At 38.2% G+C, this 288358-nt stretch overlaps 14 protein-coding genes, 2 long non-coding RNA genes and 1 pseudogene across 61 annotated transcripts in view; 10 read left to right on the plus strand and 7 right to left on the minus strand.

The window, feature by feature from the left end:
• Window positions 1–36537, minus strand: part of ptk2ab (protein tyrosine kinase 2ab) — a 62545-nt gene extending 26008 nt beyond the window's left edge. For 7 of the 17 annotated variants that reach the window (XM_047811845.1, XM_047811848.1, XM_047811841.1 and 4 more), the window contains exons 1-14: window positions 34586–34788; window positions 25403–25429; window positions 15916–16145; window positions 13124–13290; window positions 7489–7576; window positions 6647–6726; window positions 6446–6508; window positions 5737–5791; window positions 3427–3567; window positions 2781–2858; window positions 2422–2520; window positions 1927–2044; window positions 1725–1764; window positions 385–443 (exon numbers count right to left, since the gene is read on the minus strand). In XM_047811845.1, coding sequence (XP_047667801.1) covers window positions 385–443; window positions 1725–1764; window positions 1927–2044; window positions 2422–2520; window positions 2781–2858; window positions 3427–3567; window positions 5737–5791; window positions 6446–6508; window positions 6647–6726; window positions 7489–7576; window positions 13124–13290; window positions 15916–16145; window positions 25403–25429; window positions 34586–34688 — 1348 coding nt within the window. In that variant the 5' untranslated portion in view covers window positions 34689–34788. Of the gene's footprint in view, window positions 1–384; window positions 444–1724; window positions 1765–1926; window positions 2045–2421; window positions 2521–2780; window positions 2859–3426; window positions 3568–5736; window positions 5792–6445; window positions 6509–6646; window positions 6727–7488; window positions 7577–13123; window positions 13291–15915; window positions 16146–18143; window positions 18387–22689; window positions 23071–25402; window positions 25430–34585; window positions 34789–36053 lie in introns of those variants that run through there. The other 10 variants (XM_047811850.1, XM_047811846.1, XM_047811839.1 and 7 more) reach the window with 9 other exon arrangements.
• A 1694-nt stretch (window positions 36538–38231) lies between these two features.
• LOC113644730 lies at window positions 38232–43069 on the minus strand (annotated as a pseudogene).
• An 8837-nt stretch (window positions 43070–51906) lies between these two features.
• Window positions 51907–68521, plus strand: gon4lb (gon-4 like b). 3 transcript variants are annotated; one of them, XM_027149786.2, is made up of 31 exons: window positions 51907–52009; window positions 53389–53600; window positions 54224–54307; window positions 54401–54627; window positions 54782–54856; window positions 54994–55044; window positions 55152–55202; window positions 55632–55730; window positions 55846–55968; window positions 56229–56396; window positions 56719–56932; window positions 57181–57285; window positions 57433–57473; window positions 57579–57691; window positions 59731–59932; window positions 60161–60247; window positions 60626–60800; window positions 61375–61525; window positions 61672–61822; window positions 61956–62072; window positions 62339–64540; window positions 64738–65014; window positions 65121–65284; window positions 65411–65608; window positions 65826–65969; window positions 66138–66434; window positions 66557–66670; window positions 66897–67071; window positions 67159–67453; window positions 67686–67788; window positions 67968–68521. In XM_027149786.2, exons 2-31 carry the CDS (start codon window positions 53396–53398, stop codon window positions 68079–68081), a joined length of 6522 nt encoding a protein of 2173 aa, XP_027005587.2. In that variant the 5' UTR covers window positions 51907–52009; window positions 53389–53395; the 3' UTR covers window positions 68082–68521. The 3 variants fall into 3 exon arrangements, with proteins under 3 accessions (XP_027005587.2, XP_027005589.2, XP_027005588.2); XM_027149788.2 differs by having other exon boundaries at window positions 66560–66670; XM_027149787.2 differs by having other exon boundaries at window positions 56232–56396.
• A 906-nt stretch (window positions 68522–69427) lies between these two features.
• Window positions 69428–70287, plus strand: LOC125140824. Its single transcript, XR_007140077.1, has 3 exons — window positions 69428–69642; window positions 69743–69800; window positions 70063–70287. It is a non-coding gene; the product is annotated as an uncharacterized LOC125140824 (long non-coding RNA).
• Window positions 70288–75213: 4926 nt separating this feature from the next.
• cct3 (chaperonin containing TCP1, subunit 3 (gamma)) lies at window positions 75214–80551 on the plus strand. Its single transcript, XM_027149933.2, has 14 exons — window positions 75214–75344; window positions 75981–76042; window positions 76117–76167; window positions 76500–76562; window positions 76648–76744; window positions 76899–77016; window positions 77217–77403; window positions 77807–77956; window positions 78048–78180; window positions 78301–78382; window positions 78486–78666; window positions 78989–79234; window positions 79355–79486; window positions 80268–80551. Exons 1-14 carry the CDS (start codon window positions 75317–75319, stop codon window positions 80358–80360), a joined length of 1623 nt encoding a protein of 540 aa, XP_027005734.1. The 5' UTR covers window positions 75214–75316; the 3' UTR covers window positions 80361–80551.
• Window positions 80552–83209: 2658 nt separating this feature from the next.
• Window positions 83210–88963, minus strand: tmem79b (transmembrane protein 79b). 2 transcript variants are annotated; one of them, XM_027149804.2, is made up of 6 exons: window positions 88665–88963; window positions 88005–88051; window positions 86801–87477; window positions 86225–86419; window positions 85850–86066; window positions 83210–85309 (listed from the first exon to the last, which is right to left on the minus strand). In XM_027149804.2, the coding sequence occupies exons 3-6, from the start codon at window positions 87366–87368 to the stop codon at window positions 85108–85110; spliced, it is 1182 nt and encodes a 393-aa protein (XP_027005605.1). In that variant the 5' UTR covers window positions 87369–87477; window positions 88005–88051; window positions 88665–88963; the 3' UTR covers window positions 83210–85107. The 2 variants fall into 2 exon arrangements, with proteins under 2 accessions (XP_027005605.1, XP_027005604.1); XM_027149803.2 differs by lacking the exon at window positions 88005–88051 and having other exon boundaries at window positions 88665–88957.
• A 1123-nt stretch (window positions 88964–90086) lies between these two features.
• LOC113644689 (cortexin-2) lies at window positions 90087–93081 on the minus strand. Of its 2 annotated transcripts, none has more exons than XM_047810747.1 (2): window positions 92666–92799; window positions 90087–91834 (listed from the first exon to the last, which is right to left on the minus strand). In XM_047810747.1, the coding sequence occupies exon 2, from the start codon at window positions 91733–91735 to the stop codon at window positions 91502–91504; it is 234 nt and encodes a 77-aa protein (XP_047666703.1). In that variant the 5' UTR covers window positions 91736–91834; window positions 92666–92799; the 3' UTR covers window positions 90087–91501. The 2 variants fall into 2 exon arrangements, with proteins under 2 accessions (XP_047666703.1, XP_027005536.1); XM_027149735.2 differs by lacking the exon at window positions 92666–92799 and adding an exon at window positions 92815–93081 and having other exon boundaries at window positions 90089–91834.
• A 2773-nt stretch (window positions 93082–95854) lies between these two features.
• phf20l1 (PHD finger protein 20 like 1) lies at window positions 95855–108917 on the plus strand. 10 transcript variants are annotated; one of them, XM_027149420.2, is made up of 24 exons: window positions 95855–96009; window positions 97036–97167; window positions 97253–97424; window positions 97771–97866; window positions 98458–98548; window positions 98630–98718; window positions 99894–100059; window positions 100140–100265; window positions 100410–100459; window positions 100615–100837; window positions 101201–101335; window positions 101718–101891; window positions 102056–102115; window positions 102232–102522; window positions 102819–103031; window positions 103263–103313; window positions 103412–103513; window positions 103756–103899; window positions 103995–104179; window positions 105403–105502; window positions 105583–105778; window positions 106192–106441; window positions 106740–106905; window positions 107613–108917. In XM_027149420.2, the coding sequence occupies exons 2-24, from the start codon at window positions 97085–97087 to the stop codon at window positions 107753–107755; spliced, it is 3306 nt and encodes a 1101-aa protein (XP_027005221.1). In that variant the 5' UTR covers window positions 95855–96009; window positions 97036–97084; the 3' UTR covers window positions 107756–108917. The 10 variants fall into 10 exon arrangements, with proteins under 10 accessions (XP_027005221.1, XP_027005223.1, XP_027005222.1 ...); XM_027149422.2 differs by having other exon boundaries at window positions 100140–100220; XM_027149421.2 differs by having other exon boundaries at window positions 99897–100059.
• Window positions 108918–109502: 585 nt separating this feature from the next.
• On the plus strand, window positions 109503–142199 carry tg (thyroglobulin). Its single transcript, XM_047811114.1, is given in 50 exon segments — window positions 109503–109681; window positions 109684–109710; window positions 109713–109796; window positions 110402–110510; window positions 110624–110718; window positions 110920–111108; window positions 111651–111810; window positions 113132–113238; window positions 113467–113610; window positions 113795–113977; window positions 114377–115429; window positions 115870–116466; window positions 116550–116783; window positions 117050–117187; window positions 118434–118511; window positions 118702–118802; window positions 119010–119124; window positions 120218–120418; window positions 120539–120745; window positions 120860–121005; window positions 121187–121331; window positions 121891–122055; window positions 122277–122426; window positions 122571–122735; window positions 122907–123029; window positions 123278–123393; window positions 123877–123985; window positions 124341–124538; window positions 124922–125092; window positions 125296–125382; window positions 125541–125624; window positions 125797–125928; window positions 126078–126251; window positions 128054–128165; window positions 128282–128361; window positions 128485–128622; window positions 128838–128903; window positions 129665–129799; window positions 129903–130067; window positions 130292–130496; window positions 131188–131275; window positions 131619–131757; window positions 132034–132230; window positions 136933–137097; window positions 137220–137387; window positions 137492–137679; window positions 139808–139915; window positions 141307–141447; window positions 141562–141755; window positions 141913–142199. Coding segments are annotated over 50 exon segments (8244 nt in total). The 5' UTR covers window positions 109503–109644; the 3' UTR covers window positions 142044–142199.
• On the minus strand, window positions 131781–136605 carry LOC113644745 (src-like-adapter). Its single transcript, XM_027149828.2, has 7 exons — window positions 136339–136605; window positions 135853–135952; window positions 134343–134429; window positions 133282–133379; window positions 133067–133198; window positions 132851–132974; window positions 131781–132723 (listed from the first exon to the last, which is right to left on the minus strand). The coding sequence occupies exons 1-7, from the start codon at window positions 136415–136417 to the stop codon at window positions 132498–132500; spliced, it is 846 nt and encodes a 281-aa protein (XP_027005629.1). The 5' UTR covers window positions 136418–136605; the 3' UTR covers window positions 131781–132497.
• Window positions 142200–145996: 3797 nt separating the features above from the next.
• Window positions 145997–150474, plus strand: ccn4b (cellular communication network factor 4b). Its single transcript, XM_027149827.2, has 5 exons — window positions 145997–146202; window positions 147850–148126; window positions 148562–148816; window positions 148995–149188; window positions 149374–150474. The coding sequence occupies exons 1-5, from the start codon at window positions 146122–146124 to the stop codon at window positions 149671–149673; spliced, it is 1107 nt and encodes a 368-aa protein (XP_027005628.1). The 5' UTR covers window positions 145997–146121; the 3' UTR covers window positions 149674–150474.
• Window positions 150475–150606: 132 nt separating this feature from the next.
• On the minus strand, window positions 150607–157633 carry ndrg1b (N-myc downstream regulated 1b). Of its 2 annotated transcripts, none has more exons than XM_027149662.2 (14): window positions 157424–157633; window positions 154958–155063; window positions 154626–154746; window positions 153919–153981; window positions 153759–153819; window positions 153444–153530; window positions 153131–153187; window positions 152859–152962; window positions 152656–152718; window positions 152501–152552; window positions 152346–152393; window positions 152097–152132; window positions 151951–152002; window positions 150607–151737 (listed from the first exon to the last, which is right to left on the minus strand). In XM_027149662.2, exons 2-14 carry the CDS (start codon window positions 155019–155021, stop codon window positions 151559–151561), a joined length of 987 nt encoding a protein of 328 aa, XP_027005463.2. In that variant the 5' UTR covers window positions 155022–155063; window positions 157424–157633; the 3' UTR covers window positions 150607–151558. The 2 variants fall into 2 exon arrangements, with proteins under 2 accessions (XP_027005463.2, XP_027005462.2); XM_027149661.2 differs by lacking the exon at window positions 157424–157633 and adding an exon at window positions 155778–155984.
• ptp4a3b (protein tyrosine phosphatase 4A3b) lies at window positions 157235–180467 on the plus strand. Of its 6 annotated transcripts, none has more exons than XM_027149664.2 (6): window positions 157235–157378; window positions 172045–172574; window positions 172928–173020; window positions 177106–177236; window positions 179078–179152; window positions 179311–180467. In XM_027149664.2, the coding sequence occupies exons 2-6, from the start codon at window positions 172470–172472 to the stop codon at window positions 179426–179428; spliced, it is 522 nt and encodes a 173-aa protein (XP_027005465.1). In that variant the 5' UTR covers window positions 157235–157378; window positions 172045–172469; the 3' UTR covers window positions 179429–180467. The 6 variants fall into 6 exon arrangements, with proteins under 6 accessions (XP_027005465.1, XP_027005466.1, XP_047667069.1 ...); XM_027149665.2 differs by lacking the exon at window positions 157235–157378 and adding an exon at window positions 160631–160757; XM_047811113.1 differs by lacking the exon at window positions 157235–157378 and adding an exon at window positions 161880–161904.
• A 1277-nt stretch (window positions 180468–181744) lies between these two features.
• Window positions 181745–190755, plus strand: csnk2a1 (casein kinase 2, alpha 1 polypeptide). Of its 7 annotated transcripts, none has more exons than XM_047811462.1 (16): window positions 181745–181899; window positions 183010–183107; window positions 183588–183666; window positions 184051–184179; window positions 185422–185533; window positions 185649–185750; window positions 185980–186030; window positions 186342–186401; window positions 186546–186629; window positions 186829–186939; window positions 187067–187168; window positions 187668–187768; window positions 187899–188047; window positions 190001–190090; window positions 190267–190427; window positions 190464–190755. In XM_047811462.1, exons 4-15 carry the CDS (start codon window positions 184079–184081, stop codon window positions 190386–190388), a joined length of 1185 nt encoding a protein of 394 aa, XP_047667418.1. In that variant the 5' UTR covers window positions 181745–181899; window positions 183010–183107; window positions 183588–183666; window positions 184051–184078; the 3' UTR covers window positions 190389–190427; window positions 190464–190755. The 7 variants fall into 7 exon arrangements, with proteins under 7 accessions (XP_047667418.1, XP_047667420.1, XP_047667421.1 ...); XM_047811464.1 differs by having other exon boundaries at window positions 190267–190393; window positions 190430–190755; XM_047811465.1 differs by having other exon boundaries at window positions 190267–190393; window positions 190434–190755.
• An 8228-nt stretch (window positions 190756–198983) lies between these two features.
• Window positions 198984–200498, plus strand: LOC125140865. The gene is made up of 2 exons (XR_007140167.1): window positions 198984–199119; window positions 199906–200498. It is a non-coding gene; the product is annotated as an uncharacterized LOC125140865 (long non-coding RNA).
• A 15710-nt stretch (window positions 200499–216208) lies between these two features.
• scxb (scleraxis bHLH transcription factor b) lies at window positions 216209–227709 on the minus strand. 3 transcript variants are annotated; one of them, XM_047810742.1, is made up of 3 exons: window positions 227658–227709; window positions 218467–221775; window positions 216209–216716 (listed from the first exon to the last, which is right to left on the minus strand). In XM_047810742.1, exons 2-3 carry the CDS (start codon window positions 219019–219021, stop codon window positions 216678–216680), a joined length of 594 nt encoding a protein of 197 aa, XP_047666698.1. In that variant the 5' UTR covers window positions 219022–221775; window positions 227658–227709; the 3' UTR covers window positions 216209–216677. The 3 variants fall into 3 exon arrangements, with proteins under 3 accessions (XP_047666698.1, XP_027004577.1, XP_047666697.1); XM_027148776.2 differs by having other exon boundaries at window positions 218467–219513; window positions 227658–227706; XM_047810741.1 differs by lacking the exon at window positions 227658–227709 and having other exon boundaries at window positions 218467–220860; window positions 221604–224333.
• An 11263-nt stretch (window positions 227710–238972) lies between these two features.
• Window positions 238973–266515, plus strand: mroh1 (maestro heat-like repeat family member 1). Of its 3 annotated transcripts, none has more exons than XM_027149237.2 (43): window positions 238973–239352; window positions 239809–239909; window positions 241447–241592; window positions 242358–242489; window positions 242625–242787; window positions 243139–243237; window positions 243798–243949; window positions 244854–244994; window positions 245220–245312; window positions 245677–245755; window positions 246647–246760; window positions 246975–247048; window positions 247255–247377; window positions 247864–247971; window positions 249184–249328; window positions 249911–249954; window positions 251120–251261; window positions 251784–251836; window positions 251947–252054; window positions 252214–252333; window positions 252832–252954; window positions 253068–253214; window positions 254748–254774; window positions 255595–255717; window positions 256445–256524; window positions 256754–256892; window positions 257518–257613; window positions 257697–257801; window positions 258538–258673; window positions 259112–259224; window positions 259507–259659; window positions 259818–259972; window positions 260059–260224; window positions 260584–260780; window positions 261196–261333; window positions 261482–261596; window positions 262641–262787; window positions 263066–263254; window positions 263941–264090; window positions 264218–264352; window positions 264664–264766; window positions 264916–264981; window positions 265252–266515. In XM_027149237.2, exons 2-43 carry the CDS (start codon window positions 239879–239881, stop codon window positions 265326–265328), a joined length of 4947 nt encoding a protein of 1648 aa, XP_027005038.2. In that variant the 5' UTR covers window positions 238973–239352; window positions 239809–239878; the 3' UTR covers window positions 265329–266515. The 3 variants fall into 3 exon arrangements, with proteins under 3 accessions (XP_027005038.2, XP_047667324.1, XP_027005039.2); XM_047811368.1 differs by having other exon boundaries at window positions 239841–239909; XM_027149238.2 differs by lacking the exon at window positions 254748–254774.
• The last annotated feature ends 21843 nt before the right edge of the window (window positions 266516–288358 follow it).

Genomic DNA, 288358 nt, shown 5'->3' on the forward strand with positions numbered 1-288358 from the left:
CCAAAGCAATTCTCAGTCATAACGTAACATAAAGTAGAGCTACGTAATTATCTGTCCAGACCTTTCTGTCCATGACCTGAAAACTTTAGTGCAGCCAAAATGTAAAGCAACATCTGTTCAAATGTAGGTGTTAGTGTGGACTCGGCTTACATACTGCACATAAACTGCAAGACTATGCTTTATATTTGTGCGCAAATGTTACAAAAAGACTAGCTTTATGTCATGGATATGGGAACGGGTTGAAATATCACAAACCTCAATTTATCTCGTTCAAAATACAAGGCTGACATTATTCAAGAGCAATACTGGCACAAAAGGCCTTCTACCCTGCGTAATACTGCCATAGCAATGTGAAGTTTAGACACGTAAACAGACGCCCCTTACCTGAGACAGAGACGGCCTTGGCCCTGACGCTCTGTAGTCGTTTGTCATGATTCGAGGCTCTGTGGACCAAAGGTTGCAGCAGGTGACTACTGTACATCATTGCTAGACTTTTTTAAAGCTAGAATGCACTGCACAGTACACAGAGTGACCCTGAGCATAACCCGAACCCTGAGACACACTGTTCCACCCATTTGACCAAAAAAGGGAAAAAACAGAACTGATGCAGATTACAATCTGGTGTAAAAGGGGGTCAAGCTGGAGGTGTGAAATGGCTTTTGAAACAAACTGAGAAATTCCACATTACTTGGGCAAGTGCCTCATAAGATAAATCGTATGTTTGAAATGACAAGGCAAAGCCTAGAATGTGTTCGTTTGGGTCATTTGTCTGGTGAAACAAAAAGCATAAATATCATGGTCTGCAGAACAAAAGAGTTTTTAAGCAGTCAGTCACACAGCTTCACTGACACACGTTCATTACTAAAGCCACCTGCTGATGTTCATCCAGGCGACTCAAATCCAATTTACTGCCATATCTATATTTAAGGATGTAGACGTCACGGGAAAACACACGTGAAGTGTAACATTATCAAACAGACACAAGACCCAAGTGTACACTGAATCTATCAGAAGCAGTCAAATTGTATTTCATGTGTTTTGTTGCTCGTCAGCTTTCAGTATGTTATGCTTCTTGATGTCAGGAAACCAGCAACAAGGCAGTTCAGGAGAGAACCATAAACTATAGAGAGATACACAGTCACTGAGAAGGACCTCGCTTAACTGTGGGGAGACTAGGAATAAATACAGAACACTCAAATCACACTGCAATAGTTGCTTGTTGGCTGTTGTTGTCTGAGTCAAACACCTACAGAACCAAAGTGTGGCCTTTATGTAAAAAAAAAAAAAATCTACTAATTTATTTATTTTTATATTTATTTATTTATATTTCTGGCTAGCTAACTAGCTAAGTTTATGCTGAGGATGAGACTACAGTCAAAAAAATAAATAGCAAGTCTGGTCACTTGTAGTGTCATGAGTCAGACCTGTAGCTTTCCCGAGATAGTCTGAGACTAATCTTTACTAAATGAGGCACCTTATGTTTAATGTGATGTTTAATTTATCGTGTGCCTTTCTCACACCCCATGTTGCTGTACAACCAAAAAACACATAACAGTAAGAAAAGGAGGGATTTTTTAAAATAAATAAATAAATAAATAAATAAATAAATAAATAAATAAATAAATAAATAAATAAATAAATAAATAAGAAGCCAGAGTGACTTTCACAGACACCAGAGGTCCCACTGAACTTCAGTCAGTCTACACACGTAAACAACTACTTACTTTGGAGCCTTTGGGATTGAAGGCAATGCTCTTTCTCCCTCTGTTGAGCACAATACAGAAAGATCAAGTTGTGATCAAGAAATGTACAAAAACAACATGCACTAATAGGTGTGAGATATACTCCAGATTTATGCATATTTACTGCAATATGTAAGAATTTGGCAGCTAACTGAGAAATGATATCATATGATTATGTTGGTACCTTTGTGCACACGGACGATGAAGGATAAAGAGGTTTTGTTGACGAGGCGGCAAAAACCGTCGATAAGGTCGGCCATGTTCTCTGCGGTGCTCACGCACGGGGTCGTCACCTTTAGAGGCTGCGCCCACACATAGTGTACATCACACACACACACACACACACAGAGATAAACAAGTATACATACATTTAAGTGAATATAGTTCACATCTATTCTTTTTTTTTGTTATCAAATGTGCTTTTCAAAATGTATATGGATGGCAACTAAATACAGAACCTAAATATTGTAATATTTATAGTTATAACAACTATATATAGTAATATAATAGTTATAACAACATCAATACATTTTTCCACATTATTCCAACAATGTGTGTGTGTGTGTGTGTGTGTGTGTGTGTGTGTGTGTGTGTGTGTGTGTGTGTGTGTGAGAGAGAGAGAGAGAGAGAGAGAGAGAGAGAGAGAGAGAGAGAGAGAGAGAGAGAGATGGAGCAGTACCTCTGCTGCACCAGCTACGTCCAACTGCAGGATGCCTTTCTTCTCCTGTTCCTCAAACTGAATACTCTTCACCTGTGTGAAGTTGGCCAGATGTGTCGGCTACCAACACACAGAAAAATAAATAAATAACTAAATTGAGCATGGTGGATTCTATGGTGAATGTATCTAAAATAAAACCAGCAATTTGTCATCAACTTAAGATCAAGCAGAAGGATTCAGGAGATCAGGTGTTATTGTGTTCATTCTCTCAGCAGTGTGTGTGTGTGTGTGTGTGTGTGTGTGTGTGTGTGTGTGTGTGTGTGTGTGTGTGTGTGTGTGTGTGTGTGTGTGTGTGTGAGTGTGTGTGCCGTGATCCTCACAGCTGAGCCTTTGTCAGTGAGGTAGCTGATTCCTTCCTCAGGTCCAATGGCAAGCTCTACTGCTATCACCCAGCTGGACTGTAACACACACAATCACCAAGTCAGAGATGGCACACTGCCTAACCTTCATTCTCTTTTTTTTAAAGAAACACCACTTAAGCTGTTCTGACTTGTGTATGGTTTTTAAAGCAGTTACAGAAAATGAATATTAAAAATAAAACTAGAATAGAAATTAGTCTGATTTCACAGTGTCTGTGTGCTGTAAGATATACAAAATATACAAACTGTTCCCCATTAAAAATTTAATTAGCTTATTATCCATATAACTAGTGACCAATGTGAGAAGTAGTCTGTCACATGAAGTAGTGACAACTCTACTGTATGTGCTGTACTGTGACTGCCTTCTTCGATCCGAAGGAAGACCATTCATTGTACATACAATTCGTTCAAAAAGACCTGGAGATAAGTTTAAAAGTTCTTTTTGTCAACCAGCAGAGGTCATCACCAACCTCCAATTAATCACTGGAGGATCCGTCTCATCTTTCCGACTCATCTTTCTTCCTTTCTTTTTTGAAGGAAAATAGTACAAACTCTTTAAACTATAAGACATAAACTCAAGTTATTACGTGATGTTACATGAACTTACCCCAAGTGCACACTTAAAGCATTCTTTGTCAAATCTGTAAATTGGTGACAGGATTTCAAAGAACTTGACAATGCTCTGCTCATCGTTAAGATTGGCGAACAACTTAAAGGTCTGCTGGATCGACTTCCGTAATGATTTCGGCTGCAAAGATAAAAGAGAATTGGAAAATTTTCAATAGGTTGCGTTCGATTAAATCACTAAAAAAAATTCAACAGGGCACATCAAGAAAAAAAATTAACATTAAAATGCAAAATGTAATGTTTTAGGTCAATATTTACATTTAGGACGTTTAGCAGACGCCCGTAACCAGAGCAACGTACAAAAGTGTTTTTAAGTCTCTAACGATGAATACATGAACGCTGGCTCACTAAGTTACAGACTAAAGATAACATCAACCTAGAAATCTCTTCAGGGTTTTTTTTGTGTTGTGAAGCCTGTATGTCTGCTATCCCGGCTTTAGTGTATCGTCTCATGCCTGGCTCTGATCTGAATCCAACACATCTGCCATAGATAACCCCTTACCTTCACTAGGAAGGGACGTCTACAGGGACAGGGATGCTGAGCACTAAGGTAGAGTAAAGTATGATAGATATCAAAAAATGTGTAAGCGAGTGAGAGAGAGAGAGAGAGAGAGAGAGAGAGAGAGAGAGAGAGAGAGAGAGAGAGAGAGAGAGAGAGAGAGAGAGAGAAAGAAAGAGAGAGAGAGAGAAAGAAAGAGAGAGAGAGAGAGAGAGAGAGAGAGAGAGAGAGAGAGGATTTGCCTGCTTTTTTTTTTTTTAGCAAAGTGCTAAAATGCTAAAAAAAAATATATATATATACATGCTAATAATGTACAGATGAACCACCTACTGACTGGGGAATTAGGGCAGCAGTCATTTCACAGCACTGTGCTGCAGTGTAGATGGTGAGAGCAGCAGTGAGCTCTCTCTGCTACACTTATCCTGAGCAGCACAAGAAGGGGAAAGGCAGAATTGGGCCACTCGCTCTCTAGGGCATACAAACGCTGAGGCAGCTGAGCGGGTAATGATTCGAGAAGGACAACAGAATCCTCGCCCTCACACCAGGCGGATTTATACTCCGCTCGACTACCTCGGGCTTCTGAAACACTAGTTATAGAGCAAATATTAATGTAAATAATTATGTAAATAGTTACAGAGCAGACAGGAACCTGTCCTGAAATAAGTCCACAAAGGTAATTGAGGATGGGATTCACATGCTGGGGTTGCTTTAAGTCACTATACACTCACACACCACTTCATTGGGAACCTGTAGGAAATGGTGATATCTGGGGATTTTCATGCAGAACAGATTTAGGGAGCAGTTCTGAGGCTAAGCCTTGTTTAATGAGAGAGGTGAGAGGAGAACGACCTGACTGTCTGAAGCTTAAAGTGATGCAAAAACCAGGTGGATATTTGATGTGAATATTAACTGATGATTTTTGAGCTGCATTTGATACACTGCACTGCTGCAACATTTGGCTGATCTGATAAGTGCATTAAGGACTGTAATCCTAGGACTAGGTTTGTTTGCACTGTATTTATAAATATGTATTATATACATTTACATTTTACATTTACGGCATTTAGCAGACACCCTTATCCAGAGTGACTTACAACTGAGCAACTGAGGGTTAAGGGCCTTGCTCAGGGGCCCAGCAGTGGCAGCTTGGTGGACCTGGGGTTCGAACCAATGACCTTCCGATCAGTAGCCCAACACCTTAACCACTGAGCTACCACATCCCGCATACCATATACGTGAGCTACTTCACTTCTCAGCCAATGTTGCATAGTGCTGTATTGCACAAACAATGCTGCACTTTATTCCTCATAGAGTCCATCATTTTTCTGCCATCAACCTTTTATATCCTTTTGCATTGGAGTTTTCTTTTTCCATTTGGATCCAAGTAAATTCTGCTTTATGTCTTTTCTATACTGGACAGCTTTAAAAAGCATTTCACTGCATGTGGTACTATGTTTGTCACCAATAAAATTGACATTTCAGTGCTCCTATATTGTTTTGTATTGTCTGTTTGTCTCACACTGTCTCACGCAGAAGCACTTTTTGTGGCTCTGACAAGTTACTCTCTTTAGCTGTATGAGGGTTCATGTAGCTTTATGTCATTCTGTGTAGCACCATGGTCCTGGAGAAACGTTTCATTTCACTGTGTGTCAGTTATACAAGGCTGAAATGACAATAAAAATGACTTGACTAAAGTGGTCAGTGAGTGCAGGTGAGTGTACGTACAAAACATTAAGCACAACGGCAGCTTGCCCTTAACCCTGATATTGGCGTCACGAGCGTCCGTCTTACCTTGACTGAGTCCAACAAGCTTTTGGGAAAAAATCTTCTTAGACCAACATCTTTTCTGCAAAGAATAAGAGATATGAGGAACAAGAAGAATCAGAAAACTGGACAGTTGGGTTACAAGGAGACCTTAAACTGAACTATAAATTACCAGTCCAGCTTTGATACCTGTCTCTTTTACACACTGAACAACAATCATTTCTCTAACACTCTGCCAAAATAATTACATATGTTACCCCATGCATTATTTTTTGGCAAACATAAGCATCCAAAATTCACAACAGGATCCTCGGCTACAATTCTGCTGATGTTAAGGCCATAAGCATAAAGTCTTGAGTCTTATCACTCTAGAATGAAATGAGCACAATGTGTACTGAGAACAGAACGCTCTGTAATGGTACAAAATTGTATGGTGTTGAAGTTACATTACTGTTGGAAAGCCTTTAGCTGGATTAGTAAACTCTGTTATTTATGACTGAGCTTTCAGGCAGCAGAAACACTGCTCTAGGGTGCACCTTACGTCACGGCAGGAGATGTGTAGGGATCAATTAATCCCCACTATAAATAGGGCAAACAGGGTTTCCAGAGCACATTTTATCCTGACCCACATACTGCATGGAGGAAAGAGAAAATATCTTTCATCTTTCACATTACACTCTTGATGCAAGCCTAGCAACCAAATTGTTAAATGAATATCAACACAAGCTTCACTTACTCTAGTAATTCATAGTTGGATTTTTTATCAAGGGCATTTCCTGGCATCTCTCTGAAAAACCTCCTGTTAATGAAATGAAGGAAAAGAGCAGAATGATGGACAGTTTTTATAGATGTATTTTTCCAACACACATATTCGTAGATGAAGTCATGCTGTGTGTTGTGTAATCCCTTCTAGTAGGAATCCACTCAGGATGCTTACCTGATTTCAAGGCAGCCCAGTTTAAGTGCAACGTCCTGATCGACTTGATCAGCTGCTTCCATCATATAATCGCTTCTCACCTGGTAATTACAGAGACATCGCAGTGGTTGGAAAGAGAACTCCGACAGCACGGCAGCATACCAGGTTGAATGAATTTCAAATATACAAACTTAAATAAGATTAGACTTAAACATATAAACAATATTTTGCTACACTGCCAATTACAAATTTCTAGCAATGATGCTGTAAGAGCTCTAAAAGCTGGTTTTGCAAAAACACTATTAATACCAGCTTTTATTTACAGCTTGTTCTGTCTAGTTTCCTAAATTGTCTGGGAAAGAAACGTTATTTGACCGACGCTGTGCATTTGAACATAGAGGATAGAGAATATAATGAGAGAACAGAAGCATGTGAGGCCATTGAAGTAAACATGAGTCAGTTTGGTAGTGAGAACAGAACAGACTGCTCGCAATTCATTCATTTCCAATGTGGAGGTTTTTACTACTGCATTTCAAAAAGGCACAGCAATAAAAATTAAACTTCCTCTTAAGAGCAACTTGTGACTCCACATCAGAGAGAGAGAGAGAGAGAGAGAGAGAGAGAAAGCGAGAGAGCACAGAGGCACCTGTCTGGTTTGTGCTCATTCATGGCCATTTGTTTTCATATTCAATTCAGCTTCAAAACATCCTGCAGACAAATACATTATGTACTGAAAATATCCCATGATTGAAAGTACTGTTCAAACTAGTCATAGCTTTAATAGTATCCCACGTACTGACACTGTGTAGGCAGGGAGATCAGGCTGTAAGTGCTGTCCTGTGCTGGAGCATACATGTGCTTACCTGATGGTAAAAGTAGTTTAGTGCTGGTGGGTCTTCTGTAAACTGCTTTAGGAAGGATTTTGGCAGGTAGCGTATCCGCAACTCGTACCTGAGAGAAAAACACCATGTTTTCTGAATCTCAATAATGTGGTATAGTCTACAAACATAGGGTGACAACCTTATTTATATTAATTAGAGAAAAACAGTAACTCAGGTTTAGGGTTAGTGATAGGAGCAAAAGATATCATACATTACTCCTATTTTGGGTATCACTTTACTGCATGGAAATGAGCATAAATTGAAAAAAAATCATTATATAAATTGAGGCAGCATCATGTGAAGTAAGCTCTACGATACAGTTGGATATTACAGTGACGGTCACGAACTCCACCTCTCAGCAGGTGTTGTGGCTTCCAGCACAAGCAAAGTCTGCTTCCATAATTTACGATTTGTTTATAAAGCAATGTGTTTTGCTTCATAGCTTGTCTCACCGTCTGTCTGGTCATTGCTTCCTATTGTGTCATGATTGTTCTCACCTGTACATTGTTGATGCCTCAATGATTCAGTAAGAATACTCATGCATTTTAACCATTAAGTCCAAACCTTTCTTTCCTAGTTTTCATGTTCCATGATTCCTAGTATCGCTCAGTGCTTGTGTTTCCTGTCTTTAATTCGGTTTATCCTCGGTTTGTGCTCTCTGAACCTAGCTGTGCTGTGGTGACAATTATTAGATCACTCTTAATAAAATGTATGCTGAGTTTACACACTTACATCCTGCTTGTTCTCACTGTACGTTAATCGACTTTCACACGAGTCTCCAGTTGTTGTACTATGAAGTCATCAGTAGATGTTCTTACTACTGGTTACCATGGTAATAACATGTATCGATGGGGAGGCATAACAAGATTTCCAAATCAGTTTTCTTGCTGTTAAAATGAAAGATTCTTGAGGGAGATTTGGCGTTTGTATATAAATTTCGGCTATGTACAGACATCATCTGAGATGATGCACTCTCTGCCATGTCTTCACTCTATGTTTGAATAAAGTAACATTTTTCTCAACTTTCTCACATGCTGGACACGCTCGCAACTAGTCACCAAGGGTTGGTGTCGCTCATTGCAACACAAATCGCTGCTCTGCTTGAATGAATGATCTCCAGTCACTCTGTTGCTGTGAGTCAGTGTATGTGTGAACGCAGCATTACAATGAAATTGTAAGAGGTGATAAATGATGTACTGCACTATACTGTAGGACACAATTTGAGACTTCCTTGTCCACACATAAGAAAACTGCACTGGGTGTACTGACAAATCTGAAAAGAAATATTTCATAATCTTTACACATTTCCCTGTATGAGCATACTTTGGGGAAAAGAGACTTACACTTACAAATATAATTTATTTATATCATCCATTTATCAGTCAGCACAATTGAATAAAGTGATTGAGTGATGAAGCTTAACATTCTGCCATCGTCACTAGATTCCTATGCCATCCTGCTCTTGGTGGCTTTTATACGAGGGTCACAGTCACCCACAAAGATTTTAGTCAACTTTAATCAGCTATCGTTGGTTGTCTCTAGTCACAAGCTGTGTGTTTAGCCCAGAACATTATGCTTTCTAATCAGATGGGCCTTTTTAGAGACAGTTTTCCTTAACACCTCCCACACACCAACAAGTCCACTTTGTGATAGAGTTTGCTCTGGGGTGAGTTGTGAGTAATGTAAAACGAGTGCTGCTATTAGTTCAAGCTTTTAGCCATTTTTGTTATCACAGCCCTTCTCACAAACTCGGTGGAAGTTGGAACTTTTGTGGGAAAAATGTTTCTTCTCTCTCATGCAGTTACATTCAGTGTCTATATTTCTAATATATAAAGAGAGAGGGATCATTCACATCCTCACCCAGTTTCACTAAGAGTTTTATCCTGACTGTTCAGTCCAGCAGCTGTACAGATGTGTGACGTCACCCCTGAAGCTTGTGAGACACACATGCACAACCTGACTGGAAAACACAATCTGAGCTGAAAAAAATAGAAGAGGAATGTGTGAATGAGGGTTTAATATGTGTAGCAATCTGCTCAGAGCTAAGTTCTGCTAATGTTCGCTGTCAAATGGAAGTGATTAGAGATTCTAGCGAGGCAAGCTGCCAGATTACAACTGCACCAGTGCCTGCACCGAGCAGCCTTCTGCCTGCGAGCTAAAATTATTCTCCATTCTGTCACAGCTGCCTTTTTGTTTGCTCTCCATTTCCAACAATTATTCAGACAATCCGATCCCGAGCCAGACTGCGGTAACACCTGAGTAGCGTTGACACGCGAGATGAGCAATGACAGACAGAAGCGATGAAGTGAGGCCTGTTTGAGTTATCACACAATTTCATCAAACGCTTGTGTGTGTTTAGGCAGAAGACAGCAAACAGTAATACCGTGTATATGTATAATGAATCTAAATATAACAATATATCTATTATATAAAAAATAATAATTAACTAATAAATTCATGACTTATTAGCAAGCCAGAGGTGACTGTGTCAAAAAAAATCTCCCTGAGATGATATTTGAAAGAAAGTTTTGAGAGGAACTGACTAAAGGAGAAGCCATCCATCATGTGGGTGACACCAGATAATGTGACTATAAAATCAAACGAACAAGTAAAACAATAGTATTGAGAGCATGCTGAAGTGCAGAAAAATTAAAGCAACTACTGAAAATAAATTAAGTAATGAGCTTTTGACTATGTTAAGTTTTCAGTACGTGGGAGGAAACGGGAAAACCTTGAGGAGAGAACATGTGAAACTACACACATAGATTATCCTGAGCTAAGGACAGTACCTGGGGAACTGTGAGGCAGAAATGCTACCTGCTGTGTCACAACACTGCCCAAGACTGCATTTGGAGCAAGACAGACTGAAAGCTGTAAAGTGCTGGCAACAAATCAGAAGCTAGCTCACACTAAACTCTTTGGCATGAATGACTAAACTGTCCATTCAGTAAAAATGGCTAAACAAATCACACATCGAGGAAGGATTTTCTAAGCATCATGAATGGAGCAAAAACAATACTTCACTTGGTGTGGACCATTTAATTTCTCTCCATTTAACCTTCACAGAACACAATGTTGAACAATGTCTCTTTATACCAGCAGGTAATCCTGCATGGTGTACGACTAAAGATTAGACTCTGTGCTCTTCTGCATTGTATTTGCAGAAGATTGGACAGAAAATGAAAAAGTTCAATCAAAACAGCGAAGGTTTTCCATAGAGAAGATACTGAGCTCTAGTAGGATGCCACGTTAGGTAGACAAGTGGACAAGTCTCTAGCCTGGGAGTTTGGGACGAGCTGATTTTTTGTTGGAGCTATTCATTTTTTCATGCGTAGCTGCAAACAGTTTTAACAACCAGACAGTTGCAAAACAGAGGTTTTCATTTGGGATGTGCTTTCCCTTACTAAAGTATTTGAATAGAAATGCTGACACTAACTAAAATGAGACTACAGATCAGATTTTCAGCTTACATTTACATCTAGAGGTGTTAAATAACAATAAACCAGAAACAAGAGCCCACTGCTGAAGCACAGTGGATGTGATGGCTTGGGCTTGCATGGCTGCTTCTTTATCGATGATGTAAATATAGTGTTCAGCGTCAGTTCAGGCAGGCCACATAGTCAAGCTCAGCTATCAGCTGATGTCAATTTTCTAACCCCGCCCATCAGCTGATCTGATTCCTAAGCGTGCTATTGGTCCCTTTCAAACAGGGCGCCATATTTAAATGTTTTTTTCAGTCTGTCTGCTTGGCTGTTTCCTCTGCATTGCTGCAATCCACCTCCTCCCCTAGCTCCTCCTTGGAACTGTGTGTTTAACTTAATCAGTGTCATTCTGTTGTCACTGATGCAGGCTCTGTTCTAAATGGGGGGGATTTTGTCTGGCTGCTTTCCCAGTTAATGGGAGATTGTCCATACCGCCAAATGTAAATTTCATAAGCTTGCAGATAAAAAATGTAAATATTTCAAAGAATTGTCTTTATTTTGACTCAGGTGGTCCTGACTGAACTCATGATGGAAGCAGCAGAATAAATTCAGAAGACTACATTCTGTCTGTCAATTTACAGACAAATACATTCAATCTAATACATCTAATCTAACTTCATATGGCAAGAGAATAAGACAAAACAAATTGCCAACACAACAAAGGATTTCATCTTGGCCAAAAAGCTGAATGTTTGAGAGTAGCCATGTCAATCACCAGACCTTCACGCTACTGAGCTGTATTTCACCTCCTGAAGAGGAGACTTAAGGGAGCAATGCACAACTGAAACAAGCTGTGGTAAAAGCCAAGAGAAGCATGATAAAAGAAGGCAAAAGTCTGGTGATGTCAGTGAGTCACCAGTTTGATGCGGTTACTGCAAGCAAGGGATATGCAACTAAATATTGTGCTATTTATTGAGATAGAGATTTATTTATTAGATAGATAGATAGATAGATAGATAGATAGATAGATAGATAGATAGACAGACAGACAGACAGACAGACAGACAGACAGACAGACAGACAGACAGACAGACAGACAGACAGATAGATAGATAGATAGATAGATAGATAGATAGATAGATAGATAAGACGCAGGACCACAGGAATAAATAGGGAAGTTAATCGGAAAGACATGATGAACAGGTGTCCAGATGTGGGAACAGGTAAAGTATAGGGGGGCAAACACATGTGACAACAAAACAAATACAAAGACACATAGCACAAGACTAACAAAGCATGCCAGAAAGTCCCCCTGGTGTTCAGGCATGGCATACTGGGATGTGATAGCTCAGTGGTTAAGGTGTTGGGCTACTGATAGGAAGGTCATGGGTTCGAACCCAGGTCCACCAAGCTGCCACTGCTGGGCCCCTGAGCAAGGCCCTTAACCCTCAGTTGCTCAGTTGTAAGTCACTCTGGATAAGGGTGTCTGCTAAATGCCGTAAATGCAAAATGCAAATGCAAAATGACCATGGTGTGCCAATACTTTTGGAGGGGTGTGTTTAGTGTAAGAATATGAACTCAATATCCTTTTTATAGCTAGCTATAAGCTTAGCTGCTTGTTACATTATAATGTATCATTCACTTATAATGTATCATTCATTCATTTTCTACCGCTTTATAAAACATGATATATATAAAATCATGATTTTGGGGAAAAAACCTTTTGATCCCCTGTTTTAAAAAGCCTCATGCAGAAATGGACTTCATACAGATTACACATGAAAGCTCCTAAGAGCCGAAAGGGATTAATACTTTTAACGGACAGACAAGGGCAACCTCGGCTGCTGAATAAGAACTCGAATAAGAATTTGTTTCCATGCTTTTTTTTTGTCAAGGTTTCTGAAGTCTATTCAGCTCTGCGAGGATTTGTTTTGATCGACACATCATCTGAATTGCAGTGAAAAGCTAGTTAATTTTCACCAGGCACTGAGAAAATCTCCAACAGATGTCGATTCATACATGGCATTAGAGCTGCTCAAAGTCATTGGTATTTTAGACTGAGTATTACTGGTCATGACACTAATGAAACTTGCTTAAGCGAAGCACACACACACACACACACACACACACACACACCACACAAATCGTCCGCATGTAAAATGCATCGAGGCAGCAGCTGTGAAGTGCTGACTCACCTCCACTCGTCCTGTGGGTGGCGGCGCTCATATCGCTCCCTCACGTGCGAGACGCCCATGTCCGGGTGGAGCCAGTGAATCTCGCCTGTTTTCAGATGGCTGAGCCGCAAGCCAAAACATGCAACACACCTCACCTTGTGGATGTCCACAATCTTTTGGATGATCCCCTAAAATAAAAGGGTTAAAATATGTATTTTAATAAATATTCAGTGAAAGCGGAGACGGGCGAAAATAGTAATCCGCATCATACTGATTAACATTTGAGAGCGTGTGAGCAAGACAAGTGTCACAGAGTATGAGAGAGAGATGTGTGACAGAGAGAAAGAGAGAGGGGGAGAGAGAGAAAGAGAGAGAGAAAGAGAGAGAGAGAGAGAGAGAGAGAGAGAGAGAGAGAGAGAGAGAGAGAGAGAGAGAGAGAGAGAGAGAGAGAGAGAGAGAGAAGGTGAGCTGGTGACTAATCATCTTTTTACGGTGCATGATGTGTGTGTGTGTGTGTGTGTGTGTGTGTGTGTGTGTGTGTGTGTGTGTGTGTGTGTGTGTGTGTGTGTGTGAGAGAGAGAGAGAGAGAGAGAGAGAGAGAGCTTGCCTGTGTACCTTTATTGTGACCGGGAAAAGAAAGCAATGTGAAGTATGAACTAACCTGCTTAGCTAGTTATCCAGATGGATTATAGTCAGTAATGAAGACCAAATACACACTGATTTGATTATGACAATGAGAATATTGTTTGTCTTTACTGTAGCTTTGGAGATGGAAAAAGGGAGAGAAGTGTTGCTGCTTATGTGCAGACATTTTTGGAACCTTTTCCTGATAAAGAATTGTCTCATAAGGTAGATTTACAGGAGAAACATCTTGGAAAATGGGCTTTCCCATTCGCTGAACTCTATCACTTACATCATGTGAATCAATTAAAACATGACGGCTGATTGTGACAGAAGCCGAAGTGAAAATATCCTGTACATCCTCTCCAATCACACGCCTCGCTCCCTCACGGTGCTCCTCTTCCCTTCACTCTTCCCTGAGGAAACCTCGACTTTCAGTCACATGTTAATTCATAATGCTACGTTGTCGCAGAGGACCGAGGTGAGGGAACAACCAGACTAACACTCATGACTGTGTTAATGAGCAGTATGTGAACCTGTTCCAGAAAACTAATTTACATGGTACAGATTCGATCATGGTACAGATTCGATCGATAATGTTCGATTTTTAACTAAAAGTACACTTGTTAGATCTTCAAATTTGTTACATGTACAGCATTTAGCAGACGTCCTCATCCACGACAACTTACCTTTTTATCTCTTTTTTATACCACTGGGCAAAGGATGGGATCTAGTCAACACTAGTGAAAACTTTTTGAAGTGATTTGCTCATTTTGGGGATGGTTTTAGAGTCAGACGTATTGCAATGTGATGTTCATTTCAGGAATATCAAATGAAATGTATACCTGCACTGATAAAGTTGTTACTAATCGAGTTCCAAGCTATAACACTATGGAGTTTGTTATTGTCAGGAACCAAACAGTAACCAGCTCCGCAACCTAAAACATGTGTAGGAAATTATAGCAAAGTCATTTATAGTAAACTGAAATGTAGAATTGAACAAATAAAATGATCTGCAGAACGTAGATTAATGTGCAGAATTTAGATTAAAGGGACATGATTTATTCCTGTGCCCCAGTATAACTCAAACACTATACAGGCTCCTGTCTGACAGTGTATCCGCAGTTACAATAGGACCAATGTAGAAAATATTGAGAACGAAAGATCCGTCAGACAGCAGTGGCCACCTTGCGTCTGCTTCCCATTAAAAAAAATATGCACTTGCTTTTGAGAAATAAAAAAGAATAATTTAAGAAGCGTTGAAAGGGTTTTACAGTTTTGTTATCTATAGAATCAGCAGGTTAACAACTGTCAGGGTTTCAAATAGATGTTTGCTTCTCCCTCTGCTACTCTGAGCAGGAGTATATAATCTACACAGATTTAAGTTAGCATCCAATAAATGTACTTTATCGGTGGGCATGCAGGTCACCCTCAGAAGCACTCCTGCGATGACGAGTTACAAGCTCAACACAACATGGCACAATTTACTCATGTGAATTGTTTGGTGAATAATTTACGGCAGCAGAGAATCAGCACTACACGGCAGAGAGGAAGAGAATTTTCTGCGTAAAAAATCTTCAGACGAAGATGTAAAAGACAGTACACATGCTCAGAGCAATTATTACGCCTTTATAATTAGAACAGACACCAGAATCTCATGCTGTGCTCTTCTGTCTGAATCAGAAAACTGTTCATAAAACACATTTGTTTATACTGTATACTACTGAAGCAGACACCTTCCATCAGGATCAGAACGTGGTTGTTGGTTCCAAGCAAGAAATAAGAAGAGAAGTAATTAAGGTCCAAGGGGCTTCATTTTTTGCAGGTGACTGTTGTTTACTGGATGTTTGGTTCTTTATTGCATCATTCTGAGTAAACTCTAGAGACAAATACTCAAACCAGTCTGTCTAGCACCAACAATCATGACACGGTCAAAATCCCTGAGATATTTTTCCCCCTGGTTCTGGGATCTCCATGATTGTATGCACTTCACTGCTGATACGCAAATGTGTAGGTCTTCAAGTGTTCCTAATAAAGTGCTCACAAACAGGACGGTAAATCATGGATTTGTCAGTGAAGTCTCTGTTAACGCTTAAGGTATAAAATGAACAATTTTCTGCCAAAACCCTTGTAGTGTTATTACATTTTTATTAAGGATAAATATTTTTCACCAGGTCCACTAATTCACACACCTTGATATCAGTGGAATCTCCGTGTCTGATGTTGCTGGCCCATGTGGAGGGTTCGCTGCTGTTTTCAAAATAGTGGAAGACTTTGAGCACACGTTCCATTGTCCCGGGCGGCCGCTCCATCCCTCCACTGAAGCGCGGTTTAACCCCCTGACTCAGGCCATGGTTATTTATATTAGGGTCCGGATATCCTGTTGCCATGCCGTTGGGAGATGCTAGGTGTCTGTCATATTCTGCAGGGAAGATAGAAATAGCAAGCTTAAAATTCAGACTGATGATGCAATCATTTTATACACAATGATTTTCCTTTTCAATAAGGTACAGATGATTAAAGATGGATACCACAACAATGCTGCCATACTTTTTCTCAAAAGCAGTCTAATCGGGTTTCCATGAGAACACCCACGTTACCCTTCATTACTTTTCTCTAAAGACGAGAATCAAAAGTGTCGGTCAACATCATACACAGCCACAAGCTGTCAATGTTTCTGCAGTGTGGAATAACAAGTGTGTGATCTGGAGCTGTGTAGAAGTTACATTTGATCCTATACCACACGCGGCTGACCTTATACCCTTTACGGATTGCAATCAGCACTGAATTAGAAGAGGGAAAGTCACATCAGAGCTGGATGAATAGAGCTCAGAGTTTCGAAGAGGAAGCGAGGAAACATGCCAAGACAGCAGCACTCCATCAGAACGCCAGCCTCCGCTGACAGGACAGCTGTGTGGCCTTGAGACATGGCTGTAGTGCCAGTGCTGTTAGACTCCATTAAAACTCGAGCCACGATCACTGTATAAAATGCTTGAAGGATTTCTGTTAGAACATCATTATCATATCTCAAAATGAAGGAGTTAAAAAGGTCAAATAATGTCAAATTGGACCTAACGTGGTATATCAGTGGAATAAAGAGCTCTATGACAATTAAATAGCCAAAATATTATAGTGCACATTTAAATAATGAGCAGGATCGAACCAGGTACCCTGGAGTTGTGCAGCTTCCTGTTGTGCCAGTGTGTCATAATTATTTTATTATTTCAATGACAATTACGAGTGACCTGAAATGTGCCTTGACATTTAAAGCTACAGGGCTGTATTTAGAGTTGCTCAGCTGAACAGCGATATTTATATGGAGACTGTAATAATTACATGTTTATTTATTTCAGTCTTCATTTTTTTTTCCATTTTTAATTCAAATTGAAAGCTCTCGAGTGTCACAACAGAAAAGTGTTCGCTTTATAGTCCAGACATCATGAGACTCTATGGACAGATGACACAGCAGAAATGGTGACAGCCTCTGTGTGGAAGGGAGGCACTCCTTTATTCCCTGTCAGTCCCTGTCATTACTCTCCTCTCTGTCTTCTCTAGTCTGGTACCTAGATGGTGGAATGAACTTCCTCTAGATTTCCCAACAGGGGAGTCACTCCCTGGCTTCAAACGATAGTTGATCCTGAAATAATTAAACTAGCACTTTTCTGTTTGTTTATTTAAAATAATGTTTCTGTGTTCCAGGGTTTTAGACCCGTGGTGTCCTTAGTGTGTGACCTTGTGAACAAGTATTGATGTATTCATTGATAAAGACTTCAGATCGCTTCTGTATGTCACTCTGGATAAGGGTGTCTGCCAAATGCAGAAAACGTGAATGTAATCAGAGCGACATTTGCAAATTACATGCACCTATTGAGCTCTTGTATGTGGACGACAGCAGAAAGCACCTAATTACGAGCGTTACGCTGCCCTGTGATGCAGAATATGCAGCTCAAAAAATGAGTTTGGATGTCTCAGAGGAAGCCTTCACCTTCCTTCCTCCCTGGTCTATAGCTGTCATACAATAGAAGAGAGCTGGCTGGTGGGTGGGAATTAGCAAGTGATCAAACTGGGAATTTAAAAAGAAAAAAAAAAACAGAAGGGGAGTAATGCTGGATTAGTAATTACCTAAGAATATAAATCATGCTGCTGTGGAATCTAACAATGTCACACAATTTCTACAATATGCTATAATTTTTTTAATCATATTTATAAAATGACAAATTGACATAAAATGTACTGTTTGTAATGCTTACACCACAGATGAAAAAAATCGCCCCGAACGAATATCAAACAGCCTACGAGTTACCTCACGACCCGGAAAGTGAAATATGTCGAGAAATATGAGTACAGATTAAAGCCAGCAGAAAAATCAAGAGATGTGAGAAGATTCTGTCTGTCTTTTAGCTTGCAGTCCTTTGCTTACCTTTTCTGCCGAAAGGCCAGCACGTACACGCCAGAGCTGCGTTGACCAGTGCAGGACAACAGCAATATGAACACGTGAACACTCAGGCAAACTCCTAAATCTCAGAGTACACATCTACCTCACTGTGCACACAATCACAACGAGCACGAGTTAATTTTGTACTAGTCTCTCCTAAACTATTCCTTAGCCTCTGAAACACATACACACATACACACATACACACACACACACACACGTAGTCCCACGCTTTTTGAAAAACACAAGGCAAACATTTCCGTATTTCCTTTACTGTGACGTCACATCCTGCTTATCACAATGCACTTTGGCAGAGTGAAGCTCCAGCGAGTCACTATGGATATCCAGTTCCTGTCTGTACATCCCCACAGACACAGAGAGCACACACTCCCCTTCCTGAGCCTGAAGTGGCTGAACATGCAGCAAAGTGCTCTCTGTGTCAATACCTGTTTAGGGCTCAACATCATTGACCGGCATTCTTTCCTGAGCAACGAGCACCTCAGGACAGACGTTTAGATTCTAGCACACCAGGATTATTCAGTCTACAATTTCCAGCTTGAATGCAAACAACAACCACATTTTTTGTCACAAGTCTTTTAAATCCTTAATTTGTTGGACAGGGTCTCACGTATTACTCACCACTACAAGAGCTTGATGAAGCAGCTTGCACCATGATGAGTCTGTATTTCCAGAAATATTATAACTGAAATATCAATCTCTGATCTTGTCCCCCACTTTAAGCAGTATACTAACAATGCAGTGATTATGGTGTTACTCTTCATGTTATCCATGTCTCTAGGCTTTCAGACCCTGCTTTAGAGATTATTGACAGAAGCCAGCTCTCTGCTAAGTGCTCTAACAGCCGCTGTCAATATGCCTGAGTCATGATGCCAACGTACTGTAGATCTTTCTCGCCTTCCCTGTCTTCAAAGTTCTCTCAAATACTCGGTGGAAATAAACTCCTGCTCGTTAAGTCCCTTTAAGCTCTCCTAAGACCCCCTGTTCTTTGAGGTGTGGAACAGCTTCAAGGATTAGCCATGACTCAACATTTAAACACCATTTCAAATTAATGAAAGAGGCTTTAAATCCCATACGTTAGCACTTGTGAGAATTATAATTAGCTGAGGTGGAAAAACCTCACGAGAGTAACCCAAGGGACAAGACGGAGAATTTGCGAATATTCATAACCCGAGATTTCACACACTGCTGAATTTAGGTTGACCTCTGTGCTCCTCATAGAAACTGCTAAACTGGTTGATTAGAATTATGATTATCCATTGTAATTCACTGAACTGTACAAGTAGGTGTCTCTTCACGCATCAGTGTCCCTGCTATGCTGAGAACGGTTCACTAGCTGATTCATTTCTGACCTCTGGTGTCCTTCCTCCAAATGTACACACAGTATTTGTTACTCCAGTTTACCTGCCTCAAGTTCCCTTCTTCATACACAAGCTTCTATCTGTTTAGTTTTGTTTCTGTTTGGCACATTTATTGTTGTTTATTACTGTTCTTCCCTATGTCTATTCGCTTGGAATGTAAAGAATTAATATTACTGATGTTATTATTACATTAGAAGCGTTATGACTTAAAAAAAGAATGACTGACAGACATTATAAACCCACTTCAATTTCATTTGATAAGTGAAGGATCCCTCATCCTGTGGGGAAATTGAACTCAACTTGAAACCAAGATAGCTCCAGGCTAACAAACCCCCGACAGCTAGTAGACGAATGAACAAGCATGTTCTAAAAAAAAACTTGCCTCTGAATTCATACAAAGAAATTTATGTTCCTGTTCTTGTATAATGAAACATTTGGACAACACAGATTCCGTTTTGTTTGGTTGGTTGTTTTTACGCCAAGAACCGCATATTTCCTGCTGAACAACCTCTAAAAGCTACCAGTCAGCAGAGACTCAGTTAACTCAGAGACCTGCTTCTTTCACAAGGTAACAACAGAACGCTACTAAGCAATGTGTGGGACAGTCAGTCTGCCTGTCTATCTGTCTGTGTGAATCGGCCAGGGATCCATCCCCTCTCCCTCTCGACAGAAACTTGCATAATCTCAGGTTTCCGCATTACGCAGTGCCCCAAACATATTATAGCTTATTTTCCCCCTATACACAAACAACCAGAGCTTTAAATTTTGTCATTTTGTTTCCCCACTTTTTCACTCATTACCGTGTTACAACAACAGAACCCCAGGTGTTATCAAACAGCACACGAGCAGACAGCTCTGGAGTCATCTGTGTGTACATGGGTATTCTCTGAAAGAAAGGTCTTCCAGGAACTTCACACAGCGAATGATCACTCTTCCCAGAACAACACAAACCCAATCGCTCCCAACGTCTCTAACAGTCTTATGTATGTGTTCAAAACACTGTTCGAGACTGTAGGAGGGATATAGTTCAGTTTATACGCACACAAATGATCTAAATACGTAACTGAAAAGGTTGGAAATGCTGTGAATGGCCCAGTCCGGCAATACGGAGAAGGCTTTTGAAATGCCTGTGACTTTTCATTGTTGACACAAGCTTTAGTGAGACAGTTTGCATATATGGTCACGTGAGCTTATAAACAACACAAACAAACATCCAGGAAATAAGACACTTCTGACATGTAGGTATTATGGAGTTGTGAGATCAAGAATTAAAAAATAAAATAAAATTGTTTGTAAAAATCAACTTTAGTTCCAGTCTTGTAAGCCGTCCTGTGCAGCTAAGCCTCGGGTTTTCGGTGGCGTTTAGAGCAGCGCTCTCGGACAGGTTACCTGCTCCTGTGGGTTTGGTCACTGACTGACGTGCAGATGGAGGACTGCTGCTCAGTAATCCAGGAAATGCAGCCAAACACAAAGACCTTGTGGAATCTGTTCTGTATGGTTCAGTTCATACAGACCAAGCTAGAGTACTAAATTTCTGCTAGACACCAGAACTGAATTATTATTCCCCGTTCACTATAAAATTATTACACCTATTTCTTGTTCTACTGGCAGATCATTTTGCTGACTGTCGGCATTTTTTTCTAGAAAGAAGAAAGAAGCATTTGCCAGTAAAAATAGCACTCAACATGCCTTTAATAGTCTTATTTGGTTTGTTATAGACTTAGAATAGGAAATACACGATAAATGTAAGTATATTCATGTTTTTTTTCACTTGGCAAGATACCAGTTTTTGCAGTGCATGCTTCTCCAACAACCTAATTGAAATGAATTTCTCTGAACTTTAGCTTGCTAGCACTCACTTCAGCAAAGAACTGCATGTCTTGGGGTTAAACTTCGCTTGCACGTGGCGTTGTGGCTCAATCCAGACTTTCGCCTACTTTGGTTAACCAAATGATTGACCTTGCCATGTTCCATGAGGGGGAACCTCCTAAGCATTCCTTGTTGTGTCCCACATGCCCTACAGCACTGGACCAGATGGCAGAATTTCTATCATGAGAACATTATTCTCCTGCCAAGATAAAAAAAGGACACATGGAAGTCCACTGACTAAACAAAAACTGGCCCACTAAGTGATAGACATTGGCCTACTGGCAAGTCAAGTAACCTGCCCCTATCCTGACATTTTAGCCTAGACTGGGTATTAATTTGAGGGTATTACTGTGTTCTAAACTCTGCATGCTTCTCCATTACTGTGCACCTTCTGTACTTGTTCTCCAATACAACTACTAGACCTAAAGTAGAACTAGCTCAGATGCTACAAGAGAAATGATGGCAGTTAAACAAAATAATACATCACAGTTACTTTGTCACATATGCTATGACCTTCTTGATATGCATACTGAGTCTCAGCATACGTTTTAATTAGGACTTGGCAGAGTAATGGATGTGACATGGCTGCAGTCCTTCTCAAACTGCCACACATCTGTGGGGTAAACTCATAAGAAACAAGCAACTGAATAAATCATTAAAACTGAGAATAAATAATTCCCTCCAGCCGGACTATAGCTTTACCGATGAGACAAAAAGTATGAGTGGATGAGTGTTGCTGGGACTTCATATCTGCAAACCATCAAATATTCATCGGTGAGCTATTAACCTACATTTATCTCTCACACATTTCACTACCGAGGTAATGAAGCAGTTCTGTGAAAGGTTACTGATAAATCTCAGAGATGATCGCAGCCTCTCTCTGCTCATTACACCCTGTTTAATGAGGTCAAGCAAACACTATGTAAGACACCTACGTTGTCTTCTACTCTCCACCAGTTCATTTATTTGTCCTATGTACCATCTTACTACAGTCTCTGAGTGGAACGACCTACACTGGGCAGTTTTAGTAGGGGGGTAACACTAAATGAGTGTGAACCATTTTTCAGAAAGACTCATGCTTAAGAATCAGAGCACAGTCTTCATCCCAAAAAGTTCACTTTCTATAAAATCCTTCTAAACATGCTTATAGAACATGTCAAACGAACACAGGCTTAAACAGGATCTGTGCCACTAAAGCACTGTACATCTCAGAGGATGCAAGTACGCTTTAAGCATCATACAGCATCATACACCTAGAGAGCTACAATATGCAGGTGACGTACTTGGCAGAGGAGACGTGTAAGAGTAGACGCAGGCTCTGCGAGCCCAGCACAGGGGAAAGGGGCTGCATCCGCTGCTCTCCATACGCTCGCCTCTTCCTCCTGCTCCTCCTCCTGGTTCTCTCTCCCAGGCCCAGCGGCTCTGCGGCTCCCCCTCGCACACATGGGGAGCGGGGGGCCGCCCGGGCCCACCTTGGCCCTCTATGACCTCTGCACTGCCAGCGGCACAGTGAGGAGGTGTGGCTGCCTGTTAACCAAGTAACCCTGATCGACGCTGGCACAGAATAATCCCGGCAGGTGTAACGAGATGAGAACAGGCCGATAGAGAAATCGATACTGCTAGAGGAGAACAAACTGAATCGTCTGAAGCACCTTGTGCATAGTGAGCCAGTAATTCCAACAGAACTAAACCAGTGATACTTAAAAAAAAAAAAAAAAAAGGCAAAACAGAAACAGGAAAAAAAATCCCCAAGCTATAAAATGCAGGTTCCTGAAGGACACCTTGTATTGCCTCCTTTCAGAGATGATATCCAGAATGAAAAGGAAAGCAACGCTGCAGTGTGTGTGTCTGTGTGTGCCGTGTGAGCACGACTTGGAAAGAGAAAAAGCGAGGAATGGAGCCGATGAGAAAGGGAGGGGTGTGAAACGTAAGACAGGGTGAATCAAATCAGGGCAGCTGAAAAAGGGGGAGGAGTTTCCTAACCAATATACTAATTCTTTTCAGAAAACTCTTTTAACATTCTCTCAGCTTGAATGTCCCAAAAGAGGCTACAGATCAGGTTTGATGAGTGCACTTCACCACTCATCAGCACAATGGCAGCCAAACAAATGCACAGTGACGTTACGGACAATATAAGATATTCAGCTATACGGAAATGTACTATTCAACTTTTAATATTAATGCAACAGCAAATATTTAGTGCTCCACATTTCCCCAAAGGTTATAGGTCAACTTATTGTGACAGGAAGCAGTTGGAGCCTGAAATGATGCAGGTCACATACTGCATGATTTATTTAGTGCTTTATTAAATTTATGTTGGCAGACGTAACAGATTTTTGAAACAGATACCTAAAACATATTTTAAAAAAAACAAAAACAAAGTGCGTGTCCGTAAGGAAAAAAGTAAGTAACACTAAGTAATATTATCATTACTTAAGTAAAATGAAAGTACTTTTTCTGTGGCTTAAGTTCAAGTGAAATCAGTCCTGGTCCATTATCATATGCAATATACTGATATAACAGTCATTAGTGAGTAGAGAAAATAGGATCGCATTGAAGGAGCTCAAATCAAAATAAACACTTTAGTGGCTTGGTGTTGAAAGGCACTATCTACTACGACAGTGGACTAACATTAAAGACAATTAAATGCAGATCACTTGCTAATTGCTGCTAGTTTAACGTTTTGCGTACAGAATGTTAAATAATCCCCTTATTACAGAGGAAGGAAGTTGTCTGAAGAGTTTGTGGGAATCAATGCAAATCATAAAGTTTCTCCACTAAATACCTTTAGAGTGGTAGACAACAACATTTCTCTGGTCACTACAGAACAATCACAAAGTCTCAGACATCTACATGGGAAGAATGAATCAGAACAGTGACCTATCATGCAGCTATCAAATAAATCAAACAGTCTACGATGAGGCCTGGAATGAGAGGATTCTCATGCTGTTATTTACACTCAATACCTCTTAGCAGAGGCGAAAAAGTGATGAAGGCAGATGAACTAATCGATTAATTATATCAGTGGTTCTTAAAGTCTGGTCCGGGGACTGCCATTGGTCACTGAAGTACATCAAGGGGGTCTTTTTCACAACCAGCAACAACCTTTTCCAAGTTTTTATATTGAGTTCTTATACTAATAACTCCTTTTACCTGGTCATTGTAACAGGATTAATTGAAAAACCCGAGAAAATTGAGTACGCAGATAAATAAGGTCAAGATGAAACTAATATACTCTGTTGGTAGAGAGTTCATGATAAACATAGACATGTTGCATGCGTTTAATAAACGGTCATTAAATAAATCTGTACTGAGAGGGTCATGGACTTGAATTTACACTTAAGGCACTTCCTGGCTACAAAATATCTGAAAACCTGTGCAGGGGTTAAATGAATTAGTTAGAGAAATGTGCCCCCTCACTGCTTTCTGATTAATGTGACACACAAAAGAAATAACACATAACAGACCATGCGGCTATATGAAAATGATGCATGCTGGGGTGGTGTGACGTGGCCCAATGCGTTATTTCTACAGTAATATTTAAAGTCGAGAATTCAGTCACACTTGAGTTTGAACTAAGATTTCAACCTGTTACATAACAGAAAATCTCCCACTCTATTCGTGTCTGCGTTTCTTTCTTTTGTGACCTTGGTCTTAAAGCCTGGTCCCTGCAAGAATATAGGTTTGATCCCCACAACAGAGACCAGATAGTTTCTTTTCCTGCTAACCCAAACCCTCCCCCAAGAACTGCACCGGCTCAAATATCAGCTCGGAAAAGCCATTATGTGCTCAATACTGGTCTTTATTGGCAAAGTACGGCCTCACATTAAAAAAAAAAAAAAAAACTCCCTATGTCTGAAATGTCCCTCTTGTTCTTCCTCCCTTTCCATATTCGAAATCTGTGTCCACATTCAGTCAAAGCATCAAAGTGAGTGCAAGCTCTGGGTGCAGTGATCACTTTCCAACATTGTAGGGATAGTTTAGATATTTGCTTACCTCCGTAGTACGAAATCCTGGCAATATCTGCAAGAAAAAAGAGAGAAAAAGAAACCAGTCACACACCAGTCTTTACAACACCAGGACTACACAGCATCCATTTAAGGCAGTGTGGTGTACCCGTGTGTGTATTGGGAGCAGAGCAGTAACAGACCGGACATTCACCAGACTGGTAAATTGTCTGAGAAGAGAGAGCCCTCTAGCTGCACACACTGTCAGAGCTGCAGAGCTAATGCACACTACATCATCGAAATAAACACTAAACCTGAAATATTACAACAGTTCACAAGCACTGAGGCCACGATCTGTCACTTAAATGAGTCAGATTAATGTAGAACAAATGCCTTTGTTTATTTTTTCCCCCCAAAGCGAGTTGTTCTTTCAGGACACGAGCTTCATTACAACTAACTACTAAATTCTTGTTTAGTAAACACTAATACAGTAGTATTAGCATTAGTCTATCATTGACTTCTTTTATATGTGTCACACAAACTTGTATATGAATAAAAGAGGAACATATATGAGTGAGGACAGAACGGCTGATCGTTTTCTGGTAAGTAATACAACACAGAGCAGAACATGACAGTATTTACTGCTGAACTTCTACATTTCTCCGTGAAAGCCACATCCTCACACATTTTTTTTTTTTTTAGAGTTTTAGAGTTGTGGGATGTGGTAGCTTAGTGGTTAAGGTGTTGGACTACCAATGGGAAGGTTGTGAGTTCGGTTCCAACGTCCACCAAGCTGCCACTGCTGGGCCCCTGAGCAAGGCCCTTAACCATCAATTGCTCAGTTGCATAAAAAAAAAAATAAATAAAAATAAAAAATAAAGAGATAAAAATGTAAGTCGCTCTGGATAAGGGCGTCTTCTAAATGCTGTAAATGTACAAATGTAAACATCAGGATTTACTCTGCAGCTGAGACAGTGCTACTGCGAATCGAAGTCCATTTTGGGGTCCTGTAAGCTGCATCCAATCAGAATTTTCCATGATCAGTCTCTCAGTCTCTTTCCTTATACTATGGGTCTGTCATAATGAATGACACACATTCAGTTCTGAGCCAGCAGTGATCCTACACCTCATTCACATGCAGAAGAGACGGACAGCTGTGGATTTCAGCTAACACATTTACATTTACAGCATTTAGCAGACGCCCTTATCCAGAGTGACTTACATTTTATCTCATTTTTATACAACTGAGCAATTAAGGGTTAAGGGCCTTGCTCAGGGGCCCAGCAGTGGGAACCTGGTGGACATAGGAACCGAACTTACAACCGTTTGATTGGTAGCCCAACACCTTAACCACTAGGCTACCACATCCCCACATCCTCGTCCTGTAATAACGGCAGTAGCAGAAAAAACCTTGGAAAGGGTTATGAGCCTGTGAAACACTTACTGTAACACCACTCTGTATACGCTGAATAAACGCTGGGTACAAACACCAACACCGTAATTGGCACGAGGACGAGGGCTAACACTTTCCAAAGCTAAATAACTATGATCCTTTATGGTAAGCACAATATGAAGCAGATATCAGACTTGTTGATCTTTCAATAAAAGAGAGAGAGAGAGAGAGAGAGAGAGAGAGAGAGAGAGAGAGAGAGAGAGAGAGAGAGAGAGAGAGAGAGAGAAAATGTGCATGCTTCTATCCTCAAATAATACACAATCACAACCTCAGAGCTTCTGGCAGCAAACTAAAAATATCTTCAGAAGTTAAAGATCGATCGACATCCTACATAGATAGACAATAAGAATTATTAAGTGCATCTCTTGTTTTCGATTACAGCATGAAAAAATAACTATCACACTGACCTGTGCTTGGTTTTTCTCTATGACTGATTGAGTAATAGAGATGTGGAAGCTCAGTGCTTATGGCTTTGGATTACCGATCGATCGCTCATGAGTTCGAATCCCAGCTCCTGAGCGAGGCCCTTAACCCTCAATTGCTCAGTTGCATAAATTGAAATAAAATTGTAAGTAATTCCGGATAAAGGTGTCTGCTAAATTCTGTAAATGTAAATGAATAATAAGCAACTATAGACATCCAATGTGATTTATCATAATGTTCAAGTCAAATCATTTCATGGATACAATGGTGAGATTAGCACAAGGCAATGTAGTTTTAATTTTGTTCTAGCCCGACTAAGACCAATCCAAGTGACACAAAGAAACAGACACAACAAATCAATCAAGAACATTCAGCTGGGTAGCTCTGGAATATTGACAGCTTACATCTGTAACTGCTTTACTTTACTACTCACTCTATCCTACAGAATGTTTCGTGAGATGGAAATTATTAGGGATGGAAGTAAATACGATTCAATCGGGGTTTTGTATTTTTTTAGGGATGCAACTGCATACAAAAACATGATTCCTAACATTATTCACGGTGAGAAGATAAACACAAGCAGAATGAATCGGACTAGAAGTGAGAAGATAAACACAAACGGAATGAATCGGACTAGAAGAGTAGAGGCGTCATCTCACAAACTGTGACAAAAAAAGCAGTTTGTGTTGGAGACGAGTCAGATATAATGCGGTGGTTTAAATTAGGCTACTAGATTGTTTATACTTTAGGAAAAAGCTCCAACTGCATTTCTTACATTTCTTGTAATATTGCTGTGGGTACAAACATAAGATACTGCATCAGCGAAATGAAAATAAAAACCAAAAAGAGATCATTTATTAGCTTGCGTGACATGGTCGAGACTGAGGAACTGTGAGTACTGACATTCTACCAGCTTTATTCCACACTGGTTTTGGGGAATGTCGGTAAGTGTCGTATTTAATTGAGACACCTCTGTTGTTTATATTTGAAGTGCTTCCTGATGCCTGAGGAAGACTTGAGGACTACTTTAAAGGTGTACATTGTGCAATATGTATGACTTACGTGTAGAAATATTTATGAACTAGTCATTATTCAACACTTTAGTCGTCTGTTAGAGCTTGTGAGTTTTTTACAGCAACACTGCAGGGTTTATTGCTGCTCTCCATATACGTTATTACAAGTCTTGTTGAGGTCGGAAATATCAGAGAGAAAGACAGATTTATATTCTACCTTTGAGCACCAGGTGCTTTAGACGTGTATTCGAAACATTTAAATTGTACCTTAAAGGCAGGGTCTCCGATGTTTGAAAGCCAATGTTGACATTTGAAATCACCAAAACAAACACGCCCCTAAACCAAATGGGTCGCACCCCTGTATTGATAGCTCCGCCCACACATACATACGTAACCCAGGCAACAAATGGAAAGAAATGTGTCGTTATCATAGCTGAAGGGAAGAACAATACGATTGCAGATAAACAAACAAGCAAAATAACACACAAGCATAATCATGCAAAGGACGGCATATATTAGTTCTGTGTAACAAAGCAAAACCAACCTTACTCACCTATCGAGAAGGAAAAAAGCGCCCCGGCGTCTTAAGTAAAATTGCCCGCATATTTACAGATTGGAGTTTCCCAGGTCAATAACTCCTGAGCTAAACGCTGTTACTAGCAAAACGCGGTTGTAGCTGCCTCTCTACATTACTACGATAGAAAAGAGGTGTTATTTGTTTAGTAACAGCGTTTAGCTCAGGAGTTATTGACTCCAATCTGTGAATATGCGGCCAACTTCCCGCTCCTTCAGTTCTCTCCAGCGCTGGAAAGCTGATCCTATATTAACACGGTCCTGCTTCTTGCCTTATCGTAAGCCTTTCTTCTTTCTTTCTTTGTTTTTATCCTCCATGTCAATGCTAAAACCGCTTTCTGCTAATGTCACACATGCGCACTGAACACTCTCTCCGCTGCATATTGACAAACCCGCCCCTTTCTGCTCATTGGCTACACGTTTGTTTTGATTTTTGTTTATTATTCAGCCCGACACAGTTTTCTGAAGCATTTCTCAAAAATCGGAGACCCTACCTTTAATGCTACAAATCCTACAAACATTTACACATGGACACACTGAGCATACTGAGGTCTACAGAGAGGTAGAGATCATTCTCATTCATGAACTGAGAGCGAGAGGGAATAGACGGCTGGGTCTCATACCACACCATGAGCATGACTAATTGGACTGTACTCAGCAAAGAGTAAAAGAGGTAGTTAAGAACTGATTAACTCGATCTAAACTCTTCTTGTTGTGAGTGATCCCCAATCAAAAAGGGGTACGACCGTAAACTAAACACCATAATTATTTAATAAACCCTTAAAAGGACTATAGAGAGACCAAATATATGTGTATACCTTGTATGTGGACACCTGACCGGCACACTCAAATGTTGCTCAGTGTCACACTCGTATTCTCACTGTTGATGAAGGACTGTCTGTCACACTACACAAGGTTAGGTACTTATTTACTTTTCGTGTGTATAACTGACCAAGATAAAGAGGACTGGAGAAGTACATTAATCAAATGTGCTGTATACACAAGCGGTTCATCGACTGAAATTCCTCTCACATGTACATTTATGGCCGACGCACTTACATTTTGATACAACTGAGCAACTATGGGGTAAGGGCCTTGCTCAGGGGCCCAAAAGTTGCAGTTTGTTGGAGCTGCTGTCATTGGTAGTCCAACACCTCAACCACTTCCCTACTACATCTCAGGAGTTGTTTGTGTAGAAGTGTGCATATCAATGATCAAATAATCTTATGTCATGTCGTTAGTCAGTTATTTCAGAGATAACCAACTACCCGGTTGTGAACTCATTCTGGGTAACAACAGAAAATAAGGCTTCGCAGGTGGAGGCATAAACACATTTTCGTAATAGTTTAGGTTGAAACATGACTAATGTTAGTAAGCTTGTTTACAGACAAGACCAAATGGGAATGGCTTCTCTGTTGTGATGAGATCTTGCTGCTCTGTGTGAAAGCTCTACCAAAACAGTCTGGAACTGGGAGCAGGTCTTTGGCCATAGCTCTTTTCCAACATGACGACAGATGTGTTTTTAAACTCCTACCAATTCCAGTCTGACAGCTCAGGGAGTGACTAACTGTGAATTATTAATGCAGGATTGCCAGCATGACACATCTTCGACACGTCTTCTCCCCTGACTGGACTTTAAATAAATGAACAATGCTAAATACATTTTTTCTGGTTCTTCTATCACCTCACCAAAAGGAAGTACAGGGAACAGGAAGTAAATGGAACAAGTGAAAGCACGTCAGCGTATGTCTCAATAGCCAGCAGCCGACTCAGTCACATATAACTCTATGGAATGTAAAGACTTTCCTTTATAACGATGTTACATTAATATTCTCAAATCTTAAATTCAGGAGCTGTACAGGAGTAAAAAGCTGGATATACAGCATTAAAGATGATTCTTATTTTGTTTCAGCCAAAAAAACTCCCTGTATGTTCAAATTAAGACACATCTGTAATACTCCAGCAATACATCCAGCTAAACATGGTTGTGTTTGGGCAAGTCACAGATTTTTTTTTTGAGATAAAAAGGAAAAAATGCAAAAGCTAGAACGCGTGCACTGAGAACATGTCTCATTAATCAGCCCCTGCATATTTTATCATCTGATGCTTCGCCAATCTTAGAATGATTAAAGCTGTGTTAAATATTCATTGTATTATTGTTTGACTGCGATACATGTTTACCGTTGATATGATGATGTCCTGCCTCAGCGCTCCTGGAGATATATTGCTAATGGCCATGAACTAAGACGAAGCGTCCACATCACACTTTATCATTGGTTGTGATATGACAAGACAGACATGTCTGAAAAAAACACAGACTCATCATAAACAAAGTAAAGTGTCAAAGAGCCCATAACATTCTAGGCGCAGGTTTTAAGTCCAAAATACTTCCAGACTGGAGTCCCGAACTTTATATTCTTGACTCAGTCCCGGACTTTAGATTCTTGACTTCACCTCAATGTTTGCCTAAAGTTTAACGCTTTACTCTGACCAAAGCACAGGGTGTTAATCCCAATAAAAAGTGTATACAATACATATATAAATTACATACATTCTATACTATAATACACCCTATAAAGAAACATATTGTGTGTAGTGTCTGTGATGTTGGCTGAGATGTTATTAACTCCTCAAAACAAAGGAGTGTTCTTTTCTCCCCCACTATTATCCACTGATATTTAATCTCATATTTATTATCAATGCATTGTAGAAACAGTGGAAACAGCAAATGGTGATTTTTGGCTGGATTGTGATCTACAGGCATGAATATGGAGGTGAGAAGATGAAGCCTTTATTCTGTCACATAAACATTTCAGCTCAGTGAAATTCTTCTTATCGCATATCCCAACTTTAGAGGTTGGGGTCAGAAAGCAGGGTCATGATACAGCACCAACATACAGCCATGATACAACGCCCCTGGGGCCTTGCTCAAGGGCCCAGCAGTGGCAGTTCGGCAGTACTCGGGCTTGAACCCCGATCCTCTAATCAGCAATCCAAGCCTTAATGACTTGAGCCACCACTGAGAGTGTGGAACACAGTAAAGGACTAAAGTGCCGCTGCATCGCTCTCTTAAAGAGTGATGAGAGTAAAAACTATTGAAAAGTGCAAACAAACTAACAGATTTGAAGACAGTTAAAGACTCTCAATTATATTAGAATTAATCTTGGAGGCCTTATTTATAGTTATAAAGTAGTCATTCAGGCTGTATTTTCAATTAAATTATTTCAAACATTTGCAATAATTTCATAACTAAGCCGAAAGTTGGTAATACAAACATTCTCACTCCACTGAGTTTAACTTTTCCAGAATCTTCATTAATAGAAAAACAGCAGCAAATCTTACCTCGAGACCTAAACCCATTTCTGACAGACCGAGGATTTCGAACTAGGATAGACAAGACTCTAACATACACAATATATCAGTGCAGCCCTCTGTTATATTATACACTGTTTGGTCTAACACATGGTCTTATACCGCTGTGTAATACAGACACAAATCAATCACTAATCCTCCTTCTCTTACATGATTATAACCTTGTACTGTTTTACCCTGATATCTTTAATAAACACAAAAACAATGTCAGCCATTTTAAGGCTCTGATAAAAAAAGCATAGTTAATATACAAATCTGTATCAGATTTTTTTTTGATAACTTGACAATAAACAAAGATATATCATGGGACTCTCTGACCACTTTAATAGAAACAGCGTATTCCTGCACATTTATGCAGTTAAAAGGCTGTAATTTAGCAGCAGCCCGAAAGTATATAATGTTTACGATAGATGTCAAGAGCTTTAGTAAATATTCACATTAAACAGAATGGGGGAAATGTGAAATAATAAAATAATCTCACTGACTTTGAAAGCTGAGTATTTCAGAAACTGCTAATCTATTGGGATTTTCATGTAACACGGGTTCTAGAGTTTACACAGAATGTTTACACATGAGGGCTACAGTAACTCTAATAACCACTCTTAACAACCACACTCAGTAGAAAAGCGTCTCAAAACACAATGAACTGCTTTTCAGTCCCCAGCTAGATTGCTGACAGAAAATGAAGATACATTAATAATATACTTTTCATGGCCAGAACACAACTACTCAAAGCATTTACCAACCAATGAGATTTTTACTTATTTTATTTATATATCTCTATATCTTTTTTTTTTTTCAAAGAATCGTAATCAAAAGTCGTATGTTTTTACATGGTTTGGTCACCTAAAACATGGGACTGGGAAGCTTTCACATGAGTTGGGTAAATGTTCTCTGTTTCTCTGTTGGGTAAATGGTAAGAAATAATGCTATACAGTCATAGAATGATAAATGTTAAATTGTTTGCTGGTGTTGATTCCTACATCTTTACCTTTCTGACAATATGCATAACAAATGCTCCCATCTGAAAACACTTCTTTATATTAATCTGTGCAAATGTAAATGATTCATAGCTTTAGCATTATTACTGCACAGAGACAGAACGAATATAATAACTTTCTAAAATCATGCGGTGTTACTGGTATTTCTTTACCTTCTTATATCTGGGTGTCTCCAAAAGCTGCAATCGAACTACAAGATATTTTACTGTATACCATTATGATTATACAGTCAGTATGTGCCAGTCTGATCCGGTATGCTGGGAAAGTTAAAGGTCATAAATCAAAATGCTGGGAGAAAGACACACTAATCTAATATCAGGCAGAGGGTCAGAAATATTTTGACCAATTCTAGACATCGCTGTCTGATATTGTAGAACAGTGACTCAATGGAAAGTGAGCACCAAAAATGTTTTAGTAGCAATTGTGGAGCTCCATAATAGAGTAACGGGTGAACATGAAGAATTCAATCATACCCACACCAAAAAACATTAGTGCACTGCAATCCCTGAAGCTTAAAAACAGCTAAATTATTTACATGTGTATGCTACTAACAAGTTCAATTAAATTTATAAACATTCAATTAAACACATTTTAATGCCAGTCTGGATTTGTGTTGCTGGATGGAATGGGAATTGGGATTAGGATTAACACTTTGCAGATAGTTTGATATTTAATGTCGTCAACAGGTACAGTGAGTACAAACGTGGCTGTACAGAATTGTTTGCAACATATTCAGGCTTTAATATAAATAAATACATTTAAAAAAGGAACAGTGGCAAACATTTTTGAATAAAAGTGATCTGAACAGAATTTTCAAATTATATCGTAGCCTAATAGAAGTTGAGTTCTTAAACATCCGAATCTCAATTTCTTTACTTCTGAATTTGTATGGAATAAAGTCAAATATTTGCACCTTGAATCAAAATCTAAAATCAAATCCCAAGACTTCCCTCCATATTGTATTGAATGATTATATTTGTTAGATTTAGTAGGATGTATTAAATTTGTCTGTCTGTACTTGTTGTAACTGTCTATAGAAGTGGTGTATGGTGAATGTTTATTTGTACTTTGACTACACAGTCCTATAGCCTGAAGCAGATGAGTGTTAAGGTACAGTACGTCTCCTGGAATTCATCACGTCTATTCTGCGCCTGGTCTTGTCTTTCTATTCCTTAAAACTCTGACCTGTTTGGTGTAGAATAGATTTTAAAACCCTCTTTAACCAATACATGACAAAAAGCCTCTTCTGTCTCATCCTTTATCTTCAAAGATAAAGTCACTGCCACCCTGTTTACTCGAAATCCTGCCCCTGCGGCTACATTAATGCTTTTTCAGCAAAATCTGAACTAACACAATGTGTCCCAGTTATAGGTTTTACAAAACCAGCTATGACGTACCTCCAGTGCTACAGCTGAGTAAACTCCAAAACTGCATGATGTTTTCCCATGTATCCAGCCGAAAGAAAGACTCTTTCTCTAGAGCGTGATTTGTTGTTTGCATTATCTGTGGCCTGATCGTGGCATTACAGCATACCTATGGCTTCCTGCTACACACACACACCTATGGAGCTCCTTGCACTGACACCTCCCACTCCTGCTTTCTGACACACACACACACACACACACACACACACACACACACACACACACACACACACACACCAGCTATAACTTGCCACGACCAGCACCTTGCATATCTACTTACTTAACCGACTGTGTTCCCTCTAATTCCTACTGAAAGCATTTGGAATAAACCGTTATTCTTATTTGGAGGCAAAAACATTAAGATTTTCAGAGGCAAAAGCTAAAAAATGTCTTAATGCATGTAAGCAAATAAAACCGTTCACTTTAATGCAGGTAAGAACGGCTTAACGTTGAAATATGTCAAGATGTCAACACGAGCCTGTAGACTTCTTTAAAACAACTCCAAAAGCCGTGGATTGACCCTGAGCTCGGGTGTGGAGTTTCACATGTTCTCCTCGTTTTGCTTGTTGTTATTTTTTTATCTGAGTTCTCTGACATATTCCCAACTCTGGAAAAACAAGCCTGTAGATGGACCTGTCTAGGCTAAACTTCTCCTTGATGTTAATTAATGTGTAATTGTGTGTGTGTGTGTGTGTGTGTGTGTGTGTGTGTGTGTGTGTGTGTGTGTGTGTTAGTTAGGTGCCCTGAGACGGATCGGAGCCGAAGGCAGGGTGTAGATTCCCTCCTCGCTCCCAGTGTTCCTGGGATAAACTCGGGATTCATAGAGACCCTAATTAAAAGTAAGTGAATGAGTGAATGAAAAATAAAGTAATAAGGTACAAGAGTCTAGTAACTTTTAAGAGTCTAGTAGCAGTGTTGTGTTTCCTCCATTCTGAATTACAGATATATTGCCTCAGTCTGACAACAATATGCTACTCACAGAGCACAAACACTGCAACATACAAACAAACAGGATTTTCTCTGTGTCCCTACAAACACAAATGAACTCAGTAGTGGGTTTGTGCATGTTTATTAGATCAATATTTGATCAATGGCTGAGATTGTTTCCTTTCTCTATCCTCATCCATGTCCATTCCGGTTTAATAAAACCACCCGAATTCGAATTGTTGACTAATATAAACACAAACGAGTCTGTTTTAAGCTCTTAAAACAACATTACAAACAGGATCTTTCTGAGCTAGCTCACTTGTTTGGTTCACACGATGCTAACAGGCTAATAGCACGGTGAGTTACCGCTATACATATGTGTGTGTGTGTGTGTGTGTGTGTGTGTGTGTGTGTGTGTGTGTGTGTGTGTGTGTGTGTGTGTGTGTGTGTGTGTGTGTATAAAAAGAAAACAAAAGGAAAAACAGATATTCCAGAGGATCTGCTGCAGTCTTACCGTCCCCTTTTCATCCGTTATTCGTGAAGCTTATTCGGACAGTGGGACGTCTTTAGTTCTCGGTGTGTTTTGCTTTAAAATCTCAGTGGGGTCCGTGGGGGTGTTTCAGCTCCACACAAGCAGAAAACTCCCTCTTCTGTTCAGCAGCTCAGTCCCACTGCATCCTGGGCTGTGATGGAGCCAATATGGCTGACTGACCTCACAGCCAACAACCGGCTTGAGGGACATGGCACAGTGTGGAAACAAAAACACCGTGTTTCCCAACGTTATTGTATCTACTCAAAAATACAGCCAGAGTAAATCCTAATCAACAATACAAACAATACAGACTAAACCCTGACCAGAAAACCTAGCAGTTTTACAGGCAGAAACATTAGAGTAAGATTAAAGATTGGGGATCTCATCCTGGTGCAAAAAAATGCCAAGAAGTTTAGACTAGAGTTTGATTATTTTATTAACACAGTACACGTGGGCTACAGAAGACCCCCGACTACTGTACACAGTGTAGAGCAGCGGTGTCCGGGTCCAGCTTTTCATTCCACAAAGCAGAAGCCACACCAGAATCTACTAAAATCTAAGAACAACTGATAAAACAGGTGGAATCAGGTGTGGCTTCTGCTTGGTAGGAATGAAAACCTGCACCCACACCGGCCCTTTGCAGATAAGATTGGACACCGCTGATGTAGAGCAAAATGAAGCTACATGAAGAAAAACAAATAACGCTGCTACATGTTTCAGCTTGGTCCATAATAGCAGACACCAAAACATAAACCAAGCTGGTAGGTTATTTTCCAGCTTCCTTATTACTTGACTAAATTGATCAGAATGTGTCTGAGATTGGCAACTGGTGGTACTGAGTGGTACAACTGGTATTTCTGCTGCCTACAGCCCCAGGACCTCTGAGTTGATACTGAATGCTGGTTAAAGGGTTGTCCTACATGTCAAAAACATGCTGGTAAATGGATTTGTCTGTTTTGCCCTCAATGATTGGTTGAGATTTTCTGATTGCATTTCAGCATGTTCTTTAAAATAAATGAACAACAATGTCACATTTGTTTCAGTAATTCGCTGTTTCTTGGTAGCTGTTCAGCCTAAGCTGGGTTTCTGTTAATTATCTGTTATCTATTATTTTAACACCCTATTAAAATTTTACAAGAAAAAGCTTCCCAACATTGTGTGTCATGAATTTCTTATTGTGGTACAATAGGGAGTCGTATTAAAAGCAAACATGCACACACACACACACACACACACACACACACACACACACACACACACACACACACACACACACACACACACACACACACATGCTCACACACACATGCACACACACACACATACACACACACACACACACACAATCACACACACATACACACATACACACACACAACTCAGTGAACCACTGTTTCTCCCTAACCTTCTAACTCATGCCCCACTTACAAAAAAAATAAATAAAAGAAAGCTACAGTATGTTATCATGGATAATAGCTGCACACCCACAGGCACTGGTGAAAGATGGATATGTGTATCTTTTCTGTGTCTGTCTAAATAGACACATCACAAAAAAATTCCTTCCTTTTCCATGTCAGTACTGCGGTACTCCTCTGGGGTCTTTATTGTTGTAGTGTAGCTTCCTACGGGCATCGCTAAGGCAGGCCAATCACAGCACTCTGCATGGGCGAGAGACATGCAGCCTGAATTCTTCATGAGCTCCAGTGTCAGCCAAGGATCACATTCTCTCTGAAAACACTGATCTTATAGTCATACGCATTCAATTATCATTACAATGCCAGAATGGAATATTCTCCTGAATGTTTCACATTGTAATAAGAGTGATCATGCATGAGCAGCTTTAGAGATCCCATATATTATATCTCACTGATATAATAGCATTATTTGTATCATTCAATTGTTGTCAAGTTTTTTTTATAAAAACTGTCATGGCAATACATACTGTTTATAGATATGACATATATACACAAAAATAGGGTGATAATAAAATCATTTATAATTTTTCTGACTAAATACTCCTGGAAATGTCAACATTCAACGTCAACACAGATGTAATTACATTTGTGAGTCTAAGCACATGTTTCTTTCTGGATTTCGATGACTAGTTGATCAAAACATGCTTGTATGAACTCATTGATGCTAAGGATAAACAGATCTGTCCTACACTGCTTTACACTGAGCCAGACCAATGTCTCTGTGCTACATGAAAAAAACGTGTTCTTACCAATGAATCTCAATCATGAAAGGGAATATGACCTTTATTACCAAGTGATTAAGTGCTTTGTAAAGACAATACTAACCTCCACTACCTGAACTGAGTGGCTGTTCTCATCACTGAATTAAGAAGAAAATCTTATTCTCAGGCATTCTGTTATTCCTCAGAATTCCATGTACATTTTAACTATCTAGTTTCATGTCTTGTTCGCATTTATTAGATCATCTATTTAAAACATGGCATCTGTTGGCTTGACATACCACAACGTCCCACTGTAAAGCTGACTGAACTTTTACACAATGATCCTTTGCAGTCTAACATCATGTCATTCCTGAAGCTGGGGTTTGTCAGTTAAATGTAGGATGTGATACTGCCATCTGCTGAACCTAGACATGGGTTGCAGAGAAATAACACATTCATCTCCTCATGTTCAATTTTTTTGTCAATTTGCAGCATGGATTTAAGGTTATTAATCACAAAACACACTCACATAGCATAATACGGCAGAACACTGAAACTGCGGCTATGATCATACAGCAGAACTGACTGTATGTCTGCATAATAAATATCAATGAAAGAGAAAGAGAGAGTGTGTGTGGGGGGGGGTGCTGTCTGAATGACAACTGGATATTTTATAGTTATAATGAAGTGGGTGTAAAAGTGAAGCATAATGTATGGCTTGATGCCATCTAGTGAGTTATTTGCATCAGGAGTGATTTTAGTAGGATTGAAATGGATTCTCAGTGATTGGTGAGCTTGTGATGGTGTAGAAATGGTGATGGTGTCACACCTCAGGTTTGTTTACACTTTGTTTAAAAATTTTCAAATTTTCAAATTGTTGAACAAATTTTTTAAACACCAGAAAATGTAAAACAAGTCACTTGGTCCACACAATACCAAAAATAGTCACTTTCACAGCAGTAAAATACAATGTACTACTACTACTAATTATAATTATAATAGTTGCTGAATCTCTTGCATGTTCTCCCCGTGCTTTGGGGGTTTCCTCCGGGTACTCCGGTTTCCTCCCCTGGTCCAAAGACATGCATTGTAGGTTGATTGGCATCTCTGGAAAAATTGTCTGTAGTGTGTGAGTGAATGAGAGTGTGTGTGCACTGCGATGGGTTGACACTCCATCCAGGGTGTATCCTGCCTTGATGCCCGATGACGCCTGAGATAGGCACAGGCTCCCCGTTCGGATAAGCAGTAGAAAATGAGTGAGTGAGTGAGTGAGTGAGTGAGTGAATCTCAGTAACATAAAACAGGATAATACAATTTAAGGGTCAGCTGAAATCTGCTTTATCAAACACAATTAATACCATGTTGCTATGAATGTCTTGAAGCAATTCAACTGAAATGATCAACATTCAACTGCTGCTGGTGGAAGGAAAAACGTCTCGTAGCAGCATAGTAGAAGTTTCATGTGTACTAAGAGAACTAAAAGAAGATCTTTTCAATATGCAAACCCAAACCCAAACCCAACCCAAGTGTCCCAACTTTTTGGAATCTGGTTTGTAAAAGTGGATCAACAAAAGTGGTCTTAGGTCATCTCTGGTAAACAAGCTGGATTGCATAAAATGATCATGAACAAATCACACAGCAGTAAAACAGCAGTCATTTTCAGACAAGGTATATGACTAAATGTGATATAGCAATGTGAATCGCAGTCCATGGTATGAAAACTGAATAGAAAAAGTTAAGGCTGCATAGTTAAGGCTGTTGTTAAAGCTGAGTGTGTGTGTGTGTGTGTGTGTGTGTGTGTGTGTGTGTGTGTGTGTGTGTGTGTGTGTGTGTGTGTGTGAGAGAGAGAGAGAGAGAGAGAGAGAGAGAGAGAGAGAGAGAGTGTTTCTGTGCTTCTGTTACAAGCACTACTTGTTATCCAGCTAAAAATCAAGCCTGCTTGTGTTGTTGTTGCAAAAGCAACTCCAACAAGACTGTGTGAAATAAGGGAACGCTTCTCCCTGTCAGAGATGTGACCATTGTCGTTGTTTTTGTTCTCATGGCAGTACAAAACAGGGATGTAATTATGAATTATGAATTCTGGATAATACTGCAAAAGAAAATGAATTTTTTTTTACCATTGATGGGGCTTGTGCGTTTTCATCAGCAGTAAGAAATCCGATGAAGGAGCCCCCTGAAGCCATCATTGGGATGACTCTCACTGAGCCTACGGTGTCCACGACTGCCCCGAGAGCCGAGGCCACCAAAATCTGAGAAATGTAAACCTGACATGTCAGGATGGCACAATCGATACCAAAACCTCTGCGGGAGTTACCTGGACTGTGGTGGATGTACTATAAAGAAAAAACAAGAGGAAGTACCCAATGGTCTCTAATTATTATCAAGTGACAATGAACAATATTAATACACGTCAAAATCTACTAGTGTAATGCTAGGAGATTTGCAGATAAAATACAGTTATCTTACCTCTTTGATCTCATGGTACTGCCCGAGCAGAGTATAAGGACAGTAGGAAATACTCATAGAAATGAATCCCATGCTGCTTATCATTATCATGGCTACATAGACGTTGGGGAAGATGGACATTACAGCCATGCCAACAGCAAAGCCTAGTGTTCCCACCATGTAGGTGATTTTAATGCTAAGGTCATAGCTGTTGAGGTATTTCTGAAGCACAGCTATAAAAGACAGAACATCAGTGTTATGTACTGTGAGAGCGAATGTGAAGAATTAAAAACAAAAGTCCCATTCTGACTGATGGTATATTATTGTCATTTTCTGTGTTGTTGTATTACGTTCCATTTGCTATGAATCAGCATTAACATGAGACTTTCCAAGCATTTTATTTATGTACTGAGGAAATGTAGTATACTGAAAGGTAGCATGCTGTATATATTGTGTTATTGAGTTGGTTATTATATTCAAATCTGTGCACTGTGTCTGTAGTGTAAACTCTTTACTGCCTCAGCAATCCTTCTTTTAAATGTCTGACACTTCGGTTACGAGGCAGATGGCACAAGCTGTGTGAAGATTAAGCGATAAGCCCAACACCGCTCACATCTCTAACAATTATACTCCACAGTCTAGCTACAAGGAAGTTGGTATTAGTACCACAGGAACTTGGTTAACCGCAGTCCAGCATTACGTTTTTAATCTATACAAACATTATTAAATAAAGACTCAGTAACACAGTGCTCAGAGTTTTTATCTCCCTTATCACATGTTTAAATCTCTTCTAGCATGATCATTGTGTGTGTGTCTTTTTTTTTGCATTTGTCCTTGCTTAACGTTTAATCCTTTTCTACCAATATTCTCAAATGCCACTTTGTATACAAATTAGACAATTAGAATAGCAGCGAAAGTTACAGAACAAGTTTGTACTTTATGAATTTTTAAAAATCCACTGCTAGATTTATCACTTTGTTGTTCTTTAATAAAAACTTTGGTGGTTGTAAAACATACCTGAGCAGATGGCAGCAGTGGCAGCATAGATAACTAACCCCCAACATCCCATCTGTACTCCCTTATGGTAGTTCTGAAGCTCAGTGGAGTTTGCAGCAGCCTAAATGTAGAAAAGGCATGTCTGGTGTCTGTAGTGATTGTAATTCAGAACCAGGGATTAAAAATACTCATGAGAGAAGCCACAGTTCCTCTTACCATTGGGTCTCCTTCATAGATGACCTGTCCCATGAAGTCAGTATAGAAAACGGCCTGGGAGATAATGGCGAACCATATGGCAAGATGGCATATGCACAGGCGCCAGAGCTGTGGAGGCATTTTCAACATGGACAACCACAGCAGCTTCACAGTAGTAACACTTCCTTCTCCTTCTTCACTCTCGCTGTCATCGTCTTCATCCGTTCCAGATGATGTGCTCCCTCTTTTCTGCAGCCTCCGACGCTCCTGCAGTCTTGTTATCCAGCTTTATTTTGATGGTTCACATCACATTTTGACTTGGCGTCCCCGGCAAGGTCACCGTTGGTACCTTTGGTAGCCTTATTGTGCCCATTGCTCCCTGTAGTATCGGTGTGCTGTGGGAGGTTGGAGCAGTGATTGGCCTGACAGCTGCTGTTTTGGCAATATTCAAATGGCATCTCATTGTTGAAGTCCTGGATCAAGCTCAATGGTAGTGTCTGGTACAGCAAGAACAGAGTCACTTTTACATCTCGTTACATTCGGGAAGTCTCAGATTCGGGAAGTCTCAGACCTCTGACTCAGATTGATTGTCTTCATAAGCTTCAAAAGGATCCTCTTCTATAATAAGGTCAGCGACGTCCAGCAGGTAGGCTCTGATTAGTCCGTCTAAAGCATCAGCACAAAAGTCCATCACCACTACACCTAGCACTGTCAGAATGATCCCAACGGGCTGTTTACCAGGAACATCCCCTGCAGTCTGGCCTGAGACACACAAATGCAAACAAAGAAGCCCACACACAACATGTCGGTGAAACTGCACAGGACAAAGGGTTTGAGGATGAGAACAAAGCTTACACGTTTTTTCTTTTCATCATGACTTAGCACTTCAACTTTAGTCACATTAAACATAAAGTCAAAGAGAAATGTTACCCATTAGAGAGCCGTTGAGAAAAAGTGCTAAACCGAGCAACAGTCCTACACACAGAGCCAGAATGAAGGGCCTTCTTCGACCCCACCTGAGGGTGCAGCGGTCACTGGATGAGCCGATCAGAGGTGTAAAAATTAAGCCTAACATGGGACTGAGGAACCATGTCAGACTGTAGCACTGCTCTCAGTCTTCTAAGGAAGTACATTCTCTGCTTGGCCCTTTTTTTACCAGCTACACCATGTTCTTTGTCCATTTTAAGTCCTCACACATGTGAATGCCAAAGAACTTTTCACTCTTTCTATTTCAGAGTCTCCAATCAGTAGTGGATGATGAAAACTTTTAGCCCTCCTCATATCCGCAACCATCTCCTCCGTCTTGCTGGTGTTCAGTGGGAGACTTTTAGTCTCACACCATGTAAACAATTTTAACACCTCACTCGATTAGGCGGTGTCATCCTCACCTGTAATGAGACCAATGACTGAGATGTCATCTGCGAATAAATGAATATTTTTTCCCCACTCATTTCTATTTGTGTAACATGCTTTTTTGCAAACATTTTGTTTTTGAAAGAAGTTTCTATAAGAAATTTCTGTTTTTAGAACATTTTAATTCTTATATTTAACAGTCAGTAAAATAGTTTTGCTGCATTATTTTAAAAAAATGTGTTTTTTTTAAAAAAAAGATCCTTCATTGGGTTGAATGAAGCCTGGCATAGAGTTACTCTTCCTGTCAATCAGAGTGCCATTAGTTAAACGTGGGCTTCTGTGAGTGTATACGCAAGTAAATGCTGTAACTGCTGTTAGCAGCACAAGTCAGGGATTGATACGTTTCACTACAGAAAAAGAGGAAAAGAAATATTACACACACAGATGGATAATATCACCTTACAATGTTGGCATCCTTAATAATTATGTCACGATGATGATCATGATATCAGAGATCATGATATCTCATCTTTATATTTTATGTGTGTGTGTGTGTGTGTGTGTGTGTGTGTGTGTGTGTGTGTGTGTGTGTGTGTGTGTGTGTGTGTGTGTGTGTGTGTGTGTACAGGTGCCCCACCTTGTGCCTCATCTCCCCTGATGTAGACACCAGGCTCCCAGCAACCCTGTGTATGAAGAGCGCTACAGAACATCCATCTATGTTGTTATATAATGTGCTGGCTATGATAGAAAGGTGACAGAACACACACTGCATCACACATAACCACTTCAGAAAGAAAATGGTAGGGAAAAATAAATACACCCTATAATTCACTATCATGTAGAACAACATTTAGCAGCAAACACTTCAATTAAAGCTTTTGTGTTTATCAGTCAAAAGTTTTAATTCAATTCAAGTGTCCAGTCAAACAGACTTATGACTAAATCAACCAAATAATAAATAATACCTTTGTTTGTCACCACTGTCATTAATTGGGGGAAAAAACCTCATATATTGTTAGAATATTTAATACTTTATTTTGTTTGACTGAATCATAACTAGAGATTTTAATAACATACAATAGACCTTATTATCAGGGTTAGAAATGATGTATATGATTAACTGCATCCTTTTATTTATACTTTACTCAAGTATGGAAGTGTAGCACATGTAATCTTACTGTACATTTACATGAGAAAAAGAAAAACTAACTTTTTACTATTTACTTAGATTTTCTTTATGAACTTCAAAGTATTCATTAATAAAATTTGCTTTATCCCCATTTTCCCTTGCGTAGCTGTTCTAGTTATCAGTAATCTGAAGTATTTAGAAGCAGGTTACAATGAATCCGGCTGTACAGATGTTATTCAGATGTACAGATTTTGTTCAGATGTACAGATGATTACTTACTACAGAAACAATGGGGTTTTCATAGACAAAGTATATTAATATCCATTTAAACAAATAAACAAATACATAAATAAAATGACTGTATTGATGAATGAATGTATACATAAATAATGTAGGTGATTAAATGAACAGGATGTGATCTGTTAAGATTTTTGCAGTGCTGTAAAACAGCCTATAATTTTTCAATATCGGGCGCCTCCTGGTGGCGTATTGTATACGGCATCATACCGTTAAAAAGTCATTTAAGTTTTACATTGTCTTTTATTATTTCTTTGCATATGGTCTTTTTTTTTTTATCACAGTAGACTCAGAGATCTTGAACGATATCCTGCTCAGGTTGCATGTGGTTTGATGCACTGATTGTTCCTGATGAAGCCATAGTAATCATGACCACAGCTGGTGCACTAAAAGCTCAGGAGCTTCTGCAGACACATTACAACTGTAACGGCAGGACCACTGATCTTCATCTTTCACTTACTATCTTACTTTCCCATAACAAATAAGTTTGGATTCTGTTGCATTACTTGGGGATTAACATTATTCAGTAAAAAAAAGGAAGCATAAAAATGGTCTGAAGCTATCCCTTAAATAATTGATTATAATTAATCAATACTTTTTTTTATTGTACAGAGGTTTTGTTATAACATTTATAAAATATACAGTTTACTGAATTTATTGGATGTACTTCTTCATTCGCCTCCTCATGTTGTTTTTGGGTGCAGGAAAATGCTGAAAAAAGAAAAGTAGACATACACTGATTATTGTATTGTTATATTTCTTTTATATTATATATAAAATAAATATCACAATATAATTATTATTGCTCTGGTCATAATAATTATTATGAAATTCCAAAATTATTGTTATTCTGCATGTTTTCTATTCAACAGATTGAAGAAATATCTGGTGTCCATTTAAGCAAGTTTTTTTAAGAGCTCTTCATCAAGCAGAAGAGAGCTTGTGCCTTATACTGTGTATCAAACCAAATCATGTTTCATTTCCGGCCATGTAATGTGTAATGAGTGCAGAATAAAATTGTGTAGCAGAATTATTGTGTACATCAGAGTACACACCACGTCCTGGCCAGCTTCCCTCGCCTGAAGCACAGCAACAATCTGCTCGACCTGCACACACATGAATATTACAGAACATTACAGTGTTTCATCTATATGATTTGTGTATGATGATTGAATAAGCAAGTCCACCGATCCACCATGGCACAGGTTTTATGTCTGATGCCCTTCCTGACTCAACCCCCCACTTTTATCTGTGCTTGCCACTTAACTGCTCATTGGCTGGCTTGGTTTCGTGCAGGTGAGAGCACAAGATATGATTGAACAAGCAAGTGATATACATGAATGTGAATATCTGTAAATAAGACATTAGTGGGTGTGGCTTTGTTTCCACACAAGTAAAGCTAATTCATGTCAACTGCATGAATCAGACAGGGCAAAATTTATATAACGATAAACATCTACAGAATTTACTAAAACATACTAAAAAAATGAAAAAAAGAGTAACCCCTCTATGTGTGTGTGTGTGTGTGTGTGTGTGTGTGTGTGTGTGTGTGTGTGTGTGTGTGTGTGTGTGTGTGTGTGTGTGTGTGTGTGTGTGTGTGTTTGTGAACCTGGGCACGCAGATCATTGGGCTCCGCAATCATATTAAGCAGGTCATAGTTGTTCGCTCCTTGTATAACTAAACATGTTATGTCTTTGGCCCGAGATGGATGGATTTCCTCCACAAGGGATAACATGTACTCATCTGCAGAGAGAGAGAGGGAGAGAGAGAGAGAGAGAGAGAGAGAGAGAGAGAGAGAGAGAGAGAGAGAGAGAGACAGAGTGAGATGAGTGAGATGCTGTTTTGTTTTGTTTTGTTTGGCTTCATATTACTATACTGTATATATTAGTATATCTATATTAGTGTAAAGTAGACTGTATACTGTACACGCTGTTGTATTTAAGGAAACACTTCTCATGTTGTGATGAATGTGTTGTGTAGAAGTGTATTTTTACCTTGTATTTGTGAGACTCACACAGCATCCTACTCTGTTCATTCAGATCAGCCGACTTCAACATGTAGATGTTCAGGGGCTTCAGGACTGGAGCAGGAACAGCAGATGGAGACTCAGTCACTTTAGGATGGTCACTAACATTGAGTGACGACATTTGTGAAGTAACACTGCTCATTTTTATTCGAGAATCTAAAAAATGTAAAAAATAAATAAATAAATAATATTAAAAAAAGACAGCTTTTAGTTTTTCTCTCCTCAAGGTGTCTTTAGATAAAACTTCTGGTATAAAGACAGGATCATGTTTTAAAAAGCTTATAATTTGTTTTTTTTTTTTGACAAATTTAAGTATATTTTCAACTAACAAAATACTTTTTAATCTGGAGAATAAAAAATCACAGCGTTGTAGCTCTTAATCCTATCAGTACGATAATAAACGTATATTTATAAGTCTGTCTATAAGTTTGTCTTATATAATATAATATAACATTATGTCTATTATAGAACACTATAGTGTTAGATGTCACCTTATTAGTTTGTGTAACAGGCTAACAGTTTCAAAATGATGTATTTTAAATGAGATATCAGTAAATAATTGTTAGAATTCTTACCGATAAAAAGCTGAAAATGAAATGATTTGTGTATCTGATGCTATGGAGATGATTAATTCTCGGTGATAATTCTCACATAGAATCATCTGTGTTCTAATTCACAGAATCACTGAGTTCTTTTATCCTTTTATTTTTGTTTAAACTCATACTGTAATGGCTGGACTGCTGAAGGTCAACAGCTGCTGCTGCAGTCCCAAGGAACAATAGTCAATTCAACAAGAACAAGAACTAAAATCCTCACACTGAAGATTTAACAGAATTCACTCAAAGGAATGAAATTTAAAGTAGTAGTGTGTGGATATTTTTGTAAGATTTTAATCATGTTTAAAGCAAAAACATTTTGGTTTACTAATGTGACAAGTTTTTTATTAGTAGTAATAATAATAACAACAACAACAATAATAATAATAATAATAATAATAATAATAATTATTATTATTATTATTATTATTATTATTATTATTATTATTATTTTTGTTATTATTATCATCATTATTATTAATAATGATGATAATAATAATAATAATAATAATAATAATAATAATAATAATAATAATAATAATAATAATAATGAAGTGTGTGGATTGGCAGCGTGTTACTGCAAAACTGATTTCATTAACCCCTGGCACCGTGCTCGGATTGGCTAATCAGGAGCAGTGGGAATCTGCGAATTCTCAAGGAGAATTGTGTTTTGAAGTGCTTAAGACTTTAGACACAAAAACCAAATGTAATAGGCAAGGCAAAGGGATTCATAGAAGGCCTTTTGAAGTATGAGACAGTGCTCACTGCTCAACTCTTCCTTCACATTTTTGAGCTTACATCCCTCTTTCAAAATACTTACATACAATAGAATGGATATCATCACAGCTCAACGTCTGGTTGTGAGGACAGAGGAGGGTCTCGGGAAGTGTGCTAGGGAAAAGTGGAAAGGTGCAAGAGGAGGAAGAGTGTGAGCTTGTAGTGCAGGCTGCCCTTTCTGAGAGAAGGATCAGAAAAAAAGCAAAGGTTGCCAGGAGAGCTTGCAGAAAACGAGCAGCTGGCATCAGCTGAAACTGACTTCAGGGTAAAAGTACACAATGTCATTGTAGACACAATAACAGGCAGTATCCATAATGCAAAACTTTGCTGAGATTTCGCCTGTTTAGACCATAAAAACCTTGCTCATGTGAGGAAATTTAGCCATCATTAGAAGTTATACTGTGGAATTTGTTTTTCTTTATTCATGTTTAAGGATTGGATATATGTAAACAATTTTGCACAGAATATATATTCAGTTTTTATTGTTATGATATGTGATTTTATTTGTATTGTGATCACCGGAAGTGTTTGTAAGTGACGTATGTCATGATGGTGTATATAAGTGTTTCCGGTTGCACCTTTGAGGTAATAAATGTTAATCAGGTGATTTGAAAGCACGAGTGACTCTTTGGCGTCTCATTTGCTCCACGTAACATTCATGTTCTCATATTTGTGAAAATATTTGGCAGCTGTTTTTTGACTTATGCAAAGGTAAAAAAAAAAAAAAAAAAAGGTGTAATTAGAAAGTTCAATACATTTTATTTTTATTTAATTGTATTTTTCATTTTATTTTTTTATATTTGTTTTTATTTGATATTTCATGGTTTGGATATTTATGAACACTTATCTTACAGAAAATAGATTCTGATACTGTTAAACATTACATTGAAGAAGATTGGAAAGAATACTGTTATTAACTGTTCTAATAAATCTTCGCTGTGAAGCAACACTTAGGCTTCTATATCAGAATCAGAATCAGAACCAGGTTTATTGGCCAAGTGTGTTGACACACACAATTAATTTGGTTCCAGCTGTTTATGACTCTCAGAAGTACAGACATAAATAACATTATACTATACAAACTATACAAGACAATGCAGATGATGAGATCCAGACAGAATGAGCATTAAAAATGAATATAGAATATGAACGATCAGTTATGTACATAAAGTGTGGGAGTGCAAATAACAATACTGTTCAATATTATGCTTTTTATACAATATACAGCAGCAGTAGTGTGTAACATATAAGGATGATGTGATGACTGACGGTTCTGATAATGCAATACTTAGAGATATGAAGCAGTGAATATAATTATGGTGAGTTAATCAGGGTGATAAGGGGCTTGGGGCAAGAAACATCCTGTGTCTGGCAGTTTTAGTAAGCAAAGTTCTGTAGCACCTACCAGAAGGGAGGAGCTGAAAGAGGTTGTGTCCAAGGTGCGAAGGGTCAGTGGTGATTTTTGCTGCCCGGTTTCTGGCTCTTGTGTCGTTCAAGTCCTGGGGAGTGGGCAGGGGGGCGGCAATTATTTTTTCTGCTGTTTTCATTGTGCGTTGTAGTCTGTTTCTGCCTTGTTTATTACAGGATAGAATTATTATTAGTGTTTATTAGCACTGAACTGGAAATGATATTTTTGAAGAATTACAAAAATTACAAGGAATTACAAGGCTGTATATAAGAGTGCACTATTGCAGACGTTTATACTCAAGTTTTAATTATTTTAATATAGTCTGTCGTGAATTAAAGTGGGCCGTGAACTAAAGTCATGAAACTCCAGAGCTGAAAGAGTCCCACTCCAGCCCTGCCTGGGACTATGTGGGACAAGTTTTCTCAATGCTTTAGCAGAAGTCAAGAATCTTTTATTGTCATTTCAAACATATATAGCTGTTTCAGTACACAGTGAAATGAGACAACATTTCTCCAGGACCATGGTGCTACATAAAACAAAGTCAGCGCTAAGGACTTAGTAAGTTAGCCTTAGCCACATAAAGTGAATATGTGCAACCTGGTGCAAACAGTGTGGGACAAAAGACAAGAAGGTAGTGCAGGACAAAAGACAGTGCAGGACAAAAAATACAAGACAATACACAAAATACAATACACAGAAGTATTATAAATACACAAAAGCGTAAATACTGACAAGTGTAAATACTGTATGTTCAATCAATATTACGTGTGGAAATACTGGAATGGACTCGTTAGTATTATAGCAGCAGTTACATGAGGTATCGTAAAGTGTTTGTGCAAAACAGCAATCGAATAAAATGTGAGACAGCATGTGCAAAACAGCATGTAAACAGTTTGATATGATGGTGCTGTAGACATGGATGTAACTTGTTAGAGTGTGCATTTGGTGTGGGTCATTGCAGTCCATACAGTTGATTGTGCCTGTGTGTGTGTGTGTGTGTATGTGTGTTTTGGTAAAGTCCAGTTCAGAAGCAATTGAGAGTTCAGAGGCATTGTGGGTGATCTCCATGCCAACACTGTGCACGCTAATGCATTTCTTCATTCATTCATTTTCTACCGCTAATCTAAACTTCTCGGGTCACGGGGAGCCTGTGCCTATCTCAGGCGTCATCGGGGATTGAGGCAGGATACACCCTGGACGGAGTGCCAACCCATCGCAGGGCACACACACACTCATTCACTCACACACTAATGCAATTCATGTAAATTTATACTATAATGCAGGGCTGTCAGGTGTCACGGAATGAGAGTGACAGTCACGCATTTCGGTCTTTTCTCACGCTCTCCCGCCACACATTGTATTTCTCAAGCAGAAAAACTTTTTGACTATTTATCATATATTTAATATGATAAAAATGTATCAGTCCGCACCACTGTCTCTATGGAACTGGGCATGTCTCCCCTGGAATTCTTAGTCGAGCCTGCCACTTATCAGCCAATCAAAAAAGAGGCTACATAATAGCCAATCAGAAAATAGCATTATTGTATCTGGGTAAGATTTAACGCAACAACCAATGAAAAAAAAAAACATTCAGAGAGGGTATTTTCGATGGTCGGTTTGAACAAAACCTCAACACGAAACAGCTTGTCTCTGGACAGGACATTGTCCTCAATCATGACCCTAAAAATGGCTGGGCTTGAGCCGAACTGTTTTAAATGGAAGCAACATTACAAATGATAAAGGAGTCCAAAAAGGCAACAAACACAATAAACAACACCAGTCATAATCAATCTCTCTCTCACACACACACACACACACACACACACACACACACACACACACACACACACACACACACACCACACACAAATTAATAAATGGAAATTGAACAAGTTTCAATTCATACAAACTTTGTATTTGGTTAAAATGTGGTCAGTGATCATGGTGAAACATTTTTCTTTTTTTTCCGGGGGGTGGCGGCGTGGGGTCGCCGTGGGGTTGGAGATGTCACTCTTGCCTGTCTTCAAAACTTCAGAGCACTGCTAATGTGACCTGTGTAACCTTCCACCCATGAGATACTTTACATGTGTTTGATCTGCTGTCCTATTGTCCTCCTATGTTTGATACAGAAACACACACACACACACACACACACACACACACACACACACACACACACACACACAACTGATGATTTAGTGATGACAATTAGTCAACAGTCCATATGTTTGGACTGGGAGACAGACACAAAAACATTGTTATGATTATAATAATAATAATACATTATTTCTAACAATTAATTACTACAAGATACTTTTGTAAAAAAAATTAATTCAACTCTCCCAACCCTGATTTTGCACCACATCACCACCTCACATGGTCCAGCACATGGTCCAGCACGATGGTTATCCTGCAGGGGGCAGTGCTATTTATTTCAGCCTCTAGTCCTCGCGGAAGGAAATCTTTGTAACACCCGCCAAAGGTTATTTTATTGTTGCTAGGTTTGCTAGCTTCTGATGGCTACTAATATCAGCATACGGGTAAGCAGCGTATTACTTCAATAATAAAAGTAATACAAGGAAATTTGTTACATATTTTATATTACATTTCCTTAAAAAAACAAAACAAAAAAACAAAAAACAACCACTGAGGTAGAAATTTGCTGTCTATTGTTAGCTTAGCTAGCTTTGTTTATGTTGTTTACTAACTAAGCTTTCAGTCAAAACTAGCTGCATATCGAGGAAAACGGGTTTGTACCGTCAACAAAACGTTTTATTTTATTTTAAAGTGCTCCAGTCAACATGCTTAAAAACATTTCCGACTAATTATATATTTAACTTAATTGTCGTTCATTCAAAAACACAAGAATTTAGTTATCTTATCTCCTTAATCTCAGACTTTACATGGACTGATAAACTTTCCCCACCCCATAGCTATGTGACCATACATTTGTTGTGTTAAGACGACATTAATAAATATGTAACATCAAAACGTCTAGAAACTGTCATACATATCATATGATCCATCACACGTGTTAGCAACTCTTATTAAAGTTTATGTAACTGTGTTGCCAGGTCTAAACACCTACTTAGTAAACTACATACCACAGAAACTGGGTACATTTTCTTAATTTTCCTCTGCCTTTGCGTGTGAAAACTATATTTCTCATGCATTTCTGATGAATAATTGATCATCAACTCCACAAACACCTTGCTCTCTTAAAGTCTTTCCAAATTATTAAACAATAGAAATGTTCGTGGACTCGTCTGCATTTACCCTTTTGTTATAAAATATTACATTTAATTGGGATTATTGTAATGAAACTAGGTCTTGTCAGAGTTTTTGATGTTGTTTGTTTTTGTATTAACTTGCCCAAACACACGACCCTGTTATTAATGGTCCAATTTGCTCTGCTTTCCACTTACCTCTGGTACTCCGTTTTCCATAGACATGCATTTAAGGCTTATTGGCATGTCTGAATTGTCTAGTGTTTGTGTGCGATTGTACCCTGTGATGAGTTGGCACTCTGTAGAGGGAGTCCCTTGCCTTGTGCCCCAGAGTCCCCTGGGATAGGACCCAGGCTCCTTGTGACCCTGTGTAGGATAAGATGTTCAGAAATTGATGGAACTTACAGTGGTTTAGATTAGATTTTTCATTAAAACATTTGTTTTGAAGGTATTCCCTGTATTTTCATTGATCTAACACCACTGATTTAACTAATCAGCTAATTCACAACCATTCCCGTGTGCAGTAATCTAGCCACAATGTATCTAAAGCATGCTGTTTATCATTGTAATGTTATTGTTATTTTTGTCAGTGAATACGCTGCTTTAGTCTGGGTTAAATTCACCACAAGAATACATCTAGTATATGAAATTAACAAGCACATGTTCTGTCTCTCTCTCTTCATTACTTTTAGAAGCGAGATGAAAACGGGCCGGAAATGGAAGTCCAGCTCTCCAGAGCCTACACATGCAAAAGTTGCCAGGAGGGAGCCAAGAGCTCATGTTGAAAGCAGACTGGCCTTCAGTCCAGAGAAGAGGATTTTCACTCCCAGCAAGAGAAAAGTCCCAAATACATCTTCTCCCAGAAGGCATTCATCTAGGTTTAAGTGTCATGGTCAAGAAACAGGTACCGTATGAGCACTTGAAGGACATGATTGTACAGTACTTGTTTTGATTAAGTTTACAAGATTACAGCTTGAAGTTGGGCCTATGCTTCTACTCCCAGTGCAAATGAATTAGTCCACACATGGTAAATGCCATAAAACATGCAATAAGTGTAATTGGTTGCATGTTAAATAGAAAACTAAAATGCAGTAATCACTGTTTTATGAATTTGGAGAACATACCAAAGCCCACATGGTGTATATTTTACTCCATTCATCTGGTTAATTGGTGCATGAATATCATTAATTTAATATTTGATGGGCTTTCCTTTTCTGTTCCAGTGCATGTCCTGGATTATATATTGAATAATGTTGAGGAGAAGCTGTAAATGTTCATGTATTTAATGGTTTAAAAAAGGATGGCATTATGTACAAATTATTAAATATTTGCCAGTAGTGACTCCCTAGAAATAAAACAAGTTGTTCTGGAGTGGTGTAGAAGTGGAGATTCATGCTTAGCATTTCTTGAGTGTATCTCAACACAATTGTTGAATTATTGCTGCGATCTAAAATTCTTTTGCAGTTATCAAATTATACTGAATAGTATAATTAGTAATTATTTTCCTTCCTTCCTTCCCCTCTTTAGGTAAAGCTGAGAGTGGGCTTGACATGGAGTCATCTCCACTTCAGTCAGAGGTGGACGCAGAACTGGGACTGGTCATCAGACTGGGTTAGTAACCTCCTCTAATTTTTAAGACATTTTGAACTATCTTTATTCAAAAATACTAACCTGTAATGAGCTTTATTTGTCAATTCTGTGTAGATGAAGAGGAAACCAGTGAACCAGAACAGCTGAGAGAGAGTGGAGGAAAACCGCTAAAAGGATTGCCATCAAATGATTACAGAGCAATGGCAGATAATGAGAGAGATGCTGAAGGATCCGATCTCGATGAGGACAGTGAGGAAGAGTTCAGAAAACTGGACAGGGATTTAGCCGTCAAGTCTAAGCAGCACAACCTAACTTCAGTCCACGTGCGCAGCATCATTCATGTAGGTCCATCAGGGTCGACTTGTGCTGAACACTTTTGTCATAATGAGAATCATCTGTTTAAAGAAGCCTGTTCATGAAGAGTGCAGATGTTTATGAAGAGTAATTCATTAATTATAAAGAGTAATCAAATGTTTTGTGCTTGTTTATCCATAGGAAGTGATCACCAATGAGCATGTAGTAGCCATGATGAAAGCTGCTATCAGAGAGACCCAGGACATGCCCATGTTTGTATGTCATTTCACTGTTTATGTCTATAGCCCATGTAAATCTGTCAGTGTTTCCAGCTTTGAGATTTCCCTTATAATTATTGTAATGTAATGACCTTTTGACTTCAGAGAGTTTCTTCTTCTATTCTGTCAACACAGGAGCCCAAAATGACCCGTTCGAAGCTCAAAGAAGTTGTTGAGAAAGGGGTGGTGAGTTTGGTCTGTTGATTGTTCTGTTTTTTTTGTTCATTGGTTGGCATTGCTTGTTGTAGGACCAGTGGATATTATTTGATAATATCTGCTTGGCTTTCTTTCAGGGAATGGCAAATTGGAATATCTCCCCTATCAAGCAGTCAAAAGAATTAAAGGTATCTTTTTTTTCTCTTTTAATTGTGTTAACACTTTTATGTTGAAACAAGAATTAAGGATTTAGTGAAGCAAAAAGCATTTAAATCCTATTACTTCATAAGGATAAAAGTGATCCCTGGAAATCATAGTGTCACAAATCAAACCCAGTGGCGGTGGTTCTTTTATATATATATATATATATATATATATATATATATATATATATATATATATATATATATATATATATATATAGCCTGTCACATTTTCCCCTTGTGTGATTCTTTCTCGAGCACGGTGTCTTCGTTACACTGTGGTGACCCTCAACACTGAATCACAGCTATTCTGATTTCCAGCGTAGAATCCTAACCTCCATAACATCTTATTTTCCAGCATTTTTTTTTTTTTTTTTTTTCTCAAAATTAAAGCACTGTGCATTTTCTTTTCAGCCTCCTCAGTTTGTGGACATCCTTCTTGAGGATGAGGAGGACTCTTCAGATGAAGAATATTATCCTGATGAGGACGAAGAGGACGAGACTGCAGAAGAGGTGCGCAAATCTTACTCATTTATGATTTCTTTTTCTGAGGAAAATTTTAATGGAAAAAAAAAACCCACATGATTTTTGAAAACACTTGATGCAATTAATTGTTTGTGACACACAGACAATCCTTGAGAGCGACATGGATAGCATAGCATCATCACCGCGTATCAGTAGACGAGCTCGTTCTTGTACACCCATAGAAGTCTCAGAGGTCGATGAAGAAAGAAGCAACAGTCCACAAATGGTATATGAGAGTTTTACAGCACTCTCCTGCTTATTCGCAATAAGATTTTAGAACATCTTTGGCCTCCACAAAGTGTTTGTGTGTGAGATTAACCAGTCTTGAGTCATAACATGGAACTTGATTTGTTGACGGGACCAAAAAAGAATATAAAATGTTAACAAAATTTATTTACATTTACACAGTCTAAACAAGCACACAAATGCATTCTTCTTTTTTCTTCTTTTTTTTAATCCCTTTCTTTGTTTCTCTTTCTTTTTAAGAAGCAGAGGCACTTGAGAGTAGAAGCAGTGCCTATGGGTCCTCCTGCTCCGCCATCCCAGTCTGCTGTCCCTTCTCGGCCATCGAGGGCTCTTGATTCATTTATGGAGAAACTGCATGCTGTCGATGAAGAGCTGGATTTTAACCCCCTCAGCATCGAGCCTTACCCGGTATAAGGATTGTTGGAGAATGTTATTAAATTATTTATGGCATGAATCAGCAAAGTTTTAGTCACAACAGTGGCTCAATTTTAAGCCTAGAACATCAGCACTTCAGCTTAGACTCTACAGTTGTACCTTGGTTAGGGGTTAGGGTAATGCGCTTGTATAGTTTCATGCGCTGAGCAAGACAAGTACAATACTCACTAAACATTTCTTGACAGCCAACGATATGATATTTCTTTACCAATATTTTTGATTATTTGTATCTCTACTGTCTCCCAGAGAGAGATTTCAGTTTAAAAGCACTCACTCAGACCTCTCTCTTTCTCAGGCTCTGAGCAGTGGTGAGAATGCTGAGGAAAGCCTGGTGGCAGGCCGGACACGATCCAAGCGTCCCTTGAGGGATGTCCCATTGGACCAGCTAGAAGCAGAGCTTAAGGCTCCTGACATAACACCAGACATGTATGATTGCATCTCAGCACTGGAGGACAAAGAGTGGAGCCATTGGCTGCAGGGACTCATGACCTCACACTTGTACAATGAAGGTCAGACCTGCAACAAACGATAGAGCTGTATTTAACTAAGCGTCAGGCATGGACACCCTCATACATTTGTTATTTTATGACTTCCTATTTTCCTTTCTTTGAATGATCTTTTCAAATGAAAAAATTTAATTTTGTCATTTTATTGTTGTTGATCTTTAATCCCAAATGAATTTGACAACTAATGTTGAATAATTCTTGCATTAAAAAATACTTTCTGCCCGCTAACCTCTTATTCTTTCTTTTCAAAGATGGTGATGATGATGATGATGATGATCCTGAATATAATTTTCTTGAAGATCTTGATGAGCCTGATTTAGAGGACTACCGCAACGACCGTGCAGTTCGCATTACCAGTGAGTTCAGTCAGGCCTTTACTCTCTTTTTTTTTTTTTTTTTTTGTGCACTTCTAACTATGATGCCACGTTTCTGTAATGTAGATGGAACAAGATAGCCAAGTTTCTTGGTTTACCATATTATCATTTTTCTCACTTTTCCTGCAGAGAAGGAAGTTAATGAGCTCATGGAGGAGCTATTTGAGACGGTAAAACAGTCGATAAGCAGCTAACAATAAACACTTGTTTGCAGCATCTTATCATATTTTTTTATATTCCATCCCTTTGTGCTAACTGTCTTGTCTTATTCGTAGTTTCAGGACGAGGTGAGAGTAAATGAGGATGAAGATGCCCATGAGGAAGATGGGGACCTGGAAAAAGTGTCCTCACAAAGCCCTGCCAAATTCAATGTTCCTCAAGCAATTCGGTACACCTTCTCTTTTTTCTTGTCCAGCACACATGTACAACCTATTACCAATACAGAACTCTTTGTTCTTACACCCACACACACACACACACACACACACACACACACATGCTGTCTGTCATCTGTCTCTCTAAACTTCATAGGCATGTGTTCAGTAGGGCATACTAGGGTGCTACTACAGAACATGTCTGTCATTCAATTTTTTACCGTATATGAAACATTTTTGGAGGCAAAACTTAAAGCTCCTGTAGCTTGTGTCCATAGGATGGACTGTACAATATAGCAGGTTCCATCCACACCATACTAATCCCAGATGCTGATCAGTATTGAGTGTTTACTCACCGAAACATCTCACAATATGTTTTCAGTCTGTTTCAGCATTTAAAATGTGGTATTGAATTTTGAAGAGAAGTTTAAGACATCACTTACAGTAAATGTCACACTTTAACCGAATAAACTCGCCCACTCTTATTCTATACTTGAAATCACCATTTAATGTTGCTGAATGTAAGATTTTGCTCACACTGGTAGCAAAATAATTTTAGAATTAGTGGTGATGTCTCATGCTCTGCATATTAATTTAGGACGTCACAACCAAGTCAGTGTAAGTTCAGAGAGAATTCAGTGCTACATTACAAACGCCATAGCAATAAGTAGCATGTTTAAAATAGTAATAACACCAGTGACACTCTGTCAAATAATTTTTAATGTGGTACAGTAGTATGCAGACCAGGATTAAGTGTTTTATGTCTCTGCATGTTGAATAGACTACTGGATTTTGTACCCTTTTTTGTTAGCTAGCTAAAGGCTTCCACTGTGTGATCCCTGCAGGTTTAATTCACCTGTGTATTATGTTCTCCTGACCATCAAATACATTATACAGTACACAAGCCAGATTTGTATGCTAACAAAAATGGAGAAATATACAATCAAAGGTGAACTGACTCCTTCGATGATTCACTTTCACTCAATATAACAGAGTTTTAAAAAAAAAAAATGCAGATTCATCTGTCTTTTTTTTTTTTTTGTTTTTTTTTTTTATAATACAATTATGTACACAACTGATCTTGTAATGCAAATGAACATCTCCATATACAGCAACAATGCTCAGTTCTACATATGCACGCACAGTCCTCCCTTTGGGACGGAGCAGCAGAGAAATGCTGGGTCTGTTTGGGTAGGGAGGCAGAGAAAAGTGCTCAAAGTGTCACCTGCCTTGTAGCAGAGCAAGTACAAGGTGTCAACACTGCAGAGCTACAGTGCATATGTGCTCTAATTTATCCCTGATGTTTATCCTCTGGTGAGGAAAAGAGCTCATTTACTGGTTTAGATTACATGCACACACTTCCCATAATTCTCTTTAACATAGAATGTGACGTGGGGCTCCATAACTCATGATTTATCACAATTACCCTTAATCCTCAAATACTGTTTCATATTTTTTTTAAAAAGGATTAAAGGAGTTTGGTTATATTTAGTTGTAATATCAAATTATAATGCAGTAGGTTATGCTAGTACTTCGGTTGGAGAGAACTGTGTTCATTTTATTTCTAACTTTACCCTCTGACCCATGAGACCTGGTGCACATCCTATCAGCATTCCAGTTCATCCCAAAGGCGTCCCCTGTGGTTCCGTCTGTGGCAAATGCAATTGATTGGACATGATTTAAAAAGGCACGCAGCCTTTTTAGGAAGCACAATTCAAAGTGCATGTCAGACCACAAAGCAAGCCATGAAATCCAAGGAAATTTTTGTAGACCTGTGATATGAATGAAACCCCATAGAACCACCATACAATTTGGAGTTTTAATAAATTTGCTAGATTTTTGTTTTTAAACTTGTGCTTGCTTTCATCTAAAAAACAAATGTGCAAAAATTTGAATGAGACTCAAAACATTCTGAATTCACTGTATGTTTTATAGCAGAAGCGCACACAAGCACAAGGAAATGTAGGAAAAACCACTGCAATGTTTCAGAGCTCACAAAAGTTATCTACAAAATATGGCTAAAAGGGTTAACGGTTTGTTCTCCTGTGCCCAGATTTGAGGAGCCTCTGGCCCACATGTTGACCGAGTGCAGGCGTACAGTCCGTGAGCAGCTGGACGCTCTCCAGCAGCGTCGAGAACAACAGAGCCAACCACAATACAATGCAGCAGGGACTGCCATGTTCCTCATCCCTCCCCACTGTACCTTAATGGTGACACCTACTCAGAAACGGCGTCTACAACAGCAGGTCCAGCAGGTGAGTAAAAGGAACTTGGTATTAGGTTTACAGGAGAGAACATGCAGAATCACAGCACACAGATTTCTGAGTTATTTGGTAACTACAGATCTACGCCATTATTACTTGACATTGCAAATGGTTCTTTCGGAGGATTCATCCTGCTTTGATTTGATATAACCGTACATTTTAATGCCTTTTATAATCTTTTGAGTACATAGAGATTCACTGTATGTGTTTGTGCTCTAGCATGTCCAGTTGTTGACGCAGGTGAACATGCTGTGTAGCTCTGTGGAGGCATTACAGAGCCAGGCTACTACCACCAAACTCTTCTTGGTAAATATCAAAGATTCTTTTCTCTCCTGTGTAAGAGAAATATAAAAGAGTTGAGGGGATTTCTCAGGAGAAGAGGCTCACTACTCTCTGGGTGTTTTACTAAAAATCTGTAGTAGCTGTTACTTCATAACTTGAGGAATATAGCCAAGATTTTCTGTCAAAACGCATGTAGCAAAGCAGCCTAAGGACGACTACTCAAAATGAACTGGACCTTAATCAACACTTGCACTCCAAACCAGATCTATCTATAAAATTAAGTGAAAAATAATCAGTAATCATTTGGGTCTCAAGTCTTTTGTCATGGAACAGTATTTACAGTATTCATCGTCTGTGTTTAACAGTAATAATGCTGTACTATTTTTCTGTTCTGTGTTTCAGATAGAGTTGCAGTCATTTGCAGAACGGGCAGAGCAGATGAGGGCAGCGGTTGATCCTGGGTTTAAAAGTGCGTTTCGGGTGTGTAACTTGCAGCCCTCTATGGACTTGCTGGAAGAGCTGGAGAAAACAGCCTCCCAACCTACTCCTCAGCCCAAGAGTACAAAATCGCATGCTGGTGAGATGCTTTATTTATTTATTTATTTTTAAATTTAAATCATACCAAGCGTGCACACACACCTCAAAATAAGAACAAATTAGAAGCACTTGACTTGAAATATTGTGAATCTTCATTGCTGAAGGAAATTTAGCTGTCGGTATACCACTGTTCTACTTGCATATTTTACAGAATAACAAATGTACTTAAACAGAAACCTTTATGTTGTGAAAAACACAGTGATCAAAATTTGAGGACGCTAACCAAAAGATTAAAACAAAAACGTTTGTGCGTTGACAGCAGTGTGAGAAACTAATGTGCTGAAGTTCAAAGGACTCTACACTTCCTACTAATTTTTGACAGCTATAATCCTCAATTTTTAGTTTTAGTAATCTTTATTGGCTATTTTGTAAAACAACCTGGTAGAACAGCGGTATACTAACAGCTAATATAACTTCAAATTTTGAGTGAGGAAATTAGCAATATTTCAGAAAGGAATAAAAGAATATAATGCATGTAGCTGAGGGTAGATTACATCAGCAAAAGATCACTTGTCTCAAACTCTGTCTGTCTGTTTCTCTGTCTCTCTCTGCAGTGCATCGCTACCCATTTCTTCCACCTCACCTGGCCTGGCTGTTTGCCACTAGGTCAGTCTTCTTGTACCCTGAGTTACTGCCCCATTGCAGCCTGGACCCTGCCCTGCAACCTCCACGCAGCAAAACTATTTATACAAAAGGAGAGGATGGGTATGCTTAAAAATGTACCCTTTACATTAAATTTACTGAAATTCTGAAGGGTATATTTTATGAATGAATGCCTAAAAAGACTATCACAAACCTATCCAATTCCTTTCTCCCTCCTTATTTTTTGTTTCGTCTGTTTCTGTCTCTAGTCTGATTGTTCTGGGGCTGAAGCACTTCGGTGAGACCGAATTCCCCTACCATTTAATGAGTCAATATCTTCTTCAGCCTAAAAGGGTGGAGCAGCTACGTGTCCGTGTGAAAGACATGTGCACAAGTCGGACTACAGACAACATCATCAAGGTGCAAGGAATAATTTCTAGATACATCTCTTAGATTTCAAATAGAATCCATTTTAATGCACTTGTAATGGATTGTTATATCTTTCCGTAAGATCTGCTACCATTGTTAACATAACTTTTTTTTTTCTTTCCAGTTTTACTGTCAGCACCACACAGTTCCTGCACTACCTGTTGCCTGCTGTCCAGTTGTTGCAGGCAGTGAGCGGCCACCTGTAGAGAGAGACAAGATCATCATGCCAAATTGGCTTTTGGTAATGAACTATGAAGCCTCTTTACAATAATTGAACTATACTATTGGTAGAAGTTATAAGGATGATCAGTGGTGTTCTATAAAACTGTTTATTTGTGGTTTTGGGGGGGGGGGTTCTGCATAACGGAAATTTGTGATTTTTTTTTTTTTTTTTTGGATTTTTTTTTTTTTACACAGAATTATCTGTGCAAAAGTGGTAATGGTCCATTATTTGAAATTTACTCAGAATAAACTGAACTGTCAAAATATTCTATTTTATTCCAACAGAAAAGTTTGCCATACATACATAAAGCAGTGTTTCCGAGACAATCAGAAGAGACATCACCACCTAATATAAGGACAACTTCACCTCCTCTTTCAACCTTTCCTGAGGGAACACAGTACCCACGGTCCCTCCCAAAAGGTTTAAATCTGCAACTGCATCCTTCAGCCAAACGTAAAACTTCTGTACGACCACACAAGCCCCGTCCTCTGCACGGTTTTGCACGTCCTGCTTCCACACCATTAGCAAAGGCTCCTTTGTGCCCTATCGGTACAGTTAATTTATTGTCCCGAGTCCCAACACCCCTCCCGTCTCAAGGTGTAATCCTGTTAACTCAAAGGCCCTTCATTCCAGTCAATGAGGCTCTTCCAGTTAACCAAGAAACCACAACACCTGCTCATGGAACAGTGCCATTAAACTCTGTTGGTGCTGTTAACGTCCAGTATATCGTTCCACAGCAGGGCTGTGTTAACCCCACAGAGCCTCCTGCTAGTTTGCCCCCAGCTACAGTTCACATACCTTCAACTCTAGCCTGTAATAGGCCGATCCCTGCTAAGGGGGTAGGTAAGCGTATAAACATTTTGCAGACAAAAGCAGAAGTGCCTAGAAAACAAATCATGCCTAGACAACTGCTTCCCATTCAGCCTTCCCCTTTTAGCCCAAATCAGCTGCACCATCATACCCCTGTTAGTGTGACTCCCAGCAGCACAGCACCATCTGCTAACTTTATGGATAACAGCTCACATACAGCTCCATCCATGGTCATCATCCAGCCTTCCTCCTTATTGAATACTCCTTATGTTCATCCACAAGCAGACTCACAAGGATTGGTCAAGTCCTCAAACACTCCACCCCCTCGGGTTTCATTTACTCAACAGGTCAGTGGTCGCCCTTTATCAGGAACACTGCCCAGGCCACTGCATAGCCACATTGTCAAGATATCAAGCCCAGACTCTAATAAAGAGCCAGTAGACAGTGAGTTTGAATTGAAGTCTAGTCCTGTGTTTTTCTCACACACCCCTTCACCTCCACTTCACATGACTGAAAGCCCCAAATCAAGCCCTAGAGTGCAAAGTGTGGGTGATCAGGAACAGTCCTTGCCCACAGTGAAAGGTAAATTTGCATGTGATGCACTATTGTCAAATTATCAAAGCAAACCTTTGCCAGATGCTATAGTTAATAGCGCTATCACTGCAAATCACGACTGTAGTTCTTTACTGCCCAGTAGTAGAAGTATTAGAGATAAGTCACGCACCACCAGCCCTCAAGGACTTTCTGCTCACAACGATGCATCTAATTCTCATTATATGCTATTTCAAGCAGCTTCACAGGCAGGCACACCACAATCCATTCTACTGCCCATAACCAGTCTGATCCCAAATCAGCCTCAGTTGCATTTGGCTAAGAGGGAAAGCAAAGTGCCTCAGCAAAAAATTACACACAAGACTTTTTCTACATCAAGCATGCCAAATCATTTATCCCTCCTTACTGTTGGAATGCCTTTGGAAGGTGCTACAGGCCATGCCCAACATCTGCCAAGGACAGAAATGGGTGATGGGGAATTGTGGAAAGAGGATATGGAGGCAGGAGCAGAGGTGGGTGGGGAAGATATGGCAAATGCTCTGTTTGCAAGCCCCCTCCTTAAGCTGTCTGAGTCCTCCTGCAGATCACACTCCAATTTGAGAAATATCAGCCATACTGACAGCAGTACAGTGACTTTAAAGAATGTGATGGAGACCAGCCCTATCACTGGAGAACAGCACAGCAGCCACTTCAGTCAAGAAAGAGGTGATTGCACAACTAAGGCTCCTGCTGACACAAACAGGAGTAACGGACAAATGAGCAGTACAGATGAAGTACCAGATCTGCTCACTTTTACCTCTGGCACTGAAAACCAGCAAAATTCTGGGGGAGGAGGGGGATTGAACAAGAAATACGGAGGAGGGGAGGGAGAAGGACACCCGAACGAAGAAAGTGGAGGTGAAGAGAGGGATGCAAATGATGACGGAGAGAGGGGAGGAAATGGGGATGGTGGAAGAGAGAGTCAGGGGAATGGAGGAAGGGATCGACAAGATGATGATAAGGATGGAGATGGCGAGCGTGAAGAGGAAGAGGAGGACTTTGATGAGCTCACACAAGATGAGGATGAGGAGGAAGTGATGTCATCAGCATCTGAGGAATCTGTTCTCTCAGTGCCTGAATTGCAGGTTTGTTCTGCATCTTTAAATTCTTTTAGTTGAATTGATAAAAGGAATAAAACAAATTTTCATAAAATTTATAGTGGGTAAATGATCAACAAAAATGGCTTTGCAGTGAATTCAGACCAACCATGTGACCTCTCTGGCTAGATGAAACTCCAGGCGCTTAACAAATGTCTTCTTTTCAATTTTGATTACCCCTGCAGGAGACGATGGAGAAACTGACTTGGCTGGCATCTGAGCGGAGGTTATGTGGGGAAGGGGATTCGGAGGAGGACAACTCTCCAAACTCGCCCACCTCCCCCACTTCGCCAATCTCACAAAACTCGCAGGAAGAGAATTCAGAAGATGAGGAGGATGGAGCAATAAAAGGTGAAGAGCTAGAGCCCACAGAGGGAGACGGAGGAAAACTACCTGAAGGAGATGCACCTCAGGAGGATGACCCTCCACAGATCAGTGGGAAAGGAGCAGGACGTGGTAGAGGTCTGTTCAGTGGATAAGCTTGAATTATTCCTTTTAATGGGAGTCATTTCTGTGGCTATAGAAAAGATTAGGGCGCAGATTTATCACGATTCTTTATTTTTGGCAGGTCGTGCTCGTCCCCCACCTCGCAGTCTTAGGAAAAGCAGGCGACAGGAACGGGGCAGCAAGGATACTTCAAAACTCCTCCTGCTCTGTGATGACCACATCCTGGATAGTGACCCGATGAGGGAGAGCAAGGACATTGCTTATGCCCAGGCCTACCTCAACAGGGTCAGGCAACTTTTAACCTTTAAACACAAACATTTAAACATCTGCAGGATAAATCCTGAATCTGTAATAAACTATATCTCAGAATCTGTACAGAGTCTATTTCTTCTCACCCTGTTTGTTTCTCAGGTAAGGGAGGCATTGCAGGACACTCCAGGCAAGGTGGAGGAATTTTTGAGTTTGTTGTACGAGTTCGAGCAAGGAATCGAGAGCCGTAGTGTTGTTGAGCTTTTCCGTCAGCTCAAACCTCTCCTCAAAGACTGGCCAGAGCTGCTGAGGGACTTTGCTGCTTTTCTTCTTCCAGAGCAGGCTCTGGAGTGTGGCCTGGTATGCCATCCATTATTCACTCAGTAATTCAAATATACCATTCCAAAATAATGAAGCAAAAATGATGATTATCGAAGCATCTGTAATCACTTTGGCTTTACAGAATTCATTACAGAATTCTTGTTGGTGATTAGGAATCTCACTGTAGTAGCAATGTACAGTTGAACTAAAAGCCAATGTCCGTTACATCAGATTATTACTTTTTTTTAATATGTAGTTTGAGGAGCAGCAGGCCTTTGAGCGTAGCAGGAGGTTCCTAAGACAGTTGGAGATCAGTTTTGGGGAAAATCCTTCTCACTACCAGAAAATTGTGAAAGCTCTTCAGGCTGCATCTGCCCCCACCCCTGCAGGGGTAGAAGAGGTGAGCAACAATATGAGAGTGGGAGGCATATACAAATTAACCCATTTTATTCTCTGTCTAAACTTAAATTGTTCATAAAGGCCATTCGGTCCATAACTATGTTTAGCACAGAAAGTTAAAAATTTAGCTTTTATGTGCCCACTAACTATTTCACCCTTGGTGTCTCAGCTCAAAACACAGATGGCCACCCTCCTCAAAGGTCACACACACCTGCAAGGAGAGTTCTCTGCGTTTTTTGATGTGCTTCGCCCACCACAAGCACGTCCAGGACAGTTTGAGGAAGCAATCTGGCCTGAGGATGGAGGGAACATGACCGAAGGGGGTGATGGATTGAGTCTAGGGAGTGGTGGGTTTGAGGAAGTCACACTCCCTGATCTGGAGGAGGAAGAAGAAACACCCAAAATTCCTCAAATAACAGGAAAGAGCAGGAAAAGAAAAGAGCTCGGCACACACAGGGACTACAAGGTTAGTAAGCTTGTGGAGAATTATGGTGGTCTCACACACATTTGTGGTCCCAAAATCAGTCAGTTACATTCATTTATTCATGCTGTTACTTTATGAGAGATCTGTTCTTGTGATGTTATCAGCAGGCTTGTAATTGGCCAGAGAAACACTGCCCGTGCCACTGTCATTTCTCTAGTCATGATGCTAAGCATCGCAGACACAAGAGGAAAGGCTGCCCTCGCTGCCATGGCATCAAGGTGAGTCTTATTTTATCATTAAGTGTTCTGTTTGTTTACTAATTCAGTAGTGAATAATCTGTGTTCTGAATAGTTTGTTCTTTTGGTATTTTTATGATATGTATCATATGTGATTTGTGTTGGTCAGCGGGATCGTATATTGATGTGTAATTTGTCATAATGTCAGGATATCGGTTTCTAGTCATATCATTAGCTTAAAGTGTGTTTTTGTGTCTCTGTTCTTTAGGCCACGGTTGACTCCAAGTCACTGAAGACTGGTGATCACTCGTTCCCGACAACAGAGCCTCTACCGGAGAAGCAGGATGAAAGGGAGGAATCTGAAAAAGGAGAAGAAGAAAAGAAAGAGACAGAGACTGATGGTAAAGATGAGTCTTGTGGTGGGGCAAACAGTCTACATCATGGTATGTGCAGCTGCCATTCAGTTTGTTTTACATTCAAGTAATGATCAACTGTGCACTGTTATTTAGAACAGTCTATCTCTCTATCAGAGCCAGAAGTCCAAGCATGGGAGTGCACTGAGTCAGACCCTTTAGCCAACCCTGAGGAAAGGGATGCTGATGAAGAGGAGGAAGAAGAGTGGAAGGAGGGGGAACGATGTTCCTCTCCTCATACATCTACAAGGGAAGAAGAGGTTCCAACCACTGAATACTCAGGCACTTTTGTTCTGACAGAAGAGAGAGAGATGGCACAGCAGAGCAGGCAGAGTCCTTCATCTGAAACACCTGTCTGTGCCAAGAACATCTCCCTTACTCCAAGTGGACAGAAAGTTGTCCTCTGGACCAGGTCAGCAGCTATATAGACAGTGCTTTGCAGCCTCATTCAATAATTCTATACTTATAATAGCTGGGTCATTAGAACATTTAATTGGGTGGTGGGTTTTTATTTTCATTTTATTTATTTATTTATTTATTGCATGTTGCTCACAAACGTTGTGTTTGAAACAATATAATGAGGTACACTAGCACCACATTACTCCACTAAACTCTAATTTTTGTTTTTTGGTCCCTGCTTCCAGAGAGGCAGATCGGGTCATTTTGACAGCCTGTCAGCAGCAAGGGGCAAGTCAGAGCACATTTCAATGTGTGTCAGCACAGCTTGGAAACAAAACTGCTAATGAGGTATTTCCTCACTTTTTATTTTCTTAAACACAAATACATCACTTTAATTAGATTATTAAATAAGTACCTGAAATTCCTCTATAAAGTATGCCTCAAAAAGATGTTAAAAAAAAAAAATAACATCCTAAATCCTGCACTTTCTGCATAGTTATTTTTGTACCATGTTTTGCGTTCTGTAGGTTTCCAAGAGGTTTCGGGACCTGATGCGTCTGTTTCATACCTCGGCTCGTCAGGCCAGCTCAGACGAGGAGGCTACTGAACAGCAGTCAGCTACTGATGAGGAGCAGGACTGACTACAACTAACAGACCAACTAAAAACACTTCGGTTGTAATTGTACAACTTGACTACAACAATCATTGGAACTCAATGAGCTATGGGTGTCTATGGGAGATTTATTTATTAGACATTACACATCAGAGACATTGTTTTATGGCAGTCCCGAAAATGATGATCCTGAGGTTCAACAATTCAGCTCATCACCAGCTAATTAATTAAGAATGGCAGCTATTTGTTTCATTAACAGTGGAAAGATTTTTTTCCTCTGAACACACAGTAGACATACAGTATTGTGTATAATGTAAATATAACGTTGGGCAAGTCCCAAATATGTACAGTATTTTTTACATAAGTCTTTTTTTTTTTGGTATGTTTGAGGTTTTGATGAAAAGAAAGTAGGAAATTCTTTTGTCTATAAATGAATGTCTTATTAATAAAATACTTTGTAAAAGGAAAGCACTTTCACTGTCAACACAAAGGAAAAGGTCACTGCTTGCACTGCACCTCACTCCCTCTTATCTACTAACACCGTGACTGGTCCCACCATCGCTCAGGGTAAGAGATAGGTATACAGCAAGACTTTTCTGCTCTGGCACTGAGGTGGTGGAATGAACTTCCCATAGATGTATGAACAGCAGAGTCACTGGCTATCTAACAACTGGTGAAGACCTTCATCTTTCTGAAACACGTAAATGATATTTTTTTAGTTTGCTGTTAATAAACAACTTGGTTCAGGGTGATGAAGGTGGTGACTCAGTTCCTGTCTCGTGAGCTAAGCTTTGGCTAACTGGGAGGAGTTTCAGGAGGAACTAGAGGAGGAATTTGGACTTCAGTTGTGTAATGGATGAGAAATGCCCATTATCAGCATCAGGACCAGAGCAGGACACAAGTACATCATGCAGGAAGGTTTCACATGAGTTGCCTTAAAAGTATGTTAAATTATGGTTATAGAACCTGATCAAAAGTTTACTATAGATAGCATTCTCATACTGCTCTTGTATATTACTTTTTGACAATTTTAAATGATCTCATGATGATTTCAGTAATACTGTTCCATTACAGGTGATTTTTATTTATAAAGGATTTATAGTCATATGATTAGGATTTCCTTAAACGCAGGTGGTGGTGGCTGACACTTTTCATGAGACAATCCAGAGAAATATGTACTCTCGTACTGCTCTTGTATATTACTTTTTGACCATTTTAAATGATCAGTTTTGGGGACCCCACCTCAGGCATATTTTAGTGATTTGACTGCTTTCGAGCACTTTTTGAGCTGATTCAGTTGTTCGCCAGGACTAGTAGTATAAACAAGGCTGCTGTTTATCACTTGTCAGCCACTAGGATGTGAGTTATGCTCCATGGTGCAGTCACTGTAAACATCTGAACCCTAAATATACACAGCTTGGAGAGAAGGTATGAGGACATTTGGACTAGAACTGAATGCCATCTACTTCCTGATCAGTGTATAACATTCTTTAACATCTAATATTTTAGCTGTCTGGTGATTCTCACATTGTCATTGCCAAGATGGATGCCACCGCCAGTGATCTTCCTCCAAATTATGATGTATAAGGGTAAAGCTGAAATTTGTGCTTGGAATTTAAGAACAAATTCAATTAGTTTGTTATTCAGTTGCATTGTACTGAACATAAATATATCACTTTTGTGCTTTAGCATCCCAACAAATTACTTTGCTCCTGCTGGACAAAAAGACCAACCAAGGTGTTATGAGGTACACGTTATTTAAAAGAGCGGACAACCCACAGTTAAAAATCCACAAAGTTTGTTTCACTGTTAAGCTGGAGAAGGATTTTAGGAATATGTTTAGGAATTTGGAGTTCCTTTGTGCTATTTTAAATGTTAATTATTTATATTACAGAAATTTAATGTACAATTACTTGTATGATTTTCATACTGCATTAATTAAAAGGTCCTGTATAATGAACAGATTAGAAGGAACTGAATTTGTGTTTTATATGTCTTTCTTCTCTTAGTGTGGACGTGAGGTCAGTGACTTCATCAGCTACCTTAAGAAAGAAGCTACAAATCCACTGGTCAATGCCAATCTAAGGTATGATCTGTCAATTTGACTTGACATAGAGAAAAGTCAGAACACAGAGTACCTGACATACCTGAGTGTCGTTTTTTTGTTTGTTTTTGTTTTTTTCATTTCTTTTTAATATCAATCTCTCTCTCTCTCTCTCTCTCTCTCTCTCTCTCTCTCTCTCTCTCTCTCTCTATGCACACATAACACTATTTTACATGAGTGTAAAAGTTTTATTATATTGAAAGACAAAGAGTATCTAATCCCAGATTTTTAGGTGTGTGTGTATTTTTATATATATGTATATGTACACACGTGGACAAAATTGTTGGTACCCTTCGGTCAATGAAAGAAAAACTCACAATGGTCACAGAAAAAACTTTAATCTGACAAAAGTAATAATAAATAAAAATTCTATGAATGTTAACCAATGAAAGTCAGACATTGCTTTTCAACCATGCTTCAATGGAATTATTAAAAAAAAAAAAAAAACTCATGGAACAGGCCTAGACAAAGGCCCTAGAAAAGACTGAAAATAATGTGACCAAAGGGACATGTTACTTCAAGGTGTGTCCACTAATTAGCATCACAGGTGTCTACAATCTTATAATCAGTCAGTGGGCCTGTATATAGGGCTCCGGATAATAGGAATGGTAACAAAAGAGCCCAGAAAGACATCTAAAGAGATCCAAGGTCAATTTCAGGCTCAAGGAACATCAGTGTCAGATCGCACCATCCGTCGTTGTTTGAGCCAAAGTGGACTACATGGGAGACGACCAAGCAGGACACCATTGTTGAAATCAAATCATAAAAAGCTAGACTGGAATATGCCAAACTACATGTTGAGAAGCCACAAAGCTTCTGGGAGAATGTCCTATTGACAGATGAGACAAAAATTCAAAGTGTTTGTCATATGTACAGACAGAAAGCATGTTTCCCTGCACAATGAAATTCTTACTTTGCTGTCCACACTAAATGTCATACAGTAAAGTAAAAATAAATTCAATTCAATTCAATTCAAGTTTATTTGTATAGCGCTTTTTACAATAGACATTGTCTCAAAGCAGCTTTACAGAACATAAACACAGAGCAGAAGGTAAACATAATTAATGATAAAGGAATTAACGAATAATAAAAGAAATAAGAATTAACAGAATAAAAATTCTAGATTATTATTAGATGTATATAGTTCACAGTGTGTATGTATTTATTCCCCTATGAGCAAGTCTGAGATGACTCAGGCAGCAGAAAAACTCCCTTAAATTTTTAAAGGAAGAAACCTTGAGAGGAACCGGACTCAAGGGGGAACCCATCCTCATATGGGTGACACTGGGGGTGTGATTGTAATATACAGTCAGTTAAATGTAGTATTGGTGTGAGGTTCAAGGACTTCTGATCTCCTGAGTACCACAGAGTCTAACTGGAGATGTCTCAGGATTCTTAGAGTCGGCCTCGGCTCAGTGGACGTCCAAAGGCTTCGTCCCACAGAGGACGTTGGGAGCTGGTACAGTGTCTGGATGCCTCGGGATGGGTACAAAGAGAGAAGCAGTGGAAAGGGATTAACATATCTGCTGTTCATAAAAATGTGCTGGTCTGATGTACTGGTGCATGATATTATGGGATGTATTATGTGTATGCCTGACTAAAGAGATGAGTTTTTAATCTACATTTAAACTGGGAAAGTGTGTCTGCGCCCCGAACACTATCAGGAAGACTATTCCAAAGTTTGGGAGCTAAATAAGAAAATGCTCTACCACCTTTAGTAGACTTAGATATTCTGGGAACTAGCAGAAGCCCTGAGTTTTGTGATCTCAGAGAGCGTGAAGGATTGTAACGTGTTAGAAGACTAGTTAGATACATGGGAGCTAAACCATTAAGAGCCTTGTACGTAAGTAGCAGCAGTTTGTAGTCAATTCTATACTTAACAGGTAGTCAGTGTAGAGATGATAAAATTGGGGTTATATGGTCATACTTTCTTGTCCTAGTGAGAACTCTGGCAGCTGCATTTTGGACTAACTGTAACCTAATAAAAATGTGTGAATGAAAAATGAATAAAATAGAATAAAAAAGAGCAATAAAAGAAATAAAGTTCTTAATAAAGGCAATAAGAGGTTCAGTGCCGAATAAGGCAATAAAGTGAGGTAGTGCAGTTCTTGGTGAGACAGTGCAGTTCTGAGAAAATGAATGTGCAAAAAATGTAGTTCAATGTAAACAGTTAAGCAGTTATGTCCATAATTTCAAACTCCTATCAGCTGTTTAGGAGTCTGATGGCAGAGGGGCAGAAAGAGTTCTTCAGTCTAGAGGTCCTACATTTCACACTTCTGTACCTCCGTCCTGAGGGTAGAAGTGTGAACAATCTGTACTGGAGGTGGGAGGGGTCTTTGAGAATGGAAGCAGCTCTCCTGTGGACTCTGTGGTGGTAGATGCTCTGCAGAGAGGGCAGTGGAGTTCTGATGATCTTCTGCGTAGTCTTCACCACTCTCTGCAGACGTTTGCAGTCCATGACAGTAGTGCTGCCGTACCACACAGTGATACAGTTGGTCAGGACACTCTCGATGACGCAGCTGTAGAAGTTTCTGAGGATCTCAGGCGACATGCCAAACTTCCTCAGCCTCCTCAGAAAATACAGCCGCTGTTGGGCCTTCTTGACCAGCTGCGTGACGTGAGGTGTCCAAGTGAGGTCCTCACTGATGTGGACACCCAGGTATTTAAAATTGCTCACTCTCTCCACTTCAAGCTCCCGGATGAACAGTGGCTGATGCATTCTTTTCTCCTTTCTCATGTCCACTATCATTTCCTTCGTCTTGTCCGTGTTGAGGGTGAGGTTGTTGTCTCTGCACCATGACACCAGACTGGCCACCTCCCTCCTGTAGGCTGCCTCGTCACCGCCAGTGATGCGTCCTATCACTGCAGTGTTGTCCGCAAACTTCAGGATGATGTTGTCCTTGTGGGAAGCGACACAGTCGTAAGTGAACAGGGTGTAGGGGATGGGGCTGAGTACACAACCCTGTGGAGTTCCAATGTTTGTGATGATACTGGCTGAAGTCCTATTACCAATCCTGACAGGTCCAAAAATGGACCTTTTTGCAAAGGCACATCAGCCTGTTCACAGACAGAAAAATGAAGCATATCAAGAAAAGAACACTGTCCCTACTGTGAAACATTAAAGGAGGATCTGTTATGTTCTGGGGCTACTTTGCTGAATCTGGCACAGGGTGTCTTGATAGTCTTCAAATTTCAGGACAATGATCCAAACACACAGCTGAAACACACAAGAATGGCTAGGAGGAAAACATTGGACTATTCTAAAGTGGCCTTCTATGAGCCCTGACCTCAATCCTATTGAGCATCTTTGAAAGGAGCTGAAACATGCCGTCTGGAAAAGACACCCTTCAAACCGGAAACAACTGGAGCAGTTTGCTCACAAGGATTAGGCCAAAATACCTGCTGAGAGGTGCAGAAGTCTCATTGACCGTTACAGGAATCGTCTGATTGCAGTGATTGCCTCAAAAGGTTGTGCAACAAAATATTAAGTTAAGGGTACCATAATTTTTATCTAGGCCTGTTCCATGAGTTTATTATTATTATTATTATTATTATTTTTTAAATGATTCTGTTGAAGCATGGTTGAAAAGCAATGTCTGACTTTCATTGGTTGACATTCATAGAATTTTTATTTATTATTACTGTCAGATTAAAGTTTTTCTGTGACCATTGTGAGTTTTTCTTTCATTGACCGAAGGGTACCAACAATTTGTGTGTATATATAATCTATCAATCTGCATCTAGTTTGTTTTATGTAATACAGGAATTAGATTAAGGAATACGGATGCATAGGAAACCTGCATATTGTGGCCATTTTGCCACACTTTGACATAAGCCTGTGATATTAAAGGAATGTGGTGAATATGTAATGTCAAATGCATATGCATTTATCAAAATTTCAAAGTTTTTTTTTTTTTTTTTGGACATTGTAAAAATTTGCCGAAACCAATGGTATGTAACATCCAATAAATAGTGTGTAAATAAATTATGTTTTAACATTCCTTTTGCATAAGAAAATGACTAGACAATTACAGATGCCAGTAAAATCATTGCTCTCATCACCACTTCTTCACACACTGCACTGGATTTGGCTTTGTTCTCTTCTGCAGATTAAATTTTAATACTTTTGTCCATACATCCTTAGACTATTGAACAACAGGGCTCTCAAGTTGTGAAGACAGGCAAGTGTGCCCCCCCCCCCATAAATAAATAAAAATAAAGGGGGTGGGGTTGTGTGTGTTTGGTAAGGATCATTGACCGCAATTTAACCAAATACAAAGTATTTGTTCAATTTCCATTTATTAATTTGTGTGTGTGTGAGAGAGAGATTATGACTGGTGTTGTTTATTGTAAGTGTTTGTTGACTTTTTGGAACCCTTTATCATTTGTAATGTTGCACCTATTTAAAACAGTTCGGCTCAAGCCCAGCCATTTTTAGGGTCATGACTGAGGACAATGTCCCGTCCAGAGACAATCTGTTTCGTGTTGAGGTTTTGTTCAAACCGACCATCGAAAATACCCTCTCTAATTAATGTTTTTTTTTTCATTGGTTGTTGCGTTAAATCTTACCCAGATAGTGCTATTTTCTGATTGGCTATTGTGTAGCCTCTTTTTTTGATTGGCTGGCTGAAAATTGTCAGGCTCGACTAAGAACTGAGAATTCATTGATTCCTACCCGTTTCCATAGAGACAGCGGTGCGGACTGATACATTTTGGGCGCCGCGGCATATTAAATATATGATAAATTGTCAAAAAGTTTTTCTGCGTGAGAAATACGATGTGTGGCGGGAGTGCGTGACAAAGGACCAAAATGCGTGACTGTCACTCTCAGTGCGTGACACCTGACAGCCCTGGAACAAACTATTGTTCTAATACATTTCTTTATATGGACCGTTACACAGTCACAGCAAGTTCACCAGAAATTTCTGGCACGTTCACTAAAGCCCGCCCCAACACAAATCACTTCACACTTGGATTTGCTCTGTCCCGCCTATAACGATTAACTCGTCGCTGTGATTGGCTTAGAATACTGTCTATCAAACCTTCTTTGTCGTTCATTGGTGGACAGCTGTAGTGAGTCTCCGACCACGCCTCAGTCTTCCTTTCTTCTCTATACTGCGTGCGGATCTCTGTACCGGCTAACGAACCACGCCGCAAACATGATGGGGAGACCGGTTATCGTGCTTAGTGAGGCTCTTTGCTTTCTGTGTCTTTAAATACGGACTTAAATGCCGTTATGTTAACGGTACTACAGTTAGCTCAATATGACCGTTTCTATGACTGTTCTCATAGTGTCTGATGGGAGGCTAATATGCTAACATGCTAACTAGAACGGCATGGGCCTCGCTTGGTCATCGGTTAACTAGCTCATCCGGCGCTTAGCTTAGCATAGTTTAGCTTAGCATTGTATAGTTTATCTTGGCTTAGCACAGTTCAGCTTAGCTTAGCATAATTTAGCTTAGCATAGCTTAGCTTTCTTGTCAGTCTGTGGTTACTTTATTTTAGCATGCTGTATTTAACGTTATGGTCTTGCTCTGCATTCAGATCGATGGATGATGCTATATTTTGTATTTCACGGTTATAGTAACCGAATGCACCATAACATTGTATTATTGTATTCTGTTATAAGGAACCATAGCTGGAGTTGCTAACCGGGTGTTGGCATTAGATACATAGGTGGTAATGTTACTCAAGTCATAGTGCTAAAGCTAGTACGTCAAAACTGGTTATGAATGATGGCTTAGTTTTAGCAAGCTTTACAGTCCCAAAGTGCATGCAGTTGTTTCTGTGGTACACTTACATTTGTTTATTTTATTATTTTAGGCCAGAATATGAAAAGAGAGTCTGGCAGGAAGGTCCAGATAGGAAATATTAATGCAGCTAAGGTAAGTTATTTATTTAATGAGCACATTCACATCTCATACACTCTTGAGTTACACTGCTGTCTTTGGTTTTACAGGCTATAGCAGACGTAATCAGGACATGTCTGGGACCAAGAGCTATGATGAAGGTGTGTAATGATTTTTGCTTGTGGTCTCAGCATCCGATCCATACTGACCAGTTATTGTCGATTTTGCTATAGAATTGTAACCGGGTGCCATGATGCCTTATGGTATTTCCAGCTGAATAGAAATGACAATTTAGCTTAAAAAAAAGGAGATGCATCATTCTACTCACTAAGGCATTGTCATCCATCTGTGGTTATTTGATCACAAATGGGTGGGTCTTTTGTTGGACAGTACTGAAGCATCTTTTTTGTCTCGTTATGATTATAATTAAATAACTATGAATGCTTGTAATAACAGGTGTGCCAGGGTTTACATTTTTTTTTGTTTTGAGCAGATGCTGCTGGACCCTATGGGAGGAATTGTTATGACCAATGATGGCAATGCAATTCTGAGAGAGGTACTTAAGCATTTCTAGCAGACTGACACGGTGATGTACCTGGTGTTCTTTGGTTGATTGCTTTATCACTAACTTTTTGCTGCAGATCCAAGTGCAGCACCCTGCCGCCAAGTCTATGATTGAGATCAGCCGCACTCAGGATGAGGAGGTGGGAGATGGCACTACTTCTGTCATTATCTTGGGTGAGTGGCATCTATTTCCACTTGTAACACTATGGATTATTTACATACTTGTTTGTTGCCAGTTTGATAATGGGAAATCAGTTTTTGCTATGAAATGTACTGTTTGGATTATCATAAGTGGTCACAGTATAATAAGAGACTGCATTTCATGTAGCTGGAGAGATGCTGTCAGTGGCTGAGCACTTTCTGGAGCAGCAGATGCATCCCACTGTGGTAATCAGTGCTTACAGGCAGGCTCTGGATGACATGCTCAACGTGCTCAAAGAGCTCAGGTAGTGTGTCTTTACAAACATGCTGAGTTTCGCTCAGGCTGATGAAAGTGTTGGAGGGATTATTAATTTATCTCAGCAATGCTCAGTGTATTTTGGAAGTTGGGCTGCATGGAAACAAATTGTCAAGCAACACAATTCACGTTCATACTCCGGCTTTGGATGGTGCCACGTTTAGTAAGCTGGTTCTTTTTGCCCCTCAGCACACCAGTCGACACAAATGATCGGGACATGATGCTGAAGATCATTAACTCCGCCATTAACACCAAGGCACTGAGCCGCTGGTCAACCATGGCTTGTAATATTGCGCTGGATGCAGTGCGCACTGTGGAGCTGGAGGAAAATGGCCGCAAGGAAATCGATATTAAAAAGTATGCCAAGGTGGAAAAGGTAGGGGTCACATGGGATTTTGTTTATCAGCATAATGAGTAAGTCAGATGGGGAAAAACAATGAATATGAATGATTTAGTATGAATATTTAAACCAGAAATAGCTTGTATTTCATTTTGGCTGTAATTATGCTTTTGTTGCTGTTAAAGCTCAAGGGTCCTGAAGTCAGCTAGTTGTCTGCTCTGTCTTATCATTTTTTAGGAGGGCACACTGTTCTCTTTGCATTTTAATATGATTATAGTTTTGTATTAAATAGGATTTATCTTTCTTTGCTCAGAGTTTAGGCAAAGATTTCTGCCTAGTCATTTTAGTTTATGTATTGTGAAAGGAGATGTGTGCCATACAATCATTGTCACCTGCAAACCAATTTTTTAAACCAAGGTTACATTTGTGGTTTGTGTAGGTGCCTGGTGGGTTCATTGAAGACTCCATTGTGCTGAAGGGTGTTATGGTAAATAAAGATGTAACACACCCCCGCATGCGTCGTCTCATCAAAAACCCTCGCATCGTGCTCCTTGACTGCTCCCTAGAGTACAAGAAGGGTGAGAGCCAGGTAAGGCAGAGTATCAAAATAATATATGCTCTCCCATTTACTTCCACACACAGCTTCAGCAAACGTTACTGAACATTTTTACTTTCTCCAGACGGATATAGAAATCACTAAGGAGGAAGACTTTGCCAGAATCTTGCAGATAGAGGAAGAATACATCCAGCAGATCTGTGAAGATATTGTTCGCCTCAAACCTGACTTGGTCTTTACCGAGAAGGGAATCTCTGGTACACACACAAGTGCACACACATTCAGCAGTTCACATGCATAGACTGTTACATGCTGTGATCCATACCACTAACACTTTCAGGTGATTTGATTTTTCCTAAATATCTTTTCCACCTTAGATCTTGCTCAGCACTATCTGATGAAAGCCAACATCACCGCAATCCGCCGTGTCCGTAAAACAGACAACAATCGCATTGCAAGGTAAGACTGGAATCATAGAGTATTGCAATTTTCTGTATTTATTAATTTGCTGAGGAGTTATGAATTTAACTCATCCTTCAATGTTTTTTCCTTTGTTCCTCAGAGCTTGTGGAGCACGCATTGCCAGCAGGACCGATGAGTTACATGAGGAAGATGTGGGAACAGGTGCAGGCCTGTTTGAAGTAAAGAAAATTGGTGATGAGTATTTCACCTTTGTCACTGAGTGCAAAGACCCCAAAGCCTGCACTATCCTGCTGAGAGGAGCCAGCAAGGAGATCCTGGCGGTGAGAGACATTAAACAAGATATTAGTATCTTATCAATGCACACCGTCGATCTGTTGGTCAGAAATTCCCAATAAGAAAGACATAATATTGTATCAGAACAGAGCTGTTCATGTGTAGGTTTATCCAGAGGGTGAATGTTATTAGAGCTGTGCAGTTATGGGTATTTTTTGCTTTCTTGTTGTGATAAGGATATAGGTATGGCAGCATCACACATTCTTTCCTCCAAAAATCAGGTTTATAGCTTAAAAATGGATTCATGAAATGGTGGTACATCAAATTGTACTGGCTCCCCCTTATTTTCTGAAATATTTTGTGTCCTAGGAGGTTGAGCGTAATCTACAGGATGCAATGCAGGTGTGCCGTAATATCCTGCTGGAGCCGTGTCTGCTGCCAGGTGGGGGTGCTGTAGAGATGACTGTGTCTCACAGGCTGTTGGAGCGTTCACGAGCCCTCACTGGTGTTGAGCAGTGGCCATACCGTGCTGTGGCCCAGGCACTTGAGGTCATCCCTCGCACCCTCATCCAAAACTGTGGAGCCTCCACCATCCGTGTGCTCACATCCCTTAGGGTGAGTATGATTGTGTCCAAGGTTGTTCCCCCCCCCCCACCTCACTGCATACTATATGTGCTTGTAGCATGCAATTGTTTCCACATTGTGAGTGTTAAAATAAAACTCTTTCTGCTCCAGGCAAAGCACACTCAGGAGGGCAGCGACTCTTGGGGCGTTAATGGAGAGACGGGCACTCTGGCAGACATGTCTGAGCTGGGAATCTGTGAGCCGCTGGCTGTCAAGGCCCAAACGTACAAGACCGCAGTAGAGGTATACACTATAAAAGCATTGCTTATTTAGCACTGATTGAGAAAATGCAATAATTATATTTCTAATGTTAGTTTTCTTTTATTTTTGAATAATATAAGCAGTGCTAAAATGAGTGATAAACTAAACTAGGGCAACTATTATTTTACCCCACTGACAAAAAGAACATTATCAGTAGCAACATACAGTGCTTGTCAAATGTCTGCAAAGGAAGTCACTAGGAGGCAGTATGCCTTTATCAAAAACTTAAACTGTCTATAATAAATGATTAATAATGAGTTTACTGATATTTCTTAGTAGTAAAAACCTGACCTTCACACAGGAATAATACACGCTGAAGCCGAAGCCAAACCCCAAATAGGCTTGATTATACAGGCTCACTACATGGGTATATATGCTTCAATCTAATGTCACATTAAGGGCACATCTGTTTCTAGACCAAATAACACCAGGGCCAAAAGATTTAGGAAAAATCTCATTTTATTTCATAAATAAATAAAAATATTCTTTTAATCACATTTAATTACTGACATGGTTTTTTTTTAATTATTTAATTTTATTTTATTTCAATAAAATTTAACATTCTGCAAATGTATTTTTTTATTTGTACTTTATACTTTTCAACTTTTTTATAATTTCATATTTTTTTATATAAAATTTGAATATCATTTCATCAGCTTACATTTTTACTTAGTTCTGTTGAATGCTTTTTTGTCCACATTAATTCTTTACGTTTATTTCCTATGATGTTCACCGTTATTGAGCTGTACTCCTCTCTTTTTAGACGGCTATTCTACTCCTGCGTATCGACGACATCGTGTCTGGCCACAAGAAGAAAGGAGAGAATCAAACAGGGGGAGGACAGGGAGCTGAGTAAAAGGAAATGAAGAAAGCAAGGCTGTGAATTCAACAAGAAGATGGATGTCTAGAATAGCTAACTGATTTCTGATCGACTTGCCATCTACCTGCTTTTATTCTACCATTAGGCCTTGCTTATGTAAAGATTTACTTTGCTGTTCGTTTTCAAGCCCTGTGTGAGGATTAATTAAACAGACGTTTAGATGTTTACATTTGTTGATGTTTATATGCACTCTGATTCTTCACTGCATAGTTACCTGCTGGGGCTGTTACCTTTTATATTTTCTTCTAAATTTCATGCTCACTATTAGATTAGATTCATTAATTACATTGTCATTACACATATACAAGTACAAGGCCACAAAATGCAGTTTGGCATCTAACCAGAAGTGCAATAATCAGCAAGTACAAGATGTACAGTATTTACAGTGTGAGCAGGATGATATACAGAGGAATATGCTATGGACATATAGGTATGGATGTACAAGATATACAGGTTCGGTGCTATAGACGTAAACTACACCGTGTTATATATTATATTGACAAATATACAGGTGATCTTGACATAATAATATACAGTGGTGGGTGGTCACTGGGAGGCAGAGTTCAGTAAGGTAACAGCTCTAGAGAAAAAGACGACTGGTTTTTGTCCGGAGGTTCCTGAAGCACCTACCAAAGAGAAGGGGGACAAACAATCTATGGGCAGGGTGGGAGGAGTCTTTAAGAATGCTGTGAGCCTGACGCAGACAGCATTTCATTTGGTTGTCCTCCATTTCTTCAAGTAAAGTTCCAGTGATGCGGTTTTCACCACCCGTTTAGGAAATTCCCATACCAGACTGTGACACAGTCTCAATCAAATCAATGCTCTCAATCAAACAGTGATAAAAATCCAGGAAGGCTGAAGACAGGTTATGTCTCTTCAACTTTCTCAGGAAGAACAGGCCACTGGTGAGCTTTCTTGACCAGGCTGGAGGTGTTTGTGGTCCATGACAGCTCCTTAGAGATGAGGCTCCCCAGGATCTTGAAGGCTGGAGACACGTTCAACTGACAGCTCGTTGATGTGGATAGGGGCATGCGCGCCTCCTCTCTCCCTCCTGAAGTCCATGATGAGCTCCTTTGTTTTTGCAGATGTTATAGAGCAGGCTGATGACTATGTGGCCAGATGCTGTACCTCTTTCCTGTAGGCTGTCTCATCATTGTCGGTGATGAGGCCAATCACTGCGATATCGTCAGCAAACGTGATAATAGAATTAGATCCATACACAAGCCTGCAGTCATGAGTGAAGAGGGAATAGAGGAATGGGCTCAGCACACAACCCTGTGGTACACCTGCGTTAAGGGTGATGATGGTGAGCGGATGTGGCCTGACCTGACATGATGGGGTCTGTTTGTCAGAAAGTCCGTAATCCAAGTTTGGTGATTAACTTGGAAGAAATAACTAATAAATGCTGAGCTAAAGACTGCATCCTCTGTGCTCCTATTGCTCTGGTAGAACTGATGTGAGTCCAATGTGGATGGAAGGCAGTCATTTCGGTGTGCCAGGACATGTCGCTTAAAGCCCTTCATGGTAATGGGTATGAGTGCTACTGGGCGATGTCCAGAATGGTACAGTTCAAATCAATTATCTAACTATCCAGGAACCATGATTTTACAGTTTAAATCTTAGAGGATTGTGTTTATACTAAATTATACTATACTATGTTACAAAATGTAGTAGCTCTGACAGCTTCATCTTAGGGTCCCATTACACAACTCTCCTCCTATAATTAATCGACATCTACTTTTTGGTGCCTTATTTGTCCAGGATGTACACATCTGACCAGCAGTCTTTTAGACGTTTGTGTTTTGTTATATTTTGCTTTAGGTAAGATATAGAAGAATAGAATAGAAGCCTTTATGATCACCACATATACATTACAGCACAGTGGAATTCTTTTCTTCACATATCCCAACTGAGGAGGTTGGGGGCAGAGTGAAGGGGCAGCTATGATACAGCACCCCTGGTGCAGGGAGGGTTAAGGGCCTTGCTCAAGGGCCCAGCAGTGGCAGCTTGAACCCTGATCCTCCAATCAACAACCCAGAGCCTTAACCACTTGAGACACCACTGCCCACATATACACTCATCAAACACTTTATTCTGACCAATCATGGTGGTTAGGTCCTCTGTTTTCTCTCAAAACAGTTTTTTGATTCCACAAGATGTCTGAAACATTCCTTTGAGATTCTGGTACATATTGACATGATTGGTAGCTGCTCTTTCATGGTGCAAATCTCACATTCTTCTCTATCCCAAAGGATTTTGTACTATTTCCAGAGCTGGTTACTGAGAACGTCACTGAAGAACACTAAACTCATTGTCATGTTTACGAATCCAGGTCCACCAAGTTGCCACTACAGTTGCCACTGCCCTTAACCCTCAATTGCTCAGGTGTATAAACTGAAATAAACAAAAATGTAAGTCACTTTGGTAAAGAGTGTCTGCTAAATAATGTAAAATCAAAAGGCTGGTGCCAGTCAAGTGATTATTGATAATAATGGGTCTATAGTGTGCCATTAAAACATTCTCCATACCATTAAACCACCTCCACGAATCTGGACTGTTAACACAAGGAAAGTGGTGCCATAGATTCATGTTGTCGGTTGTTTGTATGTGTATCTAATTTGTATGATTTTAAGTACAAAAGTCGATTGTTAAGAAAATGTAACTATTGCTTTCTGACAACATCAACTCATTTTACCGGATCAAGGCAATGCTGATATCACTGTAGTACTTGCAATATTAGTTGCTGAATCTGTAATGTATTGGAAACAGTGACAGTAGCCTCAAAACAGGAGAAATGTGCAAAAATGTAAAGAAACATGCCAAGCTAAAAAATATTTCGAGTTTATTTTGTTCAGTGTACAGTATATAAATGCAAAAAGGAAATACATGATGTTTAAACTTTATAGATTGATATATTTACATATACACATGCAATCATATGTTCTCTGTCTTATAAAATTAATATAGAATTATAAAGGGAACAAATAATCATGATGACATCTAATTATTCAATGGTAGGTTTTCTAGAAAGTGGTAATTCTATTCATTTTAGTTCTGGATTGCCAGAAAAATTTGTGAAGTTTCCACATGCTTGTTTCCATTCCAGATTGTAATAGGCAATCATAGACCACTTGTGCAGATTATAGAAAGCCTTGACCTGAAACAAAAAAGAACAAGAGTAGTTTCAGGCCAGCACAAGGCATGGTCAAGCATCTAATGCATGATTACCCAGAATCTCATCAGTGCAATCACACCGTGACAATGGGATGGCCAAAATACAGACATCTCCTCATCTCACATGTGGAACTCTAAGACTAAGAGCCAAGTACAAGAAAAGCCATAATGTGCAGTTCATAAGAATGACTCTTTTGGGCTACACAAGCTTTTGGGATAAATAGGAGAGCTTTCACGACCACAAAAGGGGTCAAAAAATGACCAGTTATCACAATTTTACCACACTGCCAAAATTTCTACATCTGACAATAGTAGCCATATTTAAGATACCACTCAAATGCTATTAGTTCTGAAAATGATTATCTGGCACTGTGCATTATTTGACTGTATTATAAACCCTGTGATGACTGTGGTACTTTAACTACATTAAAGGAACCCCCCTGGTAGTTAGAAAGGAAAGGAAATAGAACTGTGGTTCTACAAATGGAGGACATGGCCAGAGAACAGTAGCTGGGGATATTTTATAGGTTATATTATATTATTATATACAGCTTTTGATTAGAAGTCAGAAATAAAACAAGCAAATGGGAAAAATTCACTAGAAACTGCTATGGCAGTCCTCAACTAACATTGCATACATAGTCTTTTATCACTGTTTAATTTATACAATGACATGATTTCAGAGGAAATAAAAAAGGAATTTGTTGCATCTTATTTACAAGAGTTAATACAAAAGCATGCAAAAATACCATTTACGCTCCTTAAGAAATTTAACACATTTGTTGTGTCTTTTTATACCAGCTTGAAATTTCCTCTTAAATCATACTTAGATAATCCATACCCAGCATCCCGAATTCATGTTTTTAAATAAGCACTAAGTAATGTAAAGTAAAGTTTTTACACATTCTCCTATTTTGTACTACCATTTTTAAAGAAATGACCCAATTCATATATATTGCACACACAATTTCAACAAAGATGCTACGAGGCTATTTTTAAACTCGACATGGCAAGAAAAGGAAAAAATAATCAGTATGTTCTTTTGGCATTAGAAAGAAACTAGAAGTCTATGAAAAAAAAATCTTTCCACATCTGCTTGTGTTGCATTCATACACAAACTATTTTAAGCAACCTGCTGTTACTAAAGCATTTAAATCTTGCTTGATAATGCTCTGGAATTATAGTCATTAGCAGTATTATTCACATGACTGTAGCATCATAGAACAATCACTTACTTTAGGGAATCTTCTTACTAAATGTCTTACATAAGGCAGGCAACCATATACAGTTTAGCCCCACATAATCTGTCAAGACAGATGTGGAATGTCAATCATTCAAAAGCAAAATGACAATCACAACCTGAGGTCCATTATAGCCAGTATTTGTTTATTGGCTTCTAAGACTAATAAAACTTTTTTTTTCTTTTTTTCAAAACTGGAATACTACCTTTGATATATACATAGGTGTTTGATACATGTCCTATAAAGCTCTGAAAAATAAGACATAACTAACAAAGAAATAGATGAAAAAAGGGGCATTAGATCTCGTTCTATCCCCAGAATCTCTGCCTGTACTCCTGAGGAGGGTTGACTGGTTCAATCTCATCTTGCGCAAAGATTGAGCCAGCAGATTCAGCCATGAAGATGAAGTATAGGTTGGCCACCAACATGGTCAGCATAGGCAGGAAGGAAAACCCGAAGCCGAAACCCCTCAGACTGCTGCCCCATGCGGCGGCAATCCAGTACACCAGCCTGTGGGTTAAACAAACACTGTTGAAGGCCACTACTGTTTATCGTGCTCCTGCAAAGTGAACAAGTTACACACAGACACACACTACAGTGTGATGTATGAAAGACAAACAGCTGGGGATGGGCATGCTACAATACATGCTCAAATATCTAGTGCCTCAAAAATCCCTGATTGCAAGATTTGACATTCTGCCACAACCCTGGGAATTGTTACCGAATGAACAGGGAACGGCAAGGTGTTTAACAATGGAGGTGCGGGTGTTGTCTTTTAACAAACATACAATCATGTGTTTACAATGATTTATTCCACAGTGTAGATGATTCTCAAAATCAGAAGGTGTTGATTCGGTTTGCTAACAAAGCATATCTCTTGTTATGACCCTAACATAAATGATGATGATGATGATTATTATTATTAATATAGCATGTGCAACTACAGTCAAAAAGATACGGAAAATCATGAGCATTGCACCAACATCAGCACCTACATTTACTGCATCCTTGACAATGTATATATTAACCTGAAATAAGAGATTATATTACCTGCCAATGGCAAAGACGATGGTGAGGAGAGGCACCAATTTGAGAAGGTGCTGGTTCAGATAAGCAGCCATGACACTCAGCTGAAGGAAATACAGGAGGAAAAGTGAGACAGAGTCATCAATGTAGCGGCGGTGGATGTTCACCTCTTCGATTTCTCCATCACAATGAGGATTCAGAGAACGGTAGCGCACACGGGAGACACCCAGCACCAACACACCTGAGAGAGTGAAGATCACAATGAACTAAAATATCTGCATCGAGTCTTACTGTATACAGTTTCTCTTTATCAACAGGAAAGACCGTTAGCAGCAATAATCCACATCAATCAAGTCAGTGTCTTGTGAAGAACAAAGATTTCCTTTACAAACTCCTTACCCAGGACAATTGGTATTACTGCAAAAACCGAACAGCGCAGTGTGTAGACCAGTCTTAGGGGGGCGCTATCCAGCAGAGGAGCATCAAAGGGTAAGAAAGTGTGACCACCCCACACCAAGACAGGGAAGATCAGAGCTGACATCATTAGAGATACTCCCATTTTCAGCACATCACGGTATTTCCCACCACATGAACCTTGAAAAAAAATAATAAAGCCATGCAATATTGGATTACTTCAAAATCACTTTTTCTTTCAATCAGAAAAGTAAAACATGGGGAGAGAATTACGATTTAATTTTAATGTTTGAATATTCTCATAGATCATATGGATAAATATGAAAATAAGATCATTTTCCTATGAAAAAATTATTAAAAATAATAAAAAAAATAATTTAGCATCTCTTAGTCTTCTTTAAATCAAGAATGCAAAGAATTGTGTGTAATATTTATTTTACATCAATTTTCCAGTTCTGTTCATGGCTATCAATACTTGGAGAATTGAAAAGATGCTTGTGTGTCTGCTTAACACATATATAGTAAAAATAAAAACAAAATAAATAAATGTGTTTCCCTCACAGTTCTGTTTGGGATAGTCATTGTAGTATCCATCTGGAATTGTAACTTGATGTCCAAGGAAGACATGATTCTCCTCCTCCCACATTTCTGACCTGCGCCTGGGTGGCTCCGGCATGCTGGTGGAGCGCAGGATGCTTAAACTTGGACTGAAAACCCCGGCTGCTTTCTCTGGCATACTGTTCCACTCCTCCAGCTCAATCTCCAAATGTGGAACCTTCTCTTTTTTCTCAGGCTGCGTTTTCTCCATGCAGTCTTCACATGCAAGCTTTTCTCGCCCACCAATCTCTCGCTCACTCTCAGTCCTGCTTACTTCTCCACCGCTATCTGATCTCTCGCTCTCCTTGCCTCGTACAAGATCCATTTCACTCTGCTCTGGACTGAGAACAGATACTGCTTCTTCTATCTCACCAAGCTGATCAGCCTTGTCTCCCGGCCAGGGCAGCGTGCTCGGCTCCGTTTCAGCACTAGTGAGATTTTCTTCTGTTCTTTCCATGTCTGCATTTATCTTCTTTCCAGTTTCCCAGTCAGTGGGATCTGGCACAGAGTCTGAAGAAAGGTCCTCAGACATCTTGAATTACAATATTATAGACTTATTTTATAGTGGTGCGTTAAATACCATTCAAGAGTTCATCAAAGGCCATCACTCAGAACATGGATCACATTTTAGTTTCTCCTTTCTGGAAAAAAAAATGCAGTAGATCAGCAGGATATATTTTAAACAACATACCACAATAAATGTTTATTATTGGTTTTTCCCCCCGTCTTTTTTTTCCTTAAAAATCAAAACTGTTCAGGAAATCATATTGAAACAAATTCAATGAAAAGAGCGGTTTCCCTTAGTGTCTCAAGGTGTCCATATTTTGAAGTTTATATAATATACATATTTAAATGTTATCTAAATTTTTGCAAACAGCATTAATGCTAATAATAATGCCTAAATTTACTGCCATCACACAATTTTACTAACAATTGAAAAATGGATGAATTATAAATGTATTTCTTTATGTTTATTATATTAACATTTATGTTTAGTGTGTATTATTGTGTATTATTATTATTGTCTTTCTCTATGTTTATTATATTAACATATGTTTAGTATGCATTACCATTATTCATTATTGTTACAGAAAGTAAACAGCAGGAAATGCAGCTATACAAATAAGTATACAATGCGCAGTATATTGTAATATATTTAACAGGATACCTGTTTAACTGGTATGATAACATGATTGTCAGTCAAAGTGTTTGATACTGAAAAAAAGGAAATGAAAATTCAATGATCTACAAACAAATCTAAGAAGAAATGGTGTATTTTAATGGCTCTGTAAGGAACTTGGCATTAGATGAATATTTAAAAGAAGATTTTAGGAAAGAAAAGAGACATTTTAGCCAAAGCCATTAACCAAATGTTTTTATTTTTTATTTTATTATAAAGAACCAAAAAAGAAAAAGAAAAAAGAGGAACTAAAACGCAAGCTACGTGCAAAACATGTTATCATAATGATCTCAGAGTAATTAAACTGAAATGAACTGAAAGTTTGCCATCTTGATTTGGACGACATTAAAGTGCACTTTGGCGTCGCGACACTGAGAAACTTTGTGTGTGCGATTGCGACACTGCAGCTCGACACAAAACAAACAGTCTGTATAAACCAAATTACAACATTAACACCAACCATTATGAAGGATTATATAAAGATTATATACATTCTATTAGTCTATCTACACGGACATACATGTAGATAAGAGAGAGAACAGGCCCAGGTACAGGGTTTCAGACACGGTTTAAATCCGGAAGTCACCAAAACAGAAACTCTGTATTTAGACACCAACAAACAGACAGGTATAAGTTCAGTAAACTTACCCAAAACTCAGTGTCATAGGTATCCTGGAGGTTTGGTCAGGTCAGTTTTCCCAGTGAAACATGCTCCGTATCTTGCTTAGAAATATTCCGGAAGTTCAGGTGTGTTCAGGTGTGTTGCGTAGTGTTAGTGTGTTTTTAACACTCCCTCTATTCTCGACTCCATGCGCCTTCTACTGGCTGGGTCTCGCTTGTCGTGGTGGGGGAACGATTACAGACCACAGTTCAGAACATTAACAGCATAAACGCACATGTTGGATATAGTCCTCTCATCTGAAGCTGGACATTTTCGACAATGTCTCCCATATAAGTGTGTGTGTGTGTGTGTGTGTGTGTGTGTGTGTGTGTGTGTGTGTGTGTGTGTGTGTGTGTGTGTGTGTGTGTGTGCGTGTGCGTGTGTGTCTTCTTTTTCTCTTGAAGATTATGTAGTTTAAATTTCATTTTTTATTTTTCCATTGATCACTGTGAAGATGATGATGATGATGATATTTTCCATCTTATTCAGAAGGCTTTATGGTTCTCAGATTTCTTACTAAATAAATAGCTTACATTAAAATGCCTCCTGAATTGCAATACAATTCGATAATGTTTAAATTATTCTACTGATTTAGGAGGCAGCTCCTCATTAGCTGATGCTTTAGTAGCTAATAATTGCTTTACCTTTGAATTCAGATTGATTAATAAGGAAAGGGTTAAAAGAAAAGGCTAAAATGAATAGAGTAAATATTGCCTAGTTGTATATTACAACTGTTGCTACTATTTTAACCTATTCATCATCATCATAACCATCATCATCATTGTTTTAAATAAAACATTTTAGTTTTTGTTAAGACAATTAGTTAATGTCATTGTAAGAATACAAAATGAATGAAATAGAGAACGGACTTCTGTGTCCTAATGTGTACTCCGTCCTAATATCGCTAAATAGACTGCTCCACACAGAAAATAGGTTACTAAATGACATACTGGACTGTGGACATTGCTCTCTCATCTGGCTTAAGCTCAAATGAAGCCACATCTGTACATAATGGTATAATAAGAAAATAAAGATGGACTTCTGGCTTTGAATTTCTTGCTATGTTTTTGCATTAGTAACCTTATATTTGTATTAATGAAATCATAGAGTTTTAATTCAGATGACAATAATGAGTGATTTATAAATATGACTTGGCATTTCAGTCTCTAGCACATATGCACTGCTGTCCCATAGACAAGGATTCAGTGAAAGTAGTCAATGGTAAATTATAGAAATACTCTTTGCAAAAAGTAATGTGAGAGTAAAAGAATTATCACTTATTCAACGTCTATAATAAAAAATGAAATCGATAGATTTATATTTGTTTTCATGTCTGTAAAATCGATGATTAGGTCATTGTGACATTTCCTATTCAAGAACTAATTGCACATAATACACATATTCCATAAAAAAATCATAGATATGTGTAATAAAAAAGACTAAACTTTCTGTAAGCATCTGAAAATATTATGTTTTTAAAAATCTCTAGAATGTAGAAGAGTCCCTGCCTATATTACATGTAAGATAGCAAATAATTTGACTTCTCAATCGTATCATTCCGTAACTAGGGAGAAATACATTTATCTTTATTTGGAAACAATTATAAAAAGCACATCAAATGCAAGACCTATTTGTGAACCACATGGCACATGGTCTTACTGGAGAGTGTCTCAGTATTAAGTACCTAATATATCAAACACCCCACACACACACACACACACACACACACACACACACACACACACACACACACACACACACACACACACACGCACACACACACACACACACACTCACAATGTGCATTGTAATGACTGACTACAGTAACTCCTGATGCTAAAGCTTAATGTGCTGTGACAATAACTGCCTCCAATGACAGTTTCAAACAGAGCAATCTCAACTATACAGACTATAAATCAATAGCAGGTAGTAGAGTTAAATAAAAACAGGCACTGAAATGGCAATTGATATCTTTTGCACATCATAGACACATTTCTTGTTTAAGTGAGCTGGATCTCTTTTAAAAACATGTACTTAAGCTAATCACAGCTTTGCAACCAGAGCATTTGCAAAATCAATAATGCACCGGTAGTAGTGCACAACAGGAAATTCACACCATTTGAATGAACAGTTCATTTCTGTAATTAGAAAATACTGTTGAACATTATGCACCACATCAGACACACCCTATTAAAGAACACTGCAGAGAGAAAAAGACAGAAAGAGAGTGAGAAAGAGGAGGAACTTGTCAAAGCTCTCATCCAGTTGCCTAAGAAGGCTGCTTGGTCATTACATTGATTGACATTTAGCTTAATAACAATGAGGCCAGTTTTTTCTGGCAGCTCTGTAAACACACTGAATCATAAGGCCAAAAGCTCAGAACTTTCTCAACAATGAGATTTTACGATTCCTAATCCAAAGCACTTTTAGATCTAGGTAGTGGAGTAGTAAATTAAGTAAAGGATTTACCCTCATTGTGAGAATTAATAATTTACACTGCATCAACATGAGCTAAATAGCTCACCCAAACTGTTAATGACAGGTAATTGGCTAGTTTTAGCCTCGGGTGTGTCATCGCTAATACTTGTCAGGAACCCTGGATGTGACATCACTTATCAACTGTGGTGTAATATGTGAGGTATTGGCAGTAAATTATCCCATAAGAATAAATGGAAGAAATGTATCATAGAACATGTTTTTTTTTTTCAGAGACTTCATGCCACCATATGTACACCACTGGCATGGGAATGTTATTCGAATCTGTGTTGGAGACTGTGAGGTAGCCATCATGTGGCATCGGTCCACATGAATCCCAGACAGTCCCTCAGGCGATGCGGTAGTCAAATGTGTCTTTCTCCATATAGTCTGTCCATGTGGAAGAAGGCATGCTGCTGTAGGGGTCCAGCAGAATACGGAAACATCGCACAATAAGCAAGCCCAGGAAAATGAAGAGGAGCAACACAAAGACGAAAGCTGCCTTTTGCTCAAGGGTGAGAAAAGGGATGGGCTGAGTGGCCCCAGACGCAGACAGCGTGCTGCTGTGGAGGTGCTCCGCCATCCTTAGGTTCTAAATGTTCTCGGTAACCCACGAACCTCCCTCACCACGGCCTCAGTGGCATGTAGCCAATCACGTTGAGCCTCAGATTCAACAAGTTTCCTGTCAGAAGCATTTTAATATCATTAACGTAGGTCCTTTTTTATGACGAATTGCTAAGCACACACAGTTTAATTATGTAGAACATTCTAGAAATATATAAAATAACTAAGCAAAAAACGAACGTCATGTCATACCCCATCCTTCTTACTGGTATAATCAGTGCTCTTTACAGCAGTACTGGAAGTTTAAAAATAACAAATACACATATTTCTACATAAATATTTGTTTTGAGTGTAAACGCAACGCTTTATATCTACTGCCAATGTTCAGCATGTTGAGCATGCACTACCAGCAATTTAGATTGTTTGTATTGTGAAGCCTATTAATCATTAGTATATATTAAATATATATTTCTATAATCATGTTCTTATGTCCTGGAGAAATTCCATTCTGTCCAAATATATCCACATTGCAACTAGACCTTTACATCTGTGTATCTGGAAACACATTTGACATGCATGGCTTTAAATATAGAAGAATCAGGCTGGTATTTTTATAATCAAAGATGTTAAAATTACCGGCTACACTGGAGGGTGGTGACCTTACAATGGTACACTTCTTTGATGTCAGTACCCAATAATAGACCTGGCACTCCCTGCGAAATTTCACGATTTCATAATGTTAGACCATGCATATGCTGAACCTGTGACTCTCTAACCACTCGTATTTAACTCATTTTATATTTGTACAAGGAATATTATGATGCATAATAACATGTCTACAAATGTTTACCCAGTAAAAAAGAAAAAATCCACTAAACTCACATGCATGTCTTCATTGCTCTGTTAAAAGAATTATAATGTACGTATAGCAGTACTGGCAATGCCTTACCTTGTTTAGTTTCATATTGATTGCAGTTTCCTATATTTTATATAAGCCAATATTCTGACTCTGGCTCATATATCTATAGAGTTGTGTATATGGGAGCTTCGTGTTCCATGTCACTAGCAGTTTGGAATGCAATGCAATCACTCACTTACCTGTTGTGGAGGAGCAGCTAAAAGAGATCCGTCAGAGGTAAGCAGATGGACGCCAAAAATAAACTGTGAAAGTCTCAGCCCATTATGTGAAAGTCCAATATGACTCCCTGCATGAAGCCATACGTTTTGCCAACTTTTTAACGTAGTCACTCAGTTCATTCAGAAATCAAAATAATAGCTTCGTTTCCTTGCTTGCATTCCTGGCTTTTGTTGTGCAACTCCCTCTCCTCCCTACCAGATTGAGTGTGTGGTGGTGTCATATCACCCATAGCAACCAGTTGCCATAGCAATTCCTCAAAGTGTGTTCACTGAATGCTGGGCGAGTGAGAGAGATGTGTGATCCAACCAAGGCTCTCTGCAAATCACTGTTTCAGTGAAGCATGAAGATTCAATAAAGGCTTAGAAACGTGCCATATCAACACATCATAGTCATCATCTCTGACTTGAGTCATGGCCAGAATAATACAACATTTTCATTTGGCGTTTCTTAGATATTAGTGGTATTAGTCTGAGAATTGTTTTATTAACCAAAGAAAAGCAAATAAAGCTTCACAGAATTAAACACATATCTAAAAGTGAGCTTTTATTATAGCACAATATTCTATATTTGTATTCAATTAATATACTATTAAAACTTTTCCATTAAATGAATTTAGTGTGAACACAAATGCATATTTCTTATTTAATATATTTGCAGGTGTGAAGAATGCCCACAGTTGGAAGGTGTAGAATCCATAAGCAATTATTTATCAAATCCAAATCAGCAAGCATAATCAATTGAAATTACCAGGCAAAGTCATCCAAAATTACCAGAAAGACTGTCAGTTGATCAAAGGTACTGTACAAAAAACACAAACCCAAAGAACAGAATTGTGAATAAACACAGCAAGGGTCATACATGTGAAACAATAGTAATAACAAAAAGAAAAACTTGAAACGTCATACACAATAAACAACACTTTGCAGTGGATCTCTGAAAACACTAGCTTATTAAGCGCTAAAGGCATGAGCTAAGCTGGAAGATGTCAGTACTCTGGCGAGGTTAACTCTGGTGGTCAGGAGGAGGGGCAGATGATGACAATGTTACAGAACCCTCCCTCTAAGGAAGACCTCCAGGTGTTTTTTTGGGTGGCCGTCCATGGGGTATAGGTGCAGGGTGGTCTGTGGAAGTCTGTGAAAAAGAATGGATCTAAGATAACATCCATCCCTTTCATCAGGGCCATAACCCTCCCAGTTGACCAGGTATTGGAGTCTGCTACCCCTGCGGAGGGAGTCCATGGACTAATTAGAATGCTGACTCTTCAATTTCTAGTGGCGGTGGTGGAGTGGGGGTTGAACTTTCTGTAGTGGATTGGAGATGCTGTAACTGGGGGGTAGCTGAAGAAGCCTCCTATGAATTTGGGGCTGAGTTTGTGACTTGGCAGCATGTACTTGAAATTTCTCATTGAGTGCCATACTAGCTGGCCCAGTTGGTAGGGTGTATGGGGTCATCTCTAGAGTTTGCCTGCAGGCACTGATGCCAAATAGCCCTCTGGACGTGAACATGGGCACTCACCCACACTGTTTGGCTCTGACAAATCCAAACGTCTGAAGGGTCTCCAGACCATGGGAACAAAGGGAGTTGATAGCTCTTAAAACATTGTAAAGGGGTCAAACCCGTGAAGGACGGGAGCAGGGAGTTTTGGGGATATTCACTCCACAGAGTAAGTCACTACAGGAGTGTTGTTCTTGGCTGCAGTATGATCTGAGATAATGGCCAAGCTCCTGGTTCAGACTTTCAGCTTGGCCATTAGACTGAGGATGGTATCTGGACGTGAGGCTGATGTCGACTCCTAACTGCTCACAGAAACCAGGAAGTGAACTGGGTCCCCCGGTCTGAGGCTATAAAAAAAAAAACACAAAAAACTCCCTGCTCCACTGAATGGTTTTCTGTTTGGTTGGCAGGTACTGCTTGGTGAGAGAGGGCATTAGCTTTGCTGTTTTTGGAACCTGGTCAATATATAACAGTGAAATTAAATCAGGTATAAAAGAGAGCCCAGTGGCTTGGTGTGGGTTGAGTTGTTTAGCGTTCTTGAGATGAACTATGAAAAATGTAAACCTCTTCAGCGAATATTTTCATTCTTCTAAAGCTTCCTTGATCAATAAATGTTCTCTGTTTCCGATTAACTTTCGCAGGGGTCAGTTTGCAAGAGCAAAATGCACAGGGGAAGAGCTTCTAGGGCTGCCGTGACATGACAATACTACCCCATCCCACAGTTGGATTGTTCTACTTACGCCACAAAAGGGATACTGGGATTAGGATAGTGTAGAATGTGTGCTGTGGTGAACCGGTGAACCAGATACCTGAGTCTGATAAAGAGTCTGCCCAACTCGTTCATCACCTCGGGGCACTCTGCTTGGATAATCCCTCGTACTGCTAACTAGATGATCCAAGTGATCTTTCATAATGAAACACAACAATGCTGCATAGCATTATGAACTTTGAGTCTGTTGCATGCTGTATCCACTACATCTACAGGTTACTGGATAATGGTGAGTCTTATAATGAGAACTAATCCTAATATTAATCCTTATGTATGAGAATGTTTTTTTCTCTCTCCTATTAATCAATATCATCTACATCCACTGTACAAATCCAAAAACTTGGGGTGTGCGGTAGCCTAGTGGTTAAGGTGTTGTGCTACCAATCAGAAGGTTGTGAGTTTGAATCTCAGGTCTGTCAAGGTGCCACTGTTGGGCCCCTGAGCAAGGCCCTTGTTGTATAAAAATTAAATAATGTAAGTTGCTCTGGATTAGAGGGTGTCTGCTAAATAATGTAAAAATTCAATATACAGAAATGTAATGTGTTTCACAGGCAGTTTTCCTTTAAGTAAAGTTTGAATTTTTAGCTCAAATAAAAAAAAAATATAATTTTTAATTTGTCCTTGTCACGTCTAAATTAAATATACATTCTTCTTAAAAAAAAATTAAGAGAATCAATTGAAAAAACAACAACCAAAAAACAATTACGTACTAACCTACGTCTGTCCTCACGTGATCTATGCGTATTACGTCATTCCAGAGGTTGCCGTACGTGTAGACGCCCCCTGTTTGGTGTTAGCTTAGCTGGCTTAAGGTTTAAAATGTCTCTGAACAGAAGAATGAAGAGACAGCAGTGTAGGAAATAATATCAAAACCCTCAATAAAGTTTCAAAGGTAAAGACTTCGGTGCATTTTATAGAATTATATATATACATATAAATAGCACGACAGAACTATTAGAGTACCGTGTTAGTGTATAATGAATGGCTAAAAAAAAAAAACTGGCCTGTCATTTTTTGTACATAATGTTATTTTAATCTCCTCGAAGCGTCTCAGCGAGTCTTAACACCACTGATCCCAGATCAGCTGGTCCCGGTCTCAGCGTCCAGGATGATCTCTGGCTTCTGTAAAGTTACTTTTATTATGTTTTAACCGAGTGTTTAACCACGACGGGGCTCAAGAATTAATGCTTTGCTGTCTTAACTAGCCATTAGAGATTCAGGCTATAAGAAGTGACCCTATATCGGTAGTGCTAGCGTTAGCAACCTAGTTATCGCTGGTGAGTTTATTGCTCTCTGGCTAGCGAGCTAAACCTGAGACAGGACGGGATTTTATTCATTTATTCGTTTCAAACGATTCTAAATAAGCCTCACACAAAGCTACTGCGTGTATGTGAAGGTTTTACACGTCGACTGTAAAAAAGTAGAGCTAAAGTGTTCAGTTGTGTGTTGTGTGTTTGTGCAGTATAGCTAGCTAGCTTGCTAAGTAGTGTTAGCTGGCTGGCTAGGTCTGTAAGCTAGCCACTTTTTTATGGTCTTGCTAGCAAACTTTCCATGTTTGTGTATTAAAAATGCTGCTTGACCAACTGTTGGATGAAAACGGTTATTTTTTGGTTATCTAGCACTGATTATTCTACACATAATCAGTTATATACATAATGCCCTAATTGACTCCTTCACTTTTGTAATGGAAGTTAAACTTTATTGGAACAAGTAGCTTTTAGGTTGTGACAGCTGGTTAATTTATTAATTCATTACTGGACAAACACATCCTGAAGCTGGATATCTAGGTTGTTAGCTGTTTAAAAACTATTACATGATGCTTACTCTGATTTCTGATTACTGCATATCCAGTATAGTTTTATGTGCTTGCTTGTTTGTTTGTTCATGACATGCTTATTTTTGTTGTCTGTATTTACAGGAGACGAGTGCGTGTGTCGTGGGATAGAATTAAGCAGATCACCTTGAACATGAGTAAGAAACCTCCTAACAGGCCAGGTATTATTTTTGAAGTTGGAGCCAGAGTGGAAGCTCAAGACTATTTACAAAAATGGTAAATAAGGGGAAATGGCTCAAATTATGCAGTTTTGTTTTATGTATAGGTTATATTTATTCTCCCTTTTCCCTAAACCCTGAAGGTACCCTTCTCGTATAGAGAAGATTGATTACGATGAGGGGAAAATGCTTGTCCATTTTGACCGCTGGAGCCATAGATATGATGAGTGGATTTTATGGGACAGCAACAGGCTACGTCCACTAGAGCGACCCATTCTGCGTAAAGACGGGCTGAAAGAAGAGGAGGATTTAACTGTATGTCTCATAAATAATTCATATGTATGCACTAAAAAGGCAGAAAAACAATTCGACGAAGACTTAATTGCTGGTTGAGTAGCGAAAACGTAGTAGAGCACCTAATCTGGTCTCGGTTCCTTGCTTGCAACCCGTCTGCATTAGTGTTTTTGTTTCTATCAGTAACCTGAGAGTAGCTATTAGTTTTCATTAACCAAAATGTGCCGGACGGTCACAAAGAATGTCCTTGTAAAAGCTTGCAGTTGTTTATGGAAATTGTCTAAGACTTAAATGACCATTTTATTCATTCAGATGAGAGTATGTAATTGGACTACTGTTTTTTTTATTTTTTAAACATTTCTACCAGGAGAAAATTGGTGAGATGAGATCATCTCGCCTGCGTGAGCTTCCTGGGTGTACAGAGAACACAGAGGACCAAAAAGACTTGCCACCACAGAGACAAGTACACACATCAATTGCCAATCTTCTCAGATCTGGCTTTCTAATAACCTCCTTGTCTCATCACTGTTTTTCCCCCTCTATCAATTACATAGTTTTAGAAACAAAGGCAGGATTGTCTTTTAATATCCCATTTGATGGGATATTGATTCATAGTGGTACAGTTGGCTTTGAAATTGCATGAAAATACTTGTTCATATATTCAGTAGGACTCCTCTAGGTACAGGCCACATGTTATTCCATATTATTCCTAACAAGTAAACAAGATCAGTTAACATATAGTGATAGCTGGCATATTTGTATTATCAGGCGGTTCACCTTTTGAGTTTCTTTTTTGGCAGCTGTTTGATACAATTCATCGAAGTCATCAAGAATTAGAGAATTCTCCATCTCTTATCAGGCTAACATATATAATTCATATGTTAGACATTGCTGTTGATACTATTTAGTGTGGAGTTGAAAATGATAACACCTAGAATGTTCATAATCAGAACTATTTCCATCACTTCTTTACATGTATATAGCTATGTTTAGAATGTGTGATAAAGAACATACTCAAGCAGTTTCTATTATTAAATATGTATGTCTATTTCAGTTACAGGATTTGAAAGATGGTGAAGAAGTTCTTGCCCGATGGACAGATTGCCGATACTACCCTGCCAAGATTGAAAGTGTCAACAAAGAGGGCAAGTATCATTTTCATATGTCTCAAATTACCTTTATACAATAATCTCCTAGAGTCTGCCTAAACATGTCTTTATTCACAGGAACCTACACAGTCCAGTTTTATGACGGGGTTATTCGCTGTGTGAAACGAATCCATATAAAATCCATGCCAGAGGATGCCAAAGGACAAGTAAGTGACTTTTTAAGATGTCCACAACAGAATTGCTTCAAAGGGAAATTAACACAGTTTTTACTCATAAATCTTACCTTAACCCTTAACCTTCCATCACTTCTTTTTCAAAAGTTATCAGATTATTGATGAATTATGTGATGGCTAAAAATGTTTTTTATACTTTGTTGAGGCATCTTTAAAGTGATGCCTGCTTGCTTTTTTTTTGATTATTGCTTTTCCAGACAATGAGTTATACATGCCCAGTTACCTATAGAGGTTTTGGAACATAATATTCAGTGTATGATTTAGGCTTTGGCCTTGGGGCTGGGCAATAAGATGATATAATCTCCTCACTGTGAAATTATGGCACAAACCATTTTCTCAGTGATTGATGATTAATGCAATCCTTTTTATGCACTTTGCACTTTATTAGGAATCAACACTATATGAACACTGGGTACGGCTTCAATTTTCTCTCTAAACAGACTCAGTTCTTGGTGACGTGGTTTCCGCATGATTTTAGAACCATTTATTTCATATTCTAGTCCATTCTGGTCATTCTCATCTGATCTCTCTCATTAACAAGGTGTTTCTGTCTGCAGTACTGGCTGTTTTTTCTTTATTGAAGCTTTCTGTACACTCTAGAGACTGTTGTGCATAAAAATTCCAAGAGATCGGCAGTTATAGAAATACTTAAACCAGCCAGTATGGCAACAATTATGCCACAGTTTTTCATCATGAGAACACTTTTTCATCATTCTGGTGGATTAGCTGAAGCTGCTTGCTGGGATCTGCATAATGTTATGCCTTTCACTGCTGGCACATGATTGGCTGATTTAGATAGGTGCAGGAATGAGAAGGAATACGAGTTGTTCCTAATAAAGTGGATAATAAAAAAAAAAGTTTTTTATTTGTGTTCTATTTGTATGTTTTCCTCCTTCCCAGTGTTAAATGATTTATTTTAGACAATACATTGTAGACATTTTCTTTTTACACATTTAAACCAATATATAATAAATATTGTGTATTTTAGTATTTTGTGTAATAAACTGCTTTCCTGCATAGTGGCATTATGCTTTTTTCTTATCTTCTACCCCGGGCCACCCCACACCCAAAATATGTCCAACATCCTGATATCCTTTGTGGCACATGTTAATCTTTGCCGTGACCAGAGACATGTTATGTGTATGAAGCAGGATTGGATTGCTCTTGTGAAGGCAGCCACAGCTGCAGCCAAGAGTAAAGGAGGCTGTAGGCCTCGCACCAGTGCCAACAGCAACAAAGACAGAGAAGACAGAACAGAGACCAGGCTTGATGAACTCAATGATGAGGATATCAATGCTGAATCTGACAGACTTGGTATGAACAGTTTTGGTAGATAAATAATCATTGTCTGTATTATACATTTATTCATGCATTTCTCCTCTGACTCTGTTCAGGCTCTTCTGATGAGGAAGACTGTAAGCCATCTTCTGAAGTCCTTGAGATGGCTAAAAGTAAAAGAAAAAGCAGCAGACAAGGTAGTTTTTGCAATGTGAAAAGAGCTCGTCTCAACAAAACAGCAGGTATCATTTGTCTACTTAAATATTATCATGACTTCATAACCTTCTTTAATGTTAAATGATCAAATTATATTTCATCTCATGTGTTTCTGTTAAAGTAAAGTATATTGTTATTTAATTTATGCTTTGCTTAACTTTTCATTGTAGCCTGTGCCAAAAATGAGAGTGATTGCAGAGATCTTCCCTTGGCATCACAGGTGTGATATACAACTGAGTTGATCTTTGTAACATGGATTCTATGTTTCTTTTGATCCGGCTAGGCCATTTCTTTTCTTTTTGATAATGACTGAATGAATGTGGTAATATCTCTGCCTTTGAAGAATTGATTTTTTTTGTGTACTTTTCGTCATAGAGTGGACTAGCAGCTGAAACATGCCCCGGTGAGGAGCCTTTGCAGTCTGCTGTAACCCAAAGGCATTCCGCATCCCTGCCCAATACACCCCCAGGGGCATCCCGCTCTTGCAGACTAAAACATGATTCTGGAGAGTCGACCATCAGCAGCTTGAGCACAAGTACAGCAGCTGAGTCTAAGCCCTCACCCATCTCCATTCACACCCTCTCAGATGCACACACAGGTGGGTAAATCCAAACAGTCTGTTACCTCTAACCACTAATGTTAAACCAAGGAGACCAGGGAGCTCAATTATTTTTCCTTAGAAATAAAAACACCATTCAAGTACCACCTCTAAGACATTTAGAAGCAAGTAAAGGTGTGTGTCAAAGTGTAGCAAATAGATACCAGCCACAAAAAATGACTTTTGAAATTCTGACATGAACTGTCCTTCATGGCATATCCACTATTTGGCCAAAAGTTTTTGAACACCTGACCATCACACCTACATGTGGTTTTTTTTTTTTTTAACAGTTCATTTAAGATTTAGTCCCCTTTTGCTCTTGTAATAACCTCGAGTCTTCTTCGTCTGTGCATGCGAGTGTAGCCACGTCAAACTCTCCTCAGAGGCGCAGAAGATCCCAGCGTCTTGCAACTTCCTTAGACCCAACCTGCCCACCCTCACCACCTACTCGGGATTCCAACTCCAGCACACCACAGACTGGCTGTAGTCAGAGAGCAGGTACAAGATCCAAAAAAAAAGGGCACAAAAAAAGCAGGGATAAGCAAGTAATCTGTGTTTGTCAGTGACAAGTCTGAATTTAGGGACAGCTCCATTTCCTGTGCCAGAAGTGTAATGAAGTCTGGCTGAATAATCATAAAGAACAAAGACAGAACATGATGAAAACATAAATTCAATTCTCTCAAAAATGACAAGGGATATGGAATAAAAGAGGAACAGTAGTTATTCTTTACGTGTTAGCCAGCTGTAAAACCTAAATCTGCCTTTGTACATGCACATTTACCCACAGCTGCTTTCTCTAGGTAAATGAGGTGGATAGGGAATTGTTTCCCTTGTTTTTTCCATGTAATTACCTCAGTTAATGAAGTATTCTGCTTTTCAGATGCTGACAATAGTTGTTTGGTGAAAACTGAACCCCCTTTAAACAAACCAGTCACTGGTACTCCTGTTCCTTCTCTTGGAACTGCTCAATCCACAGTCGCTGAGAAGGAAGGGAGTAACATGTTGCTTGTCAGTCATGCATTAGTGGCAGAGAGATTGCCATCTGTTGTAGCAGGTAAGGTTGTGCTCATACAACAGAATAGCTGTATTACTTTTGATTTCTCAGTTTAGAATAATTGTTAATATGGGCAATGTTCAGTCTGACCTGTACAGTCTTTTACATTACTAAAAATATCCGGTGATCAATTTCAATTATATTATTTCTCTCTCTCACTTCAGCTACTGGTCCAAAAACTACTTCTAGGACCCACAGACCCAACAAACATGCCAGAGAGCCCAGTATGTATTGCAATTTACATTTAATGTAAACTTTCAGAGTCTTTTTAAACAATTATTTTGCATTGATTGTTATGGATAAAAATACCTTTTTGGATTCCTCACCATTTCCCTTCCAGTAATAAATACCAAGCGATCTGATGACCCCACGTCTCCTAATGAGTCTCTGGTTGACCTGGACCATAATAAGTTCAAGTGTCAAATTCCAGGCTGCTCTAAAGCCTTTCGGAAAGCCAAGCTGCTGGACTACCACCTGAAGTATTACCACAATAATGATAAAGAGTTGGAGGGTGAAGTATGTTCCCCTGAAAGAGAAGGTCGCACCAGGGCCACATCTACTTCTGTACCTACCAGCAACATGGTGGAGATACCCGATAGCAAGAGGCGCAGGACAGTCTCCACATCCTCCTGTATGTGCAAATATACTTTCAGGGAATATGTACTTGATTTCCATTGTCAGTTTATTTTCCTAAATATACAATAACTGATTTTTTTATCTTTATCTGCATAAAATGCTACCTATTCTGTAGTCATGAGTTTCAGTAAACTATATCAGCTGACTTTTTATGTTGTTAAAAAAATGTATCACGTGTACTGATTATAACACTACTTGCTTACTGTTGAGTGTTATCTAAAGCATGAGCTTTTGCTGCCCAGCGGGATGAAAATTGCTACAAATTTTTTTTTCTTTCCTTTTCCCTCCCAGCTCTGTCTTCCCAAGGCCACATATTACAGCTGGACTGTGCTGGCTCTTGTCTGAGGCCCCCAAAGTTCTGTAGGAAGAAGCATTCATCTGCGTCTGTTAGCTCGGACAGCACCGAAGTCTCACTTCCTCCTTTATCCAGAGAAAAGACTTTTGAGAACTTTAATGACAAGCTCCTCAAGAGGGTGACTGAGCAAGACAAAAACATCGATCAAGGTATGTATTTAAACAGATTTTTAGCCATGTGGAATCAAGATGCTTGGAAAACATTTCACATTCATTTCTCTGATCCAAAATGTGTATGGTTTATTGTACAGTTTATTGGGATTATACTCCCTTCACTATAGTAAGAGTCTGTCTTACCACAGTCTAGTTGTCACAATTTACTGCAGACATAAGCATCATCATAAGACTGCACTTAAGTGTATTTAAAACTCCCCTCCCCAGGGCTATGTATGAAGCCTGAAAGGAAATTCCAAGAGAAATGCCAGCTCATTGGTAAGCTCTTTTGGGCTACTCTGTTTTTCTGTCTTTAAAGTAATCTCCTTGCACATTTTCATAATTTAATAAAATGTTGATTCCTTGTCCTTTGTCAGGGAAAAAGAGGGATAAAGAACGCAGAGATAGAAAAGAAAAAGACCCTTTTAAACTCAAACAAAAGAAAAAGAAAAAGAAGAAGAAGAAATCCAAGCAGTACTGTAAGTCATTGCATCTCTCCGTAGTAATTCCAAGGAATTCTAGATTTGTCATTTTGACTACCTCCAAGTCGACACAGCTCTTAGTATGAACGACTTTCCGGATTTGCCATCTGTGCCCAACAGAGAAAGGCATATTTACCTCATTAAACATTCCACAAGCTTATCAAGGATTAGGCAAAGAGACATCAGAGCTACTATATTCGCATTGGGGCATATGTTTAACTCTCCTCATCTTCACACAGGTTACTCTGATATGGAAGATGTTTCCATGTCCTTCTTGGAGAGATCAGCATATCTACTCCATCACTCTTCCTCTAGCTCCTTTTCTAAACACTCAGCCTTCCAGTTTCCTCGTGCCATACTGTCAGTCGATCTCACAGGAGAGAGTGAGTATTCAGACTCTCGAGTAAGAATGCAAACAGCAGTCTTCTGGTGCTTAACAAATGTTTACTTTTCCCAATCACTGCTTATGTCTTCCCAGACCTATCAGATATTGACTTCTTGGAGGACTCCACAACAGAGTCTCTGCTGTTTAGTGGTGATGAATACAACCAGGATCTAGATTCTCTCACAATGGAGGATTTCCAGGATGAGGAAGACGAATCGGCTAATGAGATCGTTCGTTGCATTTGCGAAATGGATGAAGAGAATGGCTTCATGATTCAGGTGGGCATGTGTGAAGTCTTGGGTCGGAACACATTTACTCATAAGACACCCAAAAGCATTCTTGGTTATGAAGTTTTAATTTACAATTTAAGTTAAGCTATTTTAGTAATAGAAATGACCGACTTCATTTGGGTTTAAGAACATTTACCATTCGTGATTTGGAAGCGGAGTTAGCACCTCCTTTTACAAAGGATTATGAAACCCTGCTCCAAAGCAGGATTAATACAGCTTTCGCAGTGCCAAATGTTTGAAATAATTCAGTGTTAGAATGTTACACCTAGATGGTTAACAATTGAACAGCGTTTCCCTCATATTGAATGGAAGCAGGATGTAGAAGCACATAACACAGGAGGGTTGGGAGCATGAGTTGGCATTGAATGTCACAGACGTATCAATGATGGACACTTATGACTCTTATTAATGATGATGATGACTCGTATTCATCAATGATGGCTCTTTACATCGCTCTGGATAAGGGCATTTGCCAAATGCTGTAATAGGAAGTGTGTGCAGTAGCAATGAGGAAATACCTGACACTGAATTAATGGAAGTTGGATGTCAACAAATGGCAAAACTTAAAAAGGTCAAAAAAGACTAGAAAGTTGCAAAGCAAGACAATAACTGCTCAGACACAGAACAGCAGACTATTTTTTTTTTTCCCTCACTTATGTGAAAGCGCAAGACAGTCTGACAAGCACACATCAGTTGTGCTCTGTATTTATCCAGGCATGGTTGTTGACTGCAAATATGCAAATAAGAAGGTTTTGGGATTGTACAGTGTGAAGAAAAAGTGTGAAGAAAAAGATATTTCTGGATTCTGTTTGCACAGGGTTTATAATTCAAGTGTGAAAAAACCATTGTCTGTCACAAAAGGAGCAGTCATGGGTTATGGAAATTGGTTATGGAAAAGAGATTTTTTTTTTCTCATTTAAGAGTCACTAGAGGGAGATGTAAACCCATAGTGAGTCCCTAGTGGGGATCCACCCTGAATTTTTAACTCAGACTTGCTAGCAAATCATGACCGTAAAAATCATCTGATCACTAGGCTTTTATATTACTTGTAGGCAGTACCTCAATGCTAAACACGGGTACAGTAGGTCCATCCTTTTATTATTTTATACTGATTAAAATGTGTCATTTTACCTTTGGAGGGGAATGAGTAATTACATCAGTTCTGTACAGTTCTGTACGCATGATGCATTATGATTGTTTCTTTCCTTCAGTGTGAGGAGTGTATGTGCTGGCAGCATAGTGTGTGTATGGGACTTCTTGAGGACAGTATACCTGACCAGTATATTTGCTACATCTGTAGAGACCCACCAGGTAAATAACCCTCCCCCCAAGCACAAAACTAAATTTCATATCGCTTTTGAGTAATGTGATCTGATTTGTTTGTCTACCAGGACAGAGATGGAATTCCAAATATCGTCATGATAAAGAGTGGCTATATAAGGGCCACATGTATGGTTTATCTCTATTGACTGAGAACTACTCGCATCAGAACGCTAAGAAGATTGTTTCTACTCATCAGTTACTGGCTGATGTTTACAGTGTTAAAAAGGTGCTCCATGGCCTTCAACTCAAGATGGACATCTTACAGTAAGTGGATTTATTACCGAGTCTGTGTGAATCAGAGAGGCTTATAGATAAACCTGAGAAAGTATAGGGCTGATTTATATTTCTGTAAACCTGTGTGGTCATTGTTTGTAGATGTTTGAAGAGAGTTCTTATGACTTTCGTATATGCAATAGGGAGGCATTATCACAGTTACAGAAGAGAATGTACAGAAAACAAAACAAACATAAGTATAAATTCTTGTTCTGGCTTTGGCTGAGATTACCAGTGCTACCAGACCTGCCTCCCTGCTTATCTAATCAGCTTTTGCATCACAGAAGTCAAGAAACAAATGAGAGAAACATTCACAGAGAAATGTTTTGTCTGTTTTGCTTACTCTCAGACCATCATCATATAGGCATAGGCATATTTTGACGTTTCTTTTTTTTATTCCAAAGGAATAAACACAATCCCAGTTTACACTTGTGGGCTCGTTCTTGGGTAAACTCTGATGAGGACCAGCCTATGGGTGGAGTTCCAGACTGCATCATGTTCCAGCAGCGTGTTAACCAGAATTTAAATACTGAGACCTATATCACCAGTGAGCACAGCTACCAAAAGCCTTCTGGTATGGGCCACCAACACAAGCATGAGCAGGGCTTCCAGACTGCCTCTCAGACGCTGTCATTTATACCAAAGGAGGAGGAGGTTAGTTTGATGGTCACTTGTGAGCTAGAAATCAACATAAGGGAGAATTAGGGAATGCATTCTATTTTAACACTGATATGATGAGACCCACCAGCCTCCATGCCAAAACAAATGTATATATAGCTTTCTAGAGTTAATTGTTAATACACCAAATTACAGTATGATATTTTTTAATGAATAATAGTTATAACTTTGTTATATCAGCTAAAGAATACTGAATATTTTTCTGCTAAAACGGAACAAACTGAAAAGGCTCCCAGTCTAGGTCTAAAGTCTGATGCTCTGTGTTTGGGTGCAGGTGAGCAGTGCAATCTCATTGTCTGGCTGTGTGAGTGAGAGCAGCTCAGGGCAGGTGGAACCAGCCAGAAACTGTCTGCAGTGGCAAATGAACTTACTCACACACATTGAAGATGTTCAGAACCAGGTGGCTGGCCGCATGGATCTCATTGAGAAAGAGCTAGATGGTAAGATTGGCATTAAATTTTCTGCAGTAATAGGCAGCTATATAAATGTTCTTAAGGTGTTATGATAGGATAGCAGGTCCTGCGAGTGTCTGCTGGACTCCATAGCAGCTTTTATTATCCAATGACCATTCAAGAGTCATGTTTAGGGGTGTGAGGTCGGTTTCCCTGCAAAAAAAAAACCCCAATCGTGCAACCAGAGAACATTTGGTGGTGTAAATTAATGAGTCTACACTGTGAATTTTACATTTGGGAAATCCCTCATAAACTTTCATTGTCACAGTTGTTAACAGGACGGCTTCCTTCTTCCTTGAGGGAAATAAAGCTTCACAGCGGCTTTGTTTCCAGGTGGACCATAAAAAAAAAACACCACACACGTCTCCCAGAAATTCTGTATAATCCAAACAATCAGATGATCACTTTGAAACTTCTGAAATGTTCCCAAGTTTGCAGGCCATATGAATCAGACGTTCAGCCAACGGTTCATAGGCATGACATCTGAGGCTATGAACCAAGGCTGAGACTAGGTGTCATAGGTGTCATAACTCCTGATTTAATTAAAGAATAATTATAAAAATGTAATAATTAATGGTCCATATTAAATATGCTCTTTTGTGCAGTAATCATTCTAGCCAACTATATGCCTTACTAATGCAGAATGTTAACTATATATGTTGTTGATTTTGTCCCTCATCCTGCTGTGGGTTTAGTGTTGGAGAGCTGGTTGGATTTCACAGGAGAACTGGAGCCTCCAGATCCACTGGCCAGACTGCCTCAGCTCAAGTGGCGTATGAAACAGCTGCTGATGGACTTAGGGAAAGTGCAACAGATGAGCACAATGTGCTCAGTGTAAGCATGGTCACAGGTTGCAAACACGTAAGGGCTGTGTGTGAATTTGTCAGAACCTTTAGGGCACAACAGCACATACATGCAGAAACTAATGCACAATGCATGCTGTTAAAGAACACAGATAAAGAAAGTGTAGATAATGATCCTCTGCAATGGTTGTTTCTCCACTAAGTAGTAATGGATTTGTAGGACGAGCAAGAGCTGTGTTCGTAATAAAGATCTAAACCATGCAGCATTCAAGTGTTTACTGTCTCAACAACGCATGTAGATGAGGACAATGTTCACATTCTCGGTGTATTTAAATCAACATAGTGTGTTTACTTGCCCCGCTGCAATCAGCAGATAATTAAAATATCTTTGAAAAATAAAAAAGACATGAGTAAAGTGGTGGTTTTTTTCTTACCTTGTAGAAATGGTTCTCAGAATAAAAGAAACACAAATTCATGCATCTTTCCAGTTTTCAACTGTTTGTCTATAGAAGTTTAATTATTATTATTATTATTTTTTTAAAGTACTATCTGTGTGTGTTCCCAAATTGTATTTGGGAGAAATGAATGTTTCTCAGATCTTATTTTGTAACACATTTGAGGAATAAATCTTTACAAGGTATCCAGAATTTCTTTGAGCCTCTTAAAACCCACACGGGTTTAATTTGCCAAAAAAAGCTCCATTGAACTACATTGTATAAGTGGATAGGCCGGTTGAGAGATTCTCTATGGCAGTGCCCACATTATTTCAAAATATTTTGCTTAGTTATATTCTAACAAATAATTTGGTCCAGTGTGCTAGTCCAGAATGGTTGTATAATGTATTCATTTTATCCATTATCTTATCTCCAAATTCTTGCTACTGAAAAGCTTTGAGTGTCATTTATTTGTCCCCAGTGTAGTAAACTAGTGTGGAGTTGACAGTAAATGCTTGTGACAAGGATTTTAGCCCGGGTTTATTTTTAAATGTATATACTGTTTCTATGTACTGTAAACAACAGGTATGAAAACAAGGCATAGTAGGACAATATATACTTGAACATCTCTGTTTATTCAACATTTATATTGCTCTGTATAAAAGTGTTTAGACCTGAAGTTGATACCAGCTGTACATTAGAGTTTATTTAAAAAACTTGATGCAACTAACTTTATGTAATTCAATAAAAGATATTCTGACTATTTTCTGTTGAGATCTCATCAGTGTTTGCGTACGTGCTTAAGTTCTTCTTTTACAATTCAGTGTACATTTTTCTCTTTATGATGATTGCTTTTTCACTTTATCCTGGAAATACTTTCACGTGTGCATTCAGAAACTGGATATTCTAAACTGTGTGTGTGTGTGTGTGTGTGTGTGTGTGTGTATATACTGTATGTGGTAGTATCAGTGGATATCATGCAGAATGTCATGATAAAACATTCTAAAATTAACAAATACATATGCAATTAAGCAAAAGTACTGCAAAAAACATAAAAACCCCCAAAAAACTCAGACAATACTCAGATGGGGAAGGCATGCTGGAAATATAAATGCAGTGAACGTTTTTCGCCGGAAAAAAAAGGCATCAGACACATGAATGAGCCATTTATAGTATATGTTTAAATATGTTCAAAATAAAAAAGGTAAGTAAATAATTGTTAAAGTTGAAATACATATCCAATTTGTGTATGAAAATGAAAACATAAATCTACTAAATATTGGGCAATAATCTAACAGACCTCATCCTGGATGAGCTCACCTACCTGACTCAGCTCTTGATGGAAAGTGGCTACTGTGATTAAAAAAACAAGTTCCAAGCTTGACTGCTCACTTTCTCATGGTGTATGAACCTTAAGTGCTTGAAGTAGCTAAAAGAGCTTTATGTTTTAACAGTATACAAGTCAGAGATTTCTGAAGTGCCATACAGCAATGACAGTGCAGATCCACACTGTATATAAGACTGGGGTGTTCTGCTCTCAGTGGGTATGTAATTGCATTGGAAAGGAGCGATTGCAAGATGTACCTCTGTTACCTTTTGGTTTTGCTTAGCAGCTTCTCTTTTACTCTGTGCAAAATCTCAGGTAAGTCTATATACTTATTCCTTATTTATTTCCAGTATTTATGAGGAGCGCTGACTTTAAAACTTCGAGCTGTTGCATTAATCATGAGAGCAATTCTTTACGCTGGATGCAGTTCACCCTCTAATCCTGTATCATTTGAGCTTCTTATGGCCAAGGTTTTCACTTCTGACGATCAATACACATCAATACTCTTTCGGGAAGGCTTTTCTTGAGATTCTGGAGTGTGACTGTGGGGATTTGTCTATTCAGCCACAAGAAGGTCTGTCGGTAGGGATTTTAGGCACTGATGCTGGGAGTGGAGGCTTAGTGAGCAGCTATCATTCCAATTCATCCAAAAATGTGTTTAGTGGGGTTGGGGCCAAAGCTCTGAGCAGCTCACTCTCTTTCTTCCACTCTAACCGTGGCAAACTATGTCTTCATTTAATTTGCTTTGTGCGCATGGGGTCTTCAAATTGTAATTCTACATCAGACACAATTGCATGCTTCTAAAATTGTTTAGGGAAGAAGCACATACTGTATGTGTGTGATGATCAGATGTACACAAACCTTTAGCCATATATTGTATTTCAGGGTATTGTGAGCATTTGTGAATATCTCTGCTCTAGAATACCAGTTGGAGTCGCAGACTGGGAGTCAATGTGAACAGCTGAGAGCTATTGGAGCAGCACAACAGCAGGACCACATCCCCCAGTGTTCAGAGGATGGTCGCTACAGGTGCACTAAGACTAATGAACTGATGTGCTACAAACGTGAAGCAAATGCTTATCAGTGAATAAAACCCATTTAAAGTGTATTAAACATGACCTGAAGAACTTGTGTCTCTGTAGACATGTGCAGTGTAATCATCTTGGGGAGTGTTGGTGTGTTAATGGAGATGGAATTGAAATTCCTGGAAGCCGACAGAACACATCCGTGGTGCATTGTAAGTGCTAAAAATGTTAAATATTCTAAAGTGTATGCCTTATTATGCTTCTATGATAGTTCTAGGTGATTACCCAAGTGGAATTTGTGTCATCATCTGGACATGGTGTCAGGCCAAGCGTATTCGTTTCACATTTTCAGTTTCCTGTCTCAAACTGCTGTGCCCAAGTGAACATGACCAAATGAAACTATTGTGCCTCAGGTCTGACTTCATGCCAGCTGCAGAGACAGAGGGCACTGCTTAGCCAAGACACTGATCTGGTGCCTCAGTGCATGGAGTCAGGTGAGTACCAGCATGTTCAATGTGACGGAACTCTGGGCCAGTGCTGGTGTGTGGACCTGGAAGGCATGGAGATCTACGGTACAAGGCAGAATGGCAGACCATCAGATTGTGAGTGGGATTGTTATTGCAGTTACAGTATATTTGTATAAACTGCATTTCACTAGCCTAAGTGCAAATAAAATACAGGATGCATTTGTGTTATAATCATATAATATTCTTATTTAGAATATTTTGTAATGTGTTTTTTAGGCTTTAACTTAAGGGCTAAGAAAGTGATAATTTCATGGATGTTGGAAATTTATTAAATTCACTGGCTGGCTTATGTGCCCTATAAACCATATCGAAAACCTTAGTATTTGTTTTACTAAAATGAGATATTTCAATTTCCCAAATGTGTGTTTGGAATCTCTGTTTTACACACTTTACCATTACTTCAATCACTAATCAATCTGATAATACTTTTCCTCTGTTAATTTACACAAGGAATATTTGCACAACCCAGCATGTTAATTTGAACCAATTTTCTTTTTTTTTTTTTTATCTTTTGAAAATCCCTATGTAGCCAACGCTTTGGATGAACTGCAGCACCCCTTTTCTCACCTGTTATAAGTACAAATTATATAATATTTGTATTTGACCATTAATTTCAGGTCCAGGTGTGTGTCAGGTGAAGGAGCGTAGACTTCTACATGGAGTTGGTGAGCCATCTCCTCCACAGTGCTCAGATGATGGGACTTTCCTTCCTGTGCAGTGCAAGTTGATTAACACCACCAATATGATGGTCTTTGATCTGTTACATACCTTCAACAGGTGAGAAATTGATCATTTTCAATTTTAACATCCTTTCCATTTATTAGACAACAAGAAAAAATAAAAAATGAATGATGAGGAAATCATAACACAGCAGTAGAGGGTTTAGATAAAAATTACTTGAGTTAAGTGTCTAATTTCCATTATACATCCATGGTAATCTAGGGACATAATTTGCCAGGGTAGGATGAGTGGGCTGAAATGTCAACTTTATTCAGTTGTCTAAAGTTGAGGTTGCTTCGGTGTTCCTTGTGGTGTTAGTGTAGTATGGAGACACATCCTCCCAGAGATTAACCCTATTTGTCTGAGATAATAAAGGGATGTCCAACAGGGATGTCCAAACTTTTTTTTCCCCAAAGGGGGACAGATTAGACCACATTAGACACAAAAAGCAAATCTCAGAGCCAGTCACTAAGACATTTTAATTTTAATGGAATAAATGCATAAGCGTATCACCAGACACTTCTTGTGATATTAATGATGTTCATAAATTGACATTTCAACAATTCACAAAAGGTTTTCCATGTTTAATGTTCAATATGATGACCTTGTTTTGTTTCATAAGGACTCATGGTATTAACATCCTTAATTGCTGCAAAAATCTTTTGACTTATGAGACACAAACATTTGCTATAGTTTTTAATGAAACTGTATTGTTGTTTCTGGCTCTTTTGAAATTGTTCCATCTTGCTCTTATGGTCTGTATGAGTAAATATCATTAAGTAATTTAATCTGCAGATCTAAGCAGAGATAAAAACTAACTACCTAACTACATGTATTAACACCATCCCATCGTAAAGGAAACTTGCATTGTATTTTCTACTGGTCTATCCATCATTCAGTTTAAGAGAGGAGCTGCTGCCCACTTAACATCTGTCCACTTGTCCATTTGGCCTTGGGGTTGGACACCCTGGTATAGAAGCATTTTTTTTTAAATAAGTAGCATATTTAATGATAAGCTGTTCATAATGTTTCTACTGACAGTTATTCATGTCAGGCTATGGCTCCATAATTATTGTCTTTGAAGTGTAGAGACATTTGTAAGTCAGATATTTCTTCCTGTTTTGTTTAATCTGTCTAGTGCTTGTTTTATCCTCTGTTTTACATGATTTCCATATTATCAATCATAAACGTCATTATCTGTCATTTAAATATAGTCCACTTTTTTAAGTACCTCCATGTTGGTGTGAATTTCCTAATTATATTATATTATATTATATTATATTATATTATATTATATTATATTATATTATATTATATTATATTATATATTGTCACTATTTTTTTCACTGAACGTTTATGTGGTACATGTATATCTTAGATATCCAGAGCTTTTCCAGACGTTCAGTGGTTTTAGAAAGGCTTTCCCTGAACTGTCCAGCTACTGTTACTGTGCTGATTCTCGAGGCAGAGAGCTTCCCAGCACTGGTGAGGCTAATACTACGTCAATTCAGTAGCACAACTCTGATTCATATACAAATGTTTGACACTGTATATGTATATGTTTGTGACAAATGTGACTTATACCTCAATATTTTGGCAAATAGTAGATCTGTCTTTTAAGAGCTGGTTCCCAGTTGTGTAGTTAATTAAAGGTCATTTATCATTTTTCTGCCAGTAAATGTTCTCTAATCTGCTGTTTTCCTTACTGCACAGGCCTGGAGCTGCTCCTAAGTAATGTATATGATACAGCTTTTTCAAGCCTCGATGTAGGAGGCTCTTTCCTGCAGTCCAACATGTATCGAATCCTGCAGAGGAGATACCTTGCTGTCCAGCTGGCCTTGACCGGACAATTTAGATGTGAGTTTACAATATTTCAGTCAGTATGTTAGTAAGAAAGGTCCAAAGTAAGGTTAGTCTTTGACCAATAGTTCAAAGTTGATTCGTGTTCGATTGTACATGCACAACTGCAGAGGATCTGTTGAATACACTAACATATTTAAATATCTTTTGAATAACAGTAATTTATGATGATGTACTGTAGGTCCAACCCCATGTGAAAGGGAACGATCTGCAAGTTCCCAAGCTGGTAATGTCTTTGTACCTTCATGCGATGCTCGTGGAATCTACTTACCAACCCAGTGCCAGGCTGGTGGGCAGTGCTGGTGTGTGGACTCTGATGGCAAGGAGATCTTTGGGACTCGTCAGCATGGAGTTCCCAACTGTCGTAAGTTTTAAAAATAATAGCCAGTTGTAACCATGTTTTAGGAATTGTTGTAATTTTAGCAAGCTATAAATGGGACTTTTGATTCTTCAATCTTTACTCATTGTTAAATCATTGGCAGTGTTTTATATTAACGTTGATAAGAGCTTGTCCTTTTAAGTGATCATGGCACTGTAATAGTGGATGCAAATTGTAAAATTTGATTAACATGGTGTTAGATGGAGTAGTAAAACTTTTTTTGGTTCTCAGTCAAAGCAGCAGATGTTTAAATCATGCATAATGAGTTGCATAATGAATAATTGCAGTCACATTAGGATGACCCAAGAGTGTATGATTTAAAATGCTTTATTCTTCCCACATGCTGCTTTTGGATCTCAGCTGTTTTCTTGCATGTTTGTTTAGGCACAGGAGCAAAAGACTGCCGCTCTGAAAGGAGACAAGCACTCTCCAAGCTCTTTTATGGTCCAGCTGGATACTTCAGTCAGAATAATGTATTTTCAATCTCTGTGGAAAACCCACAGAAATCGTTTTCTCCTTTTGTGCCGTGCAGCCTGGAATTCCAAGAGCTACTTGCCAAATCTGGTCTTTCTGGATCCTTGCCTAAATCAGAATCAGAGCATTTGGATGTTGGGGAAATTTTGGCTGAAATTGTGCAAGGATTGTTTCCCACGGGAGCTCTTGCTTTAAAGGCCCTGTCGCTCACCACAAACCCAAAAAGACTTCAGGGGAACCTTTTTGGGGGCAAGATCTTGAAGAACGCAGGCAATTTTAACTTTACTGGTACTGTTGGTGGTAGAGGAACTTTGAGATTTAGTCAGCTTTTCGGTCAGATTGGCTTGATCCAAAATGGTGAGGACCTGCTGCAGCTAGCCACGTTCTTCTCAGATGACTCAGTTAGTGTAAATCTGGATCAGGAGATCTCAGATTCTTATGGCCGCATTGTAAACCTTAAGCGCAACAGGGACTTGATCAAGCTTATTGGCACAGTCCTAGAAAATGAGCAGTTCTTTACAACACTACAACAGGTAATTACCTTACTGAAAGCAGAAGATAACAACAAGCTAGGACCAATTTTCCAGGCAGTGTTTCAGAATGACATTTGCAATACAACTGCTACCCTGTCATCTCTGTATGTGCCCCAGTGCACAGAAGATGGGCAGTATCACGAGATCCAGTGCCAGGGTGCCGAATGCTGGTGTGTTGAGTCTAATGGTCTGGAGGTTATGGATTCTAGGTCAACTGGGTCCAGACCAAGATGCCCATCTCGGTGTGAGAAGGAGCGCAGAATGGCCATAGAAGTGAAATCCAGCAAGTCAGCAGGCTCGGAGGTGTTTATTCCTAAATGCGAAAAAGATGGAGAGTATGTGCCATTACAGTGCCTTGGGAAGAGCTGCTTCTGTATGGACCAGACTGGAGCTAGACGCAACAAGCTAAGATCTGGAGGGTCTCTGCAGTGTGAGTAGTTACTCTGAATAAACGCCTGATTTATCTGATTATATTACAGAACAGGGCAATTCATGTAAGGTAACTGAAAAAAGTTTTCTTCTCTGCATCTGTGTAGAAGTACATTTTGCATGCATGCAGTTTTTTTTTTTACATACTGATATTAGATGAAAAGGCATAATTATTGCTTAGGACAATCACCACTTTTAAACTCACAAGGAGATATGAATATGAGACCATTACAGAACAGCTACATACATACTGAAATGATTTTAAATGTAAATGTACTACTACTAATAATAATATTATTAATAATTTTCCAATCGGAAAGCTATTAGGTAAATTTCCTTACATTTTATTTAATTAGTTTTCCTTGGACAGCCAAAAATCCTCAAAATGGAGGTTTCTCTAACAGTGTAATGTCTTATTTTGTCATTTTCTTTTATTTCCAGGTCCAACAATCTGCCAGTTTACTGCAGCCCAGAATTTCCTAAAAACAGTCAATTCCATTCTAGCCAGTCCTGCTTCAATATCACAACTGTCTGACATCTATATCCCTCGCTGCACTTCGGATGGTAGTTGGCACCAGATTCAGTGTGATGGCCCTCCTGAACAAGCCTTTCTGTTCTACCGCCAATGGCGTCAAATCAACAATGCTGGAAAGCAGCTCACTCTATCTGAACTCTTTAATATTCTGCAAGAATACGGAAGAATTCCAGAAGCAATGGCATCATTCAAAGGCTTCCTCTTTGCATTATTCCAGGCAAGACATCAGAAAGTGTTTCCTTCTTTGGCAAGATTTGACACATTTTCCGAAATTCCATCTGAAATTCTGGATGGGAATGCTCAAACTACTTTCGGACAATCTATTTTACTGAACCCTTTGTCCCTATGGAGACTTCTCAGAGGAGACACTAGCCAGTATCCAGGCCCGCTGTCAGACTTCAGTGCTCCTTTGGGTCATTTTAACTTGCGCCAGTGCTGGTGCGTTGACCAGAAAGGAGCCATGATCCCTGGCTCCAAAGCTTCAGTCAACCAGGTTCCAAAATGTGAGCATTAATCATTAATCAAGTACAAATTCATGATATTTTAGAAGTACAGCTAAAATCTTCATGCTTTCACTGTTTTGCAGGTCCAGGGTCATGCTCTTTGGTGCGGGATCGAAGTGAAATGTTGTTAGCAGAGGTTGAGAGACTGATCTCTCTTTCTAACAGCTCTCATGTGCCTGTGGGTTATAGCTTCCTCCTGGCAGAGAGTGTAACGCTAAGTCCTGAAGAGCTGCAGCATGCAATCACTTCTGGATTTCAGATTTCTGACATTCTGTTGAGTAATACAAACTCTGCCCTGCGCCTTGCAGCCCACTCTAGTATGCAACTTTTGACTTGGTTCCACCTCTATCCATATGTTTATGTCATTTAAGGCTGTTTTTACTGTAAAATCTGTAAAATTATATGATACTTTATGGCCTGCTATTATATTAAAGAATGAATGTTGATGAATGCTGATAATTAACTCATTTTATGCCCTATTTAGTATTGAATTTGATTAACAGCACCATAGTAACACTGTATTCATGAACACTGCCAAGTTTTATGAAAATATACATGGTTCAAAGATTTCCCTTTGTTACAGCTCTTCAGTTTTATTGGCAGAGCCGCCTATTGACCAGTGTAAGAGACAGTCAAAGTCTGCTGTTTGGATATCAGCCATATAGCCCACAGTGTGATGCTTTTGGTCAGTGGCTGCCCAGTCAATGTTATCCAAGCACTGGTAAGACATGACATCTTATAACATTTAATTTACAACAGCTATCAATTATTGCTGTGCAAGTTTTTATTATTCACAATATTATCTATGTTTGTTTTGTCTCTTTATGTGATATCTGAAAAGAGAATACAGTATTCCTATAAACTGATATTAAGATATCAAATACATATTTTACCAATTGCTACAATGCACTGTTTAAAACTGAAGTTACATTGACAAAACTCACACATAGTCAGTACAGTCAGTAAAACAGATGTCGATGCATTTCTTAGACTTCAATGATTTCACATAAAATGCAATTCAGTGAACACATGTTTTCAAAAATCCATAACTCTTTTGGCATTCATACTCCACCACCGGCAAAACACTATATATGTGCAGCACATTTTTCAAATCCTAATATAACACTTTCCAAACTGCACGATGGCAAATTGTACGCCATTTGGCAGTAACCATATTGAAATATATAGAAAATCTTAGTAGAAGAATTACAAGGAAATTAAAATATAAAATATGATCATTCATCTAATTGCAGTTTCAACTAAAAGCATACAAAGATGTCCTGTTTGTAATCTTGTTAGTATAAGGGTCTGGCTTCAGAAGACAGGTTTATTAAGACAGGTTGGTAGGGAAAGAAGAGTGGCATAGAGATATTATGAAGTTATTTATAAAGAAATAGGGCTATTGAACAAATTGCAGCACGTCTTATAATTTCTTGATGTCCTTCGGCTGTGACATTTTTGTGGTTGCCACAGTGGAGCATACAATCCACATATCTGACTTTGGCACAAGTTTTACTCCAGATGCCCTAACCCTCTTTTTTTTTAATCTGGGCTTGTGACCAGCACTGCGAGTTAACTCCTCAATGTCTGGGTTGGTTCTCTGCCTGAGGAGTGGTGAACCCAACCCAAGGCAGTGAGAGAATAGGATCCTGTCACTGGACCACCAGGAACTCTCTAATTTGTTCTTATTAAAATATATAAACTTTAGTACTAAAGTGGAAACCCAGGTTTTAAAGTCTTGAAAATTGTGGAAGAGTTTTGAAAGAGTTTTGGCTTTATTATTGACCGATGGCTGTAAACCATTAAAAAAAAAACATAAAAGCATTTACTGTATAATAAAAACCTATTTCCAAATAGATAGTCTAATTGTGTTGTAATGGATGCTTCAGCATTACATGATATTCCTGGTTGGATATTTTGCTTATATCAGCTATATAGGAATCATATACGAGACATCTTCTCTGCAGGTCATTGTTGGTGTGTGGATGAAGATGGAGGTTACATTACTGAATCTCTTACCGCTCGTTCCATACAGCCCTTAAAGTGTAAATATGTATTACTACATTATTTTTGTGCTTAAAGCAGTTTTACAAGATTTACACATTTCCACTGCTGAATTTACTGCTGTAGCTCTTATCTGATTGTAGTTACATTTGGCTTGGCTTGCACATGAAGAATGTTTACATCATCATTAATTATATAATCATTGCTATGGACGTATAATAATGTTTTCAGGCCAAACTACATGCCAGAGATCAAAAGCTCAGTTCAGTATGTCTGTTTGGAGTAAGGCAACTTCTAACATGTCTGTTTCCTACAGACCATCTTGTGAGGAGGTTTGTTTATTTTTACTTGGACATATTCTTTCCAACGTGTATGTCATCCATTTATTATTGTAAACCAGTGTTACACCTGTGTGTGTGTGTGTGTGTTTGTGTGTGTGTGCGTGTGTGGTGTGTGTGTGTGCGCGCGCGCGTGTGTGTGTGTGTGTGTGTGTGTGTGTGTGTGTGTGTGTGTGTGTGTGTGTGTGTGTGTGTGTGTAGGATGGCGATTTTTCGGTGCTCCAGAAGAATGATGGCAATGTTGCTTTGTGTGTCAGTCCTGCTACAGGAGAACTCATCCAACCAGCCACACTTAGCCTTACAGGAGAGCCAGAGTGTAAACAGAGTGGACTTTTATACAACAAAATATTTTCAAAAAGCAGTAATATGAATTCACTTTATAAATGAGTTTTAAATATTAAAACTCACACGTCATGTTTAAAGATTCTATATTTCTATTTCTGTTTACTCATAAATTGCTGTATACTCTCAACAAACACTTTATTAGGAGCACTGTACTAATACTGGGTAGGACATCACTTTTCTCTCAAAACAGTCTTTGTGGCATGGTTCCCACAAGATGTCTGACACATCCCAAAGGTGTTCTACTGAATGTAAATCTAGTGACTGAGAAGACCACTGAAGGACACTGAACTTATTGCCATGTTCATGAAACCTTTGGCTGATTAATTGATTTTGCTTTGGTACATTATAATGCTGGAAGTAGCTATTAGGAGAGTTTAAATTGTGGACATGAAGCAATGTATGTGGTCAGCAACAATACTCCAAAAAAAAAACATTAGGATTCAAACAATGACTGATTGGTGTTAACAGGTCCAGACTGGGCCAAGAAAACATTCCACACGCCACAAAGCACAAGGCAGGTTGGGTCCATGGATTCATGCCCAATTCTGACCGTAACATCTGTGTGCTTTAGCAGAAATTTAGATTCATCAGGCCAGGCTGCATTTTCCTGTCTTCAGCTGTCCAGTGTAAGTGAGTCTGTGCCCAGTGCAGCCTTTCTTTCAGCCTCAGCTTTCTGTACTTGGTTCAGAAAAGTGGAAACAGACCTAACCATGACTTCTGCTGTTGTAGCTCACCTACCTCAAGATTATATGTGTTGTTCATTTTTAGATGCTTTTCTGCTTACCACAATTGTGCAGAGTATTTATCTGAGTTAATAGATATTTTTTGTCAGCTCGAACCAGTCTGGCCATTCTCCTCTGTTCTCTCTCATCAACAAAGCGTTTCTGTCTGCAGAACCTCTGCTTACTGGATGTTTTTCTTTATTACACCATTCTAGTTGTTTGAATGATTAGATGTACATGTGTTCATAATAAAGTACAAAGTGAGTGTATATGTTGTGATACAATCTATACTATATATGGTTACGAAATATGACTTATTCCTTCTTTTACATGGCTGTAAAGGTCCCAGTTGGTGTGCTCTTCAGAAGAAGCTGGCATCTGAGAGAGAGAAAGGAATTGGCTATTATCCAGAGTGTCTGGAAGATAGTCAGAAGTTCACTCCTAGGCAATGTGATGAGGTTTATTGCTGGTGTGTTTCTGAAAGTGGCCGGGAGATCCCCTCAACTCGCAGTCCACGCTTAAATAAAACACCTTCCTGTGACAGTAAGCATTTTCCACTTCTCTTTTTTAGCCCACTTACTTTAAATATTAGTGAAGTATTTTCATAATAGTTGTTTTTTTAAAGCATTAGTAAAATTGCCCTTTTCCTGTGTTTTGTGTTAGCTCCACAGTGCCCTCTTGTTTTTGGCATCTCTACATCCCATGGTACTATACTCTGTGGCAATGACAGTGTGGCTGGGGAACAAAGGCAGCGCTGTGAAGTTTTCTGTGACGAAGGTTATATGAATGCCCTGTCCACGGAAACATTCTTGTGTGATCCTGTGAACAGAAACTGGCTGAGTGAAGCTCCTCTGGCCTACTCCTGCCAAAGTAAAATTTGAAAACACTCATAAGTATAACCTATGTAAAGATGCAATCATCACCTTTTGTTTACACCTAAAATCACCCAGAATGTATTTATCTAAAAATACGTGTTCTTCTCAGGAGTTCAGCCACTACAGACTGTGCAGGTATCTACAGTTTTGCACCTGTCTCTGGCAGAGGATCAGCAAAGCTGCAGTGTTCAACGCTCTGTGTTGCAAGCTACTTTACAGTTGAACATGAGAGCAGCTGGACTCTGTAGCCTACAGGTATCCTACCCACACACACACACACACATTATATATATATATATATATATATATATATATATATATATATATATATATATATATATATATATATATATATATATATATATATATATAATTAAATTTGATATCTAATTCTGCTGTCCAGTTGAAACATTTTCTGTGCTTGTTTGTGACTTAGCTATCTTCTGGTATGATCTCAATCTGTAATGAATCGTCTGTCTCTTTGGAGTGTACAAGCCAGCAAAACCTCAATGCTTACTTCACTTTAAAAGCTCACCTCACTGATCTGCCAATCAATGTCCTGCCTGATCTCCATGACATTGGTAAAAGCAACTGCATCTGATGCACATCATATACCACTGATGCACAATAAATATCTCTTTTAAATGTGCATTATATATATATATTTTTTCAATCATCCATTCTGTTTTAAGGAAAGATGGTTTGAAAACAATTAAAATTTGTTAAAGATGTGACTGCATCTTTTTAAAAAAAAAAAAAAAAAAGAGTTTCTGGACTGAATGATTATATAATTCCAAAGATATCTTAGCAAAATTGTTATCTGCAATAATACCATGCAGTGTAATCTCTGTGGTTTCTTTATTCAGGGTTTTATTTACATTTTTCCAACTGGAAATTAGATCCACCCCAACCAAAACACAGCTGCTCAGCTCTGATTGTTTTTCTTTAAAAAGCAAATCCACAATGCATATGTCACTGGAGTAGATGGGGTCAGTTTTGGGATAAAGTAATGTCAAATAGTTTTCATGCACTTCATAGGCACCTCTGAAAACTACAACTGCTCCTTTAAACGAATCAAACAGTAAAATGAACCCCTTTTAATCCCTTGTTATGCTAGGCTAACATTAAGTTTCTGTTTAGACACAGTGCTCAGCAGCCAGATGAAGCTGGATAGGGTGATGGAGATGATCAGAAACAAGTCGTACCAGTCAATCTTTGTCTTGGAGCGTACTACAGCCTTCTCCTTGCCTGCTTCTTTCAGTTGCTCTGCAGGGTTTTGGCTGCTCCCAGACACTTCTGGGTGTGGTAAGCTGACTCTACTGCTCTTTTCTCTGCTAATCATAGGCCTGCCCTGCATAATGAATGGGCGAAGAGACATCTGGTCCAATACTGCCAGGTTTTATATATTTATCATGATTTTTTTATACAGTTGTGTAAGTGTATATTTATTTATTTATACTTTTTAGGTGTCTATAGTTACTAGTAGTGTGTCTTTTTAAATTTCATACATCCTGTGTGTCTTTTAGTGCAATGTCCAGCTGGCTCATTCTCCAGTGAAGGTATATGTATTAAATGTCCACATGGCTCGTATCAGTCTGAAGCAGGTAAGGACCTATGCATTCCCTGTGCCTCGGGAACCTCCACGGCAGCCCAGGGAGCCTTCAGTCCCTCACACTGTAAGGGAAATTTTGAAAAGTGACCCATTTTGCATACCCAGGTAGAATTAATTGGAACCATCTAATGGTTGTTAGGGCATGGTTGTAAGAAACTTTGTTTTTTAGTGATATAAAAGTGATGCCATTGTTATCTCTGGTGTGAAGGTGTTTCAGAGTGTCAGCAGAAAAAGCTCAACTGTACTGTAAAAGGGGACTTCCTTTCAGTCCAAAAGCACTTCTTGACTAGCAAGTGGCTTTGTGTCACAGTAGAAGGGGAGGAACTGTCCTGGACATCTGCAGATGAACCGATCACTGCAGAGCAATGCAAAGGTAACAAATGACCTAAAATCATGCAGCTAATCTCAAAAGAAGGAATGTATATTATTTATCAGTAAATATTAAAATTTGGGATGAAGATATATATGTTTTACGTCCTATTTATGTCCATGTCCCTAATATTCCAAATTAAGTGTGTGTGTATGTCTGTGTCTATGTGAACAGTTTTGGAGAAATTTAAGGCTGTTTCTATGTCATCACTGTTGCTGAATTCGGTGGATTCTGTGGTGCTGCAGTCTATTCCCTCCTCCCAGCCAATGGAAACTCAGATTAGAAAATGTGTGCTTGGTGAGTGTGTATGCATGTTGTTGTTCACTTGTTGTTCACTTGTTATTTGTGTGTGTGTGTGTGTGTGTGTGTGTTTTACAACAGTGGCATTATGGATCATTTAGGCATGTTAATTAGTTTTTTTTAGAAGCACTAAATCTTGAATGCACTAAAATACATAAATCACCCACTAACATTGTAAACACTAAATTAATATATGTTATAGCAAACCAAAAGGACCATTTTGTTTTTTACTTTCCTCTCTCTAGATTGTGCAAAAGACAACTTGTGCCAGTATGTTGCTGTTTTCCGTGAGGGAGCTCAAACCTTATGTGATTTCTACAGCACACAATCAACTAATGTTGAATGCAAGACCTCTCAGGAAGTAATAAATTCATCTTTCTCATTAACATTGATTCATTTCTCACTAATAATGTGCATTAATTCAAGCTCTTTCACTCAGAGGCACACAAATCATCCATCTCTCCACACAATATGCAGTGAATACATTTAATCGCCATCTTAACATAAATATGGTCAGTGCCTCAATTTAATGTTTTGTGCTTTTCACTGGAAAAACTATTAGAGCAGGTCGATCTTTAATAAATTCAGGCTCAGGAAATTCTCCTCTATTTTTAAGAAACATTTCTGCAAGCTTTTAAGCTGTTATTTGTAAAACAATTCGAATTCAAAAAAGAAACATCTGGAAACAAATGATTGGCTAATCAAATATAGAACGGTCAAAGCACATGCATGTGCATTTTTTTTCCTTTTGACATTCTTGAGTGATTTTTTTTTTTATTAAGATGGGTAACATCAGATACAGGATAAGTAATCTGCATTGACTTTGTTTCATTTGGCATTGCAGACTAAAGGGTTTCTGGGAAATGAAGCAGCTGATGCATTCCAAACTCTGAGCTGCATGTTAAAAGTCAAGGTTGGAGACAAGCCTAATCTCACAGTGCTTAGAAAGAAAGGTATGGTAATAAATCTGGGTAGTTGTTCTAAATTGCCTAATAAATATAATAATAAAGTATATATAGCCTATTTTGTATGTTGCAGCATTTAACCATATCTATAAACTTGTTCATGTATCTGTAACAAGATAAACAGTGCTATTTTTAATGTTGCCACAAATTTTCATACTCATCTTACTCATCTTTATTTTTATTAAGTTATACAGTATGGATTTTTGGTATAGAAAATCTACTACCTCACATTTCCACGTGTCAATACTTTGATTAACTTTGGATGGCCTTGACTAAAATGTGAAACATCTCAAGAATTCTTTCTCTTTCTCTATATTCCAATCTCCTTGTTTTCATACCAAAGGACATGAATTCAATACTGCTGGAAGTAAGAGCTTTGAGAGACTGAGTTTTCACAAAGTGACTTCTGGAGCATACCGCACGGTTGTATTTGATGCAGCTGAAGCATCGCTAGATGATGTACACCAGTACTGTGCAGACAGCTGCAGTGAGGAGAGCTGCTGCGATGGCTTCATTCTCAATCAGAATGTCTTCAATGGAGGTCAGCTTTTGTTTTACCTCTAAACTAAGCACTTAAGAAATTGTTTGTAACCAATGTTCCAATGATATAGCTGCCAAAAGGTCACTGTTGGGTTCTTAACAAGGTCCTTAAGAAAAAAACAATTAAACATCATATAGGAAGATATTTTTCTTAATTCATAAGTTCAAATTCTTTTACATTTAAGCAATTTTAAGCACTTTTCCACTCATCTCATACCATATTGTATCATATACTCATACTGTTTCATTTAAGGCATGTGTGTGTTATTATACACCTGCTCTAATGTGAAATAAGGTAAACCTATATATATATAATATGGGTATATATCTCTGTAATATGGGTAAAGGGTTGAAGAAGTATGTTTTTCTTATTGGAAATGGCAGGATCAGTAATGTGCGGTCTGCTGAGTTTTCCTGGTGTGCTGCAGTGCAGTGAGGACGACTGGGACGTAAGAGGCATAGCTTCATCCAGCCGAACCTGTGGAGCTGGACTCAAATATAACAAACAGCAGAAACGGTTTACCTTTGAATTTGGTGGACAGAATTTCATCATCAGTAAGACACTTCAGAATTTATGTAAAAGCTTTTGGGAAACGTGGATGTCAAGTTTTAACTATTAAAAAAGATTCAATCATTTACCATAAAGAGTTTTCTTTGATGGAATCTCTTATGAGAGTTTGTAGATGAGAGATTGTAGATTTTGTACGTATAAGATCTTTATTACATTTGGTTGAGTAGAACTGTTGTCATGCTTCCAGCTGATTCAGCTTTGCCATCATCAAGCAAAAACAAAACTGATTACCAAGCCAGTATCATCAGCTTCCAGCAGGTCTACCTCTGGACAGGTACAGACCCAACAAACCTGCATCATGTTTGCTTGATTGCTCTAATCTATATAACAAAGTTTATGACAGTTAAGTTGACAGAACAATGCATATCTTGAACAGCACAGCTTACTGTCATGTTTGCATTAATGGTACAATATTCATGCTTTTGTCTGCAGAGTCAGATATGAGCACACGCCCAAAGACTGCTGGAGCATGTGGAGGATCGCCACCTTTAGAAGTTTCCAGACCAACTGTGTCTGGTATAAAACTCTCTAAGACTCATACTTTAACTGAACTTTTAAAGAAGTTGATATAATTATGGCTGAATGGACATGGGGGACTGTATTTTTCAAGAGTACTTTATTTTATAATACTCTTGAAAAGAAAAACAATGGTGGTCAATTTGTTTACATTTGTTATATGGCCTTGTAGACTCAGTGAAGGAGAATTTTGAGGTGCTTGATGACTTAAAGACTGATTCAAAAAAAGAAATACCAAGTCAGCAGTACTGGGTCTTCAAACACCAGTTCACTGCAGAAGAGGCTCAGCTCTGGTGTCTCAAACGTAAGCTATAAATATATATATAGCTATATATATAGATTTAAAAATCCCTTCAAAAGATGTTACTACCTTGATGGTACCACCACAGTGTCAAGGAAAAGTTTGTTAACTTTAATTCTGTGTGTCTGTTTTCTGTGGGCGTTTTAATGCAGGCTGTTTGGAGGAGGAGTTTTGTCATGTGTCAGACCTTCACGATGATGGCCCGGTGTATTTTACATGCTTGCTTTATCCTGACACACGTGTCTGTGGAGCCTATGATAAGCCTCTGAGACAAGCCTGCAGTCTGGTACTGCCACGGGATCCTCAGACTGCCTACCAGAAGAAGGGTGAGCTCAACACTCTCTCACAGTCTCACTGAGCAACACTGCATCAGTAAGCTACACAACCTCAGTGCACAATGAGAGAGAAACCATAAACCTATGCATTTTATTTAAACAGCAACCTTTAAAGACCCCACTGTTTTTAAACTTAGTTCAGAATCTTTAATAATTTCACATGGCTCTGGTATTAGTTCTTCCCACAGCTTTGTTTTGCCAGAAGCCACATGAGACCTATCTTTTCTGTATACTTAATAGCTTGTTTTGTTATCTGTTGATCTTAGCAACTGTTCCAGCATTTAAATAACTTCTAGGTTTGTACAGCTGTGTCTATATTGCTCCTAGTCTCAGCAGTCAGTGAACTGAGAGAGCCGATCATCTGAGTTAATGCGTGGACAACCTGTATTAATGAGCCCTGGTGAATGCAACAGCTGAAGATTATGTCTGGTGTACTTGAGAGTTTCTAGGCTATGTTTAAACATATTTTGTCTACTTTGTCTTGGCAAAGCCATTAAAGCCAAATGTTTATCTGGGAAAGCTTTTCAAAGGCAAGATATTTAAGATAAGCACTTTTTTTTTAAAACACAATATACACAATAGATTTATATTTGAATATAACAATCTATCAATGTATCAATGAATTGTAGCTGGACCATTCAGTCTGTGTCACAGATTGCCCTTACAATTTGCATATATCAAACTAAACAAAGTACCTTTGGCCCTTCTCATGACATATAAATTCACCAGATGAGCTCAGAGGATTCAACATCTCAGTATCAGCCAAAACTGATTAATTAACAACTCATATAGCATTTAGTTTGGACTTAAGTCATGGTAGACCTAATTGCCTTTCTGCCAACTACAATGTCACATATGAAAACCATGGAATATTCGTATAAATAAAAAAACTACTAAAATTATTTCAGAATTATTTTAGGATTTTACAATGTTTATTGTTGTTAGAGTCATTTTCTGAACAAATTTAACTTTAAAAATATAAAGACATTACTTAATTGCAGGGATTTCCGAGCAAACTGCAAACCTATTAAAAGTATATTCAGTGTTTTTACATGTAGTGTATATTTTTGTTTGTTTGTCTGTTTGTTGTTTAGATTTTGTTATAGTTTTAAGTTAACTAGATTATTTGAATAGGCTTCTTCCTGGTACTCATTGCATTTGTAAGATGTCTTTATTTTGTCTCCGAGGAGAAAAATCAGTATGTATGTCATTTGTTACTGGCAGCCACACAGTAGTGAAGTTTCCCTTCACATGTGGAGTGCTTTCAAACACCAAGCATATTGAGGCCATGTGGTAACAACATCTGCAGTAGAACTTTAAGCTTCTTCAGGCTATTCTGTCTGCTATCTATAATGTCTGTGTTATGCTCTGTCTTAATATCAAGATCATAAACATAGACATTTATTCTTTTTCAGTATACAGGATATGAAAATGATTGTTTTGTAAGAATTATAGCCAAACTGCTAGGAAAACATGTTGGTATATATCTTTATATATCCATATATTGTGCCTATATTATGTAGTCATTAAGTAAGAAACTTGACTGCTTTATATATAACTATATTTCTCTTTCCATTTTTATTTTTTTAAAATTCACTCTGATTAGCTGAATTTTTCCATAATCCATTACTAGAATTTGTATACAAAAACTCTCCCTTATTGAATTTAACCTTTATTAAAATCAGGAAACGGTCTATTGTATTGAATTTAATACATCTGCTAACTATAGATCCTAAAGTTTTATTTATTTAGACAAATACACATAAAGCTGATTCTCAATTCTCTCTTTCCAGTCAATCTAACTGGCAGTGTGAAAAGCTTCTACAGCCGTGTGCCTTTTAGAAAGATGGTGTCTTATTCTGTCCGCTACCGTGTTGGTATGCTTAACAAGTCTATCACTGAAGGGTAAGCATAATATGACTTATAATGAGAAAGCAGAGCATCGGGAACAATGTTTACCCCAACTATGTTTCATGGTTCATGGTTAATGTTTTTCATGTTTTTTAACCTGCTATGATCAGGTTCTTTGAATGTGAGAGACACTGTGATGAGGATCCTTGCTGTAGGGGAATCGGCTTTGTTCGAGACACTGGAGCATCTGGTATGAGCATGTTACAGCTTTTACAGTGAATTTTCCCGTGCTATTAATGCATACAGTGTATTGCTAATAGACAGACTACAACTACATCTCTGTCTTTCTTTTTCTTTCTCTTTCCTGGCTCAGATGTTCAGTGTCTGACTCTGAATAGTCTGGGCATTCAGACATGTGGGGAAAATGAAAGAACTAACTGGAGAGTACAGGACTGCTCCCTGTCTAAAATACAGACTGAAGTCTACCCCTTTGGCTGGTATGAGAAACCAGGTATGTATGTGTTATGCACATATGCAGACATACAGTATGTATTTGCTTGCTACTTACTCCTACAATGCAAGCAATCCAGTATAAATGCATTTAAATATGTTGACTATGTTGACTTAAAATCTCTATATTATTATTGCAAAGTTTACCTGTAGAACAAAGAAACCGATCCTACTCATTGCTTACACACATTGCTTACCCAACCTGTGTGTTTCTAGTGAATCACTGGACAGAAAGTCCTGGTATTTGTCCTTCCTTCAAACTTCGCTCCCCCTCAAAAGTTGGTAAGAAACATAAATTTTTATTTTAAACATGTTTGGTAGAAATGATAATTTGTTATAAATAGGTGCCCTATGTCTAAGTTATACTTAAAAGTGTTTTGTTCTCCTATTAGAGTAAACCTGTAATATGGAAATTTTATTATGTTAACTGAATATTAATCACTACTAATTAGCTTTGGTCATATTTATGCTAACTTGAATATCAATACCATTTTTCTTTGTGTCATACCCTGCAACTGCATCTAATATAGAGTCCCAAAGGACATCAAGTGTCTCTACTGTGTAGTTACACATAAATTATGCACACAACTATAATGTAACTACTGTCAGTGTGTGTTATGGAAAGATGACAGAAGTATTTGTATCTCATATAGATCTTGTGCATATCAGTCTTAGCATACAATTAAAGGCACAATTGATAGTACTTATACAACTGTCACACGTTTTGTTCTCCAGGAGTATAAAGTACATTCAATTCATTCAATACCGTTTTTCCATTTAATTGTGTTGGGTGATAATGTTAAATTCTACATTAGCTACTAGAAATTACACTTAACATAAATGTTTGCTTTCTGCAGTAATCTGCAAAATAAAAAATAATGAATCGCTTTAAAGTCAGAGGTTGTGTCAGGTCAAGTGACATTTCTGTAAGTTTTTTAGTAGTAGTAGTAACTACATAAGGTAGTTAATCACACATTCTGATACAAAGTAAACCAGCAGTTTGGATGCCATGGAAATGTATTAATGTAGATTATTATTTACAGTTAATTTGAAAAACTGGAGACTACTGGATGCCTCATATGTCATGGTGGACTCATCCATCTCTGCATTCGACAAAGTTCATGTCAGCAGAGATATTGCTGAAGAACTGGATAGAGTCCGTGACTGGTGTCTGGCTGGTGAGACTTCCCCTTATAACACACATAATAACAACTCTGGTAATCAGTGAAAGACACACCTACAGCTGTGAGGGTGTCTCTGTGTGTGTGTGTTTCTCTGCAGCCTGTGAGGAGAAAGACTCCTGTAAAGCTGTGTCAGTGGCCAGTAGAGAGTCAGCAGTGAGGTGTGTCATGTACCCAGACACTCATATCTGTCTACCGACCTCCAATGGCATGCACTGTGTCCTCCTCACTAAGGAACCTGCCCAGTATATCTACATAAGAAATGGTAAGCAAAGTACTTTGGGAAATTTGCCTAACAGTTGAAAATAGACTCTACAGTCATCCTATAATGTTGTTATCTGGATAAATACATTATAGGATGACTGTACAGTAGAGTTTCAGTCTGTAGTCAGAATCGTATCGTCATTCTGACCATTTTGTGTTCTGAAACATTCTTTTAAATAGCATCTCACTGTCTAATATTAGTGTTATGGAAATTTTATCTTTAAGTTTTTAGGCAACAGCCAACCTCAGTGTCTATCCCTGGCCATGGAACACTCCTTGGTAAAAATGAGATGAAGCTGATTGGAGCTGACAGCAAGAGTGTGACTTATTTCTTGGGTGTTCCGTATGCAAGTCCACCAACTAGTGAAATGCGTTTCAGGCCCCCAAAGCCAGCTGACTGGACAGGCACCTGGAATGCCACTTTTTCTCGGTGTGTATTTACTTCTGTTTCTTTATATCATATTAAGATTTGAGTTACATGCACATAATGAGGCATTAAGACAAAAATTGCATCAGTATTCAGGCCTTGCTTGGTCAACTTATCATTTAATTCATCTACATATTTGAAATCATATACATATCTTCTACAGGAAGGCACCTTGTAAAATATAGTGACATTACTATATACTATGTCAGTGCAAGATATGGAAACAATAATGCAAATAAAGCATCTAGAACTGTTCATGCAGAAATATACTGCAATATACTGAACCTCTGTTAGATTTTTTACTTTAAAGCCTTTCATCTTATCATTCATAGATAAAGCGATGTTGTTGTTGTTGTTTTTAAATTATCTTTTACTTTTATATCATATTCATTTTGACAGCAAATGCAGTTTCTTTCTTCTGCATTTTCTCTTCCCCAAATTTTTCAAGCTTAAAGGCGAGTGCTTATGTTTAAAGTTTGTGGTCTGTAGTCTGTACACCTTTAAGCAAGAAAAATCTGGAGTTAGTGAGGCATGAACTATGTGATTTGCGTAATCTGACTGGTGCTTCTAGAAAATCAACTTAACAGCGTTTGGACTTAACTTGCCAATTAGGAATATGGGCCTGAATGGGGTGTTTTGCATTTGCTTATTGTGTGGATATTTGGGCTTACTGTATATGTTGGAAATGTTTCAGACCTGCTTGTCTTCAGCCTGGTGACACTGATAACTCTGACTCCAGTGAGGACTGTCTTTACCTCAACATATTTGTACCCAGCGGTGTGGTAGGGCCCAATTAGATTCTCTCTCACTCTGTCTCTCTGACACACACACACACACACACACACACACACACACACACACACACACACACACACACACACACACACACACACACACACACACCCACACACACACACACACACACACACAAACACACACACACACACACACACACACACACACACACACACACACACACACACACACACACACACACACACACACACACACACACAGAACTACATTATTGTTTGTTTGAACATATGCTATAAGAATTATATGTCCATAAACCCTTATTTCTGCATTCTGTGGTGCAATCTTGATTTGTGTGTGTGTGTGTTATAGATGCAGACTACTTCAGTTCTAGTGTTCTTCCATAATGCTGGATCCGGTTTTCTAGATGGCTCTTACCTTGCTGCTGTAGGAAACATCATCGTTGTGACAGCAAACTTCAGGGTGTCTGCTTTTGGATTCTTTAGCACAGGTACTACATACTCCGTAAACATATAGAAACACATTGTTTTTATTATATAGCTTTATTATTTATTTAGTAAGAAGCTAGTCTGTTCCAGACAACACTAACTTTCTATCCTTTAAAGAATTTTATGCTTTAGGTTCACATTTTAGTGTGATATGATTTATAGCCAGATATGAGGTGACTGTTAAATATGGTATCCATTATTATATATCTAGATTACTAGATTGTGGATTGTAAAAACTCATTTACAACATTTTAGTTCACTTAGCTACATGATTACAGGTTCCAGTAATTTTTCGGAGAACTATGGGCTCCAGGACCAGGCAGCGGTGCTGGAGTGGGTACAGGAGAACATCGCACTTTTTGGAGGAGACCCCACCAGGGTGACAGTGGGAGCAGACAGAAATGGTGCTGACATTGCCAGCCTTCATCTGTCCTCATCTTCATCTTCGTCTCTGTTTCAACAGGTTCTTCTTATGGTAAATGTTTGAATCAAGAGAGGATGATGTGCAAGTATAAAGACAAAGTACAATAGTAAAAAATCTGTGTCCATCTTTGGTATTAAGGAGCAGGCAGTATTAAAATAGTGCAATACTTTGAGCAAAAATATTTAACTTGCTCAGTTCTCTACATTCATACACCTGTGGCAAGGTGTCCTTCTAATATAAGAAAGAAAAGAACCTTATCCCTTAGCTTTTGTCCATTTGGGGTATAGATTTTAGTTAATTTTGTTTTGTCCCTTTTGTTTAGTATTCCTCTTCCTGGTCCTCTTCCTCTGGGACTCTATTGTACATATTTTGTCTTGGAAATGAGTAGATAGATCTCCACTTTTTTCTCCCCCCGCTATGTCTTTTTTTCTCTTCCACTCCTGCCAGAAAGAGATAGGACGATACACTGTCCTGCACGCCAGCACTGATGTTCAATCTGCATTGTGCAGAGACGGCAGTGGTGTTCTGCTGGTCAAGATCCGTTCTGAGGAGGGATTAATACTTTAGCAAATTTACCAAAAACTCACGTATTTCACAGATTAACCGCAGGTAGCTCTGAAGCTAGACAAGTAAGCAGTATATCTAGATATCTCGCTATTTTTGTTGTGTACCTGTCCATTCCAGTCCAGTTCAAGCCATGAGCTCTTACTATAGGAGCAGACTGAGATGTGTGTACTGAGTCAGGAGCTGCCAGGCAAGGACCAGTGAGTATACAACACAGACCATCTGCTATGTCTATGTGCGAGAAAAACAACATCCAGATTGAAATGCAAATACAGGATTTTACATTAGTTCTCTCCATGCTTATATTATTTTGTCAGCATTACCTGAGTAGTGGTTGACCAGGTCCTCTAGACACTGGAACGTTAGGCGTGGAGAGATGAAATACCAGTTGTTTGGTAGACGGAGTATCCGATAATGCATTATAGATCTGTGGCGCACAGATAGGCTATACACACCTGTAGGACCAAACAAACATGCATACATGCTCAGAAGCTTAAATAACAAGCTAAAGACACTTCACAAGGTAAAATCCTCTCACCCCTTCTGCTCTCTCTGATCATGAAAGAACCGACTCTGTTCCCAGGCAGCTGAAGAAGCTCCTCAGCTTTTTGTCTTGCAACCCCTTCAAACAACCACCTGAATACAACAGGGAGGAAGCATTAGTATTTAGCCTACATTATATTTATTTTCATATTTTTAAGGTAATCTACACTCATCAAACTTTTTTAATCAGCCAATCATGAGGCAACATCATTGATGTTAATTTAGTTCATTTCAGTTAATGTTCCGATCAAACATCAGAATGAAGAAACAATGTGATGTCTGTGACTTTAACTCTGGTTTACGATGGAAACTGCTGATCCCCTGGGAATTTCACATACAGTCTCTAGAGTTTGCACACAGTTTCTTAAATACTCAAACCAATCCATCAACCATGTCATGGTTAAAGTCTCAGAGATCACAATATTTTCCCACACTCTGATGTTTGATTGAATATTTACTGAAGCTAATGATTTGTATCTGCATGATTTTATACACTGTGTTACTGCCACATGATTGGCTGATTTGACAACTGCATTACTGCGCAGATGTACAGGTGATATCAATAAACTGGGCAGGTAGTAGAGTGGAGTTCGGTATACTGAGAAGAAGTAATAATAAGTAATAATAAGTTTCCTGACTAATAAGAAAATGGAAAAGCTGCAAAAACATTAGACAGAAAAATAATAGAATACTGTAACATATAGTGATGCATATCATAAATTGATTTTTTTTTATCTAAATCAAATAATAAATCAAAAAGGTTTATAAATAAAAAACATGCATTTATACTTCTAATTAAGTGAAAAAAAAGCACAAAAACAAAACAACTAAGCAAAATATTTGGGTAGAATCTAAATGACTAATTATAATTTTTTTTATATAATTTATTTATTTGATTTTTTATTAGTTATTATTATTATTTTTTTACTACCTAAAAACAACAAAAAAAATGTTTTATATAATGGCTCATGGTTATGCAATGATATGACATATTGTAACTGACTGAAAAGTTATCTGGGGTCTAAACATCATTACTATTCAGTAAAATTGACTTACCTGTGGTAAACCTTAGCTACATGGCAGCGTGGGATGTGGTTTTCCACTCTTGTCTGGAGAGAGTAAGCCTTCACCCAGTAGCCCTCTCTGGGAGAAGAGACAAGAAAGGATAAAAGGCTTGACTTTCTTGATAGACACTCCAGTTCACAATTGGAAACGTTTTATTATTAGAAACAAATGAACGGAAAGAAGTTCAAACCCTTCTCATCAACCCTCCTCTAAATAGACCTGAATATTAATTAATTAATTAACCTGCCTGTAAACTCTAAATCCTAAGGGTCAGTTGAATACAAATAAGTTTATAAACTCAAAATGTGAACCATTTTAATGTACCTGCCCATAATTGGTTATTACAGTGAACACTGAAGGTTTACTCCATAAGATCAGCTTTGGAAATTGGGAAATGTTCAAAGAATAAGTCTACAGGAACACTTTCAGTTTGCTTGCATAGTAAATGCCATTACATTTCAGTGACAAACAGATGGTTGGCAAAAAGAATCACAACCAATCACAATGCTAGCCTAATTTTATGTACAGTTTTCTCTGTGGACTTAGAAAGTACATTTTTCTGAAGATTTCATGCAGATTAATTTGTGTTAATTTATGTTTATGTTTTGAAAAAGAGCTTTCACACTTCCAAGAAACACACTATAAACCTGAAGTATTCTATGAAAGATTCAATGTAGACATAAAAACAGGAAATTAAATTAACAGAAAAAATGGAAAAAATAGGCCTTATAATTTCACCTGCATCAATATAGCATCTTTAACCCTTGTGCAAACCCTGGGTTTATTTGACTCATCTGGAAAGTTTAATGTGTCATAACTTGGGTTTCCTTCCACATATTTGCCTGAAATTTACCAGCATTGTTCCAAATTATGAACTTTGCAAGTAAAATTAATTTTGTCTATTTTCGTTCCTCAAGTCCTCCCGAGTCAATTTGACTCGGCCACATTTAGTGGGGCAATAGGTTGCCCTTTTCAGCGCAATGAACATACATACAAACACAAAAATGCACACATAAAATGTCCACTAACACACGCCCCCTAAACACCCCCCACCCCCCCACCCCACACACTCACACAACACACACACACACACACACACATACACACACACACACACACACACGCACACACACGCACACACACACACACACGCACACACGCACACACACACATTGGGCATTGCAATTCATTAATTAGGTTTATTATACCAAAAATTCAGACGAGGTCTGCAGGAGGGTTAATTATAAAATATAAAATGTGAAACAATCTTTTTGTTTTCTCTTTTTTCCGACTAAAAGTTGCCAGTTATTTACCTATATCAGCAAATAATAAAGCATAAAATAGCATAAAAATATACTGTATAAGTCTACATTCATCTTCCCATGCACACTTCTGTTTCCTATCTTACAACACATGATTTTGTACATGATGTTGCTCTGCATAACAATGCAAATGTAAATGTAAATGTACATGAGCAGTTGATAAACGTTAGAGTACTCACTCAGATATGAGTCTCAGCCAGTCTCCTGTCCTGAACAGGGGCTCGCAAATTTCAGGGGGAGGATAATCATTTAACACCACTGCGGGTTCCTTTTCCCTTACTTTTACAAAGTAACATAACAACAGATCAGTGAAGATAACAACATTTTAGATTCAATTAAAAACATGTATGTTAGCTGTTTACTATTTGCCTTATTGTCAGTTTAGTGTAGTGTTTTTTATTTTATCTTATTTTTTTACTTACACATCAGCAAATATATTTTTGACTTCAGAATAGTGAAATCGATGTTCTCATAATTTCAAACATCATATGTGAAAATCTGAACCCCTAATATATAAATATTCCAGTTTACGTTGGTTTAAGCATCCTGTAAGTATTTAAGTATTTAAGTCTATAAGTTTTTTATATTTTTTAATAAGCTGAAAGTTTAAATTTAAACTTGACTATTTTCATACAGCATTTTCTATCAATTATTAATTGTCTTACCTCTTGATGGAAGGTTGTCGATGGTCGTAGCTTGTATGAAGTCCCCGCTAGACTTAAGAGTTGTCTGCACATTACCCATTACTCGAACTAATTACCGTTTACGAGTGTTCAGTATGTCCATATAACTAATAATTTAACTCAGCATTTGATAAAAGACTTTATTGTGCATTTACTTTTTTTAGTATTCATTTACTGCTGCTGCTAAGTGAAGAGTTGCCTTGAAGAGAAGACCGTGACTGTAGCCTGTCAGAATAGGGAAGCTTTTCTCACCACATTTTCCACTCTAGTAATGAACAAAATAGGAAGGGGCGATAAAGCTGTCAGCACTATGCAAATTCACACATGCACTGCTGGTAAAAAGCACTATAAATAGACAATTATATATTAGCCACTAACCAGAACAAACTATTTATCTGCCTTTTTATAAATTATAGAAAAGGGAACATTTCTTATTACAAAATACAATAAAAAATAGCTGTTTTTTCCTCCTGGGGTTTATTGATTTGTCTCTTAATGCATTTTGCAGCTTTTAGTTGTTTGAATAAATTGTTTAGTCATTCAATTTGTAGAATAACATTTGGTATTTTCTTTCAGGGTGGCTCAGTGTTCTCTCCAGCTACCGTAATGAGCAAGCAGAAAGCTCAGGAGCAGGCTGTGTCTCTAGGTTTGGAACTAGGCTGCTCATCATTAGAGCTGGAACAGCTACTTATCTGCCTGAGACAAAAATCTGCTGAGAGCATCAACGCTGCACAGACTAAGGTCACTTTCCTAACAACACTAAATACAGGGTTTACTAAGCTACAGCTCCTAGATAAATAGAGTTTGAATTACAGTCGTTTTTTTTTACTGTCATGTTCAATTGGATAAACATATATACACAGCTGTTGGCAGTCAGTGGTCCCCTGCAGGCCTGGTCTCCAGTGGTAGATGGTGTGATGGTTAAGGAACAGCCATTAGCAGCCCTGAGATCTGGACGCTTCCACAGAGTCCCGCTGATGCTGGGCTCTTCTGCAGAGGACGGTCTGATCAGTAGAGCTAAAAATATCAAGGTCAGAGCCGGCAGAATTTTAACCAGATTGATGAATCACATGGTCAATATGCTTTTATGTATTTACATTGTAATTCTATTGCTGTCTAACTGTCATATAAATAGAACTTTGAGCAGCTTCAGGGAAGAGCAGAGAGTAAAACTGCTTTCTATGAAGCATTGTCCAATTCCTTGGGAGGAGATGATTCCAATATGTTTGTGAAGGAAGCAGCTACTTGGTTCTACTCTCTGCAACACTCTCCAACTCCCACTGGCTACAGTGTTTTCTCCCGTGCTCTGGAGAATGCCACCAGGTGAGAAAGAGCAAAGTCGACTGCTTTATACCAAGAGATGGTCAGAATTCCGGCAGTGACATTTGGATATAATTTATAAATGGAGTGAACTATTAAAAAGATGAACTATCATAAATTGTAAAAACTCATCCTGTAAAAAAATTATCCTCTTTTTAAGATTCAGCATATTAGATTTGAGGTTAGAAGTTCTCTTGTGAATGGAAATTTAATCCACAGTCAAAGAGGATTGACAATCTTTATGTGCATTACATGGCATACCTAAAATATCATTGATGGTGCACTGACATGCTATTAATTACTGTTGTATCTGGGTTGGGATATATACTGGGAATAATATTATTAGCTACAGATATTTTAATATCCTCAATATTACAAAATTGTTTCTCGGTATGAAAAAAATAAATCCCAATAAGCCTGACGAAACTCGACGGCTCTGAGCTGACAGTGGTATTTATTAAAAGTGCTATGCAGATAAAGGTAAATTCAGTACTAATTCAGTACTAATAATAGCAAGTTTTATTATTATTTTTTCTCATCTGTTGTAGGCATTTTGAAAAAAATTGTATTCACTGCAGCATTAAATGTGATGTTTGTGGCATGGTTAAAAAGAAAAGGTACACAGTTAGTTTGAATGTGTGTACATTCTTAACACACTTCTACACACTTCTAGCTAATGTGCCTCAGTGAAAAGGGTGTAACTTTATGATCTAGTTAAAAGAAATGGCGTTGCTGAATATGCCTTACAGTAAATAAACCAAGTGTGAGCAAACTTTGACTTGTTAGGTTTCTCACCTTACAATAGAAATTAGTGTATCAGATTATTAAAGTCTGTTACCATCTATGTGTTTGTAGTTGTGTGCATGTAACACTTTTTTAAGCTGTTTTTTTTAATTAAATTAAAGTTTTATAAAATTTATAACATTTTTATATAAATGTAAGTATATCTTTCATTTCTATTCATGGACATTGAATATTACTGTGCTATAATCAGTTGGAATTAAGATCCTTAACAATCCAGAAAGCTAAAATGTTTGAGAATGAAGAGATTTTTATTTCTATTTGAGGCAAAAAATCCAATATGATGAGTGAAAAGTGCCAAAGTGACCAGAAAATAGTATACTAAAAAAAGAAAATTTAGTATACTAAAAGTACAGCCCCACAAAACCTTCTTTAAATAGATTTAAGTAATTACTCAATCATTCACTTTTGCTTTTAAACCTGTTTACTAAAAACTATTGTTCCATGAGAGATGGAAAGACAGGGCGTGACTTTGTTACTTTATTCCACCTACGTAATGACTAGTGTCAAATATAGAATGGACGACGGCTGAACCACACATAAAGAAGTGCACAGTCTCGCAACAAGCAGCACTACAATACAATGTTTGCTCGGCTATTTTAGAAATTTTATATATATATATAATTTCTTAAATAGCCGAGCAAACATTGTATTGTAGTGCTGCTTGTTGCGAGACTGTATAAATATAAATATTGTCATTTCATTTATAGCATTTTATGTGTACTGTAGAAAACTGTCTAGTCTCTACACATTGTTGATAGTTTTGTAAGTTGTTCATATTTTAAACATAGTTTTGCCAGATCTGGTACAGTAACAGGTTAAGACCGAATGCTTTATTTAATCAGACTAATCCCCATTTTTGTCCATTACTACACACTTGAGAAGCCACTGCTACAGTCTATTTGAAACTATCAGTCAAGTTTACTGGTGAGGAAACAAATAAATGTTGTTTTAATAATTAGTCCATTGGAATTTGTAACATATTGCCGCTAAAAAAAACCCACTCATGTTTCACAGTTAAACAGAGTGAGAAAAAGAGACAAGCGCATAAATACATGAAGGGAAGCAAAGTTAGGAAGAGGCACAGCATGAAGAATTCGATTCTTCCCTGGTGCTTAATTTGGAACATTTTCTTTAGCTACCACCCAAGCAGTTATATATTCATGTCTAGTACAGGAGTGGGTGAAAAAAAAAGCCTGAAAAAGCAGCTATCATCACTGTCGTCTTATACCAGTTAGAGTTTATTTAGTAATATATATTTGTCACAGCAATGATGGAGTTAGAGACTTGAATATGTTTGTATGCTCATGACTAGTATTTTCCTTCACAGAGATTTCTTTATCACCTGCCCCTCTGTTGAGATGGCCAGCTTCTGGGCCTCCAGCACCCGCTCTGCTGTTTACATGTACCACCTGCCTCAAGATATGGTGCACACAAGGTACAGTACAATACCATTATACACTGTATTACTCTCAGTAGAGATGTCTTGTGTCCATAGACACAAAGAATGATGCATTTAGGGTTTGGGGCAGAAGTGACAGTGAGTAGTGGGATAGGGAGATTTTAAATGGAAAAGAAATCACACATATCCAGATATGTCTGTAATGCTGTAAGTATTCTGGGGAAGTTTGTGCTAGTCACTGTCAAGAGATAACTTTGTATGATGCTACATTTCTCTTATTTTTTTAGTAGGCACCAAGGTAATATCTTCTATAGTTGCCTTTTTTCCACTCATTTATTTATGTCTGCCTTCGTGGATGATCTGTTCGACACATTTGTCTGTAAGTCTATAACTTCATATAAATCCAATATATATATATATATATATATATATATATATATATATATATATATATATATATATATATATATATATATGTATATATATATATATACATATATATATATATATATATATAAATTCAATCCCCCTGAATTTAGTCACTATGTTTACATATAAAATACTATATGGCATTGTATCTTAAATAACACAGCTCAAATAAATAATATAATAATAATATGTTCTCCCCTTAAATTTCTCATACACTCTAATAAGTGAACGCGAAAAGATTAGCGATTTCCCGAAAAGAAATGTCTAATGGCATTATAACCTAATGGCATTTGAGTTATGTGGTTGAATTTGAGCATCACACATCTACATCAGTCTGTTTCTATACATGAGGTAAAATTCACTCGTAGCATTTGAAGATGAATGTCATGTTTCCCGCAGGTGTTCACTTTTCCCTCATAAAGGTGGGGAAAGGATCACTGGTTAATTCAGTTCGTTCTGCTTTATTGACTACATTTTTTGTCCTTAATTCTTCTTAGACCATCATCATTAGGCCAGTATGATCTTTTCAGGCAGACACCAAAGCATGATTAGAATTTCACCAGCTTAAACACTTCAACAATGGATTTTGGGTTAAAATGATTTATGCTTTATTAAACTAGAAAGCATGTCTGTGTGTTACCTGCAAACCCGTTTTGAATTTGTGACTTCCAAAATGTTCTCACACAGTGCCACACTTTCAATAAAAGTAAAACAGGCTACTCTGGATTCTACAAAAGTTCTGCTCATTATTCATCTTTTCTACAGCAAGTATGCATAAGGGTTCAAAAGAATCTGTACAATTTAAATAATTTACAGATATTAACATTAAGTCAGCATATACAGCCCTGGGTTTAATTTAGGGTACATTTTATCTTCTTTCTGGGAGCCTTGATTAATTATCTTGGAAAATTAAAGGTTTGTATCTAGAAAAATAAATAAATTATAGATGTAGTAACCAAAAAAATTTAATTACTCATATTTTTTCCCTCCAAAATCAGTGTTGATTCTTCATCTCCTCTGGATGTGCAGTATGTGTTTGGATTGCTGCATGTCCCAGAAATGCGAGAACTGTTCACTTCAACAGAAAGAACTCTTTCTCTGAAGATCATGAGCTACATGGCTAACTTCATTAAATCTGGGTAAATATCATAAGATCTATTTATGTGCCTTATTAATATGCAGTGGTCACCATGTGTTATTTTTCTATACACATTACTTTATGCTTCTTTTCTTTCACATAATTCTCTGTGCAGAAACCCGAACCTGCCTCTCTCTGTCTCTGGAGCGTCTTTTAGTGAGCTTTTGACTCCCTGGCCTCAGTTCCTGCCCCACCCAAATGGACAGAACTATAAGGAGCTGTCTTCTAGCCTCAGTAACCTCAAAAACCTCCAGGCACACCAGTGTTCCTTCTGGTCCCAGTACGTGCCAGTTCTGAGCTCAACTACAGGTCAGTGGCTCTCTGACTGTGTGTTTGCTGTACTGGGTGTGTCAACTTTACCTAAAATACCAGCATGACATGTGACATCCAAATCTTAATTTTAATCTTAATCTAAATTTTCCTCTTTGATTGGTGTTTAATACCCTTATATCATGTTCTCTTCCAGGAAAATTCTTGTCTACAAATTCAATTGGAGAGAATAAACCATCTGAAGCTCCAAAGTCTGAGCCTTTGTCAGACTTTAGCTCTTTGGTGACACAAACCAAACCCAAGACCGAGAAGGATGCTTACAGTTAAACTGTCTAAAATATTTATGTTTGATCACATAGTCGGTCAGCCATGATCACATACTTTCTGAAGTTCTATGTATATGTTAGTGGTGTCATAATGTCATACTTTTCTGGACTTAAACAATAAACCTGCATTTAAAAAACAAAACAATCTCAATGTTTCCCTTTATATCAGGGGTGTCAAACTCAAATTCACAGTGGGCCAAAATATAAAACAGATAAAGTCACGGGCCAAACTGAATATTTATTGAAAAATTAACTGCATCTGATATGTAATGTTCAACCTTATACATATGGAAACAAACTTTAGTTTTGCTTAAACACAGGATTTGGAACAACCAGAGCTTGATATTACAAACACATAAGAAATTAAATTTGAAATAAAAGACACATCAGTGGTGTTCAATTCTTATTTAAATAAATAAAATAAATGATGCCTCTCACTATCATTTTAAGTTCCTTTTTGAAATGGATCATTTTAAAACCAACAACAAAACAACCAAAAATAATTTCGACTATTAACAGTTCATGCCTTGGAGTAGAAAAAGTGCATAAAGAAAACATGTATTCAAACTCAGTTTGCTACACTCTGATTTACTCTGCACATCAATGTTTACATTGATTCTTGCCTTTAATCTGGGCACACGATGTCGCAAACTTTGACCATACACTTTTTGACAAACTCTCCCTCATTAAAAGGCCAGAAAGATTTTGCTGTCTCTGCTGACACAATAAAGCTTTACAGCCTTTACAGCAGCTCCACTTTTTGATTTTGCTTTCATGAACATAGTCTGCCGGGAAACCAGACTTTTTTCATCTCCTCCGCCTTCTGGAGCTTCTGCTTTATGCCCAGGTCCTTATACTTCTCATAATGTTTCGTGTCATAGTGTCTTCAAGACAAGCACACAAGACAAACAGGTCTGTCCTTTATATTCATGAATAGATAATCTGCCTCACACCTGTCCTGAAAGCTCCTATTGTCCATCTTTCGTTTGGCCATTTTTGTGGAGGGTGGAATTAACTTGCCCGATGTGACTAGAGAACAGAGAATAAGGGGCGCTTGCTGTTCGTGACTACGCGTCGATACAGTGACAAGGCATTCTGGGAGTTGTAGTATTAGCGGAGCATGCGGCTAGCCAGCTGTAATGCACATTTGATATGATCTCTCGGGCCAAATGTAATTACACCGGGCCTGAGTTTGACACCGTGGGCTTTATACAGATGCACCATTAACAAATTATTAGAAACTGTAAAACTGAAGCAGATGCTGTAATCAGTCTAAATTATGGCAGCCAGAATCATTACTGTGTCACATTTAAGGAAGGTATTAAAATAATTGTGCAATTAAAGTTTCCAGCTGTTTCATCATGGTCCATCGCTATGAACAGCATTTATTCTATAAATAATAATTATTCTATTCTATTTATTCTATTTGCTTTTCTGGTTAAACCATCTGCATGCTATCATTTGCCTTTGACATTGAAACCAGACCATGTTCATGCAATTTTTTATATAATAGGATGCTAGGATATGACATTTTAATGGTACAAATTAATGGATGTATATTTGTTCCAAAAACAATTCAGGAGAAGCATGAGAAGGTACATCTTTTCTGAGCTCTCATTAGCCAGGCTCTTGTTCAGGTTTTTCAACAGCACAATTTAAGACACGTTGCATATTGTAAGCAAGCCATTGCTAATCACACACAGGTGTCTGTGTCTATTTATTGCCCTCTGTGTCTCTGCCACTTCACCTCCCATTCACAGCCAGTGCTTTACCATGTTCTTGCTGCCACACAAACACTTTCCGTTTGAGTCTGAAGTTTTGTTTGCTTGTAGTGATAAACTTTGTGTTAAGATCTGGATTCTAGATGGTTGCTACTACTTCCTTAGATATGATACATTTTTAAATGGTGTGTGTGTATGTGTGTGTGTGTGTGTGTGTGTGTGTGTGTGTGTGTGTGTGTGTGTGTGTGTGTGTGTGTGTGTGTGTGTGTGTGTGTGTGTGTGTGTTAGCTACATTAGACTCAAAACTCCAATACACAACTATGGAAAGACTTTATTTAGATCACAATCTTCTTGGCTTAACTTTATGGTACCTGAGAAAGGATTTTGTTTTTAATTTCTTTAGCAACATGTTCAGTTAATGACTAAACAAAAATGTAGTCTATGGTATGTTAAGAGGGGGACTCTGTAACCCCAGGGTATAATAAAGTCTCAAATTCTCTCTAACCACCTTTGGTTCTGATTCTTTGCACTCATATCAGAGAGATATATGTCATTATATTACAAGGTATTGCTCTGGTGGCAGAAATGCCACAAATATACACATTGAGTTTTACAAAAAGCCTGGAATAAGCTTCTTATGGCTTCCTCTTTGACATTTTTAAGTAATTTGAATATGTACTAAACTTCCACATTCAAGATAATGTAGTTTGACCAAAGTCTGCCATTTAAACATGACGCAGAAGCTCAACCATCTTACTTTTCCATGGAAAAATTAGTGTCAAATCAGAAATGAAGAAAAACAGTATTAACAAGTCTCATTCAGTCTCTCTTAAAGTCTCTCTTTCAAGTCTCAAATTCATTTTTAATTTTTATTTAAATTATGGTTAATAACCTGTATTTACATTAGCTAGTCTGAGCATTGCTAGGTTTCTGAGAAGGGGCCATGCGCAAATCACTAATCAGCCATAACATTAAACCACCAAAACAGCTCTGGCACTCCACACACATGGACTTCCCAAGACCTCTGAAGGATCTGTTGTGCTATCTGTCACAAAGACACAAGAAGCAGATCCATTAAGTCCTGTAAGTTACAAGATGGGATCATGCATGGATCAACCTTGTTTGTCTCGCACATCTCACATAAGCTTGATCAAATTGAGTTTAGTCAATGCAGCTTGATATGCAGCAAACTGACTTATATCTGCTGTTTTTGGAGATGCTCCAAACTAAGACAAAGTCACTCAGGTCCTTATATTTGCCACAATACTCCTACTTCCAACACATCCAATACATGAACTGACTGGTCACATGCTGTCTGATATATCCAATCCCTACAGTTGCAACTACAGTGTTATTCATGCCAACACTCAGTGGTTTTAATGTTATGGCTGATCCCTGTACATAGCCTATGATAGGGGTTATGAAATTTATGCTGTGCTATAATTTTAAGGATATAATTTTAAATATATCTGTTTATATTGAAATATTTATTATGCCCTTTGTCATTTGGGTGATGGGGCTAATTTGTTGGTATTTGCAGTTTTTTTCATTACTGTTAGAAGTCGCTGAGACCGACTCGGACAAGATGTGACTTGAAGACATAGCGTAGTTACAATGGTGCTCAAAATGAAAAAAATCTAATTCGAGATTAAAAAATCTAACCTCCGAAGACATGAGTAACAAAAGACAGATATTGCTGTGGGCTCAAAAAGGTGCACAAGCTACTTTTGTCTATCTTTTGTCTGCACAATACAATGCAGCTCAGAGACAGAGACTGATAGTTAACAATCAATACCATCCCAAGCACAATGGCGAGATTAGATTAGATTAGATTAGATTATTCAGATCAGATAAGTCAGATGAAGCACTAAACAGATGAAGATTAAATTAGAACTAACTCCAATATTAACAGGTATTCCATTTGGGATAATGTAGGAAATTAAACAATGCTGTTGGAAAAAAGCAAAAGGTCAGATCAAAGCGGAATGGAAGATCATGTGTTACTTATAAAGCTCAATATGTAAGTCGTTGAGGAAAGGATTTTTCCTTAAACGCTTAGCAGGCAACGTTGATTTAGCTGAAGGAGATGAAAGCAGGAGGAGACAAGGAGCGCACGTCAGCACCGCTGTGTGTGTGTGTGTGTGTGTGTGTGTGTGTGTGTGTGTGTGTGTGTGTGTGTGTGTGTGTGGGCGCGCGCGCGCGCGCGTGTGTGCGTGTGTATGTGCGCGTGCGCGCGCGTGTGTGCGTGTAGGTGTGTGTGCGTGCGTCTTTTTTTTTCACCAAAGCGAGCGGCTGATGGAAGAAAGTCCCGGGCGAACAGAACACCATGAGTTTCATTTCAATGCAGAATGAATTTTGATGTCTGGATGCGTCTCTCGCTGGAGTTCAGTGATGAGGCTCCTGTCGTGGATCCTGTTGGTAAACGGTGGACTTTATCAGGTGAGGAATTTGTTTAACAAATGCTTAGTCAGCTCTTGAGCCAGTTCAGTTTGTGTTAACCTCAGACAGAAATTTGAGTCCACATACGTGTTGCACTAAATAGGAAGTACAAACCTTAAAGCTGAAAGTGAAATCTGGGTTGAGTCAAATCAACACTACATAACAAAACCAGACTCAACTATGGATCTCTCCCAGTCTGATCCTGATAAAGGCACATGATGACTGGAAATCATATGGAAATGTTTAAAAATAAATAGGAAGAATTTAAAGAAGTGAGTCTAGAATATCAGGTTCAGTAGTTCAGTAGAAATATTTTCCTGAATTTTCCTGTTCTCTAAAACTAGACTAAATCTATCAGATCTATCAAAGATCTATCAGATTTTATTCAACATAAACACAGTTAGCTTTCATCTGTACACCTTTGCCCATGTGTCCATGGTTGGGGGATAGAAAATTAAGCTCAGAAATATTAGCACATGTTTAACAGTATGTAATTTCTTCCTGGCAGGCAGTGAAGAAGTAACTCAGTGCCCACTGGAGAAGTAGATTTAAATCGGGAAGTTACTTCAAGGTTTTAGGGAAACATGGTGGTTTATTGGGTAGTGTTGCCACCTCACAGCTCCAGGGTCTTGAGTTTGATTCTGAGCTTGGGTCTGGCTGGATGCCAGGATAAGCTCTAAGGTCTACCATGACTCTGATCATGATAAAGTGGTTAGCTGAATGAGAATGAAGTTAAGATTTTATTTAAATTGCCTGATACCTCATTTCTGTGGTTGGGTGGTTGGGTATGTAGTCTAACTCTGGTGCATGCTGTGTTCTGACATGCAGTTTCTTTTTCTTTATTTTAAAACCTCAGGATGTAGTATTATTCTGTGAATTACGTCTTTAAAGACCCCAAAACTATCAAAAATGTATTTAATTTCATAATAATGCCACATACACACTCTGATACGATCCTTAGCCTATGCACTGGAGCCTGGCAGGTGGGTGTTCATACAGTAATTCTGCAGTTGGGACTGGTTTCAGATAAGGAGAGACAGAACAAGCAGGAATTCCCCTTTTCTCCAAAAAAGATGCCAACACATTGTGATTTTATTGCTAAGGAGGAAATCATTTCCTTTAATGTGCAATTATGCTAGAACTTAAAAACATTATGACATGTTTATGGCATAAATTAAATATACATATACAGTTACATGTTAAATAAATATTTTCTGTTAATCTGTGATTAATATATTAACCAGCTGCTCCTGTTGTCTGAGTTGTGTTATTGATAATTAATCGACACCTGCTGTCCAAACAGATTCAACAATCAACAGAGCTGTGGTATAATTAAGAAAATAATCTATTGCATAAAACACTAAAACAACTGGAGGTTTAGATGTGCTGTGTGCTACTGCAAATTTCTGGGACGTCCCATTTTAATGTCATTTCAATATGAAACCAAATAAAATCTAAGTACATCATTGCCCATGTTCCTTCTGTGTACATCTAGTCCAATAGTGCCATCCGGTGGAACAGAGTGAAATTAGACATGATTTTCTCTCTCTCTCTCTCTCTCTCTCTCTCTCTCTCTCTCTCTCTCTCTCTCTCTCTCTCTCTCTCTCTCTCTCTCTCTCTCTCTCTCTCTCTCTCTCCTGTAAAAAGGTCTTATCCCAAAGTCCCACAGTCATTCCGGTTGTGAACACAGACCTGGAACTGTTTAACAGGACACAGTACTGTAAGTGGCCCTGTAAATGTCCTAAGGTGACCCCCGTGTGCCCTCTGGGGATCAGTCTGCTCACAGACGGCTGTGACTGCTGTAAGGCTTGTGCTAAACAGCTGGGAGAAACCTGCAATGAGAGAGACACATGTGACTACCACAGGGGCCTCTACTGTGACTACAGTGCTGACAAGCCTAGGTACGAAAAAGGCGTGTGTGCATGTAAGTGATTTCCCATACTAATTCATTATTTTTGGCAAACAACTATTCACTTTTCATTACGTCTTTCTTATTAATAATTGCAAGTATATCTTATTAATTATAAATTATTATAATTATAAAAAATAATTGCAAATATATCTTATTAGACTGTATATAAACAAATTTAGCACCAAGATATAGTGCATTATTGGTAGAACATGAAAATAGAATGAAACAGCAAGCACTGTGAGAATTTTGCTTATTCCAGCTTTTACTGATAATTTACAGTAATTGAAAATTTAACTAAATTTAATTGAAATAAAATTGATACTTAAATGTCTAGCTTGTTTAAAGCACATTAGACCTGACTTAAGGCAACCACATTCCTGCCACTTTAAGGATTTACCTTTTCCTGTGGAGTAAATCTTTGCGGTTGTTTTTGTATTTCTGTTTTAGATCTAGTCGGGACAGGTTGTGAGTATAATGGTGTGATCTATCGCAATGGGCAGAGCTTTCAGCCTAGCTGTAAGTACCGCTGCTTGTGTGTAAATGGGGCAATCGGGTGTGTACCACTGTGCACCGAGTCCCTGCCACCTAGGGGGTGGTGTCAGTTACCCAAACTGGTGAAGATTCCAGGCCGTTGCTGTGAGCAGTGGATCTGTAACGAGCCTCGGAAAACACGCAGGACGAGCCCTAGACATGCTGTGGAGGGTAAGGATATTTAATGATCTGCAGTGACCACAGATATAAATCATTTTAAGGATTAAAGCACCTTGTTGTTTAAAGCGATAAAGCCTATGCACTGGGGCTGTACATTTTCTGGTTTTGTGTCTATAAAAGCTGTCTTGCCTAGGTTTCAAATGAGTAAAGTGTTTCGTATTGCTTTCAGTGTCTCTAAACACCAATGAGATCTGGCACAACAACTGTATTACCCATACTACCCCTTGGAGCCCATGCTCAAAGACCTGTGGGCGGGGCGTATCTATGCGACTCTCCAATGACAACTCCCAGTGCGTGATGGAGCATGAGAGCCGTCTGTGTAACCTCAGGCCCTGCGATGTGGACATAACCAAACATTTTCGGGTAAACACACTGTCTTTTTTGTCATTTCCCACCTTGTTGTTTTTATTTATCTATTCTAATCTAACTAACAAGTCTTTGTATATATCAGAAATCGCATAAGTTATTACTGATTCACTGATTGATGTGACTAAATACAATATAAAGAACCACTGACACACTTCTTCATCATCATTTCTGTCATGCAGCCAGGGAAGAAATGCCTGAACATTTATCGTGAGCGTGAATTTCAGAATTTCACCATTTCCGGCTGCACCAGTAAAAAGCCCTACTGGCCCAAATACTGTGGAGTGTGTTCAGATGAACGCTGCTGCATCCCTTACAAGTCAAAGACAATCGAGGTGGAGTTTGAGTGTCCCAATGGAGCAGTGTTCACCTGGAAGTACATGTGGATCAACGCATGCTTCTGCAATCTCTCCTGCAGAAACCCCAATGATATTTTTGCTGACCTGGAGCCTTACTATGAGCACAATGAGATCATGAACTGAGACTGAGAGGAGCGATGACCACAGGTTTTCCAGTTTATATTACAGTGTGCTCCACAATTCAGTGCTGCCTGACAGAATCCTTGATTATAAGGCAATTCAACATGTCAAAGCCAGAATCTCTCGTGTGTGTTCAGATAATGCATATGTAGAGTTAATATACATTCTGGGCGGGTATTACCATGTCACAGTCAAATTCTGTGAGTTGGAGAAAATAGGAATCTGGTTTGCACAGTATTTGATTTTACATCAGCAAAACCACATTATATAGTGCTAGAAAGTATTTAAAATTTCCAAATGACATAAACTTTGGGAGGATTTTTCCTTCTCATTTGGAATGTAGTTTGGTTGGAAAGTGATTCCTTTGGTATTTTCCAAAGTCTCACAGAGGCACCAGAGGGTTTATGTAATGGAAATGCTGTATAAAATGAATTAGTATGGGATTTTTATATTCCTTAAAGAAAAATGTAATATTTTGAAACAGTCACAGGTTTTAAGCACACATTTTTATAAGGATATAGCAGTTTTGTTTTTACAAAATGTAGAAACTGTCTTCCTATTTTGTTTCTATTGAGTGGTACTTTTTAAAAGATTATATATTCAGCAAGTTAATCAGACCTGAAATGTCTTTAATATATATATATATTTCAGGTAAGGACGAGTATATGTTTTTACCACATATGTCACAATTTACTTTAATTATACATGTAATGCCAGTTAACTTATTTTCTATATACAATTCAAGATTTATGTGAAAAAAAATATCTGTTTAATATCCACTGATTAAAGTGGCAGAAAACATGAGTTTTGATTCTTGCCTCTTTATGGAGTGTGTATGCTCTTCTTCTGCTTTGGGTTTCCTTCCCCAGTTCAAAGACATGCATTATTGACTATCTGGTATCTCTAAATGTAGTGAATTTGATACATACAGTACATGGTACAGAAGATGGATATAGGGATAGCTTGATATATGACAGATTAAATTTCTATAAGAAATTTTAATAACTGGTATAAATGTTAGTTGTACTTATCCCTTTCATTACTGGGAACTTTTTTGTAGTCTCTGCTACACAACAATAAAAAAAAATCACTTTCACTTATTCTCTTCAGCACTACAGCATGGCCCATGGCTGTAATAAGCACATACAGTATGTTTATGGAGACATTCTGTATGCAGTGATTTCCCCAACACATCCTATTAGGTGAGTATTTTTCATTTTGCAGGCTGCAGTTGCAGTTTGTTGAGCTTCTGACCCACCGGAAGAGCTGTCTTTTTCAATAATCTATTGCATTTAACTGAAGTTCTGTTGGTCAAATATTACAGTAAAGGTTTCAATTTAAAAACTAAATTAATTAAGCCTTTTTTTTGGGAGAAAGATCTTTATACAACATTGAAACAATACAGGCTTATGTGCATATGTAATTGGGCTTTATATAACCTCCATGTGACCAATTTTCTGCAAATGTTGAAAATTTGATTACAAATATAACTGAATTTCTAAAACAGTCCATTGAGATTTTTCTTTCATATTGTTTGCTATGAAAGCATTTGTTTTTGGTTATATGGGTTGCAAATTGTAAAAAAGATTGGTTCTCCTGCTTTAGCATTCATAAAAAGTATAACACACCTAACAAAAAACACATTCATCCATGTAAAATAGATAGAATCCATAAGCATTTTGCTAAATAAATCTAAACTGCTTGTATAATGCAGTCTCTGCTTACAACACTGCAATCACATAATTTATAGCCTAGGTTATTTGAAGCTGAGTGAAACTAAGAATGAAGGATGAGGAAATGGTTGATATCATCGGGTTCTTCATGAAGGATGTATGTAAATACATTAACAGTGGTGCCTTTAGCAGTACACCTGACTTGGTTGTGTTGTTCACAATAATCTCAGCTCTGTGCTGCTGTCAGAGTCATTGTCTATGGATATGCTGGTGTGACAATGTCCATGCTGCTCCTCTCCAGTGGACTTGTGACTCTGAACAGCCTCGACAGAGGAGATGCTGCTGCCAGAGACAGTGCGGGAGCGTGACAGGCGGGTCATGCCAACTGTGGGAACTGACAAAGAATACAAATGATATTACAGTGAGGAAATTTCTGATAGATGAACCATTTAAAACGTACAAATAAAGTTTATATGCTGACATGACATGACGTGAATTCCTCCCAATTTAAATAATGTGCTTCCAGATAAGTAATCTAGAACCTGGGCCACACTTTATCTATCTTTAACCTCCTAAAAATCTGCTCTTAGATGCCAACTTTACTTACTATATCCCAGTCCCTGAATGAAGTACTTAAAGGCCTCTGCTAGCTTGGCGGGCTAAAAGGAAAAGGAAACAGTGGATAAAGTAAATACATGTATCTATCAATGTCAATGGAAATTAGGACACTTTAATTTCCAAGTGGATCCAAACCTGATCAACCTGAGGAAGGCCTCCACAGTCAGCCATCTACATCAGTGAGAGCAAAAAAGTACAAAAATAATATATATAAAACACGATGCTACTGCTATGAATTATAAGCAGTATAAATATCAACAATAACAAATGAGCAGAAAAGGAAAATATCAGTTTAATGTCCAAATGAATTAAGAAAGAACTTAAATGTTTAATATATTATTTACTGCAAATGAAGGGGAAAGTCATGAAAAGGCAGCTCCTGACCTTAAGTAGGGTGTTTTTTGTTGGATTCATTCTTGAATTGAAGTCAACCTGCAAAGAAAAATATTACTGCCCAACACTTATTTGTATATTACAATATATTCATTGAATGATGTTCATTCAAAACAATGTTTATATAAGAAATAATCAGCATGTACCACAGCATCAACAGCAGGAGAGCTATCTCCTACAACCAGAAGAGTTGGGCACCTAGATGAACAAAGAACTGTTCAGTAAAAAGTGCAGGAAAAAGAAGAAGACAATAAAATATGATTCAGGCTGAAACAGAAACATTGAAAAACATTTGACTTACTTCAGGGTCTTCACATTGAGGTTTCCACCTGGAGGAGGTCTCTCAACATCCAGATTCCTTCGACTAAACGGCAGATCAGAATAAAGAGAAGTGAAAGTTTCCTGAAAAAATCTTTTATTGTAATTTTACCGATCTCCTGATCACAGAGTGGGGAAAACAGGACATATCAACAAATGGCAAAATATACCAGATTTTTGTGGTACCTGTTATAGGACTTGACAAACAGCTCCAAGTTTCTCTGGTTAATGTTGTTTAGGATGTGATGCCGAAAGGTTGCTATCAGGTCATGGTTGTTGTGAATTTCCTCCTGTCATATTTCCATATAGTCGTATAATCAGTACCAAATAAATAAAGATGCTTCAAATAACAATATATGTGAAGAAGGCTTTCTTCAATTGTTTGAATGGACACTTTGTAGAGAATAATAATAATATGAAATCGTTGACATTTTAATGTCACAAGTGTTCTGTCTTACATTTCCAAACAGGTGGGTGATGATCATATTAGGAACATTATGTGTCCAGCCAGAGATCTGTGGGAAGAATCAGCTTGCTTTAAATCACTGAAGTACATGTATGTTTGAAAAAGACACATATCTAACACTCTTGAAATTAAACTCTATGTTCAATGTGTGTCATCATAAGCATTCTTTTGCAAGATATTCTGACAGTTTGGTGACTTTCCACTGTCTTTCCTTTCTGTAAAACTAATAGTTTAAAGAAAAATGTTTAGGAGCTGATTGTATGTGAGGGTTTATGACTGATTGTAGCCTGTATGGACCGCCGCACCTTATGTGCTGCCCAGTCCATCCAGTCTTCTGCCTGAGCATCAATGTTGATCAGAACAAGACCCTCAACCAGTTCAGGATGGTTTAGCTGTGAGAAAAGATCAACAGATCCCCCAAAACCAATAAGTTAATTTAAAATGTTTAACAAATTCAAAAAAGGCAGTTAAGGTTTTCAACATAAAATTAAATTATTAAGAATGTATTTATAGTAAGAGGAAGATTCTTGTGTATTTATAGCCATCATGTTTATTATAATTAAAGGATTATGTTATGGATCAAGACTGGGTTACATTTCTGATTTAGCAGTGCAACTTACAGCAAACTGTGCAAGGATGTAGGCTCCAGCCCCAACTGCCATTCCAATAATGCTCGTAATACTATAGAAAGCAAATGCAGATATTATATTATAATAAAAAAAAGTGTCTGATATTATAAGCTGGATCTGATATCATTTAATCATTTTTTTGCACACTTACTCATAATGCTGGAGCACAATAGGGATAGTCTCAGAGAGCTGGTCCATTGAGGGGTAGGTGGATCTACAAAAGGTTAAATGCACTGGTTAAATATATGACGTTATACAATAGCAATAGCTGAAACATTAACAGTTTTCATTTTCAAGACGAGGACACAAATAAAAGCCATTTTTTATTTTGAAATGTCTATTGCAAATATATTGTTGTTACAGAGGTGTATAATATTTTCTAAATTAAATTTTAAATGTCATTTTACTCGATTAAACATCAGCCAATTATCTGTTTATGAGCTGTTTCAACATCATACCAAAACAGAACATACTGTAAAAATACAGAGAACATAATCATTGTAGGACCTTGAAGCTGATCGTACATTACAACCAGAAATGCAACCACTGTGCTTTAGAATTATATATGTATTAGTCTTAATGCTTAAAACAAGTAAAATATTATATTATAATATAACTGTGACAATTAATATAAATTCATGCAATTTCTGCCTTCAAAGTAATTTACTGTATTAAAAAATATTAATAATCTTAATTGTTGTTTATGTTTCTGAGCAAACTTTTCTAATATTTCTTATTTTAAGAGTATTGCTAAATGTAATACTATAGGCCTATAGTTTATTCAAAATAGTTTCACTTGCAAAAATGTCATATTTTGCATTGTAGATTAGTTTAAGCTTAAACATAGCAGTTAGTCACCCTGTGGGGATAGTGCTAGCATCTTCCTGTTGCCCTGGTGCATTGATGTGGCACACAGAGAAATACTGTGTGATTTCCAGCATGTCCTCATGGGTGAACAGATTGCTGAAGCAGGTCTTATCTGCACAGGATCACACAGAGTCATTACATCATTAAATATTTAAATATATATATTCCTCAATCAAACATCTGCAATGTTGAAAAAGTTGGAGAGGAACAGGGAACAGATGAGAGAGAAAGAGAAAGAGAGAAAGAGAGAGAGAGAGAGAGAGAGAGAGAGAGAGAGAGAGAGAGAGAGAGAGAGAGAGAGAGAGAGAGAGACAGAATCTTACGGTTTAGTCCGATGTCATGGTAGGTCAGGATAACAGGTCGGTTTCCCCTAGCAATACCTTGCATGGTGCACTGCACGATACCGTATGGAGTCTCCACATTATCTTTCTATAGGAGCAAAGCTAGTGTTTAACAATACTATAGTATTTAGGCTAGTTATAAATCCTGTGTAAAGAGGAGGGATTTTTAAACAACTGGGGTTTTGCATACAGGAAAGCTAGAAATTTACTTAAGGAATGTGCCATATATGAGGTTTTAAAAGTTAAGAATGACAAGAGACATATTGCCACAAGCTAAAAGATTAGCTATGTTGCATGCTACACAAAGTGGCAAATTAAGACTATAGTCATTTCTCAACTAAATGGTTTGTTGAACTACCTTGCAAGATGCAAATACCTAGGTTCTAATAAACCTGTCTAGTTTTAAGTGTTTCGAGTTAAGTTAAGACTTTCCTCATCCCTCTCCTAATAAGAATAAGATGGTTTATACGTTTTGACTCGATCATACACATAAACATTTATGTTTTATTTTGTAATGCTCTATCAATCATATATTATTGGTAAAAACGTTTGGCTCTCACTTTGAATTAAATTCAACATCACAATCAGAAAGTTCAGTTCACACAAAGTTTCCATACACTTAACATGTCTTAGAAAAAAATTGTGAAAAGGTTTTATGAGCACAAAAAAAAGTTCAAAACTTGAGAATATAATAAAAAAACCTAAGTATAAGAAATGTTCTTAGTAAGAAATATTAAGCTAGAGCATGGCACTGGATATATACATGCAACAAAAAAGAGGGATAAATAGGAATAAAACTCACAGAAACTTTAACCTTAGTGATGGAGCAGTGCTCAGAGTTCTCTAGTACCATTCTTGCTGCTGTTGTATTAAATAAATCAGTACCATCCACTCTGCTGTAATGGTTGAATGTGTATTGAGCTGGATTTTAAAGCCCTTTGTTTACAATGTGGTCCCTGCCCCCAGCCTACTTTGCATTTTGACCAGAAGACAGCAGAGTAATTCTCATGCAAATTAGAGTACAAGGACAAAATATTTTATTTCTTCTTCTTCTTCTTCTTCTTCTTCTTCTTCTTCTTCTTCTTCTTCTTCTTATTATTATTATTATTATTATTATTATTATTATTATCAATCAAGGAGTTAATTTCGCATCAAAAGAAAAAAAAACTGTAAGAAAAGAACCAATGTAGATACAATACTCAACATTCGTGTGATGTGAATATTGTTGTAAAAAAAAAAAAGAGCAAAACTGAAACGTGTATTTGATACGTGGGTGCAAAAGGTGAGATATCAGCTTTGTAGCTGACACAATGGAGCCCGACAGTATTGTGTTAATCAGCTTGATTCCATCAGTGATAGGCGTGTTTTATCGGATGGAGGACGAGCTGTACGTGCTGCATGTGGTGAAGCAGGATAAACAAATGGAGCTCCTCACGTCTCCACACGTGTCCTCGCCAGTCTTCTGTAGAACCGGTGCGGATCAAAAAGATTCGTTTAAAGATTCGATTCGTTCTACAAATCTTAGTTAACTCAGTTAACTTAGTTTATTAATTTCATTTATGTGTGTGATTTTAAAAATTGTAAAAATAGACCTCACAAATCCAAAACTTTTACTCATAAGTATGAAATTGCAATTGTGAATATTTCTAAATATTATATAAATATATATATTTTTAATATCATATAAATAGCAATAGATAAAACAGTGAAGGAAAAGGTAAGCGTTTAATAACGTGATTAATTAATTAAAAAATAATTATTCTATAATAATAAATTCAATAAACAACAGCAAGAAGAATACCATGGAATGTAATGTAATGTAACATCTGTGTAAATATCATACTGTATTACAATAAATATTTTAAACACTAGATGGCGCACGTCTCTCTCTCTCTCTCTCTCTCTCTCTCTCTCTCTCTCTCTCTCTCTCACACACACACACACACACACACACACACACACACACACACACACACACACACACACTTATCCTTCTTCGTTCAAAAAAAAAGTAAAAAAAAAAAAATGCAATATAACAGAAGACACCACCCAAATCAGTGCACTGTATAGAGTTAATTTAGTTTCATATCATTTCCCAGAACATTAATGTTCTGACTGAATCCCAGATCACCTGTGGATATTTAATGCAATACATTCTCTGTAAAACAAAAAACAAAAAACAAACAAAAAAATAATTATTAAATAAAAACAAACGTTCAGGATTACAGAAATAAAAATGGTCTAACTTGTCACTATTCTAGCTCCATGCTGTTGTGCTACACTGTGTACAGTACACGTTGACCACGCCCACTCTTGCGCTCGAGGTGAAGCTTAGCGTGACGCTACGTCGCCATGGATACAGTAGGAGGAAGAAAATGACAACGAGTTCGGTATCGCTGAGATGTGAGTACAAGGGAAATAAAGTATTTTAACTAACTTATTACTTACTACAGCGTGCTAATTCCACACGTTATGTCGCAGGGTTAGTAGCCGTGTGCTGTGTGTACGTGAAGGTGCTGTAGGAGTTTAGTGGAGTTCCACGTTAGCTGAATCTCAGTGCTAATCATCCTCACTGTATGTAGAGTACATTAAGATTAACAGTGCAAAACGAGTGTAAACATTTGTCCTGAACTCTGTTTCTACTCGTTATACAGTGCAGATCTGCGGTCGGTGGTTTGTAAACAAAGCAGGCGGAGCAGCTGAAAGATAGCAGGCGGTTTGTGTCTGCTTTAAATCCGTGTCTCAGTGACACACAGTGTGCGTTTAACACTTCTGCTGTTATACCGATTTGTTGTGAAGGCAGGATTCGATTTATACTGCAATTCGGGAAGTATTACACTAAGGGTGTTGAGTATATAACTTCATAAGTGTTGAAATTTTTTACTGCCTCTGGCTTGGAAGACTGCATTTGCATGTGAGACTTGAAAAAAAGTGGTGTTTTTTTTCTTCTTCTTCTTTTTTTTCCAACCAATGAAATGATACAGAATTAGGAGGTGAAGCACTGAACCAAAATGTAAAGTGTAAATGTAAAAAAAAAAAAATAAAAAATCCTGTGTATTTGTACACACTTGTGGAAACTATGATCATGAATGAGTTACTAGAATGAACCAGTCTGCAAAGTTATGTCTAAGTAATTAAACTACATTTGATTTGTATAATGCTCATTACGACGGACACGATCGCAGGGCGGCTTTATGGAATAGAAGAAAATATAGAACAAAAAGATCAAGATTTAATATTAGACCTATATTTAGATGTCATTGTTTTTATCCCTGAGGCGACGGCGGTAAAGAAAAACTCCCTGAGATGATATGAGGAAGAAATCTTGAGAGGAACCAGACACAAAAAGGAACCTCATCCTCATTTGGGTGACACCAGGGAGTGTGATTATAAATCATTATAAACACAGGAGAGTGCATGATTATAAATAACGTCCTTTCTACAGTGGTTTGGAGTGTGTAACCAGGAGCTCCTTATCAGGTCATAAATTAGTGTAACTTCTGAGTTCATTATAGATTTAACATTAACTCCTCCATGTCAGAGCCTTCAAATGGTCAATGTAGGAGATACAGCATATGTAGAATTTGATTTTATGTATTGAATAAGAAGTTGTTATCCTCAAAAACACACAGTGGTCTTATTAATAAATCTTTAGTAAAGTTGTGTATAAATATTAGCATAACAATACAATTTTTATGGGAATAAATACATTTTTCTGAGAGATTTACAAAAGTTTTGGAAACACTGATAATCTTTGTAAATGTGCCTTGTTGATCACTTATTAAAGTATGTTCCTGACCAAAGTGTATTTGCATGCAGTGAAGCGCACACAACTCTAAAAAGCCTGAAAACACAAGTAAAGTCATTTTGTACCCAGTTCTATGCTAATAGAAATATTTAATAATATGTAATATTAATACTAATAAGAAAGCACTAAATGTATCATGGGCTGAGGTGTTTATTTATAGCTATGTGCAGACAGATTGGTTCGTCTTCTGTTTACATGGTGGCATTTCCTATCTCGCTCTTTGAGTTATTTCTTTTATATTCTAAGTTGGTTGGTTTGTGCAGCATCTCCTACTTTATTACCCATAGTATTTAATTACTGCTCATTAAACAAACCTACTGGTTTTCAAGAAAGTTTATAATTTGCCGTGGACCTAGTATGAAGATGTGTTTCTGTTAGAGACTACAAAGCATTACTGCAAATAGTTCTGGATAATAATATAAGCAATTTAAACTTGACAGTATAGTCCATATATAAAAGTACAGGAATCCATACAAATTATATGAATCAAAGCTGGTGAGGTTTATATTGGTTAGTCCTCATTTTCATAAATTTACTCAACTCGGGGGACAAGTAAGATAACTATACACTATACATATCAGATGTTTTGTTTAGATGCTTTGCCCATGTGATTTATGAATAAATTGATCCATATCAAGCTGCATAAATGAGGTCCAATGTACACACTTACACTGCAGCTTGCTAGAGTTTTTTGTTAAATGTGGAATGGTTTTTGTGATAAACATTTGAGTCTCGCTGCTTCTGAAACGCTTATAGACATAGTGCAGATATAGAAAATAAAAGATATGTTAACAGTTAACAAGTACTTATTATTATTATTATTATTAGTAGTAGTAGTATTTTAGTAAGTAAAATTTTAGTATTGTGTTTATATGACCACTTTAATTTGATTCTCTAAAAAATCAAATAAAATAATATTACTATTATGATCATGAAACAAAGTAAAACAAAAATACAAATGAGACAAATAAAGCGGTGCAGGCTACAACAGAGTTGGCAGTACCAAAATCTACCATTGAAGAAAACAAGGGAAATCAAACACTATAACACAATCTCTAGTTATGTGGAAATATTTTGTAATGTTTAATTTCGTTTTGTAGGCTTGATGAAACTTGATGAAGCTCTGACAGCGCAGGAATCATACTTACACATATTGTATATTATATTACTTATTATATTATATTACTAAGCAGGGATCCTAATCAGAACTTCAATTTTCAACTGACACACCCAATTAATGCAATATGAATGAAATACGAAGCACAAAACTCTGTGACCGTGGCAAAAAGTAAAAAATTATTGAATGATAATAAATGAGCCAATTGTACTTATTACTTTATAGTCAGTAAAGTTAACTTACTCTGGAGAATCAGTGAGCATCCAACTCTAAATCAATCAGATGTATTTATACTGTCCTAAGAGAAATAAGCTGGGCACTGCTGTGAAAAATAGTTTGAGGAAGACTAGAAACAACTTTACTCATTCATTTTAGACTTTTGCCTTTTGGGAAAAAAGTAAAAGTAGTATCAGCCAAAGAATGCTACTTTTCTGGTCTCTTTCTACTTGCTAAATTTAGTATTGAACGTGTGGTACTTTTAGCTATAACACTAAACTCTAGAAAACTAGTGACTAGAGTATGAAATGCATCTCACCTCACATTTTCTACAGTGTGTAAAAAGTTTTAGTTAATTATTATCTGATATTTATCTGACTAATGTATGTTCTCTAACAGTAAAGGTTGTAATATCGTGACAAAATATTCACATATATAAATCTTCTGAGTATGTTTAGAGCACCAGATTACAGTGTTAAGTTTTGAGTAACCTGAAAGGGCGTAAGCATTGTAGGGTGGCAACCTTTGGGACATTTTAAAGTTGTGTTGAACTGGTTTCTAATTAAAGCTTTGTTTACCTACTTCATGTTTTATCTTTGTTCACTTTCCTGAACACCAACCCTGTGAGCCAAACGCAACAGGTTAGTAGTTGTTTTTTTATGTCTTTCCTATTGTATATTATATTATATTAATTAATTCACGATCTCACACTGCTACATGATGTTATAGTTTTAGTCAGTTAAGGCACAACATTATATACATTGTATACAGCGCATACAGTGTTTACACTGAACATTAAATGGTCTTAGTGCACATTTCCTGTATTGTTTTTTATCTTCCATTGAGAAACGATTGCCACTGACTGTCCTGATGTAGAAATCTTCTGTAGTCTAAGGTCGATTTATGCTTCAGGTTAAAAATACATAACCAACATTCTTTTCATGTTTATGGTACTGGTTTAGTCTACATTCTTCTTTCTTATAGTATAAACAATGTTTAGCAGCCAAGAGAAGATACTTGCAAACTAACAAACTTGAGTATGGAATGATTTTAGTAAAGTAATTCCTGAATAAAATAATAAAAGCTAAGTGAATTTTAATGTCTGGTCATTTGTTATTAATAAAATCCAGTGTTCATATGTTCTTAAAATAGACTGTGTACTTTGTTGCATAGTGCTTTGTTCCAGTGCTAAAGCATTGCCCTTTTTAAGGTCATATAATTCCATGATATGTAAGTAATAAGATCATGCCTGCATGTACACCACAAAAAAAAATCCTGCAGGTCCAGCCAATGTCATGACACAAGTGTTAATCTGTTGACGATGATGCTGCATTTAGCTCATGAGCGTCCCTCCCGTGGAACATGTCACCTTTGTTGATATATTCGCCATGGGTTCTGTTTTAATAGCAGCGCCCCAGTTGATTACTTCTCAGCTGCAAGCCAGGAAGGTGTGTGGAGCAGGAAAGGACAGGTTTCCTCCTACCTGCCACTGGTGCTTAGTGCTCCATGAGCATTGGAATGTTGGAAAGCGTTACAATTGGCACATGACCGTAAAGCCTAACCCATGACGTTAGCTGCCACTATGGGGCAAGGGGTGGCTTCCTCCATTGATAGGCAAAAAAACTTTGTCTTTATTAGGAAAATATGAGCTGGACAGCTGGAACATTTGGACATAAATAGCGGTACAATATGGATTGGAGGAGGTGTAGCATTGCAATGCTGGTACAAAATATTGTTCTGGACGTTTTTCCATAACAGGCTGTTGCTGTGCCTTAGGCTACAGGAAAGGTGAGCTGTGATGAGAAATTTAACCGATATAGGAACACACAAACAATCAAAAAAAAAAACAAGTGCTTTTAGAAATCTAATCAGGTGGGAATTGTTTTTACAATTTGTTAAGAACTTCCTGCTTGTCCTCTCTTGCCTCTCTTCCTTATTACATAATGCGATATGCTTCATATACTTTGAAACTGGCAGTTCTCTAAGTGTAAGACAAATCATGCTTCAAATATCCTTGATTAACTTTTGATTAACTGTTGTATTAAGGATTTTATAGTACATTTAAATATCCCTGAACATGGAGTGTTGGCTAATGACCCAAAGCTGAGTCATTATTGAAGGTGTAAACCTGCTACTATTTACCTTCATTATAACATGAGCTTCATATCAGAAGCAAGTGTAAGAACCTATAATTGCAGCTGTCAGTCACATGGTGCTTCATTTGAGTTCACCTTGTCAGGCAGGTTCTGTGTGTTTCACCTTCAAAATATAGAAAAGTTGTGGAGAGAAGAGAAGATAGAGAATGCTTAGGTCATGTGGAGCAGTTAAAACGTCAGTGGTATTGTTTACAAACATGCCTGAATGTATTATTTACATCTGGATGTTAAAAATAGGCATACATTAATTGACACATCAGGGACAAAACCCTGTCTGACAGGATTCCATGTTGTTGTCATGAGCCAGTTTCAAATATAAAACTGACTGATATTTAAAAGTACTTAAAAAATCTGGACAATCCAGAAGATACACGTTTTTGTAGGCTTGACAGTCATGATGCAGTTTTAGACCCAGCTCAGTTTTGTTGTTTGATTTTGAAGTTTGTTAGTTGGTTTAGTTGATGAAATTCTCCCTGATCATCACGCTTACATGGTTCATAAGGTACATCTTTTTTGTACTATTGACCACAGCACATTAATGCAGGACACGCACACATCACTCATCTCACATACATAGTTATACTTGAAGTGGAAAAAATGGGGGCTAAATCAGAAGGGAAATGTTCAACAAGTTTTTTCCTAATAAACCTCAATTATTCGAATGTTTCCATTTCTCCAAAATATAAAGTAAAATATAATTGAAACCACATGATTCCCCTATCATGTTAAAGCATTCAACCAAAGCCCTGTTTCACACAGCAATGCACTGAAGCCCTTCAGTAAGCTTTCATGTTACTCAATGTAACACTTAATTGTCTTGAAAACACCATATTTACAGTATATACCTGCTTTTTTTTGTTGTGTCTTTTGGGATCCTGATGTACACTTATACCCTGGTGTTGAAAGATTACCCCAAAATACTCACTATTCCCTCAACCTGGCTTAGAAGAATGCTGATAAATATGGCTGTACCTAATTAATGTAAAATGTTTTATCCCATGTTGGGATTAATTTTTTCACCATTTAAATGTTGCTTTCATGATATGTCCGTGTATATTTACAAACTAGTAGCCTTTTCATTGTTATAGCATTTTCTGATAGTTTCAAGGACAGCACAGGGTTAATTTGGCCTTTCTAGATCCTTTGTGCACATCTCTAAAACAGCTCAGGAAAACTGGCTTCCACACAAGTTAATGGCTGAGGCGTGCAAAAAAAAATCTGTTTCCGTGATAGCACCAAATCTGTTTGGGGATGTGTTTTCATTTTCCTGTTTTTTTGTTTGAGATTTAGTCGATTATTGTACTGTCTGCTCCCTAGTGGGTTAACATTTAAAAGGAAAAGCAAGCTTTATATTGGGCCTTTTTTCAAACCAGGTTGACAACATTAAAATCATTCTACATTATGTTACACTTACATTGAGCATACTTAATTATTTTATTACAGTATGGTGATATTGCCTGAATGAAATCCTTATAAGATTGGCTGTGAAATTGAAAAGAAAGTGTGAAACTGCCTGTTACAGCATATAGGCTACAGTATAAATACACACACACACACACACACACACACACACACACACACACACACACACACACACACACACACACACACACACACACACACACACACACACACACACAGAGGCAGGAAGAATATTGTTTGAATGGGAGGGTTTTGCTTTTTTTTAACTGGTGTATGATGAGGTATTTGATCCATTAGCTGCCTCCATTTAACAACATCTGCTGCTGTGTGCTTGTCTGCATTCCAAAACTTCTGATGTTGTACACGAATAAACATCGACGAGGCTTTCTCATGGATTGTACACAGGGTAAGACTACAATTTAGTATTTGAGCTTTGGCACAACAATACAGGTTGTAGACGGAATGGTTTATAGAAGGGCTTGCATATTTCTTTCTTTCTTGCTTTCTTTCTTTCTTTCTTCAGAAGGAAATGTTGTACGCAGTGTAGACTTTGTGTAACTCAAAAATGGGTACCCTAATGAGTCAAAAATGAGCTGAATAATAATAATCTGTGAATGTCATGATGAATCACTGATGTACTTGTGAGCATACTTGGAGTACACTGTGTCTTTTCACTTTCATTTGCAATGTTCCGATCCTGATATACAAGAGAATTGGATTGTAGTTCATACAACACATGACAAGAGGTACAGAGCAAGAAGAATAATATAGAAAAATTAATAACAAAATAAATGCATAGTAACATTTAGAACATTTTTGTTGTTGTTTTCAATCACTTGGTTGAGAAACTTTGCTGGTGGTTATTCAGGTAACTGAGGTCATGTTTCAACAGCAGTAAAAGCTGGCTTTGCATTTATTTGCATGGGAGTTCACATTTGTCAAAGTATTAAGTGTAAACACCTCGCATCACACTGAAGTAGTTCACTGTATTAAGAGGAGTCCAAATAAGTGATATTTTAGCTCTTTTTTTAATATGCAAAATTTCTAGATTTAAAACAGTTCCGGGATGCAAGAGAGAATGAGAGAAAGTGCAGTGAACACACTCCACAGCGATCTCACTGACCAGCACACAGACACACAATGAAAGGAAATGCTTCCTGTAGGGATTCTGCCAAGTTCCGCCACCAGCGGGCCAGTCTTATTGTGGGAATTGCGTTCTCATTTGCATTTATCTTAGACCAGAACTCCAAGCTCTGTCCTAAAGATAAACACAGGGATTCACAGGGGCATTGAGAAACCCCAGAGCCCCAGTTCACATTAGATGTCTCACAACTAAATGGAGCTGCTGAAACATCATTTTAGGTGTGTGGATTTATTCCTTGCTGTTTTTCATCTTGGGTCATGCTGGGACAGGATAAGGTCGTCCTTGTGGGATTTATGTGGGGAAGAATTGACTTCAGATTAATATGCAGAAAACGACCGCCGGTCTTGAAGCATGCATATATATCCAAACAGTTTATGAATCAATTTGAAGTCAAAACAAATAGCTTTAATTGTATAATAAATGCAAGGTCCAAAAAGGACTCACTGGGGACTCCTGAAAAAGGCCTTTTATTTTTACGCAGCTAGTGTGTGTAGATGCACGTAGTCCTCTATCTCAAACAACTCTGGGATGCTTCTAATTCTTGGTTTGCTTGTGGGAGATAATAAGTCATGAGTATTGTCCTCATGCAGGTGACTGGGGACATGACAGAGTTGATATAATGTTGGCCATAATCAAACTCACAGTGTAATTTTTTTCAGTAGGATGAAACTTGTTTTGGATACATTTAATTACATGATCATTTTGTTTTGCAATGCATTTTTTCATGGTTTCACTCAGAATTGTTTGAACAAAAATATTCAGTTTTGTCAGTAAACCTATAGGTTATTTAGCAAATTGGCACTTTTACAGGACCGTTTTTAACGATACCAAATAAAAGTGCAGACTATTGGGTTTTAATATGTAACATTATTCTATTTTATAACAAAAGAACAGTTTACATAATCATTTTTAACATACTTATTAGATATTTTGATATAGCATTTAAAAACTATAATATATGTATTAAGCTATACATTATATCTGTAGCAGTTTCTTATCTTTGTATTTAGCATTTCTTGGTAAACTCATACAAACACTCTCAAAGAGTTTTCTAAACAATTATGAAAATAAAAAAGAAGAAGAAAAAATATACAAACATGGCACTTGATTTACAAATACTTTTGACTGACAAATTAATGGGTGGCACAATGGCACAACAGGTAACCATGCTGCCTCATAACCCCAAGGGTGTCTGGTTCAGTCCTGAGCTCAGGAGTGAAGTCAGCCTTTGCTGAGTTACACATGTTCACCCTGTGTTGTTGCTGGTTTCCTTTCGGTTCTCTGGTTTCCTTCATCTGTCCAAAAACACACGTAGATGGACCAGCTACAAATATTTATTCGAGTACACTAACCTAAGTTGACTTGTTGGGTTGGTTATACATCATTTGAGCTACATGGCTCCACCCTAACCCTTTACAATTCAAACTCAGCTGGGAGGTCAGGGCCATTAAATATCTCTTCTGTCTTTCATATCGAAGTGCCTTTACTTCTTTAGTGACTCAAAATGAAGCATACAAATTGGCTCTCTGCTTTGTGCCTATCTACCTCATATTGTTAGCAAGGCAAAACCTTTGCAGATATCCTTGTGCTTTGTGTAGTTAACTGATTCTTTCTGTTTGTGACATTCAACTTTAGAGTGGGTTCAACTGGAAAAACAAGGTTATCAGATCTAGAAATGATCATCCTTTTAGTCTGGACATTAAGATCAGCATGAACAATGATGCGAGTACTGTACTTGAATGATGACTGTACGACTGAAAATGTAATCCATAAAAATGAATTTTGGCAGCAGCCATCCAGCATCTTTCTCACAAGGAGACATCTTCTAAAAACTTTCTGTGGTTTAACTTTATGTAGACCAGTATGAATATGGGTTATTATAGTTTTTACTGATTTGAAAATAAAGCTGCTAACGTCCAAACAGACACTTCTACAGTGTGTCATTGTGACTCCTTGCCTGAATAGAACCCATAGAACCTGAGACAACTACAGTGACGGTACTGAAATGAAGATATTCCTTGAATTGATTTTTACAGTGATTTCGTCCGAAAATGAAATGTACTGCAAAGAGCAGAAGCACAGAGTGAGACGTTGATAAGTAACAGTAGCAAGGTTAAATATTAATTATTTAGATTTGTGTAAATCTTTTCATTTTGACATTTTTAACTCCATATAGTTCCTCAAACAAACTTTCCTGAGATGAAATATGATACACATTTGCATATATGACAAATAAAGGTATAGTATTTCAGAGTCCAGTTACCTACAAAAGTGAAAAAAGAATTTTTCACTTAAAGATTCCATTCTGACTGTGACCCAGGAGCATCACAGCCATTTTGAGGGCTGCTATCTGATTATACACTGAATTAAGCTCACACATGTCCACGTTGATGTGCCACTTAACTTTCAGCGCTTGACTGACATTTACTGTGTGAAGAAATCACACTTGCAAAGGTTTAGACATCTGTAGGCAGGGTGGCTGTTTTTCTCACCATGTGTTTTAAGCTGATTCCTTGCCCGAATTAATGATTACAGGTATATAAGTAAAGCAGCGTTAGAAAGCAAATACAAACATTTCCACATTGTTGTTTCGGTGAAATATATATTTATTGTTTCATAAAGTGTATGTGCCCATATATGTCTGCATTCGAAAATGACAAGAAATGCTGCTTTGTTTTCTGTATATTCTGTGGGCAACTATTTTAATTTGACATCACATGCTGAGACCTGAGTAGGAATTCCAAGTTAAAGGGCTGTTTAAATAGAAATAAGTTGAATATGGTGCTGCATGAGTTCTAGACCATAGCAAAACAAAATTTTGCATATGTCAATAGTAAAATATGTAGCGTTGTAGTTCTTTCTTGCTCTGTAAAATCTGCATGAGAGATGGTTGATTTTTTTGCTTGTACTTTTAATGTTATGCTGCTTAAAGATGATCATGTTTTATAACGAACAGAGCTTAACAGAGCTGACAGGATGATATAACTGTTTCCATGTGGATTACATTAATCCAAGTCTTAATTCATTCATTTTTCCATTCTGCTCTGTCAGGTACAACAGGTTACAAGGGGTAGAGATAAAGCTCTTGGGTCGTTACAGTCTCTTACAGTTATTTAAGGGCAAGAAATAGTAGGAAAGTCAAATATGAATTTAGTCATAAAACAATGAATAAAATTATTTTGTTGGTATTCTTCACTTACTTGTTGACACTCTACTGAGTGGCAATGGGAAGTCATTCAGCACCAGCTATGGTGTTTGTGGAAAAACCCATTTTAATCTCCACTAAATCAACACTAGGTTACCTGTCATTGTTGAACTTTAAACTGTATACAGTATAGTATGTTTAGAATGCTTTTACATGTTACTCATGTTACTGAAAAACAATGGACACTCATAAGTCTTGGCTTTGTCTTTGAGGTTGGTTGGGTCTCAATGAAGCTTTTGCCAATTCAGAAGGTCTTTTAAGAAATATAAAGCCTATTATGAACAGATTTTGAGTTTTATGATTAAACTTAATCTGACTTTCTGTGCACATAAATTTGCATGTGCTTATACCTAATCCAACATCGGAATTTCTATTAAGATGAGAGATTTAACATTGTCATGATCTCACTGTTTGTGCTCTAGATTTCTTAAATAATGCTTGTGCTTCAGCAATGTGCATATTTTTTAAAGGATATCCTTGTCATTTTTGTTTACAAATAAGTTATGTAAAAACCATAAAATATGAAAATGTCAGCTACACATTCCTGGAGGAGTTCTAAGAGCATCACAGCAGGTAAGTCTGTTAAATCTTTACCTTCTGTTGTCTGTGTAATAATTTTATTTTTTCTTGTTGATAGAATTATTTCTGTATTGCTTTGTTTTTTTAAATAAAGAACATGGGTAGGCATGTAAAAACGCTTAGATTTAAATGTACACCTTTGCAAATTATTTGAAATGCCTCCAAACATAGAGAGGCATTTCAAAACTGAGAACATACTTTTCAAGGAACGACTCTCTGCGGACTTTGTGGGAATTCATTTTCAAATGCCAAACCGTACTGAGTTACACTGACATAGACTACATCTACATTTTCACACAGGCAATTATTTAATCCTGTCATGAAAGTGGCAGTCATCCAGAGCAGCCTCTACATCTTAAAGGATACTCCTATTTCAAAACAAGTCGTCCCCATGTCCCTGGGTTATCTAAAACATAGAAGCTTTCTTCATTTCATCCCTGGCTAAATTTATTAGGTGGCAGCTGGTGAGGTTAAATTTAGAACACAGGTGGCCATGAAAGCTGTGGTGGCCTGTAGATCAGCTCTACAATCAAGTGGCCTGGAGAAACGTGAATGAACAATGCAGGCTCAGACCTCAGCTCTCATCCTGTCAAACACAGGTTCACACCCGCAGGCCTGTATAACACTCAAACAGCTTGCTCTCTTCTTTAGAGTGTATTCAAGTTGTTGTTAGTGTTCTTTGTTTTTCTTCCATTGTATGCCATTGGAAGCTGCGATGTATTCTAATGTTGTGCGGAATGAAGCGTACGGTTTAGGTATTTTTGGAAGAGCTGGCATGCGTTTCAATTAGGTGCTATTTATTACGTGTGATTTGATGGCATTTGCCGGCCATGATATTTAAATAGCACGAGTGAACACTTGAATAGATGTCATGTGATTTAAGGAAACTCTTGTCATGCTGAATTCGTGCTGGTTTAAAATTGTTGCTTTTGTGAACCCTTATTCAAAACAACTGTCACCTACTGACCTGAGCATTAATGTCTATATTTGAACGACTTTTGAAACAGCCTATACGTTATGTAAGTCTTCAGAACATGTTCCTTTTTTTCGAAAGCATATCTCATCAAGCATACATGGTGTGGTTTGGCTCTGGAAGATTACTGAGCTTCTTATCTGCCTCACGTTCCTGATTAAGACCTTCTCCATGCTCCTGTCTTCCTGTCCCACTTAACTCTGAAAGCCTCTTCACACCAAGCCTCACATAGCTTCTGTATGTTCTTTTTTGTGTTGGTTAACCTATACAGAGTTTATTTTTGCATTGCGTTATTTTTATTTAAAAAATATCTGAGTATAATGTTTAACAGTACAAATGGATTTGGATTACATTCTGCACACCTCAGATCTGAAACCAAAAAATTATCACTTGGTGTCAAAGCTAAATTTTTCTCCATTCTGTGTTTATAAATCTAACTTTGCATATGACTTGTATGATTTGTTACTCTCTTTGATATTTTTTGTAAACCCCCTTGCCCCTCATTATGCCATTGGCATGCAAGCTTCCACTTAAATTTGTTGTTTGAACCTTGTTCATGGCCTCTGGAAAAAGCATTGCAGGCAAACTTGTGTATAACCTTGTTTACAGCAAGCGGAGCTTAGCAGAAGGATCGGTTTAATGGTGTGAAATGATTTCACAATGAAGCTTTTCATGATTTGCAGGTGTGTCCTCGGGATCTCGGTACCAACTGCTTTCCTTTTCTCTTCAGCTTCTGATTAAGAAACGGATAGACATGCTTTAGATACTTTCAAGGGAAGTGCAAGTGCAAAGCTGAGGAAAAGGAGGCGATGTTGCAGTCACACACGATCACCCAGTCGTTCTACTTACTAGCAAGTCGTTCCACATCCAGCATCATTGTGAAACTCAACAGATGGAATCAGGGCTAGGGTTAGGATAACAAAAGTTTGTTTTGCTTTCAGTGTAGATGTTGTTAGTGAAGTAAGGGAAATGGCAACGATCACTATATTACTTTTAACATATTGCGATCCTTTATCAGAAATCGCACTTAAATAATATTAATTAATTCATGATAAAATAGTATAAAAAACTGAGGAAATCTGCATGTTAACACTATATCAGTTTTGCATGTCTGGCATTCAAAATGCTTAATGTTTAAATGGACAATCTCTATATATAAATATATAGAGCCTTGGTTCTCAGACAGGGCTCAGTGATTCCCCAGGGGTATCGGATGCATAGCCAGGGGCAAATACCACTTTTCAAATTTTAGTACACAGCTGGAAATGGAGCTCCTTTTTTCTATTACTGAAAAGCTCAGAAATAAAATCACTTCTAAATGATGTGCCTATTTATACTTAAGTGTGAAAGTGGTCTCTGACTAAAAAAAAAAGTTTTGGACCCTCAGATATTTAGTGTGGGAATCAGGGGAGGATGTAGAGAGGGAGCCTGTGTATGTTTTGATTTTACACCTGTCGCTTCTTCAGCGTCTGTACCTTCAAGGGTGAAGGGGAGTGAGAGGAAGGTGGAGATTTGCCACTCGAACTAAGAGCATTAGAGTGCATTTGGTTGTGACATTAGCAGCGCGCGCTGTCAGAGTCATATGCGCTACTAGGGCAGTTCGGACCGGTTCAGGGCAGAAGCGCGCGCCCGCTCACTCTGTTCTCTGCAGCTGACAGGAAGGTGAACGCGCCGCCGTCGCTGAGGGGAAACTCGAGCTGATTTTACTCCGTGACATTTCGGTTTAGTGCTTCACTTTGACCTGGTAATTCCTTATAAAGTCACCCGTGTCGGCTCCCAGTCGTGTCGCTACTGTTTTGAAGCGTTTTTCACCGTTTTCCGAACCGAGAAGCTAATACAGGTGAGCGGGATTATCACACATTACAGTGGAACTAATCTACAACCTGTGAGTCTTGTTTTGTTCAGAGTATTAAACACCAAGTACCGGTGTTACTTTATGGTAAAATATTAGATATTATTTATATCATTGTTCCTTTATAAATCTCGTGTAACGGAATGTTTCCTCAGGACCCCGGTACATCCCATAATACTCCACAGTGCACTGGACGGCAGGAGGTTTAAACTCTAGTGCAGAAAAAATGTAGACGAAATACACAGACAATAAATCAGCAGAGCTGTAAAATGTTGTCCTGTCGTGCAGTTTGTATAGGAAACAAACAAAAAACAAAAAAAAAGTCAATCTTCTTTGAAAAGTTGGTGATTTTTGTGTTGTGCTCTAAAATCCTTGTGTAGTTATTGAACAGAATAAATGTTTAAACTCCAAGGGGTTGTGTTGATGGAGATGGACTTCATGTTATGTGCTATCAAAAGTATATGTTTTTGAATTACATTGTTTTTGGTATACATATGCACACACACACACACACACACACACACACACACTTATGAACAGAATCATCTATTGTATAAATCAACATCACTGACATGGATCCCTTCTTTTTTCCTGCAGATCTTTTCCTTATTCCATTGAATGTTGATGGAGTTCCTGCAGGGCAGCGGTGACTACTGCCACGCCCAACATTATCTGTTCTGAACCCAGGTGACACTGTGCTGTTTCATCCTGCTGAACAGAACTCCCTCACTGCCTGGATACCTGTTGACTCCTGATTTCACCAAACACCAGATGGGTTAAAGTGAACTGTGGCTCAGGGCTCTTGGACAGTGCTCCACCCTGCTCCAGCCCATGTCTGATTCTACAAACGTTTCAGAAAAACAGACAACTCTTTTCATTTGTACCGATAGATAGCAGGAACCTCCTGTGTGACAGTAGGGTAAGAGTAGCACTGTCAGTCAAAGAGAGAGTGTACGGCTGCTAGTGGGTGTGTTTTACCCACAGGACGCTGGCTCGGCACACGGTGTGGCCGGCTCTCAGACATGGCCAGGATGAACCGACCGGCCCCTGTTGAAGTCAGCTACAAAAACATGCGCTTTCTGATCACACACAATCCAAACAATGCCACTCTGAGCTCCTTCATAGAGGTGAGAGATGGATAAATACCGGGCTGGGATATAAAACGAATATCATATGAAGGCATTTCTGGTGAAGTTTAAGTACAATTATGTTACAGTGCTATTAAAAGTCTCTTACTATCAAGATCATACTAGAAAAGGGTCACAGCTGATGTGTAGTGAGGTTATACCAGCTTACAAATGGAGGTTTTATTGGTAGAGTAAAAAAAAATACAAAAATAATGATTAATTCTAATACAAATTATAAATAAGAAAAAAGACTGTACCTTTACCTTAAACCTTAAACTAGCATGGAGTTTATTCTGTGCTTTCATTCTAGTTTTGTCCTCCTGGCTCAAAGTTACTATGTCTTAATTTTGTAGGATCTGAAGAAGTATGGTGCAACCACAGTGGTGCGAGTGTGTGAAGTAACATATGACAAGACACCACTGGAGAATGATGGCATCACAGTCATGGTGAGCACTATGCTGTGCTTAATAATCCTGTCCTGTAGGTACCTGCCCTATGCAAACTAACCCTAATTATGATGCATGGCCTTTGTATTTGCTTGATTAACTTTACAGATAAAACGGTCAGCTACACGATATAGCCAAACGTTTGTGGGCACTTGAGCATCACAGTCATATGTGGTTCTTCCACAAACTGTTGCCACAAATATTGAAGTGCACAATTGTATAGGATGTTTTGTAGGCTGTAACATTACGGTTTGCCCTCACGAGGACCAAATGTGTTCCAGCATTACAAAGTTAAGGTCCATGAAGACACAGTTTGCAAAATTTGGAATTGAAGAACTTTTGTTCTGCACAGAGTCTTCACCAGACCGAACACCTTTAGAATGAACTGGAACACGTTTTTTCTACAAAAACACAACCATGCTCCAAAATCTAGAGGAAATCTAGAGCCTTTCTTCAGGATATTATAACAGCAGGATGGATTAAATCTGGAGTGGAATTTTGATAAGCACATATGGATGTGATGATCAGGTCTCCATATACCTTATAGTATAGTAACTATTATAGTGTAGTACTATTTCTGGACTATCGAAAAGGTTTGTTGCCGCCTTGGTCTTCTGTAGCACCCTGCAATAGCTTGATCTGCTAACTTTTTTGCTTACTCTGATAAAACCCTGTCAGTCTGTAGATGCTCAAATCAGTTCCAGATTTTCCCTGTTGATTACACACATACAAGGATAGGATAAAGGTCAAGGATATTTTGTGAAAACTACTATATTTCTCAAGCGGACACAGCATCACTATTGTTCATGGCCTTGGCTTCCCACATTGTGTATGTTTGGAGGACTTAATGGGACTAAAAGATCCAAAACGTCCCTATCTAACAGGTTTTCATAAAAGCCTGTAAAATATTGAGCCATTCATTGTCACTTATTCTAGGAAACATATGTTGTTGTCGTTGTGCAGTAGAATGGATATGTTTCACATGCTAATGAGCTTAGGTAGTTTCTCCACTGTCATACTAAAGTTGTCAGTTGTTGTTGACCTCAGATACCAAGCTATGACATTGCATTTTAGAATTCATTGAACTGGATTACCCTAAAGATGAGATTGAAGTGTGCTAAATGAAAAGCTAAATGAAAAGCAACTAACCATAATAGGTAAATCAGTTAGTATTTTTTATACAACTAAGCGTTTGAGGGTTAAGGGCTCTGCTCAATTGCCCACCAGTGGCAGTTTGGTGGTCTTGGGTTTTGGACTTTGATCAGTAGTCGAAAGTTTTAACCACTGACCACTCATCAGTATTAATCCTTAAAAACTTTTGAGAGTCCAATTCTCTGGCTTGAGTTTGTTGTGGAAATTCGCTTACTATTTGCACTGGTACTGCACAATGCAAACACAGCATTTTCTGACATGCTCAGGTTATGTGATGAAAGAACACAGAATCTGAGCGGCAGCCATCTTGGGTATAGATAAAAGCAAGCATAAACCGTCAGAAGTAGAAGTAACCTCTCTGCAGCTCTCAGCTGGAGTTAAAGGGGATTCCCTCCATGCTTTTTCTGGTAACGTCACTCACTTTTCCCTCTCCTTTTTTCTCCCTTAATCTACTCTATCACTTACTCTCTGTCCCTCCCATTCCTGGGAGTTAACGTGATTTTGTTTGGATTTTCCCCATTTGGCCTTACTCCAGGCGTTACTTTTTTCCATAAAAAAGGAAATAAAAACAGTGCATCTGAGGCACAGCCAAGTTATATAAAACCACCTCCTCAGTGCTGTTAGAAGAACACAAAAGAAAGTTAAATTTTTATAGGGGCTGTTTAAGCCTTTAGAAAACTTGAATTGATGGCTTAAGCAGAAGACTATGTAGTTGTTGTGTTGCTGAATGTTACAAACTTTCATACAGAAATTTAATATCATTAAAGGTTATCATTTTCTTTTCACTCCTATCAAGGTTTTTTGGCATCTGTAGAGTTTCATTTTGTAGCCTTTATGCAATCACTTCATTATTTAACATTGCACAAATTAGAGCATTTTAGAACGCTGTCCTACTGAATTACTTTAGAATATTCAGTGTGTTCAATGTCAGGTAGCATTTGTATCACATATTACTTTCAAATGCTGAGAAGTTTTACAAATTTCTTCAGAATTAACAGCTTTGATTAAATAATCCATTTGAACATGTCCTGGGATTTACATTGTTACAAGTATAATTTTATATATTGTAGAGTGCATCAGTGTTTTGGTAGTTGTGTCTGAACTGAGGTTATCCGGGTTAAATGTGTTGGCATTCTGACTGTTTTGGTTTAACAAGAGGCATAGTGTTCTCTGAATAGCCCTATGATCTGTGGGTTTGTGTCTGATAGGCTGCCAACTTCTATTTGCAGACAGGTAATGGAGACTGGAAAACACTACAGCAAGCCTTAGTAAATAGAGGAACCCTTACAAATATGCCAAAGTTAATCTCTTAGTGTAAAGATAAAAATAGAACTTGACTCTTAGTGGTGTTTCGAAAGTGCACGTTTCTTGGCAGCGTGATAGATTTTCTCGCCCTTCCCACTTAGTAAGTAAGTTATGGCTTCAATAGGCAATAGTGTTAACATCTAACTATTGCCTGAGAACTTTCAGTCAGCATTTCTGTGAGTTCTTTTTGAGGAGAAATGTAACAGTGAGACTTGGAGTGTTTGAAAATGGAAACGTTTGCTGATGGGAAACAGGTGCCTAAGGCTTCTCCCTTTCGTGTAAGATGAGAAACTGGTTGCTGGAGAAATAGCAGGTATGTGATTCAAGGAAAATGCCAGAGCATTTGCTACAATTAGCCGGCAGGACTGGAGACCGACCTGCTTTCCTAGAGCATATAGCAAGCACAACATGGCCTCATGGAATTAATAGCTTACTGTGGACAAACCAGACAAGTGCAGGGGAGCTATTAACTGCTTATAGGATTTAGCTTTTATTTTTAACTCAAGAGTCATAGTTACTCGTAAATGTTTACATTTATTACATTAAGAGGTTTTCTCCCACGAGTCTAAAATACTACTTTGTTTAAAGGTGCAGCGTGTACCATGTTGTAATTGTAGTAGTGTTGTATTTTTATAACACTACAAGAAGTGTCTTCCAACTGCATCATTGGTTGGTTGCTGTGCTTGCAAATGACATCTGTATATTTTGTTCTCCAGCCTGTCAAAGACATTTGGCATAAACCAGATAGTGTTAGCAGGTTAAAAAGACACCGATCAGGTAAGCAGGTAGCTTGAATTACTCAGCCTTGCCCAGAATATCTGAATATGAAATGCAGACATTTGTTTCCTGGAGTTGGGGTATTGAGACTTTTGACATATATAAACTGTAGTATGTACGCATGTAGTATGCATACAGCTTTCCTGCCACCTTTGAGCTGATACTTATGACACATCACTGTCTGAATTACTGTTACATGGTTGTCAATGTAACTCATAACAACTCAGGAAAATCAGATTAATATTTGTTCTCTTCTTCGCTAAAAAAATATTTATAAACAATGCATTTGTAATGCATCTATGCTCATTGTATTGGTTTATGCAGGTTTTATAATCTTGTATCACAGATATTCTTGAGTAGGATTTTTCTGTTTAGCATGCTTGCATGGCATTATCCTGCCATATCTGATTCAGCTCTCAGATTTGCTGCTAAACCCTGTGGTGTCCTTGTTCCTGCTGGTGCTGCCTGAAGTGGGAGAGACAGCAGAATGCATGTGTGGTACAGTACATGCCAGGTTTGCCATGGCACAGCTTGTTAGAATCGCACTGGAGTCATCAAAGTCTTTTCACTGATTGGTGTGATTTAGATACAGTAGAGAGTCTGTTCAGTCAAAGGCCTGAGATAGGCCTCCTTCTACAGATAATATTCCCCCAGTATAGGCTGTTATAATAGCCGTCATGTTCTTTTCTATACTGCCTGTTACTTTCTCTGACCCAAATTCATCCGTTCTGTTCCCTGCAGAAATATTGTATGTACATTACATTCACATAAAGCAAAGCTTGTCAAAGCTATAGCTTGTCATTTGTTTATTCTAAGCAATGATTGTTTGACAATACCATTTTTTTCTCCAGGACTGGCCATTTGATGATGGAGCTCCTCCTCCCACAAAGATTGTGGATGACTGGCTTTCACTGCTAAAGCACAAGTTTTGTGAGGACCCTGGCAGCTGTGTGGCTGTGCACTGCGTAGCTGGACTTGGTCGGTTAGTACTGTAAATTCTGGTTAACATAGCTTTTTTCTAAACATACTGTAGCAGACTTCACTGTCCAAATAAACCTGAATGTTTACCTGAGCATTTTGAGATTTAAGATGGCAGGATCATGGATAAGAAATAATTTATCCATAGTACAGGTGGGATGTAATTGTATTTTAAATAAATAACAGTAACATTCTATGTAGAATTTTATCTAGCTGGATTTTTAAGCTTTAAATCTTTCATTCTAAAATGAGTCAAAGCTAAAAGCCATTTGATCTGGAGTTCTATTAACAGAAAGCCTGGTGTGTGGGGTAGAGGTCTTCACGGGTCTACTTAGATCCGAAAACCCGAGGTCCGAACCGAAACCCGAGCGGGTTCGGGTCTAAAAGTTTCATGTGTGCCTCGGACACGGGTCGGGTATAATAATAGCGGCATCGGGTCTCGGGTAATTTAAAATGAATGTGTTTTTACCGAATGGACCCGAGAAGACCCGAACTACTGTATCTCGTGTGTGTGCATCGACTCCAGTCCTTTTTCAACCTCTCCTCTGTTTTCCAAGACCGCTTGCGACATTGTGTGACTGGCGGTAAGCTAATTTTCATTGAAACAGACGTGTCAATCAATTTTGAATCCACGCTATAGCGGTTACACTAAAGTAACATTCGGGTCTAGTCGGGTTAAAAAAAAATTGGGTCGGGTCGGACTCGGGTCTAATTTTTTCGGGTTTGTCTCGTCTCGGGTCTTTCTTAAAAATATATATATGCACATCGGGTTCGGGTAAAAAGTGATTCGGGTCACTTCGGGTCGGTACATTTTTTTTTACACCCGAGAAGACCTCTAGTGTGGGGATCGAGGGAACCAGACTGGTATACTAGGACTTGTTCTCATAATACACTTTGTAGTTTCTAACCAAATACCACAAAGCAGAGGTCCAAGGCCCTGTCAAGTGCCAATACTCTTCAGGATCAGGTCAAGTTCATTCAGTGGGCTTTATTAAACCTTGCCAAAATCAACTGCTTGCTAAGATTCCCTCAACTGATAAGTTTATTATTAGAGGCACTGGGCTTGACATCTAATCATGAAGCAAGACGTTGTTAAGCACCTCTTTTAATTGCTGAAAGTTTTTATTCAGACGGTGATAAAAAACAATAACATACAATACTAAGTGTGAATAAGTGACTGTCGACTGTTGTTATTCAAAGTCAATCAAAGCTCATGGAACCTGTGCATCCCCCCCTCTCTCTCTCTCTCTCTTTCTCTCGCTCTCTCTGACTCTCTGACTCTTTGAGGCACCAGGCTTTCTGACGTAGTTTGATGGCCCTATGGGAGCCCTCTGCACATCTTGACAGAGAGCCAATGTTTGCTTTACACGGGCAAGTTTGTTATGCTGTTGATCTGTAGGAGGCCTATTTTGGTTGGTGTTCACTGGATACACTGGATCATAAGAGGTTTGAGCCAAGTGGTAAAAGATTTCTGAGACTAGAATGATTACATTTTATTTTACATACACTTTATTTTTTATCATAGTGGCAAACAAAGTTATCAAAGTTAAAGGACTTCTTTCCTGTCCAAAATATTTAAAGCATTTTTATCACTAAAGTCTTGCTTTCTTTTACTGCCAGGTTTAGCTTAATTTTGAAACTGAATATGTTGTTTGCATGATAAATACTGTCCATTTGCATCATCAATGACAATTCTGTCAGACTGGAGAACCTACTTTTGATATTCACCAGGTGATATCTGTCCTCTAAAAAATAGGTGAACGAGAGAGATTCTTTTTTCCATGAATTGTTTTGTGGATCATTAGAAGTACCTCATGCTTTTTGTGATGAATTTCTCTGTTGCAGAGCTCCAGTTCTGGTGGCCTTGGCACTGATAGAAAGTGGAATGAAGTATGAAGATGCCATTCAGTTCATCAGACAGTGAGTACGCATTAGGCATTGCATGACATATTTGTAAATTGTCTTAGAAAACTTTTTATAAGGCATATACGTCTGTCTAAAATCCAAGTACAGAATTATAAAAAATTTAAATATTGTTGTTTTTTTTTGGATTGATTGATTATTTATATTTTTAATAGAAAACGTCGGGGTGCCATAAACAGCAAGCAACTGACCTATCTAGAGAAGTACAGGCCTAAGCAGAGACTGCGCTTTAAAGATCCACACAACCACAAGAACAAGTGCTGCCTCATGTGAGCGAGTCTCTGCTCATCTGCCACTGAAGGAATAAATTAACAATTTGTGGACTAAACAGGACTAATGCCACAAACCCAATGCATTTGGATTTAGCTTTTATTATATGGGAGGACTTGTCCCATCCTTAATCTGTGTGAGGGTTTCGTGAACTCAGGGCTGAGAAAGACAAGCCTCTTGTTATATGTCTTGATCCTAAGTGTCTCAAAAATGGTGTTACATATATATTTACACAGACTCACACAGACACACACAGACACTCACATGTACACACAATACATGCAGTATATAAACAACCAGCAAGATCGGCAGCACACACTCCAAAGATAGTCTACTGCTCCCTTTGGCAGGAAAACATATTACTAACTTTTTGAACAAAATCGCTTGTTTATATGTTATTAATCATGTACAGTTTTCCTATTTCTATCTCATTTATGTAATTTTATTTCAAGGCTTGGCTTTCTAGTCCTACTTTTCTGAACATCACAAATGGATTTGGCAGAGACTGCTTTCTTTGTGGTGGCTTTTTTTTTTTTTTTTTTTACTAGAGCTATATTTTACATTAAGATGTGAACTTCTCTGGGATTAGAACACTGCACCATTAGGACTGTATATGAGAGTGAGTTGGATAGATAATAAGAAGCACACTTTTTGGGTTGTTTACATTAGAACACCTTTATTAAAATTAGGCCAGAAGAGATTTATAACAAGCTTGGTTGTCAAACATTTAAGACCCACAGTTCAACCCTGCTTCTGGCTTACCGTAGTTTTTTTTTTTTTTTTTTAATTTAAAAGTAATGTACAAGAAGTGTCTTCAACATACTGCTCTATTAATTCTGCTACCATGGACATAGGAAGCAAATACCTGTAAATCCAGAAATAAGAAGAAAAAAAAACTTTAGGGCTGAATGATCCAGGTACTGAGATACTTCCGGTTAAAAAAAAAAAAAAAGAATACGTTTTTCTGTCTACTAAACCACAAGCACATCCAATTTTGTTCACGGTCTATGAAATTGAAGTAATAAAGTAATTTTTTTAAAAATCTGATTTATTCTGCTTTTTAATGTTTTGGTCTTGAGATATGTCGGGAACTGTTAAAAGGAATTCATGCAGACATGCACATTACATAATATACATATACATAGAAAGGAGAAAATACTGTTTACATGCTGTCATTGGTACTATGACAAAGCCTTGGAGGATCACTTTAATAAGATATTTTTCATGTTCAATCATGCAGTTATTTAATCAGCCACTCATATGGCAGCACCACAGTGAGAAAGAATCCTGCCGATACAGGCTGTAATGTTTACATCACATTTCAGAATAGGGAAAAGTGCAATCTCTGACTTTGATCATAGCATGGAGGTTGCTACCAGATCAGTATTTCAGAAATTGCTGAACTCCTTGGAATTAAACGCAGTCTCTAGAGTTAAAAAACAAAGAGGAAAATAAGCAGATTGGTTTTGGCTGCCAGAAAGGATATTCTAACTTACATAATCATGCTTTATAATTGAAGTGAGCAGAATAGCATATCAGCATGTAAAAAAAAAAAAAAAAACAGAACTTACGGTGGATAAGTTACAGCAGCAAGATACAACATCAGGTTCAATCAAGAACAGGAATCCGAGTCTATCGTGAACACAGACTCATACAATATAGACAGTTATAGATTAGAGAAAGAAACATTTCATCTGTTTTGGTGAGTCTGGGCCCAATGTATGCTCATATTCTTGTTCTTGGCTGGATGTGTTGGGTGTTCTTTTCTGCTTAACATTAATATTTTATAAATAACGTTTATTATATATATATATATATATATATATATATATATATATATATATATATATATATATATATATAATTCAATTCAATTCAAATTTATTTCTATGGTACTTTTATCAATGGGAAATGTCTCGAAGAAACATAAAAACAGAAAGTTTCTGAAATACACAAACTAACCCATCTGACATCACAAACCAGACTTTCGTGCCATTTCTTCAACTGTGATGTTTTTCTGTCAGCAAAGACAAATAAATATTTGTCAAATAATATAATATTTATCTTACTAAAATGGAAGGGAGATGTCATAATAATTAAAAAAATAATCTAGATTTCCATACATACTGACAGACTATTACAACTCTGATTACAGCAATCTTTAACAAATAGAGATAATTTTTTGCATACAAGTGGGATGGGATGAGGGAAACTTTACATGCACATTTAGTAGGTTTGATGTGAAGTTGTTGATCTTGGAACGTGATGGGGAAAATATCTATAGACAAACAGTGAGTGTGATTGGTGGTGTGGGATCCCGGTCTGTAACCGACGCTGGGCTTCCCACCGGAAGTGTCCCCCCCTAAGGCGCTTCTCTCTGTGTCTAGCTATAGCTAGCGTAAGAGCTGCTACTGCTAGCGTCGGTTTCTAGCTTTGCTCGATCCGCCATATTTTCCACTAGGAGACCCCGAGAGGTAACATAACACGTTTTTAACGTGCGTCAATTGCATCGTATTCCCATTTTAAAATATCCACAACCGTAACGTATCGCGTTTTAATACTTAGATCTTAAAATGCTGCTAATGATCGGAGGCTAAGTTATTTAGCTTAGCTTACTAGCTCACCTTTTTTTTTTTTTTTTTTTTTAAACTAGCCTTAGTGTTTATCGCTGTTCTTGTAACGGGTTTGTTTGAACGGTATTGTTTCTTCGTCCGTGTTTATCTAACCACACTGATGATTAATTACACTTGGTTTTTATTATAAGTGTTTTATAAACCAAATGTGGTCTTTTGATTGGATATTTTGCCGCTTGCTAACTCTCCTCCATCACCCACCCGGCTTTGATGTGGCGTGCCTCGCTAGCTAGCGACAGATTAGCGACAGAACGAACCTAACGCTAGCTGTTTTATCGCTTAGCTACAGCTTTGATTGATCGCGCCTTATTTGAGACTTAGTTAAAATGTGCAGGTATGTTTAGGATAAACATTTAAATAACCCATAGACTAAAAGCTAAAGCACTGGAATTAAACGGTAGCTTACAGGCTATATATATTTTAGGCGTGGCAAAGCATAGTGCTGTGTTAGCACGCTAGCTATAGACACCGTCCTCTGTCTATCTTTTGGACCATCGACTCTACACTATTTATGTGTTTAGACGACCGGCTATCGTCATGTAGGTCGGAAGGTTTATGAAGCAAACCTTATTGTTTTGTGAAGTAGCAAGGTAATAATATTAAATACAATTCGACAGCAATATTTAGCTCTGCTAGCTTGTCTGGCTAGCAGATTTAAACAGCTAGGCCTGTGTGTGAGAAGGGAGACGTTCATAAGTTCGGTTTATTTCATTTGTTTTAAGAACAAGACGAAATAATACAGAGATATGAATGAAATAGAAGCTTTAACTGTAAATTAAAGACCGTTTAAGAGACTGAAGTGTTAGTGAAAACTAACCAGGGCTAGTTGGATGTGTTCTGTCAGTCGTTACTGAGTGAGATGCAGTGCGAAAGGATCCACTGAGTAAAATCTCTGCCTTGTTCATTAATATATCACTGCATTGCTTAATATGATTTGATTGTGTTGTACAGGTTATTTCAGTATCCAGAAAGCGTCGAGGAATGACATTTCGGAGTGCTGTGCCTCCTGAATAAAATGCTGGATGTCCTCTTATAGCAGTTCCAACCAGGTGAGTCAAAGCCACCTGTAATGAGCTTTTCATTCCACACCTGAATTAAACCTCACTAGTAGTAGTAGAAATTTAGAGCCTTAATAATTAATATAGCTATATGGAAATAGAGTTGAAATATTACTAAAATTCTGTTTAATGTATATTAAATGTAAAAACTCGTAACTATCTCATTACATACTTTTTCGTAACGTTAAAGAAACAGCATGTCCATTTTTGTTTGGACATCATGGGAATTTTACACTAACACTTGAGAAACGGTAATTTAGCTACATATTTATCAATATCTGATAAATCAGGTTGTAGTATATTTAGTCAGCCCAGGGTGTAGATTGTAGGGTGATCTGATTTTGTCCTAGTTTAAAGGGAAAACCTTTTAAAATGATGATTTGCTACTGAACAACTGTTTATATATTATTGTTTGATTGTTTTTAATCATTGCTTGTTTTTATTTTTATTTATTTTATTATTTTTTTGCAGCTTATGCTCCTCCATAAAGCAATCACATCTGCTTTCATCAGCCCCACCTCTCATCTATTGCTTGGAGGAAACCTCCAAGGTAATATTTCAACAAAAATAAGCGTGATTATGCTTCCAGCAGTGTTTAGGAAGTTAATCTTCTGGAGGGACACGCAAAATTCAAATAAGCAGTTTCGTATTGTGTTTCTCATAAAGCATCCCCTAAGTCATATTAGATATCTTTCTTTTGTAGAATTCACTATTTTAAAACTCATCTGGTTCTTTTCATTAAGTTATTGTATGTTTTTTTTCTGATCATTGTAGACTTATCGTTGCCTTAATTAAATGTGATCCTCTAAAATTTCATATTGTCATGAATTTCTCTTTGCCTAGTCACTTAATTCAACCTCCACTGTTGTCGTTAGTGTTTTGGTTGAAATTGTACAGCAGCTGTTCTGTATCTAATTCTTTTCCTGTTTCCCAGGTGGTTCGGGGAATATCCAGAGAAGAATATGTCTGGTCCTGTCTCAAGCCGCTCTAGAGTTTACCCTGATGTAAACACACAGAGACCCAGAGAGTACTGGGATTATGAGTCCCATGTGGTAGAGTGGGGGTGAGTACAAGTCTCCACACATGAAGTATCGAAATAAAAATTTCATATTTAAATGTCCTTTATATTGAGTTATTAAAATGTACCTGTACTAAAATGTACCTTTTGTACCTGTGGTGTTCTAAATATAATGAATTCTACTTCACTCTGAAGTTATTTTCAGTGCTGTATAGATAACTAGTTTGTACTGTTTTGTTAATCTAGCAAAAACACCAAGTATCAGGGATGCACATTCCAGGCAAAATTACTATTTGAATTTATCAAGGTGCCTCTTTCTCCCCATCCCATGTGATTTTGTCTAAAACATTTTCTATTTACCTTGACAGAATGTGAGCTTACCCCATGAGTTAAGGTATTAACGTTAAATAACATCTTTCAGAATTTCCTCAGGCTACCCTTAGAAATGATATTGCTAAAATCAGTTAATTCGGTTTTGAAAAATATTTAAAATCGCATGATCATTTTGAGCTAAAATATTAAACCGGCCTATAACAAAGTAAAGAGAAATCAATGTTGCCTATTTTACAACATTCCTGCAAGGTGATGAGTTATATTGTGACATGTTTATCTAGCAAAATTAACCGTCTTCTTAGGCTAGTGCCACACAGTTTGATGGCAGCACGCAGTTGCTTCCTCCTGACTAAACCACTGTTTCCACATAGTGAGCGGTCTTTCTTTGGACTTTTATGCTGTTCAGCTACAGTACAATTCAAATGAAATCAAACTCAGATGATTCGTGTTGCTTTTTTTTTTAAATATATAAATAAATATCATCTTGTCCACAGACAACATAATATAAGATGGAGCAAGAAACATTGCTGTTTCAGCAGCACTAGTGGAAAAAAGTTCTTAAAATATCACTTGATGTGTTATAAGTGAGACAGAAAGCCGTTAAATGCTTGTGAGGATGGTCTTGTGTCCTTTGTCTTAAATTGAGAAGAAAACTGCAAGCGAAAAAACAAAACAAACAAAATGTAGCTAGTCCACTGTGGGCATGTAATGTTGCAGGGCAAACATTAAAAATGTTCAGAACATGTAGGCAACTACACATCTCCTTGCTGATGGCATGCTTTCTTGCTACTTTGTTTAGCATGCAACTCATGATTCTTGTTCAGTGATATTCACACACCTATACCACACACATAATGTTCACATTGTTAAGACTTGAATAGACAGAGATTCACAAATCCTGGTTGAATTGAAGTGATGGCAAATTGAATTTTGCGGGGTGTGTGTGTTCTTTAGAAATCAGGATGACTACCAGCTTGTGCGAAAGCTGGGTCGAGGAAAGTACAGTGAAGTATTTGAAGCCATAAACATCACAAACAATGAGAAAGTCGTGGTGAAAATACTGAAGGTACTTTACCTGTTTTTTGCATGCTGATTTTACTTTAGTATTTTCAACTGAAAACTGTGTTAAATATTACCTGAAAGCAGCTTTGTCACGTTGGTATTGTGTTGTCTTAAAACAGCCTGTGAAAAAGAAGAAAATCAAGCGAGAAATTAAAATTCTGGAGAACCTGAGAGGAGGCCCCAATATCATAAATCTTTTAGACATTGTCAAGGATCCCGTGGTAAGTGTTTCTGTGATTATTTATCATGTTTCAAACAGCTGGTAGTTCCACAATAAGCAGTGTTTAGTGTAATGAGGGTACATGATGTTTGTATGTATTTACAGTCAGATTCAAGCTGGTTAAATTCGACTTGGCTCCAGCGAAGTCTGACACCTGAGATTGAATAGTACAGCCTGTGCGTTTTGTGTGTGCGCAGCATTAAAATCTGTCAAATCCTGTTTCCCTACAGTCTCGGACACCAGCCCTGGTTTTCGAGCATGTAAACAACACAGATTTCAAGGTAAGATAATAGTAGCTGGAGGTATAAAAAGATGTGCGTTGGTGGAAGTATTTCATCAGGGTGTAGGTTGTAGCAGTTACTCCTGAAGTGTTGCGTTGTTTTTCTTATGCCCTAACGTGCAAGAATCGGTGAAATAGTCCTGAATATCATTTGACATCTAAGTTAATTTCACAGCTCTCTTGGCTTTTGGTTGCTTTTGTCTTTTAACCAAAACCCTTAAATGTACATTCTTATATGAAGCAGTTAAACTCTATAATCTCACTCTATAATCAGTCCTTGACTAACGTGAAGCTTGTTTCTGTCTCATACAGCAATTGTATCAAACATTATCGGATTATGACATTCGCTTTTACATGTATGAAATTCTAAAGGTGAGATGTTTCTTAATAGCTAAATATTTTATTAATAGTTTTCTGACTCAAGTGAAATTTTAAGAAAATGGATCTGCTTTAATGGCTGTCCTGCGTTTCAACTGAAGCCATCTGCTTTGTCTGGGTCTCTTTATTTTTTGCTAGGCTCTAGACTACTGTCACAGCATGGGAATTATGCATAGGGATGTCAAACCACACAATGTCATGATTGACCATGAACACAGAAAGGTAAGCCGATAACATTTTTCAGTTAGGCACAAATATATTCACGATAGTGTAAACTATCTAAAAAATTGCTATACATTTTTAATGAACAACGGCCCTTAAGCAATGATTACTGAGTTGTAATAAATACAATATTTAAACCGTCCTCAATACTATAATAATAATAATAATAATAATAAAAGCTGTTCTTTGCCTTATAAAGCTTCGTCTGATTGACTGGGGCTTGGCCGAATTTTACCATCCAAACCAGGAGTACAATGTGCGAGTCGCTTCCAGGTACTTCAAGGGTCCTGAGCTACTTGTTGACTATCAGGTAAAGACAGTTTTTGTACCCATGTTAAATGTCATTATTTAAATGCCTCACACTACGTGGATTTATTCACTGACTATCATTAAGCTTATTAAGCAAATGACGTATGTATATTTTAAATCATTTTTAGATGTATGACTACAGTTTGGACATGTGGAGTTTGGGTTGCATGCTGGCCAGTATGATCTTCAGAAAAGAACCATTTTTCCATGGACATGACAACTATGACCAGGTAGTTCTTCTATTTTTTAAAACTGAAAATAAATAAATAACACAGAAGAAAAAAAATCTGTGTTAATGTTAGAGAGAGGATTGAACTGATATTCAGTAGTAGTGTCAGGCTGTGGGGGTCAGAAATAGGCTGAAATATGTCAGAACCGGTTCTAGTGCAGTTTTCTTCCTATCTTTGTTTTTGTGGAAATATGTAAATATTCTTAGTTTGGTTGGCTGCTGGTAAAGCATTCCTTGGACAAAGAAGTTTGTTTAAACATTAAAATAGACAGGTGTGATGTGTTCTGATGCTATAACCAATGCTGCCAATGTCTGTACCATACAGTCTGCCTCATGATGTCCTCAATTTTATTAGTTAGGTTTTAAAACTATTAGATCATTAAACTGAAGGCAGTGCCATTTGACTTTTTTGTTTATTTAAGATGTGGAATATCACGGGAAGTGAATGCTTCATTGTTTATGCACTGTAATGCAAAATTTTAATTCTTTTCTCTAAACAGCTTGTACGGATTGCAAAAGTCCTAGGCACAGAAGACCTGTATGATTACATCGACAAATACAACATTGAACTGGACCCACGCTTTAATGACATTTTGGGAAGGTAACTGTGAGCTCATATGTTAAAAAATAAAAAAACACCCCCCCCCCTTTTTTTAAAAGACCCTAAAAATAAGTGTAAAGGTTTTGTACTATTTGTGTAGTCTGTTAATGAGCGCTGTGTGTTTGAACAGGCATTCGCGTAAACGATGGGAGCGTTTTGTGCATAGTGAGAACCAGCACCTTGTGAGCACTGAGGCTCTGGACTTCCTGGACAAGCTGCTGCGTTATGACCACCAGGCTCGCCTGACTGCACGTGAGGCTATGGATCACCCCTACTTCTGTAAGAATTATTTCAGACTTCTTCAAATTCATTGTATAAATACAGCTAGCTGGCATGCTTGTTTTGTTTTAGTGCTAGACTTTTTCAACTAATGTGTGATCTGTTTCATATCTCAAAATCATGTGAACCACGTAGAGCTTAGCCTCTGATCCCAAAGACCACAACATTTGTAGGTGGAAACATTCAAACACTGTTGCTTCAAGCTGCTTTTATGACAAACGTGCCAATTAAACACAAGCCGTGCTCTTCAGGTCGCTAAACCTTAATGATCAATATACAAAACAAAAATATCCCCGATTTAGCCTTTAGTGACCCTTCTTTTGTTCTTTGAGTCTTATTTAAAAGCAAATTGTTCAGAACTATTGGTGTTTGAATGTTGTAGAATTACTGCAGTTCAGTCTTGGTTATCTTTTTGCCAACACAAAATACTGCAAATTGTAGCAAGAAAAATCAAAGGAACAAAATTCAGTCATGTATCATTACTATCTGTTGGCCTGTTATCAAAATAGGATCATAGGCTTCCTTCAGGTGAAGTTCGTTCATGTGTTCATTGCACGCAGTGTCGGTGCCAAGACTAGACTCACTGCATGCTATTATTGTTGCACTGAATAGTTCTGGATATGAGCTGTTTCTCCCACATCTTGCTCAAAATTGACATGCGTGACTGAAGCCTACTGTTGCCTGATGCACAGTTATATAACAGTACACTTTGTCAAAAGTTCAACTATTGAAATGGCTGATGGTGGGTGTGTAAGTTTCATGCATTTTGAAATAAATGACGGGGGGTGGCGGACATCTGCCTTTTTACAGACTTTGTATTTCCAAAAAGATAAGTGAATAAGGATGGAGTGGTTATTAATGATGAATAAGTCAGTCCCAGTATATACCAGGCATTGTAAGGTTCTAACTCGCATGCGTTTTTTTGCTGCTGGTCATTTAGCATTTAACTGTACTAATGAAGCAATAAAATAATAGTAAAGGGATTTGAAACATTTCAAATTTTTGCACTTACCGTGGCAATATTTGTTCAGCTTGCAATTCACCAAACATCTTTTGTAAAACTTATAGCCCAGGGGTGTCAAACTCATGCCCGGTGTAAATGTATTTGGCCCACAAGATCTCATCAAATGTGCATTACAGCTGGCTAGCCACATGCTCTGCTAATACTACAACTCCCAGAATGCCTTGCCACTGTATCGACGCATAGTCACGAACAGCAAGCGCCCCTTATTCTCTGTTCTCTAGTCACATCGGGCAAGTTAATTCCACCCTCCACAAAAATGGCTAAACGAAAGATGGACAATAGGAGCTTTCAGGACAGGTGTGAGGCAGATTATCTGTTCATGAGTATAAAGGACAGACCTGTTTGTCTTGTGTGCTAATGAAGCTAACGTGTCTGTAACGAAAGAATATAACATAAGAAGACACTATGACACGAAACATTATGAGAAGTATAAGGAACTGGGCATAAAGCAGAAGCTCCAGAAGGCGAAGGAGATGAAAAAAGTCTGGTTTCCCGGCAGACTATGTTCATGTAAACAAAATCAAAAAGTGAAGCTGCTGTAAAGTGTTATTGTGGCAGCAGAGACAGCAAAATCTGCCCAGACCTTTAATGAGGGAGAGTTTGTCAAAAAGTGTATGGTCAAAGTTTGCGAATTGAACACCACTGATGTGTCTTTTTATTTCAAATTTAATTTCTTATGTGTTTGTTATATCAAGCTCTGGTTGTTCCAGATCCTGTGTTTAAGCAAAACTAAAGTTTGTTTCCATATGTATAAGGTTGAACATTACATATCAGTTGCAGTTAATTTTTCAATAAATATTCAGTTTTATATTTTGTCCACTGTGAATTTGAGCTTGACACCCCTGTTATAGACAGTAAGATTTTACTTAAATTGCATTATTTTGAGTAATTGTTCACTTGGGGAATTTTAATCAGTTGTGTTTTTTCAGACCCCATTGTGAAGGACCAGGGTAGAGGAGCTACTGCTACTGGAATGGCTGCTAGCTCCACTCCAGTCAGCTCCTCTAGCATGATGGCAGGTAAAATGATTAGCTTTCATGGTTTCTGGAAGTACTGATTAAAATGCTTTATTAGGAAAGAAATACTTTTATCGCAACAAAATTAAACATCAGCTTCAGTGCACTATAGAAATGCTTCAAGTCCAATTAGAGACGTTAGCATCAATGCATGTGATCGTTCTGTCATTTTCCTGCAGGCATCACCTCAATGCCAGCCAGCACACAGCCCATAGGCAGCATTGCAGCTGGCTCTCCTGTCATCTCTGCTCCCAACACGCTGGCTACACAAGTACCTGCCGCCACGGGAGCCCAACCTTAAAGCTATCTCTCTCTCTCTCTCTCTCTCTCTCTCTCTCTCTCTCTCTCTCTCTCTCTCTCCCTCTCTCTCTCTCTCCCTCCCTTCTATCCTCTATTTGTTCTATTGGCAGTGTGGACAGTGACAGCCATTGACTTTTTGTTGTTATTATGTTAAAAAGTAACACAGAACTAATACAGTTACCCTTTTCCCTCTCCTCTTCAGTTCCGTTCTGTAGGGATATGGACTCACGTTGTTTTAGCACCTGCCAGTGAAGGCTAAGAAAGGCATGCAGGTGCATTTTCTCTCTTCTCACCGTGGCTGTCTTGAAACACAAATACATATGTAGAACTGAAGAAGGAAAATAAAATTTATTTTATATGTCCCTCAAGTATTCTTGTTTTTGAATACTAGTTCTTCTGACCATGTTCCCGTTTTGTGTTTGTGGGGTTGGGACAACACAGCATTTTATTTTTTCACCTTTGGGTGTTACTACACTGTGAAACTTGATTACAAACTTGAGCGGAATGCTGACTCGTTTTCAGTGTTCGCTGGGTTCATGGTTGCACCCGTTCTGCTGTACCATGCTGGAGCTTCAGTTGTGCTGTTCATGTGGATTTTTACGTTCTTTTACATTGTACGTTCATGTGGACCGGGAGCCAAATTCAATCAAATCTGCTAAAACAAACATGACTGGCGTTTTGCGTATTCAGTCAGTGTGTACAGATTTTACTGATCAGTATGTAGATGCTATTGTTACATGTTACTTTATTGATTATTTGGGGATTTGATAGCAGGTTGATTGGATTTGGCTGTGGACTTGATACATACTCAGTAAAAAGTGGCCAATGCTGAGTATCACAGATTCAATATTATGCCAATGTGTTACTCACAAAACTGAAGTTGTCTTTTTTTTTTTTTTTTTTTTTTAAATGAAGCTTCTGACAAATTTGTTTAATACCAGGAATAATTTTGTAAGTTTTAATTTTTTTTGTTCCTTGATAGATTAACCAGTGAAATGTCTCAACTCCATGATTAAAACAATTAAAAACGGCTAAAGATCTCTTTAGCAATGCATGTTGTTTTTACTTTAATATGGCTGACGGAAGAGTCTGAAAAGGACAAATCATTATATTTCTGTTTCCCATTTACCTCCAAATGTTTGCTTAGACAGGCAGATCTTGTTTCTTAGTGAAGTGCTTGTTATGTTAAAGGTGTGAAGAGACTGAAAACATCCACTGTCTGTATTAAATGTGGATTGTTCAAATCTATTAAAGTAGCATTGTGTATGGTAAATTAAATCTTCACATTTTGTGCTATTTTTAAGCTCATTTATCTAAGATATATTGTTAAAAAAGAAAAGAAACTGGTGCGGATTGGGTAAAAGGGATTTTTACCAAGCCCTTTTTATGGTAAGCATGACTTTTATTACGATCAATATCGATTTTTTTTTTTTTAAATAAAAATGACAATGGCAAAGTACATCAATATGAAGTATAGGCTGTTGAAATTTTTAACTTGTTCATACCAGACTTCAGTGGTACCAGTTCTAAGGTTAACCATGTTGAAGTTACACTAGAGAAGTGCACCCAGTTTTTCTGTGGTTTGTAGCTATTAACATTACGAATTATAATAGATCTGATCTATTGTGCTGTGTATGCTTGTAATAAAAACCACAGTATAGCCGGCACACTGCCTTAAAGCACAGAGGGGGATTAACATTTGTGATTATGATAACAAGTACTCTAACATAATACTCTTGATTTGTAGTTGCATGCTAGAATTTAAGTCTGCTTTACACTCATAGAAATATTGCTTAAAATGCATCAGGTGACAAACCCAGGGTTTTTCGCCTCATACTTGTGTACGTACATTAGGTTTGTGGATGGTTTGGATGTACCAGCTGAGAATAAAGGCTTGTTTTCAGCTACATCCCATGACTGTGTGCTGCACAAGCCCAGGCATGTCATGTCATGAGATGAGATAAATGGAAAGTGCAGGATAAGCAGCGATTCATAAATGCCTTATAAAATCTGTTTAAAAAATGTGATTTGTTTTCCAAATTTGTGCCAATGAAATGTTTTGCCTTGTATGCTACCAATTATGAATTTTGTTGATTTCTTTTGTGTGTAATGCAATAGGAATACATATGATGTACAGTTCCTGAACATACTTTGGGTTGTGCACCATTTTACATTAATGCACTAAGGCCACAGTAGCCCTATAATAAAGGGTGCATAGCTAAATTTAATTCTGTGAACCAAATAGGCTGTGGGAGTCACCTACCTGGATACCTTCTTGCATAACAAGACCATTCAACAAAGTGACATACTGCACATCATTTACAAATACTGCTGTCATATAACCGGATTTCCTTGGAACTTTTTTGTGTGTTGAGTCTGAGTGCGAGTGAGCTCCTTGTGTCTTTCCTCCACGACAAATAGTAGGTTCATGGCTCCGTAGTGGCTGACCTACTATTACAACAGGATACACACTGGCCAATCTGCAGGTTCAGCTGCATGATCAATCTGATTAGTATCAAAAAGCTATTTCTTTTCAGCATCTTGCATAAGCTTATAAGGAATGGTCTTCAGGGACTTAACCCTTTATAGGCTCTTGTGAAATGCACCAGATACCCTGCCACTTTACAGAAAACTAGTAACAAGTTTTTGACCACAGCGACATGCACTGATAGTGTAAAGGATGCTTAAGAGGTTTGTGTATTGTGGGCTGACCTGGCCTCAGTCCATGTTTCATCCTGAGGTGCCAGGAGCACTGATATTGCTAAATTGGCTGTGGGTGCTAAATCTGGCTCTGCCCTTATGTGATAGCAGACTTACTTCGTACATGAACCTGCCATGGTCTTCTGCCCACAAGTGAAAGAAGGCTTAGTAGCTGAATGTTGTGTTGGAAGAAATTTGGAACATGGTGGAGTCATTTGGAGGCCAATGCATCCAGTTCAAGTGGGCTGTCCTACTTTACTGGCCACAACCTGTAAGGGCATTGGTGAAATGTTTCACATGTACCTTGCCAAACTTGGCCCAGTTTTAAGATACCATTTCTGGGGTAAGATTCCACTCCCAGAGGTATACCTTAGCACACTGCTGATAGGTGTGTTATGCATCTAACCATGGGTGGGCCCACTTGCAAAAAGAGACACATGATTATTCACATATTTGACTGTCACAGTTGTCATCTAAGCAGATTAGATGCAGAAATGACATTTCAGAACTGGTAAAAAAATAATTTTAGGGCCATAGGGAAATGCCCTCAATTGCAGCTTTTTGATATGTTCTGTTCTCAGAGCCACAGTTCCCACCAGCCAGTGAGTGAGGTGCCATAGTCTCTAATGGGACACTGCTGCCAGTGCAGACCTTTTTTTTATGATGGTTTTATGCTGCTATTAATGTAGAGCCTGTGCCTTCTTTCTACAGTCATCCATTTCTTAATTTCAACAGTCCCAAAGAAACTACAGCTATGGCTGCCTTTAGCAATCCTTGTATCAACAGCAGAGGCGGTTACTACAAACAGCAGCCTGACTGAATCGGATTGGTTGCGTCTGTATATTTGTTATTCAAATACAGCAGTATCTATCTGCTTACAGCTTGAAAACAACAATAGTACTAGGGAGAGGCCAAAAAGTTGTTTTTATAATAGTAAATCTTGTCCGTGGAAGACAATCTTCAATGTGTGTTCTGGAGTGATAGGAGTGTCATGGTTGATGGGAAATGCTCTGATCCACAGATATGAACTATTCTTTTTGCAAGTTTATCATATGAAAGGGAAGGACAAATTTAGCTTGTGTGCTACTTCGGAACAAGAAAGTACATAAAATAAATCCTCTGGGTGGCTGGTGGTGCTAAGCCATCTAATGGGTTGACTTTCTCTGCCTAGTGTCTTGCTCATGTGAAACTGACAGGCTTTGTAGTTTTAGAATAGTTTTAGAACAGTATGTAGCATACATGTGCTCTAAGAAAGAAAAAAGAACAATATAAAATATGGCCATATGATGGTAGTATTTATTAAAAATATTGCTTTGTTGGAAGGTCTCAGCATGTGTGCGCACAGGCCAACCCTGGTGGTTAGGTGAGGTGAAAATGAACTCCAGGGTAAACAAAAGATTTTAAAAGCAAGATCATGTAAAATTTGGTCTTGATTCTTGACTACAAAGAGTGTCATGACTTTATCATTATTAGTTTCTGCATAGAATTTATGAATAAGAGAGAATTTTTAATACTATGGTCATGATTATTGTTTTGTATTTTGGTTATTAAAAGGTTTCTCTGAGTTCACCAGGGCATGATATTACTATCATGGCTCAGTTTCTGTTGATCATGTGTTGTTGGTTTTGCAGACGCCAGCTACATGTTTATTTGATCTAATCAGTGAGGTTCCTGCTCATTAGATCTAACTTCATTATGTTACAGCAGATAGGACATTATTTAAAAGAAGTTCAATTACACTGCAAACTGTAAGAAAAATCTATTTTGCTCTTGTTTCTGGCAATTGTTTAAAATGACCACATGCAAATTCTGTTATCCTGTTTATTATAATCATTAATACTTGAGTATTTATGCCCACATAAATTCATTGATGTGAAGAGGCAATTATTGAGTCCTTATAGCTAAAACTATACACATCAAAATATTTTCCATTATAAGGGAAAACCCACAAAGACTCTTTTTTTCATTGTCTTTACTGCCACCTTTTGGATAAATGGACTCATGCAACTATATTCATGGGTGTATTAATATTAGCTATGTTGCATAGAATATTTCTAGATTGCATAATTGAAGCCAATCTCTGTATATGTAAGAGCAATTATTTATTTGATGTGAAATAAAGAGAGCTACCGACTGTTTCTGTTTATTTCCATAGCAGTAGCATTGACGTGGACTAAGAAGACTTGACAGTACAGGTGTTTATAATGTACAGAAACACGACCAACGGGTACAAAAATGTATAAAGCATTAATACATTGAGTATACAGCAACTTTGTTTGTAGTTGTTAGTGCAGATTTTATCAAGTGGTAACTCAGTGGTCAAGGTGTTGGTTTTAATCCCAGGTTCACCAAGCAAGGCCTCTAACCCTCAATTGCTCAGTTGTATAAATGAGATGAATGTAGGTTGCACTCGATAAGGCCAAATGCTGTATATGTAAATCAGATAGACTCCAACATCAAGTTTACATCTATACTGTACAATAGTAATCTTTTTGAGACTGAAGACAAGAAACATCATCGGGTTGAGCGATGCACCAAAAATACACCTTTGTTTTTTTATATGCTTGTAACATTTTTAGATGCATATTCAATGGGCATATTCATGCACTAATCCACACAGCTACTTGGTGCCTATTTGTTGTGTGCTCTCATTGTTTCTCGTTCCTGCAACAAAATGGCATAAAATTTTCCACCCAGGCAGGAAGTGCTAGAGGCCGAATGTTCCCATGCATCAGGCCCTGCAGCCAATACAATACCATTAAAACTAGGGTGAATGAAGGCTTTTGTCCCTGGGGATCTCCTGTTCTGGTGGTTAAATCTGGCCAGAGATCAAAAGATCCCAACCTTTCCTGTGGTGTTTTATTACACCAGGTGGTGGAAAAAAAAAACAAATACATTGAAATTAAATGTAATATTTCCAACTGTATGAGTTGTCTTCCTGTCTGCCTACACATTGTCATCAACATTTGTGTGGAGAATTAAGAATCCCATCCAGCAATTTAACTGGGTGCAAAAAACAGTGCATATGCTAATAATGACAATAATGATATACAGGTTAAAAAGTATATTTGTCTTAAAGAAGTAGTGACTACTGAAGAGTTGCCTATAATAATTGCTGTTATTCAAATGGTATAATATTTAGAACAAGCTATTTAAATAACCACACACTATTACATTTTTTCAAGTTTGAACACAATAGTGACTAGTGTAAACCCTATAGACCTTTGCCCCATGTGCGGGGCCCCATCCTTTGTGTGGCTAACACTAGCTCCTTGATCGAACTTCTTTTCTTGACCTAAACAAAAATAGTAAATTGACGGTGAATGAATGCCCCACTGCAGAGCGGGTCACCTGTTGTCCCATTCATTGCTGTTATAGCTCAGTGAGCTGTGAAGTGATCTGTGCAGGTATAAATGCAGTCAGGAAGAGGATGAGTTCTGACACTTACCACTTTTTGGACCATTCTGCTCAAGATGAGACCGTGAGTAATCAGACCACATTTTTATTTTGTCTGCTTTATATATTAGTCAGTGTGTGATGTGCTTATATCACTTATCAGTGTTAAGTTTGAGTTACTGTATGCCATAATTTCTCATTTTCTCTCGATCTGGTTTAGATCTTGTGTCAGCTCTGTTCTGTTGATGCTGCTGTTTATAGCAGTTGTGTATTCAGCACCTCTGAAAGGTAATCGTTATTGTGTCTCAATCTAAAATTCTTCACTTGTGTTCAATTTATTTCATGCATTACATCATGCAATTAGCAATCTATACAATAACTAAGAGCTTGTCCAATCCTTTATTTTGCCTGTTGTTACTCATGCTAATACTGTATATATATATACTAGCTGCCACTCTTGGGCCTTTGTGCAAGGCCCTTAACCCTCAATTGCTCAGTTGTACACAAAAACGATATAATGTAAGTCGCTCTGAATAAAGGCGTCTGCAAATGTAAATATAGTATTTATTTATTTTTTTGCTACATCCAGGAGAGAATGAAGGCTTCCTAAATTTTTTAAATGGTAGGTCTCTCTCTTTTTCTCTCTCTCTAAATGAAAAATGATTACAGGTTTATTTTTTAATTAAATAAAAATCCCTTCAAATATATATACTCTCATCTTTTTCCAGAAGCCTTTAATCAGAACAGCCCTGAGCCAGCAGTCATAACTGGTATGTAAAATAAATCCGAAGTTTTCTGGATCAAAACTGAGTGTGTACTTTATACATGCTATAGAAAATCAGCTAGACCATACAAATCCTGTTTCCTGTTCTAGTGTTTGCACCGTTAACACATTAACATCTCTTAAATGATGTCATGTATGCACATTTATCTGACAAGTACATTCTGAAAATAGAAACAGATCGAACATGCAGCATATTACCTACAGTACAAAAAACAACCAGCAGTTCAAAAATTACAAATAAACAAAGTAACAGATAAATAAAACTCCACAAGATTTATATGTATATATGCACATACACACACACACACACACACACACACACACACACACACACACACACACACACACACACACACACACACACAGATCAGCAATAACATTAAAAACCACTGACCGATGATGTGAATAACACTGATGATCTTGTACAATGGCACCCATCAAGGGGTCGTATATATGGCAGAAAGTGAACAGTCGGTTTTGTACAGTCATGCAGTGGTTAGTACCAACCAAAAGTGGTCAGAGGAAGGATGGCCGGTAAGCAGTCTCACTCATATTAAACTGGCATTAAGATTTATATATAATAACATTGATATTGCTGAAAAAGTTAATGCTGGATATGATAGAAAGTTGTCAGCATGTGTGTGTATGAGGCTGCGTTGCCACAGACCAGTCTATGTCTATGACCATGCTAACTCCTGTATTCTGTTAAAAGCAACTGCAATGGTCAGTGAGCATCAGAACTGGGCCATGAAGCAATGGAAGGAGATGGCCTGGTCTGATGAATCACATTATTTTTTATATCATGTGGACAGACAGCTGCATGTTTATCACTTACCTGGGGAAGAGATGTGGCACAAGGATGCACTATGGGTGGGAGGCTAGTCGGTAGAGGCAGTGTGCTCTGGGCAAATTTTAACATTATTTTTATTGTTAACGTGTAACATCTGTATTGGCTGGCTACACACACACACACACACACACATATGTTATATATATATGTATGTAAACATGCATATGGTGTGTATATGCTTAAATAAAAAACATTTTTGTCAGATAAAATTATGGCCCTGAGTTTATTTTACCCCTACAGGAATAACAGACTTCCAGTTCAATTACAGTCCATAAAATTATTTTAAATCAGAACAAGGATTCTAAATTCATTTGGTCAGCCTGATTTTAACCAGTACTGAGCCAATCCAGACCCACAAGGTGAAGATTTGACACCTCTGGTTTAGACAATCAGTCGTTTTGATGCTTATTGACATATGGTACAAGTCTGAAATGTTTACAACTCACATATTTCATGAAGTTTGACACTGAGGTGTTCTGTTTCTATTGTTTAGTCTCAGGTCCATCAAATGCTGCTGGTCTTCCAATAGCAGGTGCATGTCAAGGCAATAGATGGATGGTGGATTAAAACCATGCAGAAAAATAAAATTTACAGGCCAAACTGAGAAATGTTTCATTTGATTAGTTTTGATGTTTAAATGAATGCTGTGCATCACGTTCAGCTGTTTAATGCGCTCATTTCCTACAGTGTGCTCGACTTCCTCACCAATGGATAACCCTACAGGTGGGTTTGTATCATTATGTCCAGACTAAATATGTTTTTTTTTTTAGTTGAGTTCACAGTGATATAATAATTATACAATTTCCTCATTTGTATTATTCAATGTGGCTCCAGGGTCTGATTCGGTGGAATATCCAGGTCAGTCACAGAGGATAGATGATAATTCATAGTAATTAAGGTATTATGCTAAACATGGAATTAAATACACTTCTGCTGTCTCTGTTCTTTCAGACATTGCTGATGACAAGTCTAAAGAGAACAGCAAATCTGCTGATCAAACAGGTAAATTACATTGACATAGTATTATTGACTGTTACTGTGTAGTTAAACACATTAAAAGATAGATACATGAGCTTTTGTTACATTCATGAAATTTGGACATCTGAATGTGAGCTGATCAGATGATATATCGTCTTCTAACACAACATTTACCACCATATAGCCTACAATCACACACTTATATATTAAAAGACTGTTGGTCTGTTACAGAATTGAGCTACACCACATAATATTACACACACATTTGATTCAGAGGATTATGACCCCAGAGTTTAAAGAAAAGAAACTAACTGCCTGGTATGCCATATTTTTTCAAAATAAACCATATTTGAAGAGTGATTAGCATTAACCTGTAATGGTTATTTCCTTTATGTCACAAAAGGCATGTTATCAACAATATAGTAGACTTTATACACATATTATATTATATGAAATAATCAAATAAATATAATGGTAATTAAAAGACATTTGTGGCTCCCTCTTGCTTCAGACAGTGAAAATGCAGAAAGGACATACTGTATATGGACAAATATGTTAAGACAAAGACTGAGAAGAAACCCAGCAAAACACACAGTATATTTTAAATGATGTGGCAGTTTTCAGGGCTCTCGTATTATGGCTCTATTGATTTCAGTGAAACACAAAGACTACAGATTGCCTTTTGTTTTAGACAACTACAAACAGGGACATTAAAATGATTTAAATCAGCACTTTATCTACTTCCTAATATATTTACATCATTATATGTGTATATGAATTGTTTTTTTTTATTGTATGGTCCCTTGACAGAGAATAGGAGCAGCCAGGAGACGTATGGACCTTTGGATTCTGTGACAGACCAAAAGAGGAAGAGGAGAATGGACACTGAGAGAGGAAGAGAGGAACAGTTGTCTCAAAAGTTGTCTGAGACTGAGGCCAATTTTGTTGACATTTACTTACCTGAAAAACTTCAGACTAAAGAGAGAAGCAGAAAAGTCTATCTCTCTAAAGAATCCCTGAGTGATAGCCAGAATATTATTGATCAGAGTCAGGAGTGTGTGCAGATGTCCAGCTGGATGATGGGATATGCAGAAGGGGAAAACATTAGCATAGGTGGTGCAGGTGTACAGCCACAGAGTAAAGAGGGAGTCACAATTTATGACGGGCCAAGGAAATCATGTGCTGGTAGAAAGAGACTGAGGACACCAAGAACTCAGAGAGAGCAGCTGGACACAGATAGTGCAGAAAGAGTTAGCAGTAAGCTTCTAGACCAAGAGAACAGCAATGAGAGTATTCCAGCTCAAAACCTGTGACCTTTTTCAGTTTAGAACTCTTATTATTTTTGCTTGTTATTTTTGCTTGTTGTTGTGATCCTATAACTGTTAAAAATGGTCCAAACCTTTGTTGCTATTTTTGCTTTGTGTGTTATTCTTTCATTTATCCATGAGACATCTCTCTGAATACCAAACCCCTGCTCCTTAGTCAGACAGCCCTCATGATGGCTGCCACTTTTTGATCATCAGATGTAGACTTTGGGTCATCCAACAGCAAAGCGTTATCACACAGACCTTCCAGGTACAGCTGGCTCGTCCATGTCTGCTTGGGGCCATAAATTACGTAGCTCGTCACGTCTGCAGCAGGATCCATGTGCTCTAATGGACCTCAGAGAGTCTTTCGCCATCTCGTAATCATGACAGAGATGTCAGCGTGTTAGAGAAGATTTACAGCAGATTCTCACTCGTGGAGATTGTGAAATGTGCTCTCTAGTTGCAGCTGTGCTGCATGGTTATCATTCCAATCTCACTGATGCTACAGTGTAAAAAAAGAAACTCATTTAGAGAGACTTGTCTGTATGATGTAATCAAATAAAACACTGGAGAAAAAAATACTATTCGCTATTAAAAATGATTATTAAACATTATTAAAATTATACCTACAAACATGGATGAATATCTATAAATATAAATTACACTATAAAAAATGATTATTAAACACTATTATAATTCTAAACACACACACACACACACACATTCATACAGTGGTGTGTATTTTTTTGTCACACTTTATTGTTTCAGATCAACAAATGTAAATATTAGTCAAAGATAACACAAGTAAATACAATCCCTCCCTTCAATTACCGACGACTCATTCAACATGTCACAAAAGACCCCACAACAACATCCAAAGAACTGGAGGCCTCACTTGCCTCAGTTAAGGTCAGTGTTCATGACTCCACCATAAGAAAGAGATTGGGCAAAAATGGCCTGCATGGCAGAGCTAAAAGACAAAAACCACTGCTGAGCAAAAATAACATAAGGGCTTCTCTCAGATTTAGCAGAAAACATCTTGATGATCTCCAAGACTTTTGGGGAAAAACTGTGTGAACTGACGAGACAAAAGTTGAACTTTTTGGAATTTGTGAATCCCATTACATCTGGTGTAAAAGTAACACAGAAAAAGTAATTTCAGAAAAAGAACATCATATCAGCAGTGAAATATGGTGGTGGTAGTGTGATGGTCTGGGGCTGTTTTGCTGCTTCAGGACCTGGAAGACTTGCTGTGATAAATGAAACTATGAATTCTGCTGTCTACCACCAAAAATCCTGCAGGACAATGTGTGGCCATCTGTTTGTGACCTCAAGCTGAAGCGAACTTTGGTTCTTTAGCAGGACAATGATCCAAAACACATCAGCAAGTCCACCTCTGAATGGATGAAGAAAAACAAAATGAAGACTTTGGAGTGGCCTAGTCAAAGTCCTGCAATGAATCCTATTGAGATGCTGTGACATGACCTTAAAAAGGCCATTCATTCTCGAAAACCATCCAGTGTGGCTGAATTAAAAAATTCTGCGAAGATGACTGGACCAAAATTCCCCCACAGCGCTGTAAAAGACCTATTGCAAGTTATTGCAAATGCTAGATTGCAGTTCTTACTGCTAAGGGTGGCCCATCAGTTATTGGGTTTTGGGACAAGCACTTTTTTTACACAGGGCCATGTGGGTTTGGGTTTTGTTTTCCCTTAATAATAAAAACCTTCATTTAAAACTGCATGTTTACATTTACATTTACATTTACAGCATTTGGCAGACGCCCTTATCTAGAGCGACGTACATAAGTGCTTAAATCTCTAACATTAAATACATTAATGCTGGTTCACTAGGTTACATACTTAAGATACCATGAGTTTAAAACTTTTGTTCAAAGTTACAATGAAAAAGTGTCAATTTTTTTTTTTTATAAATGCAAAAGAAAAGGAAAGAAGTGCTAGTTGAAGTGTTTCCTGAATAAGTAGGTCTTCAACTGCCGCTTGAAAATAGCCAGTGACTCAGCTGTCCGGACCTCTATGGGAAGTTCATTCCACCACCTTGGTGCCAGAACAGAGAAGAGTCTTGTAGTATACTTGCCTCTTACCCTGAGAGATGGTGGAACCAGTTGAGCAGTGCTGGTAGATCGGAGGGTGCGGGGTGCAGTGCGAGGAATGATGAGGGCTTTGAGGTAAGAGGGAGCTGGTCTATTTTTGGCTTTGTAGGCCAGCATCAGTGTTTTGAATCGGATGCGTGCAGCTACAGGAAGCCAGTGGAGGGATCGCAGCAGCGGGGTGGTATGCGAGAACTTTGGCAGGTTGAAAACAAGCCGGGCAGCTGCATTTTGGATCATTTTCAGAGGACGGATTGTGTTCATAGGTAGACCTGCCAGCAGTGCATTGCAATAATCCAGTCTAGAAATGACAAGAGACTGAACAAGTACCTGAGCAGGCTATGTGGACAAAAATGGCAGAATCCTTCTAATGTTGTAGAGAAGAAACCGACATGAGCGAGTCACATTAGCAACATGAGAGGAAAAGGACAGTTGATTGTCCATGGTTACCCCAAGGTTGCGAGCTGTGGCTGAAGGGGAGATCAGATTGTTGTGCAAGGATATAGCAAGATCATGACCTGGGGATGAATCACCTGGGATGAACAGCAGTTCAGTTTTGCTAGGATTGAGCTTTAACTGATGAGCAGTCATCCATGATGAAATTTCTGCCAGACATGCTGAGATCCGGTCAGAAGCTGTGGCATCTGAGGGTGGGAAAGAGAAGATAAGTTGTGTATCATCAGCATAGCAGTGGTAAGAGAACCCATGTGATGAAATAACTTCCCCAAGAGAGTGAGTATACAGGGAGAAAAGAAGAGGACCAAGTACTGAGCCCTGTGGAAAACCAGTGGAGAGTCTGCATGGAGCAGATGTCACTCCCCTCCATGTTACCTGATATGAGCATCCTTCCAGGTAGGAGGCAAACCATTCCCAAGCTGATCCGCAAATCCCAAGACTCTTGAGGGTGGATAAGAGAGTCTTGTGGTTGACCGTATCAAACGCTGCTGAAAGGTCAAGGAGGATGTTGTGTTTATTTGTGTTATCTTTGACTTATATTTAATATATATATATATATATATATATATATATATATATATATATATATATATATATATATATATATATATATTAATTTTGTTTGATGATCTGAAACATTAAAGTGTGACAAACATGCAAAAAAATAAAAAATCAGGAAGGGGCCAACACTTTTTCTCACCACTGTACATACATACATACATACAGTACATACACACATACATACATAAATACTCTGCAAGAATGCTGTTTTATGAAGGCTTTGTTGGTCTCGCAAATATCTGATTAAAGATTGATCTGAATTTAGAATGTGAAAATGTCTATTTTTGTTAAACGTAAGAGAAATAAATAGGTGATCTTTGCTAAATATTGTGTTGCCATTTGCAAAAAAAAAAAAAAAAAGGGATATCCATCCATCCATCCATCCAATTTCTACCGCTTATCCGGGGCCGGGTCGCGGGGGCAGCAGTCTAAGCAGGGACACCCAGACTTCCCTCTCCCCAGACACTTCCTCCAGCTCTTCCGGGGAAATACCAAGGCGTTCCCAGGCCAGCCGAGAGACATAGTCCCTCCAGTGCATCCTAGTTCTTCCCCTGGGCCTCCTCCCGGTTGGACATGCCTGGAACACCTCCCCAGGGAGGCATCCAGGAGGCATCCGAAACAGATGCCTGAGCCACCTCAGCTGACCCCTCTCGATGTGGAGGAGCAGCGGCTCTACTCTGAGCTCCTCCCGAGTGACTGAGCTCTTCACCCAATCTCTAAGGGAGCGCCCAGCCACCCTGCGGAGGAAACTCATTTCGGCCGCCTGTATCCGGGATCTTGTCCTTTCGGTCATGACCCAAAGCTCATGACCATAGGCCAGGGTAGGAACGTAGATCGACTGGTAAATAGAGAGCTTCGCCTTACGGCTCAGCTCTTTCTTCACCACAACAGATTGGTATATCGACCGCATCACTGCAGAAGATACACCGATCCGCCTGTCGATCTCCTGCTCCATCCTTCCCTCACTCGTGAACAGGACCCCAAGATACTTAAACTCCTCCACTTGAGGCAGGAGCTCTCCACTAACCTGAAGGGGTCAAGCCACCCTTTTCCGGCTGAGAACCATGGCCTCGGACTTGGAGGTGCTGATTCTCATCCCCGCCGCTTCACACTCGGCTGCAAACCGTCCCAGGGCCCCATGGGGTAAGACCCGGCTACCAGGCACTCGCATGCAAGCCCCAACCCCGGGCCTGGCTCCAGGGTGGGGCCCCGGTTGTGCCACAGACCTTGCTTTAATTTTCTTCATAAGAGGTTTTTGAACCGCTCTTTGTCTGCCCTGTCGCCTACGACCTGTTTGCCTTGGGAGACCCTACCAGGGGCAGAAAGCCCCAGACAACATAGCTCCTAGGATCATTCAGGCACACAAACCCTTCCACCACAGTAAGGTGGCGGTTCAAGGAGGGGGTATATTACTATAGCTGAATTTATATCAACAGCCATTTTCTATGGCTAACTTTTTTTTTAAAGCACAAATAAAAATGCTTTTACAATGCCTTGCAAAAGTATTCATACCCACTGAACTTTTTCACATTTTGACATGTTACAACCACATTTATTTTACAAATAAATAAATGAAAAGTGTAGCGTGCATTTGTATTCAGCCCCATTGAGTCAATACTTTGTAGAACCACCTTTTGCTGCAATTACTGCTGCAAGTCTTTTGGGGTACATCTCTACCAGCTTTGCACATCTAAAGAATGAAATTTTTGCCCATTCTTCTTTGCATAATAGCTCCAGCTCAGTCAGATTGGATAGCGAGGGTCTGTGAACAGCGATTTAAGTCTCGCCACAGATTCTCAATTGGATTTAGGTCTGGACTTTGACTGGGCCGTTCTAACACATGAATATGTTCTGATCTAAACCACTCCATTGTAGCTCTGGCTGTATGTTTAGGTCATTGTCTTGCTGGAAGGAGAACATCTGCCCCAGTCTCAAGTCTTTTGCAGACTCTAACAGGTTTTCATCTAAGATTGTCCTGTATTTGGCTCCATCCATCTTCCCATCAACTCTGACCAGCTTCCCTGTCCCTGCTTCCCTGTCCATGCCCATGTCCCGTGACATACGGCTAAGTACGGTGACCCATACTCAGGATTTGTTCTCTGCATTTAACCCATACAAAGTGCACACACACAGCAGTGAACACACACACCATGAACACACACACCGTGAACACACACCCGGAACAGTGGGCAGCCATTTATGCTGCAGCACCCGGGGAACACACAACCTTGGGGTTAGGAGTCAGACTCTCTAACCATTAGGCCACTACTGATCCGGGGTAAGTAAGTAAGTAAGCAAGTAAAGCAAGTAAAGTTTATTTATATAGCACTTTTCACAGATAAAATCACAGTGCTTTACAAAATATAACAATAAAACTTAAATGTACAATAAAACATTCTTACAAAGTAAAAGAAAAGCATCCCCACAACATGATGCTGCCACCACCATGTTTCACAGTGGGGATGGTGTGTTCAGGGTGACGTGCAGTGTTACAGTAGGTTTCAGAAACACATAACGTTTTGAATTCTGTTCTCATCTGACCAGAGCACCTTCTTCCACTCAACATGTGGTACTCAACATGGCGCCCCCCCAGGCAGACGTGTTTGCTCGCTCTGCGCTAAAATGTCAGATTTTTTTCCTTTTTGTGTGTGTTTCTTGTTTTTTCTGCAGTGCATAAATGTCATGCACTGCTAACATACAATCGACAGGAATTACTGGACATCGCCAACTCACGACACACGACACAAAACTTACTAGTTTTATTCCGCTGGAGCTACAACACATTGTTTGCTCCCAGAGTCACCATCGAAACCACCACCAAAACCATCCCGGGTGCCACGATGCACCGGGCTCGAGTGAGTAAGCTGACACCAGGAGAACGCTTCGGAGATGGTGACGCAAGCGAGGCAAGAGGGGAGGGCTCCATACTAGCCTAAAAGCTCGCGCTAGGCCAACCACCGCTACCTAGCCTCCTGCTAGCAAATGTGTGGTCCATAGAAAACAAACTGGATGAGCTACGAACCAGGATTACAAATCAACGGGAACTCAGAGAGTGCTGCGCCCTGTTTTTCTCACTCACTCTGTTCGCCGAGTGTGTTCACCGGTAAGGCTACAGGGGGAGGTGTGTGTTTGTCAACAACTCATGGTATGGAGATATACAGACGGATGATAAACATTGTTCGCCAGATGTGGAGTTTCTATTGCTGAAATGGCGTCCTTATTATCTACCGAGGGAATTTACTGCTGTGTTTTTGGCCGCTGTTTACATTGCCCAGCGAGCTAACTCTACGGCAGCACTCAGCAAACTCCATGACACTCAAATCACATCTCTTTGTTCCTGTACTCTGCTTACAGACAAAGACTGAAACAAGCACACCCTGTCACCAAACAGATTAAACTCTGGACCCCAGAGACTGAGAGCACCCTGCAGGACTGTTTTGCTTTGACAGACTGGGATGTGTTTAAAGCTGCAGCCACACTGGAGGACTCTTCCATCAGCGTACAGGACTATGCTGAGTTTGTGGCCGGGTACATCAGCACTTGTGTTGATAACATCGTGCCCACCATACAAATCAGGAAGTTTCCAAACCAGAAGCCCCAGAAAAACACTCAGGTACGTCACATGCTGCGTGCTTGCTCTCTTGCATTTAGATCAGGCAACAAGACGGAGTACAATGCTGCGAAGTATGGACTGACAAAAGCCATCACAGTGGCCAAGGGGCAGTACAGAGAGAAGCTGGACAGCTTCTATTCTACTGCTGACTCGGGGCAGATGTGGCAAGGCCTGAAGCACATCACAGACTACAGGACCACCATCAACATCACCTCAACAGACAGCCTGCCGGACGACCTCAACACATTCTACACCCATCTTGAGGCCCCCAGCTACACTGCAGAGAGGAGGCTCACACACACCTGGACCACCCAACCCCCTCCCATCCACCTACCATCTCAACAACCCAGGTACACAAAGCTCTGATCAAGATCAACCCCCGCAAAGAAGCAGGACCAGACAACATTCCTGGGTGGGCCCTCAGAGCATGTGCCAACGAGCTGACTAATGTTCTCACCTCCATCTTCAACCTCTCCCTCAGCCAGTGCACCGCTCCTTCGTGCTTTAAAACCACGACCATCGTCCCCCTGCCTAAGAAGAGCCCACCCACCTGCCTGAATGACTACAGGACAGTGGCACTCACTCCAATCGTCATGAAGTGTTTCGAGAGAGTGGTGCTGGCCCACATTCAGAGCAGCATACTAGACACTATTGACCCCCTGCAGTATGCCTACCGGCTCAACAGGTCCACCTCGGATGCCATTGCTGCTGCCATCCACTATTCCCTTTCTTATCTGGAAAATTTGGACTCATACCTAAGGATACTCTTCATCGACTACAGCTCCGCCTTCAACACGGTTATCTCCCACAAACTCACCCGCAAACTGCCCACACTGGGTCTGCACCCCACCCTCTGAGACTGGCTCCTAGACTTCCTGACTGGCAAGCCTCAGTCTGTCAGGATTGGTAATAGGACTTCAGCCAGTATCATCACAAACATTGGAACTCCACAGGGTTGTATATTCAGCCCCATCCTCTACACCCTGTTCACCTACGACTGTGTTGCCTCCCACAAGGTCAACATCATCCTGAAGTTTCCGGACGACACTGCAATGATAGGACGCATCACTGGCGGTGACGAGGCAGCCTACAGGAGGGAGGTGGCCAGTCTGGTGTCATGGTGCGGAGACAACAACCTCACCCTCAACACGGAGAAGATGAAGGAAATGATAGTGGACATGAGAAAGGAGAGGAGAACGCATCAACCACTGTTCATCCGGGAGCTTGAAGTGGAGAGGGTGAGCAATTTTAAATACCTGGGTGTCCACATCAGTGAGGACCTCACTTGGACACCTCACGTCATGCTGCTGGTCAAGAAGGCCCAACAGCGGCTGTATTTTCTGAGAAGGCTGAGGAAGTTTGGCACGTCGCCTAAAATCCTGAGCAACTTCTACCGCTGCGTCATCGAGAGTGTCCTGACCAACTGCATCACTGTGTGGTACGGCAGCACTACTGTCATGGACCACAAACGTCTGCAGAGAGTGGTGAAGACTACGCAGAAGATCATCAGGACTAGCATCTACCACCACAGAGTCCACAGGAGAGCTGCTTCCATCCTCCAAGACCCCTCCAACCCCCAGCACGGACTGTTCACACTTCTACCCTCAGGACGGAGGTATAGACGTTTTTTTTTTTTGCTCTTATTTTTTATTCTATTTTATTTTATTTATTTATTTTTTAATTTAGTGTATGACATTTAGTGTAGACAGCAAAGTAAGAATTTCATTGTGCAGGGAAACATGCTTTTTGTCTGTGCATATGACAATAAACACTTTGAACTTGAACTTTGAACTTGAACTTCCACACGGCTTGTCGCAAACTGCAAACAGAATTTCTTATGGCTTTCTTTCAACAATGGCTTTCTTCTTGCAACTCTTCCTTAAAGACCAGATTTGTGGAGTGCACGACTAATAGTTGTCCTGTAGACAGATTCTCCCACCTGAGCTGTGGATCTCTGCAGCTCCTCCAGAGTTACCATGGGCCTCTTGGCTGTTTCTCTGATTAATGCTCTCCTTGCATGGCCTGTCAGTTTTTGGTGGATGGCCATGTCTTGGTAGGCTTGCAGTTGTGCCATTTCCGGATGATGGATTGTACAGTGCTCCGTGAGATGTTCAAGGCTTGGGATATTAATTTATAACCTAACCTGCTTTAAACTTCTCCACAACTTTATCCCTGACCTGTCTGGTGTGTTCTTTGGTCTTCATGATGCTGTTTGTTCACTAACGTTCTCTAACACGTCTGAGGGCTTCACAGAACAACTGTATTTATACTGAGATTAAATTACACACAGGTGCACTCTATTTACTAATTAGGTGACTTCTGAAGGCAGTTGGTTTCACTGGATTTTAGTTAGGGGTATCAGAGTAAAGGGGGCTGAATACAAATGCACACCACACTTTTCAGATATTTATTTGTAAAAAAAATTTTAGACACCATTTATAATTTTCATTCCACTTCAAAATTATGTGCCACTTAATTTCTGTCTTACTTTTGCAAGGCACTGTATTTACTAGCTAACATTGTGTAACCTTTCTACAGTCATCATGATGTTTTTTGGATACAGAACCAGCTCTAATGTGAAATTTTATGGTCAAATGTTTTAAATCTTAATGACAAGTGATCAGGAATATGCTAAAGGGTTAACTCTTTACAAACAATGTTCTGAAATGCTAGACTGAGAACTTTTAATATAATTAATAACATAAAATCACCCTGGTAATCTTATTGGTAGATTGGTAGAAGATAGAAGATACAAAGTAGGAAGGTAGAAGATACAAAGAAGAGATGTTGAAGAGAAGACAGATAGGAATCAATGATTTGTACTCATTCGGGAACCTCTGATCAACTTGTGTGGGTGTTCATTCATTCAATCATTTTCTACCGCTTATCCGAACTACCTCGGGTCACGAGGAACCTGTGCCTATCTCAGGCGTCATCGGGCATCAAGGCATGATACAGTACATCCTGGACAGAGTGCCAACCCATCGCAGGGCTGTGTGGGTGTTGTTTTATGTTTAGTTCTCACACCAAACTAGAATGTAAATAAACCAAATATCTCCTCTTTGGAAATGATAGACACTGTCTTTGGACAGTGACTGTGGTGATTCAATAAACATTTGACATTGTTGAAGTTAGTAATTTATGTTTAATTGTGATATTACCAAGAACAGTTTTATCAGTAAGATGTATAAGCACATATTTATAACTTTTCAAGTTCTACAGTCAGAAATCGTCCTCAACATTGGAGCCTCACAATGTGTATAAAAATATTGCTTTTCTGCTTCACTGCAACAAGACGAGCATCAGTCACACTTAATTTTTCCTCAAAGCTTGGGAATATCTGGAGCAATTTCATAGTCTACCAGATCTCAATAAACTCCAACTTCTACTGTAAGATTCTTTTCTCCCTCGTACTCGTGTATAAGTATTTTCATACAGCTTGATTGACACAGAGACACACCCTAACCCATAACCCCTGAATCTAAAAGCAGAAATATCAAGTATCACATATTGACACTTGAGGTATCAAGTATCAAGAAGTATTAAGTTTTTTCCCCCCTGTACTGTGCTCCCCAATGCCCTGTATGGTTTAGCTTTGTTCAGCTGACCAAAGATCACTGAAGTAAAAACATCAACATCAAAAACTGAACTGAACTGAACTGAATTGTGTGATTCCACTGAACCCTAATTGACCATGATTGTGCCTTTTTAAACGTCAGTCCTGCTTCTACATTCTGTAGATGTATCCACTAAAGAGATTGCTATAATTCTCAGTATGTAGTTTTTTGTTTTGCCTTGACCTCACTATGAGAAAGCTCCAGTGATGCAGAGAAGAACAGTCAGTGCACTAAACCAGCTTGCATGTCTGCCTGTGTTTGATTTTAATCTCTGTCTACTGGTAACATACACGTGTGGCCACTCTGTGTCCATGTCGAGTCACTGTGGAAGAGTATAAGAGTATTACCTCCCTGATAGCTTTTCCATGTGTGGGGGTTAAATCAAATGGAGGGAAGGAGGAGCGATGTGGCTTTGGCTTCTGTCAAAGACCGGCTTCCTCGACACAAACAGGCCTCCACCCTCTCCTTATAAGAACTTCATTCAGGAGGAACAACTTATTTGTGCATGTGCGTGCTTTCATTGATGGAGGCCTGCGTCAATGTGCCATCACATACGTCAATTTCACTCCTAAAATCAGGAGCTGGTGAGTGCATAGATGTGTGTATGATTAATTTATAAATGTAATGAATCACAAGCCAATTTTGTGAGTTTGAATAGTGACCAACTTTGTCTTGGCACTAAGAAGGTGCCTGTGCTTCAGTGAAGCCCAGTAACAGAGTGATGTGAGATTAGTCACTGCTCAGTCTTCTTGACAGCGAGCAGACAGCTCTAATGTGTTGAGACCTTAAGCCAGAATCGTTCTGTTCCAGTCTTTTCATTACAGCTGATATTTTTCGAATATATAGCCTGATAATTTTGTTGTTCTTCCCAAAATGATTTTTTCTTGCCAGTGTTTTCTATGCCGTGATGCAAAGGCAGCTGCATTTTGTCACTCATGGCTAAGGATGAGATATTTCCTATTAACTATAAGTCACTGCTTAGAACTGTTTGAATTTATGGGCCCTTAGGTTTACAGTTTGCCTTGTTACTGATTGCTTTCAAGCTTAATAGTTGCCAAAGCTTACAGTATGTAAGGGCTAAAAAATGCCTGTCATGCCATTAACAGGTTAATTATTTACAGCAGAACTTTGCCAATGCTAGCAATATTTTTATTCATTAAATAATGACATGTCATAGATTTCACTGTTTATAATTACCTTTAGAGTTGAGCAATGAAACAAGTAAGGTCCTGCTACCATTTGCATGCAACAGTTATAAACATATTCTTGCACCAGCCTCTCATTTTTCTCTCTTTTACAATTAAACAGACATAAAATGGCATGTTATTTCCCATTACCTAGAATCTGAGATACCTTTCCTTTTCCCATTCAAATAGATATGTTATAAAGATTGTTATTTCTCAGGTGTATATGTTCTGGCTGGTTGATGTTAGCAGCTAAGCGAGTGCAGCAGTGTGTTTTTGATCAGCACTCAGCTGTTGCTTCAGCTTCTTTCAAAGCTCCTTCTGTTCTGAAAATAAAGGCAGGGAGTAAAATGAATAAACCATCACTCATGTGCCCTATCACAAAATAAAACAAACACATCCTGTCAGGGAGGTGTGGGTTGACACCCTGTGTGTTAAGTCTGTGCCGCCTGTAGGAAATTTGATTAAATGCGTCAAAGAGATGGCGACCACATTTGTCTGGGAGTGGAGCTTTTTCATTTGTCTTTAATACCCAAGTTTAATTTCATGATTGACTAAAGCTCCAGGTGCTTAGTTAATGTCCACCAGATGAGTGCTGCCACAATCCCAATTTTCCAGTGCAAGCTGTGGCTAATAAAAGCCTGGAGTTTTGCAGATACCCCTTGTATTTGGCCTCTCCAAGAGGCAGAGAGAGAGTGAGCGAGACCGCAATGTTATATTATGTTTTTATTAAAGCATGTGATTGACAGCTAAGGAAGATTTTTCCAGTATTAAAACCTAGGCCCAATTGGATGGAATAGAGTACTGTGTGATCTTGCTCTCAGCTGCTGGTCCTGTCTATTCAGTACTCTCTCTCTCTCTCTCTCTCTCTCTCTCTCTCTCTCTCTCTCTCTCTCTCTCTCTCTCTCTCTCTCTCTCTCTCTCTCTCTCTCTCTCTCTCTCTCTCCTTATGTATATGTCTGTATCTGAGACCCTGGGAGCACTCAGAGAATTCTTTTTCAATCAGAAAATGTTAATTCTGCCTCTGAATTCAAAAGACAGAGGGTGAAAGGTCTGAAGGCTCAGTGTAGCTGGAGGTACAAAACAACCCATATGTCTGATCTGCATCCAATTATTTACCCAATAATTTATTTAATAATAATGTATATGAGCTATTTATGCATTGATAACTACATGCCATATGTATTGTTAACTATAAGAACTCTTGAGACAGTATGAAGTCACCAGACTGGGACCAGTTTCTGTACGTCCATCTGCACTGCCATACAAAATATTCCAGAAATGTGACAATATTAAAACCAGGGTTCATTAAAAAAAATGAGAGACCTGTGCACAATGAGAGGTAAACCCTCTAAAAGCAGTGATAGGGACTGATATCTGGAGCAGCATCAAAAAGATGACTAAGTGGTACTACTCCAAAGGGACATTTAACTTCTTCTGATTCTTACTTTAAAAGGACTATAATTCCTACCAAGACATGTGTCATCTCCTTTGTTCAATTTCTTTCCACATAAAATGTACATAACTGCAATTCTAATGCCAAATGGAGGTTTACATTTACACACAAAATTAAAATGACAGATATCGGCTAAACAGGTGAGGTATTGTGCAAGTTATTGTATAATATATAGTATTATAGTATAATATTTATCGGTTGAATTCAGCGTGGAGAAACAACAGATTATTCATTGCAGTTATACCAGCAGGAAACAATTAGTGCACAAGCCCAGTAAAGATGGAGAAGTGTTGTTTTCTGACTGTTGGGATGATGACAGGATTAGTTGGCAGGAATTCAAAGTCCAGAAGAGGATCGTGCAACTGCAGAGAGTTGAATATGTGAGCAAGAGAGAGTAGGAGCTGTGGTGAATGTGGATTTACCATCTGTAGTTCATTTATTATTCCTCTACATTCACTTAGAACTTTATTGGGAACACCCTTTCACCCATTCATTCATTATCTAATCAGCCTATTATATAGCAGCAGTTCAATCTATAAAAGCATGCAGACACAAGGTTCAGGTAATGTTCAGACAAACTTCAGCATAAAAAATGTAATTGTAGTGATTTTAACCATGACACGATTGTTGGTGCCAGACAAGCTGGTTTGAGTATTTCTACAACTGATCCACCTGGATTTTACTGGGACACATACAACGTTCTCTAGAGATAACTCAGAATGGTGAAATAAAGAAAAAAATTCCTTAAGCAGAAGATCAGATCTGCTGACAGGAACACCTTGTTGATTGTGGTCAATGGAGACCTACTCAGTATAAGTATGTGTTCCTAATAAAGTGCTCAGTTAGTGTATTTACAAGATTCCTCTAGGGGAACTAAAGGAATTTAATATTTTTATATACAGTAAAATATATGTAACACCGTCTTAAATCTGACCAGCCACTTATTTACCTTTTTATTGTGTCATTTCTGAAGATCTGCAAGTTGCAATTCACTCGGTTGTTATTGTCTTTCAACTGCTCCACTTTTGGGGTCACCGGTTTGGCACAGGTTTTACTCCAGTTGCCCTTCCTGACTCAACCCATTTGATCCAGGCTTTGGACTGGCACTGAGAGTTAGTGGCTCGGTGGTTTGATTGGTTCCCTGACCACAGCAGTGAGAGGACGGGATCCTGTCACTGGACCACAAGGGAATTCGTTCATAAGCCTTACTGCTAAGCTGTTATATTTGTTGCAGCAATATCTAGGTGTCGTCTTGCAAAAACACAGATGACAGTCCCATTACCAGAGAAACAAATGTTTAATACAGACAAATATACAATCTGAACTTAACGAATGCTGCAAAAATGTCATGTTTTAACCCCAGCATTCAGTAGCACCGTCTCTGTGGTAACAGGAAGTTAGGATGGCCCTTTAGTTCTGAAAATAGGATTGTGTTGCTGTTGGATAATGGAATCAGAAAGAGGAAGTGGGATCAAGTGGAGTAAATGATCTGAACAATTTATCCAGGTCACAAAGTTCAGAGTTCACAATGTGTTTACTGGGTCAGTCAGCTCTAACCTGAAGCTGGCTGAAGAATCATGTGGAGCTCTGTGATGACCCTTTGAAGAAAATGGCAGTAAAATATTTGTTCAGTATTTGTTTTTAATTTTGAAAATTTTATTCATTAAGTCTTTTATTCATTTATTTATTCATCTTCAAAAAGTGCTTTATCGTGGTTAGTGTAACAGTGGATCCAGAGTTTATCCCTGCAGGACAAGGCAAACCTGAACAAGCTGCCCGTCCATCACCATGCATACACATGAGCACAGACTCATTCACACATTTAGGATCACCAATCTACCTACCAGTATGTTTTATGGAAGAAAACAAAGAAAATCCACATGAATACAGGGAGCGCGTGCAAAACTCAGCACAGAGAGTTTAGCGTTGAGCTGAGGATTGAACTCGAGATCCTGGAGCTGCAAGGTGGCAATTCTGTACAATTGTACTACCTCTATTTTAGAACAGGGTCTATGTTATCAAATTACAATCAGCCCAATGCTTAACACAGGTTAAAAACCTTTTTTAAGTACTTTTAAGTACTTTAAGTACTTATTTTTTCTTTTGCACATATAAAGCATGGATCATTCCTTTTTAATGCCTTCCCAAAATGCTGAATTTATAGACCATATGATTATTGTGCCATGCTGAGATTTGAACATGGATTTTGATCATAAATATTAAAGGCAATAAAATGCTGAGCAGGAATGATAGAAAAGAAGAGCATGGAGACTGATAGAAGTAAATGACTCTGTGACTCTGTGTGTGAGTGTGTGTGTGTGTGTGTGTGTGTGTGTGTGTGTGTGTGTGTGTGTGTGTGTGTGTGTGTGTGTGTGTGTGTGTGTGTGTGTGTGTGTGTGTGTGTGTGTGTGTGTGTGTGTGTGTGTGTGTGTGTGTGTGTGTGTGTGTGTGTGTGTGTGTGTGTGTGTGTGGCCAGGGGCAGGGGTAGATGTGTAACAGAATCTACAGGTAAAGTAGAGGACAGGTTGTGACTGATAGTTCCAGATATACCAGAACTCAACCGGCAGATCTCATCTCCTGTGAAAACAAACCTCCAGTGGTCTCACACACACATCCCTTTACTTCTCTGTCTTTCTTTTTTTCATCTAGGAATTAACAAGATTTAATAGCAATTGAAGCACTAGTGTTATGTACATAGAAAGGTATTTTGATACCAAAATCTGACAAATGTAATATTAATAAGTGACACAAACCTACAACATAAATAAGATTGTTTACTTCACATTATAATGGTATGTCATCTGCATATTTCACATTGTAAGCAAATCAGACACAGGTAAAGGCTGATGTTTATAAATCTGAAAGTACTTTATTCCACTCCTGCTGATAAAGCTGGAGCAGGTCAAAGGTGAACTGATTCATCTCCATGATAGTATAGTATTTAGCAAATCAGTGCTGATTTCTTCATTTGATATCGTGAATATTTTATGCAGTCCTCTGTCTTCTCAATGCTCAGATTTATATAGAGTCTTAATGTGCCCTGTTCAGCACAAACATCGTGTGCTAATGCTGGAAAATAAAGTCCTCAAAGCTCTGTCACATGAAGCAACTGTTGCATAGTGATCGGTTTAGTCCACAGTGATGCAGTCCATTAATAAATGTACAATTACAGGATAAATAAAAGTTCATGTATGATACTGCAGTAGCATACTTACAATAGATAAGGAAAAACATAAAGCTAGAGTTCAGGTGAATGCACAGTATGTTCTTCTTCATCATTAACTTCTTATTGCTGTTTTTCTTTCTCTGTCTTTGTTCTGAAATACCAAAGAAATAACAATAAGTCAACTGCATAGCAATTTCAAGATATTAGTCACTTGAATTGATTATAATAGATCTTGATATGAACACATAAAATACAGACACTAAACTAGCTTTAATCTTAAATGGCATAAGTGACCATAAAAAGCCACCAGCCTTTCTTCAGTGCCGTGAGAAGTAATTAGGGGTTTATCTGAAATTGAGTGCTTTTAGGGAACACGATCTCCTTGAGGTACAGCGTGTCTGGCCATAACGTCAGCTGAGGGGGCAGCATGCCTCACTTTTTCCAATTACACTTATGTGCTGTCAGAGCCAGAGCTGGCATTAATTAGTCTTGTTCACACTGTTAGTAACCTGAGCTTAGTGCCATCCCTACACTCAAACCATGCGTCTGTATCTGAATTCTGATGTGTATTGCATGATGTGTAACAATATATAACTGTGGATTACTGTAGTCAAATTAACTCTTAAAGGTTAAAAATGAGTAACAGTTATGTGACAGTAATACTACATCACTGCAGCCATGAGCCATGTGCTACAGCTGAAACTGATTTGTGATTTACAAATTTCTTAAAGCTGAACATAAAAGGACCAGAATGTTTATTGTGTGTGTGTGTGTGTGTGTGTGTGTGTGTGTGTGTGTGTGTGTGTGTGTGTGTGTGTGTGTGTGTGTGTGTGTGTGTGTTTGTGTGCGTGCCTGCTTCTGTTAGTGCCTGGACACATAAAAAACAGTGTTATTGAATTACCCGAAGCACATAATTATATTTTATGTTTAATTTTAAGCATTAATTCGGCATTCAAAGATGTCAGAGAATTTCCTTTATGTTGTATTTATTGAGCTATTTCCCTTGCATGACTTTCTTTTAAAGTTGTTAAAACAGGTACTAGACTTTGGTCATATGGTTAAGATTGTGATAAAGTGATGATTTAAGAGCTTCTGCAGGGAAGCTGGCACTAATTAGAATGCTAGGGACATTCATAGATCTTAGACCAGTGATCTAACTGGAATTGTAGTAATTCTTTGAGCCAGATGTTTCCAGATTTGCACACAGCCATGTGGGATGCACAGTCATTTGTCTATAGCTTTCTGTGTGTGCTGATGTCATTTCACATACTCACTACCATATTCCTGACTTTTATTGGCTGTTTACATATTATACATGAATTGCTTCACACAAACAAACAAAACTCTGATGTTTCAGAAGATAGATTAGTCAAGTTTTTTTAGATTGATTATGATGAAAATGTAATGCAAAAGTATTATATGTATACATGTGCTGTAAAATAATAGATGCACTGTCTATGTCACTGAACTGGCAGAGTGTGATGCAGTCCGGACAGTTACCTTGAAATAAATATGAAGTGAAATTATTTTAAAATGTGTTGGTTGAGTGTTTGAGCATGTAGTGCGACTCTAAAAACCTTTGATCAATTTCTAGTTATTATTATACATAAAAAAATAAAAATTAGCACATTTTTATACACATAAATATATAAATACAAAAACTATATATATATCATTATGCAGCATAAATCCACTAAATCTCCAAAATTAGGGTCAATTAGAGAATAAAGAGACTTTGCAATTAAATATTTTTTATATCAAATAAAAGGATAAATGTATTAAATAACTTAAGGATGAGAACTTCTAGATAAATAAACAATCCTTCAAAAGGGAAGGTGGTTTAATTTAAACTACTTCATATAATATCAGCAAATTTCTCTATTTTGCTTTCTGATACTCACCAGTCTTCTCTGGTTACTGAGGCAGAAAGTGCAGATCTGTCTGGGCTGGGAGTTCTCTGAGTCTGGACTCGCATCTATGGTCTTATGGAGATGGTTGTGTAGAGCCCCTGTGCTTTTATGGCAGGGCTGCCCATCTCCACATGCTTCTCCCACCAATAGTACATTTTCCAGGTGAGAGATGTAGCTGGAGGCCAGCCGTAACGTCTCGATCTTAGACAGCTTCCTGTCAGCCGGTTCAGTGGGTATGAGTGTCCTCAGAGCTGTAAAAGCCATGTTCACGCTGTTTGTGCGGTCCCGTTCTCGAGCATTGGCAGCATTACGCTGTCGGGTCTCTGAGATTGGCAAGTGAAGATCTGTGACTTCGACTGATGGCCTGCAGCCGTACTTCCGTTTGCGAGAGTCTGTTTTGATAGCGTTGTACCCAGGAGTGGAAAGATGAAAGGATTTGTCTTCGGATCCTGAGCTTTCGCTGCCGTTCTCATCATCCTCTGAGAGAGTGCTAATCTCAGAGTAAAGGAAACGGGCAGGAGACGGGTGAACCATGGCAAAGGACATCGTCACCTGCTCTGTCTCACACTCGCAGCCTTCCAGCAAGAGGGGCTGTGGTCTTCCTCTTCCTCACACGGAAACAGGGACAGACCTTAACACGACTTGTTGCCCCTCAATTCTATTCACCAACACAAGACAAACCGTTGTCCCTCACTTAGTGAACAGCAACACTCTGCGGAAATCCAGCGTTGTCTTACAACAATCCTGTGATGATAGACTCAGCCGCTTCATGATGATTTAATCATTATGAGTTCATATTCCTTCTGCAGATTGCTCTTTAAAGAACCAGTGTGTCAAGCACCAGCCTGAGTGGGTGAATAAGTGGAAAAGTATATAGTGTGTTGCACTAGCGTTCATCCCTCAACAGTTCCACATGTTATTATGGCTGAGTGTTTCCTTATGCCTTGGCTTTATAGGGTGTGGGTGTGCATGTGTGTGAGAGAGAGAGAGAGTATAGTAGTGGTGGGGGAGTGGCTGGGGACTGCTCCCCCTCTTTCACTGTAAATGCAAAATACAGAGTGAAAATGCGATGGAGCTCATACACATTTATTGATTTAAACATGTCTCCTTCACTGACTTGGTGAGAAATTGAAACCTGATGGTCTTCTACAAACTGTGTTCTGTATCACTACTTAAGATCTAAACACAATCAACGAAAACAAATCCCTCTCTTCAACCCACAAATAGTGAACACTGCTAACATGCTAACCTAAAAGACATACAGTTTTAATAAACAGAAATTATTACAGTTTCTTTCTGAACCCCTGAACACCCACAAGCTGTCGATGATTTTAAACAAAGATCCATTATATTCCCGTTAGTCTCAATGTAGTCACTGAATAATTCATAGTAATAACTAAGTAATATGATTTGTGAGGAGAAGCATACTGAGCGTTTAAGGGTTAAAACAAACATATGCCTGCTGAATGTGAAGGCTACAGGCAATTTTATATTATTCTTATTATATATTCATAACCTTAGCTAAATGTGCACACTGGAGACTTTGTGCAGAGCGCTGATTAAAAAGGAAGTGCTTTAGGAAAGCGTGACACAGTGGTGCAGTAGCTAGTTTTGCTGCCTCATAGCTCCAGGGTCTCTGGTTCAGTCCTGAGCTCAAGTTACTGTCTGTGTGGTGTTTCTGTGCATGTTGTCTCTCTGCCCATGTGGGTTTCCTCCAGGTCTTATGGTTTCGTTCCACCTCTGTAAAACCTGATCGGCTTAGGTGGGTCCGAGTAGGTGGATTTTGTAAGATAAATGTGTGAATTTGTGTGGACTGGACTGGCATCTATCTCATCCACAGTGCAGTCCTGCCTCATGAAGCGTTATTCCAAGAACCATTCTCACCAGGTAAGTTGTAGGTGTTTACAGAAAGGGAGTGAGTTCTTTAGGCAGGCCCTTAAAGGTGACAGAGAGCAGAGGTGTCAGGACTCAGCCCTGACTTTGGCTACGTGCATTTGTTGATGTTTTGTGTCACATGTCTCCCCCGCCCTTGTCTCTTCCTGCCCGCTTCTGCACACCTGTTCCTCATGTTTCTGATTGTCCTGTTTATTTAGTTGAACCACGTTGCCTTGCGGAATCCTCTGTTGTCTTTTGTTGTCGTCCTGTCTCGAGTCTGTGTCTCTGTTTCGTGTTTTTTAAGCTATTAAAACCTGTTTTTGTTAAGCTGTCCTGCATTTGGGTCCGTTTTACCCCCGTGCTTGTGACAAGAGGATAATGAGATTAAACTAATCTGAGTTTAAACAAGTTTCAGAAATAGACAAAATGATGAGAAGATCACTGAAGGCATTGATAACTCACTGTTGGTCAGTGAATGACTTCAAGACAATGACAATGTCTTAGCAGCATCTAAAATCACAAATAATGGTGGAAATGAAGTGTTGAATTTGGTTTAGCGTTCTCTACAGCGTTCTGTATATAGCTCTTTATTTGGGGAACTTTTTAGGTATTCAGCGTTACTTTACTTCGTAACTGACATCACCTGCCCACAGAATTTTGTCACTTTAAACCTGATTTTCTTCATTATCCATTTCTCAGTGTCACAAATGATATTTAATATCTCTGAATGAGTTCAGTAGCAGAGCTATGCTGTCAGCATCTGATTGCTATTACTCCCTCTGCCTCTCCAACTTCCTCCCTTCCTTCCACTGTTAAAATCTAAAAACTATTCACCGAGAACCCCCCTCCTTCTGGTTTTTGGCACAGGTTAGAGAGCTGTCAAAACTCGGAACTAATCCTTCGCACAGCACCGCAGACAGACCGACTGGCTCATTACGGAGTCGGCCGAATGGACGGGTGGACGGCCAGAATGCTGAGGGACACGATTGTCTAGCCCGTGTTGGGGAGATGCCAAGCTCACAAGTACCCGACCCTAATGGGACACAGTCTCTGCATCTGGCCCATTTAAAACCAGAGAAGTGGGACTGAGAGGAAGAATATTTTACATGTCACAAAAATGGCATAAATAGTTGTGAAATGTTATATCTCATTAGATATATGAATAGACCAAAGCAGTTTGAATAGAGCAGTGGAGCGGAAATAAGCACTTATAAAGTCAACTTTGTAAGTAGGAATAATTTGGCAACACGAACCTCACTGCTTTGATGCCTTCTGGTAATTGCCTATCTGTGGCCCTGCTTTTTTTGACTACCGGTCTCTCTATTTCAGGAGCACAAATGAAGTCAGTCCTCCCCGAAATTCCATGCTGTAATTGTCCCGTTACTCAGAAGCCAAAGAATTCAGACAGTAAGCAGGTCAGTGGGCCTGAAAGATGGAAAAAGTGAACTGCTCAGAACCTTGTGGAATCCAGTACCCATCAAAGTCACTCTGACAGTCCTCATAGATTTATATTACTCTTTAGTTTAAACAAATGCTTTGATTTTGATACTGTCTATATTATATAAAAAAAGAAAAGACAACCAGATGGATCACATTTTAATATACTCAGGATCTCAGTCCTTTACTTCTACAGGTTCTCAGCTTTATGGAACATTCAGATTCAGATATGTTACCTAATGACAGTAAATGTGTTAATAGAAATTGTTAGCCTTTTAACTATCAGGGCCATTTTCCAGGTCCAGATTTTATATTCCTTACTCCTTAGCTACATAACCTTACAATTATTTTCACAGTACACAAAAAGTCAAATCCAGATCCTGTCAGGTTTCTTCATGTGTCCTTCTATTGGAACCGTTCAACTACCAGGGCCATACAGCAGTGTGTTTTTCTGTCAAAAAATGTCCTAGCTCTGATCTATAACCTCTTCAGGAACATAACAACCATAATATGTCTATAGAATGAGCCCAGCAAAGACTGTATCCTTTGAAAAATAACAGACTTTAAGATGAATTAATGACGATGTTTAGACTTTTGATCATAAGTTTTAAAGAGGAGATTCTTCTCATTAATAAAATTGAATTGATTTTAAATTAAATTTAGTTAGGGATCCTTAAGGCTATCCACTGTTATCAGAGTTTCTAAACATAAGCACTAAAGAATTTTATTTTGAAAAGTCTGAATACTATAAACTACTGAACTTTTCTTACACAAATGGTAAGGGTCCTCATACCATACAAAAGAAGTCATCATACTGACCCATGAACCTTGCTGCGTTTCCGAAACTCCATAACCCATGCTAGGTGTGGTCTGAGTCAGGACCTCATCTTTGAAGTGTGCCTTGTAAAGGAGGCAGCTGGTGAGGGCAAAACCAACGGGGCCTTTCAGCCTGGCCTTGTAAAGTCCATTTCAAGCCTTCTTAAGAAGAGCTTTGGGACCAGCCTGCTGCTCTGCTAACAATGCCTCTCTGCTAATTTAACAGATCTTTAAATTCAAAGCATTCTTTTCTCTATCCATTCTCCCTTGTGAGAACTTCCTTATGTATTTCTGCACCAGGTGCTTTACTCCATAACACCAGATCAAGTCAAAGTTCTCCTACACTACAGGGGGTAGAGCCACTAAAATTAAATAGGGTTTTGTACATTATTTAAAGTTGAATTACTTAAACCTAATCTACCCCCTGCACCAAGATTTCTAGGTCTATTTTTCAGATAAATTACATATACATTTTTTTGGTTTGAAAATGTAACGCAAATCAAACTTAAATCAGCATTTCTCAGAAATCCACCTGGTTTTATATCTTTATATCACATTGATTTTTTTTTTGTCATTTACACATGTCAATCAATGCTGGTAACATGCTTTAGTTAGCAACTCGTTTAGGTTGGATTGTGGTCATTGTGGGGATTTTTGTATAAAGAAACAGTGGCACTAAACTTAATAAACTTCCAGAAGAAATTATATGTATAGCATATTTAGGGTCAGATTTCCTTGTCAGTGGTATTGCTAGGTGACAGGAAATTTCAAATTTGTAGTGATTGTTATTATTAATGGATATTAGCAGGCTTGCCCGGTTTCCATTTTAGTCTGAGAGGGAGAGGGCAGGGGGTCACATACGTGTTCCTTATTACATTCAGCCGCATGGTTTGGAATATATTAACTGTGTGCAGTAAAAATCCTGCTTTGTGATGAGTGATGCACTGTGATTAATTCAATGCTCTGGGAGGCACATGGCCATGAGTGAGTTTAATAAAACTTCTTGAAGGTCTTTTATATGCAGGCCTTTTAAAGCTATATCATAAGTGTAACACTAATCCTTTAGAGAAACTCTGCACAAAGAACACAGTGCACTTTATCTTAAGTAAAGAACACTAATAATAGCTGTAGGTCAGGCATTATAACATGTCAAACACAAAAATTGCATTAGCTTTCAAATCACAGAAGAATGTAAGTAGATATAAATAATGATGTGTGTCCCTCCCTTTTCGCAGCACTGATTTATCTACTAAAGCTCTGCTGTTTGCTGCTTGTGGTCATTTGTAATGTAAGCAGTAGCTAACTGGTGGCTTATATCATCCCCACAGCAAGACCTATGAGCTCATGTTTTTGGCTGTGAGGCTGTTAGCTAGAGATTAGGACCCAGAAATCAGTCATCCAACTTGTGTGTGGGGGTTGTGCATGTACATGTAGTTTTAGGACAAATATTTGCTGCCACTTTCCACCATTCAATCATACAATGTGCAGTTGTGACTATCCAGCTCAAGCTTTGGCTTCATAGATGATTTCCTTTATGGTTTTTGGCAAACAGTTTATTGCCAGGTTGCCATGCCTAGAAATAATATGAAAATCCTTAATGCAAGCTATAAAGTGTTCAAATGGTTTTCAAAACAGTTTGAAGTAAATTTGAATTTGGGAATTACAATCAATTTCTAATAGCAAATTCTCAAACTGTTAAAAATCAGAATCACTGATGCAGAAACAAACAAACATACCAATACTGTTTGTGTGTGTGTGTGTGTGTGTGTGTGTGTGTGTGTGTGTGTGTGTGTGTGTGTGTGTGTGTGTGTGTGTGTGTGTGTGAGAGAGAGAGAGAGAGAGAGAGAGAGAGAGAGAGAGAGAGAGAGAGAGAGAGAGAGAGAGAGAGCTTGCATGTGTGTGGGTGAGTAGGTGTCTGTGTGGTGATGTGTGTGCACACATGGTGATGTGTGTTTTCACTATATATATATTTATTTGGGTGTGTGGGTGGGTGTGGTGGGATAGCAATGAGGTAGCAGATTGGGTACATATGATTGTCATTAAATGTAGAGTTCATGACTGAGTGCTGAGGAAATTCAACAAACAGAGCCAATATAAATCATTAGCTGAATCAGTTATTGATATAGGTAAAGTATATTCGACTGAAGTCCCCAATTTATTTGCACATAATGTGATTTCCTGTTCTCATGCTTGTCATTTGGTTATCTTTATTTGCTAAACAGATTCCAGATTCACAAGCATTGCCTCACTGAGTTGTCTTCCAGTTGCGACCCGGAAAAACCTTGTGCATTGTGGGTACACTAAATCTCTGTTTTTCAAGTTTGACCTATCTTATCTGAATTGCTGCGGTGAAGTTTTGACTTTGTCAGTAATGAATTTCTCGATACAAAATGACATACAGTGACATCATGTTGTTTTGACCTTCACTCTCATTCTGTCTTCCAAGTGGATTGAGAATGATCCTGGATGAAATGTCCTCACGTTAACTTGCAGACACTACAAATCATACAATTCTGCTTGTAATGGCTGTAAAACTGAAAATAAACACACAGAACGAACAGTTTACAGCTCGAATCCTTTGCACGCTTGATGAAATGCAATAAATTACTCTTTAAAAAAATGGATTTTTTTTCCTTCACTGGAACTTGAGAAATATTTTTATTCTTTCCAGAGGTGAGACTTGAGATTTATATTGTAGTGCTATGTGGCTGTCAAGCTCTAAGTGGAGTGGGATACAGCTTTAAGGCTAACGTACAGTGACCATATGAACTCTATGAAACTGTACAATAAAAAAGAAATCACATAGCCTATAGATATGTAGTTCAAAAGCTCTAAGAGGCACGATACTATGATTTTCCTCACATCTGTATTTGTACTGATATATTCACATGGATCCAAGCTCCAAAATTTTACCCAAAGGAAGGATCACTTGGCAGAAAAAGGAATGTTCCATATATTGTTGTTACTTCCTTTGTTGGGTAACTTGTACTACAATGCAATATTCCAGTTATGGCAGATTGCAGATGGCTAAACAGCTTATTCTGTACTTATGAGCTATTACTTCTGTACAATACATTTCAACCATTTTTGTTCACTTGGAGATATCAAATTTTATTTTCCTTTAGGTCATGTTCAGGTTTGTTGCTGTACAGTTGAAAACAGCACCAGAACTTTAGCTACTGAACCACTTAGTTATTAACCCACTGTAGAGAGAGAATAATTCATTCACATTCAAGGGAAAAGAGCAACACAACGATTGAGAAATTGGTGTTCATTTCCTACAATCAGCTTCACTAAGGAGTCATGAACTAAGTGGTTGGAGACCTCAGAGCATCTGGTATGTGAGATGCCTAGTTTTGTACACCATGAAGTAGGAGGAGATGGGGGCTACTCCAGCACATGCAATGTGCTACTGCCTCCTTTGTCTACAGTGCTCATAAAGTCCAACCACACATGCATGGACAATGAGGCTCCTTGTGAAAAGTAAGATGTTCATAGAGAGTCTTGCCAATGGAAACATAAGTAGACAGAAAACCAAGAGTGAGTCTGGAAGCCATTCTTCTGTTCATGGCAAATCCATCATTTACTAAGTTCTACATGGGTTGTGTCAACAATGTATTATGGCATATGATAATGCTTTGGGGTTTTGGAAATTTGTTTAACCTTTTCCCCTGTCTCAAAACTCGATATGGTTTTTTTCTACTCACTTGATATGATGCTTGTCTGGCAAAACGCATGTGTATGGTTTTAGCATCATCAATAACGATCCTATTTACTTACCGGTTACAAAACCTATATTTGGCTTGCATAAGTATTTACCCCTTGAATGTTTCCACATTTTGTAATATTACAACCTGGAACTCAAATGGAGTGAATTGGGACTTTATATTATGACTTTATGTTAAATAGATGATAATATTGATGTGGAATGGGAAACACTACTTAATAATTATGATAGATTGTATATGGTTCACTGACATCTCTAAATTAGTTCTGGTGCCACCAGTTGCCTTTAAAAGACATATTATTAGATGAATAGAGTCCACCATTGTAAAATTTAAGTGTCATGTGATCACAACATAAATAGACATTCTTGAAAGACTCCAGAGAACATATCTAAACAAAAAGCTTCATGAAGATCTTCTTGAATCCTGGATCTTCTGGAGTCAGTTTTGAAATCATGGTTTGATTATTTAAAAAAATAATAATAAAAACACTCTTCAAAGAATAGGCAATTCATAAAAGAAAATCAGTGATCAATTATGGATGGCATTAATCAGCGAAGGAAACCGGTGGAAAATGCCGAGTCATCTAAAATTCTCTTTAGACTTTTAAAATCATCTTTGGCCACAGGACATGCTGGAGCCAACATATGGAAAAATCTCTATTGCCTGACATGAACATTTTGGCCCAAAAGGCAATATCTAGCTAACACCCATCGCTCTCCTCACTCTGAGAACACCATCCCCACAATGAAGCATGGTGCTGGTAGCATCATGTTAAGCTTTTCCTTCCACTTCATTACTATAGGTTTAGGGTTCTGATGTGAACATTACCCAAAGCTGCTAGACGGGATCTGCATGAATGTGTAAATTTACAGGTGGTCTTCATAATGTGCTTGGTATGTGTAATGGTGCATACTTAATACTAGACAAAAGCTACTGTAGTCTAGTTTTGAAATGAAAAGTGCCTAGATAAGAAGTTGTGTCTGATGTGCAATCAGATATGAATGATTAGATCTTCATATTATCCGGTGAAAATATCCATCATTATGAGATCACCATTGATGGTGATAATAATGGCATGCTGGGCTTGTTGGTAATTTTGTGATTAAAATCTCATTACATTTTGAGACATTTCTGAGGTATGTTAGGAGAAATTGATTCTCTTAATAAGTTGGTATGCAAATAGAAGACAAGAATGCCAAGCACAGATCCTTGATGTACACCACTTACTACCAGCAGAGCTTGGCAACCTGCAGAACTTGTTGACATAATGGAATCAAACCTATTCTTTTTTTGTATTGTATAGTATAGTGTTATTTATGTCTTTACCTTTGAGAGTCACAAACTGCTGGAACCAAATTCCTTGTGTGTGTCAACACACTTGGCCAATAAATCTGATTCTGATTCTGATTTAGAACAATTGTGCAGTGAGTACAAAAGAATTATCTGACAGCCACAGTATAATACCTGAACACTCACAGTCCATTTAAGCAAATTACAGTATATGAAATCATTATTAACCTCTTGAGACCCGAATGTCCTCATATGTCCTCATATGACCTCACAACTTCATTGTCTATATATATTTATTGTACCAAACTTATATGAGGACTGTTAGGTATAATTCTTTTGCGAAACCGCTTCCTTGAAAACACTGATTAAATTTATAGTTATCAGCTATGAATTAAGACAAACAGTCAGTAGAAATTGTAATGTACACAACAGTAGCATACGTGTCTCAGGAGGTTAATGTAGATTTGTAGTACAATAGACTAATATAAACTGTTGTTAGCAAGCCTAAAAAGGTAAAGTGTTTATTTGTGTATATTGCATATTTCAATGCATGTATTAGTTTATATTTCACTTTAAAGTTTAAACTTGACAAAAATATGTAATTTCCTTTAACATCACAGACTTACAGACCACAGTTCACCTAACTAAAATAGCACATATCCTCTGGTTCAAAAACTTTACTGCCTTTTGTTGATGAGTTTCTGAATTTGCATTCAAAGCATAAAAAGTATTTTTTTTCCAGATAAAACATAACTATCACTTGAGGGTTTTTAGGCCACAGATGGAGTACTATGCTTAAAATATTTAAAATGGTTTCCAAAGGACTGTTGTACAACTCATCCATGACCTTTACTGTTTACTAGAGCCCAATAACTATGAAATAAAATACTGTCTGTCCTTCCTGCCAAAATAGTCAATGGAATATGAGAACCACTTTAGTAGCTCATGTATGAACAAAGTTAAAAAGGCCAATATAATAAAATCATAGAATTTGTGAGTCCTGCTCACATGAACTGAGATAATTTGGTATGCAGTGTCTTCTCATAAAATATTTAAATGACATCACATATAATCAGAGTGATTTAAAAAATGATATTTAATTCACTTTATGGCAGGACACACTGCTTAACTGTATATGTACAGTATCATTTACATTGGCAGTAATTTTTGTTTTTATTTTTGTGAGTAATTACATGTTTGAGTGCATTAAACAATCCAACCAGTTAACCTCCTTATTTAATGTATGGAAACTGCAAGCCGATTATGAACTAAAGCTATACCTTTAACATTTACTTCTATCTTTTTTTATATTTACTTGCTGTGATTTCATTCTTTCACATTTATCCTTTGATTTATTTCCAAATCCTTATGGGTCAGCTGTTTGGTAACACCAAATACAATTACTGTTGATAGTGTTCAAAATGATCACATCATAATATATAAATAAGTGGGAAACAAAAGTAAAAATTTGATCTCAGTGAATGTGGCTTAGTTGTTGCTGATCTCCAGGGTTTTCATTCAAAACAGTTCCTAGAGTTTACCCAAAATGGTTAAAGAAAAAAAAAAAAACAGTCAGTGAACAGCAGTTATTGATGAGAGAGATTAGAAGACAATGGCCAGATTGATTCAAGCTAGGGAATTTAAGATTATTAAAATTACAGCTCATTAAAACCATGGTGAGCAGAAAAGCCGATTATGCTAGACTTCATGCTGTGGAGGCTACAACATCAAACAACCACATCCAATTCCACTTATCTCGGTCAGGATTCTGAATCTAAAGCTACAGTTGGTAAAGACTCGCTGGCACTGAACATTTGGTGTAACTAACAGACCAGGTGTAACCAACAACCATGCAACAGTCAAAGCCCATTTTTCCCATTCTGATGTTTGATGTAAAAATTAAATGAAACTCTTGACTTGTATCTGTGATTGTATGTGTTGTATTGCCGCATATGATTTGCTGATATAACAAGTGTATGAATTTGCATTTGTACAGGTCAGCTGTTTATATGGTAGTTGTATGGCTGTAGTGTTTTATTGTGTTTATTCTAGTAAGAGGATGCAATATGACATCCCCCTGTGGAACAACTAAGCAACCTGAAGACATTTCTCAATTTAACACTGCAGAATTATCTTCCCTATATTCACATGCACAATGGTTATAGCAAGAATTTACTGTAATGGCTTGGATTGAGATGGATGGGGTCACAATGAAAATTATTCACCTTCCTCCAGTTCAAATTGGACAAAAAATATTGCAATACCGAGTCTCTAGGTAAATGTTGGTTTTTGAATACGTGGCATGGATTTCAGGTTCATTTATAAAGCAATAAACAGCAAAAATGTGTTCATTACCTCAAAACACAAACCCTGAGGTTTCATTTCTGCTCCAAGTTATTGTTAGCAATGCATTAGACTCTGGAGTAAAGTTATGAGCAAGATGAAATGCTCCAAAGGCAAGCTGTCATATGGATCATATGGTGTGCATAGTCATCAAAGAAGGATTCTGAATCTAATGGTATGCTGTGTTTCCATAAACTCCTCTCATTTGTTGACTTTTCGTTCTCATAAACTCCGTGTCACTGTAAATTATGGCAGTTTTATTAACCAATAATGCACTCACAAAAGCAGTTAAACACTTACAGTATACACCTGATAGAGGATATCATTTAAACTATCTGCTTTTCATAGTGTGGACCGTTAAACAATTCCCCTTTTCTGTGATCTGATCCATGTGATAAGAGACCATGTGAAAAGTCTTCCCAATCTCCTTCTTGGGTTGCTCAGCGCTCTATAGTAAACCCAGAAATTTTATGACTATTGCACAATACAGCAAGCAGTTTTTGGGAAGAAGTGATGAGATTTATGCTAACGCACTTTCTCTCATATACACTATCTTTTACCTCATCCTGTGAATGACATATCTGTAAATATCATTTCATGATAGAGAAAAGTCACCCCTACTCCCATGTTTCCCGTACTGTACACACATTATTGTGAATCCAGGAGGGATATATATATCTTACAGAAAACAATGAACCAAAGCCACACATTCCATACAGTCCACTTGGGTTATAATTCCCATATTCATTACTACATGGGAAAGTGAGAATTGTATAAACGATGCTACTATTAAATAATTTATAGCAGTGGGTAAGTGATGATATTTATGTACAGCCATGTAACTAGGAGTACAATAAAGAAAGAATGTGATATGTAGAACTAATACATATGAATCGGGTAACAAAATACCTGAAAAAAAAGCAAAACAAATAATCTCATAATGGTGTGCAGTCCAAGTGGTAGATGATCGCTCATGGACTAGATTTTTAACAATTGCATATATCTGAAATTTACTAACTGAGAAATTTGGCTGGAAGCTGAGAAAGAAGGGGTGGGCTCATATTTTGCAAGTGCTAAGTGTTCTCGAGAGAGGTCTAATAGTAGTAGGGAACAGCTGTTCAAATACAAAACCATTTTAGTGTGGTTAATAAGAATAGGAACACAATGGTCATATTTTTTTTATTATATCAGATTCTAATGCTAAAAAAATACAAAGAAAAAAAAACTGTAGTTCCTGTGTGTGCAGCAAGATTACATTTGCTAGATCAATGTTGAAAATACAAAATCTTTCACTGTAATAATTTTAACAGGATTTTAAACAGTAGTGAACAATTACCTTCAAGACACAAAAGATCAAGACACATAAACTGAAGAAATATGGTCATTCATGTAGGGTAGCATTGTAATGCATTGCGATGTGTTGCTGCCTCATACTGTAGATCTAGGATTCATGGCTCGATTACTGAGCTTGGGTTACTGTTTGTGTGGAGTATCGTACAATTTCTCCCTCCCTGTTTTAACACGTTTCCTCTGAGATGTCTAGTGTTGTGTCTAAAAATATGTAAGTAGGTGGTAGGCGACATGAAGTAAAGCGGTAAGAAACATGACTACAATCTTTACATGAATTCTGTGATGCATTAGTATCTGCCTGGTCTGGGTCACAGATGTTTACATTAGAAAAGAGGTTTCCACTTTATTTTGGTAAATAGAACAAATTAATTTGTTAGAAAAATCATGTCCAGGTACAAGTAAATATACAAAATGTGTAATCGGAATTGAAAAACATCTCATGGACATCTCTAGTTGAGCCTAATTATGAACTCAGGTGAAGTAGCTCACAGACCATACTAACATTGCTGGGTATTTGTTTAGAGGCATAGTGCTAGGGTTTAAATTTAATATCTAAAACTAACACCTCTTCTAGTTTAGCCATGTGGATACCTGGAGCACTAAATGGATACAGATAAAGATACAGGTACAGGTATATATATATATATATATATATATATATATATATATATATATATATATATATATATATATATATACAGTATAGTAATTAGTCTCTGGTTGCTATGTGGGAACCATACTAGCTCTAAATGCAGTTAGGCCCCAGAAAGCCCACAGGGTTTCCCATAGCAGCTGTAATCCATCCATGATTATATATTCCATTGTACAACAGTAGCATATTGTATATCATGTGATTTGTCCAGCATATACCTTTACATTTGAAGTGATTCCTGTCAAACTAAAGAGGAAAAATGACTGTGCAATGGGTTTGTTTAGGGGAATGTGGTGAAAAACCCCACAAATGTTTATTTGAGCTCTAACCATGTTTCCCATTGCCACATAATCAATCAGGGTACCCAGTGAAATGTACTTCCACATGGATGTAGAAGTAAACTTTGGACCTTCATGACATCTGGTGAGATTTCTGAATGTCTGAATTTAGTTTCAGTACAAACCAGAACATTAGACTTTAAACTTACAAGTTTCTATCTGTCTTTAATCAGTTTATGTTATATTTAGTAGCATGTAAATAATATATCTATATCTTAAATGTTTTATACCAAAAAGTTGTGTGTGCACATGTGTGTTTGTTTTACTTAATATTTTTATATTATATTTAATATAAATACACTGCACACACATACAAACCTTGCATAGCCAATCCACCAACTGACACGTTTTTAAGAAGTGGGAGGAAACCAGAGAGCTTGAAGGGAACCCTGTGTGTACAAGGAGAAAAGAAACTCCAGAGAGACAGTACACCTGAGTGCAGGATCCAAAGCAGGGACTCTGGGACATTTAAAAAATAATAGTTTTTATCATACTCTCCTGCGTTAGCATCAGAGATAAAGCTGAAATGTATTCAAATCTTCAAACATTACAGTTTATCTGTCACATTACAAAGAAAACTTGTGAGGAAAGCTTGTCACTGTGATTTTTCCTGCACCGTCTTCTTGTCTTTTGTCCTGCACGGTTTGCACCAGATTGCACAGATGCACTTCATGTGGCTAGGACTAAGTCCTTAGCTCTGTCTTTGTTTTATGTAGCACCATGATCCTGGAGAAATGTTGTCTCATGTCACTGTGTACTGCAACAGCTATATATGGTTGAAATGACAATAAAAGCTTCTTGAATTGAATTGACTTGAAACTCACAGTTATACTACTTGGTTTTGTGACACATTACAAAGGTAATTGTAATTATTCGTGAATAAATTGCTTAATTCTTCAGTAAAATAAATATGATTAACAATGTGAAGAGGAATAGAACATTAATTGTTGAATTATCTTTCCATCATGCATGATTCATTCTAAATTATAATGGTGATTGTGGACGGAAACATGGTAATAATGTCAATTTTAAACCATAGAATTTACTGATTTATTAAGAATCTTTTAAAATAGTGCTAAAAGCAGGAACAAAAATAACAGACAAGGTTTAATATTTTGTATTATAAATATGTGTATGTTGGTGGTATTTAGCTGCATACACAAGACATATAATTTAATGCTATGTCTTCATGTGTTGATGAACTGAACATTAAGTATAGATGTTAGAATTGTTTTATAGACTAGCTAATGTAACTATCATTAGCGAGAGAGTAAGTATAATGGGGGCTCACATGCTCCTCAGTATGACTTCACCTTCTGATCTCATTTTCTTTTTCTTACGAGTCTAGAGAAATACACAATGGGACATTACAGGCAGCTCTATGGTCATATTTTCACTTTGGCATTATGGCTTATCATTTCTTGGACAGAGATCTTGTTGTAAGTTTTAGGTTTTAGGACCATAAAATTGCAGCTGTGTGACAAAATAATGAAATAGCAAAAACTGCCGTTATAATTTATTATTTCAATTTCCTTTGTTTGCGTTCTAAGCCATACCCACTTGTACACACACACACACACTCTCTAGAGAGAACCTTTTTTTTCATGGCTTAGTTTAACTCAGCCAGAAACCAAACCTTGATATTTTAATCTCACTGAGAGGGTGAACATTCAAACACTCAGAATACTCTGGTTTCCAACAGAGACAGTAGTAAATAATCCTCTGTCTCCTGTGATCAATACCTGCCTTCCATGCTTTGCTTTTAAACATTAGGTATATAATCAACTTTGTGACCTGATACTTTCAGTGATCCCATCCAAGGCATGTAACAAAAACAAACGGAACAGTTCCCCTTAGATATCAGCTGTACCTCAGACAGTCGTGAGCAGGTCAACAGGGACAGGTATCTGTGTGAAGAATGTCTCAGCTCATTCAGCTGTATAAACAGACACGAGCCTGTATGTGCAGGTTCGACACTGATCTGGGTCAGATACTTCCTCTGTGTGCATTAGTTTTTGTTATGATGAACAAAATTGATCCACATATAGAGCTGGACTATGTTGTATGTTTTCCTTATTCTCATCATCTCAGCGCTAGGTTTTTATTACTCCAACTCAAAACGTGTTTTGTTAAATGTGGCTGAGGTTTGTGCTGGAGCAAACGACTTGTCATGCCATTAAAACGATTCAAATGAGTGTAAGCTTCCACTGACTCACTGTCTGAGTGACTACATTTTATTGGGCATAATTATTTAGTTGCAGTTTGACTTGTCTGTTTTAAAAATGACTTTCCAGTTGAAAATGTGACCTGAAAACATTGCTAACTGACTGCCTTTTATGGTTGCCAATCCTTCACATTTACACATGTGCAAGCACAAGCCAGGACATAGTATTAGCAACGTTGAATTTCTGTATTTAAATGGTTTGAGGTGCTGCAAAAGGCTGGTGAGTTAATCTTTGTTTAATAAAATTGGAATGTTTTTGTCTCACTCCTTGCAGTTAAACTTAAGTCATGGCTCTGGGAGAATGTAAAACACAAGCAACATGGAAGGTGAAGCTTGTTTCAGTTGCCTTGTAAAATATTTAGAGGACATTGTAACATTGCCCAAACTGTAAGAGTTCCAAATTTATCCATTTAATAGCCATCTATCCATTTTCTCTACTGCTTATCCTATATACAGTCACAGGGAGCCTGGAGACTATCCCAGGAGACATGGCAGGGCATGCCCTGACATAAATGCCCACAAATCTCAGGGCACAATTTAGGGATAAATAAGTTATTTGCAATTGTTTTCAAATAAACTGTTTCTGTAATGACGTCATATGCTTTATTATCTCCAACCGAACAGATGTTCTGTGATTCGTTAGCATCGTGTCTTTGAAATGCATCTCAAACCATTCATGTTACAGGTAGCTTCATACGTTTGAAGTGCTGCTTTATAACATTATGACTCATGAGAGAACATAAACAACCAGGCATCAAGGCAGCTCATAACCTTTAACCCACCCTGCTACAGGGGCGCTGTATCATACACACATGGACAAAATTGTTGGTACCCTTCGGTTAATGAAAGAAAAACTCACAATGGTCACAGAAAAAACTTTAACCTCACAAAAGTAATAATAAATAAAATTCTATGAATGTTAACCAATGAAATTCAGACATTGCTTTTCAACCATGCTTCAACGAAATTATTTAAGAAAAGAAACTCATGGAACAGGCCTAGACAAAAATGATGGTACCCCTAGAAAAGACTGAAAATAATGTGACCAAAAGCCCAACATGTTAATTCAAGGTGTGTCCACTAATTATTATCACAGGTGTCTATAATCTTGTAATCAGTCAGTGGGCCTGTATATAGGGCTCCAGGTAGTCACTGTGTTGTCTGGTGACATGGTGTGTATCACACTGAACATGGACCAGAGGAAGCGAAGGAAAGAGTTGTCTCAGGGGATTCAAAACACACAGCTAAAAACATGAAAGAATGGCTAAGAGGAAAACATTGGACTATTCTAAAGTGGCCTTCTATGAGCCCTGACCTCAATCCTATTGAGCATCTTTGGAAGGAGCTGAAACATGCCGTCTGGAAAAGACACCCTTCAAACCGGAAACAACTGGAGCAGTTTGCTCATGAGGATTGGGCCAAAATACCTGCTGAGAGGTGCAGAAGTCTCATTGACCGTTACAGGAATTGTCTGATTGCAGCTGATTGCAGTGATTGCCTCAAAAGGTTGTGCAACAAAATATTAAGTTAAGGGTACCATCATTTTTGTCTAGGCCTGTTCCATGAGTTTATTTTTTTTTAAATAATTCTGCTGAAGCATGGTTGAAAAGCAATGTCTGACTTTTCATTGGTTAACATTCATAGAATTTTTATTTATTTATTACTTTTGTGAGATTTAAAGTTTTTTCTGTGACCTGTGAGTTTTTCTTTCATTGACCAACAATTTTGTCCACATGTGTAGATGAACCTTTGCTCCGACCCCAATCTCCTCAGTTGGGATAGGTGAAGAAAATAATTAATCTGTAATGTTTGTGGTGATAATAAAAACCCATGATAAAAAATTCATAGATTATAGCAGGTACACGGTTTCACATGTTGTGGTGACCACTGACAATTTTTAAGCTTTCCACAGTGAGTCGCATAGAGTGCCCTAAAAGTGCTAATTTTTACATTTAAAACAAAACATGTTACCTACTGCAGCTTTAAAGAAAAAAAAATTATGCACTAACGTGATGTTCTGAAAATATGCCTGGTTCTAGGAATAGAAAGCAAATTGTCCAGAGTAAGTGGCAGAGTGAGAGAAAAAAAATAACACAAACCTGCCCTAAAGCAAAGTTTCCTGTTTTCATTTGTCTCAGTATTTCTGCTTTGACTCCACCACATAATGCCACACACACACAATCCTATGTCTCACTTTTCCCTGGTATTAAGGAGTTATTTCATGCAGTCTCACAAAATCTCCATTCCAAATAATCATCTGTGAAGCACAAATTTTAAATCACTTGCCTTCAAGCTTTACTTGTTTGTTTATTCACTACGCTGTGAGACCTTTTAAAATGTCCTTTTAAAATTGTGTATTATGTTCATAAATGTGAGCTATAAAGAGCAGGTATTTACATTTCTTGCAGCCAGGACATGCAACAGTAAAATATGTTCCACAGATTTATTTCATGAATATTATTTAAATGAGTACACTACTATTTTGATTATTTATTGGAGCCATAGAACCTTTTAATAGTGAACTTTCCACTAGCAAATCAAATTAGCTCCAAGTTTAAATAATTTATTGATTTACTTGTCTTGGAATTCATCAGGCTAAAATCTATAAGAACTCAATACTAAATATAACAAATGTGATAATGGTGGATTGTGAAAAAAAATCACTGTAAAATCACTGACCCTCAGGTTACACTTCAAGGGCCCCTTACAAGGTCACATACATAAAACTTCCTGAAACAGAAAATCACTGTTTAATATATCTGTTATGTGTAATTACATATTTAATAAACCATTTTAACACTGACACTTTAATGTGAATTCAGAAATAAGAAAAAAGAAAAATATCTCCAGAAAGAGAAACAGCACTGCACATCAATCCGTCATGGTAGAAGTTTAGTGGCAAAGAAAAAAGTAACAAAAAGTGCCGGAGTTTAGCTCTTTGCTCATGTGATCACCGGAAATAAACCTCTAAACCTGCAGTCCTGCTGCCTTCCAGTTTGTGTTATGTCTGCCTAGAATAAAGAATATAGCAGAATATTCTGCTGCCTTGTTAAGTGTCACTAAAACTACTAGACAGTGGGGTAGTCTCAAGCTGCATGCTGTAAAAATAAGAAGCATGAAGAAGAAGGTTTAACCCCACCGACGAAAACGTATTTATGACGACTCGGCATGAACACGAAACCTGAGCCATTCAAGCTCCCTCTAGTGTAATTGACTCCAATTGTTCCATGATTGTTTATTGGGGTAAGTGAGGGTGGGGGCAAACTGGTGAGCAAAGCCAGAAAATCTGAACCTCTGGGGTAATTTAGATTCAAAGCATAATCTCATGTATTACTGTTAGGAGCTACATAGATGGCTTTTTGTTGACTGCATTGTGAGGAACATCATTTCTAGGTAAGATTATGGAGAACTACAAATGAAATGCAGCATCTGAATTTGAAAATAACAACAACAACCACAGCAAAAACAATTTGTATCGTATGGAATTTTAAATAGATCAGTGATTCTCAAAGTGGTATCTGGAGAGCCTCAGAGGGCTTTGATTTTTTGGTATTTTGTTCCATTTGTGGAAATCACATGCCACCACCATCAAAGTCATACGTATTATTGAGTTCTTATAGATATTAGCATATTTGACTTGACCTGAATAAGTTCATACTAAACCTCAAGAACTAAAAAAATGTACATAGATCTCTAAATCATGTCAACAATGATGGAAAGCTCTCTGGCTTTAATAAATAGTCCTAATATTTGAATAGTTGGATTACGTTCAGACGAGATCCATGACATTTATTTTACTGCCAGAGAGGTTTGAACCCCTGGCCAATCTGGCATTCAGTGGACCTCAGTTAACACGGTACGTTTTGGGTATTACTTTTATATAAAGATCTAAAAGTTTCCAGCTGTGTTTCAATAAAGCATTTCAGGATAAATTGTAACCAAGTGCAAAAGCTGATCATCTACTGCATAATAAGATTTTGCCCTTACTGTTCCCGAGCAGCATTTACTCTATGGCCAGAGAAGCATGTGATTGACAGTTTAAATCTGGACACAGCCACCTTTTACCCAGAGCACAGGGAGCAAATTTAGAAGGGATGGCATATTCTCTCTCCTATCAATCACAGCAACACTACCCAGTCTTAGGTGTCTAAGAGCCAAGGATGCATGAAGTAGTGGATCAGAGGATGCTCACATGGCTTTTCCTTTAACTGCATAAACAGCCATAAATGCTGAGTTAATAAAGAAATTGAATAAGTAAACCTTAAAACTAAATACTTTGGGTTTGAGTATCACCCCCCCCCCCCCACACACACACACAGGAGATTCGATAAAAAATTCGATTCCATTCTTCCTCACAGGTGATTGGCTGCTCTCGGACACGCCCACCTTCTTTTTGTTAAATTTTTATTTACATATGTGTATTTTTTATTCTCATCTTATTTGTATTGTCTGTGTGTTGTTCTTGTCTGCTCTGCGTATTAGAAAGCTATGGCACTAAAACAAACTGCTTTTATGTGTAATCTCATCTCATCCTGCTTCTGCTGTAGACCAGTCACTACACAGTCCTGTACAGCAGCAGGCCACCAGAGGTCCATCCGTACTTATGAGTACGCTAGTATGCAGTGTGGGACGTAGCCAAGAAGCACATGATCATCGGTGTTTACATGCAGCACACCATATCACCATTACTGGCTTTTTGACGGTTTGATTAAACATTAGTGACTCACAGACTTACAGGATCTGCGTCAGTCTGGCGGTTCAGCTCTGCTTCATACACCGGATTGGGGATCTATGTGGCTGTGTTTTCACCAAGCGAACAGAAAGGTAGTGTAGACTTTACACTACCGTATTAAAGCTTTTAGTGGTATTTGTGTAGTCCTCGGTTGTCATGAGGCTAACGTGAATTAGCACGCTTGCTAACTAGCCTTGTTCGGATCATCGGCTGAGGAGGAAGTGAACAGTTAGCTACATGGCTAACTGACAAGGCAGGTCCATCTGGGTCTGTTTACTTGTCTTTAATATTCATATGCATACATCAAATACTGGGTAAAGAATAAAGTAAAGGGGAAATAGTCACAGATATAGATGGAGGATGTTGGTATAAAGCTGTCATCGTTATTTGTCTGTGTTTATGGGTTTTTATAGCTTTTTGCTGAAGAAATCTTTCTTCCACACGATTTCTGACAGTTTTGAACTCGTGGGATGATTTGGGCTTTTTAAATAAAGCAAATGATTTTTTTATTGTATGTGTGTGTGTGTGTGTGTGTGCGCGCGCACTAGTGTTGTGTATTTAAAGGCCAACAGATGTATAGCTATGTGATCCCCAGTGAATGATCCCCAGTGAATTGCCATGGGTGTCATCGAGGAGAGTGATCTGGAGCGTAAGTACACTTGTTTTATTACGTTTATTTCTTCTTCATTATCAATGGTGTCATCAAGAGCTGGTCTACTTTTTGATCAGACCTTCCAGTGCACCTTTATCTCAAACTGGGCTAGAAAAGCCATGAACATTTACCCAACCTTATGCTGATCTGGTGCTGGCTGCAGTGTTGTTATGAAAAGTGCTTCGGTTCACCAGAAATATACACTCGTCTATCTGCCTCTTTATTTCTAAGAATGCCAACACAATATAGCAGCATAGTACAGAGGTAATGGCATGTTGAGGATTAAACAGCATTCTGACATCAATCTAGTGCTTAATGTGTTATTCCTTTTCCCTTTTTCATGATACCTAACATACATGAACATACATAACGCTGTATAGACATCATACAATCATTGGGCTCTATACAAATGATTTGTTTACAGATCTTTCAATTCTGCTTTGTTTATGGAACAAAATGATTGGCTTTTTCTCTCCCTGAAAGTGAATATAGTATTAAAGCAACATGATCAGTTTCATCTAATGCCAAGTGATAAAAAGCCTTTCAAATGAACATTTTAAGGTACACAACCAAGAGGAGGTTTTCTTATTATTTCTTATTTACTTTGTGTGGTGAGTAACACATGAATTGATTGTTAAATATTTGATGTGAGCCATTGTGTCCATTGACATGTATTCTTGGACTGTATTCCTGTGTCACCACTGAAAATTCCGTCTAAATACTTCCCTTAACATTTCTGCTGATATTATGCCTTGTGATGTTCGTATCACAAAACAGATGAGTTTAATGGGGAAATCATCTGACTTTGTAGTTTATTGAGCAATTTATTTTAGCCAGACTGAATAAACAGAAGAAGTATCATTGTCTTGAGGTTCTTTTGAGATATATGAGCTCAGGGTTAAATATGGGCACCATTTAAAGATTCAGTGCATTTTTACTTAGAAATTCCCTATTTTAAGCCTCCACATTCTTTACTTTGTAATAAACAGAATGTTCTCTCAGTAACACTGTTGGCCTGTGCTTTAATCACTGTAATCCACCTAATGTGATTGAACACCATCGTTAGTTAACACTGTCTGTTGGTAGAGGGAGTAGGAGGAAATGTTTTTTTGAGAAGTGTTAGTTCACAGATCTGTTAAAGAAGCACTACCTGCTTTTTGCATCATAGCCACAATACTAAAATGTGATACCGTTTGGCTGACAGTCACATGCCTTATTGTCATGAAACTTGAACAGGAACTATCCTTTGAACATGTGGTCAATGGCAGTAAAAAGCAATAGTTTTCCTCTAAGGACAGAGATAGGACAGCTTGTGACACTCTAGATTTTTTTCTAACTACTTTTCAGACAAGGAAACTAAATATTGTGTAGATTGTGTGTGTGTGTGCTGCAGAGGAATGTTGGTCACTGAAATAGACATTACAGTTTAGTACAAGGGAATGTGTTTTGATAATTGTTTGATAATTAATGTTTTTTTTTCTGATAATGTGGTGTGTGTGTGTGTGTGTGTGTGTGTGCTTGTGTGTACAATCAGAGGTGACCCTGGCTCTGCTGGATGCAGCCAATGATAAGGATGTGGGTGTACAGGAGCAGGTTCGGAAGTCCATCCTTACGCTGGGGAACCAGCAGCCAGATAAAGTGCTGTCCATGTGCCAGAACTACCTGCTTAAACACTCCAAGGTCAGGCAATGTTGCTGATGTTGACTTTTTGTGATCCTGAAACCTGACATTAGCAGTTTTTGTTAAGAACACGTACAAAAGTCAGTTTGCCTTAAATTAAACATAATTTTGGTAGCAAATCATGTATATTTTTATGTAACATGTGCTTGTCGTCTTTATAAAAGAGACACACGGTGGTTTTGAGTCTTAAATAAGCACCTGCCATCCCAAGATTTACATTTCTCCCAGCCAACTAGTTGATCTATGATTGAGAGGTTTTTTTTTACTCCGAAATGTTTGGACAATGAAATATAAGAAATGGACATTGATTAAAGGTCCTCGAGGACTTTTTAAAAATATCTTTCTACTAAAATCTGACAGTCCTGCACTTAGCCATTACAATGAATTTGTCATTTCCTTCCGACACTAATGTAACTCGGCATGTGATCTCTCTGATTATCTGTATCACATCAGTCTGCAATATTCCAAGTGCTGTTTATATTGGACGGTGGGGGTGGGGTGGGGTGGGGGTGAAGTTAAATGTGATACAGATGAACGCTTAAGTGCATGAGTTTCTTGGAAGAAAGTTTCTGGTCGATTCTGACCCAGTATTCTGACAGTATTCAGAAAATTAGGGCTGCATGATGTCTGTTGTTGTTAAGTTTTGAACTTCCCATGTTTTTTCTTCATAAATCCTATTTCTATGTTTATTTTTAGCTTTTGTTAATCTAATTTCTCTAATTCAGTTTGCGAGAGTCTTAACACGAACTGCTGTCGTTTGTTTAGCTGGTGGCAGGGCACCGAGTGGTGGTTCTGAAGACCATAGAGCTGGTGGTAAAAAGCAAGATTGAGGACATCAGTTATCCTAAACTAAAGACCACCATAACACTGGCCTCAGATGAAATGACCAGGTCTAAGGTAATAGTTCAACATTTAAAAAACAAGAAGGAAAGCAAGGATTAGACTCACAGTATTGTCTGATTTCTGATTTTGGAAAATTTCTTGTTATTACTTTCACTTTATTAGTATCTCAGCTTTGATTCTTCTCTGCAGGAAGTTGTCAATGACTGGCAGCAGACGGCTAGTGACATATTGGTCGCTGTAGGGAACAAGTACATCAATGAAATTATGGAGGACATCCTTGGCAAGTTCCAGCCAGGGGTTCTACCTCATTACTTCGTGGTCCAAACATTAGCCAGTCTCTCAGACTCCAATGGTACATATTTTGCCCTGAATACATTAAGGCTAACAAGGTTGTTTGCACCTGTTTAAACTACATGTCTATTCTCATTGAAACTTCATATTAAGCACTCAAACACATTTGCTGTGATGATTTGTTTTATTTGGCAGATTTGTACATTCTTTCCAGGAGTCCTTGAACATTAAATATAGAGTTTATCTTTCCTTTCAGCTGATGGCTTTGTTTCAGATCCTTTTTCTACCTCATGTTTATCATACCATAGTATGTTTGATTGGAATGACTATTTTACTTTGTCTTCATTGTCACTTTCCTCCAGTAATGTCACACTGTTTTCTGAATGACATCTACTTCTACTTCCACTTGCAGTTTATGGCATGGTTCCGTTCCTCAGCGCTATCTTGGGTACCATGTTGCCTATGTTAGGACTGGCCAAGCAAGACAACATGAAGTGGGTCTTCTCCTCTGGTAAGTCTAAGTTTAACTGGATGCAAACACGAGTAAGCGCTCCATTTTTTTTGTTAACAGCATTCATTCAATCATTTATTCATCCATTTTCTGTAATGTCATTATCCTGATCAGGATCATGGTGCTCCCAAAGCATTTCCTGGGAACACAAGGTCCAAGGCAGGGAAACTAGTTCATTGCAGGGCACACATATATTCACACAAAGGAGTAATTCAGAGTTGCCAGTCCATCTACCAGTATGATTCTAATAGATAGGAGAAGACTGGATAACCTTAAGGGAAGCCACACAGAGACAATATATATATATATATATATATATATATATATATATATATATATATATATATATATATATATATATATATTTACGTACATAGTTTATTTTTTAGATTATGTTGTTGTTTAATATTATTCACTTTAGCTTTACCTTTAAGTTGATGATTATAATATTTGGCATAGTATATATGAAGTTAACTTCACTGATTGACTGTTAGAATAAATATGATTACAATGAATCAACATGTTATGCCCATATCATCAAGTGCCCTTATTCCCCGTAGCTCTTTCACGCTTCAGTGAGAGCATTCTGGAGTACCTGGCCAACTTGGACAAAGCGCCGGACCCCACAGTACGCAAGGACACGTTCTCCAGTGAAATATATGCTGCTTATGACATCCTCTTTAACAGTTGGCTTCAAAGCAGAGATGCCAAGGTACAGTAAATTAGACAGAGTAAGAAACCAATTAGCGTTAACTTAATAACCCAGTTACACAGAGACGGTTTGAGACGTTAGTGACCTAAGTCCGTGATGTGAATCTTTATTGTTTTTAGTTAAATTTGGCTATTTAACCTACTATATATTTAAATTTGGACCACTTCCAGAAATTCACAGTGCAAACTTTACTCTGCTTCCTCAAATAACTTCAAGTTTCTTAAATACAGTGAAGTGGTTTTGGTATTTTAAGACCTTTTGTGGTAGAAATATGTTGTTGCATTTTCAGTTAATCAGTCAGTGATGCCTCTGTCTGCATAAATCTGTTGCCATTTCAGACCATTTATCCTTTTCACAATTCACGACAGCAGAAATGAATGTAAAATCAGGTAAATGCTGTGATATTGGTAGGAGCTTGCAATTAAAACAAAAAATGACCAGTTTTTCTCCAGGCCAGGACGTGTCATGTGATGTCATCACAAGGCACAACACGTTCAACCAGAATCCATCTGAAGAATCTTTTATTTTTTTCTCAGTCTGTCATTGTAGTTTTGTTTCCCTTTACTTTAGTCTTTCCAATGTCATAGTGTAAGAATATCTAGCAGTAACTAATTATAACACTGTCTTAAGTATGAAAGCACATTCAGCTCTTCTTAATTTCGTAAACATTGCAGTGTTTCAATCTTTCATTTCATAGTTTTTATTAGAATTCATGTTGTTTTTCTATCAAGTGGAGGGATATCTGATCAGTTGAATGTGTAGGGACATATGGGTAGTTTTCCTGATGGAAAACAAACATTACAACTCGAATTAAAAAGTGTTTATGCATAGCATTAATTGGTCGGTGAAAGGTCCTCACATATATAGTAAGAATGTGTTTGCGTGTGTATGCTCCAACTTGCAGTTGCGTCTGACCGTAGCAGAAGCTCTGGGGTTGATGAGTCACTTGATGCCTCATGACAAGTTGGAAGAGCAGCTCCCTAAACTCCTCCCTGCAATACTTAGCTTGTACAAGAAAAACCCTGAGCACTACATCATCAGCAAGGTGCAGCTCTTCATGTCTTTACTGTGATCTTTACCGTTCACATACTCCTGAAGCTCCAGTGGAGCACTTTATTTACGGTCTTTGCCAGTTTCAGTTAGATATACTTGCTTTTATTGCTTCAGTGGAGAATAATGATCGGAGCGATTACCTTTGTCAGTCAAGCATGTGTGATTTTGTTCAAGCAGTTCTGTGCTGTGTGTGTGTTTGTGTGTGTGGGGATTATAGAGCCTTTGTCAGATCCTGGAGGCCTCTGTGAACATAAGCAGCAGGGTGCTCGAGACTCAGATGGATAGCCTTCTAGTTGCTCTGCACCAACAGGTTGTGGAAGTGCTTTTTACTCTCTCTCTTTTTTTTTTTCTTTTCTTGTGCAAGACATAAATGGGCTGTGTCTTAGTAGTATGCCGTTGCAAAAGAACAGGTTTTAAACAGGCTCGGTTTGTTTAAATAACAGATTACATGTGCAAACCTGCCAAAGCTTTTTTAAAAAAAGAAAAAAGATCAGTCATGCACGTAAAACATTTTTAAATAATGAAACTATATGTTGGTCGTATAAGTTCAGGTTCAAGCACACTGAATTGTTTGACTTTTTACAACGTTTTTTCTTTAAAAATAAAAAAAAAGATCTTTTTTTTGTCTTCAGCAACAAATATTTCCACCTTTCTCCCCTGATGTGCTCTTTCAGGTGTGTACACCTGTGGACTATAGTAATCCTCCAACTGTGAAAAACCACAATGAAATTCTGCGATGCTTCACGGTCCTTGGTAGGTTTTTCAAACTTTGTTGTTGGTAGATATTTCAGATTTAAAAATCATTTGTTTCAATTTTAAATCTTTAAGTGGAAAAAGTGACTTCTACAGCATATAAGCCCTGTGAGGGAGGGATTTCTAACTTTCACTTATAGATCATCGATTCCCTTTACAAACAGTTTACTCTTTTTTTACAATATTGTTCGGTCCTTTGGTGACTAAAATGTGAATGGTTTTGCATAGCGAGAGTAGAATGTGTGTTCAGAGTCAGGTGACTGTCTCTGTAATGCACTGGCTGGGGTAAAAGGGGATTAAGTTCAAGTTGAATTAATCTTCAGACGCCTCGGCTCCTTCGCTTGCTGAAATTACATTTCACAAGTAGATGTTTGCCGTATTGACTAGGCTTTCCTAGAGCTTTTATAGAGATTTTTCTCCGCCTGTGTAATTCCTAGTGGTTTATTTGAATCTGAAGAATACTAAGTGAGCCAAATAAATGTAAAATGTACGAGCAGCACAATTCTGAGCCATTATTTCTCTCGATAATAGTAATTGTGATTTCTAACTAAGGTTATACATTAACTAAACTATCTAACTAAGGTTATACATTAGTCTTGAAAGTGATATTTGAAAGATGATCGTGATCCAAAATCAAGTGAGCTTCTCCCATTGGGATGTTTCTACACATAACTGTAAATCATATATCGTTGTAATTAGCTGATAGTTTTGCAGCGTCAGGTTGGGTAAAAAGTGTTTGAGGGAGGAATCGTTAACTTGAGTGCCATTTCATTAGAAAACTCGTGAATAGAAGAAAATATCTCTATACATTGTTGTTTTGTGTGTTGTAATGCAGTAGTGTGAGTCCTAGTCCTAGTGTCATACTTACTGCTTTGTCTGTCTTTGATACAGCTAAAACGTTCCCAGACCGACTGATGGTGTTTGTCCTGCAGAGGCTGGAAAACAATAATGAGAGAAACAGAATAAGCTCCCTGGCTGTACTCAGACACCTCATCAACTCAACAAGTGAGACTTTGTCGTCATTGAATATTCCACTTAAGTGAGAGATTTAAGAGGCTGCCGATTCAACACGTCAGTGTTATCTGATGTATCATGTGTGGGAGATGTTTTCAAGTTGTTCTTTTCAGAAATATTTAATTATTATTTCAGTAATCTATGAAATTGAATCTATGCGTGCTAAATATGCACACAAGATAATATATTGGTCTATTATCTGTAGCTTCCATAATGGAAAACAAGAAGCTTCTTATTCTTGCCAGTATGAGACAACCTTTAGCAGACAACAGCAATAAGGTGAGATTATTATTGTGCTGTGGATGTTGAGTATAAATTACTTAAAAATCTTTGTATGCACATATACGGCATATCAGGATTTATTTATTTATTTATTTATTCATTCATTTCATTTCACATTTTGAGGGGGGGGGAATCAGACTACACACTTTGGATACGGTGTCTAGAACTTTTTTAGGGGTTGATGTGTCTCTTTATCTGTGCAGGTAAAGAAGAGTGTTGTGCAGGTCATCAGTGCGATGGCTCACCATGGCTACCTGGAGCTGGAGGGAGGAGACATTCTCGTGCGCTTTATCATTCAACACTGTGCACTTCAGGACACTTACCATGTAAGTAGCTATTTTAAAGCTCTATTCACTCTCATTGAGTCTGGCATCTGAATGAGACTTGTTGTAAATGATACAAATTTAATAGCGGAAGTCTTTTGACAACTCAATAAACACTGATTACTGAGTTATTCAAACTGTTAATATCATCATATTAAGTATTTTTCAATAATAAGAGCCTTCTATCCTAAAGTATAATATTAATATTACAAAATCTGCATAATTACGATATTTACTTGTTGGTATTCTGTGTATGATTCAGCAGAACAGTGTGATGTCTCGTATGAATCTTTTAATATAACTAGCTTAAGTCCTTGTCATTTGTTTTTTAGCTGTTTTGAGATTGTTATTTTAGTATTTTGTTCATTTGTATAACTTGAGGATAATTTAGAGATGCTACTTTATAAATAGACAGCCGACCGTGACAAACTGCTTGATATCGCTATTGCTATCCGGAGCTAATGCTAACCATTTTGGATTGCATTGCAGCGAGGACAACGTCCCTTAGATCCAGAGGAGGTGACTAATGAGGCACTGAGAAGCATGTGTGATGACACACTTCATCTCTTCTCCACGACTGTGGGCCACCTGACAGATGTGAGAATTGCAGAAATAAATACACACATGGCATATGGCCTGGAAGAGAGGAAGTTTTCATAATATTGTTCATTAGGATTTACATAATGCCTTCGAACATAACAGCTAAGGTTGCATAATTCAGTACAGCCTCCATTACTGCAATGTTGTATAAAGCGACACTAGCATAAAAGCAGGATTAGGAAGCATTGTTGTATGTGATACAGAGCAGTATTTTAGCCTGGTAAAATAAATTGTTATCTGTATGACACCACAAGGAAGGAACGTTATGAACATTTAACCGTAATATTGCACTTTCAGCCAGCATCAGCAGCACTAACCCATAATAGCAGTGTCTGTGTGTGTGTGTTTGTTCTGGAAGCGGTCAGCTCTTTTCCTGTATAGCTCCCAACATTAACAGAGGACTGATGACAGAGCTCTGTCATCACGCTGGCACTGTGAGAGCTTTATAACGTGTGGAGAGAGAGAGCTATTTTTAGTGACTTTGTTTTGAGGTTCTTTATATAGGACTACATAGATAGATGTAGGGGTGGGCGGAATGACCAAAAATCTGTTTCACGGAATAAGTTATTTAATTTCACAGTAGCAGTATATATCACGGAATAATAATATTTCAGGTAAATCAACAAAAGGAATGTGCATAATATATTAAATACCACTTTAACACTTTAAAAATAAAGAATAGGCTTTCTAGTCTTATTTTATTAATTTTTCTTTTTATTTAGCATAAAGAATAAGACGCTTCATTTTTAGATGATAAAACAAGTTCCTCGTGCTAGCATGGCTAACGGTTACATTCGTGTGTGACAGTTTGCAAATCACATTTGTCTGCTCTTTGTCAGCCTTTGTAAACCCGAACCACGTCCATACCACTGACGTCGCGATTTCTTTATCAGCATGCATGTCTTTCTCCATGTTTTCCTTCTTATCTACGCTTATGTGCTGCTTCTCAATCATTCTCAGATTCAGGCGTGCGACACGTGAGATTAACCACGCCCACTAATTTAAATTTCACGGTATGCACAGAATAGAAAAACCTGTAACGGTAGACATTTTATTCCGCAGAAACAAAATATAACGTCATTCCGCCCAGCCCTAGATAGATGCTATCATCTGACGTTTGTACTTTATCAATTAAGTTATAGAAAAAAATCTACCAGAGCTCTTGTGCTGTGTGTAAGCCAGATTGACAAGTCAGTTCATGTGCTGTAGGTGTTGTGGCCGATGCTGCTGTGCTACTTGACCCCAAGTCAGTACTTCAATGCCACCACCCCTCTCTGCAAAAGCCTTATCTTGCTGGCCAATAAGAAGCGATCAGCCCAAGAGCAAACTTTCACCATCAACTTCAGTGCGCCAGGTGAGTACTGTACATCAAAGTATGTAGTATTCATACTGTCTCACACACACACACACGTCATCAAATGCATGCACATAAACTCATTCATGATGTCACTGATGACTGTAGCTTCAGACATTTTTAAGTGCAGAGGGCTTTTCCACTGGCTAAGTTATCCTGTGCCGGTTAAACTAGGCCATTGCATAAACACACACTCTGGCTCCACAGATGCTCACAGCTCTGGCCAGGTGCCTTTTTTTTGGCCTGCCTTTTTCCACTTCTTTTTGGAAGCAACATTTCACGTACAGACATTTTGTTTTTATTAACAGTTGTTTGGCTGGCCAGTACTGTCTGGTTCTAATTAGTCAAACCAAAAGCCATATTTATCACGTGAATATAGGTCTGGTGTTCTGGAAAGGCAGGATAATTGTTTCTCACCTCAGCAAAGATTAAACTGCACTCGCAACTGACTGATCATTCACTTTTAATTGTAACTCTTTTGTATCGAGCGACTGTGTACGTAGGTTATCCTTGTCTTCCCTTTTTCTAATTCTCTTGGTATTTCTTTCTTTCTTTTTTTTGTTTTCCATTTTGTCTTCATAGGTTCCAATATTCCTTCTCCACATATGCTAATGATAAGGCTTTTGGTAAGTGAATTTAGTAACCATTTTCACCTGGCCATCCTAATCCCTTGATAGAATTTCCTCAGAATAAATTTACTTTATTAAAGTTTTAAAGATTTCTTGTCACATTTAAGTTGAAACTAATTACAATTCGCCACATACATCTGGTTGCGGGGGGTGGTTGGGGGCTAATGGAGATGTCACGCTTGCCTGTCTTCAAAACTTGAGAGCCCTGGTCATGAATACGCAGAGGACCCATTTAGACGTTGAACATTTTATTTGAAAGTAATCTTCAACCCAGCGTCTTTTTACTTAAGGTTAGTTCAAACTGTTCAAAATATTTTTGTTTGCCTGCAGAAATAAAATTTCGTTTACTTGGTAGCAGTTCATTGATTTCATAAATGCAACACACTACAGTTTTTTCTATAATTTCCATAAAGGTAAAAAATGATATATGCAGTGTTATCTTCATTTTAGATGTCAAAAGGGTTTTGTGGGAAACGGGTCCAAATGACTCTGAGAGTTTAAGGTTGCCGACCCCGGTCTAGACTAAGAATAGAATTGCAATTAAAAATACAATTTAACCATACAGATAGAAAGTAAAAAAAAATATTTAGAAAATATAAAAATCTAATGAATTAATACAAATAGGGGGCAAATCTGTATGAATATGAACGTGCACGTGTGCAGTTTTAGTGCAAAACGTTCAATATATGCTATACTGTGTATCCAGCTGTGGTAGTGAGAGTAGGAAAATGAGTAGGTCAAGGTCAAGCTCAAAGTTTTGTCCTGGTTAAGGATCTAAATGCACTGCAGGAAGAAGTGCCCCTTATTTAGCAAGTATATATATATTTTTTTTATACCCTTTTACCCATCTTGAACAAGGGTGCCAACAGATGAATTTAAAGCTGCAGATGAATGTTCCTTATTAGGAAAAATTAGACTTTATCTACATTTTAAATAATAATTTGTCAGAAAAAGGCAGCAAACATTTATATACAGTGTCTTTTAGACTTCTGTCTACCTATAAGTACAGTATGGATAAAACAAGGATTACAGTATCTAATGACATTATGCCTTAACTGTTAAAAAAAGGTTAATTATACTCATTGTTTATTGCATTTCATTTAGACAAATTAAAACCGTTCCGGTGTTGACCATTAAAATGATTGTATGAATATTGTCCTAGGTGAATGCTGCGTTCCCATTCTCGTATCGAGGGCATGGGTCTCCCTCTCTGAGTCTTCTGAATGCCATCGGTCCCAGCATTAACCCTAAAGTAGAAGCACTATGGGAAAGTGAGATCCCAAAGCTGCTTAGCTATCTGGAAGGTCAGTGTTCAGGTTTCACCTAATCTGTGGCTGAAAGTGTCAGTAGGAGACAGTGCAAATAATTATTTAACAAGTCTCATCCGATTTGATAAATGATAAAGGATCTACTCGCTGTAATATATTTTATTTATGGGGCACACTATACAATCTAAGCCTTTTCACAGTTAAACACTCAACATCACTTTATGCACTTTTATTTTGCTACACTTGTTTTTTCCACACTGAGGACTTGTAAATTTAAAAGGTATTCTCAAAATGTCTGTTAAAGTGAAGCCTTAGCTAAAAGCCCTCATTTCTCCAAAAACAAATGAATTCCTATGTGATCTTATATGACTGCCAGACGTGTCAACATGAGAGCTTGTCATTTTAATGAGGAAAATTTCCTGACATTCTCATAACATTATACGGTTTATATAGCATTCTTTTTTACAGTTGGATATAATAACTTTTTTCTTTTTGCTATTTCATTTCTAATAAACTGTTCTTTTTTCCCCCCCTAAATAATCATCTTTTTGTGATCAGAATTCACACCAGAAGACTTTGACAAAAGATCCTGGGAAGACGGACTCCTTCGGGTAAGCAGACGTAGCTCTGTGCATTTCTAAATGAATCAGTTTGCTTTAATTTGCTTCTTGTTGAAGTGTCTGTTGTATGTTACGATAATCGTGTTTCTTTCTTGGGAAAGTTTCTGTCTAAAACTCTGGTAGCCATAGATGATGGCCAGTGGAGCTGTCAGCTGGTAGTTGAAGCAACCCGATATCTTCCTACCTACAATCATTCTTTGGAGGAGAAGGTCAGTATTGCTAATATTGCTAATATATAAATCTGCTCTATTGAATTTTCCACATTATGTTTTATGATTTTACCAAATCAAGCTGTTAGAAATATTTACACGTTGTTTCCGACACTCACTTGGCTCTAATGCCCTCGATACGCTCGATACCCTCTCTAGAGCTTCCTGTATAAGTGTATCGGTGTGGCTCTGCAGCAGTCCAGCAGTAAGGAGCTGGTGAAAAAACAGCTCCAGGAGATCCTGATCAGCACCCGCCATAACGACGCCACAGAGAGAGCGGTACAGCAAAGAAAACACATTACATACACCGCTCTGTTTGCCTTCAAGCCTTTTATCTGCCAGCATCTGTCCAGCCTTTCATTCATCGTCTTAAGCACTCCAGATGCTGTAATCTCAGTCATAGGCTTGTCTGCTCACTTGTTTGACGTGACCTTTAGTGCAGTTTCCTGTTTGAGCATCCAATTAAAGGCACATGGCTTCACTGTTTGTTTCATTCTATCAGGACTGCACAGAGAATTGTGGTCTTGTGACAAGAATGTATTTGAAGCTTGATGTTAGTTTGCAAAGGGGGGGTCATGTCTAGGCTCAAGGCTGGTCAGCAGGATGGATTTATTACAGAGATTTGATCAGAGAATGCAGCCCAGCGGTTCCTAATTGCGGAATGGTACATACTGATGATTGCACTGAGCCACTGCTTGGAAATTGGATACTTAAACAACCATTTAAAACCTACTAATATATAATAATCAGAATAACTGTAAGTGACTGGTTTCACAGGGAGTAGCGATAGCTGTGGGGTTGTGTGCCAGCAGTCATTTGGATGGCACTCTGGCCAAGCTTGAGGAGTTTGGGAAATCTGATACCTTCAAGAAAGCCTCTGGGATATTCAGCTTGCTCAAAGTAAGTTCTGTTGGCTTCTTTGGTCAATAAAAGTCTCACAGACATGTGTGGTTATTATTATTACTGTTCTCATTACTGCTAATGTTGTATTTTGTGGATGTCTTGTCAAGCAGGATAAGAATGATGTGGATGTAGAGAAGATGAAGAGCACTTTGATTTTATGCTATGGCTACGTGGCCCTGAATGCCCCGGTGGAACAGCTTCTCATTCGCCTCGACAATGACATACTCCGCAACATCAGCAAGCTCTTTAACACCAAGGTAGAATGAATAGGAGCAGCACAGTGTGTTAAAATGCTGCTTTTTTTTAATTATAAATGATTTGAAAGCTTGACTCTTCGACTCCTATTCTCATAGCTGTATTTGCACAGGCACTTTCTTCACTCATTCACACCCTGGTCAACACTTCTTTAGATAAATGAATAATAAATGAACTCCTTTTATAATTTATAAACCTACTTTATATAAGGGTTATTCTGTCAGGGGAACGGCTCGAACAAGGCATAAAATTACATTACAAGATTAGCTGTATATTTTTATTTCGACATCCTTTTTGATTTAAAACTTCCATTTTGTAACTAGACACAGTTTAAAAAAAAAAAAAAAAAAAAAAGGGAAAGGTTAAAAAAAGTTAGTCAGACCACTGTATACCTCACTTCGTAATTCTTTCCTAAATGGAACAAAAAAACCTCTGTGGTTTCGTATTGTAGTTGAAAACCAGTGTCTGCTGGAGAAGCAGCCTTGCTTAGCTTGGCACTCACCCTGAATGACCTAATGTCAATGAGATCCTGACTGAGTCCTCGGAAAGGCCCGCTCTTAAATTGTGTGAGGTTTAACGTTTAAAAAGTTACAAATAGCAGCGGTGCGCTTCATTCCTGAAATGATTTCTTTGATTTGCTTTGATTCATAGCAGTGATATCAGTCAATCCATTAAAAACTTCTTATCCATGAAGTTCACTTCGTTACGGTGCAGGTTGTTTTGTACAGTTACGGAGATTCGTGTAGCAGCTGGAATGTGCGTCTGGTCTGTTGACCAGATTTTATTATTAATATTAGCTCTTTGCACATCCGGATCATTAAAGTTAATTGCTTTAATGAAATATTTTTATTGATGCAACTAATGAAGACCATAGGAAATACTTTCCCTTTTGTTCATTTTAGACCAGGTGTAGATGATTTTTTTTCCCCCTGCACACTTGTCAGTGTTTAAATAAGCCACATACATTAGCACACTGAACAAATTCCACACAAGAAAGCTAGAATTAATAATTCGGGTTTGTGTGTGAGTGTGAGTGTGAGTGTGAGTGTGAGTGTGAGTGTGTGAGTGTGAGTGTGTGAGTGTGAGTGTGTGAGTGTGAGTGTGAGAGTGTGAGAGTGTGTGAGTGTGTGAGTGTGAGAGTGTGAGAGTGTGAGAGTGTGTGAGTGTGTGAGTGTGTGAGTGTGTGAGTGTGTGAGTGTGTGAGTGTGTGAGTGTGTGAGTGTGTGAGTGTGTGAGTGTGAGTGTGTGTGTGAGTGTGTGTGTGTGTGTGTGTGTGAGTGTGTGTGTGAGTGTGTGTGTGAGTGTGTGTGTGAGAGAGTGCGAGAGTGTGTGTGTGTATGTGTGAGAGAGTGCGAGAGTGTGTGTGTGTGTGTGTGTGTTTCTTTCTTTCTTTCTTTTAGAGTTAAGAGTTTTGTGTGTTTTCTATGTAAAGTATTACATTTATGTATATAGTGTTACACATAAAGAACTGTGTTGTGTCATCCTGATATACTGTATTATAAATTAAACTCCAACATTAATTTTATGTTGCACAGGTTCTTGGAATTAAAGTAGAGACCAAGGTACCATAAAGAGCCTCTTTCGTACTCTGACCTGTACAGAATCAGCTAAAACTTTTTTTTATTTTTAATCTTGGGGCCTTAAATGCAAATTTGAAGAACATGAACTTCTGAACTTCTCAAAAAAACAACAACAACATTTTGATTATTTCTCTGAAAATTAGTCTCTTAGACAAGATAAATTGAAAACCCAAGACCTTTTAGATGTTTATTTAGATGTGATGAGGTCTTGAATTATCTGTAGATCTCCTCTTGGTGCCTCAGTAAACTTAGTTCTGTGGCTTTGAGAAGTTCAGAAGGTTTAAGAATGATTCTCTGCTCACTAACCTTCTGAACACTTTCTGTTACTAAATTTTCACCTTGATGGTTCTGTGGGCTTCTATGGACTGGCTCTTTAAACGTTTCTTACAGCAACCTACTTAATCTGTCTTTCCACTAACAATATTGAACTTGAAGGTTAGGATTTGCTTTTTTTTTGCCTCTATTTATAGTCGATTATACTAGTATTCCAAATGCAGAATGATCTGAATAGTTAAAATTGCTTTGCTCAGTAGTAATGCTCCTGAGGTCTATTTGACTCTGTCAACTTCAGACATTTCAGCTAATTTAGTTTAATTTAGTCTAATTTAATTAAGATGAATCTGAAATTATCTTATTGGATAAAAACAAAAAACTCATTTTGTGGCATGCCATCCTGACCTGGTCTTGGTTCAAATACTAATACGTGTATGGCTTATTTGGAGAATGGTGTGTAAAGTGATCAAACCACTGATTTAACTTTTTGTTTATGCCTTTCTCATTTTTCTGTTTGAAATCTTCACAGGACCTGACCATGAAGCTGAGTCTAATTCAAAGTATTGGCCTCATTGCAAAAGCTATTAATAACTGCGTTCACAAACAGGGATACGTCTTCACCCGCAAACAGGAGCTCGTCGGAGTAATGATGGTTTGTGAATTCTGTGGCATCAATTGAAACGCTCGAACGTGAAGTCATTTTTTTTCCTTCATGCTTTTAGATTTGCTCTAGTGGTCTGATGAAGGAACTAGGACTTTGTTTTTGTAGATCTGCCATTAAGAACGTTTTCCCTTAGGTTGATCAATAAAGCAGGTTAAGATGCAGGAGAGTTTAAGTTATTGATGTATTGTTTGCCAGATTATTATGTATTATATATATTTTGTAATGTAGTGCACACACTTTCTTGGCATTTCTTTTTTCTTTCTTGGGGGGAAAAAAAATGTCTATGAATATATTGTAGATGTTGAATGCATTGTGCAACGTACCATTGGGAAATAATTGTGTTGCGCAGTTGCTTCTCATTCCCAAGATGTCTGAGAGCATTGAAATCCAGCAGTGAGATTGTGAAGCTACTGAATTTTCAGATTTACAAGCTGTTTTCACCTATATGTATATTATCACTGGTAGCTTTTCAGATTTGATCCTATTTGTGGTAAGCTCTTGAAATGGAAAAGGCTCTGAGTCAAAGTTGCAGATAGGACACTAGAACTTTCACCGATATGTTACACCACTCAGTTGTAATCACATGATATATGACTTCATTGTATAAGAAAAAAAAAACATTTTTTATAACATGCTGTCGGTGTAAAAATGTGAAACTTCAACTTCAGAATGTTCAGGTCTTACCAGAGAAATCTTGTGTTTTTCATCTCAACAGGATTTCATCAAGGCAGAGCCAGTCGATGCCTTGCGTACTCCAGTGCGCCAACTTGTTATGACCACATGTGCCAACCTCAAGTATCCTTTAAGTCAGCAAAGCCAATGTTATTCTAGGACTTTCTTCTTACACTTCACAGTAATTGTAGTAATGAGATTAAATAATATTTAGCAGTTTTTTGAGGCTGCTATTTTTCAACCTTTTTGTAAGCTTATTCTTATAGGGTTCTGTGATGTTTGATATGTGATATATATATAATATACATTTACAACAAAAACATTGGAAAATAAACTTCACTTAATATTTCAGTATTTTGGATCCACCCCTGGCGGAAAATGAAACTTTTGATATGCTGAAAGTTTGCATAAATGGGGTATTTGGGCTTCCTTCATTAGAAATGTTGGAAAAAACCAAAGATGAAGAGCTTCTTGACCCCCAGGAACGAGAGGTGTGAATGAAACCTGGCTGACAGACAGCACATTCTTGATTTTCCTCCACTGTTTTTATAATGAGATGGTATATATGTAGATGTCAGAATGAGATGTTAGTGGTAGTTGCATATATTCTGGTTGAGCATAACTTTGAATATTATTTTGGAAAGTTCACATTTGTAAAATATGGATGATGGCTTTTACGAACCAGAGATTTTTTTTTTTTTTTCAACTCATTCATAAAGATTCATTTTGAAGCAGAGTCATTGTTGGATGATTTATATGAGTTTTGGGGAAAATGGTTACACTTACGAGAATATTTCTAGCCTTTTCCAAAGTAAATAAGTCAAACTGCAAAGACAACACAAGATTAAGATGTGTTCAGAAATGACCATTTGGCATGGAAAACCGTCCAGCTGGAGATAAATAATCATAACTAACCTGGATCTGGTTCCCTAGAACCATCATCTAAGCCCAAATCACATTATATAATACAGCTATGTATCTCTTTAACATGTTTGACACCAAATGTACCACAATAGTGTGCATTTTGCTACAGTGGTTTCCTCTAAAAACCATCCCTATTATAAGAGATGGGACATATGATAGAATCCAGATGCTGAAAACCCTTCTGTTTTTCAGGTCTTGTATGCATCCACCTTCAGCGCCCTTCATGATCTGCTGTGCAGTGTTCTGGCACGAGATTTAACTCCAGACGGTATTCAGACTATGTTCAAGGTATGCAGAATTCCACACACATTATCTCATGCATTCATACAATAAGCCCTCATATTTAAGTGCATTTGGTTTCTTTCCCCCAGCATATAGAGAGCTGGTTGAGCTCTAAACAGGACCATGAGCGTGAGCGAGCAGTGAGGACTGTAGCTGAAATGCTGAATTTCTACCTGGACAGTCTTAATGTCAAGGTGTGACATACACTCATACTGTACCAGCTTGGCTTATCTTCAATATTACTATTATCTTCTAAGCTTGTTTAAAAATGAAGGTGAACTCGCGTTATGAAGTGACCAAGAGAAATGTTAAACAGATTAGTTCTATTTAAAATTCTTAACAGTATTCCTGATTAAGCTTTGCACACTTGTCTATGTGAGAGAGCATCTCACAGGGGGCTTTTTTTTTTCAATTCACAAAATGGCCTGAGTTAAAAACTAAAGTTCTACTAATCATTCATTGTCACACTTCCCAAATTTCACCCATAAGCCTGTGTTAAAATGTTTTTATTGCTATGAAAACTATGCATTTCCGTATAATCTTGTGTCCAACAATCAGAAATTGGAAAATAAAAAATGTGTTTACCGGATGAAGACACCGTTTTATTGAAACAAACAAACAAAAAAAAACTGATACATGGACTTTAATGTCACACTTCCCAAATTTCACCCATAAGCCTGTGTTAAAATGTTTTTATTGCTATGAAAACGATGCATTTCCGTATAATCTTGTGTCCAACAGTATAGTAGTGGTGCAGTAGATGGTGATGGTGTAGTAGATGATGCTGGTAACTTAGTGACTTATACTGCTGAGCATTTTGGTTAGCCAGCTTTCACCCAATCATATGACTTCATATATCACTTCTTGCTATGAGACATTGTATGAGATTATTAGGCAAACATCTAAGACAATTTCTGAATTTTTGTGCAGACCTTAGTGACATTCCATAACCTCGGGAGTTTGTTGGGGCGTCTGGCCCCACGCTGTACAGACCCCAATGCTGCGGTGCGGAGAGCTGCCATAGACTGCATTTACTTACTCTTACACATTCAGCTGCGTTATGAAGGTAGAACCACTATATTATGTATTACTGTATTATTTGTGCTGCATTCTGATGGACTTCCTGTACTTATTGATCATTCATTAACTCAACAATCTTTCAAACTATTGGTACCTTTTTTGTGTCTTCAAATCTCAATGTTTGTTATATGTCAAATAAATGTAAATATTAAGTCTAATAAATGCACAGACACTAAAATAAGCAGTTACTTTATTTATGAAACTTGGTCTTAATCCTATGAATGTATTCATTTAAATGCAATTCCCTGAACTGATATGGTTTCTTTTTTGCCATTAAACTTTGCAAGCTTCAAGCTCTAAGTCCTTGTTTAAGTAAAGCATGTCAGGCCAAGGACATTGACTATGATTTTGTATGTGAGTAAAATGCAGTTGATCCCTCACTACCATTTTTTCCCTCTGTTTGTGCCTACTCTGTGCTCTTCAGGCTTTTCGCTGGACTACAAGGATGACTCAGTAGAAAGTTTAACATCATTGCGAGAACAACTAAATGACCCTGACCCATCAGTCCTCTATAAAACCTGCTCTGAACTCACTAAGGTAATGAAAATATTCCGTGTACGATGCAGTTACAACAACACATTAACACATTTGTTAAGAAATACTACTCTGAAAAAGGTACGCTTGCCTGATTTAATACATAATTTCTTGCATAAAGTTTTGGTACTGACAGTGCTGGTAGTTAAAATGAGTAAAATAACATACTGGGGCAGCAATGTTAATGTGTGTCCAATTAGGCCATCATTATCACTTTTCTAATGTGTTAAGATTACATAACATATGGCTTATTTATTACATATTTGTCTTTCTATCTTGTGGCAGATCATCAGTAAACGTCTGCCTCAGCAGCAGCTAAACACACTGATCTTCATGCTGTTTGAAGGTTTAGTTGACTCCCAATCCAATTGTGCCAGAGCCTCAAGTGTCATTCTGAACACACTGCTCAAAAACAGAGGGGCGATGCTGCAAGATCTGGTAATGATACGTACACTTCATGGCAGGTTGTGCAAAAATAGCTAGTCTTACAAAGTTTCCCTTTGAACGGTCATGTTAATATGCAGTGCAAGCATATTTCGTATATTCTCACTACTCTGCAGCTCATCGCTTGTTTCTGTGCATTTTTTGTATGTCAGGTGCCAGAGATGTTGGAGGAGCTGCACAGTCAGCTGCAGGTCATCTCTGAAGAGCAGGTGAAGGTTGCAGTCGCACAGTCTATTTTGATCCTGGCCACACAGCACTTGCAGACGGTCATCAACACACTCATTTCATATCCTCTTCCTTTCGACAGGTACAGAATATTCAGTCTGTTTTCCTATTATGGTGGGTGGAAGCATCTTTTCAGACTGGATCTTGAATGTTTGTGCTGTCCTTCAGTTGGATAAGTGAGATGTGGATCGCTCTGGGAGCAGACAGCACTGTAGCCCGGCAGATCATGGAAATGATCATGGAGAAGTTAAACGTCATTGTACCCTATGTGGATAAGAAGGAGTCCATACTGAAACCAGGCATGACTAAGGTGGCCACCAATCAACCGTTAGCGGTGAGTGACTTAGACATGCTGGGATTTTTGCTAAATTGTAAACAGTTAGCAAAAAAAAACAGATAAAACTCCAGTCGTGTGCTTTATGTATTCTAGTCTGGAAAAAATAGTCCCTGTGGCGTAGTTCTGTAACTTGGTCAAAATTGATGAAAAATCTGGTTTTGATAAAAATTGAGTTTTTCTTTAAATAATGCACTTTGATTTATATATATATATATATATATATATATATATATATATATAAACTTTTTTAGCCTTAGATTTATCCTGTCATACGTGTTTGTGAATGTGTGTGGCTGCATGACGGCATCTGTGTTATTACTCGTCTGAGAAGATGACACGTCTAATCGTGTGTGTAGATGACATGTGCCCTGCGTGAGATGATGCTGAATGGACACACGGAAGAAGCTGTGGTCAGTCTTTTCCCTCAGCTGTTCAGTGCACTGCTGGTCCGTATTGGCTCCAGTGTTGGGGTTCAGTTACCCAGAGACATTAACAGCAATAGTATCAGAGCAGAAGGCAGAAGCCCCAGCAAAAGCACCTTTGATGTCTGTGGGTGAGTCACACAAGTGTAACTGGATAAACAAGGTTCAGATCTTTTAGTTTCTGCAGCTTGTTCAGATTAGTTCACTAATTCATAAAGATGCATCTCTGACTCGCTCGTGTAATGTAGAGCATGATGAGGACTATAAATAACACTTGACAAGCATATCATGTGTTTAGACAACCAACAGCTGGAGGGATGTAAATGTAATCCATAGCCATTTGTCTTATTATCTGGAGATCACAAATTTGAATCCTGGTGATACCACAGCCATCTGTATACATGAGCTCTGAGAGGGAAGGAAGGCATGTTTGTCTAATCTGTTAATTATAGTGTTATATTATTATATTATTATTGCGTGATAGTATAGTATAATGTTCGATGATGCGCTATGGAACGTAAGGAGACGCTGTTGTTTCCCATGCAGGACTGCAGTTGAAGCTTTGCGCATCCTACTGGCTCGAGCTCATCTGGATGTTGTAGTGAATGTACTAGACCAGGACACGGTGTGGGACAAGATGAAGGACCCTCAGCAACATACAACAGGGGTCACTCTTCTCTCCAGGTATGCTGGCTAAAGCCCTTATTAATAACTTTTGATACATTTATTTGTTTGAATTGGCCAAATCTGTATAATGAGTAATGAATATTTGGCTAGTTGAGTTAAAGGGTCATGAGTTATATCACGTACGATGTATTTTTGTTTCATTCAGAGCAATGGCGAAGCATGCAGGGCCACGAATCCCTGCTATAGTGGAGAGCATGTGTCCATTGATCAGCAACATCTATGAGTGCCAGAGAATCACAGTCACAGCTTTCTTCTCCGAGGTAAGAGCTCTGAAGTTACCTTTGGTGTTGATAGATATTAGCTTAATATTGACTCCATTTATTCAGTGATTTTTGTCTCAACCTTCTGAGAATATGTAAGTAATAAAATGCTATGGATTAAAAATGTCTTATTGAAATGAAAATGCTTTGCTATATATCTAGTGCAGTATATTATATTGCTTTACATGTGAGAAATGAATTAAAAATGCCCATTTTAAAAAAAAAATCATGCTGTTGTCTAATATTTTTCATACTTAATAATAACCCGTAAGGGAAAAAGTGTAGAAATAAAATAAATAATCACATTCAACTGTAATAATAGAAGTGTCATGATTTTATTATCCAATATTCAATAAGTTTTTATGAACCCATCTGTCTCTCTATAGTCTGTTCTATTCCATAGTTGATTTGGAACAGATTTGTTATACATGACTCCGATGCATACAGTACAGTAAATACAGTGTTTTTTCTTGTCATAGTCTTTTCCATCATCGTTTGATTGCAATTTTTAATAAAAGCAAAACCCACATCACAATTAGGACCCCTTGAAATTTTTGAAACAAAATTTAACCAAAATGTTTTTATTTATATTTTACTTTAAGTTCACATGATTGTTCAGAAACACTTAAGCAGTCATCTGTGACTTCCTGTTTCACTGGGATACAAATCTGTGGTGCCACCTGGGAAAGGAATTTTTCCATAGCCTTACAACAATTCTTTAAGATGGGTGTCAATAATTCCTGACCTGGCTGAACAGACAATAATTTCTTATACTGAAATGCTGCATCATTAGTTATTACCCTGAAAAGTCATGTTCAGGTTAAGAGAGAATGTGATTGAGGGGGGAATTAGAAGCCATTTGGGACTATTTTAGACACTTTGCTTCATGTGAACTTGAGTTCAGGTTAAATCTAATCGATGACCTCAGTTTTAAAGGGTTTGAAAAAGCTCTAAATGAAAATTGCTCCGTATGGAATATTCTTAGAACCAAGTTTGTTTTTAAAGCACAATGACGCAAAACTCTCTCTTGCTTTCTCTTTCAAGCTGCTAAACCACCATGTTGTGACCGAGCTGATGATGATTGATGTATTGATGAACAACATGATGGAGAGGATTTCAGACCCATGTTGTACTGTCCGTATGCTGGCCATCAGAGGCCTGGGGAACATCGCCACTGGCTCACCAGAGAAGGTACAGAGATCTGATCTACAGTGTAGGCTGAGAAAGCCTGCAAATATCCATCATGTTGAAATTGCTGAGTGTATAATTGGTAACAGCGAACTCCCATAGGAGGCATGGGTACAGTTTGTGTAAACATGTAGCCAGTCAGTTGCATCCTTCCTCAGTTGTGCTAAGAGGTCAAGATTTTATTTGTATCAGCATTTTTTATTAACGTAACGCAGGAGTAATGGATATGCTATACTGAAATCTGCTGAGAATCCAACACATGCTCATTTCACCCTGTCTAGGTGAATAAATATGCTAAGGAGCTGTTGGCAGCCATGAGCTCGGGAATGGAAGAGAAGGACGACCCAGGGAAGCTCATCACTCTTGAGGCTATGTCTGGCATGTCAAAGGTGTTGCTCTACCTGGATGAGAGGAATGTCCACATGCTGGTAGTTTACATCTTCATGAAGATTAAACCCTTCCTGGAGAATGTGAGTGGAAAAACAAGAACTAGGATTTGATGTGCTACATATTTTTAGCTTCTTTTCACCTGGTTATACAAGAACAAATAAATATTAGGTTCCAATAATATATATTTTTTCCAACAATATATATATTTTTTTAACTTTTTGAAGAACACTAAATGGGCTTTTGGTCAATTATTTAACAAGAATGCACCATTGTCTTGTTGAGCAGTTTAAGGCAGAAGGGTCCCTTTAATGTAATAGAGACAATCTAGTAAACATCAATTATACACTAATGAAAGCATTGGCAATTTTTCTTTTTAAATGGTTTACAAATCTGCTTATGAGTGGATTTTGTAAACCTGAAAGCTAATTGGGTTCCATGGATCTGTGATCGTTTTTTGACCGTGACTTAGTGTTCTGGGTTATTTTATGGTCTTATTTATAGTTTGGCTTCTTCACATATATTCATTTTGCTATTACAAACAGCCAAATAAATGTCATTTATCATTTAAATCATTTAACTACTGTATAATCACCTTAAACTACATAATCGTGACTGTGCAGCAGCCCTAGAGTATAGATTCCTTTACTTATTTCTTCATGAATTTCTATGAGAGAATGTTTTTACATGTTCCTAACGAACAGAATGTACCTAAGACAAATTGTAAACCTCTTAGAATAACATTTTTTAAATCGGATCTATGATGCAGGAGAACGACGAGATCCGCTGTGCTTCCATCATGCTGCTGGGGAACCTATCGAAGTTCGGCTCAGGGGAACCTGTTTTTAAAGACCAGATTCATAACGTGTTGGTCGGTCTGCTCCTGCACCTCAGTGACCCAAGTACACAGGTTGTCAAGGTCAGTGAGTTCCTGCTTGAGAACCTGCCTTTATCACTAGCCGTCATTTTTTTAACGTTATTGAATAAAATGGACATAATTGCAAAACTAGTGATAAACCGTGCATGTCTGTGTGTGTGTTTTTCAGGCATGTAAATATTCCATGCGTGTGTGCGCTCCTGTCTTGGGTTCTGAAATGATCACCAACATGTTTCAGAACCATCTCCACGAAGAGAAGAGCCTTCACTATGGCGAATTCATCAATGACCTTGTCAAATACCTAGTGAGTTGCACTGTCAGACATGCTTATGTACATGTTATCTGCTTAGAGAAGTCTACTGCATCCTTTTTCATTTCTTTTGGTTTTAAATCTAAATTTGAGTGGCGTTTTCATCTCATAGCAGGACCTCAGAAAGAGTTGTCTATAAAAGATGCCCAAGTTTTGAAAGCAAATTCTTAGACAACACACACTTCTCTGAATATTCCTACTTTAATCAGTCAGAGCCAATTAATCAGCATCTTGCTTTTGCCTCATTTTCCTGTGCTTCATTTATACTAAGTCTTTATTCAAAATATGCTATGGTTTTCTCAAAGATTCAAGACTTCCCAGGAATGCTGAATTTCTACCATGTCACAGTAATTCAGTTCTTCAAGAGCAACTGGGCAGAGATCAGAGCAAGTGCCGCTATGTTCATAGGTAAGATGATGTCAGATTGATGATGATTAAGATAACAGAATGACTCCTGCTCTTGTGCATGCTTGTCATGGTTTGTACACATATTTGTTTTTTAACAATAGATTTATTATAATTTTGTGTGTGTTTTTTGTGTTTTTTCTTTATTTTAGGATTTCTACTGAGAAATCTGCCTGATGAGCACTTCTCTCATATCAACATGGGGATAGTGACTAAGGGTAAATAATGTGTTATAAAGTACATCACCTCTGTGATGCTGTCGACTCTTTATATGCACAAGTTTTCTTTCCTATAGCATTATTCACTTTTCTGTTGTACTTAAATAGATAAGAAGTTGCTTGTAGTATCATCATACAGACACATGTTGATATTTGGCATACACTGACTTAGTGCTGAAAAGAAAATATAAATATACGTAATGCTTGTTTGTTAATTATTGGATTATTGAAGCTTTTCACATAACAACTTCATTTGCTTTTCTCTCCTAGCTCTCGTCATGCTGCTACAGGATCCAGATCCTCTGGTTCGAGCAAAGGCAGCAGAAGCCATGGGGCACTTTCACTGAATAATCACCCAAACCCAAAGCCAATTATAGGTGGTTGGAAAAGGTTGACAGCCTAAATGTTGTACTTGAATTATCCATTTAGTGACCAAAGACTGTGCACTACGTATAGAACGTAAAGATAATTAGAAGCTCTGTAATGTCATTGATGAATTGATGAACATGGCGAATTTTGACAGGACTATATAGTAATTATGTATCATGTCCCTACTCATCGGTAATAGATTTATGCAGTGCGCAGTAAAAGCTGTAAGGCTACCAGAATCCCTTTAAACATTGGACATCCAGAAATTAGAACCGGTTTTAAAGATATCTCTTATAGTCCATCTTAGACAATTGTGAATAATTACTATTGACTGAGCAGACAGAATACACACAATTTGTTTTTATTTTCTTTTGATAATGGTCTATTTTGGTAGGCTGATGACGTGTTCTCACAAAAAAACAACAACAAAAAAACAAAAAAACAGCAATACATTGTAGAAAGTGTGCAACAAGCTACTGTTCTCCACATTGACCATAAGGAGCTAGCCTTTTCTAGTATAATGCATTTGAGGTAGCAAAAGTTCATCTACTGAGGTGAACACATTGTAGGTGAACCTGTAGACCCCAGGCAGGACATGTAGAGAAAATTACATTTGACAAAGTCGAGCCATAATAGTGCCAAACATAGTGTTGTAAACTGAGGCAACAGTGAACATTTTCATTGTCATTTTTAATGCAATTCAGCTGCAGGTGGTGGCATCACAGTAGTATTTTCATATTGGACAATGAGATGCTTAATTAATACAACTGTCGATATCTTGATAAATGCATATAACTATTAATATATCTAGTGCAATGTAGCAGATTTTGTGATTTCTGTGTGAAATACTGTGTTGTGTTCTTTTTTTATATATATACACAATCTTGATTAATTCATTAAAACAAATTATACCTGGAAGATAAACAGTTTATTATAGAACTCATGCTGTTAAACCAAGAACTCTAAACTCCGTTCAAATGATGACTTAGACTGCCACTTACTGACAGTACAGCCCCGTTAACCCGAGTCGAGATGTGTTTATAAGTGCTTTTTTGTGATTGTGGTTTTCACATCTTTATGAACTTTGTCCTGTGTTATTTTTTTGAGAAACTTTTATATGGATGATCATGGACTATGTGCTGATTCAATAAAGTTGTTGAAAGCACACCCGACACTTGCGCATTCATTCTGGATCACAGCTGATATTTCCATTTGTTTTGTACATTCTGTATTGCAGCCATATATATTCTCTTACATATAAATTAAGATGGATAACATACATTATATTTTATCATTGATATTAATCTGCCCTGCCAATTTTTTCAGCAGTGTCAGTTTATTGTTCAGTAGCCTGTATTAACTCACATTCACTGTGTTTATCTTTGCAAGGATTTTTATTGTTCGTTTCAGTAAGCAGCAATAACTTTGCTGGGTCATTTTCTTCTCTGAATATTCAACATCTCTGACTAACTGGCCTGTAACTTATATGCGTTTAATCTGGCTGAGAATTTTTCCTTCACCAGACCTTGGACTGTTTATTGTTGAGTCTGTGAAATTAGTCTGTGAAAACATCTTGTTTCTTTTATATACGGTTAATTTTTCTTCATAGATCCAAATAAATGCCATGCTGCATGTGTCTGAATCCCCTGGAAGCAAAGTTGGGCACCAGTTCTGTGCCTACTGCCTTGGCATTGACTATCTTAACCACGCCGTGTCTGACCCCAACACAGCAATGGCAACAGGGCACACTCAGCTAGCACTTTTACCCCCTGATTTGCTATAGAATATTACCTGCAAATCAAGCAGCTTGCTAGTCGCAAATGTCCACATCCAGTGAAGAATGATAAGCACAACAAAAACAAATTCCCATTGACAGATTCTAAACTCGCCTTGGCGGCCAGTCAAATGATGGTATATAATTAATATCTTTAAAGGGGATTTGGATAGTCTCTTTGTATACCTGTACATGAAATCTGTGGGCCTATGAGGCCTTTAGGAGGGTGTGATTCTTAGCACAGTGATAAGACCTAAACATGTTAACCGGTTTTAAATGAGTACAGTTCACTAGCTCTCAATTTCTTCTTCTTGGGCATGGGTTTGTACAGACAAGGATGAGATGGTCAGCAATACCAATCATCATAGTGGTATGAGGATGAGCTGCTCTCTCCACCTTGCACACACTCCATATCTATAGCCAGCAGCTCATCTGCTGGGGCTGTAGAAAGGTGAGGTGGACACACTGTGAAGACTGTCCAAGTCATCCTGTGAGTGGCATCTGTACCCACAAATCCTAAGTCGATCTGGGAATAGTTTCTGTAAGGAAACCACATCAGGCCTCTTTGACTGAAACGACAACTAAGGACTACTTAACGGATGAGGAAACACTCCTGAACACTCAGCTATAGTGAAAGCTGCTCTGAAAATGATCTGCATTTTATTTGCTGGATGTAGTGCATGACCTGATTCCCAAGAATCTACTTTTATTTCCAGGACTGTTAAATGGTATTTTTTGTATGGTAGATTTTAGAAGGCCTCTGCCCATCTATACTCTGAAGGTTATCCTGTGCATGACAGTTCCATGGAAGTGGATAATATTCTTATTACTATTATTATTGTAATTATTTTTTGAAAAGGGTTCTGTGCCTCCATTTACCACATTTTCTAGGAGCCCAGCAGGGGATTCTTTCTTGTGGACTCTTCCTGATGTGCCAATGATGGATGCTGAACTGAAATGTTATCTCTGAACTTTTGCTAGTAATAACCTTGGACAGTTGACACTGAAGTGACCTTGTAGTTTAAACTGGAATCACCAAACTTTGTAAAATGGATAACTGACCATGAAGCTTTAAGTGAAGGCAAGTCTACAGAGCATTCGTTGTTGTGCCCCGGGGTAGTATTTAGAATGTTTGATGCTCAAGACTATGTCTTAGCAGAAGCAGATTCACTGGCCAGTGTATGCCATCACTGTGATCTACAAACAGGCTCGACGCTCATTCTCTGCTGTTGGATACCACTTTTTAAATACCATCTAAAACAGACCAAGCTAATAGGCTAACAGGCTTACTGAAGCACACAGTTTATCTGTCTCTCCTTGAGTTTCACACATGCTTTACTTCAAACGCCCTGCCAGCATTTATATGGAAATGAGGGCAATTTTCTCATTTCCCCTGTTTTACATAATGACACTGAATATCATTTGAGAATGAAAAAACTTTGAACAAGCTTCTGTAGAACAAATTTGGCATGCAGTGTAAACAAAGAGTTGAGCATATATGAGCATATAACATAGCTTAAACATGCTAGAAATGCTAATACTAATGTATCTTTCAAAAACACGTCACTAAACTCCACCATGCAAGTGTTACTTTCATATAAAAGTATTGTATATAAGTGTTGGTTGGACTAAACTGGTAAGCTATGACCACTAGATGGACCTAGAGCACACATTTTCATTTAAAATATTTGCAGCATTCAACTAAAGCTACAAATTTAGCTCAAAACACTTTCACTAAATGCCTGAATTTGCATCAGGTTTTTACCCACTGATAGTTCAATGGACTGAAAAGTCAAACTATTCATGAATATGCCACTTTAAACTGCAGGCGAACAAATTCCTTTAATCCTAAATGTTGAGTTTCTAAAGGTTAGAGGTTGAATAGGGAATAGAGGCCCTGTGATGTGCATGTGTGCTTACAGGCAGTATTCTCTTGGACAGTGTGACTTTTACTGTAATCAAGTGGATCTTCCCTATAGGCATCCTATTGACTTCTCTAGCATAGAGATTAGGGATCAGTAGCTTTGCAGTATAAATGATGGCAAAATATAATAGTTTGTGTGGGTGGCTATGTTTATCAGGTTCCTTCCATTTAATATATAAATATCTAATTCATCATGTAAAGTACCTGTTTTATTACCAGTAAAAAGAAAGAAAAAGACAGTCTGACTGTGTACTACATTTTGCCACCTAAATTATCTTTTTAAGCAATTTCTTCACACAGCAATAGTTAATTTTTTTCTTTAAATAATAACTTGTACCTTTCTCTTTTGTATTTATTTTTTGTCTCTAAGAGAGTACAAAGGATGTAACGTGATCGTACAAGCTTCATAATGGACAAGGCAGCTCTGCCCATGCAAGACAGATTTAGTTGAAGTCAGTGCCCTGAGGTGGTCAAATTCATACCGTAAATGTTCCACTGGACATTTCCATTATGTCTTTAGTAGATGTTAATTTGAAGTCTGCTTAGATGGTTTGTAATGTGCTCAAAGTGCACTGGAGCTGGACTGGAGCTTAATAAATTCTCTTTTGCTTTGCCTTTTTTTTTTTTTTAACAATGAATAATATTTTAGCTGCAACACATCCTACAAGGCCATTTCTTATAAGAAATCACTGAGTTCAGTGCCAGACAATAGTGCCAGATGCTGAGCTAGCATTTGACTTGATTCTTTCTCTTAAGGAAATGTATCTTAAAGAACTCACTGTCAAGATGCAGACATTATTATCTGCGATCTTCAGATTTTACGATTTGTCTATTTTTTTTTAATGGATGTTTGAACAAGGCATTTTTAAAAAAAATAAAGTTTATTTGATTATTTATTTATTTCTGACAACATTTCCATGCATATTTACTTACTCAATTAATGATAATTTATCAGTGTGTTAATTTAAACAATTTCAGAAATTTCACTTTTAGGAACACAGAAAAATTTATTGTCATCTAATACACACACCTGGTTTGGCTAGATATGGTTTGATGGATTGTGTCCTTGCAGCCATCTCATAAAAAACAATATTTTAACGACCATATAATGCACTTTTATTGTATTCATAAATATTAGGCAGGTGGTTTTAATGTTATGGTCAATCGTTATATACTAGACTACTTGTGTCCAACTCTGTTAAAAACTCTTTCATTCTTAATCAAATTAAATTGAATGAAATTTAAACATCCACATTTTTTGTCCCTGCAATTTTCTACATTGCAGTGTATTTGTTTGCGTTTTGATGGATCGCATGATGTCTTACATGGTTAGAAGTCATATGTGAGCATGTTTAAGATTACTCAACATGTTGTGAGGAAATGTCTGATCATTCTGCCAGAGTGGACAACAGGGTAAGATTAACTGGCTAAAATAGTTTTAAAGTGACGTGACATATGGCTAAGTATGGTGAGCCATACTCAGAATTTGTTCTCTGCATTTGACCCATCCAAAGTGCACACACACAGCAGTAAACACACACACACACTGTGAACACACACCCGGAGCAGTGGGCAGCCATTTATGCTGCGGCGCCCGGGGAGCAGTTGCGGGGTTTGGTGCCTTGCTCAAGGGCACCTCATTCGTGGCCGGGCCGATACTCAAACCCACAACCTTAGGATTACGAGTCAGACTCTCTAACCATTAGGCCACGACTTACCCACAAAAACAAACAAAACACAACAAAAGCAAAGTCAGGATTTACAATATGGAACAATTGTGTGTTTTTTTAATGTATAGTGGAACAAAGCACATAGAACACTTGACTTATGACCAGAACTGGGATTTCATTGTGATGTAGTGTTGTAATGATTTAAAGCAAAGATTAATATAATACAAACGTTCAAGATTAATATTGGACTCAGATATAAATGTAATTGTGAGGTGACTTTGACATAGAACAACAGATGGACTCTGCAGGGTGTGATTATAAATATACAGTCGGACAATTGTGTACTGATTAGGAAGTTGTTGTCCTCAATGACCACATGTAGCTGACATCTCCCATAACTATTTATCTTTTACTTCAAATTGCACATCCATACATTTAATAGATCATTTTTTTTCATTTCTCCATTAATATCTGGATTTCTTTTATAAAGAGCAAAAAAAAAAAAAGTCTCTACTCTTGCAACTCTTGCATACATTTGTATGATTAAGAATGTGCTGTGTATCGGCTTTCTTTACCAACCTGCCTATCTAGAAAGGCTGCATACAACTGCATTGAATTATTCAGTAATAAATAGGCCTACGGCTCACCAACATTACATCAATGCAGCATTGCTGCTGTCAGAAAAAAACGACTTCATCAATCATGAATGCTTCATTTAAGTTAGTAAAACTGGCAACTTCTAAAGCTCTTCCATTACATTCCAGCATATTGTATTATTGTAATAAATATATTTGAGCTTTTATGCCATATGAAGAAGTAGACTCTAAGGTATTATTTCATGTTGCTATTTATGTGTGCTTTAGCTATAACACATTTTCTCTGCATGTATAACTGCTCTGTAATTGACACACATTAGATAATATCTACATATAAGAAATGAGATTTTAAGATGAAGCTTACTTTCTCTCTTTTTTTGTATCTCTACTGGGATTAAGCTCATTTATTCCTCTCTGTCAGAGGAGGAGAGTGTGACAGAGCGTGTGTGTATGTGGAGTTGACCCGGCTGTGTGAGGACATATGGGTCTAATCTAGAGCTCAATTGCTTTGGCTCACATGTGATAGTGCCCATCAGTTCATAGCCTGGAATAGAATGGGAGACTATTCTCCAACAGTTCAGGCCATATTACATACTGGACCTGCAGTTATCACCATGCTAGACTGGTGCAGGCCAGAATTAATTGTCCGCTTCTCAAGAATAGAGAATCAAGGTCAGTCCTTGAAAACAGTTAAACTTGGTAGTATGTAAACTAGATGCCTTCAAGTCCATCTATGGACGATTGACCTTCACTTTCTATTAAATTTCAATTCTTATTTTCATCTCAAAGTAATTGCTTGCCTTTCGCCTTCTAACATCTACAGTACATATTCATCTCTTGGTACTTGTTTTTAATAATGAATGATTCATATATATATATATATATATATATATATATATATATATATATATATATATATATATATATATATATACTGTACTGTGTATATGTACACCCATGGGGAAGCTCCTTTTTAATAGTAAGTTTATGTGTGTTTGCTTGTTAATAATGTCCGACACTTAATGAGAAATAACCAACCATTAATGCTCTCTTAATTAACTACCAATCACCCACTTCTTTAAACTAATTAAACGGCATTTGAACTACTTAATTCAAATGCCTCTTAAAGTGTTTTAGTGGATGGAGAGAAGCACTATCCCTCAGGGAATGCAGGGAATTATTTTGTCACGAGGACATTCTCAGAATTAGTGCGCTTCTCCAAATTAAATGTCTGCTTGATCCACTCAGAATCAATTTAAAGTGTCACTGCAGTAGAGGACATGTCATTGCTTGTTAATAACTGCTATATAATGAATTGGCCCTCGGATGGCCGAACTCATCATGGTTCAGGAGTGTCGTCTCATCGTCCGTCATTAATACTAATGACGGCGAGATCTGAGGACAAATCATAAACCTATCCCTGACATCTGATATGATCAAAACTACTTTCTCAGTAATCGACTTAATGAGTGGAATGAAGGGTCATTTTCTCAATATTTTGGTGTTAATTCAATTGTTGCTGTGTGGATGGGTCACTCCACACTTCTAACACCAAAGCACACACTAGGCATAAGCCAGCAAAGACAGATGAGTGCTACAGAGAACTGGGGAAACTGAAGGAAGAAGTGTCAGAATGGGACAGAGAGGACAAAAAGGAAACTATCGAAGACTGTCTGCTTCAAGGAGTCCTTGTGTGACTGTTGAGTTGTTTAACTGTCATCTGAAATATGTCGGTTATTCTCTCATTTCAAACTGAGATAAGAAGAGCATGTAATATATGCGTCTGTAAAGGGAAAAAAAAACAAGCTTGGATTGGGTGGTGGAAATGATTTCTAGTGTTCAAGTCTTAAAGAAAAACACACTCGGTACATGACCATGTTATTCTGAGAGAATGTAAAGTGATGCCTTGCACAAGGCATGCTGGCTAAGCTCTTCATCAAGTCCAAGAAAGATGACTAAAAGCAACAAAACTGAATGAATCCTGTTCTGGTCTTAATGGTAGCATTAGTTTTGCATGTACTGTGCTGCCTGCTTATTAGTGTACTAACGCCTGAACTTTCCCTCTGCTCCTCACTGTTGGCCCTCAGCATACTGCCATGGCCAGAGGTCACTCAACACCAATTTATACTGATGCATATCAGCTCTGTCAGTCTTCAGCCTCCGAACAGGGAATAATTATAGAAGGAGCATCTGCTTTCCCTGAGAGGCTGAGACAGGCAGCTTGGACACTCCAAATCATGTTTCTTTTTCAAGACAATTGGATTGGAAGTGAAAGAGAGGGAGAAATACTGTGAGAGGAACACCTGGTGAAATCTTCCCTCAGTGATAGCTGCATATGTTTAATCACTTCACACTGGCACTAATTGGAATAATTACCCGGAATCTTCCATGAGAACGAGAGCGCAGGATATCCTGGGGAGAGAGAAATCAGGAGGATAGGCTGCCGCCGCACATCATTTAATTGTCTCTGGTACAGCAAACGACATGGTAGGCAATTTGTCTTGAGATTAATGATAACGATCTTCATTGCTAGTTTTAAACAATTTAGGAACAAAAATGATCTTTGTTTAATCTACAGCTATTTGATAAGGGCTTAGGTGAAGCTAGCAATTACCCCGACCACTTTTCCATCAAATATTTGAGAGCCTAAATTACAGGGAATGACTGTCACCTTGACTGTTATGCATTTAATAATAAATTATTGTTTATAATGTGACACAAGACATCAAGGCATAGATACTGGTTAAAGTAAATTCCTGTGTAATCTATTTCAGTGAAAATACTTTTATCCAGTCATGTGAGATGCACTTTAGACACGTGGCACTTCTTTTTTGCACTGTCCAGGCTCTTGTTCTCAGTTGGAGATTTTTTTTTATACATGTGAACATGCTGGTGTAAAATCTATACAAATGATATCTACAGGTGGAATGTTTTGCATTGTCATTAAAGGCTAAACCATCCTAAGACATCAGTGCACTTCCCAAAAGCAGAAAACAATAACAACAACAACCAATAGATTATTGTATGCTCACTGACTTTCACTGAAGAGAGACATCCAAATGGTTAGGGGAGAATGAGACTCCTGCTGTAGATAAATATAAATGTGATGATTCCAGATGTTGTGCCAAAGGAAAGCTTATTAGCAGAGCTAAGTGTGTTAGTTTCACTGCAGGTATTAAAACATCCCCGAGCCTGGTAATAATATCCACAACAGATACTAATTACAAAAAAGAAAACGAAACAAAACAAAACAAAAACAAACAAACAAACAAAAAAACAAACAAATATATTTTTGCTGTTTGCTGGATCCAGCAGAAACCTCCAGCCAGGGTGCATGGGAATAAAAAGAGGACTGAATAAAATAGCTGACTGTAAGTAATTTTGTCACTTGCTTCTAATAACTTTCACAAAGTCTTTTGTAAAGAGTTCTCTGTGAGAACTGGATTCTAAATCTTGGTTCTAGACTTAATTGTTGGGCTTTGTTTAAGATTTAAGACATTGCTATAAGATGGTGTGAGTGCTCGTTGTGGCTTCTGAAAAGCATTGAGAAATGACTCAGCACTTGGATGATCCATACTGTGACCTGCTCTTTGAAACACACAAGTGCAATGATGTATAACATCATTCCCATACTGTACATCCTGCATAAACAACTAAGCTACCCATAATTATACTTTCTGACAGCTGCTGCTGATGTATGCGCAAGATCATATACGAAGCTTATCTTTATATAGTCAGAGAATAGGGAGCGCACACACATATATACACACACAGTATCTCTATAGGTAGACCAGCACTCTGCTTGCACTTCTTATGAATGTGTAAAAACCATTTTAATTAGAGCCTCTTTTGAATTTGAGGCTGGATCGTGAGTGTGTGTATAAGTGTGTGTGACACTCAGGTCTTTTTGTGAGGAAGTGCTCGTTCATCACTGTCTCTGGGGACAAAAGGGACCTGTAGCGCATGCTAAGCGGCCCAGCCTTCCACATGGCTGCTAGAATACATCAGCGGCCCAAAGCACACAGACACACACCCCTGCGTTTGGTTGCAGGGTGAACACGCTCACACTTATCCAAATGGTTGGATGAATACATTAAAGCACTCACGCACACACACACACACACACACACACACACACACACACACACACACACACACACACACACACACACACACACACACACACACACAAATCTCTGATAATGAGCACTGGATGCCTGATGCTTCCCTGTCACTCTTAGCCATCAGCACAACAGACGCACACACACACACACACACACACACACACACACACACACACACACACACACACACACACACACACACACACACACACACACACACACATGCAAACACATTGTCTGACACAGAGAATGGCTTTTATCTGGTAGCCCTTAGAACAACAGTATATAGACAGAAACACATCCATGTACTTTTCACGTTTTGTTCTTGTCTGTCCATGATTTATGAATTCATCTTTCATTGCCAATCCAGGTTGCAAGACTGTGTGTGCGTATGTGTGTATGTGTGTGCACGTATGCGTTTGTACATGAGGGGGTTCTGTAATCAGGATTAGCTTGAAGCACAAGTCTTATCAGGCTAAGTCAGACCTCTAGGGCTGCAAGTTTGTTTGGGATTGATATAGTGACTAAATTAAATCTAGATTCTCCAACAAATATTCGCTTCATGGTGCCAGTAATTGCTCAGCTTAATGCTCAATGATTATACAGTACCTTATCCCATAAAAAGATGATCTCACAGCCTCCTCTCTGTCAGTACCAACCCACTGCCCACCTTCAATTCTCCCCATGTGTGTTTGTCCTGTATGCTTGAGTAATTGGTGTCTGAAGTGGTGGGCTCTTTGTCATTAAGCATGCATAAGAAGCTCTTGCTCTCTCTTTGTTCTTCTCCCCTTTGTAGGTCTATCTCAATATTAAGATGTTGAACAGGCACTTCAGTGCAAATCGGGCTAAGAGCTCTCAATGAGGGCATAAAGAGTGAACAGGACAGGTTAATGAACATTTTATCTTCACATAAGGTACAAATAAAATTCAAATAAAGGTGCATAGAGTGTTGCACATTTTACGAGGCTCTGCAAAAGCAGAATAAAGCAAAAGACAGATGTGGCTGCAAACAACTAATGAGTGAAGTAAACTTTGATCATTAGACAAATAAATATTTCTATATTTTTTGCATCTCTCTGTGCTCTTGAGTTGCACAACAGTAATGTGTAGGTAAACAAACTGGAAAAATCATGACATAGAAATCAAAGAATTCTTCCTTAACACTTCTGCATATACACAAAGACTCTTCTTCAGTGTTTGGCAGGGTTGAGGTGGGGGTATTATTAGGAGTGTACACACAAACAATGGGTTTTAATGTATGTTTGTCTATCAGCTGTAATAGCTGTTCTTTTGCCACTATTTTTCAAATACACAGTGAGAAAAAAAGCAGAGCATTTCTATGATGTGACCCCAACCCAGACCTTCATTTCTAATCATGCAGCCTCAGCTTCACCAGCTGGTTTGTCTATCAGCATAAACAATAATGCCTTAGAGCTTTAGTGGAACTGGTCACAATGAACTATGCGCTAAAATGTATGTTTGAATAATCAACCTTTTAAAATGAATTTTGTACATACAAATGCTATAAAAGAAGGTGTTTCCTGTTTCCATGCTATACCAGCACTGAGAGCTCCTTTAAGCCTGAGATAAGCTGAGCAAGAGCAGTCCAACACAGGCAGGTGGATTAGATCAGGCACACCAGGCAACTTTCCCTCTTCTCTCTCTTTCTCACACAAACACACACACACACACACACACACACACACACACACACACACACACACACACACACACACACACACACACACACACACAAACACACACACACACACACACACACACACACACACACACACACACACACACACACACACACACACACACACACACACACAAACACACACACACACACACACTGTCTGCTACCACTGTCTGAGTACCCAGCTGGGACATTCACCCTCAGGACTCTCTCTGACACAACACAAAAGAAAATTTTTAGAAAAGCCTTGTTGTTGTCCCCTAGTTGTGCCTTGCGGCAGAGTTTCCCACCCGGCACCCTGAGAATCTCCAGGCAGTCCATATTTTTTGTTCTATTACAGCTCACAGCCCAGCCAGGTAGTGCTTAATTTCCAGTTTTTGAATAGGGATTTGGCATAGAATAAATGTGTATCTGTAATAAGTCCATAAGGATCTAAATCTTCTGTCGTTAAGACATAGAACTCCTCAGAACTCCACAAGCAACCAAGTTTTTTCAGTGACAGAGTCCCATTAGGAGTCTTTGTGCAATAGGCTCGGTGTAGTTTACTGTGATGTCTCCATTTTGAAGCATCTCAGCCAAAATTACATCATGGGGCTGTAATCGATAGGTTGTGCTGAAGGCAATACAGTTTTTTGCCACTTTAATGGCTTTGTATTTCAGTTTATTACACAACACGGAAATGCTCTCTCCTTGTTGTCAGAGTGTTGCTCATGTTCCTAGTCTTCTGTCCAATAGCCAAAATCAATCCCAAACCTGCAGCAGGATGATGGTATTCACCAACTTGGGATGAACAATTGGGTCTGGGGAGATGTGAATGAGATTCAGCTCTCTGCTCAATTCTGCCCTTTTTCTCCTCCCATTTCACTTCTCTTTCATCCTGGCAGCTTGTCACACCACCTTGAAGAGATGGAAGGAGAGAAGGAAAAAAGATTTGGGGGAGGGGAAAGGGAATGAAAGACACAAAAATGAACAAGCAAAAAATGAGGCAGATAAAGAGCTGTTGTAAAGCTGCTGTAAAAGCTGTTGGTGAAGTGAAGCCTGATGGTCAACGCAGTGGGAAATCACACTCATACAATCATCAGCTGCTGCAGAAATCACTCACAGGACCAATAAAGACTAGTTTCCAAAGTGTGCTACAGAAGCAGATAACTTTATTGTTCTTAGATACCATTAGATGAACGAGATAATTGTTATACCTATACTGTAGCTGCAACTGAGTTTACAAATATGGCTTTAAATGAATGATTATTAATTATTTAAAATTAAATATAATAATAAATATTATTATTGAATTGCCATTGATGTACTGTGTGATTATATGGATGCTTGTCACTGCATACGATGAAATGCAGACTGTAGGACATTTGGTGCTAGTAGTTAATTGTGATAATTGTGATTGGTGTTTACCTAATTAAACCAAAATTTACAGTGATCTTTGCCTTAAGCATTTGCAGCTAATTACAATATTTAATAGATTTAGACCATTACCTGGACATTTACAAAATTATTACCCATTCTTAAACCATCATCTGTGCTCTGATTTCTGATTTAACTTCTGGAATTGTTATATTTAACTTGAGATAGAAAGAAAAGTTGGCTGCATCACATTGTCACTGATCACCACAGTGAAAACCAAAGAGCTTTCAACACAAAAGAACTTGTAAAAGTCTGCAAATCTTTGGTAAATAAGTTATGACAGTTTCAGGACTTGCACAGTTTAGCCGATTCTCGTGGTTGTCAAAACAACAGTGAAACACCACACCTAGGACAACAACAAAAAAACACCTCCTTAAAGCAATCTTCAAAACTTGTAGTCCACCAAGCACAGATGCAAGCATAAATCTTGTGTCAGTGATTTTGGATAGATTATGTCCATACACACATCCATACATTTTTTGTACAGTTATCTTGCACAGGTTTGCAGGGTGCCTAAAGTCTGCCTCAGGGTGTCCTTCAAAAGCATTTTAAGCACGGGGAGAACACGCAAGCTCTGGGTGGAGGCAGGAATCGAACCTTCAATCCCAGAAATCAGACTCAGAATCGGAAAGATCTTTATTGCAAGGTATGTTTTCACATACGAGGAATTTGTTCTAGTACAGAAGCTCCACAGTGTAAACAGAATGGCATTGACAAGACAAGAACACGTATATAATATAGACAGTTGTATGTACAGTGAAAAACATGTGCAAATTGAAATATAAATGTGCAAATTGAAATATAAATAGGTAAGTATGTGTTTTAAGTAAATCATGTAAGAATAGTGTTGTGTGTTTCGTGTATGTCAAGTGTTCATCAGATGGATTGCCTGAGGGAAGAAACTGTTCCTGTGTCTGGTCGTTCTGGTGCTCAGGGCTCTGTAGCGTTGACCAGATGGCGACAGTTCGAAGAGTGAGTGTGCTGGATGTGAGGGGTCCAGAGGGATTGACTTTGCCTTTTTGCCCACTCTAGAGAAGTACAGGTCTTGGAGAGTGGGGAGTGTTGTGCCAATGATTCGCTCAGCAGTCCGGACTACCCTCTGTAGTCTTCTGAGGTCAGATTTGGTAGCTGAGCTGAACCAAACAGTCACTGAAGTGCAGAGGATAGATTCGATGATGGCAGTGTAGAACTGTTTCAGCAGATCCTGTGTCAGGTTGAACTTCCTCAGTTGGGGAAGGAAGTACAACTGCTTCAGAGCCTTTTTCACAATGGAGTAAATGTGAATGTCCCACATCAGGTGGGTGATCAGTGTGGTGTCATCTGCAACCTTCAGGAGTTTGACAGAGGGGTCATTAGAGGGGCAGTCGTTTGTGTACAGGGAGAAGAGCAGTGGGAAGAGGACACAACCCTGAGGAGCGCCAATGCTGATGGTGCAGGTGCTGGATTTTAGTTTTCCCTGTCGACTAACTGCTGCCTGTCTGTCAGAAAGCTGGTGATCCACTGACAGACAGAGGTGGGCACGGAGAGCTGGGTTAATTTGGGCTGTAGGAGTGATGGGATGATGGTGTTAAAGGCAGAGCTGAAGTCCACAAACAGGATCCTCGCATAAGTCCCTGGTCTGTCCAGATGCTGCAGAACATAATGCAATCCCATATTGACTGCATCATTCACAGACCTGCTCTGTAGGCAAACTGCAGAGGGTCCAGTAAGGGTCCAGTGATGTCCTTCAGGTCTTTCAAATGATTTCATGACCACAGAAGTTAGAGCCACAGGTCTGTAGTCATTTAGTCTGGTAATTTTGGATTTCTTTGGGACGAGAATGATGGTGGAGCTTTTAAAGCATGAGTGGACTTCACAAAGCTCCAGTGATCTGTTGAAGATCTATGTGAAGATGGGGGCCAGCTATCGGCACAGGTTTTCAGACAGGCTGGTAAAATGCTGTCTGGGCCTGGTGCCTTTCTTCTCTTGTTCTTCCTGAAGACCTGGCACACATCATCTTCACTGAACTGAATTTTAGGTGTGGCGGAGTCGGGGGTTATAGAAGGTGAGAATTGGGCTTTTTCAAACCTGCAATAGAACTCGTTCAGGTCGTCTGCCAGTTGTTGATTCACCACAGTGTACAAAACACTAAATTGATATTATTATTATTATTATTATTATTATTATTATTATTATTATTATTATTATTATTATTATTATTATTATTAAGAAGGAAGAAGAAAAATCATTATTTATCTTACGCTTTACTTTGAGCACACATCATATATTTCTGTTTCTTTTAGAGAGATGATGCTTTGGATTAAACCTTTGCTTGGATTACATCTGCTGTGGTGAAATCGCATGGTGATTAGATCATTGTATATTGTTATATTGATTCATTGTATATTGTTATATTCTTTGTATAAAAACAATCAGATCATTTTACCTGTTCTTGCTTTGACCTTTTTCAGACGGGATATCGCAATGGCCTTGCCTTCAGACACACAGTCAAATTAGATCCTCAACTTTTCTTGTTAATGCTTCTGATTTTGGCTACTTGATAATAAGCCATCTAGTTTTAATCCATATCACCTCAAAAGCTTTGCATAATCAGGCAAAATCTTCAGGCTGCAACCTCATCACCATCACTGCTCAGCGGCCATGGGGTGATCGCATTAGTATGGGTAATGCTGCCCGCTTCATGAGGAGGTGCAGTAATGCGTTGCTTTGCCTAGAATTCCAATAATTAGCTTGAGCTTCACTGATCAAGGACCCTGCAGTCATTGCACAATCACAGCAAGGTGACTTCATGGAGATTCCACCTATGTCCTTGGTTTATCAATATGAGGCTGACAGATTGATGCTGGAGCAAAAAGCAGAGGTGTAGATAATAGCAGTACATAAAATTATAAAGCAAGAACCACTTGCCAATTCTTATTTTAAGAAGGTGAAAAACTGTGAGCTTGATGTGCTGCTGCTGTTCACACTGTTGGTCAATTGTATCTATAAACTATATAATGATCAGTTCTGCCTTTTACTGGCGTTAACTATGAGATTTACAAAGAAAATTTCTGCAGTGATATTTGCAACTATGAGAGCCAACACAATATATCCAACATTGTATTCCTAAAGTTTCTAAGTGATATATCATTCTACACAGAATATTGTATTTCTCATGGCTAGTAAATGCAGCCTATTGGTCTACATTTCAAAGGCTAATGGACTGAGTGGTACAGCCCATAGCAAATATTAGTGCAAGTTTGTATTGATTTTGGATTGAAGCATTGATGTAAAAAGCAGTGATTGAGGCAACAGTCATAAATTATTATCTATTGTTATTATTTATTATAAACCAATTATTGTAGATTGCAAGTGATAATATTTTTCTTATGATAAAAAAAGTAGAGACAACTAATATGTTTGTAACATTGTCTGTAAATCTGACTTGTTAAACAATCTCTCTATTGAAGTACCAATATACCGCCCCAAATTTTGAACAAAGTTGGTTCCATTACATTCAGAGGATAGTGAATTTAACCATATTATAGTGCATTGTGGCAGATTTGTATGATCAAATATTCAACTGTTTGTATTGGTATCATGTGGAAGTTTAAAGACTTAGTAAATAATCTTCTGCTTATTTAGATTACCTAATGATCTTTAAAAACTAAATCATAGTAACATAGGTAGCATAAATGAGCTATTGTAAAAATGTTTTCTGTGTTTACACATGGGCCATGGTCTGCTCCATCCACTGCTGTGTGTGGGAGTGCTTGATCCCCAGACCAAAAAATGTTAGACAGTTCTTGGGACTAGCTGGATTTTATCACAGAATTGTACTTAACAATTCAGGGCATATCAGATCATTAAAAATGTTGTGTGAGATCCTGTCCAGTGGTAGATACTGTGCCAGAGGGATTTTTTAAGTGTTATAGTTGCTCATCTAATCTCTTTATCGAACTATTGATATTCATATTTATATCGTTTTTTTTTCCTGTCCCTGAACATTGAGCCGACTGCATGTGTAAAGCCAACAGACAGCAAAGTAGTGAGAGGTGAGTAAGCTGGAAAGCTGCCACATTGTCTGTTTTGAAAAGTTTTATGTTATTAACTGAATACTGTGCCAAAGGCACAAACCTAAATAAAATCTGATCTGCACTCTTGCCTTGTGTTCTCTGAGTGCCAAACTGCCTGTTGATACACTATTCTTACTACCATTTTCATATCCACTATAAACCTGGTAAAATAGTCTCCGCTAAAGCAAAGCTAGATAAAGCAAATGAGCAAATTCTGAGCAGGAGTTGAAAAATTTGGAATGTTGGCTCTGTTGTTGAATGTATGCTGGTTGTTTGTATTATTACTAATTAATACTAATTTGCTAATCCACTCTAAACAACCTCTCTTTCCTAACTGGAAGCCAACATTGATTCATCATATATAAATCACTCAATGGTTGCTGACAAAGACCAACGTTTGCTCCCTGTATTTCTTCAGCCAATGTGAAGCAGACTGTTCCCAGAGCTGAGTTAATAAAATAGACCTACATCATGCCATAAGTTCTAAGGAACCCCTGGTACCATATACTGATTATATTAACAACTTCCTTGAGCTTTGAATTATATGTGCTTTTCCATTAACTTGCCATGCCCTTTATTCAATACTTCAGTATCTTTAACTGTGTGCCACATTCTCTCTATAACATTGCACACTGCAGCATATTTTTTGATTTTGTGTTTTGTTTTTTCTGATGACACAACCATCCATTCCCAGCTTCCACTAAAACTTTCCCTCTGCTATTATTGTTAGACAATGGGAAGCTTGCTTTTTTTGCTCTTCTGTAACTTTTAACTATAGACTTTAGAGCTGAAGTTCTTATTGTCTTACACAGTGCCTCATAGCCACCAACTTTTTTCTTTCATTCAATAGCTCATTAAAGGTAATTTTAAAAAATGCAACCAATTTAACACCCGCAGTATGTGCATGATGTACACTATAAAATATCTCCACTCACTTTTTTAGTTTGCATCCTTACTATGTTAACATTATAATAGCTGTAGATTGGTTGGGTATGATGTCACACAGTACACAAATCCCACAGGCTGCAATAAGGTTTTGGTATTTTTATGGCTCTATTTATATTCTTTAACTCTAACGGTTTACTACACTTTATACCAGTGTATCTTGCATCTCACAATAACTGCGTACACATTAATTAGTTAAACATACAGATTACATACAGTAGCTTAAATTTAATGCTTGTTGATATCTGTTTTTGTTGTTGGATACAACATACTGTACTTTGCACAAATGAGTGCTTGACCTTTTCTCTCTATAAAACTGCTTCAATGGACTTCCACAAACATTACCCAGACAGCCATTCTTTAATTTTTCAGCATGTCATATCATCATACATAAATTCTTCTAACACAGCTTGTATGATCAAAATAAATGTTCACTATTCTATTATTAACATGAGCAAAATAACTGCAAACATTTCCAGATAAAAAAAATTGACTAAAATCTAAATCCACTACTACATTGCAAACAAATCTACTGTCTTGTGGCAATTTGTCAACTACAGTTGTTCACACTGTGCTGGACTGTGGCCCTCCAGGGCATGTGCTTGTACTCACCACTTGAATTCTCTCCTGTTGGTTCAAGGTGAAATCTTTTCACTACTGGCTGGCTTACAAAAATGGTAGTTTACTGTTCTTTGCAGTAATAGTAGAGAAAGCTCAGCAGCACATTATATCTATTGTGTTTTTCCAGGTTGTGTTGACTGCTGTTGATCTTGTAAACAGGACGGATTTGAACTTTGGACTCAAACACACACCTTTTATTTGTTGATCTGTTCTTTCCCTTCACATAGTGTTTACTAGTATTTACTTTTTCCTTTGTTTTTATTTACAGATCTATAGTATGACATACAGTACATAAACTGCTGAGTCTCTACTTTGTTTTAACTACGATCTGTCAGTGCATTCACTTGTTGCTGCTAATGTGATTGAGTATGCTGAGGGTAGTTGGAGTGTATAAAGTCTGATGAGCTCATGTGCCCTTGTGAATTAATGTCAGTTGGATTAAGATTTTTTTGTAGTATTTTTATTTGCACATATTTACATGACTGTGGTTCCCCTTTTCAACCCTGGAATTTTAATGGCATTTATCTGGTCATCTTTGTTTTAAGAAGATTTCGTCGAAAGAATTTTAAGATACCCAAAAGCAGCCCTTAAAGGGTTTTCTGGCAACCAGTGATTATGGGCCAGTTGCTATGATAATCAGGCTTACTGTTGCAACCAGGAAACTGATGAATTTGAAAATGACTCATCATTCCAGTAATTATGAAATGTCTTATTGTAGACAGTGCTTTACCAACCCTGATATCATCTACCTTATTAAGGCACTAGCATATATTTAAACCACTAAAGCTGGCAGTAACCTTCCTCCTGAGTCTCAGGAAGAAGTCTTACTTTCCTTGACAACACCCAGGTCTCAATTTATATTGTTCTGGCAGACTCAGTTGTAAAAATAAACAAAAAACCTAAATAAGCAAATCCTCACACTTAATTCAGAAGTGATCCAGAGTTAACAATCCCAAGAATTTACCCAGTACCAAATGCTGAGCTACTTATATTCCTGTTACCCCACAAACAATGTGTGGAGGTTCAATGAACTATTGTTGAGCATGTTGTCAAAAGTCATGACATAACTTCATCACTTTACCCTGCCTTCAAGCAGAGACTGTTCTCTGGTAGCTTGCTGTATCTTTTGATGCTTTGAAACTTTGAGCCTGTTATGAAACATGGTGCAGTAATGCTGAACTTTATGGGAATCTGAACTGTATCTGATCTACAACTGGCCATGAAATATATTGAAAGCTTGTTATCCCCAGCTGCTTATGCCATTAATCCTCTAAGCCGTCATGATTCTCCAAGAGCTTATCTAGACTTATCTAGCAGCAGTGAAAGATGGCAATGAACTTTTTTTGCCAAGTTTTTAAAAGCTCACAAGAATGCAGGTGTAAAGGCTTCCACCTACAGGACCTGTAAATCAGCTCTAAACACTACAGTATAAAGGGTCAACATTTACATTGAAGATGCAGAAAAGCATTTGTTGAAACGGTTCTTAAGGGGTCTCTGGAACTCCATCCAGAGCAAAAGAAACATACCCTGTTTACTTTCTTTGAGCTTTTACTTCTTTTGTGTTGAAGAAGATATACAAGCAGAAAAAGACAGCAGAATGATGCAAAATTAGGTCTTTTCCAAGCAAAAATCACTGCTGAAGTTGTTAGCTTCCCAACAGACTACCAAGATGAACAAGACATTCTTCCCTTGCTTGTTGTCTTTTCTTCAATCACTGATGAATAACAGATAGTTCTTCTGTTGTTTAACAGCAAGGGTAGCCTCACTAGCTGTAAAGATGAAAAGAGATTAAAAGCAAAAGGAAAGTGAAAGAGCTATGGCATAAAATGGTGGAGGAGGGAGAGCCACAAATACAAACACGTTTTCCAATACTAAAAAGACACAAGCCTTGATATTGTTTTTCATGCAGAGAGGATGGATATACTGCTAACATGTACAAATGCACCCGAACTGGCAATTAAAAAAAAAAAGAATTAAAAGGATTGTAAAAAAAAACTTAGAGGAATAAATTGTTGAGGGATCAGCATTTTCAAATAAAGAGAAAAGTATCCATGACAATCTACCAGGCTTATCAATGTCATAAAGTACAACATGGTTTTATTGGACCTAAATGTACAACTATAATAATGTATTATTAATAGTGCAATGGGTTGTTTGACACAGGCTCACAAGTCAACACAGTTTATTCTTTGACTGCCATTTCTATTAAACCCCTAATTCACCTTCTTCATGTAAAGGTCTAAATGATAAACCTTCCCTTCCTGGAGTATGTAGTTGTTGCAATACAATTTTCAGAAACCTCCAATCTCCACTTAGTTGAACCCAAGACCAGTTTTACTAGGTGATATACCAATTTTTACTGGGACAAACACTCTAGACACTGTTTTGATGACTGTTGGCAACATTTTTGTGTCCATGGTGTAAACAATGATGCTGGTAAAATGTCTTAAAAACTCCAGAAGTTCCAGAAGAATTAGAGTTTGAGTGAGCTTAAAGGTCTAGTGAACTTATGAGGCTGTACTCCAGAAATATTTCCAACTGGCCAGAAAATTGTTGTTGATGGATTTATCAGTGTCAGGTCTACTGCTACAGATGAATGGGTTATATAATTGAATAGGAACAAGGCTCTTCCTTGACTGGTGGAGTTTTTGTGGAGAACTGGTTTATCTCTGCTAAGAAAGCACATCAATAAGTTGTCTATAATGCAAAACAATTATAAAAAAAAATGCAGTGTGACACTTCAAAAACTCTATGTGGTTGTTGAGCTCAGTAACCTTGATTAGCTGAAAGCATTCAAGCTAATAGCAGGAAAGATAAAATGATAAAGGGAAAGATAAAATGTAAAGCTCTGTCAAATCACACATTTTCATGTGAGTTCACACGATTAGGGACTAGGTGTATCATCAGTAAAAAACACTGCTCTGGAGGTTAGTACATTATAACAGGTTTGACATGTATCACCATTTGTAAATAAAAGCAAATGTTAACTTAAGTGCTTGATGAAGAGGACTTTAAGGTTTGAAGACAAATAGTGACTCATACAGTATGTTTGGAAAACCAGAGGTAGTTTTGAAACCTGGTTTCCAGGAAAGAGAAGTACCTTAATGCATGTCTATCTTGTATTCTGAGGGATGTGGGTCCTCAAGCAGTGCTAGAGGATCAGAAAGAGTGCGGTTGAGAGCATGTTATAAGTTATAAGTGCCGTCAGGAGTGAGTTGCAGTAATCCAATCTTGAAATGACAAGGGACTGAAAAAAATTTGAGTGGCTTCTGTGGATAGACTTAGCCAGACCTCTCTAATGATGTAGAGGAGGAACCGGCATGAGCAACTCAATTTAGCAAAGTGAGGCGAGAAGTACAGTTGGTTATAAATGGTTACCACAAGGTTGCGGCCAGTGATGGATGGTAAGATCTAAGAGTTTTCCGGAAAGCTTTTAATTTTGGGATGCATCTCCGGGGATGTACAGCAGCTTAGTTTGCTGGAATTACAGCTTTAGCTGATGAGCCAACATGCATGATGAGATGCCTGTCACACATACTAAGATCTGCACAGAAACATAGCCACTGGAGGGAAGAAAGGAGTGGATCATATGTGTGTGGTTTATAAACCCATTTATGAATATGACCTCACCAAGAGAGTATGTATAGGGGTGAATAGAAGAGGACTTACTACAGTACTTTGCCTTAAAGGTCCCCAGTGAAGAGTCTGCATGGAGCATATGTGGATGTCACCTGATATGTGTCCCTCCATGCTGTGTCATGAATTCCATGACTCATGATAATGGAGAGTCTTGTAATGGATTATCCCAAATAAAGTAAATAATAAATAAATATTTTTTTACTTTCAGTATCCCATTATTTATAAGTTAAATGCAGATGACTGTACATAAAGTCAAGTAAGCATTTACTGTGTTAAAATGTAACATATTTACATCACTCTGGCTAATAATGTGTCAACAGTGCTTGACAGCTGTAAACTACCCATTATTACTTTTAGTACAATAATAACACTAGTCTCATTTATAAATATGTTTTAATATGAATGTGCATTAGGCTTCTCTGCAGAGGTTGAAAGAGCTGCTTGGTTGCTAGTCCATATAATTGTCAGGGACCTGTCAACAGGGCAGTCCCAAGACACTGTCAAGCAGCAGTTAGTGCTCAGGCACATATATTTCCTCTCCCCTG

The sequence above is a fragment of the Tachysurus fulvidraco genome, chromosome 3 (genome assembly GCF_022655615.1).
Source record: "Tachysurus fulvidraco isolate hzauxx_2018 chromosome 3, HZAU_PFXX_2.0, whole genome shotgun sequence".
In the NCBI taxonomy this organism is placed as follows: Eukaryota; Metazoa; Chordata; class Actinopteri; order Siluriformes; family Bagridae; genus Tachysurus; species Tachysurus fulvidraco.

What these genes read in the sequence shown, in the direction of transcription:
- gon4lb (XM_027149786.2), top strand. Translation starts at nt 53,396, where the DNA reads ATGAAAACGGGCCGGAAATGGAAGTCCAGCTCTCCAGAGCCTACACAT. An exon ending in CCGTGCAGTTCGCATTACCA is followed by an intron (nt 57,286 to 57,432) that starts GTGAGTTCAGTC and finishes CTTTTCCTGCAG; the next exon opens with AGAAGGAAGTTAATGAGCTC. An exon ending in GGCAAACAGTCTACATCATG is followed by an intron (nt 67,072 to 67,158) that starts GTATGTGCAGCT and finishes TCTCTCTATCAG; the next exon opens with AGCCAGAAGTCCAAGCATGG.
- cct3 (XM_027149933.2), top strand. Translation starts at nt 75,317, where the DNA reads ATGATGGGGAGACCGGTTATCGTGCTTA. An exon ending in TACTTCTGTCATTATCTTGG is followed by an intron (nt 76,745 to 76,898) that starts GTGAGTGGCATC and finishes CATTTCATGTAG; the next exon opens with CTGGAGAGATGCTGTCAGTG. An exon ending in ACAAGAAGGGTGAGAGCCAG is followed by an intron (nt 77,957 to 78,047) that starts GTAAGGCAGAGT and finishes TACTTTCTCCAG; the next exon opens with ACGGATATAGAAATCACTAA.
- tmem79b (XM_027149804.2), bottom strand. Translation starts at nt 87,368, where the DNA reads ATGTCTGAGGACCTTTCTTCAGACTCTGTGCCAGATCCCACTGACTGG. An exon ending in TGACTATCCCAAACAGAACT is followed by an intron (nt 86,420 to 86,800) that starts GTGAGGGAAACA and finishes TTTTTTTTCAAG; the next exon opens with GTTCATGTGGTGGGAAATAC. An exon ending in AGTAATACCAATTGTCCTGG is followed by an intron (nt 86,067 to 86,224) that starts GTAAGGAGTTTG and finishes TCACTCTCTCAG; the next exon opens with GTGTGTTGGTGCTGGGTGTC.
- LOC113644689 (XM_047810747.1), bottom strand. Translation starts at nt 91,735, where the DNA reads ATGGCGGAGCACCTCCACAGCAGCACGCTGTCTGCGTCTGGGGCCACT.
- phf20l1 (XM_027149420.2), top strand. Translation starts at nt 97,085, where the DNA reads ATGAGTAAGAAACCTCCTAACAGGCCAGGTATTATTTTTGAAGTTGGA. An exon ending in ATCTTCCCTTGGCATCACAG is followed by an intron (nt 100,460 to 100,614) that starts GTGTGATATACA and finishes TTTTCGTCATAG; the next exon opens with AGTGGACTAGCAGCTGAAAC. An exon ending in AGAATGGCTTCATGATTCAG is followed by an intron (nt 104,180 to 105,402) that starts GTGGGCATGTGT and finishes TCTTTCCTTCAG; the next exon opens with TGTGAGGAGTGTATGTGCTG.
- LOC113644745 (XM_027149828.2), bottom strand. Translation starts at nt 136,417, where the DNA reads ATGGGTAATGTGCAGACAACTCTTAAGTCTAGCGGGGACTTCATACAA. An exon ending in CCTGGTCAACCACTACTCAG is followed by an intron (nt 132,975 to 133,066) that starts GTAATGCTGACA and finishes TCTCGCACATAG; the next exon opens with ACATAGCAGATGGTCTGTGT. An exon ending in AACTGGACTGGAATGGACAG is followed by an intron (nt 132,724 to 132,850) that starts GTACACAACAAA and finishes ATCCCTCCTCAG; the next exon opens with AACGGATCTTGACCAGCAGA.
- ccn4b (XM_027149827.2), top strand. Translation starts at nt 146,122, where the DNA reads ATGTCTGGATGCGTCTCTCGCTGGAGTTCAGTGATGAGGCTCCTGTCG. An exon ending in TAAACGGTGGACTTTATCAG is followed by an intron (nt 146,203 to 147,849) that starts GTGAGGAATTTG and finishes TCCTGTAAAAAG; the next exon opens with GTCTTATCCCAAAGTCCCAC. An exon ending in ACATAACCAAACATTTTCGG is followed by an intron (nt 149,189 to 149,373) that starts GTAAACACACTG and finishes TCTGTCATGCAG; the next exon opens with CCAGGGAAGAAATGCCTGAA.
- ndrg1b (XM_027149661.2), bottom strand. Translation starts at nt 155,828, where the DNA reads ATGGTACTAGAGAACTCTGAGCACTGCTCCATCACTAAGGTTAAAGTT. An exon ending in TGGACTGGGCAGCACATAAG is followed by an intron (nt 153,188 to 153,443) that starts GTGCGGCGGTCC and finishes TTCTTCCCACAG; the next exon opens with ATCTCTGGCTGGACACATAA. An exon ending in CTCCTGCTGTTGATGCTGTG is followed by an intron (nt 152,394 to 152,500) that starts GTACATGCTGAT and finishes TTTTCTTTGCAG; the next exon opens with GTTGACTTCAATTCAAGAAT.
- ptp4a3b (XM_027149664.2), top strand. Translation starts at nt 172,470, where the DNA reads ATGGCCAGGATGAACCGACCGGCCCCTGTTGAAGTCAGCTACAAAAAC. An exon ending in ATGATGGCATCACAGTCATG is followed by an intron (nt 173,021 to 177,105) that starts GTGAGCACTATG and finishes TTTTTTCTCCAG; the next exon opens with GACTGGCCATTTGATGATGG. An exon ending in TGCGTAGCTGGACTTGGTCG is followed by an intron (nt 177,237 to 179,077) that starts GTTAGTACTGTA and finishes TCTCTGTTGCAG; the next exon opens with AGCTCCAGTTCTGGTGGCCT.
- csnk2a1 (XM_027149668.2), top strand. Translation starts at nt 184,079, where the DNA reads ATGTCTGGTCCTGTCTCAAGCCGCTCTAGAGTTTACCCTGATGTAAAC. An exon ending in AGCTACTTGTTGACTATCAG is followed by an intron (nt 186,940 to 187,066) that starts GTAAAGACAGTT and finishes AATCATTTTTAG; the next exon opens with ATGTATGACTACAGTTTGGA. An exon ending in GACATGACAACTATGACCAG is followed by an intron (nt 187,169 to 187,667) that starts GTAGTTCTTCTA and finishes TTCTCTAAACAG; the next exon opens with CTTGTACGGATTGCAAAAGT.
- scxb (XM_047810742.1), bottom strand. Translation starts at nt 219,021, where the DNA reads ATGTCCTTTGCCATGGTTCACCCGTCTCCTGCCCGTTTCCTTTACTCT. An exon ending in TCAGTAACCAGAGAAGACTG is followed by an intron (nt 216,717 to 218,466) that starts GTGAGTATCAGA and finishes TTGGTATTTCAG; the next exon opens with AACAAAGACAGAGAAAGAAA.
- mroh1 (XM_027149237.2), top strand. Translation starts at nt 239,879, where the DNA reads ATGGGTGTCATCGAGGAGAGTGATCTGGAGC. An exon ending in AGCTCGTCGGAGTAATGATG is followed by an intron (nt 255,718 to 256,444) that starts GTTTGTGAATTC and finishes TCATCTCAACAG; the next exon opens with GATTTCATCAAGGCAGAGCC. An exon ending in AAGTGCCGCTATGTTCATAG is followed by an intron (nt 264,767 to 264,915) that starts GTAAGATGATGT and finishes TCTTTATTTTAG; the next exon opens with GATTTCTACTGAGAAATCTG.